At 40.0% G+C, this 273,567-nt stretch overlaps 1 protein-coding gene and 1 long non-coding RNA gene across 31 annotated transcripts; both read left to right on the plus strand.

Annotated features, from left to right (window-relative positions):
- Nucleotides 1–7,462: 7,462 nt before the first annotated feature.
- LOC120573639 (adhesion G protein-coupled receptor L3-like) lies at nt 7,463–232,328 on the plus strand. 30 transcript variants are annotated; one of them, XM_039823491.1, is made up of 28 exons: nt 12,919–13,527; nt 42,290–42,375; nt 57,769–57,886; nt 75,401–75,622; nt 98,717–98,930; nt 131,102–131,211; nt 145,692–145,706; nt 148,363–149,172; nt 164,528–164,881; nt 169,232–169,335; nt 173,705–173,890; nt 175,969–176,007; nt 183,192–183,375; nt 188,166–188,288; nt 189,754–189,959; nt 192,545–192,721; nt 201,771–201,980; nt 204,665–204,885; nt 210,456–210,522; nt 212,401–212,492; nt 216,542–216,583; nt 218,358–218,384; nt 220,194–220,362; nt 220,524–220,649; nt 222,664–222,760; nt 226,659–226,784; nt 228,238–228,255; nt 229,601–232,328. In XM_039823491.1, exons 4-28 carry the CDS (start codon nt 75,568–75,570, stop codon nt 230,548–230,550), a joined length of 4,722 nt encoding a protein of 1,573 aa, XP_039679425.1. In that variant the 5' UTR covers nt 12,919–13,527; nt 42,290–42,375; nt 57,769–57,886; nt 75,401–75,567; the 3' UTR covers nt 230,551–232,328. The 30 variants fall into 30 exon arrangements, with proteins under 30 accessions (XP_039679424.1, XP_039679442.1, XP_039679444.1 ...); XM_039823490.1 differs by lacking the exons at nt 12,919–13,527; nt 57,769–57,886 and adding an exon at nt 7,463–7,519; XM_039823508.1 differs by lacking the exon at nt 57,769–57,886 and having other exon boundaries at nt 12,918–13,527; nt 228,238–228,289; nt 229,601–229,793.
- Nucleotides 232,329–239,128: 6,800 nt separating this feature from the next.
- On the plus strand, nt 239,129–257,336 carry LOC120573271. The gene is made up of 5 exons (XR_005641672.1): nt 239,129–239,552; nt 245,261–245,339; nt 255,868–255,951; nt 256,826–256,920; nt 257,045–257,336. It is a non-coding gene; the product is annotated as an uncharacterized LOC120573271 (long non-coding RNA).
- Nucleotides 257,337–273,567: the final 16,231 nt, after the last annotated feature.

Consider the following 273,567-nt stretch of genomic DNA (forward strand, 5'->3'; position numbering starts at 1 on the left):
CTGCGTTTACAGGATTATGCACTCCATTTCAGGTGGCAATGTGCCATGCTTATCAAATTTCATATTAAGCAGTTACTCAAAATGAAATGCATCAAATACCCACTGGGTTAGAAGCTGTTGCCTATTAACTCATGACTCCGATCTAAAAGCACCAAAATAGCAATGCTCTGATTATAATTGCATCGTTTTCCCCTTCATTGCACAGGAAAGAGAAGGACTGTGTCTTAGGTACTGGCTGGTCAGGTAGATGCCACCAAGCTGTTGATTTGCCCTATGACCCTAACTTCAGAACTTTTAGATTTCATGAATCACGACCCCAGAGGAGAGCAGGAAGGAGCAAGATCACTGTGTAAGAAGAAGTCATTTCAACAGGGGTGAAAGGGAGCTGCTTTCAGAGAGCTGATACTGACTAAATCCCTTCACCATTTATATTTTCACTTCTACCTCCCTCTTATCCACCCTATAACTCCCCTCTTACTTTGACAATAAGCCACTTTTATGTGGGAGGTCTGACTCAGCCAAACGCTGAAAAAGACAAGAGATTGAAACAAGAAAGAGTGGAAGAAAAAAAATCTCAGCTCGGTGCTAGGCAGCTTCAGCAGTTTGTATTTTTTATACCTGCCTATTATGGGCCCTCAGCAGTAGACATTGTTTGAGACTCCAGATCTGTGGTAACTGGATTCATATCTCCAGTGTTTTTATCTCAACTTTGCTCCTACTTCAGGGCCAGACGTTCATTTCATTTGTTCATATCGATATCCTTTTTAAATGGTAAAGTTTAGTGTAGTTAAAGCTGTAGCTGAAAAGGTTAGTTGGTGTATTTTGTGCCAAAAACACACACACCAAATAACCTTTTTACGTGGGGGCCACTGTGCGCTGTTGTCCATGACTAGAGGTGTAACTAATAACATTATCGAAGGCACTGCCCCAGTTAGACAAGTATAGGACACGTAAATGGCATGCTGCCATGACTAATGCTATTAGAAACACCTGTGTTTGACAGGTCAAAATGAATGGTCTGTAGATAGCTGAGATACAGTACTTTGTGCCAGTCACAGTCTCAAGGCTTTCTCTGACGCTGCTTGATTGCAATTTAGTGTGGAGATTAATAGTGGAAGTGATTATTCAAGGTTACAATGATTTAGCAACCTCTGCTATAAAAAAAAAAAATAATAATTAGATCACTGCTTAAAAACCACACTTTTTCTTTAAAGGTACTCACTTTTCAGATAGACTTTATTGGATACTGGCGAGGTATATGAAGTCATATTGTGTAATAAAGAAAATGCCCTGAAGGATTCAGAAATTCAGTGATTGGAAAGCTGACATTGTCTCCCTGTCTTGATTTATTGCCAATAAATCTATCAACATTCAAATAGCCTTTGAAACTATACCATCCCAATAGATATAAAAGGGATCACATAAAGAATCAGACAGCATTATTACTAGTTTTCATACAATAGGGCTAGCCAGAGAATAATGGAATAATATTTCAATTTGGCTGCAGCTGGGGGACTGCATGTTGGGTCACTGGTACTGAATGGCATACAAAAAGAAAGAACAATTTAAGATTTAGGGGATTTAAACATTTGAAAACTAAAGATGTTACTGATACTGGCCCTATAAGGAATTCTAACTTCGTGTCAGCTGGTCTTCGAGATCACAGGATTGAAAATTAAGAGTTTGGCCTGATAGCGTTGTAGAGCAAAGGTGTTTGGAGTTTGAATATGCAGACGAAATTAAATGCCAGTCTAGCGTCTACTTTCAGATATTCTGGAGACTGTGTTGGCCACAAAAAGTTTGATGTGGAGCGTTGAGTCAGAAGTCATGAGGTCATCAAAATCAATCAGCTTCTGCCTCTTGGGAGCAGGGATGTGTACACCAAATGTCATGCCAATCCAGACATGGAAATAAAATCAATTGTGCACATTCTGTGATAACTACTGAACTGTAACGTTCCATTTTTCTGGTATTTAGCCCTGATGCAGGACTGAATTGTCTTAATACATAAGTATGAAAGCTGGGTTTGCTAGACATAGGTCCTGTATAGCAAAGGTACAGTACAGCCTTCTAGATTATTTTACCTTTTTCCTTATTTTTTAATATAATTAATACATTTAATAATTAAAGAGCCCTATAAGATTCATCCTCTCCTCAAGACCACTGTGTGATTAAAAAAAAAAAAGGTGTGGCGTAGAAAGTGCAATTGAGGACAATTTCCGTCAGCTGTGCGATTGCTTGTTATAGGTCGTTGATTGCTAACCTGGCATGGTAGCTTAATACAAACAATTTATTGCCTCCATCTTCTTTTCAAGTTTCTGTAAAATCACAGTCAGAGGAAATTACAACATGCATCACACGAAAGAGCTTTTAGAGCACTTATCTGACCACAGTATATCTGACAGCTGAAATTAGGGCCCTAAAGCTTGAAGCTTATTCAACACCGTGGCGCTCTATATGACCCACGAAGTCAAGAGCTTTTGAATGCACCCCGAATCACAACAGGTGAGGTGAGCAGCAATGAGGATAATAACAGTGTTTGTAAATGTTGGGGGGGGGGGAAAGAAATCTGACAAATAAATGAAAAGGAAGGAAGAAAGTTCAGATTTGGTTAATTTACATAATACCGCAGGTTGTGCCTCTCATCTAATCATTGGCTATACATTTGAGACGGCGTTGATGAATATATTCAAGTCACAGAGCTATAGCATCTGTTTTTGTCAAAGATAAAATACAAGCCAGACTTTGAAAAACACCGCAGGTCACTTAGACTAACTGCTGTTTTGAAGACTAATCCTGGCTCCTCAAAGACTTTTCCATCCGGCTGCAAAAATAAATATTCAGTGAGCTGCAAATTAAAACAAAAATGATGTGTAACCTGCTTCCCAAATTTCTCTTTCTCAGCCGAACAAAGATGGTATCTGGAAGTGGCATCATATTTCCATTTCTCTGTATTATATAATCTTGAATCTGCCCCGGAGTCATCCTCTCTCTAACCTTGCAAATATCTGGTTGGGATCTAGTGACTGCATAGGCCATATGATTCCATCTTTATTTTTACGTGATAATGAGCTAATAACACTAATTGTCCAGCAACTCTTAGCAACCAAATTGAAGTGCAAGACAGAAAGTAGTATTTGGGTGGATTAAACCTTTAAAACTATAAATATTTGGACAGAAAATAGTATTTGTAATACTGCCTTGGTTGCACTTTTGCTGTCATCCAGTTTTCTTGGTAGCACTGTCATGAAAAACTGGGATCCTAGAAATGCGGGACAGCCCTGAAACTGCAGCTTCTTCTTCTGCAGGAACATAATATTGCAAAACTCACTAATCGTGATTGTTCCACAGATCTCCAAGCTTGGTTATTCATCAACAGTTCAATCAGCTGAGACTTCATTGTAAGAGTGATCAAATGAATGTATTAACGTGGCGCACAATAATGTTGAAGAAAGAAAGTCTTTGACCCCCATCGTGGCGTCATTATTTTAGTGATTTACCGGAATATTCCCCTTGATGGAATATTATATGGAATATATCTGCTGATTTTTTTGCAGGTTTGCCTTCTTGGTTATGCATGTTAGCATGCTGACAGCAATCAATTTAAAATACAGCTGAAGCTTATGAGAAAATATGTGGTTTCGCGAGTATTTGCAATACTTTCATGGCAATTCATTCAATATGTGTAGAGACACCTGTAGCTATTGTGAACAGTGCTACACCAGCACAGTCCATGTTAAGTTGCTAAAGTTTTCATGTAACTAGCTTTGTGTTTCACATGGCTGATATGCTGCATGTAAGTACATATGTGCAGTGACATATTTCCCTTCAGAAAATATAATACATACAGTGGGTATGGAAAGTATTCAGACCCCTTTACATTTTTCACTCTGTTTCATTGCAGCCATTTCCTAAAATCAAAAAAAGTTCATTTTATTTCTCAATGTACACTCAGCACCCCATCTTGACAAAAAACAACAACCAGGAATGTAGAAATTTTTGCAAATGTATTAAAAAAGAAAAACTGAAATATCACATGGTCGTAAGTATTCAGACCCTTTGCTCAGTATTGAGTAGAAGCACCCTTTTGAGCTAGTACAGCCATGAGTCTTCTTGGGAATGATGCAACAAGTTTTTCACACCTGGATTTGGGGATCCTCTGCCATTCTTCCTTGCAGATCCTCTCCAGTTCCGTCAGGTTGGATGGTGACCATTGGTGACAGCCATTTTCAGGTCTTTCCAAAGATGCTCAATTGGGTTTAGGTCAGGGCTGTGGCTGGGCCAGTCAAGAATGGTCACAGAGTTGTTCCGAAGCCACTCCTTTGTTATTTTAGCTGTATGCTTAGGCTCATTGTCTTGTTGGAAGGTGAACCTTCGGCCCAGTCTGAGGTCCTGAGCACTCTGGATGAGGTTTTCTTCCGGGATATCTCTGTACTTGGCCGCATTCATCTTTCCTTCAATTGCAACCAGTCGTCCTGTCCCTGCAGCTGAAAAACACCCCCATAGCATGATGCTGCCACCACCACGTTTCACTGTCGGGATTGTATTGGGCAGGTGATGAGCAGTGAATGGTTTTCTCCACACATACCGCTTAGAATTAACGCCAAAAAGTTCAATCTTGGTCTCATCAGACCAGAGAATCTTATTTCTCATAGTCTGGTGTCCTTCATGTGTTTTTTGGCAAACTCTATGCAGGCTTTCATATGTCTTGCACTGAGGAGAGGCTTCCGTCGGGCCGCTCTGCCATAAAGCCCCGACTGGTGGAGGGCTGCAGTGACAGTTGACTTTGTGGAACTTTCTCCCATCTCCCTATTGCATCTCTGGAGCTCAGCCACAGGGATCTTTGGGTTCTTCTTTACCTCTCTCACCAAGGCTCTTCTCCCCCTATTGCTCAGTTTGGCTGGACGGCCAGGTCTAGGAAGAGTTCTGGTCGTCCCAAACTTCTTCCATTTAAGGATTATGGAGGCCACTGTGCTCTTAGGAACCTTGAGTGCTGCAGAAATTCTTTTGTAACCTTGGCCAGATCTGTGCCTTGCCACAATTCTGTCTCTGAGCTCCTTGGGCAGTTCCTTCGACCTCATGATTCTCATTTGCTCTGACGTGCACTGTGAGCTGTAAGGTCTTATATAGACAGGTGTGTGCCTTTCCTAATCAAGTCCAATCAGTTTAATTAAACACGGGACTCCAATGAAGGAGTAGAACCATCTCAAGGAGGATCAGAATAAATGGACAGCATGTGAGTGAAATATGAGTGTCACTGCAAAGGGTCTGAATACTTATGACCATGTGATATTTCAGTTTTTCTTTTTTAATAAATTTGCAAAAATTTCTACATTTCTGTTTTTTTCTTTCAAGATGGGGTGCTGCGTGTACATTAATAAGAAATAAAATTAACTTTTTTGATTTTAGCAAATGGCTGCAATGAAACAAAGAGTGAAAAATTTAAAGGGGTCTGAATACTTTCCTTACCCACTGTATTTGAATCCAGCTAGTAATTAATTTTTTTTTTAAGATGTCTTTTTTTTTTTATTACAGTATGACAGTGGTAGAAATAATTGTGCAGTGCTGATGTTCCGTAACTCAATAACAACACCATTGTATCCAATAAATAGCAAGTTATTTTACTTAAGAAAGCTTGTGGTAACAGGCATTTGAAAACTTTCCAGACTTTTTTAGCCAAAGTTACAGTGATGTAATGGTCTGCATCTGTTTCATTTAAACTTTTTTTAAGGACATTTTCACACTGAACTTTAAAGAGAAAGTGTCACAGTGAGTTGTGGATGCCTGTCATGGTGATAAATAATGTAGTGTTGTTTGTGGAAATGCTTTTAATTGCTGAGCAAGTGGCTGCCATGCTGTACGTGTGACAGGGTGGGGAAAAAGTGTATCTTGGCAAGAATCTGTGCAAAGAATCTGCTTGTCTGATCTTCCATGTAGAGATACACATGACCACCTTCATACTGTTGGGCAACCAGCGATTCTAGACAGCCAGTTGAATTTAGGATTGATAAGGACACAATAAATTATTGTGATGATGTACTACAGCACATAGTGTGTCAGAGAGTTTTATAGTAAATACTATTGGATTAGCTAACCATCCCTGTTTTTTATTTTGTGTCTTTTGTTGTTTATTCACATCATCATATATTACTGTAATTACTTATAAAATCTGAAACATATGGTATTAAGACACGTCATATCAGAGTCCTCGACTTAATTCAGTTTAATTTCAAGGGTTAAAAACATGTCAGCACCATGAGACAGAATGTCCATTCTGAATTTACAACACATGCACTGTTAATTCAGTCCTTTTTCATAGAAGACATTTTTGACATGTCACAGTAGAAAAAGCCCAGGTGTTTAATTAATTCAGTGATGGCTGAATTCCATTTTAGCTGCTTTGATTTTCTGCTCCTGGTATTGTGCATGCTTGCTTACTGCCACTCTCGCTGGAACACTTAAATGGAACAAAGCCATTGTTAGTGTTATTAGTATCACCTGTGCTTTTCCTACTATGACAAGCCAAAATGTAGAAAAAACATGTAAAGTTGTTGGCAAATGTGTTAGCAACAGTTGCCTAATTACACATCCAGCAGAAGAGGAGCAACATTACAATTTGTTTGGAGTAATTTTTCTGGTTACCTAAATGTAGGCCGTAAATCCAATATTCACTGTCCTATTACGTCTGTTGTGCTGGGGAAATAACTGGCTGTTTCTCTGCTAAATGCTCCAGTAACGCTAGTTGTTATCTTGTTTGTTGTTTAGTTCTGGGCAGGTAGCTTACAGTCAATCGTTAGACTTTTATACAGCTTGCTTCTGTGGCTGGAACTTAATAGTTATTCCTGCATAGGCACAGACAGTTGTCCATGAATTTATAAATTCAAAATGCTAATACAGAATACTTGATTGTATAAGAGATGATGTACCTGTGTAAAGTACCAGCTAGCTAGCTAACAGAACTAAAGCTAGTGTTATGTCATAGTTAAAGTACTTCAGTATTTTTGGAAATGCGCTTAGCTAGTTGCTTTCTTTACAAGTGTTAGACGATTACTACCACCATCATGTTTATGGGTGTGGAGTATGTAGTGTTAGCTTAAGTTTGCTAGATATGTGATAATATTAGTCCAGCTTAGCTAACGTTAGCATAGACTGGAAGCATGGGGAAACTACGGGTAACAGCAAGCTCGCTCTCCCCAAAGTTAAAGGGACTATATACGACATTCAGAACAGTATTATAGCAACAAACACACTATTTGCTATGTAAACATGTAGTGGACTAAAGTAACTTTAAAGCACAGACTGGAGAGTAATATTGGTATTTTCGTGAGGCAAGTAAGCAAATAAGAGTATTTCCCAAAATGTTGATTACTTTTCATAATCAGTCAAAGCAATTTGCCAAAACATAAGTCTCGTACAATTCATGAAGGGAATTATTGATTTTCTGTTCTTTTCTCTTTAGACTGTTCCTGATTGCATCCCCATATTTGATGCCAGTTACTACACCTCAGGCTCTCTAAAGGTAAGGAATGTGTCCTATCTCCATATAGTTTACTGATAATTGAACATGTATATTGGGTACTAATCTTTGTATTGGCCAAAAACAATGTGGATAACATGTCAGAATCGCGGAGACAGTAGTCGCACCACCACATCTTTTGCTTTCCAGGGAATTTCAATTCGAAATGTGTTGAAATCCATCCAACCAATGAGAACTCTGAGTGCAACTAGCAGAAACTTTTAACAATAATGTGGGTTGATGAAGTGTCTTTTTAGCTCAAAGCTCCAGTCTTTGCCTTTGTGGTGTCTCTCTCTCTGTATATGCGCTGCTGTGTTTTTTGTGGGGGTTTAAACACAAGAAATGTCAAACCCAAATCTCAAAGAACACACAGATACACTGTAGGTGTACAGTATATGTAATTAATAATTTTATAATATTGATATAACTTTCTTATTTAAAGTGATTTAGATATATTTAACACATTTACACACGCATGCTAACACAGACTAACTTTTTTTTACCATGACAGACACACTGACTAGCTCCCACTCTTCTAATAGAGGAGAGAGATTAATTGATCCGGCTTTTAATTTCAGTACATTGAATTATGCACTCATATTTTTGAGTTTGTGTCGAAATCATTATACCGCTATTCATTAGGACACAAATTAATCTAAAGTGGATGGCAGCCAATATTCTGAATTGTTCTTGTCGATTTAATTATTCATAAAATTCTATTAGGGCTGCCTTCAATATGTCTTAGTCACTAGAAACTTTTACCTTGATCCAAAAAGAGGCTAATACATACATGGACACCCACACACACCAAGACAGTCGATCACGACCAGCTTGTTGGACTGTACTACAGTATGTAAACTGACTTGTGACAGTGTGGGGTTCTCGGCCAGCTTTAATAATTCTTGTTTTGGGCCATTTTAGTCAGTTATAAGTCAACTGATTCTACACAACAGCATTAGTTAAGTATCTAATTTAGCTGTATTTCTTTCTTAAATGTGGAGGATTGATTTAGCCTCGTTGCTAAAGGTTATTGCTAAAAATATTCCCTGGTTGAAGAATTAAAGCAGCAGTGGGTAAAAGAAATGTAGGTGTTGCTTGGTGAAGTTTATTGCAGCTGATGTAATGGTGGATGTAGGAAGGCATGTCGTGCCCACTGACTGTGGGTGTGCGTGCAGGGACTGAAGTTAAATACAACCAACTTTTCAACACGTTAACATCTACAAAATGGGTATATTAATGCAAGATATGTTGTATAGATAGATGCCTAATTGTGCCAACTTTTGACTTGTAGAACTCAAATCATATAATGTTTTGCTTTTGTTTGAAATGATTTGTTTTAATCATAACAAAGTCAAATTTAAAGGACAGGTTCAGATTTTCAAGTGTAATATAGTTCTCACATGCTATATGTATGCTAAGAGTTATGCGTTGCAGTAATCATACTTACTCATCTTTCTGGCCATGAAGCAATTGCTTTGCTTGATCAACTACACTGAAAGAAATGGAGACAAAAGGTAGTGTAACAATGCATTATGTAATAACAACGCATTATGTAATAAAACGTCAAAATGTAATAAATGTATACTTTACTATACAAATTTATTACATATTGGGTTCAGGTCTTTATTACAAAATGCGGCAGATTATTACATAATGCGGGTGTTGTTACATAATGCAGTGAATATGTATTACATTTTGACATTTTATTACATAATACATTGTTATTACATAATGCGTTGTCACAGTCCCCGTTATGTGCAAAAATGGGTTCTTAGGTTTAGCCAAAGCTAATATGAGGCTTCAGTTTGGCAGTCTGAATTTGCCAAAGTTGTGTATAAATGTATTGCTAGTGATTTGTCTTGGCAATGCAGCTAACTAGCTTTATCCCTTTTTTTGTTGATCCGTGGCTCAGCAAGGAAACGACATCCCAGGAAACACAAAGAGGGATGGAGGGAGAGAGGGAATTCCTCACTATAAATGCTGCAACTTTTAAAGACCACCACTCAGTTTTGGTAGTTAAGACTGCTGAAGCCTTATATTAGCTTTGGTTGATCTTTGAAATGAATTTTTTTATTTCTTTCTTTTATGAAAAAATGGCTGTGGATTTTGTCCCCCATTTCTTACTGTGTAGTCGCGGCAATTGGGGAGCCCAACACCAGCTAGGTGTGAATTATGACTCTCGTCTGTCAGGAACAGAGGCAGAAGTAGTGTGACATTGTTGTTAGTTGCAAACCCTTTCCTGACAGGGACTCAAAGTGGATGGATGGGTCCAGAACAGCTGTAGCTTGAGTAGGAAGATCGTTGCTTGTGGCAGGTGACGCTGATTTCATTTTACCATGACCTGGATATGTCTTTTCCTAACCTTAACAAAGTAGTTCTACTTTTAAACATAACCAGGATTGTTTTATACAATAAACTTGCATCTAGCGTTATGCTAATTCTCATTTTGTACTGTAGCCCTCTTTTCTAAGCCAAGTGCACATCCACACCGTTCCCCACAAACAGTTGAAGAAGAGTGTCTAGTTGTCTAAGCGCTTTAAGCACTGCTGCATATGTAAGTGTCAGCACTGTGAAGATGATAATTCCTAGGCTTGCTAGCATGGATAAACAGGGAAAATGGCTTCTACATTATTGGATTCACTTTGCACAACAACTGTCCCCATAAGCCTTAATTTTCCTGAACAGCTTTATTTTTGGCAGGAGTTTCTTACAACAGCATGGTGAGTAGCTGTACAGAGGTTTTATGGTGCCGTGCATCACTTTATGGTGTTCAATTATGACTGTGTCTCAGATGCTTAACTCTCTGTATTTAGTAAATCCATTGTTGGCAGCTGGAGATTTAGCATTAGCATGTTACACACACTATTATACCTATTGCCATGAACTGAAATGTTGGTGTTTACAAGGAAATGGACATTGCAACGAGTTTTCCGTTATACAAATGACTTGGCTTAGAAACTATGTTTTACATTTTTCCCCCTTTCCTTCTGCACATTTTTATTCACTAACATTTTATAGTGTTTTGCTTGTGGCACACAATTACAAAAGCAAACAAATAAACAGACAGAAAAACAGAATTTCACTTCTTTTTTCTTAGTTTGTTAGAAGGAAACACTAAGTTTGTGAAACCCAATACATTCTACTTTAACTTTGTGAATACCACATGTAGTATATTTAATGTATTATGCATGTTTTAGAGTTGATTGATGCATATTGTGTCTTCCACAGCACCCAGACACAAGCACTCACAAGCTGAGGGTAACAGCAGAGTAGGGTGAAAATGATCTGTGGTCGGTCCATCTGTATGAGCAACCTCTTTCACATACAGGTAGTCATTAAGTCAACTCTTAATAAAAAAGCATTGATTATAGCAGCTTTAAAATTGTAAATCCACCCATGGTCCAACTTATGGAAACATTTTGTTATGCTCTGTCCCTGAATAAGGTTTACTGTAATGAAATAGGTTTCAGCCTGTTTTTCTGTTCATAAACTGTACTTTAATAATTATGTTTGTATAATGACGAGTGTGTTGTGTGGGTGTTGACTTTGATTTAGTCAAAATACTTCACCTCCAAAATTTAACTCATAATTAATTTTGCAGTGTAGAAGAGGCATATGAAAATGAATGTCATTAAAAAGAATTCCTGCAAGGGTACTTTATTTGAATTGACAGTTGTTTTATCTATTAGAATTAGCATGAAGAAATCTGATCCAGCATGAAGTGGGGAACAAATCCTTGTGAGGAACTACTTATTGTAAATACTAGACTGGTAATAATAGAATAAAAGGTATTAATGTTGCTAATGGGGGTATTTTATACGCATACAATCTGACATGTTTGATTTCTCACAGTAAGCTATTCATTGTTGTCGGATCAGAGCTTTTTCTTTGTGTTACAACTTTAAATGAGAGTACCTAATACTGACTGAAGGTACTGAATAGAAAAACCATTTATTGTTGATGATCTTTGTTATTTTTGATTTGGAGCTTCAGCTCACATTCCTTTCCCATCACTTTCATAATTTACTGTCTTTGTCTGCAATGACACTATAGTAGGGTCTAACTTGCCCCCATTTCAATGTTTTTGAAATGCTTTTCTATATTAATGGACGACATGCAAAGCTTTTTATGTAACCATGAGGCATGTGTTATTCAGAAGATAAAAAGGAACGGATCCTATTAGTCTGTAGGCATCTGCATCTCCAGTATCGGTGTAGTATTCATGTTACTGCTAATGTGGATACTCTTATTTTGTAGTTCTTGTATATTTTATGTAGGCTAGTCGAGACGGCAGCAGTATATTAAGGTGTCGCTTTGAAGCTACTTGGTTTATGCGAGTGTAATGGCAGGCAATGCTCTACCTGGAGAAATCCATTTGCATCGGGGGTGTATGGAAAGCAGTGCCAGGGAGAGATAACGCTGCATCTTTTCAAACGCAGGCAGCCAGTTATTTTTCATTGGGGCGTTCAGGAGTTCAAGGTGTTTCTCAGACAGGAAACAAGCTCAAAAATGTGCTTTACCAAGTCTGTGTTTGCGTGGGCTCATTAGTGGAGCACTGGGTGAGTGATTGGATAATTGCTTATTATTGGGTGATTGTAATTGGGATTATTAAAGTGATTAATTGGCTATGGCGTGATTGAGAGATTGAATGCTGGCTGGCTCCAGCTGGAGATGTGCAGCTGGTGCAGCGTTCAAAGGTCATCAGAAAAAATTCTGTGCGTGTGTTTTTTTGTTTTTTTTTTAGCCCATTTTTAAATTATGTTTTACAGTCAAAGGAACAGCTGGGATGATAGTATATGTTGTGGAATAAGAAGATGGAGCTTCAACAGCCTCCAGCAAATTGATCAGTATGAATAACAGGCTTCCAGCAAGAAAAGGGACTGTGAACTCTTCTTTGAGTACATGTATTGTAAAAAGAATACTTGAGTGTATCCTTCCCTGGAGAATGCAGTTTATTAAATCGATTCACTTTTTACACCTGCAGACATCTTGGATTAAGCACGTGTGGCATTGTATCAGCCACACCTAAAAAAAACAGTGTTTGGCATGTTTAGTCATCAACTCAAATCTCAGTTCTTCATTCATACTACATCCTTTATTTGGCAGTTCTTATACTAGTTGCATTTTCAAGAAGCATCGAATCTTTTGAGAGAGAGAGAGAGAGAGAGAGAGAGGCACAGTGGATTTCGCATAAATGTTGCAGCCACGGGCGCACAGACAGACTGTAATAAAACATAGGTCTCCTTGCCAGCCTCGGGTGAGAAATAGCCTAGTGTAGGTAGAGAGGCTTTGGTTTGTAGCATGTTATCTAGTGTTTGCTGCTAGGTGGAGCCCGAGTATACGGCGAGAGCGGCAATCCACATCCGATTTTTCCCTCCTCACCTTTCACTGGCTCTCCAAACCCTCGGTCTCCATACAGAGTTACTCCCAGCCAGTGCGCACAATTGGTTTGTCATAGTCGCAGAGAGCTCAGTGTTTTGGACCCAAACAACTTAGATTTTTTTTTCCTCTTCTTTTCCCTTTCTCTCAAGATCCCCCCACCCCCTACCCCTCCTTAAATTCTTCTGGATACTCTTGTTGTGTGTGTTTGTGTGCGTGAGTGAGTGAGTGGTGAGGGCTGCTGGCGTTTTCGCCTTTCAGCTTCATGGGACGTGATGTAGCCCCCGCATAGAAGGACGTCTCGTGCTATAAAGGGATGTAAAGGACAGTACCGTGGATACAACACGAGGAAGCTGCTGTTTCTCCTGCGACATCACCAGCACTCTGGATTCTGGGCGCACAGCACATTCGACCGAGGATATTGAACGGAGCGACCGGGAGGCAAACTATTTTGGATTCGTTGTTCTCTCTCTCTCTCCCCCCGACCCCTTTATCAAGTCCGTTCCTCACACACAGTGCGTAAGGACGCTACCCAACGCCTGAAAGACAGTTGGGAGAGAAATGAGAGCGAATACTTTGAATGGAAGGACATGAGCTATCCCTCCTTTTTACCAGTCATTTCTAAATCCGCGGTAAGTGTGACTTTCCGCCACACAGTGCATGTCTGTATGTGCGCACATCCACAATAATCTGCAGATTCAGCTCAGGGCGATAATAATGCCCATGAATGAATCCCTGCAGCAGTGTTGATGTGCTCTGTAATGCAAGTCTTGGGATGCTCGTTCAGGTGTAATCAGCGCCGATTACGGCGCAACACATTGATATAGCCAATATGAACATTTCAATTTCCTGTTGGACTAATTAATCCGTTCTGTTAGAGGGTTGGATTATGAGCTAATGTATCCTGTTGAGTAGTGAAATGTCTTTTTAAGCATTCACATGGTGCTTGAAACAATGTGCTCATGTCTAAAAATGGCTTTGCAAAGAAGTTGCATATTGGATGCACACAGATGGAAGTTTTTGCATTATGAAGTCATGCAGTTTAATTGTGGACAGTATGCTTTTTTTGCACTTTAAATTGAATATGTAGCCCTTATGTATTTGAACTGAAGCTAAGACAGTAGCTGACTGTAAAGCATAAAGTGTGTGTCTTTCAAAGGTGCTAGAATCAAGAGATGTACCAATGCAGGCCTGTGTTTTCTGTTGCAGTTTGTTAAAATAAAAAAGTACTGGAGTGTGAGAATAGATGCAGCGGTGTGAGCATCTGCATTTTTCATGATAGTTTGACTATATGTTAAGAATAAAATATGCAAGGGCTATGTAAAATTTACACACCACATATGATTTAATGCACACGTATGAAAAGAGGGAATAGTGAATAGATGCCTGTGCTGTGTCTGAGAGAAGTGCAGGGTTGAGGGGCCACAGTATCTCATGCTTTGATGTGAGGACAGCACACTGTCTTTCAACATCAAAATCAAAGTGGAAAAGGTAACTAAGCCTATCACTTTGAATCGGATCTGCAGTTTGGAATATGCTTCAGTCTTTGTTGGATTTTATCCTAAATAATATAGCAGCTGTGAACTTGGAATGGGATCTGCCATGACTAGGCTTTGGCTTCTTGTGATTCAGATGTGTACTGTGTACTGTGTGCTGGTTGTGTCCTTGTATGACAATTACATTCATTATGTCCCGGACTGCAACCCTGTCTGTCATATCATCTGCTTTTGTGGAAGTGCCCTCAAGCAGATGACTCACACACATGCACACACACACACACACACACACACACACACACACACACACACACACACACACACACACACACACACACACACACCACCAACAGGAAAATCCTTGACTTTCTCCACCAGGGGAAACTCAAGGGGACATTTGATGTTTTCTGACTAAACTGCACTTTGTCTTCAGTGTGTCTCATCCATTTTGATTTAGCTAAATGCTGCTCCTTGTGGAATATAATCTAGGTTATATTTAATATAACAGCAGTTGAACTTAGCATCCGGTGTGATACCTGATGGGGCTGTACTGTATAAAAATAGAGTAATTGTTCCCTTGCCTTACTTAAAGCTGCTGTTATGTTGCAGTCATGAGACACTGTGCTACGTATTGATTGAATCGGTTATCTCGGGTAAAGAAACACATTGAGATAGTGATATGTGTTAATAAAAATGGAAACTGTCAGGGTACACATTGATCCACTGTATTTTAGTGTTTTCACCATAGCTTCTTATACCAGTCAATGCTATTACTGGCATTGACTGGCATGTTTCTCTCAGCACTTGAAACTGAAATTCACAAAAATGGTTAGATCCCTTACCCTTAGAAAACGCTTTACTGGGTTCAGTAGAGGCCTCATACGGGTTATTCAGTACTTGTTTTATCTGTATAGTGACTTATATTATCATATTCTGAAATTCTGTTAAATTTTTTACAGTCTAAATCCAACACTGCGCTGGCACATATTTAATCCGGTTGTAATGTATTACACGTACATTGTTTAATTTGTTGCCCTCATTGGGATGCTAGCTTTTTCTTAATTTGGTCATTTGTATTGTTCCTCTGAAGTGATCCCACTCTCTGTGAGTGTAGTTTTTCAGCTAGTGAATTTCTTTCCATCGCCAGTTGTCATTGCGGTATGAATGAAGACATGTGCTCTTCAATTTCTTCATTAGCTTAGTTTGATGTGGGCTACAGTTTCATGCCTCATAGTATGTACAGTGAGGGCTTTTACTGGTGTATCAGTTTGGATAACCATTCTTCAGAGTAGCATTTGAAAAAAAGTATTCTTTCAGGTTAACATCTTTTATCTATTTATAAGTTGCAGGAACGTCTGTCTGTCTGTGTGGGTGTTATGCGCATATTTCTCGAACCGTAAGTCGGATGGATTTCAAACTTGACAGGTGTCTTGCTACGGGCACGACTAAGTGCAGTGCTAAGTTTGACGTTTGGATTAGAAATGCAAAAGATATCGTCTGTAAAAGAAGCACACATTGGCTTTTGCCGCTCTAGCTGCTGGCCACTCCCCCTCTCACATTGCACAGTGCACACTGACTGAGCACTAAACCTGTTTGAGTCGTGACTCACTCGGATCTTTCACTCTTTAAATTAACTCATGAGTCGCTCATACGACACGAGACCTCTCTCTCTCTCTCTCTCTCTCTCTCTCTCTCACACTCACACTCACACACACACACACACACACACACACACACACACACACACACACACACACACACACACACACACAAACAAACAGTCCGGTTCTGGTGGTTGATTAACGCAGATATGTGCTGTTTAGCTCTCATAACGGGCCAGGTGAGTAGCGCACTGCCATGAGTCCATGACGCTAATGTCTGATTACTCCACATTTGCATTGTGATATTTTGTGATTACATTCTGAATCTGCAACGTTCTCTGTCAGGTAAATCAGTAAGTCTGTAGTAGGATATACAGGGGAGCTGCATTTGAAGTGGTTTGGGGTCCTTCTGTAAGTAATTTTGGGGTACAATTTGGTTTTGATGAATTCTACAAGCAGCAATAGGCTATCGCAGGCCAAGCAATCGTCCCGTTCCAAACGGGCACATTTTCAACGGGCACTGCACTAGTACTACAAATTTATTTTTTTAGATGAACGTAACCTATTGTTGCTTTAAACTCATAACCTAAACTGTAAAGACACTGAATTCCCTTTTAGTGAGACCTTCAATGTCCGACTATACCGACTAATATCACTCAACCCTGGTCTGAAAAGCAGTATAGCAGAATCGCTGAGTGATTGAATGCCTTTTCATGTCTTTATCTAAGTGCTTTATCTCTTGGGTTCTGGCATGTCACTGATTGTACATTGAATGTAATGCTCTATGTAATACTGCACAAACATTTTCAGATGTAAGATTAATGTTTTCTCGCACTGAATGTACAGACGTCTCTGTCGGGATCGAAGGCTGTGGATCGGTTTTGATTTACTTTTCATATTCCCATGGACATTAGCACTAATGTGGGAAATTATTTATGGGTGTTTTTTTTAGTTATCAGAGTCAGTAGAGGTACAGACTGAAAAGCTTTAAACTCAAACCCTTTTTTGGCAGTGAGGAATTACTGTTAAGTTGGTGCAGTTGATTACAATTCCAGCAAAGTTGATGGTCTTCATGCCTGCCAATCACTTATAGTAATGTAAGGTCACTCCTTCTCCCATTCACTTCAATAGAAGCCAGTACAATGGCATGTATTAACTGTAGAGCTGGAATGGTGACTTTGATTAAGTGAATTGATTAGGCCTTTGACAGAAAATTACTTTATAGCTATTTTGGGTATTGGACTGTTGAACAGACAAAACAAGACATTTGAAGATGTCACCTTGGGGGTTTTCATTATTTTCTGACATTTAAAGACCAAATGAATTAATTGCCAAGAAAATAATCAGTAGTTACAGCCCTAGTTTCCTGTGTTGGGTGTGAGGTCATGGCTGCATTTGGCAGACTTGCAGATCAGATTTCTCCCTTGTTGAACTTTAACTGGCAAATTCACGCTGTGGGCCAATAGAAACACTGATGCACTGTGTGTGGCACTAATCTAACAATGTGCCATTACCTTATTTTGTAAAATATTACACCACCAGAGTACAAACTGCAGTATCATTCTCATACACTGTTCACAGTCTACTTGATAGTTATTAATTACCCACATTGGAACTTTTTGGGCTTTGTGGGGCATTTTTCTTAACTTAAATTAAGGCCATGGTTTCCAGCATTCATAGATCATTTACATGGAAATCTTACTGTTGAATGGATAGTTTAGATTTTTTGAATTGGGGTTGTACTTATCCATAGTTAGTGTATTACCTACAGTAGATGGGGGTCGGCTAGCCCCCAGTTTTGAGTACGGACACGAAAGCTAAGCAAGGTACTGCTGTGGAATGGGGCAGCAGCAAAATGTATTTTATCCACCTAACACAATCAATATTAATTTAAGTGTCATTTCACCTTGCAAAACATGGGAGTTGCTCGTCTAATGCTGCTTCGATCGGTTCATTTCTTTGTGTTATTGTGTGACTTTTAAATCCAAACCAACCCTTTAAACACCAAAGTCACACAATAACGCAAAAAAAATAACAGATCGAGGCGGCAGTAAACCAGCAACTCGTATGTTCTTTGAGGTAAAATTACTGTTTTTGTCAAAGGCTTCTGGTGGCTTTGAAGAGTGCAGAGATAATGGCTTCAGTTCCTCGTTGGAAACGGCTGTTTGACGCCAAGGTGAAGTGGTGAAAATATTCTAAATGTAGTGTACACTTAAATTCACTGATATAAATTTTTTTAGGTGGGTAAAATACTTTTTGCTTCCACTGTAGTACATTGCTTAGCTTTCGTGCCGGTGCTCCTGTCTGCTTCTCCAAACTGGAGGCATGCTGACCACCATCTATTATACCCTGACTATGGATAAGTCCCTCATACAACCCCACTTAAAAAAATCTGAACTATCCCTTTAGACCTGCCTGCATGTGACATGACCATTTTCAAAGATTAGAATATTTTTTTTTTTTTTTTTACTTATTATTGGCGGGCAGCACTGCATGAGATCCTGACGAGTTAGAAAATAAGGGCAACAGAAGAAGAAAATTCTGAAATCTCACACAGGCGGTCTAAATGATGGTTTTTAAAACATATTTTGCAGTCAAATGATTGTTTATCCCTGTGGCTGGATGCTATCATGTTAAGCATCACAGAAAAATCTTCAGAGAAGGGAGATGGTACTTTGGCAGATTTTTTTCTCTGTGATTTTTAAATATGGGTGGCTCCAGTACCTCCAGTGTAACCCCATAGACAGGGTAGCCCTGGTGATTAAAAACATACAGTACTAGCTTATATGCTCTTATAGAATTTATATATTTTTTTTAATTATAATACTGATTTGTGTGCTACAGTAAGGCCCTTGGTTTTTGTTGAGGTACCAAAGATTAGATTTATCATGCTGTTGGGAGGGAGACAGGTTGGTCTGATGGGGTCCTTTCTCTGGCAGGAATGTCACAAAAGAAGAAAAGCTGAAAATAAAAAACAAAGCACATGCCCAAGGAAAGGTCCTCAAGGTCTACGCCTCTCAACACTTTAGCTGTCCTGTCTCATGAAGAGCTTGGACACAAAGGTTTTGACACAAGCTGTCACAACCCGCTGCAGGAAATGGTTACAGTTAACATAGAGGCTTAAGATGGTGCTTGATGGCAGGAACAACAGACAATTAGTTGCTTGATTCTGTATAGCCCTGTGATTAGTGACCCTCATGTTTGGGAGCATTTTAAGCGAAAAAAGGTCAAAGAAAACAGTATAAACACACACAAGTGCTTTTAAAACAGCATATTTTACTATAGGTACAGCACATGTTTTATTATACTGTTGAATGTAGGTTACACGGCCAACAGGTTAGTGTTTATCACACCCCTGCAACTAACCCTGGAAGATAAGAGGGTCTTTAAAGATCTATGAAATAGAAAGTACAAATGTACCCTGATATTTGGAAGAAATAATACAATTTAAAAACAATCATGGTGTGAGGCAGCTATATCTACCTGTCGAGAAAAAGAAAAATCAAAACTATAATTTACCAACACGATGATGGGGATTATCAAATTAATTCAGGCCTTTTCTCTGTGGCTGGTTTACCACAAAAGTGGTTAGGATGAGCGAGAGAAAGGGTGTGTGGTGTATTGATACGCCTCTTTTAAATAACTAACGGATTTGTGTATTTATACCACACCTGTGAATCTGGTGTGTTGAGAAGAGTGAGGTCATTGAACCATTTCCCCGGCTCTACCTCTTTGACTTGGGCAAGGATGTTACATTGTGTTTAAGGCTGCAACTAACTACTATTTTGATAATCAATTAATCTGTTGATAATAACTTTGATTATTAATTTGATAAAAAGTAAAAGAAAAAGCTCAATTTAAATATTTCCAGCATTTGATTAAAAAAACAAAAGTATTCCTTGTCTTGTACAATGCTCTTAACATTTACAGTTACATGTAACTCAATAAATACCATGTTGTTTTAGTTAATTGCAAATAAAATTTTAAGTTTTTTCAAGTACAGACAAGGCCACTAAATAAATGTTGCAGCCATGAACTGAAAATATGTAATGTAAAATGTAAAATTAACTAATATAGACTATTTCACAGTTTTAAACCTTAACATTCTAAATGTGTCCCAGTTTATTTATCTATAGATACACACACTGCAATGGAGGACATTTTTATCATTTTTTTTGTCCATTAAAACCTATGATCAAAACGGACATCAGCTGACAGGAAGTAAACATGGACCGAAACCGTTGCCCAACAATGCCAGTAAAATGGTCTATATATTTGATGATCAGATATTGCTAAAGTTTATTTTGTGAAGAAATTAAGCATTCACTTTAGACTGTCTCTGACTAATGACATGAAATATTTCAAAAACTCCACCGTTACGTTATACTCCAGTGTCTCTCTGACCTCATTTCAGCTAATTAGCGTTAGCTTTTTCTGCTGTCTCCGGCAGATTTGTGTCTCTTTTTTTGTGTCAGATTTGTGTGTGTGTGTGTGTGTGTGTGTGTGACTAAAGCACCATTACAGGTTATTAAAAGCAAACATAATGGACAAAAATACCTTGCGTCTGTTTTCTCTTCGTATTGTGATGAATCAAAGTAGCCGGGCGTTAGCTTTGTCAAGCGTTAGCTATCAGGGGCGTTAGCTTTATCAAGGTCAGCTTTAAAATGGCATCATCAGGAGCGTGGCAACATAAAATTATTACAAAATGGAGAGAAAACAAATGGAAGGTATTTCTGTCGATTATGTTCATTTTTAATAAACTGTAATCATGCGTCAAATCTGCTAGAGACAGAAATGTAACCATACAAAATGCCATTTTGTACTGGTACATTCACAGAAGACACTCAGCCTTGATTGTGTTTAGAATTAAACTCAAACATCATTTTAATCTTTGCATTCAATTTTAATAAAGGCCTTCAGGGCTGGTGCATTGTCAAGCTCAAGTGTATGCGTTACATGACCAGTGACAGTGTGTTTGAAAAATTCTTGTGCTTTAGTTTTTATTATCTGCAAGCCACCCCTCCACCCTTAATTTGACACGTAGTTAAGTTATCCCCAGGGGGTCAAAACACTTAGCAGGCGCATTTTAACACTCGACAACTCTTCTACAGGCAGAGATACACAGAGTGCATTCCAAGGGGACGTGAGCGCAAAGCATTAACTTAGCTTGTGCAGATGCAGATATGCATTAATTTTATGAATGGAGATGGAGATGCCATCTTTGTATTGCAGCAATGATTCTACACTACAGTATGTCTGACCAGTGAACAGTACTGTGATCAAATCAATTTCCCCTTACTTGATGAAATCAGCAATGGCGTTCTTAGCAAGTATATCTGTGTTCCAAAAAAAGCAGTTTGTTGTATAACATTGTCAACCCTACCCCCACTAAGGCTGAACTGGCCCAAGGAAAACAAATGCCTATGAGTGAAAAGGATACATTCTCGGCTGGAGTGCAGACATGGACCCAAAAATGTCAACTTAGCATTTAAAGCAATCCAAGCCATTCTTACGACCCTGTTGGTCGTGGTAAAATGTACCCAAAAGCTATCAAACTGACAAAGCCTGACGGAGCCACAGTACATCAACCTCTTTACTACTCTGTAAAATTTGATACATTTGTCTATGTGCATTTTACAGAATGAAGAAAAGTTTTTTTGCAACAATATTGGTTGCTTTCCTTTGTTCTGAGTGTTTTTTTTCCTCGTGAACTTTGGACCAGTGAAGAGGATTCTAACAAAGATGCAATGCTTCTCTGAGACTGAAGCTCTAAAAGAAGTTAATTTATGGCCTGTTTGGGAGGCAGGTTTGGGCTTGAATACATAATAAGGTAGTGCACCTGCAGCCGCATACAAATGAATGGAAATGACGGTTAGTATTTACACCTCCCTAAACCATTGGGACCTCCTGATCTGACCACTAATTGGCCAGCGAAGAGAAATGAAGCTTCCTTGTTCTCAGGATGCTGTTTCTGCAAAAATCTGGTGCAGATAGCAGCTTTGCACCCACAATCTTAAACCAGTTATCAAAACGCGCACCTTCAACTCATAATAAAGCAGTACAAAATAGAAATATGGCAAAGGGGTAATGCACAATGATCACTTAAATTCATATTTGTGCTGTTTCAAATTAGGTAGATTAGACCAATTCTATTGATACAGAATATATCTTTCTGGATCCCTTTAAAGCAGTTCTGTCAAAACTATTTTGAAACTGTATAAAGTACTGTAGCTCCTCAGCATTGTCGGATTATAAGACAATGGGCCCCTGACTGACACGTAAAAGGCCCCCCCACACCTCCCTCATGGGACTAAGACCCCCAGACTGAAAGAGACATAAAACGACTACAGACAACGAATGGTGTAGTATCCTTGGGGTCAAATTGTCTCTTTGTAGTTGTTTTGCATCTCTTTCTTGTCATTTTGCATCTTTGTATTCATTTTGTGTGTCTTTGTAATCAATTTGTGTCTATTTGTAGTCATTTTCTGTCTTTTTGTAGTCATTGTATTTCTCTTTGTTGTCATTTTGCGTCAATTTGTAGTCGTTTTGCATCTCTCTGTAGTCATTTTGCATTCCCATTTCACCCGTTCAGTAATCCAGCCATGCTCTTCAGTAGTTTTACATCTTTGAAACATGCCGGCACACTGAAGAACATCAAGTTTAATAGTGTTACTATTATGTTTGGATAAAAATTCCATTACAACATTTTTTTATTCTGCCATACTTTCAGCCTTCCACTTCAAAAGAGCTTGTAATGGAACACAAAGCATGAATGCCTTGCAGAAATGTTGATTACAATATCCTGCTGAACCTTTTGGATTAAAATACCATTTCTCCATTTATTTTATACTTGATAAAATGTACAGAGGGTAGAATCATCTTTGCAGGTGGATAATTAAATAATTTTCATACAGGTGGGTGGCTCCACAATAAAGGATTTATGCTTCTATTGTCGAGGTCATTTACTCTTTTTCTGAAGAAGGCATATTTGTCATGCACTATACCGGGGTGTATTGGTTCAGTTGATCAGTCTGATTCCACTTATGAATGTATTGCGGCATTTCAGCATCTCCCTCTGTGCTTGTGACTTAGACCAAATTGATTTTCCTAATCGATAGCCTAGGATTGGATTTAGGAGTGTGGGAGTGGGGGTTGGGATCTGGCGGGGCTGACTGCCTCAGCCAGCAGGCTCCTCAAGAGTAGTCGCTTGTTTGTTCCCTTCTTCATGAGCTTCTGCTCACGGGAAACAGTGCCTTTTAAATCTGGGCGCTTTGCTACACTTGCTATCCTGCTTCATCTCAGGTTGGTATAATGACAGCAGAAATGTGTATCCACTGGCAAATGTAAACTTCCCTGCCAACCCTTTGTCACCTCTGGAATGGAGATGACTGAATTGATGCACCGCCCCAGTGGAGCAAAACCGTTTAAATGACAACACATTTTTGTCTCACCTTGAACTTAATTGACTGCTTGAAAGCTGGCGTTTGAAAAGTGCTGACAGAATGACTTCTCTTCTCTTGTGAAACGGTAGCTATTGACGGAGCCTGTTCTGTGTTGTTTTCATACTGCCGTCACACCTGCATGCATCTGTATACCACATTCATAAGTAAGTATGGATGGTGTCTTCATAAGGCTGTGCATTATGGATGGTTCATGTGACACATATTACTCCTCCTAATGGGCTTACTGTCTGTATGCATTAGTATGTATCGCATTTCTGCAGGGAGGAGAGAAGTGGCAAATGCGCTCCTTACTATTCAATGGTGAAGTAAAATACATGGATCGTTTATTTAGTCACATTTCTTGCAGTTTGGCTTTGGAGATGGAAATATCTGATGTTCCCATTTCAGCCTTTTAGTTAGAAAAAGCAGTCGTTAACAAGGCACCTGATGACAAGTAGCTTGATGACCCAGGTGTCCACCAGTGTCCCTGTCAGTCATGACAGCTGGAGGACTGGGTAGCAGTTACGCTGTCACTGGAAAAGACCAGCTACCCCCACTCCTCGCCATCCGCTAGTACATTGGTCTTACCTGTGATGCTGAGCCGCCACGGCACAGTGGTGGCAACTGTGGGATTTCTTAGAGGGGAGCCACAAGACTGTAATCAGTCATTATGTCAGAAGCGAGCCCCATGAGCCCCGCTCCAGCTCATTCAGCCAAATAATAAGCAGCAGATAACGGTGCTGGCGTGCAGGCAGGAACAAAGCCCCCCCCGGGCGAGGAGCTAGAAAACGGGGGGGCTTTTCCTCTCGTCTGCCTACGCATGGACGTCACCTTGGTTCAAGGGCTGGATCGAGCTTTTCATATGGCGGACTGTATATTTTGGCTGTTGTTCGGAGACCTCCCTCCGGTTAATGGCAAACACACGTTGAGGTTCTGAAAGGGAGTGTGTATTTTTTGTCTAATGATTGCAAGCAGAAATATGCTTTAGAGCTAAAGGCTAAATGGCTGCTAGATGGTGTTCTTTAATAGAATGGAGATATCTTAATGTGTTTAAAATGTAATTCTTTTTTGGATGCCTATAATACTTAAACAACTTACTACATTGTTAGTTTTTTAGTTCCTATTTTCTAATGTTTCTTAATGTCAAACATTGAAAGCTTGTCTCAGTCGTAATAAAGGTTAGTGGACTACGTAAATACCAGGGATGGATACAAGTTCAGTATTTTATTGTTCCATTTCTGCTATGTTGTATTTTATGAATATATTGGAATGTTGTAAACACTAACACTTTTAGTCACAGATGGATCTAAATTAGCTTTTTTTTTTTCAGCATTTGTCAAGATATTCTTCTTCTAGTATTTACTCATTTAAATGCCACCACAGGACTGCTGACTATGTGATATTGAATAAAAGAAACACCCCCTCCCCTCCACCCTCCAAGTTCTGTCATTCCATAACAAGGGTCACAGTCCCCCATTGTCCCGCTATAGCATTCCTCAGCATGGTAGTATTGACTGGTTCGGCTGGGTGAGCGGTGCCATATAACATCCATACATCATTGTAGAGACAGAATGGCAGACAGTGGGAGTTGAGATGTCAGATCATTCTATCCAGACAACTGACAGCCACTCCCTTCCTGTTCTCCACAGTGATTCTGCATTGATAGTCCTGTGCTGCCGGACTAACTCTGCTTCCAATCAGAACATACGTTCAAAGAGATATGAATGTTATTTGTTCATCAACTACCACATTATAATTCGTTCACTACTGTATGCATGCAAATATTGATAGTTGATTCATCTCATCAAAATGTTAAGCTTTTTATAATCTTCCCATGGACCCCTTTTACTCTCTCATACATAATAAATGTAGCTAAAAGTCAGGCTGACATAGAGCAATAGCTTAACACAGTAGCATGCTACTTCCACATGGAAAGTAAGAACCTGCTGCATGCCACCAAACAGTGAGCTCACTCAGGTCAGTCTAGGTCCACCCTTTATAGAATTTGTGCCCATAATGATTAATAACGTAGGTGTAGTTATTGCCTTAGAAGTCATCAGTGGAATGCTGCAGTTAAGCAGTCATCTGTAATCCAGTTCCATTACACCTGCCTGCGGTTTCTCTTAATGCATTGTCTTTTTTTCCCTTCATTCTGTGTGCTATACAGTCTCTACTAATGAACAGCTCATTATTGATTGGTATAGACAACAAAGATTGCTTTGTTGCACTATTTCCTATCACTTCAGTCTCTCCCAAAGAGGTGTCGAAAGCAGTAGAATGTCCCTTCTTTTGGCGGCCCCAGACCAAAAGTCCATTAAGCAGTGTTTCTGTTGTCACTGGTAAAAGGTTAGGCTCCTGTAATCTTGTTTATGTTTTTGGTCAGTAGTAAGCCTCCCTCAGCCAGCTTTGTGTCAAACGCAGCTGGAGAGGCCTCTACAATTGCAGCAGAGCAGAAATAATTGGTCCAGTGGCTTGGATGCAGCCATGACACGCAGGTAATTTGCTAATTTCTGTCTCTCAGCTGGTGTTATCATTGCAGGACGCTGCGGTTTTTGGAAAGAGTGTGTAAAAACAGGGCTGCCAACTCTCACCCATTGGTCGTGAGACACACACATTTGATTGGTTTCACGCGCTCACACGCCACACCCCCGATTTCTCATGCTGAAGTGTCAATCCGGTCGGTCAAATGCCTGAAAGATGAGTTTATCTATAGATCTACTTGTTGAGCCACTCGTGATCGACTAGTTATGCTTTCAGAGACGGTGAAGGGGTTCAAGAGCGCCCCATGTCTGTGGAAGTTTTGAAATTTTCTCACAATTGCGAAGCTGCTTCACAAGCCATCCCAGGCGCATTTTCCCCCGCATTTCCCCGGCTTCAGGTATGTATGCTTTGAGTATTTCATAAATACAGACCCGTCCGTTGCTTTGTTTCCACGCAGTGACGGGTTGCATCCGTGCTCCACCTCCGATGTAGAGCAGCGTACAGCTACTTCTCTGAACTTTGTCAGAGACCAGAGACCCAAATGGGCTTTTGTGTCTATGAGGAGGGAAGAGTAAATTAGGCCTACATGTGTGTTGACTCAGCAGAGATAACATTACATTAGAAAAAGTTGATCTACAAGAGAATAGTTGAAAGTAATACAGAATGCCTAATTTTCAATTATTTCTACCATAAATTGATGTAGAAATTGGTGCATAAAAATTCTGTGTTTAATGCTCAAAATTATGTCTCCTCACAAAATCTTCAAACAAAACCTATGTCATTGCCAGGCCAGCTGTGACTGGTCCAGATGTTTGTGCCAGCTCACCAGGGGGGCAGATACTGGGAAACTTTGGGCCACTATTGTGCTTCTCTAACCTCTGTGCATCTCTAAATGTAACCGTAAATAATTCATTAAATGTTTCATAGTATTAACAAATAGTCTTTAATTTCCCCAAAAAATTGCGTAAGTTGGGAACAGAGGATGAGGGCCAGACATTACTGGGCCTTGGTACCAAAAAAGTTTGAGAAAGGCTGTGCTATAACACATGCACAAAAGGAGCCATGCTGTGTCTTTTGTCTTGCTGTTGGTATTTTTCAGTCTATTTTCTGCTGGACCTTGTGGTGGGGAAAGGCCTTGATTGAAGAATGAATTTCCCTCATTGCCTAATCTAATGAGGTTTGGTCTTTGGCCATCAGTCCCCCTGGTGTCCAAAAATGGTTATTTATATTTATTTAGTTTTGAAGGATTAGAATTTATGTAAATCAGTGGTTCTCATTCTTTAGAATTCCAGTGCTCCTAGTAGATCCCTTTGGTAGACCAATGTTAATTTAACTTTGGGACCCTGAGAACCACTGATGTGTGTGTGTGTGTGTGTGTGTGTGTGTGTGTGTGTGTGTGTGTGTGTGTGTGTGTGTGTGTGTATGTGTATATATATATATATATTGCTAAGCAGTAAAATGTAGTTTGGACCCACCAAATCTCACTCCAAGTTTTTTGAAAAGTTGGCAGCCCTGGTAAAAATATATACTCTTTATGTTGCTTTGGTAGAAATGGAAATTAAATGGGATGGACAACTTCTATTAAGAGAGTTTGAGTTTTTGTGCCAATTGCTGCAGTCCCAATTTCCCAGTATGTGATTGTATCTTTTTTTTTTGGGGGGGGGCGGCATTATTGTTCAATAATAATAATTGTTCAATAATAATAATAATAATAATAATAATTAAACATGACCACCTGAAATCTCTAATTAAGTGTCTTCATCACATTCCCCTTTGGGTTGGTTATTTCCTGCTGTACACTATCACTGCAAACAAGGTCCACATGCTCATCCAGTGAATTGCCACAGAGTAGTTGTCAATAACCCGACCTTCCATACAATCAAAATCAGTCCTGCTTACGTGATGTCATAACAGTGCCAAGAGAAACCTTTTCCCCTTAGTTTAGCCGTCATGACTTTGAGCAGGCCACCTCCAGCTGACGGGGAAATTTGGATGAAAACGTCTGTCGAAGCCAGTGTTTCCGCCTTTAATTTTTCACAGGACAGCTAGGTGAGAAAGGGGGAAGACATGCAGGAAATTTGTCACAGGTCGGATTCGAACCCTGGACCTCTGTGTCGAGGCCTAAACCTCTCAGTATATGTGCGCCTGCTCTACCACTGATCCAACCCGGCCACAAAGCCACTTTTAATTATACTGGCAGTACAGGATGAAACTGAGCAGGAATGAAGTGCTTTCCGTGCATCGATTTTTCTCTGCATCTGTAGACGCACTGGAGAGAGGGAGAGACAATTGTAACCTCTATTGCTGCACTGCAGGCAAACAAAGGGGGGCTCCATGCATGGCCCTTTTTCTGCTTTCTTTTTAATACAATGAGAGCATGTACATCAAACAATCCTCATCTAATTAGGAAATTCCATTGAATTGGAAAGGAACTCAGGCAGGTCTGGAAAGAGGCCACACAAGCACTTTACCTTGATAGAAGTTTAATGGTTTCTCCGATCTATTTTGACATCTGACAAACTTTGGTCACCCCACCTTGGTATCGGGAGAGTGACTGTCACCTTGATTGGCCTCAGGTCCCCGCAGGATTCCTGCCCAACTCGGCTACTGCAGATGACTCTGCACTACAAAAAGATCTTATTTTGGAAAAAAGATTCCAACCTGGCTTGGGTTTGCTTGTTTTCAGATGACTCTTCCTCCTGTTTTCTTGAGAACTTCCCCTGTAACACCAGCAGATGCGACAATTCGTCATGCATAAGAAACCCCACTCCGGCAGCCATCTGTCACCTTGAGTCTGTTACCATGCACCGGCAGTTTGTTTTGATACCCATTACCCATATACAATTTTAATGGCATGCAAAATATGCTGAACCAATCTCACGACCTCCGAACCTCATTCTTAAATCTGATTCCTGACCTATACATGACCCACGTAACAGAAACCAGAAAATATACTGACTGTCACCATATATAGTTCCTGAGACTTGTGGAAAGGTTTGCCATTTGGTGCCTCGATATACTGTTACCGCCACTGGATGGCTGAAATGAATTATTATGCCCAGTTAAAATGAAATATGACTCCCCCGACCTGATTCCTTAATGACCTAACGAAAACAACATGCCGAACCATAATAGGTAAAAAGCAACGAGGTCAGAGGGGAGCTGATACTACATTCTGACGCCATTTTACTAAGTCAACTGAACAATTTGAAAATGAGTGCATACTGATAAGGGACAACTTTTTCTAAAAAATAAGTTTTAATTTTTGCTTTCTACATCTACAATATGGATAAGATTATGGTAAGATTGTGGTTACGGCAATCAAATTGTTGGTAAGATATAGTTAGGGTTAGGCAGCTAAAACACGTTAATTGATAAAAAGTCGACTGTCAATTGCATTTCTGTGACTGATGTTGAACTCCACCTTGCTACATAAAGGGTACACTACTTCCTGTAGTTCACTGAATGTTGGCATTGGTGTTAATTGTGAGGTGCGTAATCGGCTAATATGGACATCATTCCTGGGATACTGGAATGAATTAGACAGTTGTGGCGATGACTCGATGCCCTTGTTGTACAAGCTGCTAGCTGCTTCAGAGATTTGGGTTTCCATTAGTATGCAGCTCCACTTTCAGTTAAGCTTTGAGCACTGGTAACCAGCACACTGCTGCTCACCATTATGATTGTTTCTGGTTTCTTCTTCCACCCCCACCCCACCCTTTTTCCCCTGTTGCACAGCAATCCCCATGCTTCCCTTGCATAGCAGTTCCCTGTTCAGATGACTACATTTGTCATTTCTGGTTAAAGTCTGATGTTGGAGGTGGGATTCGAGGGGCTTTAGAGGGGCTTTCAGAGTGAAGCATAAAGGTTATCCATACCTTGTTCTTTACTGCCAGCAAATGCACATACTGAAGAACATCAAAGCTTTTCATTTCCCTCTTTCTATGCAGCCCGTTCTTGTAATTCTAAGCATAAACACCTTTTTTCCTCGCATTGTGTGGCCACACATTAGCAAGGCTAGCTACTGTTTCTTTTCCCATCCATTCAGTTCAGTCACATTTGCTCATTGCAGGTGACCTGATGAGAACATGGCCCTTATCTCTCGCTGTGCCCAAGAAGATTTGAACACGTTTTTCCTCAGCCCATATTGTAACATTAAAGCTCAATGGTGTTTTAAGCCCCCAACGTCTCCTCCCAGGCAGCGCTGCGACCGTTGTCTTCAAGGCACCTAACCCTAACTTTAACCATAACCACTGCCTAATCCTAGTGCCTTCCAGGCAGCGCTGCCTGGAAGGAGACGTTGGGGGCTTAAAACGCTGATAAACAACATTAAAGCAGTCGATTGCCACATGCTATCACATCAGCCACTAGCATGGAATAATGCAGTGCAGGCTTGCTCAGTGATAGAAAGATGCCTATCATTCTTTGCTGAGCTTTTACTCTCCTCAGGGCTACGTGTTTAATATGACTCTACAAATTTGATTTAGTGGGCAGATAGCCTTGGGACTCAGAGGTCGCTGCAGCAGAGAGACCTCTGGTATGTAGTATATGGCAAAAACTAATGTAGGTTAAGGTTATCTTACAGATGTTGTGGAACTGGATATAGCGGGGGGGGATTTTTACAGAAAAGGTGTGTATGGGGTTGGGGTCAGTGAATAACCACCAAGGCTTCTTGCTTTACTATCAAGGGCAATAACACAGGCCACAAAACATTTAGAATTTTTCAGATTATTTTCAGCGGTTTCTTTTTTCTGTGCTAATTTGTTGCTTTTTCCTTTGAGGAGACATGTCCTTCCTTACTGCATATTTCCTGAAAGCATTCTCTCACAGAGCATCAAATTCATGTGACATGTTTTCCTTCAACTCTCATCCCACCCCTTTCTATATTCATCCTCGATTCAATTACTTTTTGGTTTCAGCAGAGACTCGTTCTATCCTATATTGCTCTCCGATGCGTGTTGCTACCCATCAGATTTATGTCGGAGCTGAAGGATGGCTGTCCAATTTTCTGCATGGATAGCAGTGCCGGTGGCATTGTGTGTATTTTAAAAGCTCTTGTCAGATGTGCATTAAGGACGTATAGACTACACAGCCATGTAATTCTTTCAGACAGTGGCCATTTCTGTCACATCCAGCCATTAGCTTGTGTATCGCAGTGATTTGCCATGTGAGTCGTTATGGTCTAGCTGAAAGTGTGTGTGTGTGTGTGTGTGTGTGTGTGTGTGTGTGTGTGTGTGTGTGTGTGTGTGTGTGTGTGTGTGTGTGTGTGTGTGTGTGTGTGTGTGTGTGTGTGTATATATATATACAGTACAGGCCAAAAGTTTGGACACACTTTCTCATTTAATGTGTTTCCTTTTTATTTCCATGACTATTTACATTGTAGATTCTCACTGAAGACATCAAAACTATGAATGAACACATATGGAATCATGTACTTAACAAAAAAGTGTGAAATAACTGAAAACATGTCTTATATTTTAGATTCTTCAAAGTAGCCACCCTTTGCTTTTTTATTAATAAGGGAAAAAAATTCCACTAATTAACCCTGACAAAGCACACCTGTGAAGTGAAAACCATTTCAGGTGACTAGCTCATGAAGCTCATTGAGAGAACACCAAGGGTTTGCAGAGTTATCAAAAAAAAGCAAAGGGTGGCTACTTTGAAGAATCTAAAATATAAGACGTTTTCAGTTATTTCACACTTTTTTGTTAAGTACATAATTCCATATGTGTTCATTCATAGTTTTAATGCCTTCATTAAGAATCTACAATGTAAAAAGTCATGAAAATAAAGAAACACATTGAATGAGAAGGTGTGTCCAAACTTTTGGCCTGTACTGTATGTATATGTATATGTGTGTGTGTGTGTGTGTGTGTGTGTGTGTATATATATGTATATATATGTGTGTATATATATATATATGTATATATATATATACATACACATATATATATGTATGTATATATGTGTATATATATATATATGTGTGTGTGTGTGTGTGTGTGTATATATATATATATATGTATATATATATGTATATATATTTTTTTTTTCTCCTGGTATTTAATTTTTTACATATTTGGCACATTCATAAAAAACAGACTACTGCTATATTGTAGGGTGTAGAATATAACTTCGTAATCATTTATTCTGGTGAAGTCTTCCAAGTGTTTTCACTCCTGGCCTATACTGTATAATGTCAGTGCTTTTCTCAGTTATTCACCTATAAAGACCTGTAGTTCCACATTAAACCCATTTTTTTTAGCCTCAATAGTAAAAGTTATCTCAGCAGAATCGGTCTAGAGTAAAAATTTGGAGACAACCTAAATCTGTCACATGCCAGTAGACAGCTACCCAGCATGGGGTCACCCAGCCCATTACTGTGTCGATGCAGTTATAGTTATGTCTTTCTTTGTAGTCACAGTGAAAGGTTGATGTGCCCCCAGCTGACCGCCCCCCTCCTCACAGGGGTCCTGCGATATCTCGGTTGTCTCCTTCCAGGCCTGAATGGGCACATTGTGCTGCAGCCTGCTGCTGCTCTGCACACCACTAGGTCCTCCACACACACCTGTCAAGCCATGTCCGTGGCGCCTTGGGTGCTGAGACACTCCAGAGCCCCCCTGCTGCACACATGGTTCTTGAACTCTTGCGCACACACACACACACACACACACACACACACACACCTACCTAAAGGCAGTCATAAATGAACAAATAAACATATGTGGTTACGCAGACCTATGTTAAGACACAGACACGTATACACAGACATACACAATTGAATTTCACATAAACACAGAGCATGGATACATGCTCTTTCACACACTTTAACACACACACACACACACTCTCTCTCAAAGACTTGACTTTATTGGAAACACACCTCTCTCCCCTCGCCAATGCCAAGGTTATATTCAGTGTGTGCAGGTCGGCTTTAGAATTCAGAAAGGGTCAAGTTCCATATTTGTCAGGGTGGGGAGGGCAAGGCCACAGAAGGTTGGTTGGGGTGCACATGCTTGCACATGGAGACAGGATTCAGGAGTAAACTGTCTGTAACGCGATCCACTGCTTCAATCAGTTGCAGGTTTTCTGCTTTTGAGTTAAGAGTAACCGCTGTGGGACATAGTGTCCTTTGATTCTATATAGCAAATAAGTGGAGGTTACATTAGTGCTGAAATGTTCAGCAACACATTTTTATAAATGATTAATCATTTTAGAGCTGAAACAATTAGTGAATTAATCAATTAGTGGAAAATGAATGGCAACAGTTTTGATCATTTGAATAATTGTTGAAGACATCAAAAAAAAAAAATCTGGCTAGAGCTTTTTCAATGTGAATATTTGCTGGTTTTCTTAGTCTTTCTATGATTGTAAAATTAATATATCTCTGGGTTTTTTAACCATTGGTTGGGGAAAAAAAGAAAATATTATGGGCGAAAAAATAATTGGCACATGAAAATAATGTATTATTAATATATTAGCTGCAGCCCTAAATAATTTTTTATAACTAATCAGTCAAAGAAAAAATATAAAAAAAGGAAATGTATGTTGCAGCTTCTCCAATGTGAGAATTGATAGCTTTCCTCTGCCTCTGTCATTATAATAAGATTTTAACTGTTTTTCAGCCCAAATAAGCTGATGGAAGATGACACTTTGGGGTCTGAGAACTTGCAACCGGCATTAGATCCTATTTTTCTGACATTTTATAGAAAAAACTGCTCTATTTATCAGAAAAAAAAAACATTGAATAGATTAATGAAGAATGAAAATAAATTAGCTGCAGCCCTGGTTTTAATTAAATCACTTTCGAAAAGACACTTTTTTTTTAGTGGCATGACACATTGCGGAAAAACTCATGACCCATTGGTGGTAATCCTCTTTTTTTGATGACTTGCAGCACTCATCTCAAGCCCATCCTCTCCATCTCTCTGAGCATGTCTCCATGGCCTTGGCCAGTAACCCGCCACAGAACAAATGTGCCTCTCTGTGTGGCGTTACCATCACAGAAAAATGCTAAATGGCTCATTGCAAATGCACACAACGTGCACCCTCGTGAAGGACCTATGGTGTCAAGTCCCACTAGTGTCACCCATACAATTTTCCCCTCTACTGACTTTTATGTTTTGCTGCAAGGTTGGTCATCGTGGTTGGAATATGCATGTTTCCAAATAAAGACGTGATGAAGCGTGATTATCATAATGATATCGACCTGCTAGGCAAAGCGCTCCCTGGCCCCAGCACAGGCAAACGTTTCCATGGAAATGTATTGCATGGCATTGTGACAGCTTGTTTTTGATGATGCATTTGAATGCATTTAGTATTGTGCGCCGTAAACATACAGGGAAGCCTTTTAAGATTCGGCTCTGAGCTGGGATTTCTAGGTTAGATCATGTGATAACAGAAATCTCGTTTTGGCTTAAGAAGCTATCTTGGGCCTGGGGACTACAAAAAGATGATATTTACATACATATTCAAACACATTTGCTTGCATGCACCAACAAATACAAATTTAAATGGTGCTGTGTACCACTTTAGCTGAAGGCATTATTCTGGAGGCTGTGTGTGTTCATCACCTCTATTTTATGTGTGTTTCCACAGACACAAACAAATGGAAACAAACAAGAATACACATGCGTACAGTATATAGTAACCTACATCCCTTTCCAATTAAGGCCAATTAAGGCATGTGTATAAGGAAGTCTTCGGGGTAAGGGCCGTAGTGTGCGGTGTTCTATGTCCCTCATCACCTCTTCTCATTGGTATGCCAACACAGAGTGTGAGAGATGAATGGGAACTAGGGGATAATGATAGAGGAGATGCTGCTGGGAGACAACATGATAAAAAGAAGCGAGAGAAAGAATCCACAACCGGAGACAAGTGGGTACTGAGAAAATGAAAAGGCAGAGAATTAGAGTGAGACTAAAGAATGAAGAAGCAGACATGCAAGTGTACATTATCGTCCTGCAGTTGCCAGCAACCTCAGTCAATTGTTATCTGCTTCCCTGAATTTAATGTGACCCTTGGGGGTAGGGATGCTGCCCATGCATTATAAATGCTGCCCATTGACTTCGGTTGGTAAGCCTTCACTCCCTTATGAATGAGCAGGCCAACACTGGGTATGATTACTTAACTGATAATAGCTGTGCAATGTACTTTGTGTTAAACTTACATTTAATGAACAGAGGGCTTGTTTGTATTTCACACTTTGATGCAGTGATGAATTGTTCTCCCTTACCCTTTCATAGTGGGTTTAAACACTTGAAAATAAATGCAGACTCCTTCTTAAGGCCCGGACACACCGAGCCGATAATCGGCCGTTGGACAGTCTGGCGAGGACAGTGACTCATGTCTGTTCAGTGTGTTCCGTGCCGTTGTCCGTCCGAGGGACCGTCGGCCTCCATTTTGGCCTATTGACATGTCTAATCGGCGGGGCGGGCACTGCCGGCAGTCAGACTCAAATGACCCATCTGATTGGTAGAGTGCTCACCCGGAAACGGGGAGCGGAATGAGCGTGATTACAATCTCTCAAAATCTGACGAAAATCTTTTAAACTGAAATTGTCGATCTGAAATGAAGACAGATTCAGCAACTGCATGGCCTATTTCTCCCTTAAAATGTTTTCAGAAACATGTTTCAGTGAACTATTTTAGTACAATATGAGATCGTATTCTGAACAAGCCACCTTGACAGTCTGTCTTTGAATTTCCGGAGAAACCAGACCCACGTGACACATTCGTCCAATCAGCTGCCGGTTTTCATTTTTGGGCGACAATACAGATTAGCGCCGCCTGCTGTTATGGAGACGTATTACGTCTCGTCGCTGTGGTGTGTTCCGAGGCACTTTTTTGACCAACTCGGGGGGACTGATCGGCCCAACTGCCTTTTCTCCTTTTCTGCTGACGTTTGGCCGTTGGCTCTATGTGTCCGGGCCTTTACAGTGTGCGAGGTGTACTAGTTACATTTGGTGAAAGTCATGGTTGCAGTATAGTTTACCCGAGGGTGCAAACCAAATCTTTTTATGAAGCCTGGTTATTTCTGTCTCTGAGAGCAGCTCTTTTGAAAGTCTGTATAATCTACGAAATAGCTGAAAGTAGTCGAATAAGCACTAACATTGCGTATTGCGTACTTCACTCAGGAGCATGGAGGTTACTCATGGCTGACTCTACTTGTAAAAGATGCCACTGTTTCAGTACATTTCCTGTTCATTAGCCGTATCTCCTTTGCCTTTGGCCCCAGTATTCACAGGCCGGCTTGTCAGTTACAGTGTCACAACCACAGGGTCATTTAATTTAGAGCCTTGCTCTGCCGATTAGAGCTTTTGTTGTGAGCAGCCGTGACTACTGTAACGCGGGTGTTTGGGTCAGCGATGGGCACAATAGCTTAGTTACTCTCGCTGACTTCCTCACTATTGCCTCTCCCTCTCTTTCTCAGCACATTTTCCACTTGGCTGATAAAATAAGCCACTCTTTGATGAGCTTTCAGCAGGCCACGGTGCTGTGCCTCCGTAAATGCTTTTATAGAGACACACACCACAGGCTGTCAACTTGGATCAGTCATACAGCGGCTGCATGCATCCACCGCTTTCTCATATGTTCTTTTGTCTCCTGATAGCAGGTTTTTTGGACACACACTGATAAGCTGGTGCGAGAGCCACTAATATATTTCAAGACTGCCCTACAACTGCAATGTGCAACTTTTTGCCTCGAGGCAGGACGAGTCTTGTTAGTCCTGCCCTGTTTCTTTTCACTGTTTATTTCATCATGATTACTTTGAAACAGCATTAAGCCAGAGTGTGAGGTAACACAGCTGCAATGCCATCAGAGAAGCAGACGGCGTGTACAGCCAATCCAAAAAAAAATATTGTTTGCATCAAATTTAGCCATGCCATTCTGTTTTGGTACCATTTTCCTCCACTGTTGTCACTGATTACCTTCCTTTTTTCATGTGAAAAGCAGCTACATTAACTGTTTAATTTGAATGAATAAGAAAAGGCCTACTCTCTTTGTCATTGTCACTCTTGTTCTTCAGTAGTGCTTGCACTCCTTTTTTGTTTGCTTTTTACCTCTCCTTTTTACCTGTAAGTAGTTGGAAAAAAACAACCTGACATGTGTAATTGCTTGTTAAGATTAAACGCATTGTACTTGTGTTTTCTATGAATTTAAATGAAACTAAGTCAACAATGACCAGCTCCAAAATCTTTGATGAATTCAAATCCCCTGTTAATGTCATCATCAACAGAGACTTTGTAAGACTGAGGGTCAACTTATTTATTTGTATGCGCTGAAGGAAATTCTAGTCAACTACTACATTGTTGAAAATGTATACACACAAATACACGATTCAGATTGTTATAATCCCATGATAGCTTCCCTTTTTCACCGTCATCTTTTCTTTAGTGTTATTGGAATGAACATTATTAAGGACGATAAAACTCTACATCTTTCAGAAAGCAGAAAAGCATTGTTGCACCCAACATAACTGTCAGGCATGGTCAGAAATATGGTCCGTTGTGTTATATGTGACCACACTCAACAGTGATATCTAGCACACTCTGCTTCATTGAATCACGTTTAGGGTGTTAAATCAAAATTGGGTGCAAGTTCATGGCAGTGGAAGCAGGATAATAAGCCTGTGTTTCATCACTTTGTAATTTAGAAAAAACTCCTTTCACCATGGGAACTGAAAAACGGAACAGTAGATAACGTGATGAAGAAGAGGGCCAAAGGCACCCTTCCTAGGACAATTGTTTTTCTGTGTGTTAATGCCATAAAGTTGCTACATACAGTACCTTCTCTTGGGTTTGTGCATTTCTGCAATGGGGAATAATTCCCTTGCAGATATCGAGTGATCCTGGCTGGCTTACTTGGCAGTCCAACAAAACTCTTTCACATCCCTTGATGCTCTATGCAATACTGACTGGTTCCTTTGCAGTCACTGAAAAGTAAATAACATGGTGTGAAACCCAAATCCTACTGTCAGTTTCGTCTCAGAGTATCCCAGCAGACTTGAACATGACATGAAAACGTTTTTTTTTTTTTTTTTGCAATATTCTGAACAAGGATTCTTGAATACAAATGATATGTTGTTTTTGTTGATTAATGGCAATTTTTGTACATAAACAAAGCAGGTGATCACCTCCACCGAATTTCAGAAAGGAAGCTAGCGCATATCTTGGTAGTTTTCAAGTGTAACTGACAGACCGCTGGTGTTGTTTTACTTAACCCCTTAAGAATCATTCTTTTAAGCTTTCACATAAAACCGCTACATTGGAAAACTAAGCTAACGTTGCAGAGCTGTCAACAGTTACATTAGGTGCTGTTTGTCCAATATCGGAAACATGGTCAGGCGTGACTATAATGTATAACTAGTAGCCAACTATACAGCTGCAGCTGTAAATATAATGCCACTTTTGAAAAGCATGATTACATTTGAATATACAGTTATGCTTTAATTAATAACCTACCTGGCAATACTAAGCAGCTATCTCACCTTATCACATTGGGTCATCCATGCCTAGTACTTCAATAGAAATGATATATCTTTGGAATGAGCATCCTAGTTGTAATGGTGCAAGATTTCCTTGAGTGCCTGGAACTGCCTGGTGTACATTTCTCTGGTCTAAAACCCTTTGAAGATATTTTGGAAGCTTCAGTTCTCATCTACTCCCAGAACTTAAACACAGATGATTACAAGAGAGCAGGTTTGAGTTGGGTTTGCACAGTGTCTCTACTCATTGAGGAAGATCAGGGAGAGGATATGTTAAAAAGAAAGATTTTTTAAACATATTTTATGTGTGATGATGTTAGTCCCCTTACAAGTAGTTGCCTTTTCATTGCAGTGAATCATGTTTTTAAGACCTCACTGTAGGATACTCACAGCCTCATGAAACGTTACAAACACAAACTGGAGACCTAGGGCATTCAGAGGATGTATGGTGTCCTAGGTATATTTACAATAAGGGAGTTTCTGAGCAATTTTCAGAACAATAGTGCACGCCAAAAAATGCAATTCTTGCAGAAATCTCCAAATATCAGGTGTTCCTTAAGTACTTGGTGTCTTAATGTGGTATTTTGGAGGGATTTCTGACTCATTTTTATTTGTGAATGGTTATTATATTTTGCACCAAATCTCTGCAACAAATGGTATCAGCCCAAAAAATGCTGCAACAATTTATGTGACATAATTGAGCATAAGAATGGCCATCATAAGAATAAACAGAAAAAAGTTACAGTATGCGTGGGCCGTGTGTGGATGTGTGGGTATTGGCCTGGGCTCCTGTTACATTAACGGCCCGAATTATTATCCCAGTCTGGCCCTGCTGTGGCCTCTGCCTCTCCTTTTGTGCAACAGTTTGTGGTTAGGATTGTTGCAACATGGTGTGATTGTGTTCTTTTCCAAACACTTCCAGGCCTGCTAAATGACTGGCAGATGCTCTGTTGATCAAACTAGCTTCAGCGGTTCATCTGAATCAACCTACAGCATCTGCTTTTTCCACCAAAGTCTCAAATTTGATCAAACATAATGAACAGCAGATTTGACGTAGCAGGGCCCCAGCACTTGTTAGGAAGCCAAGATTGGTCGGCCATTGTGCCCAGATGATATTTGGAAGTTTGGCAATATAATTGAGACATTGATTTTAGTCTTTTGTGTTAAGGAAAAACTCCGGAGCAGCACAACTCATTTCACATACGTGAAGAAGGTTCGGAAGACTTTGATGACTTACACAGGAGCATTTAATGAACTCTTAATTGAGGAGACTATTAAGCAGGCAGTACAGTTTAACCACAATGTATGATTGTGCAGTACTTAGGGCCCTATGAAATCCGTTTTATTTTTTTTCAAATTCCGTGAAAAATTCGGATTATTTCGGATTTGCTTGTTTTCTTTTCTCTTCTAAGCAGTATTGACCTTTAAAAACTCAGTAACACAAACTTACAATTCAGCTTTTCTATTTAAATTGTTAATATATTCAGCAAAGCACATTCAAAATGACCTAAATAAAAGCTAATTGGATGCTCATCTATAACAATGTTGAGGACACTGCGATCTCGGTTGTCAGAGGCTTCGTCGACAACAATGAAGATTTTCTTTCCATGGATCTCTTGCAGCACTTTTTGCATGTGCTGGTCAAAGACTAGCGGTATGTCAGCTTCAGCACACATTGCAACAAAATCTTCCACAAACTCACGCCTTGCATCTATTGATTTTGTCGTTGCCTCAATGGTAACCTGGAGGAATTTTCCCGCTGTAGATTTAGCTTTGTTCTTGAAATGAGCTTTTGATTTCAAATGGACGTTACAAGTGTCTTTGCGGGTCCAGTCAACAGTATGTTGACAAAACTTACAAAACAGTCGTCGTTCAGATTCATAGTAGTCGTTGGGGTATTGTTCAGCCCGGTATTCAGCAGTTAATTCAGTTTCTTAATTTTTTTTGCCACCGTCGTCTTATCGGGAGGCACCACTGGCTTCGACATTTTTTCCCCTCGCAACAAACTCAACGTGATGACGTATGGTTACTAGGCAACAGGCTGTGCCTTTTGGCCACGGTTTAGGTAGAGACCTTTCTCTGCTTGTTGTTGAGACCTTTCTACGCTCAAAAAAAATTAGAAGGAAGTAAAAAAAAAAACTTTTATTTAATATGTCAACAAAATATATGCAAATTCCGTGCGATTCCACTTGTATAACAGAATTCCATTTTCATGTGTAGATTCCGTCCGTGTTTTCCGCATCGCGGAAATCATAGGGCCCTAAGTACTGTCCCAACTCTCAAGTTCCTGTCCTCCTGAAGGTGTAGGCTATTTAAGGTCATGCTGGAGGCGTTACAATCAGCGGGAGCTTTAAGGTAAATGAAGATGTTGCAGGTGCCTAAACACAGCTAAAGCCTAGTTCAGCCTCTCTCTCTCTCTCTCTCTCTCTCTCTCTCTCTCTCTCTCTCTCTCTCTCTCTCTCTCTCTCTCTCTCTGTCCGTCCCTCTCTCCCTCTCTCTCTCTCTGGGAAATTTGGCTGGCCTGCCGGCCTCCAAAAGGAGACAGTCCTGAGACAAAACATTACCTTATCATGCAGCTGCCTAGACTCCTTGAATCTGAAGAGAGACAAACATATTTATACATGAAGGTTATTAGAGAGAATATTCTCGTCACCTGACCTGGGACCTATGAATGACCTGATGTTGTCTAAGCTTTCCCTTTGTCATCATACAACATGGTGTTTCTGGAAATGTTATCACATTTTGTGTGTGTGTGTGTGTGTGTGTGTGTATATATATATATATATATATATATACTCAAAATTTTGGAGTAAGATAGTTTTAAAGAAGTTCTGTCCTATCCAATACCTACTTAATTTGCATAGTGCACACAGTACTACTGATTAATTCTTTTTAATTTTTGCTTATTATTCATGACCCTAATGCCTCAATTACAAAAGCTTTGGAGCTCATCAATTGTATGATTGTAGGTGAGATTTAATTAGAAAACATGTAAAGATAGTGTGCATCAGTAATGAAGGAGAGAAAGGTGACATGGTTTTTTTTTTTATCTCTGAAGGTGAAGACGAAACGTGCTTTTCAATTTCACTGAATACAATTTGGATTTACCTCTGTGAAACCGTTCATGTAGCTCATTAATTCAGCCGTAATTAAACTTCACCACTTCACCTGTGCACACTGGTATCAGAGCAGCAAAGGTTTATATTGAATATGATGAGTGAGAAATGTAATGAGTAGAATGACGCGAAGGCCGAAAGAGAGAAAGTGGCACATGCAAAAGATGGATTGAGACAAAGGCTAAGAGGCAGAGCAGGAGAGCAAAATGTGTGCTAGGGACAACGAGGCGGTGCAAAAGGTGACTGGGGGAGGCAGTCATCAAAATGCTAATGTTGTATGGGATATTTACTGCAGAGTGTTAATGCAGTTTAAAACAGGCTCTTTGTCCTGCAGCCCATCACCAAGCCCATGTTGGGCCCTAATAAATCAGCCATTAAAAGCTGATGTGACCTGAATAGCACTTCAAACAGCGGCAATTCAGCTCTATCACCACTGTGGGATACAGACAACAGCTGAAAAATTTATGAAGATGCCACTTAATAATGGCCGACCCAGAAGAGACCACAATACAGAGTTTGTGCGTGATGCGACTGTGACAAACACCTTTTTTTCTTTTAGTTTGTCAAAGTTAATTTACATCATGGATGTGCACAGGCCTATTAAAGTTGACTTAAAGTCAAGTTGGCAGACATTAAAAGTTCCTTCTGCTGCACTGTTTAATTAATTCCCCTGTCACCTATTTTGAAAGAGTAAGTGTTGCCGTGTTTTACTGACGCAAGACTATCGTGCTCTGTCTCCTAACCCGCTTCCTCTCTCTCGGTTTCCTTCCAGGACAGAACATGGTTTTACTATCTGGAATGTGATACACAGCATTTGTGAGGAGAACACTCAAGAATCACAATCAGTCTCACACCAAGGTATTGTACAATTTTATCACCATTTCTGACAGCATCAATACCAACCTAAAAATGTCTCATTGCATGTCATGAATACGCAACAGATCCTCCCCCACCCCCCACCCCCACCCCCCCAACACAGCACAGCACAGTAATAAAGAGCATTCATGTGGGCCAATTGGGCTTTCTCTCGGTGTGCAATAGGATGTTATGAAAATGATTCATGATAGGTGCTCATCTTCATATGCAAATCTGTGGGACAGCACTGGTAAGCCTTTAATTTCTGCCGGCAGCGACAAGGAGAGCTTTTTTTGGTCGGTAACCATACTGAGAATGTTTGGATTTCATTCCCTGATGCAAATGATGTTTTCAGTGTTTTAATCTATTCAAATCTGGCTTTCATATTCACACCTTTCTCTTCCTCTTCCCCCCATTCCCCCCATCCCCCCCACATCCATCCCATAACCACCAAAACCTTCATGCACAGAGCTTTTCCTCCTCTCTATCTGTTGCTCATTGTTTTCTGTTGTCTTCTACAAACCTGTTTGCTCTCTGTTTCTGTACTTATCTTCTTTCCTATTCCTCGCTCACTTGTCATGCCAGCTGAAGCCCTCCTCCTCTTCTTATCCCGTCGATACACACGCACGCACACACAAAACACACACACACACACACACACACACACACACACACACACACACACACACACACACACACACACACACACACACACACAATTTCCTCCACCACCACCAACTCTCGCCATACTGAATGGAGCCACTAGCCTCGGTGCCTCCTGTAGTGAGTCTGGATTGAATTCAATTAGGGAGATTGTTCGCCCTCCAGAGTTTACTAGGGGGCTCTGGGGATGATAGGTTTGCCTGCCGCCGCCCCCCTTCACACACACACACACACACACACACACACAAACATACCCTGCTACATCCATCTAACCAGTTTCCCCTTCATCTAACTCAATAAAGCCACTCCTCCTTTCATAACAACTAACTTGCGGCAGTGCAGACATTTTTGTACATAGAATGTTTACATTGCTTTTCGAGCCCCTGTGGATGTTATTTTACGACATTGTATTCAACAAGCTCAAGGCATAAAAATGTGCACTGTGGTGTAATGTGTCATATCACCTTTTTGATAAGGCCTCAGAGGCTCATATTCTCCATATGATGGGATGGGAGATTTCAGTGGAGAATAATTGGGAACTACATTGGAGCTCAACTCAACTACCCACATATCCCAGGATAATCCAATTTTTTAAATTAATTTCCCAGTTCGCTAACATATCTGACACAAAAGAAAGGACAGTAAATGTTGCTGACATAGGAGTAATGGTCACATTAATTGCAAGGTGAAAATAGATTTGTGCTGTCATTTGAATAACATTGAGAGCAGCAGGCGATAGCTTTACACGTGGTGCTGCCTTGTGCTTTTTAGATATGAAGTGTAAATCTGGTACAGGGATAATAGCCTTGGTCTCTATTCTGTGTAGAAACACTTCTCAGCGACTTGTCCTGCAACCCGCTGCTTTCCTCCAGATGTCACGCTGTGTGGCTGTGTACTGGTGCTTCTCAGAAATCAGATACTGTATTAGTGCTGAAAGATGTCAAATGTATTAAAAGCTGGGGATCGCTTTGATGATAAATATCCTAATATATCCTGACGTGGAATTACAACCTTCATTTGATGCACCTTCTTTTGCCTAATTTGTGGTCACTTTGGATTAAGTCTAATCTACTTCAGGGGGGGATCGGTTTTGGGCTAAGGAAGGCAAAAATCCTGGATTTACAAGCACACTGTGATGTAATGATTCTGCAGATTACAACGTTTGGCAGGAAGAGAAATCTGGAATTAAGATTTGAAGGATATTATTATGGTCTGTTCAACCACCAAACTTTGCATACCCAACATGGTTGCCCATAGTATCAGCCATTCTAGTTAGTTTGACCATAATGGCCTGTGATGACATCATCCCCCGCCAAGTTTTGGTTCTGTTATCTTAAAGCCCTGCCGTTTGTTTTCGTTGTGTGATCCTGCCCGGACTTCTCCAACTGATGCAAAACAGGTCATTTGAATGGAAAAGGAGTGAAATCCTTTTGGCCGATGTCAGCAGTGTTCTTGAATTTGAATCTCAGCCAGAGGTGGTTGACTTTTCACGTCTTTGTTGTTGTGTCCCGTTACCCGGGCAACTACTGTCAGCAGCGAAGCAGCCGGGCTCAAAGGTACTGGACAGAGCATCAAAACCCTCTAAATGACCCAACTTCTTTGAAATGCACACATTGATTTAGTGCATAGCTGATAATGGCAAATTAGTTGACCCTCCGTGCAATTTTTTGTTGTCTTGACAACTGCTGCAAATATATCTGCTCACACACGTTCATGGTCATTTCGTCCCAACAGGCGGAGAGTTCATGTGAGAACACTCCTGCTGCTGCTGCATTAAAGTTTCTCTTAGTCATCTCATCTTCACTAGTGTTTTTCCATTCACCTATTTTTACGGCCGTTTTGAAGTATTGCATTAGAAAAGCTGAATGGAAACGGCAAACAGAGGACTTTGTGCGTGCGTGCGTGCGTGCGTGCGTGCGTGCGTGCGTGCGTGCGTGCGTGCGTGCGTCAAGGATAGACTGGGGGAGAGAAATTTTAGATAAGAAGATCTACCACTTTCATACCTCGCCTTTTAAGTTCGAGACAAAGTTCAGTTAGTTTAGCTTAGCAGGGCTCTGTCCAAAGCTAACAAAATCCACCAGCACCCTTAAAAACTCACAAATAAATGTGATAGTTTGTTTAAGTGTAAAATGGGGGGTTCTGTCAATCTATCCTTGACACACACACACACGCACACGCACAAACCCAGATTGTTATTGCCTGTCACAACCCTCCTCCTCAGTCCCAGAGGGCTATGCAGGTGAACGCTTCACGTGTCTTGGTTGGTAGAGGTGAGTCTCTTGCACAATGGTTTGCCCCTCTAAATGTGACAGAGAGAAAGGTATATTTGGGTGGGGCTATTTCGGTATGAGAGGGCTTACTGGGATGTTATCACAAGTGTCTTGTCATGTGACCTGCTCCTCTCCTGATACCTGCCCGGACAGTTTGGGTATCTCAATAAAACAACACCCTTGACAGAGAACTCACACAGCAGTTCAGCAGTCTCTCTCCATCATCTTCTGCCAGCCTTTCCTCTCCTTCTCTTCCCACTTTGTCGTTCTATCGCCCTCCCCTCTTCACCGTGGCCATTTATGCTAATGTAAACGAACAGAACGATCTGTTGATGACGATTAGATTCAAGCGCTGCTTGCACCTCTGGGGCTACGCTGATATCATCTGACATGACAGAAGAATCCAAAGCAGCAATGGTCCTAATTTGAAAGACACCAATTTTATTTGAGCTCCAAGGCATTGGGTTTCAGATATGGTAAGTGGATACTATCAGTATGTCAGTATTCACAGTCACATGCTGATTTAGTGGAAGCTGTCCAAATGTATCCAGTCCAAAGAAATGGCCACCACCTTGAGTTTTTCCTCTTTGGTTTTTGTAACACGGAGTCTCTCTTGAACTTGGGCTGCACCCTGTCCAAAGCTTCAGCTCCAGCAAGGTGTGCGGCTCTAATCAGCTCTGTTTGATGTGCGGAGGCAGCAGGCTTTACGGAGGAGCCAAGATCTCTTAGGACATTAAGGGTAGAGGAGCGGGAGGAGAGGAAGAGATTACTGCTGGTCTTTTTATAGAGGATCACTCCATCTTGTCCTTTTTAGCTCCGTCATTACTTCTCGCTTCCCCCCCCCCCGGACAGTGATTCTCTCTTTCTGTCTCTCACCAAGACCAAAGTCACTTTGGCGAGGAGCCTGTCTGGCTATCAGTTAACCAAATATGACTCCACAGCCATCAGAAGGCGCTTGTGTGGTCAGAGCGACTCCAGTTCTGGCAGGTATGGAAAGAAATCGGCCCAGGAGAGGAAACGGAGACAGATGAAAAGTAATTGCACATGCTTTCCTTTGTTGGCAGTGGAGGCTGTGAAAGCCCATGGCGTGTCTTTTCTTCATTTTATTCCACAAATTCCCTCCATTTCCTCCCTTTGGCTAGTACCTGGGAAATCAGACATCCCTCTGTCAAAAAATAACCAACACTCTGCCACTCTGCAACTGGCTGTCAGGGGAGTTCACCACCTGACAACGAGCGTACCACTGAGGTAATCAGAAGTTGTCAAACGTTAAGGGTCCTCTGCTATGACTACGAGCGTGCTTTGTGTTTGCCTCTCCAACGTCACAGCTTGGGCAATAGTGTAGGTGTACTAATGGCCTCTTTATCAACACGGATCATCAAATAATGCCCTGCGGCTGCAAATTTGGCAGCGAAATTGATGTTTAGCAGAGGAAAATGGAGACACAGATAGATAATAGGTTCTTGTTGTCACTGCCAGCCTACTAGCCAACCCAGTCGTGTGACGGAGCGCTTCCATACGCTTTCATGACCTCTTATGATTATACATCATTTCCAAGTACATTGGCCGATGTTCATTTTACATATTCCCAAGTGGTTTATGAAAATTTTATTTGCATATTTGCTCTCCATATGCATGGCCTGCTCCTCCTTAGCCCCTCTGAGGGGAAGCGCCTGTCTTGTAAAAACACAACCAGAGAAATTATTGATTTGCATCTGTTTATCTGGGATGAAGCAGAGCACCTCCCTGCTGTCAGCCCCGCGGTCTGCGTGTCAGGATCCCAAAGGTGCCATCGCACCCGTCTGTCCTTTTTACGGTGGCTCTAAACCATGGACAGGGGCTGCAATCTGTTTCCGCCCTCCCTTGAATTTTATTTACAGCCCCAGCTTGGCAAGAAAGCCCAAAATTTATGGCTTAGTTTTTAATTAGAAATAATGTCTTGTAGAGTTTAAGTGATGGATGGTTTAATCAATATATAGACTGCGGCTGGCCCTATGATAAACGTTGCTATTGACAGCGTGCAGAGTAGCCTAACTTAACACTTCACGTCTTTCAAAGAAATATGTAGTGTTTTGTTTGGTGATGGAAGCTGTGCACTGCCCCTTTCTGTGCCTCTCTTCATTCTTCCTCCTTCCATTTTACTGTCATTTGCTACTCTGTCTACACTTTTTCCAAACGGGCAATGTTTCCTCCAGGATGAATGAACCTCCCCTGTCATGCTGTATTTAGGCAATTATTTTACATCAGTGAAACCCTATTGTGTTGTGTGCCACATTTGCTCAGGTTTAAATAGAATAATAGCTGAAGGTGGGTTCTGGTGAATGGAATCTGACAAGCTGGGAGGAATGCTATCCTCAAATAGGTAGGAGATTTTGTTTTAATGGGTTTAATTTTTTCTTTCTCAGGTTTAGAGAAAAGTGAGCAGAACGGATTTTCAAGTAGAATAATTAAATAGGAATCAAGTCAATGGGATTTGTTTCCTGGCGCTGTGGATGATTGCGTAATATACACTGGGGATGACATTATGGCACTTGACAACGTGACAACTAACTTGCGACTTATTGTGAAGTGCTCAAACAGGACTATGCTTGACTCAGTGTAGCTTTTCATTTACCAGACAATGCCAAACACCCAGCAGACATGGGAACAGTTTTTACATTCTCTGTCGAAACATGAACATTTTTATTTTGTCGCAGACTCATTTCAACACACATTGGTTGTAGGAAAGTAGGACTGTTGCTGGGCAGATTTTGTCATGTGTTAAATGAGCTATAAGATTACAAATCACATTAAAATTTCTTTGATTTGTTGATTGATCAGTTAGTCTTTAAAATGTCAGAAATACAATTTTAAAAATTTCCTTGTAAGTACTTCAGAAGACTAAACAGAAAATATGGCATTTTTGCTAGATACCTGACTTAAACGACAGAACGTAGTCGTCTAATGTTTCACCTCTGATTTTACATTTTAAAGTCCCAATGGGGAGTTTTCTTTTTACTTTGGTGAGTCCTAGTGATAGTGTCAAGAGAATGCACTAAGAATGAACTAACAATATGTGGTTTCCAAGGCATACTACATAGCAAGGGTACTATTTTTTTACAGGTTCAATCCAAATTAGAAACTCCAGAAACAAAGACAGAAGGTGAATCACGTTTAGGTCATTGAATATTTCTGTCCGTCCTTCACTGTCATAAATGAATAGTTGAAACATGATGCTGCTGCTCCCATTAATACCACCTACCTTAAAGAGATCACTAATAGACGGGATAATCTTATCCATATGCGCACACACAAACACGCAGACTAACACACACCAACATAATATCACCTGTCCTCTAAGACCAACCATAATACATTTCTTTCTCATTGATTAGTGTTGCATTCACTGCCCAGGGCAGGTAAAGGCCTTAATAATGACTTTGTGCTTTGTTTTCATGGTCTCTGGAATAACCATGAATGACATGGATCCCATGCTATGTAGCTTGTCTAATCCCTCTGGTCAATGGTTAATTGTTCTGCGGTGATACAAAGCATCCGGGTTCGGTCGCAACTGACCGCACTCCTGTAGATCTTGACCTGGGTATGTTCACCCCCACCCGCCTCATTTCCACTTTTTTTCCCCCCTGCATTCCCTCATTCTGATGGTATGTCTTAGCTTATCTGCCTCCTTTGTGCAACATAAGCTTGTAGATAAGCACTATATTGGGCCGGGTTACTCATGTCTGTCTTGTTCATTCATCAGAATCCTCTAATTCCCCCCCGAAACCTATTTGCCAGACTGCAGGTGGCCCGTGTTGTAGCACAGAGGGCATACCTGATCTCTACTAAGCAAACACAGACATTTAGTCACCGCTGCTCCTTTTGTATTCCCTACGAATGCCGGTAATGCCCCAATATGTACGTGCACTGCAAGTGTACACATGACTAATCTCAGAGACGGGGTAAAAACGCCACTGATTGGTACGCAGCTTTAGCCGAGATTAGCCATGAAGTCGGGAATTATTCATTTGTTGTATTTGCCCCTTCTTTATTCCTGGTTGACAGATAGGTGGCACACACAAAAAAAAACAGAAGCCTACCAGGATCTTTAACAGTGGTTACCCATAAGCCCCAAAGTCCACAGGTGTTTCCAGTTGCCTCTTAAATGCCTCAAGCAGGCTTTAGGTCGTTTTTTTTTTTTTTTTAAAGCATGACCCAGTTCTTGCAATTCCATGACACACTGTACAGTAACTATGTTAGAGGAGGGTTTGTTGGGAATGAGCGGTTACAAACCTGAGTAAGAGTAATACCCTGGGACTTCATCTGGTCCTGTTCGCCAGTCAGGGTCACTGCCGACCATGATCTCTGTACTGGGAAGTTAATTAGGAATTAGAACATGGCATGACCCTCAGGATGTTCTCCAAAGTTAGAATAATGAACACCTGGAAATGGCGAGGAGCAAGAGTGGTGGTGGTGGGGAGGGGGGGGGAGTAATTTGGCTTGTGCACAAGTCATTCCATTAAGACTTTTGAACTCCTATGGCCTTTATAATTACACACCAGATTTTTTTTTTCTCCATTTCTTTGTCTCATTTTTTTCATTCATTTTGAACGATTTAAGTGCATGAGGTAGTGTTCTCTAGCTGGATAAATTGGATTTCTATTCAACATGTGATCTGTGGTATAATACAGTGAATCAGAGATACACTGAAATGTATTAAACTCCGATTAGAATGAATACAATCCTACCCAGTGCCAATGAAATCAGTTGCAAACCAATATAACTCTATTAACATTCATTTGATTGCTGTAATATAAGAATGTGTTTGCCTGATTTATTAGCACCATTCCTTAATTTTATTAAATAGATAATCGAGTAGCCTATTGAAAGAAATGCACAGCTATATATATATGGTTTACTGTAGACCATGAAATAGCATATGATTCAAGAACAGTATGACTGCAAATAAAGGAACAGAAACTATATTTTGCAAAAATACACCCTGTTGTCTATGTTGTTTGGGTAGTTTTGAGCAGAGCCTAACTGTGAATTCCTATTGAAATCTGTGTTGCCTGGTTATATCTAGTATTCCATTTGTATTGTCGAAACAAAAAGTGTGCTGTTTGTGTATTCAGAGAGGAATGCAGCACAGGTGGAGCGTGGGTTTCTGCGGCTAAAAATACAGACCCTAAAAATGACATATACATGCTCTCTTTAAAAACAAAATCCAATTGAACCTATAATTCTCATATTGCTTTTGTGGTGCAGCTGGTGCGTTCCTGTGGGCCGACACCGATTTTAACATTCTCCCTGTGTATAAGGCTTAGTTTTGCTCCCGTCTGCCATATCATAATCATTTGGCCCGATGCCTTGATTTGAATTGGTGAATTGTTACACCCTGAGTAGGTAGAGTGTGATACATCTGCTCACAGGCCACATTATTTTATCAACTGCATTTGCAGGTCACAATGCAGTGCAGAAGGTGGTGTTTTTCCCCCTCCGTCTGTGCTGGCAGTGAGTACGCCACAGTGCACACATTCCCTAGATGCAGTCTGGCGGACCTAGTGAATCATCTTCCCGTCACAGGTGGGGGAAATACAACAGCGGGATTGGCAGTCCAAAGGTGGCGTCTGGCCCACTGTTGAGTGAGGTGTTTGGCTTGTTTCCGCTGGAAATGAGAATGTCATATTTTGCAGGAGAGGGAAAGTAACAGTTTTTTTTATTTTTGCTCTACCCAGAAAGAGTGGTCAGTGATACTGTAGATTTTAAAGAAAAGGTTTAAGATTATATTCCAATTTACAAATACATGCATCATCAGTCTGCATATATGTTGGTGCGAATCTCAGCCCTGTTTGTTTTTCGTGTTTGGACTTGCATTCCTCCCATTGTGACCATGCTTTCTAGCACTCTACGTGTGTGTGTTTGAGAGGCCGTTTCATCTGAGCTCTTGTAGGAAGGTGGTTGTGGTGGCCATTGATCAAAGGCAGAATCCTCAGGGCCAACAAGGGCCCAGCGCGAGCAGCAGATGTTTCCCGTCTCTGTTAGCGCCTCAGTTAGAACTATCCTTATTTAACCAGCTCCGGCTAATGCCCCCAGCCGGTGTCAAATACACCGGATCGTTTTTCTCTCTCTTTTGTGTGCGGAACATGGGACAGAAGGCGAAACGCCAGGGATATCTTTTTCCTCTGTGACACTCTCATTGTGCTCCACGGTGAATTTCTGGCCAGAAAAATCCCTTTCACAGTAATTGGGTGTGAATGAAACACTTGCGCTTGCCTATTGTCTAATGTATTGTCGCATTCAGGCCAGTGGTTAAAAAGCCAAGAGAGAAGACAGAAAAGGTAGAGAATAACTGGGTGGGAGGGGGGGGTCGTATGAAGTGTTGTGCAAAGTGAAAGGCATCAAGGGAAGACAGTAGCAAAAGAACAGTGTGTGCGAAAGAATAATTTCAGTGTTGTACCTTGCAGAAAATGAGGCAAGCAAAGAAAAATACGAACTGCAAAAGCAAAGAAGAAGCACTTTTCAGGAAGAGCAAGGCAACAGAAATGGTTTGCCGTGTGTGAGAATAAAGACAATTTGCAAACTAGGGACTGGAATACAAAGTGGACAAGTACTTTGGTTTAGGAGAAACAGGCAGCTAAGAAGTTCTTCATATGGCATCCATGAGATTGATTGAGAGATTCGGTGGGCCTAATTGTGCTGTACCATCTGCCCAAGTTACAGAACCTGCCAGGCATGTGACAGTTTCCAACAGGCTCACTGACGAGCAGATGTGTGCATGAGTGCATTCGCTCTTCAGTGTGTGTGGTATGTGTATATTTAAGCATGTCGGTCTCTCTTTACTTTGTGATCACATCTTCTTTTTTTTGGGAGAATTAAGATAAGAAATCCTGTCTTGAATTACAGAGAAATGCCTGTTTTTTAACATAATTAAATCCCCCTGTGTGTGGCACTTTCTTGTGTACTTTATTATTTGTAGGATCCATCAGTGATGTTTAAGTGTTCATTGTTGCTGACAGTATTGCTATTGATATAACATTCTGACAAATGTCATAGGCACGGAATAAATTTCCATAAATCAATCAACAATTTCTCCCCCTCACTTCAACAATGAAACAGATTGCCAGCAAAATTAAACAAGGAAACTAAAGAAATGCTCTCCACAAAACATGCATACTAGTTCATCCAGAAAATTTCATTGGTATTCAACAAGGGAATGTTTTCTGACCAAAAGTGCAGTTATTACAGGTATTAACTGAAAACCCACAGGGATTTCTTTTTTTGTTCAATCAATTAGTCCACTGAGATTTGTCATTTTAAAGCAATAGGTTGACATTTTGGGAATTATGCTTATTGGCTTTCTTGCTGGGAGTTAGATGAGAAGACTGATACCACTCTCAAAAATGACAGTGCTATCAATCTTCTCTGCAACAAAGCAAATAATACATTTCCCAAATGTTGAACTATTCCTTTAAGAATGTTTGTTTTTTTCTTTTTCTTTGTGGAGGATATTTCAACCCCCAAAAAAAAGCCATACACCCAATACCTGCCCATTCCTAAATATAACAATATGGCTGGTGGTACTGAAATATCAAAGCGCAAGAAAGTGTTTTTATTCATGTACAATACGACTTTCTGAGATATTTAGTTTTAGTGACTTAATGAAACAAAATGCAGGGTTAAATCTCTGCAATGTTGCTAAAACATAATGTGGACAAAGACTAGGCTTTCAAGGCCAAAATCTCTGTACAATAAGACACTAGAGTGAATACAAAAAACAAAGGAAAGCTACAGTACACTGCTCTCTACTTAAAGATAGGATATTGATAGGTTTCACCTGAAATTGGACACCTTTATGTTGCCAAAGAGGGGACATCGGATTAGCAAATAAGGTAATTGCATTTGCATATCAAATCACCAACAACTATCCTTCTGCTGCTTTGTCCATGCCAGGGGTTTGATTCGGCTTTAACATCTCCTCATACTGTCTGATTGAAGAACATTTTAGCCATCAAAGCGTCTCATATTATCAGTATTATTACTTTAATGAATTCATTATAAAGGCCTTAATATAGAAATTGTTCTTTGCTTTTATGTACGTAAAAAATGACATATTTCAGCGTTCAGTTTATTTCATTAAAGCCAAATGTTCAGCAGTCAGTTCATGGCTTTTGAAAAATACAATTTCCAAGATTACCATTCATTGCGACTTATAAAATCCATCTGAACTCTGTTGTCCCCAGTGTGAACATTTAACAGCGTTATTCATTGAGTTATCAAGCCGCAGTATCTCCAGCAAAAATAAAATGACATGGAATCCTTGTAAATGTCCGACAGCGATCCAAGCCACTAAACATGACAATAAAGTAATGGATTGTTAATTTACATGCTGGGCTAGGGATTTCACTGGTGCAAATCCTGCAGATGATGTTAACAATATGACAGCTAGAGCAGTTGTGGTTTAAGATGTTGAAAAGAGGCTGTTCAACTGCAGAACAGTTTACATTTGTGACACATACAGAAAGAAAAAGAAAGGAAAAGGAATCAAAAGTTATGTCCAACGTTGACATATTTTTGTCTTTCATTATGTTCTGCAGCCCTGTGTCCTTTCCTTGATTTGGCCACAGATGACAGGGGACGTTGGCATGTGTTTCATATTCTGCATACTCATATCCCCAAGTCCCTCTAGTAATTATTATTCAGTAGATGCACTGTTTGGCACAAGGACAAAAGTTTGCATAATTTATGCAAGGCCATCATCAATTTTTGAAAAACGGCCCCGGCCTTTTCTTGTGCTTTTATCTAAATAGATGTTCTTCAGCCTGGACATAAAATGGCCGCAAGGAACAGAGAAAACTTTATTTATATCTTTACCTAAACTTTGAACCAATGCAGACGTCAGAGAGTATATTAGGGTTATGTCCAGCTCATTTATTTTACTTGTTTTACTTGTTCTCCTGAGCCTGCTCTGCTCTCCCATTAATAGTATATGAAACATTTAATAAGTGATACTTTATAAGACATCTTCTCTGCCGCCTAAAGAAGTCAGCTTCTCAGATAAAGTATTTGGAGATGGGCTGTGAGAACATGCAGCTCACTTCCTCTGGATGTGTCCCTGAGGGCTCTCACCTGAGGAGTTATTTCCAGCATAGTGCTCACAGGAGGAGGTCCTCTGAGAAAAAGAAAAGGGACTTTGTTATTCCACATCCCAAGAGGAAGTGCTCTATATTTACTTTAATAAAGAAGATGACGATGTAAATAAACTCCCTTTATTGTGAGCCTCTTCTCCTCTTGTCCATAAATCCCACTTTTCATCCCTTTTGTCCCTAATCCTGGTTGTAAATGTTTTCCAACTACATTGTCCACTGGTTTGGATTTCAGTAGTCAATGGCTTGGACATTGTAATCCATCTGTCTTGCCAGACCATTGAAGGGATGTATTTTTTCTGGCTCTTTTGTTTAATGTCCTATAAAGACGGAAAATTGGCATTTGTCCTTAAATTTCTAAATACTGTAGGCTATGTTTAGTGGACTGGAGACCATTGTCCAGAATTCTGGAGGTAAATAACAAGATTAAATAATAAGCTTTTTGGCTCCTCTGCTCGTTCTTTCAGTCTCTGGTGATGATTATAAAAAGGGAACATAAAATAGTATGTTTCTCTGTTCTGTTCCTTAATCTGCTACATGGAACTCCAATCTCCAAAAATGTGATTGTTATATTTTCCCTATATGGACATTTTTGATCTAGCTTTAAAAAAAAAACAATAGTTCCATTAGCTGTATTTGGATAAACCACATCTTGACAGGATCATTATTTCTCATCATATTTGACATTTAATCAATCTTGCTGGCGGAACCCTTATTGCAACTTTCTGCCCATCATTTTTATTTGTGAAACAAAAAAAATCATGATATACTGTATTGTTGCTGCACATTTCAGTAATAATTTAAAGACACATTAAACGGGTTGTGTTTCCATGCGGACCGAGCTCATCAGTTCACATTACTTTTCTCTCCATTCAGACGTAGCATTTCTATTTAAACCTGCTGTTTGCATCTGTGGAACCAATCAATAACCCAGCAGAGTGTGTTATTTGCATGGTAACTGATGTGGAGATGACCAAAAAAAAAAAAAAAAAGCTTTGGAAGAACAGCAATTTTGACCTTTGGCCTGTTTGGGGAGAATAAATAAAAGAAGAATTCAGTGACTGTGCTTATAACCGCTTAACTCTGCACACAGGAGTTGAGGGCAACGATGCAGAAATATTTAGAAAATGGCTCACTAGTAGTGTTTTTTCCCCATCGCTTTTTCTTTCTTTTCTGAAGGAAAACAGATCGATATGCTTCACTTGGTTAGGGGACTCTCGGGATATATTACTTGTCCGTGACAAGAAGCTCCAAAGCCAGGACTATTGCCAAGATTTCAAGGATTCAAGACAAATTTGTGTCTCACTTCATAACATGCCCTCCAGAGCTGTGTGAATTTGAATCCATACATACTGACAAAGAATAATATTTGTCCACGGACAGACTTTTCTGATATCCCCACTCACTCTATGCCATCTATTGTGATGTCAGATTTCAGTTTGACCATTTATCACAGCATAAAGGAGACAGTGATGGAGGACGCTTAATACTGAATTGTATTTCTTAGTGAGTTTCACTTCAGGATAAACAATAATATCAGCACTATATCCTTACAAAGTGTAAAAGCAGGGATGAGCCAATGTTTTAACTTTTTCTGCAATATTTAGGAGGAAGACACTTTAAGATACTGAAAGCAATAGCTTGGGGATAGGTTTCTGATGAGTATTTCCTTTGTCAGCTACCAGAGACAGCTTGAGTTTATCCTTTTGTCCATCACTTTACAGACAACACTGCTGAAAGTGGATACGAAGCCATATGGCACTCTGAACCCTCAAACTACTGTCGTCTAACTGCTAAGTGCTTAATTTTTCACACTTGCACTTGTATTTATAATTTATTTAGGAGAAGGTTAAGCATCACACGGTAAACAGGACATTATATGCATATTTAGGCAATTTAACACCCACAAACTACGACGCCTTGTCTCTCCTAATACTAAATTTAATTTTTTTCCCCCGCTGTTTGAAGATGTGACCCAGGATTTGTTGCCCTATTAGAAAGCAATAACGGATAAATTGCTTTGCTGAAGTATAATAAAGGAGCGCTGTGAAAGACTGCAGGCGCTAAATAATTTCATTTTCAATTGTTCAAATATGACACATTATTAAAATTTAAATCCAGTGTTTTTTTGTTTGTTTGTTTTCTTTTCCCTGACCTGCAGGGTATTTCTGTGTTTATTTATCAGGAAATATCTGCCAGTCTGACTCAATGCTCAGACTTTTCTCAGTCAATACGTTTGCACCGAGTCGAGGTATGTGCTTAACACTTGTTTCCTGTCATGCACAAGCTCCGTATGAACACAGATGTGCATTCATGCTTCTCACACTCAATTTAGCATGAAACATGAGCCAACTTTCAGACCTCGGACTAATGACTGTTGCTCTGCTGTTTAATGTGCAAGTCCTGCTGTTGATTTGATGTGGTGTGATGTCCATGTGCTCCATGTGAACGAAGACATACTATGACTTTGGCATGTATGCCTGGTGTGATTTGATTACAGCTGCACAGTGCTGACATACTTCTGGAGTAGTCAGTTGATGATCCACATAGAAGTGGATAATAAAGAAACAGAATGATCCTTGTGTTATGGTTTATAGCTAGTTGATCCTAGTATTATTAGTATGATAAGGAAAATGTAACATTTGACTGTTCCTCGCCTGTAACCCCGCACGCTAATGTAGCTAATTAATAACGTGCTCCTTGGCGGTAATACCCTATGTAGAATGCTAGTTAGCCGAGCATGTTAATGATTGCTGCTGACATTAGATAAACACGCCATTTAATCTGTTCCTTATGCTTTTGTGGTTTTGGTTTTGGAAGCGCTAGAATAAACAAATCCACACTCTTTAAATTCCAAATATTACTTACTACAGCCCCATGTACACAGCTAAAAATCGGTCACGGTTGCTAAAGTTATGATTGGACAATTGCTGTTAGAATGAGATGGGTTGTTAAGGAGAACTTACAGCATGTTGACTGTGTGCATTGATTCAGGTCTATGCATATCTATCTATCTATCTATCCATCCATCCATCCATCCATCCATCCATCCGTCCATCCAAATATGGTGTATATCACTGACATAATAAGTACTATTTACATAATACTAAAAACAAGACACATCACATACAGCATCTGTGTCAAAATACCTGAACCAGCAGCATAACATTTAAGCAAATTTGAATAAAAACGGTCGTAAAATCGTAATCACTTTAGTCCACTAAATCTAATGGATGCTCACAGTGCACATTTGTGCATTAACAGTCTTTAGGTCGTCTTATTCCCGAGCTCACACACACTGCTTCGTCTCCATCAAGTCATTTTAATTTTTTTTTTAGGGATCGTCAAAGAAACTGTCAGCATCAGCTTGTACGGAGGAAATCGCTCAAATGTACTGAGTTATTGGGGCCATTTGCGGTGAGCGTCAGTGCATGGATACAGGCTTGGATCGCTGAGGTATGCTTCAATCTGAAAAATGATTTGCAGAGTCAGACTGAACAGAGGACATTTCTCCATGTCACTTCACTTAACATGTGGCCTTTCCATCGTGTTGACAGGTCCCTGCGTTTGACAGAATGTCTCCTGGGAAAGTTGTGGTAATATCTTGTGTGCTGTTGTCCTCACCAAAACTAAATTAAAGCTATGTGGTATTTAAAGGCAGCGCTGAAAAATACTGTATCAAAGTAAGAAAAGACATGTCAGTGGGAAAGGGCAATGAAATGTTCTGGCTTTCACAGTCACATAGTGCTTGACATTGTCCTTTGCTATCACATCTGCTTTATTGTGCTGTTTTTAGTTAAAGTAAAGTAGTTAAATTATCTTCACTCTGTCATAGAATTGCAATCCTTGTAATGTTCGCATTACGGCTAAAGCACAGTGCTTGTTTACTGTGGGAATAGACGTATACAGGGAATGGTTTTTGGCTGATGTCTGATTTAGCTCTGGGCATTATGTGAGGTCAAAGCAGATGCCGCTTATATGCAGATAAGGCTGCAGCAACTGAAGCAGAAACGATTGCAATTCACGCCCGTGGGCTTTTTCTTTACACATTTTAGACAACAGAAAACGGGAGCACAGCAGTACATGTTGCCATCATCAATCACCTCAGAGACTCAGTCACTGTGATGTGTCAAAAAGGATGAAAGGCATGATTCTCAATGATAGGGCTGTTAAAAATGCAGGCTCCCGAGTAGATGGCATTAGGGTATGTTGTGGTTGGAGGTGCCAGAGCTGAACCAGCGGGGAAACTCATCTCACATGTTTACATACACGTAGGAATCCAGGTTATTAAGGGAAACCAGGCATGGAGACAGGAAATCAGAGAACATTTTTACTTTAATGATTACATGCACATGGTCAGCAATTCGATTTCTCTCAGACCCAGTACCATATATTTTCTATTTTCAGCTGCAGATTAATACACATCTGGTGCTGTAGTGAGAATTGACGGCAGCAGAATGGTGAATGTGGGTCAGACTCAAAAAAACTATGATGCCCATGTTCATCATAATGAAGGAACATTTCACCTAGTGCAATGTTGTTAATAGTTTTTTGATCAACAATGGAGCTCTATGGCACAGATTAATAAGATATCAGGCTTTTGCTACATAGACAATACTTGTTAGTAGGATCACATTATTATTATTTTACTGACCGTAACAAAGCACAGATGTATTTTTAAAATATGGGACTACATTTTTGCATGTAAAGTTTTTGCCTTAATGACCCTTAATGGGAATCTTTGTGGTGAATTATACAAACCTGCACAGAATCTATGAAGTAAAATAGGCCCACTGATATCTATCTATCTATCTATCTATCTATCTATCTATCTATCTATCTATGGGCCTATTTTACTTCATAGATTCTGTGCAGGTTTGTATAATTATATATATAAAAGGCAATACCATTTTAATTTTTAAACTGATGTGAGTCAGGTCTATGATTCACACTATCTATCTATCTATGGGCCTATTTTACTTCATAGATTCTGTGCAGGTTTGTATAATTATATATATATATATATATATATATATATATATATATATATATATATATATATCTCCCCAGACAAGGCAATACCATTTTAATTTTTAAACTGATGTGAGTCAGGTCTATGATTCACACAAATTTAACTCTCCCCATTGGCTGCATCACATTACTCATTTTTCAATCTCAGTTTGGAAGTATCCATCAAATTTGATGAAGCCTCTCAAACTCAAGATGGTAACAGGTTTTTAGAGGGAAGGCAGCCCCTGTACTGGGAGTGCTAAGTCATCTGTTAATCAGAGACGACCATAATTATGCTAGTTGTGAGGCATTTTCCCCATTTCTCAATTTGTATGCCAAGAGTTGCCTAACTATATCCATTCTGAAATGACGTGAGCATTGTGGTGTTGGCCGCTGTTGCAATATTTTCACCCCTCCCGATGGACATATTGGGTAATAAATATGAGATCCACCAGTACTGTCTCGCACAGATGATGTTATTAGACTTGCCAGCCTGAGGCATCAGCTGTGTGTATTGGACGTCTGTCAAAGAACAGACCTCCCTTCCCCCCACTCCAGACTCCCCCCTGTGCTGAAACCAACTGGTCCAGGAATTGCATGCCAGACTCGTGTAGAGTCCCAGAGACCCCGCTTTGCTCCGTGTCCAAGTCAAAAGAAAGAGTCTGGCATTGAGATAGACTCCCCTGCACTCATGATATAGAAGTAAAAACAACAAAATCCTTTGCCTTTGCCAGCTTCTTTGGGGAACCAGGGTGGGGTGGATTACAAAGTGGTAGTATGAGTAGGATAGTTTCAGAGTTTGCTTTAAAGGTGGTCCCCCACACACTCCTGGTGGCCTGTTGTGCAGGTTGAATAACATTCCAGCGTTGGATTGATACAAAAATGAAATGAGGAGAATGAAAAGAGAAAGGATGGAGGGGTGGAAAGTCACCTTCAGTGGAGCTTTGGGCACCCCACTGTAAGTATGGGATCAAGGTGGCTGACAGGACTCCCCAGAAATGGAGTCTGTAGTTCTGTCTGAGAGGGTGTAAGGTTTTGGATCTAAGAGGATCATCAGTGCTGTAAAAAGAGCCACTGTGAGATTGGCATCAGTGTCAAAATGATTTGACACGCCACAACTCAGTACTTAACCCTAAGATTTTCTAAATGTACAAGAAATGGGAATGCAGATGGGCATTATGGCATCAAATCTTTTTGTCCCAGATTATTTTTTTAAATGCAGGGTAGGTTAAACAAGACATCCACAGTAGCAGCTGTGAGTCATAACGGTGCTTGAAGCTTAATGCTAACATTAACGGGCTAACATGCCCATATCATAATAGGGATGCTAGCATGCTGATGTTTAGTGAGTGTTATATTAACCACATTCACCATCTGACTTTAGTTCAGTTTGCTAACATGCTAACGTTTGCTAGTTAGCACCAAACACAAAGTATAGCTGAGGCTGATAGGAATGCCATTCATTTTGCAGGTATTTGGTCACAAACCAAAGTGTTGTCAAGCTTAAGATTTTGACCTGATGAGATTCACCCTCATGAATTGTCTGTGGCAAATGTCATTGTAACCCATCATACTATTGTTGAGATATTTCAGTCTGGACCAAACACTGCCATCCCCAGAGCCAAACCACTAGATCACAATAGAGAAGTGTATCCATTAATCTAATCTGTTTGCAGAGACACTATAAAGATTGTTAATTGGGTTTAAAAAAAATCCATGACTTTGGCATGAAGAAACTAGCTGGATGACTTCTCTTTAAAACCTTATAGGCCAATCTTTTGGCCATATTAAATACAGGTTGTTCCCAGAGACCTCCCAGCATTGATACACTCAATATTGATTGGGAAAAGGCCAATACCATCAACTGAGCGTCTTTAGTTATCCCGTCGGCATAAACAGGAGGCAATTTCATTAAAGTGATGGTTCGGAGTAATTTACCCTAGGGTCCTTTGCACCATGACCTCGAGCCAAACACCCCCCCAGAAGCTTTTTTCACCTGGGTCTAACATTGGGCGAGTTAGCGTAGAGTAGCGTTAGCCACTGAATAGCTTAGCGCGGGGCTAATGGACCCACGTTTGTATCTCTTAAATGACCCCACTAATAATGCCCGAAATGATACCAAGGTCTACACTAGTTATATAGGTTATGCACTCATAAACGATGGATTGGAAAGTTTGTAAGTACACCAGAAGTTTATGTAAATAACACTTGCCTGCTGGCTTCTGCTCTTGCTGTTGTTGTTGCTGCTGTGAGACGAGTGCTTAGGGACGTCTACAAATTACAACACCGAAAAGAGATGCAACAAAAATATTTTTTAATTTAACTTATTTTTTAAAGTAAGTGCTGTAATATAACTAGCAGGAGACAAGTAATAATTGAGGTAAGTTTGGAGACATTACCTTATTTAATCATTAAATTAATACATATTTTTGTTGTATCTCTTTTCGGTGTAGTAATTTGTAGAAGGCCCTAAGCACTCGTCTAACTGCAGATAGCAGCAGCGGCAACAGAGAGCAGAAGAGAGCAGGCAAGTGTTCATAAACTTCTGGTGTACTTAGAAACTTTCCAATCCATCGTTTTATGAGTGCATAACCTATTTGTACTAGTGTAGACCTTTGATATCATTTCGGGCATTATTAGTGGGGTCCATTAGCCCCTGCGCTAAGCTATTCAGCAGCTAGCGCTACGCTACGCTAACTCGCCCAATGTTAGACCTAGGTGAAAAAAGCTTCTGGGGGGGTGTTTGGCTCGAGGTCATGGTGCAAAGGACCCTAGGGTAAATTACTCCGAACCATCACTTTAAAAAGACTGTGGTCCAAGTGGGTCTGCGATATTTCCACATATTTAGGTTGCTGTACTCTGAAGAGTCAAAAGCATTACTGACTTCCTCGCTTTTATCCACTCTGTGGAGAGGGCAGAATGGTGTGTGTGGTCGTAGCATAAGTGGACAAATAACATTTCACCAGAGTGCATTTAGGACTTGAACCTGGGTCACAGTTGCAATGATTCTATGCTTTGTCAATTAAAGTGTGTTTTAGAGCAATGGAGAAAGAAGAAGAAAGTGCAAGAGGTTGAGGATGTAAGATATTTTGATAGAGCAACTGTGTATTTGTCATAGAGTAAGTGTATGCCCTTGTTCTGTCTTCCACAGTGTATCCCAGCTGCCAACAAACACACAGTATTACATTCTCTACAGAGGATCTGGGTGCAAACCCCATTATTATGCTTTCCAGTCCAATCAATTGTTGGGCCGTTCAGGTCCAAATATCCAAACCTTTTATTTGAATTCGTATTGTCCATTTTTAATTCTTAGACTAAAGGCTCTTCCTCTAACAGACTGCCCAATGCACCAGTCTGTATCAGTCCAATGTATGTGTACATGTGTGTAAGCCCCAATCGCAACACTGTAAAATCCATGGTTTACAGTCTGTTCTTGTACTTTGACATTCACTAACTATCCCCGGCCATTATGGGGCTGCATCACGCTGGAAGACCTCCGCTTTCAGATTTAGAAAGGTTGCCTGCTGAGTCCAACCCAGACACATTCAACTGCTCAGCCAAGAGACACAGGGCAAGGTCAGTGGATTGTGCGTGTGTGTGTGTGTGTGTGTGTGTGTTTTCACGCCACTAGCCAAAGTGTGTCCACGTGCATCAAAACACAAAGGCACACACAGGCCAGAGAGTGTCCTCTCCTCCCACAGTGTACTGCAGGTACTCGCCATCCATGCTCTGATTTGACATGTTACACATCTAACTAATTTGCCTCCCCCTCACGCTCACACACACAAAGCGGATAGAACAACCATCGATGGCATCAACATGGCGTCAATGTGATTCTCTCTTTGTGGTCCCCAATTCACTTAATTAAATCCCTTGTGTTTGCAAATTTGTACTTCAAAGTAAGTCGTTAATGACTTAATTAGAATTAGTCAGCATCTAGTGAAATTAAACCAGTACATCCTAAATGGCTTTTTTTGTAAATAGCTCAGCATGAGCGTCCATGCTGCTGAGTCTATTACACAAGGACAACATTGGTTGGAGTTTATGCAATGCTGCTGCAAATCTTATGTCTCACTTTTTCTTTTGTGTTCACTTACAGTGAATATAATGTACGTAGTGGGCTGTACGAAAAAAGTATATCAAGAAAAAGAATAAAAAGCTTGCTTAAAATTTAGATTAAAGTCGATATACCGTAACCCCGGGGGCCCCGGCTATCTCATCAGGTTTTAGAACTCGTGGTAAGACCAGGCACCTCAACACCAGCCGTGATTTGTCAGACCTAAGAGTATTTGCTTCCACAAGAGAGGAAAGAACTGCTCTCTTCGTCCGAAAACATTCCCCATGAGGATGTTTGCCCAGACCAATCAGACTTTCATCAAACTCCATTCTATACTCGTCTGAGTGAGGGCTGAGGGACTCCACAGGCCGCAAGCTCTCCACACTTCTTCCATACGTTACTCGGCAGGCACTTCTTCCCTGTGGCTTGGAAAAACAAAATGCCCAATTATAGATGATTATCTTTGAGCATTCTGTGATAAGTTGGACTCGGAAGACAGGAGGATGAAGTGTTGGCAACTAGGGTGCCTTCTCGGGGCGACCTGAACCTGACTCTGAAATGGTTCATAGGATCTTGGCTGGGCTGGCAGCTGTTACCAGTGTACTCTAAGTTGTTTCTTTTCTCAGTGGTCTGCATGGGTTGACTGTGAGGTGTGTAAATATCAACAACAATAGACAATTTGACCTGTATTTCTCTGAATACCTTGTAGTAGTATCCATATTCTCCCTCTGCTTGTGAACTTTTGAACATTGTGTGTTTAAAAGTCAGCCCTTGAGCGAGCCAACAGGCATCCCCAGGTTTATTCTTGCTCGCTAATCGATCACTCCAAAGCCAGGTCACTGAGGTCTTAACAAGACAAGCTCTCTCACATTTCAGCAAGCATTTTCTAAAAATCTGCTAGACAACACAAATGGGAGCCTACAAAGCAATTCACCGTGATGACCCTTGACCCTTGTGTCAACTATGTTTGGACGATTACTTACCTTTTAAACACAAGGTGAATAAGAATGTCTGTCTGTCTGAACAAGGAAATGGATGATATTTGACCATAAAGAACAAGTGGTTGGGAGTGTTTGTGCTGTTTTTCTCCTACATTTTCCATCCTTTTAATGTTATTTTTTAGTCTTTTACATCGATGTGCTACATTTCAAGGCTTTTGTAAGACAGTTTAGTCTAGTCAGGCTGATTATACTCTCATTCAGGTCAAATCTGCATAGACAATAAGTTGGTGAATGTAGTAATGTACTGGTATATTATTAACTTGAGATGGTTAGGAGCAAAGGTTAACTCACAGAATAATATATATATATATATATATATATATATATATATATATATATATATATATATATATATATATAGTATGTATTCACTTTATGTTGAAGTGCTTTCGGTGTAGGTAAAAAGCTGGACAAAGAAATCTTTAAAAGAATGTATTTCAGTATTAGTGCCGGTGAATCAATAATGTCTTGCAACAAAACACCACAATATATTGCTTCATCGATTATTTTTTCCCCACTCTCATATTGATATTTGCACATTCAGGAACACTGCTACGACCAGAGCGTTTCACACAATAAAAGGCAGAGCATGTTCAAACAATAGATGTTTTGACTGAAATGTCAACAATAAAAAAGGTCCTTTGAGTGTTCGCTGTGTAGCAGTGAATCTTTTTCCCCAGTGTGTTCACAAATTATACTGTTACCATCTTCCTTACAGGGAGTAACTCATTATATTAAGATAGTTTTTGGAAATATATTTCATTACATGTTATGTCATGTAAGGGTAGAATTAGCTCAGTGAGACTAATCTAGAATGATACATCAATGAGGGAATTTAGGGAATGAGGGAATCAATTTGTTTCTGCAACTTAAAGCCAGATTATTATGTTACTTTGTAAAGAATAAATATTACATTTAATGTGTTACTTATAAAAGGTTGAACTCATAAGCAATGAAAACTCCCTTTTCACAACATAATGAGAGGTCTTCCTGCTATAGCCTTACTGAGTCTGGTATGTCAGGTAATTTATAATGGCCAATGTTAGAAAACATTTGTTTGCACAACAATTTATCTGCAATAAATGAGTATAAATGAGTAAACTCCCTGGTGAGCAAAGAATGATGCATGATCTAAATTGACACATTAGTTTTCTGTGTTTCTGATTTCCCTCCCTGCTTTTTCAGTAAATTTCTGTTAATGTACACCACATAATTCCAGTTTTTCATTTATATGTGTGAATTGAACTTTTAGTGGACATTGATGGATACATAAGTATACACGCACACACCTGCCTTCTGTTCAAACCACTGTATCCTTCAGTTCTCCCTCCCCCTCTCTCCTGTTTGCCTCTAATTGAGCTGTAAGTCCAGTCCAGGTGGAACCTATTTGAATTCCCTGTGGTCTTGACCACTGTGGTTGCCTGTGACACAGTCGTTCCTCTCATTTCCAGGCCATTTCCAACATATTCTTGCCATCGGTAACACTCATGCTGCAATCATTATGCCACCTAGACACACCATAGTGATTTGTGGTCAAAAACACTAACACAGACATGCAGGACCAGATGGAAGGGAGAATTAACATTGTAATCAAGTCTGTATTGAGTGCATGCAGCATGATACATAATGTTGAAAATGTGCATCACATTTGCCTAGCCAGGGATGCTCTGCAATTCATGTTTTAAGATTTCATTATATTCTGTGCACTTGGCTCAGCATTAGATAATGATATTGAAATGCATGTGCCATTGGGATCAGTGTTATTGACATTGGAATTTGCTGGACCCCTGATTCAGAGGCTGTGCTGAAATTGCTGTTTGTTTGCGTGTGTGTGAGTGAGTGATTTTTTTCCTCCCTTCTCAAATCTGGCAGGGAATGAAGTGTCTATTGGAAAATTATGCAAATGCAGTTTGAGGGAAAACAAAATGCAATGAAATTGAGACCTAAAAAAGTAAAATACAAAAAAAAGAAAATAAATGGAGGCATTTTCAGAGCAGATGCCATTCAAACAGGGCTTAGCCGAGTTCAGGCTGTGCTGAAAAATGATAGCAATAATTAGAAATATGGCCTGGTTCGGCTTTGTTTCACATGTAAAAGGGTGTATCCTCTATTGTGTTTCTTAGCATGTTTTGGAACTCATGGTTACACTCTTTCATGCGGTTTGCACCTGTCCTCTGACCATACTGTATGTTGTCCATTTTGAAAACCGTAAAGTCGTTTGTATCAGATTGACGGTCATACCATTTAGTTAATCATTGGGAATTAACCAATTATCAGCTCATTCAGATATATTCTCAGCTTCACAAAAATGTATACACAGTCTAGAGCCTCTGTAAGGCAAGGCAGCTTTATTTATATAGCACATTTCAGCAACGGGGCAATTCAAAGTGCTTTACATAAAACATGAAAGAGCAGTTATAAAACAATTAAAAACAATTTAAAAGACAAGAATACATTTTACAGTGCAGTATAAGAATTTAAAGAACTGAGAGATAAAATACGCGAATAAAGAACAGTTAAAACAGTTAAACATATAAAAGCAGATAAAATAGGTTAATTAAAGAAAGGACCAATATGTCAGACATCTCAAGCAGTTCGGTCCATATCTCTGGTTCATCTCACCAACAATGGGTCCAGATGCTTCACATGGAGGATACATTCCCCATAGTTACAGAAGCTTTAGTCAATTTCAATGCAGTCGTCACCACAAGATTTAGTTCTTTTCTTCGGCAAACCTTGCAAAACCCGGAACTGTCTTCAGACCGTCTCTAATAGTCAGGAAACGTGGGTGTGTTTTATTTTATTCTTAATTTAATAGTTTCTCAGACTATTTCTGTTCAATTGTAATTGTTTTGGTCTTCAGACCCTTTTGTTAGTTATCAAACTAACTTTGTTGACAGTCCACAGCCTGTCTCTTCTGTAATCTATTGTCACACCCGTATCAAAGAAATAATCAGAAATATGTCCGTTACTGCTCGCAGTTCGGTCCATATCTCTGGTTCATCTCACCAACAATGAGTCCAGATGCTTCACATGGAGGATACATTCCCCATAGTTACAAAAGCTTCTGTAGCAGCTTTTGCATGTTACCAATGTGTATATCAAATGTCATTGCAATCATCTAATAGTTGTTGAGACATTTTACTCAAAACCACGAATGTGAACCCTAAGTCGAACTTGCCAAAGTCATTAGGATACATTGTCTGGAAACCATAAAGGTCTGCACACAATTGTGTGCCCATTTACTCAGTAGATGTTGACATATTTCACTGGAACACTTTTCTGGTGGAGCTAGATAAAAAGTAATGAGATCACATTATCACAAGTTATTAGGAATCATCCTGTGAACGCCATGGATATCTGGACCAGATTGCAAGGCAAATCATCCAATAGTTAAAACACTTCAGTCTGGACAAAAGTGGTGGATCGACAGGCAAGCAGACAGACAGACATTGCCATCCCTAGAGCTATGCCACTAACATGGCTAAAAATGTTAAGACTGTGGTAGTGAGGTCATGTTTTTTTCACCACATATCTATCATACCCATGACCCTGCCAATACTGTCAACTTGTATCTTGGAAAATTGCTCTTGTCAGCATAATACATTGCCAATATATTGTTGCCGCTGTCTAAAAAGAAATCCATACGGGGCATGGGATTTATCTTTGAGGTCACTTTGTTTTAAATCTATGTATATATCATATCTTTGTTGGTAATTTGGACATGAAAATATGGAGTATTTTTGCCCTGGGCAATGACGCCTTAGTGCTCACACCCAAAATCAAGCCTGGCCACAAAAAGACTTGCTGTGTTTGTGAGCACAGCATGCCAATTGCTCCTGGTAGGTGCTTAATGGCCAACATGTAAGGTTGTCATGGTAACCTGTCCACATGAGACACTATAGCAAGCATCACCAACTACCTACCGGGTTGTCCGGACCCAGTAGTAAAGATAGCTAGTTGTTTTCCATACAAATGCAGCACTTTAATTTTGCAGCTGGTAAAGAAGGGTGGTAGGAGGTAGTTTGAATTACTTTATGTACTGCAGGGTAGCTTAATCCATAATAATACATCGTCATTTATTAGTTGATTTATATTATATCTGCAAAGGAACTAATATTGTCATATAAATGTAGTGGAGTAAATGGAAATACTCAAGTAAAGTACAAGTACCACAAAAATGTACTTTAGTACAGTACTTGAGTAGATGTACTTAGTTACATTCCACCAGTGTTGAAATTATATAGAAATGTATATTGGTGATTTTATTTGAAAGACACAATTTAGCCATTAGTGGAGTTGCTGGGAGGACATTTTAGTAACTGGACCTCTTTGAATCCCTGCACTATAGCAACAGCAGCTGAAGTGAACGCTGTACGTTGGTTTCGCTCACTGCAATTCATGACCTTCACATATCGGCTAGTACATTTTCCTTTACATCTTTGTCTGTGTCTATTTTCTTTTTTGTTTTTGTTTTTTTAAATCATCTATGAATCTATTTCATCCATCCGTCCCATTTATCTCACTGATTTCCCTGTCTTTCTCTCTCTGTCTTACAACCCTCCTATCCACCATCCCTCAATCTTTTACATTCCTCTCTTTCCCAATTTGTGATGATCCATCCTTCTCTCTTTCCTGTCCTATTACCCAGCCTCTTCCTCTGTTTCTTCCTTTGTCTGGGATCCATTTGTGCTGCATTAGGCAAGATATGCTGAGAGAGAAAGACTGGGAGGATAGAAAGAAGAAGGACTTGGAAAATGGATAGTGTCTGAGCTTTGCATTATAATGGAGAACTGTCTAAAGGCAGATTTGCTCTGCCTTTAAGTGATGCATCTGTCTGCATTTATTCACCCAACTCTACATACGCTCAGGCCTACGTGCTTTTATTTCCCTCCCTTGTGGGAATGTAAACCATCCCTATTGTATGCTTGTGTACTGTTAAATATTCGTAATGGTAATTTCTTTTATTTTTTTGCACCTAGCTTTTTTTTACTGTGTGTGCAAGTAATTACCTCTAATGGGTTGTGTTTCTATTGTCTTGTAGTTGGGAAGTGTTTTGTGTGTCAGGATGGGTTGCAATGCCTTTGTGCGCAAGGAAGGAAGGGAGGAGGGAAGGTCCCATTATTTAACCCAAGCCATCAGTCACACTCAACAAGCCTATCATATAGGACCATTCAGAGACTGTGCAGGCTAAAGTTAGCGCTATTATCTGCCTGTCACTGGCTAGCTGTGTTCGGGTCCCTTGTGAAAAAACCAATTGTATGAGTGAATGCCTTGCTGCTCACGTTGTCAAGCTCCAGGGATGCGCACAGTGCCTTAAAAGAGCCCTCTCCATTTACCTTCAGTTTGTTTTACACCTTTCAACTCGCAGTAGAAAGCATGATTTTGACATTTAGTATTATAACATTGACCGCTCAATTTTAAACCATCAGCAAGGTTTGCAAGCCCAACCAAGTGGAAAAAATAATCTTTAACTCTAAAGGAAAGGAAAGGATCATCTCGATTTTAATCATCTCAGCTCATCTCCTAAGATTTCCGAGTGAGTGCTCATCAATCAAAACTGTATGCAGACAGTGTGCTTGATTAATATTCATTTTATATGAGACACTTCATTTGCATGAACACACTGTCTGTCTCATAAAAATCACCAAGCCCTCCCCACTGGTGTGATAAGCATCTGGACATGAAACAGTTGAAATTCGGAGACATGGTACTTAACCCGGCAACACAATCCCACTTCATTACATAGTGTGATACAAAAGTGGGAGGGATTTAAGCAGGCGGGACTAGTAACATCATACTTAGTATGTACCCATCAGATAACACTGAGGATCAAGTTTCACTTTGTTGCAAAAGCATTGTATGGAATGCGTCTGGATTAATAAAAATCATGTTTGGTTTCCTCAGGTCAGAAAGTGCCAGATGGAGAAATGCCCTGAGGTGGTGAAGTGCATCAGTGTGATGGCTATCTCACCACTTGTGAGATATGTTGGGGTTACAGAGATGAGAGTGCTGCATGGGAAGAAATCCATATCTCTCATTTAAAAGGTTTAAAATGAACATGCATAGTCACAGCTGACCTGAGAGTCAAGTTAGGAATCATCTGAAGAGATTTCTCCGACCCGTCCAGTTATATTTCAGGTAATGCTTAAAAATGTATATTGGCTTGAAACCATCTGTATAACAATCATATCAATGAAGCTGGAACAATTAGTTGATTAATCGATTAGTCAGTTGACAGAAAAATAATTTTTATGCCATGTTTTTGATAATCAATTGTTTTAAGTAAACTTTCAAACAAAAGTGCCAACCCTTCACATGTTCCAGCTTCTCAGTTGTCAGTATTTGCTGCTGTTCTTTATCTTGTGTGATTGTACATTCAAGATTTGTGGGGTTTGGATTGTTAGTTAGAAAGAAATAAGCAATTTGATGACAACTTGGGCTTTAGGAAAGTGTAATGGGAATATAGGCCAAATGATCTTGTTAAATAGCTACACGTATGGCCAGGTAATATGATTATATACAATGTAAGGAGATAGCAACTATTTTTACCCTTTATCCACCTCTTTAATATATGTGGTTGTATTGTTGGCAATGATAAAAAATCAATAAGCAGGACTGTTTAATGACAATATTGGATTCACAGGATTTTCTCATTAGTGTGTTGTAATATAATATTACAGGTATTTTATTCCCTGGTGTAAGAGAAAACATACATTTAGTTATTATTGCATTATATTGTGATATATATTTATAGTCAATTTTAAGATACATATAGCATGTTAAAATAGTAACCCATTTCGCCCACACCTAGCAACAAATAAACAGGATGTTTTTTTTGTAAATTGCAATACACTGTCACATGATGCTGTGCCAGTTCATTACATGAGGAAATTGAAAAAACATTCAGATTCATGCATTATAGTTGGCATTTCAGTGAAAAGTACAAAAAATAATACTCCCAATAATCACCGGATCTTTATGACCCCTCTTTCTTTTAAAAGATCTTGCTGTCTTTTCAGAATGGATTTTTTTTTTCTTCTAGAGCCAGAGCAATGCCTTCAACAATCGCAGTAGAGACACTGACTCGTATGTAAACTGGTAGTTGTGTATTTAAATATGAAAAGTATATGTAAAAAGCATGAAAAACAAGTGGCATACTGTACATTACTTCTGGTAAACTCTCTTGGATTCAGGAGTTGGAGGGAAAAAAAAAAGGCAACCAGAGATAATTTACAGCAAGAAGGCTCATATAAAATATATGAACTGGCCCTCAACAATTTCCCATGAGATAAATTACACTATAGTGGTGACAGGTAATGCACCAAATGCCAAGGCATGCAAATGACTTTCTTCATTCCTATCCATATAGAATTTAATTTAGTTTTCCAGCTTTCCCTCCTGAGAAATGTTTATTTCAGGTGGTGTCATTGATTAAAGACAGTCACACATCATGCCTAATTTCAACATAACACATTTGAATCTCACCCAATTCGAGGAGCACAGGAGTGTTATCAGTATCAAGATAGCGGGATGTTTTTAGTAGTAAACAAGCGGAGCCAAACATCTTCCCTTGTAGCTTTTAATGCTGAAATTATGAACAAACACCTTTACAAATAGGTGATTTTGTCATTTGCAATATCACCACACCGGAATAATGACTGCATATTTTGAATTTACATGTGAGATGTATTGTCTTTTGTCATTTTTAGTCTCCGTTTCTCCCAAGCCCCTTAAATGCAGCCTTCATTTAGGATCCATCTTGAATCAAGCTAATTCCATTGCCCTCCATTTGTCTTTTTCTCCAAGTCCAAGCGAGACAACATATTTCCTCCCCCCCCCCCTTTCAACTATTGCTGTTACTATATCAAGCCACTCCATTTTGCTTTAACTGCATAGCAAAGTCAATTATTTCTGTATGTCAGGTTTCATCTGCGCCCCTTTGGCACACACACAATTACTAAAATAACAAAAACAACTACGTCACTGATTAGACAAAAGTTGTTCTGCAGGAAACCGCTAGTCATGAAGTCATGAAAAAGTCTCCTTGATGTGACTGAGAATGGAGCTGCAGTCGCTGCTCGTCCCGCTAAATGTTGGCCAACTTATCTAAAGGAGTTATCCTAAATCCCCCTCAGAGTAAGTACCCTTGAAACGTCAGCACCATAATGTATCATAAGGCTCCTTTTGGAATACAAGACGAGTTGGCAATGGCGGACTACTGCTCTGTCTTTCTTTCTTTTTTTTACTCTTCTTCTTCTTCTCTCTCTCTTTTTTGCATTGAACTGGGTCCAAGCTCCTCTCATAAATATTTATTTTTTAATGTGTTTTTTTGGTGATTGATAGCAGTTCCTGTACCTAAGCCCACACGTTTTTTTTAGAGTAAATTAACGACTGTGATAGTGAAGTGTTTTTCATTTTATGTGATAATTTCTAAGTAACACCTTGTGCTGTTAGATATGGCGCATAGAGTCTCACTCACACACACACACACACACACACACACACACACACACACACACACATACAGATGCCTGCAGACGGTGATAACACATGGAGCTACAAATTCTCATTGTCTTCTGCTATAGAAACAGCCACTACACTATCCTGCTACTTGCTACATGCATTTATTTTGACACTTTGGGTACTAACCTGCCAAAAAAAGCCATATGCCAACAATCATTTGGAAAACAAGGATATATTGTCTTGTTTTGAAATATATTTTCAACATGTTATGCTTGATTTTGAGTCTGTATTTATTTAGAAATTGTCCTACACCATAAACTTCAGGTCCAATTTACCTCTTGGACAATTTGCCTCTTTGGTGTATTTGAATGTGTTTATTCCTGCAATAATGTATTTATTTATTTTTTGTCAAGGGAGTCGCAGCATCTAATTTGATGTCATATTTAATTTATCTCTCCTGCAGCTGTCAGAGCATTTTGATAAAAGGCTATTACTTTGATCAAATACACTCTTTCACATAGCTATTTAAATGTCTTTAATACCTGCCTATATATATATATATATATATATATATGTGTGTGTGTGTGTGTGTGTGTGTGTGTGTGTGTATATATATATATATATATATATATATATATATATATATATTATATAAAAATATATTTGTGTGTGTGTGTGTGTGTGTGTGTATATATATATATATATATATATATGTGTGTGTGTGTATATATATATATATATGTGTGTGTGTGTATATATATATATATGTGTGTGTGTATATATATATATATATATATATATATATATATATATATATATACACACACACACACACACACACACACAGGAATGAAGTCAATGATACAGTAGGTGTGGTTTAGGCGAGTTATGTAAGCTCTAGTTTTATTCACTCATTTCTGCCAATACTTTGCTGATGAGCACACCAACCTTTACCCTCCTAATATTGCCCAAATGGTCTGTTTAGGCAGAGATCCATAATAGGCTTGCTGCCCTTCTCTTAAACCTATTAATATCTGCTCAAGGAAATCTGATTACTCTAATCTAGGATTTTTTAAATGGGTATTAAGAGTTGGATGGGGAAATGTCACTGTGACATAGGAAGCATACCTCCATGCAGGGATGGACGTGGACAATCTAATATAAAGGATAGAGGTGTATTTAAAATTCACTGTTGGTATAATTTGAGATTTTGATGTCAGTCAGCTTCCCCAGTGCCTTGTCCTTTGATGCAGTGCTCACGTTTTGACCTTTTGTAACCAGATTTGCTGCCGTCCCACAATGGAATTAACTCCCCGCAATATTAAAATGCAGTATGGAATGCCTAATGTGCCAAGGATAATGCTTGTGTAGAGGATGGAGGCATTGTCTGCACTCTTTGGCTTGCATCATTTTGCAGAGATTATATTTCATCAGGAGATCATGGTTGATAGTGGATAATAGAGGGGTTTGGATTACCTAATCATTAAAGCTGACTTAACCTTAATAGTTTGATAAGGATAATCCTGAGAATCTCATCAGAATATAGATGGAACATTTTTTATCCCGATCTAACAATGTTTTCTATATTCATACTTCACTTATTCACTTACGGGATGTGGAGTTGCAAATTTTCACGCATCATTTTGTGAACATTGACACATCCTGAGTGTCAATCTCACAGCAGTCACAAGCCAACACTATATAAATCACATTCGATGTTCATTCAATTCATTTTTTTTGTTAACTTTGCGATTACTTCACTCAGTTTTAGCAGTTTGCCGATGACGGCACTCCCAGTGAAGGGTAGCTTTCAGTGGGTCTGGTAAGTCATTTTTGTTGACTAGAATTTTGGAGCGAAGCCTGCGAGCACAGTAGTTGTTTCTTAGGCCGTGCAAATACATTCACAGGTGCAACACCTCAAGCTGTGAAGTTATGGCTCATGCCCACAGGAAAGAGAAAACACCGCCGCTTTCTTATGTCAGTTACCATCAGGCCTTGCAAGAATACACATAAGGTCTGGAGCACATATGCGTGTGCAAAGACGTATACTCCATACACACACATAGCTGTACGCCAAAGCCTAAAGCAGCGTGTGCTTCATCTCTTACTTCTTGTTTCTCTGTGGGAGTGATTTACTGGTAAGGTGGGGGAGTTAACACGTTCATGAGCAAACAACAACAGAATATCCCAAAATACATTTTGTGGTTCGCAACGCCTAAGTGTTTAGTTGATCACACCAGATATGAGTTCAGCTGACTGGAGATTGAGCAACTTGCACCGTGTCACTTGATGACAACTTGAAACTCACAATGCCATAAGGACGGCGCGCAAGGAGGGTAAAGCCATGGTGCATCCATCTGTTGTGTTTGTTACTCATTAATTTGAGTTCTTCTTTTCAGCTAACATGTATGTTTATTTTTTCATTTTTTATAACAGATTTTGGACGGCATCTGGCACCAGAGCAACACGACTTGTGGGGTTGTGGGAATTGTGGCGCAGTGGAGGGAGCTGTGCCATAAAGAAAGCACCCGATTCGGGCATTTGCCAGCAAAAGACTGAACTCAACTGGGACCTTCAGCAGCGGGCGGTAAGAGGAGGAGGCCATGTGGACCGCACGCCTGCTAGTCCTTGCCAGCCTCTTCGCACCAGCCGCTCTGGGTGAGTTTCTCATTCATTAGAGCTTTTGTGTGTGTGTGTGTGTGTGTGTGTGTGTGTCTGTGTGTGTGTGTGTGTGTGTGTGTCTGTGGACGTGTCTATGTGGATCAGATGTGGGCACAAAACATACCTCTTGCATTTTGTTACTGGCATGATTTGAAGCCGTATCAGAATTTCATCCTTTTGCTATTTATGCGCCACATTCTGTCAGCCAACTGCGATAAAAGCCTCTGACTTTATGTCTGTCTCTTTTTCGCCGTCTATCGAGCGGCTCTCGCTAATTAGCAGTTTTTTTACTCCTTAAACTCCCAGCAACTTTTTTTCTACACTGTTCGTATTTGCACTCTCTTGTCTGTTCCTTTCTCTGATTTTCTATCTATTTTTAGATCTGTCCCTCTTTCTCCCATCTCAGTCTCCTGCTCTCCTGGCAATAGGAAATGAAGTGAAATTAACTTTCAAAGAATCATTAACACTGCTTTGGCTTTGTGGCGCATGTTTAGTATAGCGAGAGTTGCAGGAGGAGAAAAAGAAAACTGTCTTTTATCATTTCACGCATTAAGATCTTAAGATGAAGTTGCAAGGACCCTCTTTTCCCACCTCTCGGTAAACGGAAACCGCCGTAGTTTTAGAGAGAGTTTCCCTTTGGCCTTCTGTGAATTGTTTCAGAGGCAAACTAAATGAAGTAATTTAAATTCAGATTAAAAGAAATAAGTGGTGGTGGTCGGGCGCTTTGTGTGTGTGTGTGTGTGTGTGTGTGTGTGATGGGATGGTTGGTCACAATCAACTAGATGTAGGGAGTGTTGGGAGTGTGGCAATAGCCCATAACAATGTTAATTTGATATGGCTCAAACCATTAATGGGAGATTTGAAGCTAAGTGAATTGTTTTTGTCCTGTGATATCTACGCAGGGCGGAGGCAACTGGGTTCAACATCCAGTGCTAATGAAAGCACGCTTTCCAGCATTGTTAGTTTTGTCTTAATGCTCAAAAGAAAGAGTTCAGGGGACAGCAATATGTCATGCATTAGCTCTATTGACCAGAGGTGGAAACATTATAAGGCAGCGAGTCAGCCAAAATCCCACTAAGAAAGATCATGAGGACTACACTGTAGGTTGCAGTTTTTAAAGTTGAACTGAAATTCATTTTGATAAGATGATTGATTTGATCACTTTATAATCAACCAGAGAAAAATACTTACTTACTTTTGCAGTGATAGCACCCACAAAATTTGTGTTATCAATAGGTTTTTTTTTTTTGCTTCCAACTGACGATATAGGTACACAGACAGTTAACGTTTTTATCTGTCGCTTAGTCCCACCTTTGATTTGAGCAATCCCAACATTACACCGTGCCTCTGTACGTTAACGGCATGCTGTGATTGAAATCATGGAGTAACATACAGATTGCTGAGGTCACAAGCCTGCCCGTTGTGAGTTTTAACAATCTGGTCAACACTAACCCCCCCCCTTCCATAATGTTGGATGGACACAGTGCTGTTTGTGTGTGAGAGCTACCGATGACTCAATAGCTATTGAAATGGCATGAATGAAATGTAATGTCCAGTGGGAATCATCTCTAGCTGCCACTCTCCTTGTGGAATTAGTTAGCCAAGCTCAGGTCCTCATAAATGTTTAATGGTGGTAAAAACACCTGTTGGTGAGTTCATTTCTACCATTTTTAGTCTTTTTATTCAAAATAATGTCACTTTCCCCCATTTTTTTCTCCAGTTGTGCTTCTTCTTGTCAACATTGTGTTTTTGGCAGTTTTTTAATACTATTTTAACTATCACGTCTTAGTACAATTTATTCTGAGAAATTACAGATATATACTATCTTAACATACAACTGCATATCATAGTTTTTTCTGGAACCCTCAACATTAACTTCAATGCACCAACTGTACAGTATACAGTACGCTGTTCGAAGTGACACAGGCAAGCATATCCATGCACAAAGAACCATATAGTAGAAGGCCTGTGTGCGTTCAGTGCTATTACTCCTTATTGTTTTTACCTCTTGACCTTGTATTTGATTAGCATTGACTCTTAAGGGCTCATCTACAACAGATGTGTCAATCACACAGAGCGTAAACATCTCTCGTCCTATCCATGTGAATCTTTTGTCTGTCTGCTGCGTTTTAGCTGCACTTTCAGACATTTTTTTAAGAAGTGTACACTGTCTTCTAACTAGAAATCTTGTGTCCACAACACCATTGGAACGAAAAGCATTTAAGCTTGTCTTGGGATTAAAGAGATTCATATCGATGGTCCATTGGCTGGATAAACACTAACTGTAGGACAGTCAGCCTCAGCCAATTAGAAAGTGTCATGGGGGATGGATGTGAGATGATATAAAAAAGACGGCCGTCTGACAAATGCGTCTGAAACGTGTCCGCCGTAGACGTTCTGTGACAGCCAATTTATTTAAAGGAAGTACGTTGTGTTTTTGCACGTTTTAGTCCATTTACCACACATTTAATATAGTACACATTAGTGCAGGATTACTTTTTCCAAGCATAGTTTTCTGGATTGGTCACAGTATTTTCCTACCTTCCAGGCTGCCATTGCTTTTAGTCTATGTCAGTACGGTGTGAAAGGGGATGAAAAAGCTGTCTAACCCATTTGGAAAAATGATCAGCAGCAATGCATGCATGATTGTCATAAATGGGCTGAAACGTTCAAAAACACCTGCACAGTTCTTTATATCAATCATTCTGCTTTGTTACTCATACCACAACAATCAATCAATCATTGATCCCATAGGAATAGACCACATCCAACTGACACCGTCTAGTAGCTATGGTTTTTTGGTGCTGCAAGTAATGCCCTAAAGGAACCACATTTGAGCATTTCAGGCTTGTTTGAACAACAGATTAAGTGGTTGACATCCCAAGTAAATAATTTGGCAGTTTTACTAAGAAAAAGTAATCATTTAAAACCCAACCCTGATGCTATAAGCAGACACGGCCAGATGTTGCCAGTAAATTGTTCTGCAGCTGGGGAAGCGTTAGTGGGAATATTCACCACAATGTCATTGTGCATGTTGCTCCCTGAGAGTGTTGGAAATGTGTACTCCAGGGGATGCTGGCCTACTTTGGGATCTCCAGTCCCTTTTGTCTATATACAGTCAGGCACAGGCATGCACACACATGTGCACGGATGAATGGAATCGAACACAGGAAATAGCACTTTATCTGCTCATACCGTGTTAGCTAAGAGTCTGCTATTGAAGCTGCGCAGTGTCCTGCCCTTTCTAGTCCTTATTTGTATGTCAACACGTACCCAACTGTCTGACACTTTACACTTGTCTGAGGAAAATGAGGAATATTTCAGGACAAGCGTGATAAGCCTGTTTGGGTGGAGTTATTTGTCGTGTGTGTGTGTGTGTGTGTGTGTGTGTGTGTGTGTGTGTGTGTGGGGGCGGGTAAGCAAGTACTGTATAGCTAGAAAGTCTAGCAAGATTAATAAAAAGTTCTATCACGGATGCTGTCACTGGGTTGAAAAATAAGTAAAAGGCACCCTTGTCATTGTTTCGGTAACAGTGAATAACAATGAAAAAGCAATGTCCCAAACACTCTGGCCATGCCTGAGCAGCACATTAATCATGCGTTTCTGTGCATGTAAAATGCTCCAGGAACGATTTTATATTCATTCCACTTAATACCACCCCATGGAATCGGAGATATAACGCTATAATGGATGACGGCTGGTGGACCAATCCAAGAGATGAAAGCGTGAAGTCTGACACGTATTTTTCATGGTCAGATCCTAGTGCATACATCAAGCCTGGAAGCAGATATCGCCTTTCCGGGGGGGGACAGGTATGTAATGAGGGATGGATGAGACAGCGAGGCAGATGTGTTCTAGGGCAGAGGCAGATCTATTTAGCATATTTGTGTGTTTGTAGGTTTTTGTAGCTCTCAGAACAGTGTCAGGTAATTGGCAATTCTGCAAAAGGGGCTAAGAAAGAGTCGTAAAAATTAAGTTAATGTCCATCTTGCTTTTGTCTTTCCCTTTCTTTCATTCATATAGCCCCATACTTTCGTGCCGAGCTTACACAAAGTTGAGTCCAAGCCTACATACACCTTACAAACACATCCTTCCCGAGGCTATTTTGCAGCGGCTCCGTGTGGAGCTTAGTGCCACCCATGACAATTGTGATTGGTTTAAATAAATGCCAATAATCCAGAGCATGTTTTTCTCCCATCCCAGAATGCTGTGTGGACTAGCCAGACCTTCCTTCGCAGTGTGTGAAGGTTGGTCTGGCAAAGCGAGACTAAGCATTATCTAACCAAACAAGGGCATTAAACTCCAACGTCAGTCTCACTGTTCCCGTACAGATCCACTTAATTAATCTCCTTGTGCCAGGGCACTGACTCCATCCGCCTAGGCATCCCTGGATTTGCCTAATTTGCTTAATTAATTAAACAAATGATTTATTTGAGCTCATATTTCAAAGCGGGAGAAAGTTCTTTGTAGAGCCCACTGAGGCCTGTACTGTTTTGTTGTGACTGTGAGATGCCTCTTGAAGCATTGAAAATAAGTGGGCTTTGGAGTGGTTGGATGTCAATCATTCATTGGCAGCGGCATAATGTACAGGCAGATAGAGTGCAGGGGTAAATTATGTATGCATTTAAATGTGATATTAGATTAAAAACATAACTTCAGCATGTCGATGTGCTCTTATGTGCAGGTAGTGTTGAGCACGATCAGGCTAGCGTGTTAACATGCTTACATTTGTGAAATCGCATGAAACAGCTGAGGCTGTACTTGGAACCGAAAATTTGAAAAACTCTTACTTCCAGCCTCATTTGTGTGTTTATCTTATTAGAGCCCAGTGCTAGTTGTGTAAAATAGAATGCCTTATCCACACTGGATAAGGCATTTGAAAATGCTTACAACATGCCTGAAACTGGAGCTTGGAATGTAGAATGTACTGCACATACTGGGACAATAAATGTCAAGGCAAGGCCACAAAAGTACTAAACGGGCGCAGGCAGGAAAACATCAGCTTGTGCCCGTTGACATTAGAACGTCCTCGGACACTGCACTTGATCTGTGCTGGCATGAAAATATAGCACCATACAGCATGTGATGATAAACATAATTCAGTTTAGACAACAGAGATACTTCATTTGCTTTTGAGCACTGCAGGAGAGTCCTGACTTTGAGATAGTTTGAATAATTTTGTTTCTTGAGTTTCACGTAGAAGTTTTATTGCTTTGAAAACGTTTTAGATGATTTTAAAAATGCCTTGGGTTTAATGCCGATTTTCTTTTATTTGCAACTCTTTTTCCTGGAAATGGATTATGCTTGTCCTATAAGCTACACAAGTCTTACTGAAAATAGATAATAGTTAAATTACTTAGTTTTTTATGCCTCCCCTAAGGGTGGCCTTTACAGCTGTCATTTGGATGCCAGCTTTTTTTTTGTATTGCTGTTTTAGTGGGTCTTGCTTTGTCAGGACGTGGTCTTATTTAAATTAAATTGTAAGATTTGAATTTAAAGTAAATATACTGGGTGTAAAATCCACTTTTCTTTGTATTTAGTTCCAGTTCTCCCTTTAATGTTATCCCTAGTAACACTTTGTGTGGCATTTGGCATTGCTTTCAGAAATCCCCTTTTCTTTTTATGCTCTTCTGTAATGAGTGAAAAATCAATACCTGCTTGATAGGGGGAATAAAAGAATGGCCTTTGCTGCCCATGGCACCAGTAGTGACTGCTTGACATTGCCAAATTGCTGTCAGAACTTGCAACCTAAGAGGAAAGAATGACAGCAACATTAAGAATGGCAGGGTGGGGTTAAATACCTCTGCATGTTTTATAGGTGTCCGTACTGGGACCTCTGTATATCTTCCCAATAAATGAATTAGACTCCCCATTCATTCAGCGCGGTTGCACAGGCATAATTTGGTAAGCGTTGAATGATGCCATTTAAAGTGGACTTGCAGCTGGTCGAATGGTGTTTAATGAGGACAGATATTGACAGCAAGGTCAAGTGGCAGTGGATGTTAGTTTACATTAGGCTGCATAATGTGCGCGTGTGCGTAGTGCATGTGTTCGTGGTGTCCGTCGGAGTGGAGAGAGCATTGCTGAGTAACCTCGCAGACCAGCTCACAGGGCACAAATGGTGGCCGTGAAATACCACAGGGTTTCCCACACTGCTTAACAGCAGGGGTCAGGCAGTAATTTGGGGTGTGGGCGGAATGTGAGGAGCAGGAAGGGCAAACAGACACCACGCAGAGACACAATGCAGCGACCTATGCTTCCCTCAGTTTATGAAATTAATTACTTTTTCCTTCCCTACTGTGAAATCAATACAAGCAGCATATGCTTTTTATCCCTGGCCTGTAAAATAAATCCAACGCGTCCACTTACAGGACGTGTTTGCCTATTTGACATATTTGCATTGTGATGACACATAGTCGGTGCAATTGAAAACTGGGCAGATGATTACGTGCTGCAATTTAAGACAGTGCAGTGCTGTACATATGCAAATGTATCAGCTTTGTAAAGCTTTCACAATCATGAGTGAGGGTGTGTGAGTGAAGCACAGTGAGGCTCCCCCCCCCCCCACCCCACCCCACCCATATGATGAATTGTTGCAGCAGCACATGATTACAATACATGCCTTGAGACCATACTATATGCATATTTGCTAATTATTTAGATTAGCATCTCCCCTTTATAAACCACATGTTGCTAATGACATGCATTGATATCTAGATGTTTTATGTTTCTGTGTTGCGTGGGGGGGATCTTCTTATTAGGGCTATGTATCTCTACATGTCAGAAGATTCGATATATATCTATGTTAACAGTCCAGGATCGCAGACGCATTTGTAATAATGTGATATACCGCAATCCGAAGCCTATTTGATACAGTTTGATTTAGCTGCCATTAGGATTGAATGTTTTTACTCTTTTGATAATAAAACATAAAAACGTCAAGCTATTCCTTTAAGATGCAATTGCGTTATGACTGCTAATGCAATGTAAATTCTTCAGAGAGCACTGTACATGGTGGTCTGATATTTCTTTTAGAGTTGATAAGTATGACACATGCTACAGGCAAAGGAGTGCAGAGAGAGAAGAGAGTTACTTGGAAAGATTAGCCTTAACAATATTTCTTCTGAATGTCACACAGACTTTGGGTCAGAGCTGTGGTTGTGTAGTGATGTAGCCAAATATTGACTCTTGTATTATTTTATTTATAATTATTAATAATAATAATAATAATAATAATAATAATAATAATGAATACTTACACCCCTACTATCTATTCCTCTAGTCATCTAGCTATGTTGCTCTATCTGTGTCTGTCCGTCTTTCACATTAGCGAGGCTATTGATCAAGTTGTAGTGTTTTTGGCATTGTTTGGTGACATTGAGACATGCAGATCTTATTTCAAGGGAAGCTGCCTACTTCAGCTTATGTAACATGTTGCCTTATGGCCACACGGCAGCAAACAGTGAATTGCTTTTCCAGTAGCCCCAGATGAAATACACTGGCACTTTCTGTTGATGAAAAAGTCCACATAATGGCACCCTGTCACCAGAACAAGAAAGCAGGCTCAAATGGAGACCACATTGTTTAAATAATTATATTTAACAGTACAATGACAGCACCTAAACAAATGGTTCTCTGGTTTCATTTGCACATTGTCAGTCAATTTTGATTATAGTCTGTTTGATGCATGAGGCATTTTCGCTGTTATTGAATAATTCAGAGATCAATTGGGGTCATTAGAGAATGGCAGAGAAAAATACAGGTGCTTTCCTTAGTACAACTCAGAGGACGGGGTGAAGCGATACCACCTTTATTTCCTCAACAAAGGCAATCATTGAAAAGGAAAAGGATTAATTAGTTATTGTTCCTTTTGATCTCTCTTTCTTTTTCTCATGCAACTCTTGAGCTATCAGGGTGGATTTTAATGTATGCATAGACAAACAAAGAATACTGAAGATCTAATACCTTTTGCCTGAAACTAAAGTTCACCACAGACGCAGCATAAACCAATTATGGGCAAGATGGTGTGTGACCGTGCACTTTCTTCCCTCAGCTTTGACATTGAATAAACCAAGCATGCACAGTAACTGGTGATTTTGTCTCAGCGAATCAATATGAAGTATTGTAAAGTCTGCATTTGGAGCAAAGGAGTGGTTAGGGATCAAATGATACTGTGGCACAGATTAGCCCATGAGACTTAGAGGATAAGTGAGAGAGGGAGTAAGCAATAGAGAGCCGGTGGTGGTGGTGGTGGTGGGGGAGGGGGAGGTGGGGCGATACTGGAGATGGCCTTCAATATGGCCCAGTGGCCTTGTAGGGGAATTCAATACAGCCATTGACAAAAGAAGGCTTCCATTGTGGAGGAGCCAGCCTCCTTTGGGAAGCTGTTCCATTTCCTTATTAATTGTGCTCTCATTAAAATAAAAGGAAGGAGAGAGGGGAATGGATAGCGCGGGAGTAATGGTAGCTCCTCAGCGTGGCCTCCTTGTTTGGAAGGATGCCAGGGTCAAGTAGTTTACAGTTCTAGTGCTTTACACGGGATGGAAAATGCACCGTAGTTTATGTATTTTATGTACTGCATGCACAGCACACACAGACAGGCACACACTCCCTCCCTTTATCTTCCTTCTCTCAGGCCTTCCCACATTGGAACACAAATCTTCCTCTGCAGATGTACTGTATCAAAACTGTTGGGGTCACTGATTGGCCTCTGTCTCACTCTGCAGCTGTCAGACGTGGGAGGAGTCAACAGTTTAGGCCATGGATCACTGATATCCTAACCAAACATACTCCCTAAACCATACTCCCTTGACCCTCTGCTTAAAGGATAATTCTGTTTTATTACCACTTGGGTCATATTTTGGTAGTTTCAGTCATCGGTTATGATGACATTGTATTCACCAGAGTAATTGCTGAGATTACGCCAACAAGTCACACCATGCAAGAAAACATATGCGGTGGAAAAACTGTGCACGGAAGGTCAAAGTTGACCCAAGAAGTCTGTACACAGTGATGGATGTTTACAACCGACAGTTTGGGTCATAACAGTTTTTTCTCTTCCAAATAAGATTGGCTCACCTGGCAGTTTGTTTAAAATCTTTATGATCCTCTGACCTCTCGGTGTTGTTAAACCATTGGACTTCTGTTTCGCAATGTTGCCGTGTTTCTTGATTTCACCACTGCATTCAGTGAATTTAGAAAAGTATTATTACCAATAGAAAATAAAAACAACACAAATAAGATCTAAGTTATAATAAACTGGAATTTTCCTTTAAGGTCCTGATCTGCTTAATGGAGTGCAGACACTGACCTGATAGATGTTTGATTGATTGATTGATTGATTAATTAATTGATTGATTGACATTGTCCTGCATCACTAGATCACAACAACCAAGATTATCAAGTGGCAAATCTTAATGTACAGATGCATAAATTCCAAATATTTCAAAAGATTCTACAGTATTTTCATAACAGAAATGTCCTGTCCATGGTATGAGAGATATAGGTTATTCTGTCTTAGTCACCACACATTATCTATAAATCTTGGCAAAACATTTAAACACTAAATTAATTTTTTTTAGATTTGGTTCTGTTTTGTAAATGTTCTTTAATTTGAATGTGACGCTCATGTCTTATTCCAGATATTGGCTTTCTGTTGTTCCTTATGAACCTATCTACAATGCTCCATCAACATATAGTGTACAGAATAATACAGAAGCTAATTAAATATAAACATGAATAAATGTAAATGTTCAATATGACTCTGTATGCTCTGTGATCTATGATCTGCAGCTTGTTACAATCTTAGTTCATACATACCCATACATCTGACAGCCTAAAGTAAGATGGAGAGTACCATAGTGAAGATGTCTTTTTTTGGGGGGGAGTGGGGGTTAAGGCCAGGAGCCATAACTTTTACAGACATCCCCCTGTGCATAAGACCCTACAAAAGACCAATTGTGTCAAATGGGAAAAATTGCAGGTGCACATTCCCCAGTGGTGCACTCCCTCTTGCCTCCCACTCTCCACACACATTTAAAGGCATGCAAGCACGCACACACATGCTGCCTCCGTGATCTCTGCCTCTCATTTGGTGGCGGGAGGAGGAGGACGGGGTTAGAAGGAGATCCTTTTTCACTGTGATAATGCTCTTCTTTCTCTGCCACAAGATGAACTGAGAAAGGGTTGAAACTGGAGAGGCAGAGTGAGCGATGCCATTCCACAGCAAGCAACGGCATCAAACAAAATGGCATGTCATTTTCATAGGCCCACTGCAGATGTTTCTCCTCTGCATGTTCACCCTGTGCATAATACAATGGTGGGTATTTTGTATTGGGGTCATGGTGAGGATCACAGGGGCCACCCTTTAACTAGGAGGTGTGGATTTAACCCATAGGGTCTGTTTGACACACATTTTCATTTTATAAATTAATACAATGGAGTGCATTATACATAACTTTAAAAAACATGTAAAAGTTAAGAGGTGCTCCTTATAGCTTCAGATATTGCCTCATAATTATCAACGGTTTGTATTTTCATTGTTGCAGTGCAAAGAACTGCTAATGCAAAATGACTTTTTCATGACTGATTAGCCAACATGTCTGCAGCTAACTTGCTGACCTCCATGTCACCATTGCACTTCCTGTTTGCATAACCTAAAGTAGTGGTTCCCAACCTTTTTACAACATGACCCTTCAAAATGAAGCAGTGTGACCCCTTGTGACACTTATTTGAACAAAAGGGAAGAGCTGCGGAGAATGACCCTCTAAGCTAAGCTAAACGCTAAAAGTCGCTGATTTTCAAGTCATCCAGTTTTACTTGCGGTTAAACGCGGATCTCGGGGTACTGGTGCCGTTCTTCAGCAGCTGGTTGAAAATCTGCAGACTTTCTTTAAGTTACCAGCTAATGCTAGGGCTAGCTCGCTAGCTTGGTTGGTAGAGTGCTGAAAAAGACATTTCTAGTCAACTAAAGTGTTCCAATTAAGATGAAGATGAAAACATGGACAACACGCAAAAACTAGTTCGTGGCTATTTTAATATTTTAATGTACACAGTGCCATGGATATGTCTATTTTAAAATAAATGGGACCATCATTTACAAAATGAACATCATGCTGTATTGAAGAAGACTTGAAACTAGCGAATGAGGCCATAAACTTGTTAGGAAAATGTTTATTGATGTTATAAATCAAAGCAGAAGTAGGGTCATTTTCCCATAGACTTCTATAGAATCTAACTTTTTTTTGGAGTGGAGTCGCCCCCTGCTGTATATTAGATAAAAGGTAGGATTAAGACACTTGAGGCTCCGTTGCCGCTTGATTCAAACAAGTGAACCCAGACTAAGTCAAATAATTATGGCTTTATGTCCATGGAACTCTAAGTAGGCTACAATGGTCTGACTAGCAGATAAGAATACAAGCAATTTAACTTTTTCTGTTGCTGTATCTTTGAGCAAACTTTTGAACAACCTAGTAGATGAAGATGATTTGACTGACGTTTTTAAGAAGAACTTGCAACCATGTGCAGCAGTCTTAAACTAAGATATGCAGCCACTGAAGCTTCTCAGTAACATGTTTGCCAAATAAAGCAGTTGTTTTTTAAGGCGTAAGGCTGTCTCAATGGTATCATGCATTACAGCTCTACACCTGCTTGTGTGAAACCATGTGTGGCATGTTTTGCCTCATCTGGCATTCCCTCCTATTTCCTGCTTTTTATGCCCGTTGTCGGATTCCAATATGCCACATGTTTAGAGTTGCGGCCAGATGATTTGATGTGTGAACACTACGTACATGTTGCTTCATACATATTCAGCGCTCATTATCTTCGCACACTAACCCATTGTCTGATACCTGTCATGTTGAATGCGGAAGAAAAGACGATCAAAGGAGATCATCTTAACTGTGTGTCTCAGATGTAGCGTAGCCACCCAGGCTAATTTCAGCAGCACTGCCTTGATTGCATACATGTGGAATGAGATTACTTTTCACTCTGTGGGTGGTTGAGAAATCTCTTTTTCCACAATTACCTCCATATCCAGCACTAGGTTTTTGCCTTAACACCTTTTATGCCTCTGCGCTGGCGACAGCTATGGCAAGAGGCATTATGGTTTTCGGGTTGTCCGTCCCATTTTTGTGTACATATCTCAGGACCCCCAGGAGGGAATTTCTTCAAATTTGCACAAACATCCACTTAGGCTCAAGGATGAACTGATTAGATTTTGGAAGTCAAAGTCTTTGTGACCTCACAACATGCATTTTGGGAATAACTTAAAAATTCATATGCTAATTATTACATTTCACACAAATGTCCACCACAATAAAATGATGAAGTGATGACTTGTCATATCCAAAATGTCAAAGGTCAACTTCCTTGTGACATCATAATGTTCTGCAAAAAAAGCTTTTCTGGCAATACTCAGAAACAGAAGGGGAGACATTTGGTCAGAATTGGCGACACTAATCTCGAAATTGGTGATTGTGTAGATCTTCAGTGCTGCCGGGTTGAAGTTTGTAAAGCATCCACATTTTGCCAACAAAATACACTAATATGTTTAAATAAATTGGTTTTTAAGGTGCTGTAGGTAGGATTGCGAAGATCCAGGACTTAGCCAAACAATTTGAACATTGACAACTTCTCAGTCTCTCCCCCCTTTCCGCTAAAGCCCAAAATGGTCTCTTAAGCCCCTCCCCCCACATGGGAGAATGGATGCGTGTGCATGAGCAGTGATTGACACGCAGTTAGATACCCCCGCGGCCATGATTGGAGCATCTGAACAGGGAGCTGTGGATTTTTGCAAATCACAGTCTGTAGGTGGTGCCAGAGGAGCCGGATTTCTTTTTAAATGACCTGCTTCATGTAGTTCTACTCGAACATAGGGTCAGTTTCAGCAAATATGACAGAAAGTTTTATAAGTCTTACCTACTGCACCTTTAAGTCTTCACTACAAATATTAAAGGAGTCTTGACAGACATTGATGTAAACTGGTTGGCGGAGGCAGACAACCGTAAGGCGGTAATTCTAGTTTTCACCTGTTTCCTTCTCCTGACAACCTTGTATCTCACTTGGTGACTTTTCCTTTATTCACAAATCCACCTTTGCAACAGTGTCACACACACACACACACACACACACCTCTTTTTTTTTTTTCTTTAACTTCTTGAGTGGGGGTATACCAATGCTAAGCATTTAGCTTTGCTACAAGCTCGCACAATTAGCTGAAAGAGACCTCCTAGAAATGTACAATAGGGAACCACTGAAATGGCCTAGGAGGTGGCTTGTACTATAGGGCAGGCTGGGACACTGGGAGAAGATTAACATAAGATTGAATCAGTGGTACACCTTGCCAGTTACGTTGTAGCTCAGGGAGGAAGGAGTTGCAGAGCAAGCAGGGGGCCTGATTTAAAAATTGTCATCCTTGAACGATGTTACGCAGAGGTGCATACGCCAGATAGCAATATACCCTAGGGAAACACCCCCCCGACCCAATGCATAATGTATTAAAATAGGCAAATGCACATACAAACACACATGTAAGAATGAACAAACCACAGGGGAGGTAACAAAAGAACCTGCTTGCAGTTAAGTACAGATACAGACAGCCTTTAATCTGCTGATGCCACCCAGCACATCAGATTGCACCACCCTTTGGGTTCTTACAGTATATAGGACAAACCCCCGCACCCAACCCCCAACTGTTTCCCCACTTCATCTCAGCGTTATCTACACTCATTCAAATACCTTTTGAATTATACCTTTCAGGGATTATGTGTTTGTGTACAGCTTAAACTATTACCATCCACTGTGTGTGAAAATATCTGCATGCACTCAAGAGTCTAGTGCTACATGTGTAGTCATTGTATGTGGGAAAATTGTTTTAAGCCAGTGCTTGGTATTATGAATGGCTCCACTGGCACAAATAATCAGAGAAATATGAAGTAATGTCTTTGTTAACCTAAAAACATAACAGATACATATGCATGAAATCACATTTTAATTTTGTCATTTAAATAATTTCTTGTTTCTCATTATGTGAGTAAACATTACAGCACTGAGCTTTAATTGGTATTAATTCATGCTTTTGCCCCTCGGATATTACACTGCAGTAAAAATTCCACTTGCAGGAGTATGGGGAAGAGAATTGACTTAGGTTCATTTCCAAGCGTGCTCTGCCGCAGAAAACAAATCACAGCAATGTAATTCACAGAGTTCGGTCCTTGTGCAAGGATACTTTTGATAAAATAGAATCATGCGAACGAAAGTTGATACAAGGACGCTGCGACGTAGAGCTTCAATTTGACTGTTTTTCTCTTCAAATAACGAGAAATTGAAAAATGCTCTTCTTTACTTCCCACAACCTTGAATTCCAAACGATGCCAATTTTTTTCATACAGCCTTCACGACAAACAGTAAGGGAAATTCCATCTCATCATTTCATCAACAACCAATATGCTGTTTTATGTAAATGATGTTACTATCTCCCCCTCCCACTGTGTGCTTGTTTCAAGTTGAAAAATATATATATATATATATTTTTTTTTTAATCAGTTCCAGCTAATTACTGGCTATTGCATGTAAAATTGATGTGGAGTGTTGTGTTCATTTTGCTGTTGTCGGCTGATTGGGGTCATCTCAGATTAAGTTTTATTATTTAATTTTTTTTTACTATCGCCATGATCAACAGACACACACACATATATATTGTGCCAAAGCAGACAGTTATTATCAGTTTGGTTGCGAAGGTGTTAAACTGGTGGCCAGTATGTTAGCTTAGCGCCGGAGTTCAGCTCTATTTGCGCTCACTATTGCACTAGTAGTACACCTATAATGAGTGGAGCCCCTGGTACCCATATTTAGATAGCGATATTGCCTGGTTTCCTATTCATCACAAGAAGAAAGCATCTTCTAGGTGTTCTCTCATCGGTTTGTCTGTATCTTGTGTGAAAGGAGCTCATAGAACTTGTACAATATTGAGGGTTGCTATGGCAATAAATGAAGTGCAGTCAAGTGACATAATGGTTCACATAAATGGTGCTTCAAGTGAAGAAAGAGATATAGAGGTTAGGTAGACTTTATCAGACATGTGCTGTGAAGTAGATAGTATTTTTTTAAAAGTAGTCCCAAAAAAAACAAGAAAACAAATTCTTATTTTAAAAAAATAAGCAAAAGCAGAACTCACTTTGAATTCCCAGCGGTTTTACACACTGCCTGCAACTTGACAAACAAGTCTTTTAATAGAGTTTTTGTTGATCATGGTTACAAACAAAATAGTCAAATATTACTTTTAGCAGTTTTACAAAAACGTCACATTATGCTGATCAGAGTAAGTATTGAAGTTACTGCAGATTACTAAACACAAGTACATTTATTCCCGTACGGTTCTTAGGCACAAGTTTGAGGTACTTGAGGCAACTTTCTACTTCTACTCAACTACATTTTGGATGCAAAATATACACTCTATTTAACAACTGTAGTTAGTAGTGAGATTGAAGGTCAATATTTGGATAAAAAAAAGCATATCATCAACTTAAATGTTAAAAAGAAAATGTGATGTCCTGTTATAGATTAAAATAGATGGTTATGAGTTAAATTTGCTTCACTTCAACAAGCTACAACATTAAAATGCTGCTTACATGTTGATGCATCATTAATAATATAGCATAACATTTACATTTTGCTGGTAATACTTTGGTATTTATACCTAGGTAAAATTTAAAATGAAGCATATTTGTACTTTTAATTTTCCTAAGTAAAGTATCTAAATACGTCCTCCACTACATTGCTAGGCATGCATATACTGTATGTTTTGGAAATTCTAAGGATTTAGAACATTAGCAAATAAACCAAAAAATGGGCACCTTGGTCAAATATGATTTTGAGCTACCACCCCTTTCAGTGTATATTAGTTTCTGAAGTGGACAGTGCGAAAAACAACAATAATGCAACGCTAACTGGAATATTGTATTGAAGAAAGAATATCAACCATCTTACATTTTTGAATCTCTAACAGTGATCCTTCAGTTGAAGACTGGTATAAGGAGGTGTATAAGAATAGTACCTTTGGAAAAATTCTCCTGCTTGGAAATATCGAGCTGTCAAATCTGAAAGAAGTACCACCAATTTGCCGAAACAAAAATAGCTCCCTCAGGATGTTTTAGAAAGTGTGCATGTGTGCATGTTGGCCCCTGTTCTTTTACTTGTCTGAGTGCTGAACAACGTTTCCTGAGAGGTTTAGATTAGCGAGGTTGTACTGCAGTTCTCAGTTCACAATGCTAAACTTAGCCAAGCTCATGCCTCCAGTGTGCTGTTGGGCAATTCCATCTCATGATGTGTGGTAAAGGAAAAGTGAGGAAAAGACCTCTTTACCCTCACGCAAGAGGAAAATCAGCCTGTTGTTTCTTTTGTTTGACCTCAATTACTATCAGGGCATGTGTTACTATAGGGGCATGTTGAGTCATGCCTGCTCTGGGAGTTGTGTGTGTGTGTGTGTATGTGTGACAGTGATTGTGTTCATTTGAGCCTAGGAGGCTCCATACAGTAGGTGGGGGCCAAGGTGCATTAGTCTTGGCTGAGATGTTCCCTAGAGTGATCCAGGCCCATGTGGGTGGGTTACAGGAAGGAGGGAGAAGGCAGTGAAAAGAGAGGAAATAGCAAAACGATGTCAGACATGACGGGAGCTGAACAAAGCCCAGCTCGCTGTCAGGAGCTGCTGCCAGCTCCACAGTCTCACCTCCGGCTTGGACCATCTGACAAAACGTCACTTTGCTGATAGAAAGCAGGACACACATCTCATCTCTTTTTACATTTAGGGAAGGAAAATTGGGAAACAACCAAAATTTGCTCAGAATTAGCACTTAAAAGCAACTAATATTCTGCTAATTCAGCTAATCTAAAAAAAAAAAAAAGAAGAAGAAAAAAAAATACAAATTTACTTGAACAACACTGAAGGGAATTACTGATTTCTTCTAAGCTGAAGTGGATTTGACCTAAGCAACTAATGTTGTAATTTGCACACCAAAGTGGTTTTGAACATAAGACCTTGATGGGAGACTTGCCTCCCATTTCCTCTTTTTTTTTTTTTTTTTTTTTCTTGCCACAGCTATGCACTTAATGAATTGAAGTAGTGATTAATTAAATGAAAGTGCTTGCTGGATGGAAAGACACTTCACCCCTGTGTTCTGAGTATGTGAATCAAGACTTTATGGAGTGATGGCAAGGTACTTGTACTGTATTTGTTACTTGTGTGTACGCAAACATGAGGTTACTGTCTAGTGGAAGTATATCAATGGGGGGAGGAAGTTGCTGTGCTCTGCGGATTTCCTAGCAACCAATTTATTAACTTCCACGGCGTCAATACATTGTTACAGTAGGAAAGAAAAAAGCAATACACTGCTACTCTGTTACGACTTCTGTCTTTTCAGTTTCTTCAGGTAGATGGTTGCATGTAACTTCTCATAAAAAAATAAAATAAATGTGAGGAGATTGATCCAGTGTGGTGCAGTATCATATTATGACTGCTCTGTATCTGATCCTCCATCTGAACTAATTTGTTAACACTGAGGATCTAATTTCCCTTCAGGCATCATGGGCAGTTTGACTGACGGTTTGAAACTCGCATTTACCCATTGCCACCCTGCAAAAACACACCATCAGTCTTTCCCCTCTGCTGGAATTTGCGAGTGTGTGTGGTGTGTTGCCAATTAATGTGTTAAAATGGGTGTCAGTGAACGCAAGTGGAAGCAAAACAAATGGCTCGTTCATTGGGCGTGTTGAATGGATATCTGGGTCCTGTCATAATGAGTAATGCTAATTGTGCTTAGCAGCATCATTGGTCAATGTGTCGAAAGGCATCAAGTCGATTTGAGAAGTTTGTCACGATCGTTCCCGCCGTCGGCTCATAAATTCATCATTACAGAGGTACTGTCTGTCGTTCAGCTGCAACTTTTCAAAACGTGGAATTTTTAAAGCCGTTAAACTTTTTCCAGAAGTTGTTTGACCACCTTGTCCATAAGTGATTGCACCGATTCTGAGCCTCACATTTTTCTTATGAAGCACAAATCTTTTATTGATATTGTTCTCTTTAGTGCTCCATCGGCAGAGTTCTTTGACAGTTGAGTTCCTAGATAATTCTGCATTCTGCGAAAAAAAAGCCTTTGAGATTTCGCTTGCCTTAGGCCATATGTAAACGTAATTTACTTGGGAGAACAATTTGCCTGAACTGTTTTTCACTTCAAGATAAATCATCCCTCATGCATTATTGAAAATGCTATACTTTTTTTTACTGAGTTGCAATTCAAAGTAGTCTTGCAAATTACTTTTTTCTCCCACCCCCAGAAAATGTCATTTGTTGCAAACTAGGAAGTGGGTGTGACAGGCTGCCATTGGTCTAATCAAATAACGGTATCCAGATTCATATGCTAATTAATCACTAGCTCTGGGGGCCGGACCCATCCAGCGTTTCTCGGTAGAAAAAGAGACATTTGATCGGTTGAATCAGCTCCCTTGCCGTCTCCGTCTCTCTCTTCCATCTATCTTACATTAATTCAATGAAGTCAGAGTTCATTTGAATGCAACCCCCCTCCGCACACACATACAGTTTCAGTTTGTATTGCCTGCTGCAGACACTGAGCCTCTTTTAAAAGTATCAAATATTACACCCTCACATATTAATAGCCAATGGGCCATATGGGAACATATTCGGCACTTTGCCAGACTTTCCGGCTGCCTAATCGTAGGGAGCATTATTATTTATTGGGAAATGACCCACTGTGTCGGAGATTACGCACTTCAGCTTAAGCCTGAAAGTGATCTGAAACCATGTTACTGTTGTTGAGAGCTGTCACGTGTCCCCCTCATCTGTTTGTCTGAGTGGTTGAGACTCATTTAGATGGGCTCACTGTAATAATGTGTGGTGACTGACCTTAACTCCTTTTCCATGACATGATTTCTTGGGAGATTAAATGAAAATACCCTCTAAGGCCCCTGTTTTGGTACTAATGATGACTTTTAAAAGTCATTGTTACTCTGCTACGTCTGCACTTCAATGCAGGGCAAGGTAATGTGTCAGTGACCCAAAATAAGCTCTGCTTTTAAAGAGAAACATTTCTCCCTTCGTACTTACTCTCACTATTAACAAACCCACTACCAAAACTCCAGAGCGTTTCCCCCTCGGAGAGATTTTAAATTTTCTGCGGGGGAGCGACATTATCCAAATGACCATTTTTCTCTCTGACCTTTCTGTTGCCCTTTTTGGTGAGTAATTGATATTTTGAAATATTCATTTGTGAGTTATGTCATTTGCGAGCATCGTGAATAAATACACTGCTCTGTGGTGTGAAAGTAATGGAAGTATCCAGCATGACCCTTACAGTTTGCTTTCTCCAAACTACTACTTTTTTTTTCCTTTCATATTCCGCAGTGCACTTGTCAGTGGAATTATCCAGGGAGAATCTGCAGTGGAGAAAAAAAGAGATACACTCTGCATATGAATGCTCTTCTAAAGTAAAAGCTGGAAAGGAGGGGAAGAAAGATAAAATGAAAAGAACATAGACCTAAGATAAGAGGATGGACTTTCTATAAGACCTTTTCGATTTTGGATAGCTCTGTCAATGATGTGTACAGGTAGAGAGCGATACGTGCGAGTGGGGCAGGATGCTGGCTCTGGCACCCGAGGAATATGAGCCCTATCAATCACCGCCTCCGGGCACAAATGTAATTACACTACAGTTGTTGACTAGGCGGGTAATCCGAGACACCACTGGCATGCATTTACTTGCCTGCATTAGGGGATTGCCGGTGCCCATGTTAACAGTGTCATGCTCGCTACTCTCGCTTTTTTAAAGCTTCTTTTTTGGGACGTTGGAATTAATTGCCTTACCGGGTTACAAGGCTTAGAAGAATTATTGATAGAGCAAAATTGTAGAGATCAAATTAGTCAAGATTCATAGTAAAAGGTTGCATAGTAGAAATAATAATAAAATAATAAATTAATGTTTTTTTCTACACTTTGGATGGCAGCTCTCAAAAGAAAGAAACCACACACAATAGAATGAAGATAAACAAAGCACAATTGGTCTTTTTGTCATTCAGAGTCAATTACTCTTTTGTCATTCATCTAAATGCACCTGCCTAAGTCAACCTATGTTATCCTTTTTCTCTGCGTTTGACAGTTTCAAAGAAGTTTGGTGTGATCCTGCCAATACTTCTCAGGGGGCGGAATAAATCTTCCCATTAAGAGGAAGATAATTGATGGCTTTCATCACCAGAATGAATACAATTATTCCAATTTGTGGTGTTTTTCATTGCAAGTGCGCTTTTTTGCTGTGTTGGGGTCGGAATGATTTCTGAGACAAAATGAAGTGACACGATAATGAGGGCCTTCTTTTGTTGTTTGACCTCACCGTGTGTCTTTGTGTCTTTTCTCTCATGATTTGGGTTTATTTTTAGGGAAAGATTAGAAGTGGTACCTGGATGACATTTGAAGAAGTGGAAAAGGCAGAGATTGTTTATTGTATAGAAATATTCTCGATGTGGTTTTATTCCATATAGTAAGTCATGTCGATAATGTTGCACCTACGATTCGTAATTAACCGTGACTGCCAAATCTAACTCGGATAATATTTAAATGCCATATGAGCCAAAACGATGCTGAAAAAACTTTAATGTAACCTCTGTCGGAAAATAGCCGTTATTACAGCTTCCAGAGGAAACGAGCGATTTTTACCATCACCTGAATGACAACACACAGACAGGGCATGTCATACCCTAAAACCATCGGATGGAACGAAATGATTGACGCCAGAAATTTGCTTTTAAAATCTTTTTGTAATATGTGTGACTAAATCATTTCAACTCAAGGTCCACTTACTTCAATCAGGAGAGACGTTGTTGCAGATATGCAAACATTTATTTGTAAGAAACAATTGCAAAAGTAAGACAATACATATCATTTTTGGAGACTAGACTCCATCTTAGAAGAGGTATATATATATATATATATTATTGAACAGACAACCAAACATATCCACCAATGGAGTCTAGACACTGGTGGTGGCGACTAAAATCCGTAGACCCGGAAGAACCAAAAGGGAGCCGTCAGCCAAATAAGACCGAGACACCGTGGTCGAAGAAGCCTGGAGGCAGAAGGGGAGGAGGTGGGTCACACTCTTGTCTGAAACGACAACTGACAGAAGCAGGAGAGAGAGAACAGCTTTAAAACAAGGTAGTCACGCTGTGATTGGCTTGAACATACGTGCCCGATTCTGATTGGTTTACACGAACGTAACACCCACCCACCAGCCGATCAGTTTAAGAGAAGCGAGTAAACGTAAATGACGTCTCCCTGACAGAATTTACGCTGAGCTACATTAGTTGTTGTGTTTTGGATAACAAATGGTCATTCCATTGAGGTGTGGGTGAAAGCTTAGAAAAAGTGGAGCTAAAGTTGATATTATTCTGTCACACTGAATTGAGAGAAAGAGAGGGAGAGAGACTTAGAGAATCACGACATAAAGACATTGTGTCATTTATTGTTACCAATGTAAATGTGACAAGTCGTCATGATATTGCTGTGATATTGACTATTTTCACATGTGGAAACACTCTGTGCCTTTTGTCCGCTTGTCCTCCCTGATGAATAGGGCTGGGTATCCTTCAAAAATATTCAATGATGACACCAGTACCGTGACTTGGATACCGGCTCCTAAACGATACTTTTTTTCGATACCAATTTTATGAAAACAAAAAGAAATTACAACATTACACATTAAGGCACAAATCTTTTTATTTATTTTTCAGCTCCTACTACGTGGGACCTGTCTCTGTGCGTACAGTTTTTTCCTGCATGCCTCTGCGACATGTTAGACAGCCAATCCCAAACATTTAAGATCTTGGTAGAAGCATGCTGCATGCTTATTGGCTCACTGATGCTAATGAGACTTAGGTATGGAAATTTGCTATTGAATGACGAGGCATTTTTCGATACTCGATACTTTAGAGGCAATTCGGTCGATGCCTAAAAAGTATTGAATTCGGTACCCAGCCCTACTGATGAATGTCTGTGCTGCACGTCATCTAACACCGGCTCTTGCAGCTCAGGCGCTTGTCTGAAAGGATGTTTATAAAAAAAATCTATAACTGTCACAGTGCTCCTACAGTCACTCAGGCCAATGTTTACGTTTCTCGCTCATTTTTTATTCTTGCTGTAAACACAGAACTCCTCCAGTCTGTTGTGCACATGCTTGCTTGTGCGCGAGTGTGAGCCTCCACAGACATGTGTGTGTGTGTGTGTGTGTGTGTGTGTGTGTGTGTGTGTGTGTGTGTGTGTGTGTGTGTGTGTGTGTGTGTGTGTGTGTGTGTGTGTGTGTGTGTGTGTGTGTGTGTGTGTGTGTGTGTGTGTCAAGGAGTTTGGCTCTGCAGTAAACTGCAGATTTTTGCCAAATCAGCTTTGGCTTGAGGCAACGAGCGCCTTTTGACCCTCTGCCTCCTGCCACTGTGTGCTTAAATGGAGTGCACTGTATCACTTTAAAAGACAAAGAATTAAGCAGCACTTACGATTTATCTGGAGGGAAATTTACATGGAGGGAAATTTACATGAGACCCGCTCTGCTCTGGTTTCTTTGTCTCTGTGTTTCTGTCTGTCTCTAATTTCTCAGTTGAATGCCCATGTAATGAATGTTTATTTTCTCACAGCCAAATGCAAACACCGTGTCTATATCCTTATGTTTGGTCTGTGTCAATCTCACATTCTCTCATTCCACAACTCCTGGCCTCTCAAGGGCCTCTGTGGTATTGCTCATCCTCCCACTCCAAACAACCAGTGTCCTGTCCACCCACACTCTCTAGACCGGGGTGGACAACCTCGTCTCAAATGTCTCAGTGTCAGACCTTTTGATTGCTGATCCTCCCCTCTGTTATTGTATTTTCCTGTAGGAATATACAGATATTTGTTTTTATCTCTGGTCTCAGCCAATCCTAACTCCAGGATGAGTTGTTTTCACTCTTAGGTGCAAAAATCATATAACAAAAGTGGAAAATTAAGGAATCTGAATAACTCATACTTACAATCCGTTTTTTTTTTTTTTTTACCCCTCTGCAGCCTTCAGTCGAGCACCCATCCCCATGGCGGTGGTGAGGAGGGAGCTGTCGTGCGAGAGCTATCCCATCGAGCTGCGCTGCCCGGGCACAGACGTCATCATGATTGAGAGCGCCAACTACGGCCGCACCGATGACAAGATCTGTGATGCAGACCCAGCACAGATGGAGAACACGCGGTGTTACCTGCCAGATGCATACAAGATCATGTCACAAAGGTAAGACACAATTGCATTAATTATTTTTGACAGATTTGTATGAATTTTGGTAAATGGTCTTAACCTGGCCAACGTAGAATTCAGGGACAGAGGGCTTAGGTTGTACGTAACCAACACTGTGTGCTTGTTGAATAAAAATGTTGATCGTCCATTGGCTAGAGCTATGGCATGCCCACTATGTAAGTAGCCCACCACGGAAGTTGATGGCACATGTTCTTGTTTCCATAAATACATCAGAAAATTGTTTAATCAAGGTATCCGCGGCTCCTTAGTCTTAAAAGGTTTTACATTTGTTTTTCCTTTTAAATTTAAGGCCATAAAAATAACTATTATTAATTATGAAAAGTTTTTCAATTTTGAGACGATTCCTCATGGATTTAATGTTTCGTTTACAGTTGTTCTTCTGTCTAGACCCCAGCCCCGTTTCTTTTTCCTTCGTTTTAGTATAAAGTAAAGTATTTATAGTATTTAAGTATGAGAGTATGTTTGGCCCGGTTCTCCAGACTACTGGTTTTTGCGATTTTTGCTGAAGACAGGATTTAGGAAGTAAACAAATCATTTATCAATCTTGTTAAACTAAAGACAACTCCAAAGTTCTTTAGGGAAGAAGAAAAGTCGTTTTATCTCTGTTTGGTATTTGCTGGAATCTGGACAGTACATCATAGTTATTTATTTCCTAGCACAAGTGATAAGGAGAATACGAATTTCAGTTTGACTTTGATATATATCTAGGTTTTGAAATGGCATGATTTACAATATATTTTCTTTTACACTGTCAACGTTTTACATTTACAAAGGGTCACAAAACTCTTCAATATTAAGTCATTTTAAAGCTCTGTAGATTATGACAACAATAATAAAAAGAAGCTGTTCATAGTCCCCATTCAGAATGATGGAACATACATATTTGCATGTATGAATATGTACACACACAAAGCCACACTTACAGTCTTGTAATATCTTTAAAACATAATTGGCTTAATCTTCAGTTAATGAGAGATTCTGTAATTCACTCCTGAGGTTGGCTAAAATGGATTTGAATGCGGCTCTCCTCGAGACATGTTTCCTTCATGAAACAACTTGTGCAATAAATATGAGGACTAACCCTTGAGATTACCAAAAACCTGAAAATGAATAGAAAAACCCTCCTCTGGGAAGGTGTGTGGTTTAGCAACATATCCCTGTTATGGCTTAATTGGCTCAAGAATCCCAGTAAACCTTACCTACCTGGCGGCTAATCTATATCAGTCATACATTTTGCTTTGACACGAATCAATGTTAATTTGAAATGATGTGAATACATGTTATTTGGCAAAAAAATAAAAAGATGCACTCGATGAGCTTTGCTGCCACACACAGATTTATGACTCGGTTGTGCACAAACCAGGACCTGGAGACCTATTTGTCAGGTCAGACACAGTGTAGTATAACCCTGCTTTGGTTTTTGCAGTATAATGGACTGCTAACATTAAGGTAATATATACACAAGTTTCAGGGTTTTAACCAAGTGCTCTGGATCCAAGAGAAACTATAAAGCTCGAGACAGGTTTGGAGTGAACATATGTATGGTCCATCTTAGCTATTTGTTGACTTATTGCAGCACTTAGAAGGGATGGACTTTATCTGAATTGCTACTGTGTGTTAACGTTTGTCTACCTCTTTTTATTTCCAAAGCTTTAGTTTCACATTGGACGGACCCTTTTATATACAAATGGACCTTTGGGCTTTTTCTAACAATTGCTCTTGGCTTTTTAGTTTGGTACCATAGAGTTCAGATAAGTCGCTGTGTGAAAAGCAGCTGATAGTAAAAAGTGGTAGTTTGAAACATGTTGTCAGATAATTGATGCACCCTGTGGCTCCCTTGTTCTCCAGCCGCCCACTCAGACTAAAAATCCCTGCAGGGATGAATCAACGGGTCCTGCTACTGTCAACAATAAAAATAACAATAAAGTACCTGTACGAAAAGCAATTTTTTTTATACTTTTAGCTTGTTAAAGCATACCCAATTTGCAGATTTGTCTTGAAAGTGGATAAAGGTAAGTGTGAAAGGTGCTATAAATTGAAGTGTAGTGTAAGTGCCAAAGCAGGGATGGGGTGAGAGGATTCAATGATATTTGTGGCTGTAGCGGCACAGCTACACATTAGCATGCGGAGGTTAGCACAACAAGCGAACGCCACCCCCGACTATTTCATTGTAGAGCTGTCAGAGCCGTTGCTAGGCACCCGCCGCTGAGCTCATTAGGGTTAAAAAGAAAACGAGAGCGAAACAGAAACAAGCAATTTGAACAGAGAAAGTCTTCAAAGACTTGTGATCAGGCTGAGGTTGAAGCCAGGGCCCAAAGATTTGACTTTAGATGCACACTGTATGATTTCAGCAAGGACCATGTGATGTCTTTGTTTATTCACAGCGTTGCTTTCTCTTTTTAAATTACAATGAATGTGCTTTGATCCGATTTGTAGCGTGTAAGCACAAGGTTTTGTAAATCTTAAATGTATTACCACAGATACTTATTTCTTCAGTAGCTTGTCTACTTTATAATCTCCAATGAGTAGACGTCAGCAAAGATGCAAGCGCACTCTTTCATTAATATTTTAGCTTGACTTTCCTCCCCCGTCTCGTTCTTTCCTGTCTCCTTTCTCCCCCTCTAATGCTCATGCAGTATGTGTACATGCACACTATAACCCAATCAATGGAAACAACCCAAACAATGTGGTTGTGCGATTAAAGCATTTACATGGTTCGCAGTAACCTGATTTCCACAATAATTGTGGTTTCCATGAGTTGTTTGATTACTGGGCTGATGTCTTAAAGGATGTGTTGTAGACTACAGAATACAGAAGGAAGACAGAAAATGGATGGATTCATTAACGTTTTTTTGTGGTGGTGAATTTGCATAAATACTGTTAACTGTTTGTATATGGACACTATAGCCTGAATCAATACAGTATTTTTAAGGCAGATTCAAACATTGTTCTTTCAAAGCAGAAGGAAAAAAATATTCACAAATGTCGCCTGATATCTATTATTGTCATATAATCACATACCATAAACATACAGTTTTGATACGGATCATTTAAATAATTTTTTGTAGCAAATATATACCCTGAAAAAGACGCTTTAAAGTAAAAAAAGAAAGAGAAACTTGTCAATGCTCTCTGGCTTACAAATTATGTAATGCCAACAATGTGTCTAAATTACATATCCTTGGTATCTCTGCACTGTAATTTCTTCTTATTTATAGGCAGGCATTTATACATACACATATTATATATCAAATATAATTTAGCATAAGCTTATGTTGACCAATATTCTCATCTCAGTGGATTTATCAGTCAGGCCCTAACCAACACAGTGATTGGCATCTGGTTAACTGTGACGTCTCTGGTGAGTGTTGAAAATCCAAACGCCCTCTGTAATAGTTATATAAAGACGGACACTGTGGAAAGTTCAGGTAGCCAGAGTGATGCAATCTGCAAGGCACGTTGCAACTATAAAACACGCTTAATATGAATGGGACTCAAGTTGTGCTGCTCAGGGGGTTGACCTTCTCACAGCAAGGTGGTGACAATGTGATATTTTAATAATTTGTCTTAAATGTAGTCTCCCACTCTAAGAAAATTGCAGGCTGTTTCCTATTTTAATACTACACACTAATTCAAAGCAGGTTTTGAGTATGCAGTGTGTTTACACTGGAAAAGTGACAAAATTAAGTACACTCAAAAAAAGTCAGTAGGCATACTAAACATCACTTGGTTTATATTGTCCCTCATTACAATTCACTAAGGAAATGGAGGTGCTACTCACAGCTGCAAACAAATAAATACATTGCTAATAGTGGTGAAACCAGCTCCTGGGGTGATCTTAGAAAACAAGTGTTAAAGTGCTCATATTATGCTTTTTGGCTTTTTCCCTTTATTGTGTTATATATCTTTTTTGTGCACGTTATAGGTTTACAAAGTGAGAAAGCCCATATTCCACCCCAAAGGGACTTACCATCTCCAACAGAAAACACTGTTCGAGCACCCAGATAGCTCAGTTGGTAGAGCAGGCGCCCATATATACAGGTTTACTCCTCAACGCAGCGGGCCAGGGTTCCACTGCGGCCCTTTACTGGACTACAGTAAAGGCTGTATTCCAGCCTTTACTTCCGTGACAAAGGTGTGTCACTTTGTAACACACGTTGTAATGCTTGGCTAGCTGCTAGCGTGTCATACTCTGCTTCTGACTGGCTAGCAGTCCTTACCTAGCTACTGCACATGTGCGACTCCAAACAAAGATGGCACAGAAGTGAGATGTCTCACTCGGTAGCTAAACCAGAGAGCTCAACACACAGGGTGAAAAGAGGAGCTGCAGCAATGTGCAGTACAGCAAATATATGGTGTTTTCTGAAAATTAAACCACATAAACCTATTTGGTAGAATCTATCTGGTACAACCTCTAAATACAATTATGAACCTGAAAATGAGCATAATACTAGCACTTTAAATATTTAGAAAACACTTTTGCTCCTTCTTTGTGAAGTTTAATTGGCATTGAAATTCTAAAGTTGCAGTTTAATTTATAATTTATGAATTTCCTGTTGGTATAAAATGGTAAAGCATTGCTAAATTGCTTTAGCACCTGCTAAAACTGTATACCAAATACTGTATACATTTACTATGTATTATCATAGAATTGGGACATAGCAGAGTCCGTAAAGGATTTGCGACTAATCTAATCATGTTTAATTCAACAAAGATAAACAGGTTAAAGTGTAATAATCTGAGCATTACCTTAAAATCAAATTAGCATGCTTCTGAATGCACTGATAGTATTTTCCTCTTGTGGGACTCTGCCCCCTTTTTTCCCCTCGCCTGTGTACCACCTGCCTCTCCTGCTGGCACCAGTTAAGTCATGGTGACTGGCAAGCATGCTAGTTAGCATTCACATCCCATCTGAAGATGAGCCACGCTGCTGCCGGCTTAGTCTGTGTGCCAGACTCGCATCCATCACCGGTAAATGCCCAGCCATGTCAACGGCTCTCGCGAGCTGTCAATATACATTTAGGCAGCTCAATCCCTCTGCTCCCCCAGCCTGTAAGAGTGCTCCATTGATATTCAGCTTTCAAATCCGAGCGCTCCCTTTCCCAGTTTAGCCCACTCATTAAGGTGTATACTGGGCCACTTCGGCAAGGCGTTTGCTTCCATTACAGTCTTTTAAGCGAAAGCTAATAGCAGCCTGTATCTGAGTGATAGCACACCACTGAGCTTGTGAGAGCTGTAATGCATCCCAAAATGAAGGTTGTCTCGCACCATGCTGTGACAGGACAAAATGAATGGCTCTCTTTCATTAGCCATTCCTCCCTTTGTGCTGTGAGCATCATGGCTGTGCAGAATCCACAGCCTCTGGATAAACATGTCACCTATAGGTGGTGCCGTGTTGCAAGCTAGATGGAGGCTAATGATGCTGTAATTGAAACATGCTACCAAGGATTAATTCAGCACAATTTGAGTCCATTTGCATAGTGTGTACACACATACTGCAGCCTGTGGTTTTTGCAATCATTGCTATTCCCTTGTGGGCTATTTTTGGAGCGTATTGTTTTGGAGCTGAGGCGTCTGTTGATTCCGTCTCCCTCCAAAGCATGTGTAGATCTAGCGCCATTTCCCACTGTGTGAAATCACTGGAGAGGCCGGGCACTTGTGCTATCAAACAACAGTGACCCTTTTCTCATCAGATTCCCAGTGTCTCCTCTCCTCCCTCTTTTTGTGTTCCCCTTTTTCTTTCCCCAAGGCGGTGTGGCCTTCACGGCCAGTAATTACAGGCTATATCAAAGCTATATATCACCTTATATCTCAGTAGACCTCAGCAGGCACCTTAAGGGACAGCTGATAGCATTGTGGCAGGCCTGTGCATAACCTTTGAAGGAGAAAGGCAGGTCAGGAAGGTGCACACACACACACACACACACACACACACACACACACACACACACACACACACACACACACACACACACACACACACACACACACACACACACACACACACACTTTTGTCCAGACTCTACTTTTTGTCTTTTGTATCACTTTCATTTCTTTCCCCCTCAGTCTCTCTGGGATTCTTTTCAATGCTTTGTCATCATACTTGTCATTTTAAGGAACAAAGAAGAACAATACAATTTTTTTTTTCTACCAGCATTTTGTGTTTATGCACATGACACTAATGATGAAGGTTAATAGATACCACAGCTGGATGAGGCTCTTGAGGACGATAAAACTAAATGAGCGCAACCTGTGATTTGAACCTGCTGGCCTTGTGACAGTTGACATTTGACAACCTTCCTGTTAATGATGTTTATGTGGAAAATATATGCTTCCAGGCCATTATTTACTTCAGCACACTTGGGCTGAAAGGCACAAGACAAATGACTCCTCTCCTGTCGGATGAAAACATGTGCTGACAGAAGGACAAGAATGATTGAGTGATAAGAAGGGGAAAGCAGATGGGAGGATCCTTTCTCCTTTGGCGGTGATCTTTCCTATATGTACCAGTTCTCATTATCCTTGGCTTCTGACCTTATTTCAGAGTTGAAGGATTTGATGAGATATTTGTTTGAGCAGGAGAGTAGGATTAACTGAAGAATCCCCTTCGGCTTTTTTTTTTTTTTTTTTTTTTTTTTGCCCATCTTCATTTAAATCCTCTCATCTCAAGCAGCATGTTATGGGTGTAGGTTTTCTGGGAAGAAAATCAACATTCTGAGGTCCATGCGTTGCCCAGTGGCCAAAAAAACTAAGGCAAGAAAATCAAGGGTAAGTTAAGATGTACACTGACAGTTTTATTTTAATATGTAAGTTACAATTGCTATTAACTAAAAATGTATATTGTTTATGACCAGAAATTGAAAAAAAATACGTTCCTGAAGCAACAAAAGAAAAAATACTCAAAATGATTTAATCCAGCTAAGATGTATACAAAACACAGACATGACAGTTGTAATTCCGAACAGCTTAAAACAAAAGCTCATGCCTACCTGTCCTCACTTGCCCTCAGCTCTGAGGGTGGTTAGGCACATATGAGAGTGTGACCATCTGCTTCATATTCTCCCACATATCCCTTGTCCTGGTTTGGTTTTCAGCATTTGATCATAGTATACAGACAGGATATAGCAGTGTTGTATCAAAAATTGAATAATTACTTTGTAGTATGTCACCATAAAAAGTATTCTGGCCGTGTGCATGTTCTCAGATAAAACAATGGTTGCTATGAATCTCAGTTATTTATCATTAAAGGCAACAAAAATAGCGTCATTTAATTAATGGAGGTGCACTTGTCACAAGGAGTACAGCTCAGCCTGTGCAGACAGTTTTATTGCTTGGTGAGCTGTCCAAAGTTTGAACCCTAATGATGTCATCAGGGTTATTTTTTTTTTCATCTCCGCTTTTTTAACAGAAAGTCTGCATTACAAATTGGAGATGTGGGATTCGAAAGAAGTGGGCATATAGGAGGCAGTGGGGATCTAATGAAAGGTGCTATGAAGTTGCATTATGGGTAGGATACGATGTCTGTGGAGCTTGACCCATATAAAAGTCTGGATATCTAAGCCTTTGGTGGTTCAAGTGAGCCCAGCAGGTTTATGGAAGTACAGTGCTAAATTGCTGAAATTCCCCTAGTCTTCATTTTTTTTGCAGCGTTAATGTCTTGTCTTTGTCTTTGTCTAATGTGTTGTCTTTTGTTTCTTTTATGCATTAAAGAAAGCGGAAACACATTCATATTCAAAGAGTAGCCTTACACTTAATATAGTCTTAATATAAGCAAATAGACAGCTGCCATTGACATTAAGATAAAGATTATCATGCTGAGCAGATGTGAGCATAATACCGTCATTGCTCATGCATGACCCCCAAAGCTCTAACAGAAGTGGCCTCCCTTGTTTAAAAGTCAAGGTTTGCATAAACATTTAACTCTCCAAACAATGGGATGTCAAATGAATTAATGCATGACTTTAGTGTAAATATCACGCATGTGCTGCTTTAAATTAAAGGTTCTATTAGGCAGACTGTAATAAAAGGGGCTCTGTAGTACTAAATCATAAGGAATGATCCACTACCACTTCTACTTTGATTCCTACTGGGCATCCCAAAACTAGAAATACAATACAAAATATATATTATTATGCACACTTTTTTCCCGTGCATACAGCATATTAGATTATTTTGAGTGCATATTTTGCGTCAATCACTCTGTAGAGTTTCTACGAGGTCCTGATTACAAGCTTTTTCTTCCATCCTTTGTCTATTTATGCAGGAATCATTGGTTTGTCTTGCTTACTCTTCGTTAGAGGCTGTTTTTCCATGATGCAATTATTTGTTGAGCACCTGACAATTACAGAACAAAAAGATGACCAATGAGCGCAACGGGGGATAATCGCCTGTTGTTATAGGATGAACAAATAGAGAATGGTGCAAAAGGGTATTAATAAAAGCTCTGACAGAGAGAGATGATAAAAACTCCCTTTCCCTATGAAGCAAACATGATAAGAAATAAACACATTTGGAAGTTGTTGATTACTGTAGGAATTTAAACCGCCTTTTCATTTTTGCGTGTTTGCCTTGTGCCCTTGCATATGCCTCTCTTTGTAAAGGCTTTTTAAATCAAAGCATTTTATTTCTTCCTCATTCTTTTCTTTTCCTGCCTTGGATGACATCACCTGACATTCATTATCCTGTTTCATTTTTCAGCCCCTTCCTGCCTCCAACGCTACTTCAATCCTCTTTGATAAGAGTCTGCCGCATTCAATTTTGGTCCAATTAGTTGCTGTAAATTTCAGGCCTGCAGCCCATCCAGTCATTCCGGGTCTCCAGACGTGGACATACAAGACTATGTGGTGATTAGACGGAAAAGGAAGCCCGGCTTGGCAAATGGGATTTTGTATCTCTCAGGAGATAGAGATAAAAGAGGAGCGGATTGACTCTAACCAAGCCAGTGGTTTGAATCGACCATAACGGTGTCCATTTTTGGATTCTGAACGGAATGCCCCATAGACTTTGTTATGTCTCTACAAGTTAAGCGCTTTGCCGAAGAATCTAGAAGTTTGGAAGTTTTCAAAACGTCTGTATTCTGGGCACCATTTATATAACCCTCAGGAAGCCTCAGCCTAGTCATAAGGCCTGCTGGTGTCAGATTAATAGCCGTCACGGTGGTGGCTCACTAAACATGGCGTTTTATATTGTGTTAAAAAAATGGAAGTAGGAGGCCTCAGTCCATTTGGTGGCTAGGGGAGTGAGTTTCACTTGGGTGAGTGCAAACAGTAAAGAAAGGGCTAATTCAGACAGGAGCAGGTGGTTAGTCAGAGTGCAGGGAGTCGACTTGGCTTTTTCCTTCCCTCTATCTGATATTTGCCCTTCTCTGCGCTCCATAGTCTCTCATCCTTGTTCTTCTAGTTTTCTGCTTCTTCTTTTTTTTTATTGGCAGGTGGGAGTAGGCAACATACACATTTGATGTCTCTTGCTTCTGCCCTGAAGCGGGGGATCCATTTTTTCCTCCAGCAACATAGCGAGGGCATGCAACTTTAACAGACCTTTAATAACTTTCCTGGCTATTCATCATTTCCCCCCTAAAGATAAAAACAACATTCTTTCATGCTGATTCATGGATCATTTTCTCCCTCCGATCCCCTCAGTCTACCACTTTGCCATAAAAAAACCTTTTTCCTTCAGGTAATAATCTAAAATTGTAAACTAACCTGAGTAAATTGTTATGTTGATTTATGCCCGGTGTACACTATTTATCGAAAGAACTTTCCTTTCAGCACCACTTTCTAGTCCATCCATTGGTATTTTTGTGCCCTGGGCATTTAGCATGGCAGAAAAGTGATAGAAATAGTGCAGTGCAAAAATAGTGAGTTGTTAGTATTTAGATGGAACATTTTGTTTTGTGATCAATTTATTTAAATTTTAGGTGAGATTACACATTGGTGGATCACGAATAAAGTATGTTCACAAATGTACATGCATAAAAACTAGGGATCAACTACATGAGAAAACAATGAAACAAAACACATAACAGAATACATTTAAAACAATAAAATAGACACATTTTTAAAATTTTAAATTGAGTCTCAGTACTTCTTAAGGGACGCATTATTGGACATAGTTCAAAGTAAAAATAACAAAAAATAAAAAAAGTTCCATCACTAAACGATGTCAGGACAGTTTCTTCCCACTTGTCTTCACCCTATAGCCTCATCCCAAAACTCTGGTTTGCCATGGGCAACAGCTGCATGAGTCATTATCTTCCCTTTAACTTTGCTGGCAGAAAGAGCATTGTATTTATAATTGCTGAAATAGATTTTGAATGACAGAATAATGTTTTACAGCAGAATTATGATTGTAATAGTTTTGATTCAATTTGATAGGGGTGAGCAGACAATTTATCTTCCTAAAAAAAAGGTCCACATCTCTCTTTGGATAGTCATGTAAACAGGATTATTGTGGAGAATTGTCTGTTTATGCAATCAAATAAACAGCTTAAACAAACTGCTTCAGTCTGTTGTTGGCAGCAGCAGCGCTATCGTTGCATATAAAAGTATGCATATCTAATTGAACCAACCTTATTAGTCAATTGAGTGAAACAAAGGCAAATTATTCATTTTAAGAGCATGATTAAGCGCCACTACCCACCCACCAATAGCTCACTGTACTTACAGCGTAATAATGAAAATAACATCTACCTTGGATACACTCTCGCTGCACATGATTAAGTGATGGTCGCCATGATTGCTTTCGCGATTATGCGTTTCTCTTCTAGCTGTCCATGTGGCAAGAAAGGTCCGAACTCTCAGACCAATTTATAACGTTGCATTATTGGCTGAACTGGTTGGGTCAATGTGTGCAATGGCTTTGGCTTTGAGACCCTCCTCCCAACCAGTGGATCCAAAGCTAGACACTACTGGACTTTGGTGAACAGATATTTCTCGTGTGGATGGAAATTTTACTTTAATGTCATTGACTTATCTCTTACCAATATGGGTTCAGAGACCCATTTAATATGTGCATCTCCAGTATGATAATTCAATTAGATTATGTTATGTTTTTTATGTAGTGAACTCATGGCATCTAAAATAACTTTGATGTTTTCCCACCCATGTTTTCCTTTGATTGGGTTAGTTTTTTTGTTTTTACTACCAATCTTGGGACATTGAGTCATTTCTAAATGCCGTGTAGCTTTTTGTAATGCTTTCAAGAGTCAAACTCTTTGGTCCCACAATAAAAGGACAGCGTTCTAGTTTCTAGTTTTCCGTTGCTGTAGTACAACTCTGGATTCCCAACATGTGTCATGCATATTTAAAATGGGTCTGTTTTTGTATCACTGTAAAGGGTGATGTTTGTCATCTGGCTTGGTTGACGTTGCACATTGCTTGAAAATGACTCATCTTTGAGAGTTTATGCTGCTGATGAGGTACTCCAGTCCCACTGAAACGATAGATGGCTCAAAGCGCTTGGCCGGGAAAGCCTTCAGTGGTTGCTCAGCCCAGCATTACAAGGCACTTTCTACCTCTCTTAATCCTGCTATCTTCCCCTCTCTCTGTCTTTCTCCCTGTCGTCTCAATTACTGTTTGACTATGAATCCCTTTTGCTTTCCTTGGTACCCTTCTTCCAATTGCTCCGTTTCTTTTATTTGACTTTAGTGTTTCTCTTTTTCTTTGTGGCTTTGTCACAGCACCCTTTTTTTAATGAGCTTATGATGAGCTTATGAATGAGTAGCCGCAATCCATGGTCTCCGGGTGCTTTACCTGCGAGGGCAGTGAAAGTGGGATCTACATTCACACCACATGCCCTCTAACCTTGGCAAGACAATATCACAAGAGCGAGAAAAGGCGCTGTTTCACCTTGTTTCCTTCGTGACTCTTTGATGGCTGCACGGGGTTAGCACCTCACAAAGGACCTGTTTTATTAGCCTGGTCTCATTCACCAACAGTCACTACTCTCATCTGCTTCCTCCATTCCAATTTGGCAAGAGGATGGATCTAGAATTGTGTTCAGAAATGTATTTTCTGAAACTATTTCCTCTTTATCTAATTGGATCTCAAAGTAGATGGTGTCTGAGTCTTGGTAGATATGTTTTTTTGTTGGAACATGACAAACTTGAAATCCTAATCAATTAAAATGGTGCAATTATCCCTCTGTTTGATCTCCGGCTGCTGGACCCACCTGCATGGTTAATACGAAATGAAAAGCTAAAACATAATGGGCCCTATCTTGCACTCAGCGCAATTGCCTTTGTACACCGACGCATGTATCATTCCTATTTTGCACCCGACGCACAGCGGACTTTTCCCTCCACAGACGCACGTCGGTAAATTAGGGAATGTATTTGCGCTCCCGGGGCGGTTCAGCGAAAAGAGGAGGCGTGTTCAGGCGCAAACGTTACGTAGTCCTATTTTGCAGTTTCAGAAAACAATTCCGCCACTGACCAGGAAAAACCTGGTCTAAAGTCAGTAGCGCGTTATTCAGATGCTATTTTAGGGGCGCATGCTTGGCCATAATGTAGTGTGTGCACAACGCGCATACACTTCTCTCATCTACAGCAGTTCCCATTTTTGAAAACCATACATAATTACAAAGAAAAATATTACTGAAAATGCGCTTCAGGTGTTTGGATAGGTCAGGAGGCACTTTACAGTACAGTCCTCAAAAAGTCGCAGCATTCTTTGTGGCTTGTTGTGTTTTACACAACATTTCCATGAATCATGGATGTGTTGATGACATAAATGAGGAAATATTAGAGGACTTAAGGAGACGTGATGTTGAACTACGGTGGGATTGGACACTCCGGCGGAATCTGGTGAATCTGGAGTAATGCGCGATGCGCTCCTGGTGGAGCGGGTGGACGGAGATGGAGTGGGGGGAGGAGGAAGGGGCACAACAGGAGCGGGTGGTGCGTTTGGAGGCCCACGCTCCATGGCTGCAGCAATCCTCTCCAGACTTGAGATGAGCCCGAGGGGCCGCAGCAACATCGCCACCCGGCCAAGACGGGCATTTATTACTTTGCCGCATCCCGGACAGCTCCCGCTGGCGTGCGCCAGGCAAATCCGCCGTCATAATAGCAATCCGCCACGGAACAAGCGCGCCTGCTCTTAAAGGGAATGTGAGATGACGCTCTGATTGGTTATTTTCACGTTACGCCCAAACCACACCTAGCTACTTCAGACCAACCCATTTAAGATTTGCGTTGGGCGCAAGAGTCATTTATCCCGCCGGTATAGCAACAGCGCCAGAGATCCGCCCACAAAGCTACTTGCGATTGGCGTTTCACACTTGCGTTTCAGATCGTTAAAATAGGGCCCAATGTGTCAATCTTTAAGATGAAAAACTGATGACCCCCTCATAATCAATGTTTCATAGCACAGTTGCATAATTCCCTTTGATCTAGCCCAAGCAGCTGAATATGCATAGTTTGTACCACGTCAACTCTATGTATCCAGTAATCCATATGGAAATACTCAGCAGTAAGCTTGTATCTTGAGAGAGTCTGTTAGTTGGCATGACTTCCAGGGCATTTAGAATTCATGACAATAGAATTAATTTGGTGTCCCTTAAGTGAGTAACATGGTTTAAATTGTTCTGATAATCACCATCAGGTTAATTGGCCATTTATCACCAATGACGTCCTCATTTCACGGCATTTAGAGATATTTTTGACCTGCCACTTTATGAATTTAACTTTTGTCACTGTTAAGTAGAAGCACTGAGCTTCTCATATGTCTGTACTCACCGTATTGAATAGACCTACTACCCGAGTTGTTTTAAAATCTACAGAAAGTAGAAAGCTAAAAACAAATGCACAGACATATGCATGCACAGAACAGCCAATAGGAACGCTCCCTCTCTCTGAACGGACCTACGATTGGCCAAAATCTCATTTCACAGGCTAGATTTTCTAAAGCCTGAAAACCGAGCCAAGAGGAGGCAGAGAAGTCTAGTTTACTCTCAGACCACTTGAATTACAATATGCTGAAAGAATATTATAAATGACACAGCTTTTGGGTCAAGTCAGGTCTCAAGGTCTTGGCATTTTGCTTTCAGTGTGGTAATAGTGTTTTCTTACATGGCTGAGACCCATCTGTGGACTATGTGAGGGTTATTTCTGTGCAAGCCCCGTCTGTCACTGCCTCATTTAGTTTTTATTGTTTATTGAATTGGCACAGTTCAAACTTGAGTCTTGTTAATTTTTGCTTTGCAATCTCAAGTCAAGTCTTCAGGGAGCTAACTCTCAAATAATTCCGACACACTGAAGTCTCGCTCAAGTCCAAGTGTCAAGTCTGCAGCTCTGCCCACTACGCTAAAATAAAAAGGCTGATTAATTGTTTTTTATTCATTTTATTTTTGAAAATGTAGAAATTTGAGAAATATTTTGCAGCAATCTTGTATACCCAGTCTCAAAACCATTTTTTTTTCTCTAAGCCAGCCATTTCTCAAACTTGTCTTTCCTGTGAGGACAAAACAATCTCACCTCAAGGTCAATTTAGTACAGTAGGTTTCTGGAGCATTTGATTTGATTTGAAAATTCTCCCACAAACTCATCTGTAAATCAGGTGACCCCATGTTGGCTTCTAGTGCCCTGGTAGATGAACTCTGCTGTAAACTGTTCTGATTGGGAAACTGGGATTGTGTGCACCTCCCCACTCCCACATCGCCCTCCTCACATTCACTGGCGCACACGCTTCTGTTGAGGGTTTCGTCTGTGTTTAGAATGGTGTCTCCTGCTGGACCCATACTTGCTTGTGAAAGCTAATTACGCCGGCCTATCTTCTGACCGGGGAGCATGTCAATATTACACAGTGGGAGAGCTCTCACTCAGCCCGCGCTGCATTCTTATTCATGAGCCTTAATTCCATTAATGCCCTCCTCAGCCACTGGACCGAGGTTGTTCCTGACTATGGTGTGGTTTTAAGGAAAGTGCTTGTAGCTGCCACAGAGTAATGCTGCACTATAAAGGAGAGGAGCTTGTAGCCCTGCCCACTCACCATTTGCTTAGAACATGTTCAAAAGTGCTGCGTTTAAAGCAGTAGAGGGACTTTTGTGGGTGCTGACATGGACCTAAATGTACATGCTCATTGAGGTGGGGGCTGCAGAGGGTGGGAGCTGAATGGCTGTAGTGGAGGTTGTGAGGCTCTTGTATGAGATGTGATGCAAAGCTCTGGATGTTAAAAGAAGAGGAAATACAGATTCTGTGGCTAAAAACATTTGCAGGCCCTTCACCACCTCCAGCATAGCAAGTGTTAGAGCCCCCAAAATGAATCCTGGGGATTCATAGAAAATGGCTTGAATTTGTCCGTATTATGTTATAGATAGAGTGAACCTTTTTGCTGCACCATTCAGTAGTAGACTACAGTATGCTCTAATCTGTCTTTTTGACTCAAATCACTTCACAATAAAGGGTCAAATTTGTCAAAAGAATTTAAAAGAGTGACTGTATCTGCATTTGTGTCATAGGAGCAAAGAGGTGGAGGGAGACTCCGAGGAAGTTGAGAAGGGAGAGAGCGAGACAGAGACTGTTTTCATAGTTAGAGGATGATGGAGAGGGATTCAGCAGAGATAAAAGATGGTTCATCTGAGACACCACTGCATCCTTGTTCCTTTTTGCCTGCTGCTACTGTCGCCACATAATCAGGTTTCTCAGGTCACCTTGAAAAGTTGATGGAATTAACGCCCACTGTTCCCTGATACTGTTGTTTACTATGCTGTTTACTTGCCACTTGGTTGCAAGATCAGAATTAGAATGTGCTTTTCCAAGGATCGATTTGACACCACATTTTACAAAGCCATTCCATGGGTCACTGTCGTTGGTCATGGTGTGTGTATTTAAATACATTTTGTTATCCTGAAACTTCAACAAGGTACCTCAAATGTCTCCTTCACTGTTCCATCTGAGGCCTTTCTCATGATGCAAGTTCACATGAAAGAGGTGAGGATTGTGCAAAAAGCATGACAGCAGTATATTTAATAAAAGATAAGATGGAAGTGTTGATTCCAGTTGGGAAATGAGGTTGCTGCAGCAGCATAAAATAATAAAATTCAGCGAAGAAAAAGGCTTAGAATACCAGGTAAAAAAAAAGGTAGAAAACAATACAATATTTAAATAATAATGGTATATTTTCATTAATAATTTAGGTACGAGTAGCGCTGCACTCTTCTTATGAAGCAAGTTTAGCATTTGTATAATTGATGTAATAAATCCATCATCTGTTTTCTAACTACATAGACGTCACTCGGAGCTCCTTTGTACTTCAATGTTAATGCAGTATTTTCTTTCGCTCTGTTGGAATGTCGGAGAAATGGTTGTGCGTATTTAACCACAAGCCTGGACAAAAACATTGCTTGGAGGTTTGGTGCGCAGCATTGAAAACCATGGCAACATAGCTCGGTTTGAACTTAAGAAGTCTTTGTGAGAAACAGTGAGGGTTAAGCCCAAAGTTAGCTTGCCTATCCACTAATCCTGCTTTGTGAGAAAGGCCTCAGGTCATAATAGATAGCAGAAATGATGGAATTAGGGGAGGATAAAAAATTATTCTGTTCTGTACAGCACAACAAGGTGCGCTCCAAAAACTTGTCATTTTTTAAAGTGATTTGCAATAAATCTTCTGCTACAAACAGACGTTGACACCAAATACATACCGGAGTTGGGAAACAAGCCGAGCAGAAACACACAGACAGGATGACACACTCTTGACTTTGTGTTGCACCAGAATGTGACTCCCCCCCTCCTCCTCAGGCTGTATCTCAGGAGACTTGTTGCTATGGAAGAGAAGTTAAAAGACAGCTAAATGTCTTGACTTCCCTTGACAAATTCGATGGGACAGTGATGCTGCGTGGGGTGAAATACAAGAAACGCCTTGTCACCTTGTACAGGAAAGGGCCAGAGCTCTATTAGTCTTTGTACTTCTTGTTCCCTCCGTGCTCACCCTGCTTGCACTTCTGGTCTGCCAAACGAAAGCTCTGCTTAAATCTGAAGCAGTGACACCACGTGTTCATGAAGTAGGGCTTACATCTTCCTACACAGAAAGATGTCAAAGTAAAAGCCTGTAACGTTTAAAGACATAATTAAACTATAGTGCTTAAACAATGACTCGATTAAGTGGTTAGTCGATCGACAGAAGAATAATTCATTCTTTTTCAAGCAAAATCTGTGTCGAAATCATAGTATAAAGACTCCAGAACTTGATAATTATCACATTTGTAAGTTATCTTTAATATTAGTAATCTAGTGATAGTTGTCTTTACATCCATGAGTACAATGCAAAAATAACTGCTAATGGCTAATTCAGCATACTTTTAAAGGTGCTAAGTTGCCAAAATGTAAACGAATACAATTAGCAGTTTTTCATAGTTTTGTCTAAGGGGGACCCACAGTGTCAAACTTGGAGAAGCCCTGTTATAGACTAAATAATTAGTCGATTAATCGAAAAACAAAATTGACAGAATAATCAATAATGAAAGCCATAATAAACTGTGACATTCACAGATAATGTTGTAATCATCCTCTACAGGTTTATGATGAATGTTTGCCTACAAAAGTCTTCTATCTTAATGAAGATCTTGCCCATTTTTAACATACTCAAGGTGTATTTAGCCACAGCTGCCATCCTATCATCAACATAATTGATACATCTTGTACTGAATTAGGGTCTTTGTGCCTTTATGGGCCAGTAAATTACTTTCCTCTCAAGACTAAAGTTGTGACTGACAGTACCTTGGGCATATTGACATAGGAGACAGGAGAGATCAGTCAAGCCCAAGCTTTTAATCCCAACCATGCTGCCTTCAGGACAATTCCTTAAGACCTGCGGTGACTTCCTGCATGCGAATACAAGCCTGGACCCTTGCCGAGCTATTGACGGCTGACCCCTCCTGTATCGAACGCTAAGGTTACTCATAACCCCTGCTTGTCTTTCATTATTGAGATGTGAATGAGGAAGGTCGGGGGGGGGGGGATCATCGATCGGCCAACACAGGAGTATTTGATTGTCGCTTGGGTGGCGTTGCCAAGACACTCTTTTTCATGGCAACAAAGGTGGCCATTTTGAATATATAAAAAGGTTGAAGTGAGCATGTAAACAAACAGTTCTGCAATGGCTTGTTAAAAACCTGCAAGGTTAGTTGAAAGGTAGTTGTACTAACACTGTCTGGTGTCCCACATCCAAGGCTCACTCACTTCTTTTCAGATTTTTTTTTTGTTTACCTGAAGGTAAATTATGAAACAGCAGCTGTAAAGAGAGGTTTATTTATTGCTAAACCTTGTGGCTTGTATAGATAGAGTGGTTTGTTATTAGAGGCACCTATTCGTGCCTTTGTTATATGAAGTAATTAGCAGCTAAACACCCTCCTAGAAGCTAAGCACTATGGGTAACCGTGAGTGAAGCAATGCGGTTTTAGGCTTTGAAAAAAGGGCTTTGAAGAAGGAAAGTGCTGGAAGCACATACTGGCCCAAGTCGGACATAGGAAGTTACCATGGTGACAGCGACTGGAAATGAAAAATCTGTGCTTAAAGGCAAGCCTGTGTGTGTGTGTGTGTGTGTTTGTGTGTGTGTGTGTGTGTGTGTGTGTGTGCGTGTGTGCGTGTGTGCGTGCGGAGAGGGAGAGAGATGGCGGGGGGGATCAGCGATACAGTATGCTTATTGATTTGTGTGTTGATTATAAATACAGAGAATGGAGTGCTATTCTTTGTTCAGACAAACCTAAGAATTTCCTCCAATTTTCCAAAATAGGGATTGAATATTGGTCCAAGGAAAGGATTAAAATCTTTTTGTTGTCGCTGCGCGGTGCATGCAGCCACATAAGCTCCCCAAAGAACTCCTTTGACTCAAACCAGCAGCAGCCGTTGCTCTTTGTGCTTAACAAACAGGACTTGATGCCTTGAAAAGTCAAAGCAGTGGCATTTCTGCCTCTCTGTTTTTATTCCCCATCCGTCAGTCTGAAGGCCAGCACAGCAGTGGCACCACTGGGTATCTGGCTGAAGAATCTGACGCTCGCAGAGATGCTCTTGAGATGGGCTCAGAATCTCAGCAGGAATGGTTCAAAAGGCTAACCCTGGTCAGCAATTCAATGGGGCCTGTCACTGGAATATATCAGGATGGATTCCTTTATGTTGTAGAAAAAGTGTATTGAGTGTGTGAATGCATGTGCATGTTTGTGTGCTCATTACCTGCCTGTAGAGATGCTAGTGCTCATACATGCTTGACCTCAATTTAGCCCCGTATGCACACAGCCATCAGAAATCTTAATTTACCTCTTGCACATCAAATTATTGTTTTGTTCAATATGTGACACATTAATAGTCATATGACTGCGGTTATAAAGAAAAATATAACCTAATCCTCACTTTTACACATTCCGCCTGGAATGAGGCTTAGCTTAAAATGGGCATACAGGCTGAAAATCCCAAGGGCCTTCACTGGAAGATAAATCAAGCGTCACTAGGAAGATAGGGAGCAGCATCATTTGTTGGCGAGAATAGAAAAATTCATCCTGGAAATCGTAAATCATTAGACGGGCAGGCCCCAGTGAATAAGCCTCACCCACCAAACAAATCGATTCGTGAAGTTATTGCACATTTCAATCCTCCCTTCTGCCTCCTTACAGGCACCTGGAGAGACCCCGTGGGCGTTATGATTTACATACAGATACCCGGAGATTAGACGCTTCCTGTGTTTGACAGAGTGACAGATATTTAAATCACTGCACTGAGCTGTATTTATTTGTTTACCTTTTAATGGAAGAGATTTATTAAAAACATGTTTTTTAGACGAACATCAATGTCAGCAGGTTAGTTTCATGGTGTGGTTGCCTGTACTGTAAGTGGAGTAGGAGTGAAAGCGCTTCTCCAAACAATACCTATTCTTCTCATAGCAAACGATTTCAAAACATGTCTTAATTAACTATTGTGCTGAAGCAAGTTTTCCATTTCATCTACTTTGATTTAAATAATCTGTCTCAAAATAATATGCCCACTGCTTCTAATGACTTTATGCATACAAGTTACATTTCTTTCTACATGAGTTTCCAGGTTGAGACTTTCGTTGGGGTTGTGTTGCCCTAAGAAAAGACGTCCATACAATGCAAATGCCTCTGAGATAATTGACATGTTACTTACTGATCAGAAATGAGGGAAACAGCTACCCCATGGGCAATGATATTGTATCACAAATTGTATGTTGAGTTTTCGGTCCTCCTCGGCAGAAATCCCTATTGCCTTGTTTTAAATGAGAGCAATCAGTGAGGGGATATATAGACAGGAAGACTTGTGCTGGCATTTTAATTAACCACCGTCATAGCTACTGCATCATATAAATCATACATCTCTGCATGTATGATGAAATAATTTACATACAGCTCTGCTTCCCAGCCATTTCTTCTATTAAGGCCACAGTATAAAAGGAGCGATGCAAATAATGATGATCATCATGTATGGAAAATGTATAATTTCAATAAGCATTAGTGGTGGATTCAATTGATTCACAGAATAAAAAAAAAAAGAAGAAAATAGAGCGCAGCTAACAATGCATTATTTATTTAAATTTCCACTCTGCCTACAAGACTGTGGTTCAGTATGAGTGTGTGTTTCTGTGTCAGAGAGAAAGATTTAAACTAATATTTGCAGAACTTGGAATCACTATCAGGTTTAAATAAAACATTGTTCTTTGCTCTCTTTTGAGCTGCGCAATTGTCAAGATGTGTATCTCCTGACATCTAAGGAAATGGCTGAGGATTATTCTGCAGAATTCTGCTTTGCCCTTTTGAGATAGAACTCAGACACTTATGTATTTTCTCAATAAGCCCACTTGCTGTGTTGCTGCCTTGAAAGCAGAGATATGCTGTCCATGTGAATGCATTTATGAAAAGGGTCCAGCATTGATGTCAGAGAGAATTCATCACACATGCTCTATTGTCTTCAAAAGAATGGTTGTACTGTATATTACCAGTGTTTGACTGAATACAATTGAACTGCAGCAATATGAACTCTTAACTCATCTAAATTAATTATCATACAGGGCCAACCTTTAATTGTTTAATTTAAACGATACACTTGCAGTATAAACTCTAACTGCACTCCCCCTATAAAAGTCCTTGTCTTTTTTTTTTTTTTTTAACTAATGTTGAATTTGGAAGCGTCTTACTGCCCCAGCACTCTCCAGCATCTGCCAAATTCATACTTTAATGGAATTTCGGTGTGCACAGCCAGATAGATGTCTACAGCATGTATAGAATCACGAATTGACCTTTCAGGTGGAGAGAGAAATTGCATCACCTAATACCTGTTGTGGCACCAAAATAGATGGATAAATTTCAAAGAGGCTATCTGAGCTGTATGTCTGCAGCAAGATTACTTACCCTTCAAAATAACAAAAGGAGTCAAGATTCTTGCAAAAAAAATTGCATTGTTGTTCTCAAGTTTGATGTGCCCCAGGGCTTATATAAAACTGTATTTTTAACAATTATTACCTTAAAGGAAAAAAAATAAATACAAAGCTATCTTTATCCTGCTGGCAAATATTTTTTTCTCTCCATAGTCCATTATGGCCAAAATCAATGCTGAATCAATATACTTTACAAAAGAGCTTGCTGACTTTCAAAATACTTTCTTTCCCTTTGTTTTATTGCACAAGCAGAGTGGTTGGAGCATAGCCTGGGAAAACCTTGACGAACTTCCAGAAAATTTGAGATTTGCTCTCTCAGTTACAACTGAGAAGGGTCTGGTGTCAACCAGGCTAGTTGGAGCAAGCTGTTAGGGCTAAAGGTGAAGTAAACATCTACTGAGAAGCTCAGAGGTTTGTCCTACTTTCAACCATTCAAACTTACTCAGAGTAGTTTTCAAATTTCTCAGACGTATTGAAAGAAGTATTTTTCCACTGGAAAGAGGTTATTTACATAAAACTGGGCTGTCTATGCAGTAGAATGGCACACACATTGTTTTAAATGGGTGCTACATGGCCAGAGAAAACACAGAAAGAGGCTGTTGTATTTTCTTTTGCTCAAAAGGTAAAAAAAAAACATTTTACCAGAATGCACTGTGCCACACTGGACCAATAAACGCTCCCACTGGTGGGTGAGATAGTAGGCTCGTTCGAGATGAGCCAGATCTGCACAGAATCGATCGGCGCCCAATGCATGCCGGTTAGATTTGTGTCCGACTAGATCCCGACTTGTTCTGACGTCATGCACACGTGGTCAACGATAACCTCACGAGATCAAGGCGGCCGCAGTGTTTAGAGCCAGGCGCCGCAGTTGCTCTCCACCGACTGCAAGACCCAGGCGTAACCAGGGCGTGCTGGGAAATGCCGGCCTCTCAGCAGATCCAACAGCTGATTGGTTCAGAATCGACTCAACATGATGACGTTTTATATCAACTTTTTTTTATTTTGATTTGGAGGGATTTTAACTGCTATTTTATTAATATTTAAATGCTTATTCTGTACAAACCACAAGTTGTGTGGCTGATAGTGACATTTAAATCTGTTCAGATTACAGATCATCTACAGTGTGTTAATTAAAATCAGCAACAGATCGCATGTAGAGAATTTTTGACAGCTACTCTGTCATAATAAAAACAACTGGAGACTGTGTACAAGCTGATATATGGGTCTGATTTGGGACATTTTATTAAATCGGAATCGGACCACAGTGTTTCTGTCACTTCCTGTTCAGCCTGAAGGCTGCTGGAAACGGCTGGAAAACTGTCCGACTTGAGAGCAGATTTTTGTCACCGCCCCCGGCTGCTGCCGCCTGCTCTCGTCCACTTTACAGGCGAGGCGCAGGTCATCTCGAACGAGCCTAATGCAAGCATGTCACAGAATCAATATGGCGGCCGGCTGGTAACAAACAATCTCATATTACATTCAAACACTGCACTAAAATATGTTTCTAAAAACATTTTAGGTAAGAAGTAAGCAAGACAATAACAGAATCTTGGTTTATATTTGGTCAGCGCTGTCTAGTTTTACAGTTTCTTTCTATCTCTTTTCTCGGTCCGCTTCTATAATCTTTGTATCCGTATGGGGTACAATCTGTAGTTTGAGCACAGCCCTCGAACCAGCAAAAAATCCAGCAGATGGTGCGACACCCGTCATCTGGCGGATTTGAGCTGGGAGATGAGCACGGAGATCTGGGCGCTGGCAAGATAGAGAAGGAATTTTACACATACCAACATTGTTATGGTACAAAGCTGGTTATACATCGGCAAAGTATCCCTTTAAGATTTCGTACCAGCCATTTGTGCGACAAAGTAGCGCAAATAGGAATATGAAATCTCTGCAGACCTTTCTTACTCCGTTACATCCTGTGTTAGATGATTGAACAGGTCAAAATGCTTTTGATTAATCAGTTAAACTCCAAAGCATAGCAAGTTGTGTTGAGTAACTAATTTGTGTCTTTTGTGCATGTCTTCTAAGAGCTAGGATAGTTTTTTGTCCTGATGTCTCTGCTCTCATGAAACATCCTGGTTTAGACCTCAGTGAGAACAGCAGTCAACCTGAGGTAAATAAGTTCCTCCTCAGAAGCAGCATGGGAGGAGTGCGTCCCCTGAGGTGATGACCTTTATCTGGCCTTACCTCAAATCCATGTGTTGCCTGTCAAAGTAAGTGCCCAGAAAAGTCTGTGCAACTGAGTCTTAGTTTTGTTTTCTCTTCCAAAATACAAAATGATCTTGCAGCGAAGAGGTGTGAAAATAAACTATTTAGACATATTATGTGAACAATTACTTCTTTTTTTTTATTGATAGTAAACAGGTAGAAATTCAATGATAATGCAGGTTTTAAGACATCATAACATTATGTGAACAATTACAATAAATATATTCTATATAATGTTTATACTTGATGTGATTTATTTGTGATTGTTTCTGGTCAGTTAATTCATGTTTCATGTTTATTTCAGATTTTCATATAACATCAGTAAATGGCCGAACATAAAACTAAAGTAAATGGGTATTTAAAACATTTTTAATAACACAAAATATACACACCAACATATGAAGAAACCCAAGTCTGGGTTTTGCTGCTGTGCTGCATGCAGGCCCTAGATTTAGCTGGAAGACTGACCCTCAGCAACTTGAACTTGTGGTGATCGCTGCATTGTGTTTCCTTATAGTTGACATTGGTGTTGAATACATATGAATGAATGCACAGGCACCATAAGCTCAGATGTGCTAAATAAACCCTGAATGCATTTCTTCTCCGAACAAAGTGGTAATAAAAAGTACTTGAACTGTAAAGAAAAACGAATCACGAGGCAGGATTACTTCCCGGTGTGGGCTTCAGTAAGTGGAGAAATGTACAAATCCGATATGTTTGTTTATATTGTCCCATCCATCATCGTAAGCCATAAACAGGCACAATCTCTCTTCTCACTTACAGAATATTGTTTTAGTCATCACTTCAGTGAAAGTGCTCACTCGTCCAAACGCACGGCGAAACAGGAAAAGCATGTGTTTATCAAGCTGAGCTTGTGCTTTACTTTAGGCTCTTGGACTATAGCCCAGCAAAGGACCTCATAGATGAATCCATATATCGCCCACATCTGATTTTAAAATACTCAAGAAGTCTGTATTCTTGTTTATCATCTCTCCACATCCAGTCGTAAGGCCTTAGTGCCACAGTAATTCTCAGTTTGTTGTTGCATTGGGATGAACTGGGGCTTATCTTCCAAATACAATATTATAGAGAGGGAAAACTGTGTGATGTAAAAATCTTATGAAAGCTACTAATCTGTGTGAATGGCTAAGAGGGATTAAGCTTGTCAGGAGAAGAAAAAAAAGAGCTCATCATGCTCTTTTTTTATTTTTAAAGCGACATTGAATTTATGTAAGCAGTGGACGTAGTTGGTGAGAGATGATCAGTCTTGACCTTTGTTTGACCATCTCTAATGAAACTCCTATTCCATACTTAATAGAGCCTGATAAAGGTCATTCATATAGCTCATGCACATAAACACTCCATCTTCTCTATACTGAACAGTCACTTGGCACTTTATCCATTTCTGCGTAGTTCCACATAGTTAATCCTATAAAAAAGGAATATGGCTGGTGTTTTGTCACCCATGGTGTTTGTACAAACAGTACGACAGAGCTTGATGTTTTTCTACGGTTTTGTAGCACGCCGCTAATGCCACCCAGTAGGCAACTGTGACTATTCACATCGTTCAATCATCTGTTGGACATGTAGACGCATGCATGTGTTTGCGAGCACATGTTCATCCGTGTTTGTGCGGTGCTGTATGAACTTAAAGGAATATTTCACCGCTGGAAAGCTGAATATATCTTTAAATTGGGTCACTTATGTAGATGAAATGTGAAAAAAAATTGAAATTGGTGCCTTCTAGGCCGAGAAAAGCCAGAAAATGTGTTTTGGTCTTATATGGATGAAAAACACCAAATCCCAGAATGCACCTGCTTCGTTGCTTTGAGTCCACTCCCAAGCCACGCCTACCGCTTGACAGACCGACAGAGGCATTCAACCATTGACATAGCATTCAACTCAACTCAAGCGTGTTTTAATGTCATTTCAACCATATACACGATACAACGTTTCATCGTGACTCAAGTGGTGTTACACATTTAACATATATAAAAACGACATTATATAAAAACGACATACAAAACAGGCTACATTTAGTACACACACTTTATAGGCTCCGTAAAGTTCAGCTAACGCATACTAGCATTAGCGCTTGGTGGGCTGTAAACACCGAGCATAAACACAGCCGTGAATTAGTGTGTAATGTAGAATGGTCGGCATTTAACAGTCACAAACTCCACCAGCAGTTAGCAGTTAAATGGATACAAATCACCACATTTCTGCGCCACTCGGTGTTAACACAGCCCACCTCTTTTACCCGGCGACAGAGCATCTCTAGCTCGGAGGGCTAGCAGGCCTGGTAGCTGGACAGTCCGGTACACTATTCAGGCATGTTTCCACAACAAAAACACAAAGTCTCTGAACTCACGTTGGGAGTGTCGTTGAAGTTGGATGTAGTCCAGTTTGTGGTCTAAATGAGCGGACACTTGCAAGCAGGATCCGTAAAGTTCAGCTAACGCATATTAGCATTGGTGTAGCTAAACACAGAGTATAAACACAGCCGTGAATTAGCGTGGAATGTCGAATGGTCGGCATTTAACAGTCACAAGCTCCATCAGCAGTTAGCAGTAGCTAGTTGGATTTTATTTCTACACCAGTCCACCTCCACGGGCCGGCGAGAGCAGCCTGGTAGCTGGATAGTCCCGGTTCCGGTACACTGTTGTTCAGGCATGTTTCCACAACAACAAAAACACAGCAGGAGTTTCGTTGAAGGAGGATGTAGTCCAGCTTGTTGTTTAATGAGCAGACACTTGCAAGCAGGATGGCTGGGACAGGTGGACAGCTAGTGTTAGCTTTCCACCTAGCCGATGAGGATGTCCCATAGCCGGCTAGCGGCATTGAGCGACACCGCTGGTCTCCGTGCAGGCGAAGCTCACGTAGTGTGCCGAGTATTCCGTCTGTAATAACGGTTCCTCCACATTCTCCGATCTGTACCGATGTATCGATGTATCGCAAAAATCGTCATTTTACGTCATCGGAAGATTTTTTCCAGGCCCCAAATGCAGAAATCTCTCGTCTCAGGGGGACATGAGGGAGGGAGGCACGGTCATTCAGAAATACTATCGGGTTTCTACTGATACAAAGCTGAATGCTAAATCGGTGAAGTATCCCTTTAAGAACTTGAGAACAGCCAGCCCCTTCAGTGACGCTCTTTAAGTACTCCACACTCGCCCATTGTATTTATGTTGTATACGTTCATCCCATCTTCCTCTTCTGCTCTCAAATCTGTATTGAGCTGCTTTCTTGGTCTTTTGGAAACAAACTATGCCACTTATCATAGAATTTGTTGGGTGGATACAGTAGTGCCAATGTGTACAAGTGCAGAAATGTAAGTTGTTTGAATATATATGGGACAATTCTCTGTTGTCCTGCGAACTCCCATCCAACCTGTGGGTTTAAAAGGTTACTGTATGTCTTACTAAAGGAGTGTCCGTTTGAATCCTCACACCAGAAAGGAAAATCTGAAGTGTAGGTGAATGAAAACTTCAACATATAGTGTACTTCCAAGTCGCCCTCAACCCTTTGACTCCTGTCTGCTATGATAGAGCTGGTCAGTAGCCAGCAACACAGTATGTATACTATGTGATGCATGGGGCTGCCAGTACAAACATGTGTTATATATTGACTGTCAAAAAAAGACTAGGGAGAAAAAAAACATACACCATACACAAACATATGTGCACGTATAAGATAGGATAAACTAGTACACCTTTTTTCACAGCTACTCGTATACTCTACTCTGTCCAACTTCTCAGGCAGATGCTATATGGAGATGTAGGATTATTTTAAGATGATTGATATATTCATTTGACTATTGTAGTGATAGTGTAAATAAATGCTACCAAGACAAATAAACTACTATTGTAGTTACAATCAGCAGTGTCAGTGGCTGGCTTTAGAGCATTTTGTTGTTTTTGGGAATGATCACATAGCCTTAAAAAATAAAGCTAAATCTTTCCCACTTACTGACATCTCCTGTATTGAAGGCTAGTTAGTAAACAATATACCTCAGGAAATTCTCATTGATCAGGGACAATGATTATAGATGTTCATATATATAATCCCATGCTGTTTCTCTGTTTGTCCTTTCCTTCATATTTCTGTGCAAAACACGAAACGCAAGTAGTCACTTCGACAACAACTTTCCAGTGCCATTCCATAAGGAAGCACAAATTAACTTTGCTGAGGTACTTTCTGGTGTCATTTGATAGACTATTGCAGTAGATGGCACACGGACATGGGTAGCCTTTGCCATTTTCCAGCTGTAGTGACAAACCGCAAAACATTTGTCAAGTACTGGTCCACAGCACTAAAGCAGATGAGTTAATAAAATGAGTGGTTTCACTGAATTCCATCACCTACACCAACCCTCCCTGCAAAGCATTAGCATGGTTGTTCCAGTTTGTTTGATAATTGTTTGATAAGTGACTCAAAATAATTGGAAAATGTAAAAGATAGATCATTCTATAGCAGCTCCACAACAGAAAGCTTGATTTGTTTGCTCCTCAGCAAGCTTCTCTGCAAAAGGCTTCCTCCTTCTTTCTGAAAATAGCTACATTAAACCACACTCTCCACCTACCTTTAAATACTACCTGGTTTTACTCTAGAGCTAAATGCACAATGCTCGAGGCCATTTCTCCCCTTCTCTTTGTAACATGTTCTTGGGATTTTCATGGGAGTTTTAAAGGTTGTTTTTTTGTGCTGTGCCAGGAGACAGGCTGAATGAGAGAGGATGGATGCTGCGGCGTGCAGCTGGGAAAGATAATGAATTAAGTTGACCATGGGTGGTGAAGACCATCACTAAAGCGTAATGGGTCCCAGCAGAGGGACAGGGATATTGACCCGTCCGTCACTTTCCTTCCCCGCGCTCCCCTCCCTCCCTTTCTTACAAATACAAACTCTCACAAGTGTGTACACAGCCTGACACAGACACACACTGCAGTGTACACATAGAGCAAACAATACCAACATACACTTTGTCTTGCACACACACACACACACACACTCCCGAAAAGCACCTTTTGCATCTTTTTCCTCTTCCTAACACGAGAACTAACACCAGTGTGTGCGTGCGTGCGTGCATGCGTGTGAAGTTCTTGGAGGTGGGGGACTTTGGCTGTGTTTGCTCTTTTTAACTGAAAGCAAATGGAGAGTTTGCACTTCCTGACAGGGACTGTTTCATCAAACATATACAAACTGTGGGAAGGACTCCACAGAGAGGCATCCCCACAATGCAGAATGCCAGCTGAACCGTCTCCGTTCTTATTTGACTTACTCCAGGCAAACTTCTTTGATATGAATTCTATGGAAGATCACTTGAAGCAATTTGGCATGTTGGAAGCAGATTCAGCATTGCTTTTTTTTTTTTTTTCATCCTGAACTTTTAAAAGCTGCCGAACCTTTCTCTACTTCCACTTGGTTGGTATTTTCCTCCTGATATGAATCACTTGAGTTCTGAAGGGGAACAGTGGTGCACACCAATTCTTATTTTTATTACTCACCAATTTGGACAAATCTGTCTAGCTCTGACAGCAGCTGCACCATCCCTGCCTTCGACTGCTGGCTGTTTCCTTTATTTTTCTTTCATTGATTCAATTATTCACCCATCGATTCATTCATCTATTAATTTTTTTGTCCTGTGTCAGTGGTCAATAGACAGAGGGGAGTCATCCCACTTACATCAGAGGCAGCAGCAGGATCAGCCAGCGATTATAGTCATTACAGTTTGTGCTTACATAGGGCTCTTGTGCTTTGTGCCACATCTCCCCTCGTCAGCTGGCAGTCTGAGCTCTAATCTGCCAGTTATAACAAACAGCAGACAAGGGAACAGGAGGAAAAACCTAGAAGGGGGGAAAAAGTGGGAATGCGGATAGAAAAAGGGGCGGTTGGTGGCCAAATTGAACACGTGCTTCCAGCAAGACAGCAAGTTGAGCATTTAGCCTGAAGTAGCTTCTAACCACCTGCTGTGTTCTTCCTATAGTGCATATGTATTCCCATACATATTTGAATACATCACTCAAAGTGGATTCATTTGCCTCTTTCCCCCGCTAGTTCAAAGGGCTCCATCAGAGCCAAGTGTCTGATGAAACCCTGATTATCCCTCTAATTGGTAATTGAGGAGTCGTTGTGGCGCGTGGCGTGGGCAGCTTCTCCTGCTATTGATCCCCCTCCTACTCTGCCATTGATTTGCACTTGATACATTTAATTGTAATTATTTCTCCACCTTATTTTATCCCCCTGCAAGATGCGGGTGCCTCCAGGACACTAACGGAAAACTGATCATGAGGTATTTGTGTGTGCGCAGAGGTAAAAATGCACAGCGGTGATAAAAGGGATTTTGAATATGGGTCAATATAGATGCTAAGGCTGGCATTAAGTTTGCAATCCATGTGCAATACACATAATGATGTTTAATCCCCCTAGAGGAAGTTATTACAAACTATGATTAAAATTCCAGATTTGGTCCTAGCTTAATTTCTAGGGCAGCATTATTGGATCCACAGAAAAAACATATATGCATGTTGTCCATCCTCACAACAAGCCAACAGCTATGTTCATTTGTGTGTGTTTGTGTCTATGCTCCAACATCTAGCTATATATCTCTTCTCTCCTTCTCACTTCTAATTCTTTGTGACACTTAATCTTAACTTGTGTTCTCGCCTGCTGATACCCACCCACACCCACACCCACCCACTAGTTCTAAATAGAATATACAATAAATGGTGGTCAGGAGGAGATGAGAAGGCTGACTATAATTGTTTTTCGGTTTCATAGGCTTAACTCCTTATTTATTTGACTGGCAGTTACTGCCTGGGAATTAACTCTTCATAGGCAGGGACAGGCCTCTGACAGCTGACTGAAGTGAGTGGCAGAGGGTGATGGGGGTTCATGAACCCATAAAGCTTGTTCGACAGACCATATCTCATTACTAGGTTGGCTTGAAATAAGATGGGCCCCTTTTTGCTTGTCCCTCACTGGTTCGATTGATTAGCCGGCAGCCAATCAATGTTAATTAAGGTGTAGAGAATCCTTTAATTGTGGCATATGAATCATTGTGTCAGACCCTGCCTTGACCTTCACAAGACTTACACTGTAAATGGCCTTGCTGGGGAATAAATACCTTTTATATATTGCAAGATAATGGTAGTCCATAAATGAGTATAGATACGATGGATGGCGATCCTGTACATACCGTAGCTGGCAGCAGCAGGCCTCATGAGGATCACATACACAATGGGTGCTCAAATGGAGACTGGACCCACCCGTATCTTATTTTTTGATTTTGCAAACACATGCAGAGCGGCGACAGATCAATACATGTCAGAACGTTTAAGAGTTAATGTTGTGAGATAACTGTTGCTATTATGTGTGGCGAGAGGCTCTCTGTGCATATGAAGTAGGGCTGTGATTGATGACTGTCAAAAGCAAAATGGCACATGAGAACACCACCGGCACCATAATTGTGTTTTTTAATGAAGACCTACATTTGATGTTGGAGCTGATTTCGTACTGATTGCATCTATCTCTCCCCTTCTCTCCACCGACACCACCACCATCCATCATACAGTAATAACAATGTAACCTGTACATGGTTTAAAGCCTGGTTTCAGGTCCATGACTTCCAATCTACCCCTTAACAGAAAGATGAATTTACCCATGAGAGTGTCTCCTGAACCTAAAATAAGTGTGACCTATCTCAACATTAAACATGTCACACAACTCTGCTCCAATATACCATGCTTTATTCCCTTAATGTTTTCAATTTTCTTGCCTCAATGAGGGTGGTATCTGCGATTTCTTTCTTCATACTGTATGTGACACACAGAAATACAATATAGCTAAAGCTGCATTGCAGTTTGCCTTTCAAAACAACTTATACAAAATAAATTAACTCCTTATATAAAGATTTCTTTAAAGGGTTTACAATAAAATACAGATGTTCAAAGATACAAGACATACCATAAAACACTGCAAGCAACTTAAATGCAATACTGTCATCAGCCCATGGGATTGATTTTCTTTTAGCCTTTTTTTATATTCCTGGCTAATGTATAAGTCACTCTCCAACTAACCTCAACACATCTATCCTTTAACTAAAATGTACTCATTTTAAAATAGCCTCAAATCTAGTCCTTGTTTAACCTTCTATGCTTTAAATGGTTACTCCAGCAATTTAATATTGTGCTTCTAGAAAGTGAGGGGACTACCAAGAGTCTCCACATCCCCAGTTTGTAATACAGGCTTCCTGATGAAAATGTGTAGACATGAAGCCCATTGACATCATGATGACACAGAGGACAGTATTTATCTAAGTGGAGTAGTGCCTCCCGTGAAAATGAAAGTGTTCAAATATAAAAATCCTACTCTTCTACTGGGTGAATCATTTTCATAAACAGTGGAGCTTCATAATCTTCATAATATTGGCTACATAATTAAATGCTTTCAACTTCATTAACCATACGCACTAAACATCTGACTAATGCGCCGCTGTATATTGTGGCCATTCAGAAGAACAAGATTGTCTGATGTTGCTATTGTTGCTCTTTTCTCTGTTTTCAGATGTAATAACCGGACCCAATGTGCTGTTGTGGCTGGACCAGATGTATTTCCTGACCCTTGCCCGGGAACCTACAAATATCTGGAAGTCCAATATGAATGTGTACCCTACAGTATGTATTCCTTCATTCTCTCACACTCTTAAGCACCCCCCCCCTAATGCTCTTACTCATTCTTATTTCCTCTTAACAGCAGTGACTCATCAACAACCCAATCAACAAGCATGCCAGTAATGTTCCAATTGTTCAAAAATATCTTGAATGTGTCGTGCATTTCAGTGGAACAGATTAAGATGCAGAAGCGGATGTAAAGACAAGTGATGATTCCTGTGATCCAAAAAGCATAACACCCTGTCTGAGTACAGGAAACATTATTGACAGTGTTGTTTACATGTGAAATATGATACAGTATTCATTTGGAGGAATGTTGATGCGATACTGTTGTTTATCAGACGTTAAAGTCTTTTTAACTGACAGAAGATTACGCTTTCTTCATTTTCTTCATCCCGCATGGCATCAATTATGTCAACAGTGTGCCAGTTTAAAGTCATTTTTTCGCATGTAACATCCATTGTGGGATATTGGTTGTGTCATTTATTGAGGATAAAATAAGCAGATCCTAGGTTTGTACTGTAGATACAGTAATAAAGTGATACAACAGGCAAATCATTTGAGACCGATGGGGATTGGTTACCCAGAATAGCTGTGTGGGAATTATGTTGTCAACAACATGCTGAAAAGAAGAAAAAACTGCACATCTGTTAATGTATTCAGTCAAAGGAAGCGTTCACTACATATCATTTTTAGATGGTGCTTGTCAGTGCCTTCCTATCAGCTCCACAAGTTCACAGCGCTTTAATATCTTTGAGGAATCATGTCTGATCATGTCATGTCTCCGTTAGCCAAGCAGCAAGAAAGGCCGTTTGATTTCTGTTCAGTTCAGCTCAGTGGACGCTAGTTAATGTTCAGACTAGTGAGGCATCTCTGAAGGGGGTAAATAAAAGGGATTTAATTGGTGCAGCAGTTGAAAAATACCGACAAGCTGTACATTACTTGAGTGGAAACATTTGGGCAGGGAAGGGAAAGATCAGCATGGGGTGACAGGATGAACACACAGAGAGGAAGTCCAGGTGAAGCCAGAGGAAGTGGCATGGACATTGCCATATGACCTTAGGTATTGTGTTATAATGGCCTTTAAAGTGGAACATCAAAGTCACAGCAAATATGTCTGCCAAAATTTCTGACTGGCGTTCTAAAGTAATGATTTCAAACTGGAAATATTTGGTCATTTATCTGTGTGGTTAGCTACTGGGTTCAAGCGGACTCTAATGATTCAAATTCAAATCAAAACCATCTTTTTTAACATTTGATGTCCTTACATGGCTTCCCCTCAGTAGTCTTCCTTTCAGGAGCTTTCATGTTGTGAAGTAAAAAACATTTCTACCTGTGATCCAGAGCTGGCAGATTGCTCTTTTATACCTGACATTTTATCTCAACCACCCAGTGTCAGCGTCCTTCCGAGGTGTCCATGTAGAACACTGACCCAACTACAGCTTCTGCAATAGACAGCAGCACAAATTGAATCAGGCCTCTAGTTTTCAGTGCCACTCTGAGTTCAGTGCGCTTTGCTTAGAGTGCTAAATATGGACTCAATTTGTCCAAACAATTCTTTTCTGCACAAAGAATATGGACTTGTCTTTCCTATTACTCAGATTTTCAAGCTAGCATGCCATTGTCTTAACATCTTGTCCCAAAAGGTTTTACCTATAGAAGCCAACATTGTATTTTTTTACCCAGCATAGTGAGGGAATATGTTCATGGTACCTGGTTGCATGGCTTCTGTCTTTGCCAATCCCACTGGAGTTTAGTCAAATCCATTTGACACAAAGCATTCCCAATTAGTTGATTTCTTTGACTACCCACCTTCCACCACTACAGGGTGACACAGGAGTGAAACATTTTTATTCTCCATTGCCCGATTCTAAATAATTTCTACCCGATCACAAACGGTTCCCAGACCCGACATCTTGATGTGGGCCTGGCTTGTCAGGCTAGCTTCTGGCAGCTTTGTTCCTGTAACATCGGGGCCGCCTAGGAGTGCACTAGGGAGGGAAATGGGAGCACTGTGGATTGTGCCCAGAACCATCGTAGGATACAACATTCTGCTGGCAACGCATAAACATTGCAGAAGTCATGTAGGCGTTTATTTGTATATTGAGTGGGGAAGCAAAGTAATCACAAACGGTCACTAGAGACGGATTTTGAGACACATTTTATTGCAGCTTGTGAATGTTATTCATCCGTGACAGCCCAGTGGATTCACTCTCTTCTTACCTCCCAAATATAGAAGCAGCCTGGAATGAGTCACATGTAGAGGCAGTTCTTTTTATTTTCATGTCTGGCTTAAATTTGTACTACCTTGCATAATCAGTCATGAACCTCGAGATCAATGGATATCTCACGTTGAAATCTCCAAAAAAAAGAAACTAAAGCTAAACCAATTTGCTTGTCAATTGGACAAATAATCAGGTATGTCAATTGGCAAAGGGGTATGGCAGCTCAATTGTGGATGGGCTTTTAACACAAGTCTCTTTCCCAAGTTCCTGAGACAGACTGACAGATTTGAGGGTCTAATATGAGAAGCAGCCACCCATGACGCCAACTCTCCTTCAGTGGTGGAGTCTTGACTCTGTATTCCACTGACAAGCTCTCAGTCCTAATATTCTCCCTCACTCCCACTAACATATTGTCCTTTAAGTGCTCTCACTGCTTTTCTTTCCCCCTATATCCCTTTATTTGCTCCCTCTGTTCCCTCAACAGCCCCTCCTCTCTTCTTTACCACCTTCCCTGACAGCTTTTATCTATATTCTGCTTGTGGAGCTTCTTTTCTTTTAGGATAAATTACCGCTCTCTTCTCCATATCTTTATAAGCCGGCGAGATTGTACAATGAGATCCACCGTTAATAATGGCAGAGGAGTGTGCTAAATCGATTGACGCATGCCGCAGATACAATATTGATTTTATTAATTTGCGATTTGATTCGCTCCATCAACTATAATGGGGTAATTTTTTTTTTTTTTTTTTACAATTATTACTAAGAGTGCCGAGGTCCGCCTGTGCTGTGTGACAGTGTCAGAGCACAAGGCAATCCATCATATTTTCATTTAAGCTGAATAATTATTTGATATGAGCTGTGTGTGTTGTGTGGGTAAATAACACTGAAAGAAATGTAGAAGATGGGAAAAAAACAATTGACACATGATAATATTGGATTAAAAACAAAGTACTTAATACATACAACTGAATCGAATTTGCTTGTATCAAGTCATAATAGAGCCATGTGAACATCCGGGTACACTCACTTTTCATCTGCCAGAGGTCTATGTCGTCTTTGTACTAGTGCAGTTTGTGCATGCTCCCCCATGCACTTTACAGATTAGTAAGGCTACCCTCAGGCAGAAGTGATGTGCTGTCCCTTTATGATGACTCATAAACATGACTCTGCTCCAATAGCTAACATCTGTCTCCGCCCCGCCCTCTCACCTTGACTTTCCATGGTTCAGCGGAGAGGTGCCCGTCTATTCTCTTAGTGCCTTATTAAAACCTTTCTCACCCTCTTTCTCCGTCTTCCTCTCCATGTAACTTTCACTTTAACAGCTCCTCCCAAAGGTTGAGCTCATAGGCGGTCAACACAACTGTGTCTCGCCACTGCCTACCCAGTGTTCTTCCTCAGCAGTAACGACCCCTGTGTGGCCCCCTCAAATTCTCAGAATTGTCATGCATTCAAACCTGCGTTGCCATGCGGTGTCGTTGAAAGAGTCTTTCTGTTGTTGACAGCTTGCTGTTACCTTTCTTGTCCTTCTCCCGAGCATCAGCCATCTCCCTCTAGTAATTAGATGTACCTTTCTGCGTAGTTTCCATGGCAAATTGACTGATTTGGTCCAGGCGAGTGGTCAAACCCCTCGTCCCAAAAAAATTAGGAGATAATTACCCGTCCTTTCAGAGAAACACTTTTGTTCAGTTCACTTTTCAAAATTGACACTTCGGTGTGTGTGTGTGTGTGTGTGGCAGATGAGGTGGAGGGAAAGTGAAAGACGAGAGTGGAAGAACAAAGGAAGAAAACCTGCTGGCGGTCTGTTGCTATACATAAGCCACTAGTTCCCCCCACTGTTTGCAGCTAATAAGGACAATGTAAAATCCTGTCTGGCACAGCATGATCCAGCTCAGCCCTGTCAGATATTGCTCACACTTTGGTAGCTAAGCCAGGACATATAATCATGAAATCAATTCTCCGATTTGAACCGGAGCGGTGTAATCTTGAGCTCATACCTCATAGAAACTTGCCATGTAATTTGTTGAGTTTTTTTTATTTCCAACTTACCTAATTGTTTTTTTAATTTGTTTTGCTAATAATAACACACCTAACAGGTTCAGGGGGCCCTCATTGAATAATGGAGGAGATTGTTTTGGCATGTTTTACTCAACACCTGCTCCCAATCTCTGTCCTTCTGTGTTGGCAGGTGAAACCATGAAATTGATGCTGTACACATGGCTATCACTTACAGTGCGGCTTGGGCAGATTGTGGTGTGATTACAGGGCCCATTATGCAGTGGTCACACCTAAGGTAAACACCACCTGTGTGACCAGGATGGGACTTCATGGCTGTAGCATGGACACTGCAATTGGGTAATGCGTATCGTCAGGGTTACTCATTGTTTTAGTGTCTCTACACCAGTAAGGATTTTGGACTATTAATAATAATCATGCCCAAGCTGATGTTCAAATGTAGCTCACACTCATGCCCCGTCCACACGTACCAAAACGATCTTTTTTTTACCCGTCTTCCCTGGATTCGTTTCAAGAAAAGTTGCGTCCAAACGAATCCACTTGTAAATGACTCAACACGCTACTTCATATGCCAGGCCTATAGGCGGCGCTGTTTCTGCTACAGAAATTCACCAAAAACGGAGAAGAAGAGCATAGTCACTTCCACTTCCCATCATAACATGACTAGATTATAACGTTCTCTTAATACATCCGTGGACTATAATACCTTTCACCACTGCTCATTTTATAAAGGCTGCCGCAAGAAAACGTGTCTTTGTTTACATTGTATAATGTGCTGTTGGATTGCTTTTTATTTTGCATGATTGCAGCGCGCTAGTAGCGTGCTAAGGTTAGCGCGCTAACGTTAGCTAGCTCTAACATCGGCAGTCAAACAAACATCAATGATCCATGAATGATGTCTTTTTAATAATCTATACGTTTTTCTTGCAGTAGCCTTTCTATGATAAGCTGTGGTAAAAGTTACTATAATCCGTTCAAGGAGTTTATAAGCAGACAGATTAGCTAGCTAGTTGATAAATTGTCTACTTCCACTTTATAAACAGATAGCCATAGCAGCTAACGTTAACGTTACTTCGCTGCTGGAGCGGTCAGCTACTTTAGCGATGTTTAACGTTAGCTACATAACGTTAGCAAAATATCTTGTGTAGAATCCAGAGGGAAGGGTCAGGGAGAAGAGACACAGTATTTACAGTGCCTTGCGAAAGTATTCGGCCCCCTTGAACGTTTCGACCTTTTGCCACATTTCAGGCCTCAAACATAAAGATATAAAACTGTAATTTTTTGTGAAGAATCAACAACAAGTGGGTCCCAATTATGAAGTGGAACGAAATTCATTGGCTATTTCAAACTTTTTTAACAAATAAAAAACTGAAAAAGTGGGCGTGCAAAATTATTCAGCCCCTTTTACTTTCAGTGCAGTAAACTCTCTCCAGAAGTTCAGTGAGGATCTCTGAATGATCCAATGTTGACCTAAATGACTAATGATGATAAATAGAATCCAGCTGTGTGTAATCAAGTCTCCGTATAAATGCACCTGCTCTGTGATAGTCTCAGAGGTCCGTGTAAAGCGCAGAGAGCATCATGAAGAACAAGGAACACACCAGGCAGGTCCGAGATACTGTTGTGGAGAAGTTTAAAGCCGGATTTGGATACAAAAAGATTTCCCAAGCTTTAAACATCCCAAGGAGCACTGTGCAAGCGATAATATTGAAATGGAAGGAGTATCAGACCACTACAAATCTACGAAGACCCGGGCCGCCTCTAAACTTTCAGCTCATACAATGAGAAGACTGATCAGAGATGCAGCCAAGAGGCCCATGATCACTCTGGATGAACTGCAGAGATCTACAGCTGAGGTGGGAGACTCTGTCCATAGGACAACAATCAGTCGTATACTGCACAAATCTGGCCTTTATGGAAGAGTGGCAAGAAGAAAGCCATTTCTTAAAAATATCCATAAAAAGTGTCGTTTAAAGTTTGCCAAAAGCCACCTGGGAGACACACCAAACATGTGGAAGAAGGTGCTGTGGTCAGATGAAACCAAAATCGAACTTTTTGGCAACAATGCAAAACGTTATGTTTGGCGTAAAAGCAACACAGCTCATCACCCTGAACACACCATCCCCACTGTCAAACATGGTGGTGGCAGCATCATGGTTTGGGCCTGCTTTTCTTCAGCAGGGACAGGGAAGATGGTTAAAATTGATGGGAAGATGGATGGAGCCAAATACAGGACCGTTCTGGAAGAAAACCTGATGGAGTCTGCAAAAGACCTGAGACTGGGACGGAGATTTGTCTTCCAACAAGACAATGATCCAAAACATAAAGCAAAATCTACAATGGAATGGTTCACAAATAAACATATCCAGGTGTTAGAATGGCCAAGTCAAAGTCCAGACCTGAATCCAATCGAGAATCTGTGGAAAGAACTGAAAACTGCTGTTCACAAACGCTCTCCATCCAACCTCACTGAGCTCGAGCTGTTTTGCAAGGAGGAATGGGCAAAAATGTCAGTCTCTCGATGTGCAAAACTGATAGAGACATACCCCAAGCGACTTACAGCTGTAATCGCAGCAAAAGGTGGCGCTACAAAGTATTAACTTAAGGGGGCTGAATAATTTTGCATGTCATTCAGTTTATTTTTATTTGTTTAAAAGGTTTGAAATATCCAATAAATTTCGTTCCACTTCATGATTGTGTCCCACTTGTTGTTGATTCTTCACAAAAAATTACAGTTTTATATCTTTATGTTTGAGGCCTGAAATGTGGCAAAAGGTCGAAAAGTTCAAGGGGGCCGAATACTTTCGCAAGGCACTGTAGATGAAGTGAGCTGGTTTGACCATGGAGATGGGACATGCTCGCTTAGCTTCAACACAGTTGTGTGCGTCAGCGGCCGTGGGAGAGGGTGTAAAAGAGGGGTGTGGCGATGACATCATCGATACGGATCCGTATTCACCATCCATACGAAGCCAAACGAGAGCCGTTTTCTGATTTTTTCACCCTGAGACCAGGTTTCAAAAAAGTGCGTTTTCAGGCAGTGCGTTTGCAGGATTCGTCTGGACGGTCGGCCCAAACGATGCAAAACATGTGCGTTTGCACAAAAAAACGTTTCCGTGTGGATGGCCCCTCAGTATTCAGACGTCATCAGCAGTCTACCTTCCAAGCACCCAGCCTCTCTTTGCCTTGGATAATCTTGCAGCAATTTTAAGCTTCTGCAGGAGAATGTTGATGCTATCAGTAAATCTACTAAGCAGATTGTATAGAAGTTCAGTGGCTTTTTGCCCTTGAGCTTTCCAATCCACGTTCATCAGGTACTAGCGTGGGAGTCAACAGCCTGCCAGCAGATACATCACACAACCACACCCTCCTCACGCCCCACTGAAATGCCAGTGAGCATTAGTTTTCTTGTTCAGACAGTTTTTTTTTCTTCTCCCCACCTGAGCGACCAGCTCCACTTCTTCCCATGTGTGAAGGGGGCCTGTAATGCCATCACATCACTCAGTGACAGCTGAACACTCCCCAACTCAGACAGCAAGCTCCGGTGACTGACTTTCTGTCACATATTTCACACACAGATTCACGTTGATGTCGTGGCTTGACGCAACACATTACTTTTGAACAGAAACGGAAACAGTATTTTTATAGGGATTTACCCTCTACAGTTTGTAGTCCAACTGAAATTACAGTTAATTGCCATTTTTTGCAGTCACAAATAATGTAAACATAATTTAAAAAATTTGTTTGTTTTTTTTATTATTGAAAGGAAGAAAAAAAAAGCTCCTGGGAGTTGGAGATATAGCCGAAATGTTCTTTTTCATCAGGCGCAGTCAGTGTCTGTGCTTGATTGACAGTTTAGCTAGTAGGCTCATTTGCTGCAGGGATACAGAGAGACAAAGTATACAACTGTAGCTTATAAGCCAATGACAGACAGTGTTTGTCAGCAGTGATATTGAAGAATAGACCTCACCAGAATCTAACTGTCTGATCTTCAGAGCTTTGCAAGTTTTAAAGAAGTTAAATATGCTAATGTTACACCTGTCTAGTTCATTGGCTATCTACGCTGAAAAGTGACTTCGGCAGTGCAGTTTCTGCAGTGGTGCAAGACAAGACATGTATGTTTCTAGATAAGAATGGGGCATTAGCTGGAGAGCTAATGTGGGTTGTTGCCGTCCAGAGTCTGAGGCCCTTGTCGTCTTGTGGAGCAGGTTGCTGGCCGGCCAACTGTGATTAAAGCATGATATTACTTCTCAATGCAAACAATTTTAAAATAAAATGATTTGATCGACTACAGCATTAGAAGAATACACGGACAGGGATGCAATTACGAAACCAAATCTATGAAATATAAATTTCTAATAACTGATTTTGTTTCTCAAATGGGAACCGACCCAGCACATGCAATTTACAGAGCAGACATGTATGCTGGAGCAGAAAAACATCAGTTAAAAATAAATAAATAAGATCATATTCTCATTATGCGTTACTATAAAAAGTAAATATTACTTAATACAATATTAGATTTTTTGCCAAGCCCAGCCCTGTTTACTATTATCACATGGAAATGTAAGCCTCCCTGAATTAATAATATATAGTAATAAATACCAAACTATCTACTACTACATGATTTTTACATTTTCATAAAAAAACAAATATGGCAGTTTCGGAGGCTGGATTAACAACCGTCCTCCAGGGAAAAAAATAACAAATCTTTTCCCAGTTGAAAGGCGAGATAATTGCACAGAGAGGCTGTGATTACCAATGTGGATAAATGGTGGTGTGAAAGGGGTGAATCTGGACATGTGGAAACTGTTTTTCCCCACTAATAGCTGAATAAGGTGGTGTAATCTATCAGGCTCTTGTTTTGTTCCAGATGCTTTGCTCAATATACCATTTTTCACGGATAGACAAAAATGTACACACTCAAACATATTGGAATAAATGCTCTTGCATGCTGAACAAGCTTCTGTAAATGTCCATGAACACTACCATTTATATAACACAAGCAGAGCTTTCATCTCAGTGTTTCCTCCAACAGCTACCCACACACACAAACACAGACATACTCAGGCACACATGTCTGAAAGAGTTGCTGGGGTGCCAAGTGTCGAGGATATAGCACTAATTAGAGATTGGTCTCTTCGGGGGGTCTCTCCTTTTAATGATCACCATACTAATCAAAGCCCTTTTTCCATTTCCTTGATTTTTTCTTTCTTTCTTTCTTTTGTCTTTGTTCACTTGTGGTCCACCATGTCCAGCCACACACCCGACTAAACACCCTCTTGCTTTTCTCCCCCACAATTCCCCCCATCCCTCTGTTCTCTTCCATTATTTCAAGGTCCTTGAAAATCAAGACATATTTCAGGAGCTGCAATTATGTTATTTCTGCTCAAGTCGTCGCTCTGTTCCACACAAATGTATTTAATTTTGTTTTGCCTAGGCTGCACTTGTCTTTTCTCCTTCTGTTGGTCGGTCCCATGTGGGTAGCAGGTTGGATGAGCGCCAAGTCCTTGCACCTGTCCCTCATAGAGAGACAAACACACATGTATGCACACAGACAGAGGAACAAGCGCGCGCACACACACACACACACAGCATTCTGCATTGTCAAGGTTATAAGATAGCATAGCAGCTTCCCAGTAGGAGGGAGAGAGAAAGTGATGGAGACAGAAAGGAGACACTAGGGAGGAGATTGAATAAGTACGAGAAAGGAGCACAAAGAGAGCAGACAAGTGGTTGAAAGAAAAAGAGGGCTGTTGAGAAATGGAACCTGTAATGATGGTGTGGGAGCACCGAGCGAGGGAAATGATAGGAAAAAAAATGAGGGAGATGAGAGAGAATACAGCGAAAGAGAGATGGTAGCCTGCGTGTCCTCCCCCATCCTTAGGCACATGCTATTCAAAGCCCCGTAATTTGTGACATTAATTAAAAAGCTGATGGGATGGAGTTAAGGGGTTTGCACGGGCTTTCTCCTTAGTTGAGAGAGAGAGAGAGAGAGAGAGGGAATAAAAAAAAGTGAAGGAAATATTGCAAAAAATATTGCAGCCATTCCACCATGAATCTCTATTAGCGGCTAATGATACCATTCTGATACCTCTCAACCATTAGTGTGAAATCGGGAAGCGTTAATTATTCAAATGAAAATCCATACAGCTGCCGCTCACATGACAGGGTCGGGGCTTTCAGTCGCTCAGGGTCCCCATTGTTAGCTGCTCAGCGTGTGTCTTAAGCAGAAAGTAGACTACAATAAGTATGCAGAGCGACTTCTCAGGTGAAAATTACATTTGAAATTATGCATTTTCTGAACAAATGCAGTATGGATTACATTATGCACTGGTAATATAATTGAATTCTATAGGGTATGGCTGATCAGCAGGGTGCTTCTGCATTGTCTGCCTATACTATCACTGCCAAAGCATTATTATAATGATAATTTAATAAGCTTGACAAAATATATAATTTTAAAGGGAAGCCATAATGTTGGTTGGTTGTTCAATTTATTAAATTTGGTTACAGCTTGACCAATTAGGTACGCTGCAGCAGCGGCAGCCATGTTGCCTTTTCCAGCTCAATGTGTTTGGCAGCCTAAACCATACAGCATCCAGACTGTTAGAAGCTTCATGCACACGGTGAGCTACTCTTTTGCCCAAACATGTTGCCAGAATTTGCCCCAACCTGGCCAAGCAATGCATTCACTTAAATGATGGCCTGGTAGAACATGTATCTGATTGACTGTTTCCATAATGGTCATAAACACAAACTGACCCCAAAAAATTAAAATAATATTGGTTATATAACACATCATTGAAAATGACCTACTCATTTGTAAGCATAGGCTGTTTCTAGATCTGTGTAGGCAGCGGTTTTCTATCCCTGGACTAATCTCAAGATATATCTCATATGAAAAAATAAAGTGAGGAAGTCAGTAGCACTGAGATATCTTAGAGCCTGGCACTTAACCCCAAACTGCTTCTCAGTGGCTGAAAGATAAGAGTGCTCGCACTGGGCTGCTTCCAGGTGTGCCTATGTGCAACTGTGTGAAGCAGGCTGTTGGTGAAAAGAGCATTGGTCCCTGGCAAATGTATCTATCTATTTGTCTGTCTGTCCGAAATGTTGTTTTCCATGGCCCAAGGGGCTTACACAAAAGTATACACTAATACAAAAAAAGCAACATAGACAAAAAATAAGCAAATAACCGTAAAACAGTGACAATAACTTAACTTTTTCAATTTGCAAGCCCAGGAGATCTGTACATTTATTCTTTTCTCATTTCCAATGATGACATTTCTTCCTTCTGGTTTGCTTTGGCATCCAAGGAATTACAACTGGTCATTTCTTTTCCTCTAGAAAAATGTGCCAGACCGTTGTGGTTCTCGATGAGACATCCAACTGTCCTGCCCATTGCAAAAGCAGGATGATGAGATATTTTCGTATGCCAATTCATCCATCAAATTGGTACAATTAAACCCTGACCCGGGTACAGTCCCCAGACTCATCATAATTATTTTTTTTCTAAATTGCGCAATTAAATATCTGTGTTTAAGTAATTTGATGGCCACTCAATACTCATCATCTCTTTTTCCAATAATTAGCTCATTACCCAATTCAGTATTTTAAAGTTGATTTCATTAGCGCACAGTGTGTTGGAGTGCGGCGTGATTACCATTAACATCATCATCACACAATTCAGTCGAGTTTCTCTTAATTGTATTACTGTATACCTTCAAATGATCTCTAAATGAGCCGACCATAGGTACAAATCTTTTGTTTTTGCCCTCAGCCATTATGAAAACAGATGTAGTATAGCAGAAGGAACCAGAGGGACATGCCAGACTGTGTATATAACCTATTATATGATGTGTCCTTAAATCTCAGGACTTTATCAAGTGTTTTGGAACAGAAGTGCAGATATAGGATCATTTATAATGTAGAGCCTGCCTATGAATGAGGTGCTCAATGGCCTGTTTTGTGTTATGGAAGAGGATGTAAACTTCTCATAGAGTTAAAGGTATCTCCTAAAGGACCCTTATTTTTTTTATTTGTATTTGTGTGCATATTTTAAATAGTTTGAGTCTTCTTAAACATCAGAGCAGACAAAGAGAAGGTAGAAACGAGGATGAGAGAGAGAGAGAGAGAGAGAGAGAGAGAGAGAGAGGAGAGAGAGAGAGAGAGAGCTAAGTGCTTTTTAGTGACTCAATGACAGCCGTGACCAAAATCGCATTAAGGTCACAATGGGGGTGGTGGGGTGGAGTAAAGAAGCTTCTCAAAATGAATCAATTCTTCGTTTCACTCAGCTTTTCCTGTTGCTCCACTTGTATCCGTGACGCGGTTAAGGTGGATGTCCAAGGCTCGTATCCCAGGTATATCTCAGCCTATACTGTATTTGCAGTGAAAAACGAGTGGACGTGACATGGAACAAATTGGTTCGAGTGAGCCGAGGGGTGACCTTGCTGCACCCAGCAGCCTTTTCTGGTCAAGCGACGGGGCCACATCCTGTACAGTAGCCTCGGGAGTGAAGTATTTCCTTGTCGGGGATTTCATCCAAATCCTTTACTCCCTTCTCACACCGTCTCCCCCTGGCCATTGCATCATATACCACCTCTCACATCCCCACCGTTAATGCCTTTTTCTATAGATCATTACCCTCCTCTTCCCTCGCCACTGTTAGCGATCGCTCAATCAGAAATGCCGGGCGCCCCGTGGCCCCTGTTATGTGCCCGGGGCCCATGGGAGGTGAGGAGGCTTCAATCGGGGACGTTTGACAATTTACTTTGACTTGATCGATGGGGTCCACGTATAGTTCCGAGTTATTGGCAAATTTGAGTTGCCAGTAATAGTGATTCAGATGTAGCCCGGAGCTATTGTTGCCTGGCCACTGTATGGACTTATCGTGTTTCAATGACAGCTGGAGTGTTTGCTGTTGATGAGGTGTCGTGCTGTGCCAGCGTACAATTTTATGATCTGACAAACACACACGACTTGTTGAAAGTCGCTCCCCTCCCCGTTATTTTCCTCTCTTTTTTGCTCTTTCCCTCACCCGACACAGGTCCACCCTACTCGCTGCTTTTCATTGCCTCACCGCCTTGCATTAATATTGTTCTCCTCTAATAACTTTCCCATCTTTCAAACTCAACCCCACCCGCCCCTACCCACTGACCTCCATACCTCACTCTGTTGCACTCTCCATTTGGAGGAGAGGACTCTTGTAAGCCCTGGTAACAGAGGTTAATCCTCTCTTATTAGAACCGGGATTACTGGAGGGGAAGGGACAGGACCAGCAAAATGCCATGACTGACATAAAAAAGCTGTTTTTTAACAGCCTTTCAGTATAGTTGTTGAGCCGTAGAATCAAAACAGATTTTGCTTTTCACTTTCACCTGCAACCATTCACATTTAATAAATAGGTCATACATAAAAAAAATATGTTCTTGCCTGTAATCACTGCATGTGCATACTGTATTTTACAGCTGGTGAACATAGTGCAGCGTTTATCAGCTAAAGAGACAGATATTTGCCCATAGGAATTGGTAGAAACCAAAACCGAGTGATAAGGAGATTTAACATTGTAACATTTGTCAGGTGGTCACAACTTCAAATTAATGCCAGTTTGCTGGATATGTAAACATGCAACAGTTTGCTAACATGTTAGCCATACCAGCTGGTTCCACTGAACCCGAATGGACAAACAAAAGCAATGAATGCAGGTCTCAGTCCAGACAAAGGACATTTAAAATCATTTTCATCACTGACAATATACTTATACTGATAACATACTTTAGATACCTTCATCAGTCTGTTTAGGTCATACATGACAGAATTATCAGTGGAAGACTACAACTGTGTTTAGTGTGAAATGTATGTGATGGACTATTTTCTCGCAGTTGGACCTAAACTTGTCAGCTTGTTAGTAAGTGGCCACATGGTTGAATTATTTTATCGTTGCAGAAAAAAGTCATGCACACAGCCATCACACACATCCATCACACCCATCAAAAGAAGAAACATCTTGTACAATTTAATTCCTGATTAATCTGTCTTTTTTCCTACAGGCTCATGGGTGATGCAGTATTTTTTTCTCCTTCCTAAAAGATATGGTTGAATGTTTTGTGTGTCTATTCTACTAACCCCATGCTCTTCTGTACTGTATCGTTGTGTGCATGTGACAAAATTAAGACCTTTCCCAGTTATCACATCATTAATATGTTCTTTCTTTTTTTCTTTCTCTCTTCCCTTCATGCCTAAAAATAGAAGTGGAACAAAAAGGTAACTAAATGCCAACAACTTTTCTTCTTCACCTGCATTTTCATTCGGGCATAAATAGGCTTGCATTTTTTCTAATTTTCTATTTGGTGACGGGGTGCTAAAGCAAATCTCTGACATTTGTAGGTTTGTGGTCATTGTATGGTTTATTGGTGAGGTTGAACATGTCATTCATGGGGGAAATACATATTATCAGGGAAACGGGTGTTAGAAAAAATGTATTATCCTGAATATTCACTGGACCTTCATTCCTTGTTCATCACATGCATCACAGATTGACGTTGCCACATATATCAGACCATTCTTTAGGGTAAGATCATTACAGGCCTGCTCTCCAGTAAAATCCCATAACCCTGGGATGTTTTTATTCCCTGTAATAACTGAAGATTATTCCAGCTCTGCTTTATCAGCTGCATAATATTAAAGGAGATGGCTATACAGGGTGATCAATAGTTTGTCCAATAAGCTGTCAGCATTTTTGATTATAGCTCTAACATGATGATGGCTATAACCTTCAGGGACTCACCAGTCAATACTGGAGACAGATCAAAGCTGTCATATTCTTTACTTTATCAGCAGTGCATGTTGCTGCAGAACATATGCTAAATCTTCAACGTGTGCCCCAGGAGCATTGTGTTTGTAGCGTTGTACCTTTCTACATGAGCTGGAAGCACGTCCTTTGTCAGGCGTTAACTACAAAGCTGGATTTAAGTCAAAGATGGTAATGGAATCATTAAACAAGACTCAAGAGTTGTGCTTTAATAGCTACGCAATAAATTTGAAGTTTCAAAGTAGTCATTAATTAATGACGTATCACTGAAATCTGTGGCAAAGAGAATGAGCAATGAAGCTAATGTCTGTGTCAGTTTTTGTGAAATTCCCCATGAAAGCCATGATTGCTTTTGTATCACTTCTCTAATCTTTCATTCACTCTTCCATGTTTGTGCTTACATCCTTAAAAAGCATATTTTACAGAGCCCAGCGTGCTGTCAGTATAAAGCTTACCTAGTCTGACCTTGTACCCCAGCACATCTCGTCTTTTTCAACCCTAGAAACAGCCCTCTTAGCATTTAGTGGAGCATCCGCTGAGATGTGTGCCAAGGCGCTATGTCAACGGGACGCAACTCGACACATTTTTCACCTGCAGGTAGACAACATGTTTAATCTTAAGAGATTACAAGGGAAAGAAGGCTCTGTTTTCGCTGTCTCTTTCTCCTCCTGCTCGGAGCGCGCAGCTTTTACCTCTCGACGGATCTGCAGCGAGAACCTGTCAGCGCTGTGTCAGGCTCCTGGCCCATAACAGTGAAAGGAACCTTCACCCACACATTGCTTTTATATGTGAAGTACTGTGGGCCCAACCCTGTGGAAAAAAGAAAAACTGTACTGTCTAAATTCTTTATTGTTTCTATCAGACGTACACTTTGGATAGTATTTCTTTTTGTTCTTTAAACAAAAGCTATTTTGTTAAATACTTCTCATCTATGTTTTGGTGAGTATAGTAATAATATACATATGTTTATTAATATACATATTTTATTTCATGTTGTTATTCTTTGTCCTTTTGTTGTAACTTCAAGATAAAAATTTTAATTTAAATGTTTAACCTACTCGGGATGTACAGTCACTATAATCCTGAATTCAGATGTCATCGTTTTAGAAAGACAGAAAACAATAATTGCCTCAGTCCAAGATAATCCATAACAGACTGAAATTAGCTTTCGCACTATTGACCTGCTCCAGCTGTATTGCCTTGACCAGGCTTTATCAGATTGGAGTACAAACCAGTTCACATATAATTAGTTTACTGTGTGTGTGGTGTTGTAAATCATGCCGCAGACTAAAAATGTAATGTGGGTAAAATAATAGACAGGCAATCATTATATAGATGATGTAATTACTGTATTTTTGTCTTTTGTTTTCTTGCGGCCTCAGACAATAATTACAGTGTGGCTATTTATCATAATCTTTTTAACTTTTTGTCTGTTTAATACTATTTATTAAGATTGCCACCAGGGTGTTTTAACCTTTTTTCCAAATGTAATTATATATAATTTAGTAGATAGGTCCCGAGAAGCCCCTTTGTAAAGGGAAAGAAACTAAAATGGTAACGTGTGTAAGTGTGGGTGAGTCAGTCTGTGGTAGGTTTTAACCGCACCTTCTGACTTTTCTGGTCTACATTAAGTCAGAAGAGATAACCCTCACTTAATCTATTCGCCCCTCCCTACAAGTATGTCTCTTCAGTGATACTGTAAACTAATTGCCTTCAGGCTCAGAGACTAACTGAATTAGAAGCATCATACAGTATACAAAAATTGTAAACTGCATTAAGTAATTGAAACCAGACCATGGTGGCCGAGTTTGTAAATTTCCCTGTTTAATTTTAATTTCCATGCATGGTACATTCCAAAAACTCGGAGTAATCCAACAAATTACATGACTAATTACATTCTTTGTCTTGACAGTCAGTAATCTTTTCTGCATTTAATCTCTGATCATCCCAACACTGATGAAGATGGTGTGACTCAATATCTTGGTCTTCACAGTGAAGAAGATTAAGCTGCAGATTTTGACTTCAGTGTAGTAACATCCAGTTGCTGTTTAATTCATTGTGGTATAATACCTGCCAATGTAACTCTGTACTTGTCTTTCCCCTATTTTGGCTCCTCAGTATTCCTGTGCCCAGGGCTTCTACGCAGGGTGTACCAGAGCGAGCACCTCTTTGAATCAGACCACCAGTCAGGAGCCTGGTGCAAAGACCCTCTCCAAGCCTCCGATAAGATTTACTACATGCCCTGGACACCCTACCGCACCGACACATTGACTGAATATTCCTCCAAAGAAGACTTCATCGCCGGAAGGCCAACAACAACTTACAAGCTCCCACATCGTGTTGACGGAACAGGCTTCGTGGTCTATGACGGGGCACTCTTCTTCAACAAGGAGCGCACACGCAACATTGTCAAGTTTGACCTGCGGACTCGTATCAAGAGCGGCGAGGCCATCATTGCCAACGCCAACTACCATGACACGTCTCCATACCGCTGGGGAGGGAAGTCAGACATTGACTTGGCTGTTGACGAAAATGGCCTTTGGGTGATTTATGCCACTGAGCAGAACAATGGGCGGATTGTCATCAGCCAGCTCAATCCCTACACGTTACGTGTTGAGGGGACCTGGGACACAGCTTATGACAAGCGCTCAGCATCCAACGCCTTCATGATCTGTGGAATCCTGTATGTGGTAAAGTCAGTGTATGAGGACGATGATAATGAGGCAACAGGAAACAAGATTGACTACATCTACAACACAGAGCTAAGTAAAGATGGCTTTCTGGACATCGCTTTCCCCAACTCCTATCAGTACATCGCTGCAGTGGATTACAATCCCAGGGACAACCTGCTGTACGTTTGGAACAATTACCATGTTGTGAAGTACTCTCTAGACTTTGGAGCGTTGGACAACAGACTCGGTAAGACCAACTTATTTTTTTGTTTCGTTCTCATAATATTCATACATGTTACTTGTTTTCGGTTTCAGTACTTGGGTCAATGCAATTCAGCATTTCAGTGCAAAGGGTTATGACTACAGAACGTTGTTTTTTTCACTATAAACTAGATAGATGACAACGGAAAATCACATTCAGATCGCTGTCTTTTCATAAATAGGATAAAGACATTGGTCCGTCTAGCCATCCTAATATTTAGTTCAGAGGAAGGTATTCTAAAAAGAAATACTGGCAACATCGTCATGAAAGTTGAAATGGATTTGAATGTCTGATTTCCTAGTAGGCCTACATCTGGTGATTTACTGACCTTTCCTCAACATCAACTATCTTTCCACTTGACCACAACAAATGCTATCAAAATGTAACTGGCAAATTACCAGTTTACTATGCAATCTCCACTTCCCAGGGGCTGAATCTGGACACTCCATAAGCTTTTCGCTGGCACCACTATCAGGCCAAAGTCCCTTAAAAATCCCAATAGACTCATAGGATTATGAAGATAATCTACAGGTAGATTGCTATAAAGTTTGCCTGACACAGACTCACAAAAGAATAAATACTTTAGCCTATAATAACTAATTTAATTTACTTACACACCAAGAACAAACTAAATTGATTATCAAAATTATTATCATCATGTTTGTTCCGCTCCACACTTTTGTATTGTGGGATGCAAAGGTTGCAAAAGTTGGCTTGGCAAGCTTTTACACTTTAAGTCATTTTTTAAGTATTTTGGTCAAGTAAAACAACATGATAGAATATATATATACATGTATATATCTGATATATAATGTATTTTATCAATTCTCATTTTATGATGGTGATGAGAAATAGTTCTCATTCACAAAAATAATGCTAACTAAATAATTGAAGTCTATGACACATTGGGTGTTTAACACTGTAAGTGTTTCACATTTTGTGTTTCAGCCTCAAGCTAAATTTTTGACTGACACTAGCTGTTACCTTTGCAAAGGAACAAGCGACTGTTCACATTACACTTCCAAAAACTCTTTTGAAAAGTCTAATTTCTCCCCTCCATTGTTCTTTTTATAAATTGATGAAAGCACGAAACAGTAAAAAAAGAACCTGTTTCGGCACACCATGGTAATTCTTTGCGCTATATCATCAACAGCTCTAGTCAAAAATGTCACAACTTATTTGACTGTGAACAACCTACCTCGGCTTTCTCCTCTGGAGCTTTCTCTACCTGCTGCTTGCCAGTTTCATTTATTTTACTTCGCTGGCTGCTACTCAACCCCTATTCTTTTTTTATATTCTGAGACCTGCATCAACACATGCAATAATATATTCATTCATTCTGTGACCATTCTTACAGTGTTTGGTTTTAATGATACATGGCTAGCTAAACCGTAATATCATTTGTTGTAGTTAAGGAGAGTGAAATGGGGTTGTTATGTGCTTTCTGTATTAAATGATTATCCATCACTAACAGTGATACACAAAGACCACATGCACTTGCATGTACTCACACACACACACACACACACACACACACACACACACACACACACACACACACACACACAAACACACACACACTCATATGCAAATGATAAATTCTCAGTACTAGACTTCCCAGGGAGATGTTGAGTTGTGTGTTTGGCTGCTTATGTGCAGAATAGGCTGCCCTCCAAAGAGGCTGCTGCATGAATACAGATAGTAAAAAGTTGCATTAAGTGGATGGATGGAGTCAAAGAACAAATATAAATGTCAGATAAACAAACTGATAAGAAATGAAAGAATGATTGTATGGACTGTAAACCATTTAATTTGATCAACTCTCAGACCAAATACAGAAAAAGAGGATGCAGACTTATTCTGGTCAAAGCAAGTGCTTTTAGCTGTGCACGTTTTCCACACAATTGTCTCATGAGGAGCCTAATTGTGAGATTGTAGGATAGATACCACAAAATTGGTAAAATCTGCATTACTGTGCACACCACTTCACCACACACAAATTAGTCTGTATTTGCTGCTGAATCATAATGTTTGAACTGCAGGGAGAATGCACATAGATCAAATAGCTAAATGTGATCGAGGAAAGGTGGAAATAGCGGTGACAGAAACTTGCAGCAACGATGGCTGCTGTGAAAGAACCACAGATTTGTGGAAGATGTCTTTACCAAGAATAAAAGCTGAAAAAACACAAGCAAAGTTATTCAATTCATAAAGGAAACATAAATGCTTGAGGCCAGCACACTATGTAGAGTCTAAAGCCGATGTACTTACCTTTTTCTGCAAACAAGAGAAATTAAATTTGATCATCATGCCTGTTGACACTCCCAGAAAGCTCAGTTCCACCTCCATGAGCATGCATGACCTAGAATACCAGTAGATTATGGTATATGGGCAAGAGAGAAATGGCCAGTCCACAGCTTGGGCTCGCTACCGTATGCCCAGCCACATGGGCCAGGGCCTAGCACCTGCTACAGGGCAGTAGGCAGGGAGGGACAGGGTAATGATATCTGGAATTGCATAAAAAAGCAGTATCTGGACTTCTAAATATCCTATTGTCTCTAATTAGTTATGATTTTGATGCATTTTTATCTCTTTCAGGAAAGGATATTTTAGTTTCCCCTCAGCCTTTTGGTGGAAAGTAGATGAAAGTTCTTTACCTCACCAAAAACAAACCCTATATGAATAAATTCAAATGTAATTCATGGCAAGAAACCTATTTTTCCTGCATTTAGAATACTCCCCACAATACTCCTGTGCTAATTTACTGTGCAGTTGCTGAAGTCTCTTCAACAGGCTGCAATATTTTTGCCCAAACAGGCTGTTTTCAAGGACAGATGATCTATGCCCAAGAGTGCTTCCATGACAACTCCATTGGTTATTAAATTCACTGAACTGGTGATAAAAAAATCTCCTGCACTGACTGCTCTTAGCAGGCAGATACAAAAGCTCTCTTTTAGCATTAATCCACTTTGCTATATTCAAGAACAACTGGGAAATTGCTCTACGATCTTCTTTTAAAAACATAAGACAAAGATACAGCACATACAATACCTGAATAGCCAGTAGACCAAAAAAGTCAATGTCCTATAAGTAAAAGGTAATTTTGCAAGCTCATTTGCGAAGGCCACAGTGGCCTCTCCAGAGGTTGCCGGTCTTCTGAATGTTGTGGCAAATCATTGTCTCCTGACTATTCATGACCAAGGTCTCCAGATTTAGAGTGTTCTCACCTCTCCCATCATTCTGTGGTTCCGCTCAATCATCCCCTCCACTGAGGACAAATTGTAGGTTTTTGTACACGGAGGCTTGCAAACACCTCTGAATGGAAAAGTTGCAAGAATCAGTGTCAAGATAGCAAGTAGTAAAATTGCCACTGACCAGGCAATCAACCTTGAAAAAATGCTTCCATCAAAACCACAACGTCACCAACTTTTTACTGAGAGCATGTCACTGCTCAATAAACCATCCATCCATTCTCTTAACCGCTTATTTCTGTTCAGTGTAACGGGTCAACACTCCTTCAGACTCAACCAAAGCATATGGACTATGTTATGCATTATAATGCTGCTGTACATGCTCTGTTTCGTAGCATTTGTGTTGCCCTCTCAGATTAAGATTGCATTTCTCAGTGCTGATTGCCAGTTTACTCAAAAATGATAGTATTAGTAACTAATCCAAATAAGAATCTTGTGCTTGGGGTGAATTGGACTAGCTACATGCAGTATTGTTTCCTTTAACTTGCCTGGAGACATTACTCCTGGCCTCACCTTTACCAGAATAACCTCTGAGCTGTCTGCCACAGTGAGCATGAGGCACTGGCTGCACTGACTCCACGGGACTGCAAAGACGAGGGCAGCCACATGAAAAAAATTACCCTCAGTCTCACTCAATTGCTGCTGCAGCACTAACAAAACCCATGCTGCTTATGCTACATCATATTTGCGTTAACTTAGATGCAGTTTTTTTAGGTTCAATCCCACATTATTGTTCGCTATAGACTTCTTACAGACTTTACAATACTGTCCAATGCTGTTTATGTACAATATTTCTGATTTCACTGATTCCTTTCATTCAAATGAACATATTCAGATTCTAGTGTGTTTTCTATTAGTCTGCTCATTATTTAGTATCTGTGAGATGTTTCCATCATCTCACATTTCAGTGAGACAACGTCTGAGTGATTCTTTTGTTGGCTCATGATTGGTGCATAGGATGCGGCACAGTTGGTGTCATTGATACATTCACCGTCTGGCAGTCCTGTAATTTTGCCACATGTTGCCATCTGGCCAGGGCATGGTGCCAGCCCTGCTAGCCTGCAGGGAGCCTGCAGACTTGGTCCCCCGATCTTCATGCCGAAACAGCTGATGTTTTGGACGCTCAGGCCAGTCTTTGCTCTATTTGGAAGTGCCTGACACATGCTAAATTGATTAAGACTGTCTAAGCGGTAAATGCAGGCTGGCAGTGTCTAGTGGAGATAATCTAAGTGTGACTCAGTGTGCTCTTAAAGGCACAAACTGTTGTCCTTTGGGTTCCATTGAGTATGCACAAGCCTTCCAGTACCTGTCATGCTGCTTCTTGATGGATACATTTTGACATGTTATGATATAGATACACCCTGCCGTTGTCATATGTCGTCACAGAACCTTCTTGTTCTTGATTACAAAGCTTTCAGAAATATCTTGCTTAGAAATTCCAATAAATCTTGATGCTGCTATTCCACCAAAAAAAAAAAAAGTTGTTTTGCATGCTGCATGAAGCCCTTTTTGATGTTGAGGCTAAGAAATGTAGGCTACATGCCTTTTTGCAGGCTGTGCATTTATCACATGCCTGCTGCACCTCTTGCAGAGGGCAGTTTTCTTCGAGGGAAAGTGCAAGGTTTGGGATTATAATTTAGGATGATTTTTTTTTTAACACACAAACACATGCACAAATGCACTATCTTCTTGCAAACCCTTTAATGTTAAAACACAATGGGGCTCTGTTAGTAATGCAGCGTTCGATTTCTAAGCATGGAAACAGGGAATGCTTCAGAGCCTCTTTGAATCTTTCAAAGCCATTTTCCCTCATGTAAGAATAAATTTAATATATTGTAAAATCTAATCATTGTTACCATATCAGCGAATGTGTGTTGTGCTGTTCATAGTATGCTTCTGTTTTATTTCCGATGTGAATTTTGAATGAAACCTTTGTCAATTTGAGTGGGGGAGCTCATGTTTCAAGTGGTTCAGTATGTGGCATCTCCGTTTGTTCCCCATTATATATCACATGATTTTGTCTGGTGTCTCTCCTGACTGGCCATCCATCATGGGCCTTGGCGGCCCTACCTGGATCCAGAAAGCATACACAGATCACCTGTGTAGTGAGAGGGGTGGCAGGCAATTCCTCAATTAAGGCCAACACCCTATCCATCTCTTCTGACACGAGATACAGAAATGGGAAAAAACATACTTTTAGTAAAAAATCAAAGAACTTTGTCATGTTTGTGTGTTAGGGGTGGGACAAAATATCGATACAGCAATATATCAATATCCTTCGGCGCCAAATATTGATATTTTAATTAATAAAATAAGACTGTTTAAGGAAAATAACAGATGCTCCAGCCCACTTTAACTCCAAAGTCTGGACCCATAGATGCTCTATAGTTTCTTCATCTTAATTAACAGACTGAAAAACTTGTGCTGCAGAATTGTGCTGTTTTCTAACAGTTTGGACTTGCAGTGTATAAAGAGAAAAAAACTGCACTTAACCTCATAGTTAGACCGATATTGTGATGTATAATTATAGGATTGTGTAGCAATATATAGATTATCGCAGAATTGCTGTATCGTGAGATTATTGGTATCGTAAGCCGTGTATCACATCGTGAGGTACTCTGTGATTCCCACCCCTAGTGTGTGTGTTAGGGATGTCCTCTACTTAAAGTGATGGTTCGGAGTAATTTCACCCTAGGGTCCTTTGCACCATGACCTCGAGCCAAACACCCCCCCAGAAGCTTTTTTCACCTGGGTCTAACATTGGGAGCGTTAGCGTAGAGTAGCGTTATCAGCTGAATAGCTTAGCGCAGGGGCTAATGGACCCACGTTTGTATCTCGTAAATGACCCCACTAATAATGCCCGAAATGATACCAAACTTCTACAGTAGTACAAATAGGTTATGTACTCATAAAACAATGGATTGGAAAGTTTGTAAGTACACCAGAAGTTTATGTAAATAACACTTGCCTGCTGGCTTCTGCTCTCTGCTGTTGTTGTTGCTGCTGTAAGACGAGTGTTTAGGGCCGTCTACAAATTACAACACCGAAAAGAGATGTAACAAAAATATTTTTTACTTGAACTTTTTTTTTAAAGTAAGTGCTGTAGTATAACTAGCAGGAGACAAGTAATAATTGAGGTAAGTTTGGAGACATTACCTTATTTAATCATTAAATTAATAAATATTTTTGTTGTATCTCTTTTCGGTGTAGTAATTTGTAGACGGACCTAAGCACTCGTCTAACTGCAGGTAGCGGCAGCAGCAACAGAGAGTTGAAGAGAGCAGGCAAGTGTTCATAAACTTCTGGTGTAGTTACAAACTTTCCAATCCATCGTTTTATAAGTACATAACCTATATGTACTAATGTAGACGTTTGGTATCATTTCGGGCATTATTAGTGGGGTCATTTACGAGATACAAACGTGGGTCCATTAGCCCCTGCGCTAAGCTATTCAGCTGATAACGCTACTCTACGCTAACTCTCCCAATGTTAGACCCAGGTGAAAAAAGCTTCTGGGGGGGGGGGTGTTTGGCTCGACGTCATGGTGCAAAGGACCCTAGGGTGAAATTACTCCGAACCATCACTTTAAGAAATTAGTCGACTAACACTCATAAGATATTGTTGACTAATTGATTAGTTGATTTAATCGACAGATCTGTAAAACAGAGTTTCTCCACGAACAATTTTGCACAAGCACCATTTTAAAATATTTTAAATGTTTACCAGCGATGTGCTCATCATTTTCTTGGATGTATATTTATTCAGCATTAAAAAGTATAAAAAAATGACTAATCGACTAAAGAAATCTTAGTCGACTAAGACCAAAACGACCAATTTGACTTAGTGTTTGTAGAGCTAAAAAAATTATACAATTCTTGCTTCCTCACAATTTGTTTTCACTTTTTGATTTAAACACACAAGGTGTTTCACCCCAGCTATCCTCCCGTAGCCGATCAGCTCTGTTCTCCTCCACCCTGTTCTTTCTCCACTCTACTCCTGATGTGTGTGTACCGGTTTTCTCTAGGGTGCCAAACATTAGCCACAATAAATTTAACAGGCTTGGTGACACACAAGCTCAAAGTGATTTTAGTTTGGCCAATCAGCCATGTAAATCTGATAGGAGGCCTCCGTAGCATCTTTAACTCTCTTTATCACCAGTGTCATAGTTCCTCTGCACAGCTTTGCCCTATCCATTTGGCTCATGCTACTTTTGGTTGACAGTCTTTTGAAAAGCCTTACTCAAGTTTTTTTTTTTTTCGGCAAATGGTGAGATCTTGGAGGAGAGTGCTTTTCCTCTAAGTGAGTCTGAAATCTCCTCTGCTTATGTGCTCACACTACTCTTTGCTCCTTTTGCTTTCCCTGGTACGTTTGACGATGTTTGGCTTTGTCAGTAACCTGAGAGAAGAAGTTTCAGCTCTAAGAAAAAATTTAATTAATCCAACATTCATCTGTTTACCTTAGAAAATATGTTCCTAAATATAAATTTCTGTGGACTGAGTTTTTAATACAAACCATTTCAGTACTATATGTACTATATTATTAGTGAATGTGTAGATGCACAATGTGCATCAAAAAACAGCAATTGAATGAATTTACTGCCTAATCTGTGTAGTGAACTCACCATACAGTAGCTCACTGTAGTGCATATGCAAGCATGCTTTGCTCACGTCTCCTCCGTCATTTAACTCAAACACTGAGAGTGTCTCTCTGGGCCTGTGTCCATGTGTGCATATATATCAGCCCAGGGCATACGCTTCTCCCAGCGCTCTGTGACCTCCATAGATGCCCTCTCAAGTCCCAAGAAGAGAGCTTCGGAATGAGAAATGAATTGCCAAACAATGCATAGCTCCCATCCATTACTGTTCTCATCATGTCAGATGATATCGAAGCATTACCGGATGTCTGGCTGTATAATTTACCGCACACCACCCCCACTGTCCTCCCCCCACCCACCTCCCCGACATCCCAGTTGAACTCTCTGATGGATTTGTAGGCCTGCCACAAAAGGCTCCATGAAATGACAGGACTTGTATCATTTTATTTGCCAACCATTTTCCTCAGCACACAAGGATACATGTAGCATTTTGGTAGGATCATATGACATTAACATTAGGGAATTGATAAGCTTGGAGCTTAGTGAATTATGCCATAATGAAGCAGGAACTGATTTTGTGAGATTGCTTCAAATAGATGATGTTACTTATTTTTGTGTATGGATGTTTCTCATCATAGACGAAATGTAACGTTATGACGTCAAATTAATGCTGGATAAGCTGATGGCTGAAAATGAAATGTTTTTCTCCAGTTCTCTCTGCTTTTGTCCTGTAAGGTTAGGGTCACATTGGGACACATATTTTAATGTTAGGCTTCAAATATGCTTCACTCTAAAAATACATGTCCCAGCACCCAGAAATCCCATTTTGCAGGCTTTAAACAGGCTAGTAGAAAGTTAATGGCTGACATCGCACTAAGACTGTCCAATATTTTCTACAGTCTGTGAAAGTGCCTACTGAAGATGTAACAATGCATAAAGGTTCAAATACTGAAATTAGGAGGTAATTGGGTTCAGCATGAGTTTGGAAGAGTCACTTTACCGTCTGATGCTAGTTTCATTTTTTACCCCCGAAAGCCCTTTGCACCTCTTTTGATCTTGAGTCTGCAGAATTTTCTCAGAGCTGACAAGTCCGCTCTCAGTGCAGAAATGGCAAGTCATATGAACCGGATTCATTTCATAGTAACATAACAGTTTTTTTGCCCGAAGAGAAGTAGAGCGGGCTTATCTAATTGTGAAAGCCATGAGCCCTGGGATACAAAAAGAGAGGCTAATTAGTTAGAAATGAATGCTTTGAAATTAAGCACAGAGCTCGGTGTGTGGTGGAAACAGACTTCATGCGTTTGGTGAAGGGGATTTTGTGCAATAAAAGCGGAGCGTAAATGATGAGTGGAATTGGTGCATCAATGAGAGGAAGCTGAAGTGCCCACAGACGGGCTCACTAAAGGTTGCCCGTTTAGGTGTAGGAACATTCTTAAGCCCTTAGCTTAACAATCATGAATGTCTAATAGCTGGCTGTTAGTATTAATACATTTTAATCAACTTTGGTATGCCTTCAAAAATGCATTGAGTCTTAAATATACAAAAGATAAATTACTTTGAGGTTTGAGGCTATTTTATTGAATTATATTCTTAAACGGTTACACTTTACTTGAAGGTATCTACGTAAGAGTGACACTGTCATGAACGTGTCATAAACATTATAAACAAGTCATAAACGTTTATGACATAACGCTTCTGTTACTAAGTGTCATTCGGTTTTTGTCATGACAAGTTAGGGTTAGGGATCATGTGTCATGACTTTGTTATGACAATGTTATGTCACTCCTATGTAGATACCTTCAAGTAAAGTGTTACCTCTTAAACTTGTAAATCATTGTGCAATACCTTAACACATCTGATGACTCAATTTTAATTAAAAATATTGCAAAGAGGTAGTACTTGTTATGTAGACATGGGAATAAGAAGTACATAAGAGTAAGAGAAGATTACTCCCATCTTAGTCACATTTCCATGTCTTTGTAGTCAACAGTTTTGTTTTGTAAAGCTCCAAAAATGCTTCAGGCGTTGAAATCTGCCTGTTCGGTTACTCACGAGTCAATCGGGGCATAGCAAAGTCTTGTTCACCGCGTTCACCTCGTTGGTGCTCTTGAGGTTTTTTTTCCTCTCTTCATCCCTTTGGAGAGAATGGGAAAGCTGGCAAAGCAAAACAAAATGCCCTTGTGTTGTCTCCAAGGCGATAATGCCTGCAGACTGTGGCTGCTGTCTGCTGCTGGGCCGGCTTTACTTTTATTTTTTTGTGCTCATCTCATGGAAAAGATATACAAGTTTGCTCAAGGACACTTTCTTCGTTTCCACTCATGCTCTCCATCTCGTGTGTGTGTGTGTGTGTGTCTTTGTGGGCGTATTTAACATGCTGCGTGTTGAAAAATAATTCAGCAGTGGGCTCAACGGGATCATGTGAAAGTATGGAATTACATTCTAGACATGGTTCCTGGTGACTTTGATTAACCTCATGCTGTGATGGCAATTTCCTCAAGCCATATTTCTCTGTACTGTCATATCACCCAGCATTAAAGAAGGTGCTGTGATAACTTGCATTAGTATTATTTACAAAGGATTGGTAAACTGAAATTATCTCATTATCTTTGAAATAGAGCTACGATAGCTGGATATTTGTCTTGGTATAATCATAATCATGAACATATTACTTATTAGAAACTTTAAAGCAAGAGTGTATAACATTTAAAAGAAGAAACGGCACATTCTTTTTCTTAGAAATGAAAAGTTCATAAGCAATGAAAAGCACCGTTGCTCATCGCTGTGCACTAAGGGGCTTAGCACTAAAGCTGTGCTTGGTCTGTAAATATTTAAATGTTTTTTTATCACAAATGTAAGACACAACTTACTACACCAGGAATATGTTTGTTAGGATTGGGTACCGAAATGCGGTGCCAATAGGGAACCGGTGCCGACGTAAACGGTAGTAACGAGACCGAATAAGAATGAAAGTTTCGGTGCCTCATTTCGGTGCTTGACTTTACACTACACCTGACAGCATGTAACGTTAGCCTACCTTTAGCTAGCAGCTGGATTAAACACCGGTAAAATGCTGACAGCTAACGTTAAACAGTGTAAAGTGTGACTGTATTTCACTGTGGAGGACTTCAACAGCGGGATGTAACAGTCTGCTCTGCAGCCGCAGCAGCTGCCGTTGTCGCAATTCATAGATATACAGTATGTTTATATGGTCGGAATTAAACCACACAGACGGCGCGTTCACTTGCAGCTGTCGTTGTCGGAATTAAACAACACAGACACAGCGTTCACTTAAAACAGGTAGCCTCGTGGTGCATTCACAGTAATTGTAAAATACCCTTTTCCCATCTGGGGTTCAACAGCTGAATTTACTGGTGAAATAAGTTATTGTTATAGTTATTACATTATTATTAAATCTTTAATTTTGACCATGGCCTTAGCAATAAACAAGTCACTGACTGTTGTTTACTACCCTTCTTTTTTTTCTTCATTTTTTTTTTTTTACTTTATTGAAAAGTACCGGTTCAGGCACCGGTTCAGGCACCGTTTAGGCACCGGCACCGTTTTAAAAGTATCGATTTAGCACCGGTATCAAAAAAAACAAAAAACGATACCGTTTGTAACTTGTGGTCCCATTCTGTTAGCAAGAGTCAGGTTGCATGAAAGCACCAAATTTATAATAATCTTAAGCATTTCAGTGAGCCAATGTTCTGTAGTCTGTCTAACGCTTGCGTTGTGGAATGGGTCCCGAAGCAGCAAATAGGCCTATGTCTCCTGGTAGGGTATGGTGTGTTTACTTCTTTGTGTTAAAACATGTTTAGATATAGGCTAGTGTACAAGAGGAGTCATAAAGTCAACAATCTAACTCAGAAATATCTGTTAAAATCTATGCAATGTGATTTGCCACCATAAGCTATTGGTCACCAGACCAAGAAAAGCTGTATAATAGCACCAAACCCCTGAGTTTACTGAACTGAGCAATAGTGCGCTTTATTATGCATGAATAGTGGTTTTCATTTGTATGAGGAAGAATGTGCCAATTTATCTTTCAAATGGTACTTAATCTCACTTTAAACCTATTCAGCTACTGGATTACACTGATATTTGTGTATAAAAAACTTAAAACCTGATGACGTAGGTAGTTAGGTAGGTAGGTAGGTAGGTAGATAGGTAGGTAGGTTATGATACATACATACATATATACATACATACATACAGCAGTACACAACGAAAATCACCATGAACAAAGAATACTGCAGGGAATCGATCAAAATCAAAAACACAGCCTAATATCAAAACACAAGTACAAATTGTTTATATAGTTTATTTTAAATTATATGTACAAAAGATGTATATAAGCTGGTGTCTTATTTATTAGCATGTCTTCCTATGAAACTATGGTTACTGCATCACATGTTCCTGTGCATTTTGGGAACCATAAGCAACAAAAACTCTCAGCAAAAGTCTTTCACAGTCAGAATTGCTCCTGTATCAGCCATCCTGACCAGTACAATTTCCCCCTTATCCTGATAGGCCTGTCTGCACACCTTTTTAGCCACTAGCTTATCTGAGCCTGTGCAAGGTGGCCTCTACTGACCTCAATATGAGCACTGAATTTCCAAGATCAGATTTCCATGAGGTACTCTAATAATGGTCTCCTTTACTATATGCACCACCAGCTGATTTCAATTATTCTAAAATTGATGCCTCTTCCCTTTACCAAGAGTTGGGGTAACATATTTGAGGTTATCATGGCTTCTCAAATACAGATGCATAAATAAGTTCTTTCATAAATAATCAAATAAATAGACTGGTGTCCTTGAAGATATTTTACCCTCCTATTTTCATGATCATTGCAGCCGAAGGGTTGCCGTGGCGCAGATTGATGATGATGTCTAGTAGTCGTTATAGAATGTAAATGGTGATGTCTCTGTGGCTGGTGGAAATGTTAAATACCTATTTGAGCATTCATGTGATTTGTTTAAAGCCCTGTTGATGGGTGGTAGTGTCAGTTTATGTTGGTTGATGTGTGGCTGCCGGTGTGTGAGCACGTGACTACGCTTTTGTGTTAGCTCATTGAAGCATTTGCATCCATATACACACATGTAATAGCATCTTCTCCAAGTTTTTTTTTTTTTTCATGCAACTGTGTACTTTGCTAATTTGTTTTTCTTTCTCTCTGTGAGAGATATTTTGAAGTTATACAACCTGCATTATCGGCAGTTGGGAGTGAAAAAGACACACTCCTTTTGTGCCTTTAGTGCCCATTGCAATTCAGCGAGATTCTTGTTATAGTTCCACTTTACTGATGGAGCACCTCCACAGTTGTGCCCAAGCTACCTGCGGATGTTAAAAACACAACAAACTCTTTTGTAAGCGAGAGAAAACAAATACTCAATCAGCCTGGAACTCTTGCTGCGGTGGCAACCTATTTAATCAACCTTGGCTGTCGTTGAATGCTGTTAAGTGTTGAATGCATTGACTGCTGATAGCGGCCTGGTTTGTGTCATTACAGCCTCCAGGCGCCTCCGCGATTCCCAAACAGTGGCACTAATTTATGCTTTCTTATTTCACCACTTTCAAATTCACCATGCAAAGAAATTGTCCGATTGCAAATTGAATCTCGCTGAACTGGATTTCAGCAGTGATGTCTGTTGTCTCAGCTCTCCGAATGTGTGATGTCCATTACACCTGCCAAACTAAAGTCGACCCTCATTAAATTTTGTTTTGCTCCCCTCTCATACAAAGATTGGGACCATTTGTCACTTCTGTCATTTTGATTGTATCTCTGCATTAGGCCAAGAAAAAAGAAAAAAAAAAAAACGCCTATCCCAAATTGCATTTTTGCAAAGGCCCAGATTGTGTGTCTGTGAGAAAGTGTTCTCCCATGGGAGCTCATTTAAAGGGTCTACAGCAAGCAGCCTTCCTGCAAAACCACACACAGTAATAAGATCATGACATATAGAAATGTCATCATACCCCTATTGAAAAATCTTTGTGTAAAAATAATGTGAATGTGTAACATAGAGTAATGCTCCTAAATATATTCCATAGGACACAGTTTCATAAAAAAAAAAATCCTGGTATGACCTCACAGTGTGTCCTCTGACCCTCTGTGGGGGGGAACAAAACACACACATTTTCTTAAAAAAAAGGGTGTTTTTTTTTTTTGGGGGGGTTTTTTTTCCACCCCACACCCAAGGAAGGGATATAAAGGGGACAGAATGGATGAGTAGATGGGATGATTGATGACAGGGAGTCGAGGAGGTGTATATGAATTTGAGTGGAAAGAGAAGGATTACTAAGCCAGTTCGTGGGTGCATCTCGGTATGTGTTGGTGTTATTATGATTGCCCTCTACGGCAACAGGGCAGGCAAACCGCGTCATTAGCAAGCACCCGCTGAAGTGTAACCACAGGGAGAACTCACATCCAGGAAATAGGTATATCATTTTGTCCCAGCTGACCCAGAAATAGCATGAAGCTATTGACTCGCAGAGATGTGCCCCTGTCAATAGCAACTTTTGGACTGCACAGCTGTGTGTGTGTGTGTGTGTGTGTGTGTGTGTGTGTGTGTTGTGTGTTTTTGTGTGTGTGTGTGCGTGTGTGTGTGATAGCGCGCTGATCGGGCCACATAAAGATATTTATGGCCGAGCACGACAAAAATCTCATTTTTTTCTCATACTAATGACACATGTACGTTTGTATGAGCCCGCTTTTTATTTTATTAAGCAACTGTAGGAAGGCAATTTGAAATGTCAACAGATGAGCGCATCAGCTCACACGGGACAACGAGCGCACGTTAATAAGCTGTTTAATTTAAAATGTTCAACGTGTTAACCTTTCCTGATTGCTTTGTTTCCGACCGTGATCAGAAAACCAGTACTGTGTGCAAGACTTAAACTTATTCCACCAACTCTTCTCTGGTCACATCTACACGTCTGCTTCCTCTTTCTATATCTCTCTGCCCACTTTCCACACACACACACACACACACACGCGCATTGAGCTCTCTTAAAGGAGCCGCAGCACCATTTTACAACAAATGCGTTACCACGCTGATGTGACCGAGCCCGACCCGAACATAATTTCTAAATATCTGTCCGAACCCAGCCCGTCAGGTCCTGTAGGCTCGGGTCAGGTATCCGCACTCTAGTGTGTCTGTGTGTGTGTGTGTGTGTCTGTGTGTGTGTTAGCATAACCAATGGGGGTCCAAAACTAGACACCATGCATGCCCATGCAAATCATACCTGCCAGTTCCAATTGATCCTGTTTTAACTATCTTTTCTTCAACACACAAATGGAAACGAGGGAAGAATAGAAGCCCTCCCCGCACACTGCAGTCTTTTTTTCAGCGGCACCAAAATAAATTTGCCTCTCAAGACATTAATGAAGTGTGACTGAAAAGAAAGACATTTACTCTCAGTCTCCTTTTTCCAACTGTATATTTTCCCAGAATCTGTCAGTTCACTTTGTTTCCTTTTTTTCCTCCTTTACCAGAAACGTCCTCCTCTGTAATGGTCTACATGGACACATCGACCATGACAACGAGGACCACCACTCGACCAACCACTGTTACTGTGACATCCACAACTGCCAGGACTACCACTACCAAGATGCCTGCCACAACAACTGCCATGGCTCAGTGGCCACAGACCGCATCCACAGTGGTGGCCCCTGTCCAGACGGTGGTGGAGGGTTTGGTCCCAGAAGACGAAGACAGGGTGCCGCCTTCCTCCAAGCTTCCCAACATCAGGGTGGAGTACTGCAATCCCCTGGTGATGATGGACATCTCCTGGCCCAAGACCAAGCAGGGTGTGGTGGCCAAGATGCCCTGTCCACCTGGAACCACAGGTAATGCAGATTTTGGTAATGTCAGATATTTTAAGGGAGTCTTATTTTTGTAGTTTGGGGCAGACTTTCTTTCAGTAATAACCCAAGTAGTTTTGGGAACACAGACATTGCTAAAATTAAGTTTGATAGTGCAAGGATGATGAGCAGGCAGAGCATCATCAAGTTTTAAACAAACCCAGAGGTTAGCTCCAGGTTATTTGGAAGATGGAATGAGAGCCATCCATTCTTCAATTTTTCGCAACTAATGTGGGTCTAAGTCATGATGGCAGCAGGTTAAATAAGCTCTGACATTCTTCTCCTAAGCCAGACCTTCCACCTGTACTTTGGGGGATCTCGAGGCATTTTCAAGCCAGTTGGAATATATAGCTCTCAAGTGTGCTTCAGGGTTGGGTACCGTTTGGATTTTTACGATTCCGATGCCGAACCGGTACTTTTAAAACAATTCCGATTCCTAACCGATTCTTGAAAAACTGAAAAATGACATCAAAGAAAGGCATTTCATGGGAGTTTTTTTTAAATTGAAAATGATTTAAACAATATATTAACATTTTAAAGTAATTAAATATATAATAAGTAAACCTAAGTCCCCTAACACATAACTACAATAATTTAACAAATAACAGTTACACTATTAACAAGTACCAACAAAATAAATGTTGAGTTGGTATGCCAACCAGCTTCAAACTTTAGCAGTTCTTTTGCAGAAAAATGACCATATTTGCCTTCTCTGGCAAGATAGGACACCTCTCCTGACTTATGGCATGTCCTGCATAGGAGAAAACTCTCTCAGACGGTGTCCAAGAGGTCTGTACACACCCAGGTAGGAGTTTGAAAGGGCAGACAATTTGGGGAGGCTGTCTCGCCTCCCCCACCACCAGGCTACAGGCTCTTGTCCTGAACGATAGACTAGCAGAGTAAGTGTAATGTTTACTAGCGATCACGTGCAGTCAGTTAATATGCTTTTCCGTCTGTTTTGGTGAGCCCAGCGGGAAAATATGCCATTTTAAAAGTAGCCTACATATACGGTAGGTAGCTAACGACTACAGAGAAAGTGGGATATTTTTACCTCCGTTTCGGAGCGTGTACAAAAAGCCGTCTATCAGCAGGGATTGTAGAGTGCGTGTCCGACAATAGCGCAGACACGCGCTTCACACCGCGAGCGGGCACGTGCACCACTCGGCAGAAAAAGTGTATGTTTGGATGTTTTTGGATGTATGTGTATGTCCTCTTTTGGATGTATGTGTATGTCATTCACTGTTTGGATGTATGTGTACGTGCTCATTTTTAAATGAGCTACCCAGGGATGTACAAAGAATTTCAGCCTTTGGCTGACAATAAAGTTGTATCGTATCGTATCGTAAAAGGGAGAAAGAAAAAAGAGTCTGCCGCTGTCCGGAGCGACAGAGGGAAAATATTTCAGTCGGAACTGAAATGAGGAACCGAAATTTGCGTTCTAATCCGGTCCGAATACTACCATAGTGGAACCGGGTTTCGGTACCCAACCCTAGCGTGCTTAGGATCTATCTCTAGTTAATAGGGTGAGTCTTGTTGCCCTACGAGGGAAACTCATTTTAGCCACTTATATCCAGGATGTCATTGTTTTAAGTCACTCTCCAGAGCTCATAACCTATAGTGAGGGTTGGAATGTAGATCCACAGTAAATTGAAAGTCTTCGCCAATCACTTCCTTATTCACCACAACAGTACAGCACTGCTGATGTTCCCCTCCCCACTGGACTCGTTCTTTGTCGTTGAAGTTGTCACTGTTGTAGTTGACGTTATAGCGTTGTCAGAGGTTTCCCAGCAATTATTTTGGCCAAAACTATGAAAATAAGTAAGGGGTGGCAATTTTTTTATAAAGCAGAATTTATACTTGACCCTGGACTTCTCACTACATACCTACAATCACATACTTTTTCATTTGTGCATTACTGTTTTCTGTTTATGTTTTATTTGTTGGTAGGTCAAAAACTCGTCTAAAACCTCAAACATTCAGTTTAAGAATGAAAAACTCTGTGAAATATACATGTTATTTTTTTATTCATCACTCTTTGATACTCTCAATACTCTCGTTAGTAGGAAGTTACTGTCAGGCTCCTACCTTGATGTTGGTCGCTGGTGTGTGTTCTGGTTTTTGTTTACTCTCCCCCTGCAACTCTCATCATCATGCTTCCTGTCCTCCCTCCTCACTCTTTACTCTTTATTCCTGACTCACTGATGCAAGGCTAAATATAGCTTAGCATTGCATCTGTATGGAAACTAGTACGATACGCCCATATTTATTTCCTGTCTCTCAGGATACTACTGGTGTAATTAATTAGTGGCTAAACACGTTTGTGTTCGGCACTTTGAAAGGGCTGTAGAGCTTTGTTTATCAGGCATCAGACCACTTGTTACTCTATATGTTGGTCCAGCTCTGTCTTTCTATCAATCCTAAGGGAATGAAGTCAAGTGTGTATTAAGATGAAGTCGATGTTGGCTGGCTCAGATATGAAAGCTATACCTCAGAAAGTAAGAATATCAGAGTTCTAATCAAGTAGTCAAAGGCTTTGATATTATAAGGTTGAAGATATCCCTAAATTCTTAAATTCTGAGATGAATCGTGAGAAAAAAATTAAAGTTTAAACTTAACTGAAAGGTAACATAGGAACCTTGATATTGTAGGTTTCTGCTGTCAGACCGTATTGTTGCATTAATAAAGCAACTCAGTGGTGGTAATACATTATTAAAACCAAAAGATGTAATGCAAGTCAGTGGTGTTAGAAATTGCAGAATGTGCCTTTTGTTTAGGAATTTTCTGAAACTTCCCTATCATCATTTTTAATAGAGAAAGTCACCCTAGACTTGTTAGTGACACTTCATCCTCAAATCTGGCTCAAAGCCTAAAAAAATCTGTTCATTTCATCAGTCAGCACACTGACACACACAAACACACACACACACACACTCATACATACAGGCTTCATTAATGGGCAACACAGGCACCCGCCGAGACCTCACTAACAGCCGTCATATGGCAAGATAAGAGGAACACATACCCCCACCTCCTCTCGGCACATTCTTCAAAGCCACTGCTCTTCAGACGACACTGCCAAGCAGAACACGACTGTTTGAGCTTCCTCTGCCACTCTTTGAAAGTTCCTCGAGCTCCCCTTCCATCTACCTCACTTCGCTTGCTGTCATTCTGTCTCCCCCTACACCCCTCCGACTCCCTCGCTTACTCCTTCCCTTTTCCATGCTCCTTCTCCTGCCTCACAATATAGGAGGAAATGCTGAGTCCCTTATCTTATAAACCCATCAAACATAAGGCTGTCCGAGGTGGACTGGGGAAGGAAATTATATGTCAATCAAAATTTATATCTCCTAATGCTGGTCGTCTCACCCTCCAACACACCCTCTCTCTAAGTACAACAAGGGCAATTTAATGTCAGCATGTAGCCTTGCTGATGTCTACTCTGAAAATATAGATGCAAGTTATTTGAAGTACATGGAAGAACAAGTCAAAGACACCCTTTGTTTTTGAATACCTTGCAATCATTGTATTGTTGGACAGATGTCCACAAAAAACTGTTGGTTTGTACTGTCCATTTCTTGATTAAGTGTATTTAATGTATTAATTGTGATTAATAAGGTTGACGCTAGGTATAGCATGGTCGGAGAGTCTTAACTGATGATGGTCACGCTGTCTAATTTGACTCAGTCTGGAGGTGTATTTATATTAAAGCCCAGATGGAATATTGTAAAACTGAATCACGTATCTGTCAGCAGAGACAGTTTCCTCAAACCAGCTTAATTGACCTTTCGTGACGAATTCAGCTATGGCAGACTTAATTGGCACCTATTTTGGTGTATTTTTCTCATGCAGGAGTTGAACTGTCACATGCAGACACTGTCTGACTTTTAATGATTATATACAGGCAGCGTCTGCCCTCAAGTGAAGCAACTTCATTTCAGTCCATATAAGATAAAACCATCCAATTACATTTTGCTACACCCATTAATTTAATTACTTAAGAATTGTGTTTCTTTTGGACGTCGCAGTTTATTTGGACAACTTTATAAAATAAGAAAAGTGCTTGAATTGAATTGGGCATTAGTTGGAAAGACTGAAAGCATTGTGTAATCCATCACTCTGTAATGGGGAAAAAAAAGAGTAAGAGAAAAGGAGAAAATGTGGGTAAGCTTGATTGTCTCCCAAGAGGTCTTTTAGAAACACACACACATAGACCGACATGTTACTAAACAGGTGCCACTGTAGCTATTCTTTCTGTACTGACATAGTTGTGTCTCTGGATGTAATACATTTGATGTCATTGTTCTTACTAAGCCGCTGTCTTTCTTCTCTCTCTAGGTGTGGCCTCATACCTGTGCGTGGGTCCAGAGGGATACTGGGACCCCCAGGGACCTGATTTTAGCAACTGTACCTCCCCTTGGGTCAACCTCATCAGCCAGAAGGTACCAAACTGCACAATTATAATAAGCAGAACTACTTAAAGTAACATCACAGTCGGTTTGAAAAGTGCTTTTTGTATTACTTTTCTGATCAGGAATCATCAAACATTTCTCCTTCAAATACAACCATAGAAAAACGCATACAGATGTAATGAATAATTTGGCACTGAGTTTAAATGTTATTTTGATGTGTAATTTGATTTTGTTTTTTACAGAACTGGGCACTTTTAGCCTGTTTAAAGTAACCACTGTTACCACAGCTCACAATGCAAATCAAGGGTGTATATATTGCTTTCACTCGGAGGGCTTTAGTTTTGTGTGTGTTTTCTCTTTTCGTCTTTGTCTCTTTTCTAACGAGTCAATTAATGCCGGGGATTAGCTGGAGGGTTCACTTAATTGAAGGGTTATGCTTGTGTGTGTATGTATGTGTGTGTTCGGCGTGGGTGGTTGGATGGGGGCAGAGTGATAACCAGTACCACAGCACCATAGTCTAATGGGCTGTTGTGGGTAACAACAGCTTATCCAGACCACTTTCTGTCCTACGGATACAGCAGTTTTTTTTTGCATTCCATACTTCTCAAGCACAAACAATTTGTTTCTCCTCCTCTAAATGTAAATGTTAATAGACTGCATTTATATAGCGCCTTTCTAGTCTTAACGACTACTCAAAGCGCTTTTACATAGTACAGGTACCATTCACACACACACACACGGACGAGGCTGCCATACAAGGTGCAACCTGCTCATCAGATAAACATTCACACACCGATTGCACAGCATCAGGAGCAAGGACACTTTGACATGGAACTGCAGGGCCAGGGATCGAACGACCGACCTTCCGATTGGCCGCTCTACCACCTGACCAGTAGCGAGAAAAACGAAAACAATCGGTGTTGCCTACACCGTGTTATCCTCCTGCTACAGTTTGCACCCAGGAGGCTGAAACAGGGCACGTTTTAAACATGCTTTTAGCCTTTTTAACATATTCGAAATGTCATTACAAGTGCCTACGCATGTGAAGTGATTCCTTCCGAGTGAACACATTGAATCTGACTGCAGTAGATGTGAAAGAAATGCATAAAAGTTGTGCTAATTCAGCTCTATTTAGTTCCAGTGTAGAGACAACAAGACGAGTGCTTCAGGACCGTCTACAAACTACAACACTGAAAAGAGATACAAAAATATTTTCTAAAATAGGCATATGCTTATTTTTTTAAACTAAGTGCTGTAGTACAACTAGCAGGAGACAAGTTAATAATAATTGAGGTAAGTTTGGAAACACTACCTTATTTAATCATTAAATTAATAAATATTTTTGTTGTATCTCTTTTCTGTGTTGTAGTTTGTAGACGCTCCCTAATTCTTGCTGTATCAACACCGGAACTAAATAGAGCTGAATTAGCACAACTTTCATGCATTTCTTTCACATCTACTGCAGTCAGATTCACTGTGTTCACTCGGAAGGAATCACTTCACATGGGTAGGCCCCTTGTAATGACATTTCTAACGTGCCCTGTTTCAGCCTCCTGGGTGCAAACTGTAGCAGGAGTATAACATGGTGTAGGCAACACCGATTGTTTTCGTTTTTTCTCGCTGCTCCAAATTTACAAAAAACAGAGCTACGTGTTGAAATCGACCGGAATTCTCCTTTAAGGGGAAGTTATTATGCAAAGCCCCATATAAAGCTTCCTATGTTTAAATCGGTAAGAGAATCAAATCAAAAGAGGAGAAGATTACTGCAAGTGAGGATCAGGGTTCCAGGTTATGAATTGCAGGCAATGTTGAAAATGTTCTCCCTTAAACTCATAGGGCCCTGAGGCGTGCGTGTTATAACACTTATGATCTACTCAACAGCACAAAGCTCAGCCCATTAAAGAAACGGCAGTTTGCAGATTTGGATGGAGAATGGCTGTTGGGGAATAAAATAGAAGAGAGAGAAATTATCAGGTGCATTTCTGTGCAGAACCGCACCATTTGAACGGTGCAATAAAGCTCCACTACAGGCTGCTGTTTGGAGAAATTAACTAGAGCACTGTCTTTTTGAACTTGCTACAGAGGCTGTTTTGCTGTGTTGTTTGCGTGGATTCAACAGTAATAGTGTGATTCTAATGTAGAATATTGCCTATTAAAATCTACAGAAGGAAGTGACAGTCAAGTAATGCATGTGTTATTTTAAAGCAAATCAGACTTCAGCAGTGTGTCTGTCGCTGTGGAGACGAGAAGACTTTAATGAAGATCAACGTGTCAGAGATCTGGAATACCCATCTGGCACTTTATTTTATATCTGGAGCCATTGTCCTGTATGTGGCACTGCTCATTACCAGATGGTTCGGTAGACAAAATGAGAAAGGAAGATATAGACAAAAAAGAGAAACAAATGACATTAGAGAGAGAGAGGGAGAGAGAGAGAGAGAGAGAGAGACAAGAGCTTATTAAGAGACAAGAGCAGGGAGGGAAAAGAGGAAAACATCTTCCTAAGACATGTTTCCCTTCATACACCTCTGTGAAGACCAATTTAAGCAGTGTAATTGGCTTGACTAATAAACTCACAGGCAATGATAGTAGGTGATGCAAGAGTAAGTCAGTACGGGCCTGTTTTCGTTGGTGTCACTGCGGTTTTGAGACTCATCTTACTGCACCTAGTCTATTAGTAAAACTGTGAACATAACTGACCTTTGAAAGATCAGACCAAAAGGGTGTTCTGCATTTAGTCAAGTGGATTGCACCTTTAAGTTATTTACTGTTTAAAATCAAGACCAACTATTACAAAACTTTTGTGTTATATGTCCCCATTCAATATCGATTTGATTAAATGTTGAATGGATTAGGGATATTTTAGTTAAGATACCAATTTTGCTCCGATATGAAAGAGATTCTCAGACAACTAATGCTGTAAATTGTACAAGGAACCCTCTCACCTGGTGCATTATTAAACATATACATGTGCACATTGAAAGTATTGGCCACAGAAGCTTTTTGTCCTTTTGCCACATTTCAGGCACTCAAACAGTAAAGATATAAAACTGTAATTTTTGCGAAGAATCTACAACAACGTTGGGACACAATTATAAAGTGAACGAAATTTATTGGATATTTGAAACCTTTTAAGCAAATAAAAACTGAAATATTGGAAGTGCAAAATTATTATTCAGCCCCTTAAGTTTTAGTTTTTCCTCACCAAAATTTAGGCAAACTTTGGAGCGTATTATAGCCCCCTTCCTGAAGGCCTATGACATGGTACCATTGATACCTTAGGTCATCTAGTTTCATATGGTACCAATAGCTTCACGCTAGCTTCAAAACCAAGCCCACCACAGCCTCTTAAAAACGGACATATTACACATAACATATTTTAATTTCATTTATTTTAATGCAGCCTGTAGCATCATGTGCTTCTTGGCCTTGGATGTTTTCATTAACTACTGTAGATACTGTACTAGCCCGATATGCTAACAGTTGCAGTTTACGTTAAAATACTCCTACAATCTCTTAGACTTTTTTTCTAAAATGCCAAATATTGTTCTTATTGGAGGCCCATGCACATCACTTCAGCATGTGGAGAAATTCATAGCCCAACAAACCTGTCAAGCCTTAGTTATGGTTGCAAAGCTGTGATTAAACTATGGCTGTTCGGTGGAGAGATTTTATTGACTGATTTTGTTTCGAGGAATGTCAGGTGAATTGTTTCTGGAGAGGAAATAGTAATGTGATAGAAAAAAGTGTGGTAATATTGGTAGAGTCTGTGTCAGAAATAAATGTTTGGGAAAGAAATGGAGGAGTAAAGTTAGGAAAAAAAACAGGAAAGGTCTGCAAAACAATATAATGTAAAGGTTTTTTTAAAGATTTACAACAACAAAAGAGAAATACTCAGAAATAATCGTTTCTTTTTTCAACATATCCCGAGACAAAAATCACACAAGCTTTCAACATAAGAAAAAATGAATTTCCAACAGGATCTCCCTCTGTGTGCAACACATACACTGCTTGCCCCAAGCTGCAGTGCTCCCCATTAGTTTCATAAAGGTGTAAGGCTATCTGGGGAAATTCCCTCAATAGTTGATTTCATAATTGCTTCCGGATACAATCTTGGCCCTAGTGTGCAATCAGAGTACCGTCTCGCCACAATAATTGCGTGCAATATTGCAGCAGTTGGGGAAAATGTACAGGCTAAATGGCATTCATTTTTAAGGGGCTGCACATTTGTGTATTGTAATTTGTCATGTTTTCCAGTGTGTAGGTTGGGTATAATAAGTGCATGCCGCAGTAGAAATAAATAAAGATATGAGGATTGTATGGATGTTTGTGTAGCTGCAGAGTTTTTGTAAATTAATTAGCTCCTACTTTCTGTTTTTGTCCTTTTTTTTTTTTTCAGCTAAAAGCTGGAGAGACGGCTGCTGTCATTGCCAGGGAGTTGGCGGAACAAACTAAGCGTAATCTTCAGGCAGGAGACATCACCTTCACAGTGAAGGCCATGGTTCAGCTGGTGGATCTCCTTGACGTGCAGCTGAGGAACCTCACGCCAGGTGGCAAAGATAGCGCAGCACGGAGCCTCAACAAGGTAGAGGAGGAAGAAATATCAGAACTTTGCTTTAAAAGAATATCCTGACTATCTAACAGGCTTGAAAACATGGCCTGCAGGAATAGTGATTTACTACCCTGCAATGATTTTACACAAAAGTGCCAGTTTGTAAGTCAGCGTTTTCTTTTTTTTTTTGTAACAAATTTGTATTGGTAAGTCAGCGTTTTCATTCTAATACCTAAACCTTTTTGAATTTCCAAAATGGAGGCCTACCTATCACATATCTTCAATCCAGTCAAATACCGTAGGTATTCTTTTAATGATCTGGAGCTGTCAGATTAAATGATATCCACCATTTTCAGAATTCAGTCCAGTGCATACTAAAATGCTCAGGCATATCTCTTACTCTAGTATAATGTATTATGCTTCCAATGTAACTTTGATGTAGTTTAAAAGATGTTATTCATATGTCATGCTCGTCAAAAGCACTACACGTGCACCATTTGATTTTTACTAATGGGACAGCGTACATTTTCATTGGGCTTGGATCTAAGCTGTGGGAGAGTTTTTCATTTTTGCTGAACCTGAAGCTAATGCATTTACTCCCCAATTCACAGCAGAGCACAGTAAGGGGCACTCAGGCAAAGCGAGCTAAAATAATACTTTCTGTCTGCTGAGCAGCCAACAGAAAAGCAAACATCAGTGAAATTTAAAATGTCACTCGTTAATTTGCTGGAGCGGCTTCACTTGTAGAAGAACATGAACACCTGTTCTCAGATAGTTTTTTCGGGACGTTTTTCTATTTCATTGCAGCAACAGACACAGATGCCTCCATTGAGATTTTAGTGCCAGTTTTCTCCAATGGAGAGGGGAGGCAGTAAAGATGGCCAGAAGGCCTCAGAAGGGAATGTGATAAGTACATTCACATTGAGGAGCAACTAGAGTTTATTGTACCTCTTGAAAAAGGGTCTCTCATAAAACGCAACATTCAAGATAGAGCCTACTGCTGTGATCGGGATTGCTGTTGAAGTCTTTAGTTTCTCTTGTAAAGATGAGGAAATGGCGCAAAGGAAAAAAAGCAGTTGGGTTAAGGGAAATGAAAAAAAGCTTGTTAAGCCATGATAATTTATTTAAGAGGTCATGGACTTCCTTTATAATTCTCTGTCCTCTGATAAACACTCCATTATGTATATTGTGCATCTATAGATAAAAATGGCCCTACATCTTTCCCTCGTGTTGGACTTCCTTTGCCAGTGAGAGCTCTCCACACAAAACACCGGAGCTCACGGAACCTCTCTCCTCTGGCAGTGGCTAGTGTTTACCTCCCGAGTTCAATCATTTTTACACAATCTGCAAAGAGCTTAGCGAATTAAAGATTTTCTTTTTGATAGCAAAGCACAATACTTTCTGCCAGCAGACAATGAAAGGATTGAGTTGGCAAATGGTGAGATCAGTGTCGTTTTCATGATCAAAGGGTAGCTGGCTAACCGTACGAATGGGAGCACTTCCAGAAGAGTGGGCTGTGATGTAGAGCAAGAGGCTCCTTTATGAGGAAATGGTACTCTTTGGAGCTAATCTGCATGGGATTTTGCATGGTACCAGAACCTAGCTGTTAAGCCACACAGTAGCTCTGTTGGCTACCTTGCTTGTATCAGAACTCAATTAAAATGATTCACTCTCCATGCAGTGCTAAGAGCGTTTCTTTGAGCCTGAGATTCCTGTCATATTTCAGTTATGCTAAATTGTTGTCAGCGCTATCTCTACTTCAATCACAGCAGAGGCTCAGAAGATAAATAGCTCTCAAAAAAATTTCTCAGGTGACAAAAATAAAATAATAATCTTGTAATCACCTTTAAGAGTGTCAAAAGGTGTATTCCCACATGTCTTATGTGTCTCATTTTATTGCAAATTAACATGAGTCTGCTGTTTTTCTAAAATACTCTATAATGAAATGTATACTAAATTTCACACAATTGATGAAAGCGATTGTTGCAGGAGTAAAAAAAAAGAATTCTCTCACTACTCTCAAATCTGTACTTTAAGCAGAGGAAATGTATTCAAGTGGAATAGTTTGAGCCGCTGACCTTTTGCTAACTTGCATTTTCTTTGGTTTGCAGCTGCAGAAAAGAGAACGCTCTTGCCGGTTTTATGTTCAGGTATTTGGACCAAATTTTCCCCTGTACCTACTCTTTATTCCCTCATTGTGGCAACTTTGCTTTCATTTTCACCATACAATTTTAAGTTTGACCTTTTGAAGTGGAAAACAGTTATATGTATATACATATATGTATATAAATATAAATATATGTGGTAATGCTAATGTTAAATCAAAGGGTCACATTTCGTTAGTATCATATCATTAACGCTGCATCCAAGTGAACATCAGTGCCTCAAACCTGCATTTATGAGTCATGTCATCATTGTCCCCTGCATGCATATGTATTGAAATTCTCCTTTCTCCTCTAATATGTTTGGTCTTAGCATGAGGCTGAGGATTTTCAAATGCTATCTATTGTGCATTTCTCATGTTTCTCAATCATTTTAAAAATGCCCTTAAACCACCACATCAGCACTGCTTTCCAATGAAATAGCCCACATAAGAGGATAGAATCAGTTAAAAATAAGGCTCTCAGGCATGTAACGCACTCCTACATTTCTCAGGAAAAAGAAGAAGAGCCAAAAGAAATGACCTCATTACACCAGCAAGTCAACTTCTAACTTCTAAGTCAGCCAAAGTCATGGCATGTTATGATTCTCCCTGATGCATAATACATGTGTGTCCTAATTTAGGAGGGGTCTCCATGGCTTCACTCAGCTATGTCCCTGGCTACGGAGTGATTTTGCTATCCCTGGGGTGACAATTTAACTGTCATCAAAATAAGTTCTACCTTGACAAGTGAACTATGTGATAAGTTGACAATCCTGTGTCCCATACAGATGGCTCCAATAAAGCTGCACATTAGAGACAGATGTTGTGTTATACAGAATGTGTGCTCTGTAGCGCTTATGTTAGGCAACATGTATTTGCCTCGATTCCACTGAGGCATGTCAGAAGGCACTTTGCTATGTATAGTCACACGTGTGCAAATTACATCCAACTGGAATATATGTTGGCATATGTTTGAGCGTGCTCACGTGCAGATGGGTTTGTAAGTGTGAGATTCTTACAGGATAATGCTGGTGGTACTGTGTATATATACACATATGAATAATCATGCACTTTTTTTTTAACAAATGCCATAGAAAGACCAACAATCAACCAAAACCAACATTGTCAATTGTCTGTATAGCCAAAGCCGGAAATGGGACATTCTTCTGTGCCATAGACCTCCATTGTCAACCAAAACAATGAAAAACATATTATTGAGCCACACTGTTACACTGACTGACACACAACTTAATTACAACGAACATGGGCAATGTAGTTTCTTTTGAGTCATGCACCATCCTGGTACCACAAATACTCACCAGTGCACCAAGTATGGATAAATCGGCGGCTCAAAATAGTCCCCAACAATAGACTCCTATTTGAGTAACTTTTCCTGAACACTACAATGTCTGCTGTTTTAGGAAATTTCTGGGCCCTTTTAAAAACTAAAACTATGCATTTGTGACCCCTTTCTTACACCTTCAGTAGGAACAAATGTGCCTGAGAAATTTGATAAGTATAAAGAGACATACTAACACATTGTTGGTTTCGGTCATTTCATGGGGTATGTTGACAGTAAAAACATAGAAAAACGCCTTGACTACTGACACGGTGCAAATCACAAGCTTAAGTTCATTCCAAAAAATGTATAAAAATCCATTTAAATAAGATTAAGAGTCGACAGACATGCCAGCATCTTTGTGAGGCAGTACACACAGCAGGGCTTTGAGCTAAATGTTTAAATGCTTATAATAGCAATATTAATATGCGGATGTTAAGCAGATATGGTGTTAACCATGTTCGCCATCTTATTTTTGCATGCTAACTCTTGCTAATTAACACTAAACAAAACAATTAGTTTGGCATAAATCAATCAACTGAACTGATAGCTGTTATTACAATTTATCCTGAGGGGAGACATTTCAGTAAAAAACTAAAACGTCAACCTGAGTAATTGGGCTTCATCCCACCATGAATGTCTGCTCAATTCACGGCAATCCAATAATTGTCGAGATGTTTCAGTCTGGAGTGGTAGACTGACAGATCAATATTGCCATTTCTAAAGCCACGCCACTGGCATGGCTAAAGAAAGCAAAAACAAAAAATGACACACAAATCCATACTCTCTTCCGATTTACACGCATCTGTATGCTTTCGCACCTGCATCTGGGTTCGTGTTTCCACAGTGTAGTACTGAGGGTGTATTGTACATGACCACACATGACTGTACACACTGCTCAGCTGTTTACCTCCTCCTCTGCTCCGTTCCCTCGCTGGGTTGACAAATTCAAACAGCACTGAAGAGCTTTCGCTTGACAAACCGCAATAATGGAGCAACATCTGTGGCCGTAGGTAAACACAGGCATTGACTGCACGCGCTGCCAGCCTTTGAGGGACTTTCATTGATTAGGGAAATTGGGCAATGTTTTCTCCAATGGGGCCCTGGTGGTTGACGTAAATGGGATTAGCAGAGGAATACAAAGCAAATGAGAGGTGCACCTGCCTCTGCTGTCCCTCTGCTCAGAGTCGGTGCTACAGACTTCAATAGCACTTTGGGAAAAGGCAGATTGTGTGAGTGCAGGTGTGGTTGTGGTAAAAGAGAACATAGTCCAAAATAAATCACCTGGCTTGAGGTTGATGTCTAAATGAGGTGAGTGATTCTCATCTTGATTGAGGGCTTCTGTCTTGTTTAAATGGTAAACAAGTAGATGACACTTGAATTCCACTGGTACTGAGGTCTTCATCTCGTTAGGATCGTCAGGGAATTTCAATACAAACCGATTCATTTCCTTTTTGAGTTACATATTCACAAGAATGCTGTATCTTTATTGATTGTTCATGAACAGCGATATCTGCCACACGTCATAGCCAATGGAATCCCACCCAACAGGATTTGGCCTTGATAAAGCTACAACCGTGTATGATGATCAACTCACTATGTTCTGCATTTCCCCTGCAGGGATGTTTCTCTGTTGTGCCCTTTGATTTGGAACAAACATGATGAAAATAGAGGCCTCCCTCCTGTGCCTTTTGGTCATAGTAATGGCAGCTTGTTTATAGGCAGTGACATTATGGTCCAATTACTGTGATTATGTCCGTCCATGTTGTACCAAGCCAAAGTCAAACACGCTAGCTTTGAATGGCTTTTTTCCCCTGGCATTTTTGTTTTAAAGCAGAAGATTTGGGATTTACAGTGAATACATTTTGCCATGCATAACCATATTTCAGCAACAAAAGAACAAAATAATATCATGGGCCTTAGTATGAGCCAAGTGAGGTGTAAAATACAGGGAGGATATTGAGGTCCGACCCCTCATTAAAATCACACCTTTGCATGCAAAGATAACTAGGGGGAGTGTCACAGCGCGGGCTGACCTTAGAGCAGGCGAAACGGAGGGAGGCTCCTCGTTCGGGAATGTAACGAGATGATAAAATTTCCCTTGTAGTCAATTTGTTGAAAGATGAAGATAACCACATCCACATAAAGAGAGGCCTCGTCCCATCTGGCCTGCAGGGCAGTTCTGCCTGAAAAATCTGTGTGAGCCGTTTCTGCTCAGTGGAGAGAGAGTGAAGGATTTCTCAAAAACACTCAGTAGTTTATTAATTTAGCATAATCTTCAGAAAATCTGTTTTAATTATATTTAAATTGTCTATTAATACACACACAGTAGACAGTAGTACACAGTAAATTCCTAATTCTCAACTAATAGCCCAGAAGCTCAAGTGGCTGGCACAAACCAATAAAGGCTGGGTAAAAGTTTTAATCCGGGTTGGAATTACCTGCACTCATTACCTCTCATGATAAATTCATCCTCATGCTGATTTTCTTAGCTCTAATTTCATCTTCGCAACAACAGAGACATGTCCTACTGACCAATCAGCTGCTACACGTTTCTCCTTTTAACAAAAGAAATTGTACCCCTTTACTAATTAATTCCAATTGCTTCTCCTATGCTGTTATTTTTTTTGAAAGCGATTTCAATTTTCGGCAATGAAACTCAACACCTCCTGTGACACATTTCATATTAAAAGCACACATAGCGAGGTGTAGAGCAGTGTGAGCTGAAACCTTATTTTCAAAGTATGTAATGTAATGTTTCAAATTTAAAAGCCTACCAGAAACTAGAGAAAGGATGCCCTTTGGCACTAGAATTCTTTTATTGTGAAACATCTGTGCAGTATTTGTTAAGTTAGCTTTACATTTCAGCCGAGTGTTGAGTAAAACAAGACTCTTTTATCGTACTGATGGAGTGCTAGTAAAAAAAAGAAAAAAAAAAAAAAAAAAAAAAAAAAAAAGGGGAAAAAGGGGGGGATATATTTTTGGTTTGAAAGAAAACAAAAAAACAAAACAGCAACAGACCAGAAAGCACGAAGGCTTCTTTCTAAAATGCAATAAAATTTACTTTTGAAACAGCTAAACTTGGAAACAAAGGTATGTGTCTAATGTAAGTCGAATTTCAAATGAAAGTCTGTCTCTCTCTGTCGCTGAAAAATAAATAAAGGGCTGCTATTTGGGAATAGTACAATAGTAAGTTTAAACCTAAGAAAAGACAAAAAGCACAAAGGTAATCAGTCTGTAACTCACATAAACTGTACAGACACAACCACCTGCTTACAACAGAGAGAAGGTTTCATCAAATATTTAACAAGAAGGTTGCAGAGATTTTCAAACAAGATAGAGGATTTGGCTAGCAGGTCAAATAAAACCGAGAAAAGAAATACAGAAATGATGCTTCACCTGTGCCAAGAGAAATCTAGTCCGAAAGAAGAGGACTGAGAGAACAAGACTGTTTGTGTTGTTTTTTCCCCACATTTTGGGATCAGCCGTCAACGTCAGTGAGAGAAAGCAAGTGAGAGGAACCAACCGGTGAACAGGAAGGGAGGAGGAAGGGGAGAAAGGAGTGCACACCGAAAGCCGACCAGCAGGCAAGCCAGAAAGGGACGAGAGGAAGATCAGCCTCAGCCAGAATCAATTTCCCAGACCCCGAGTTCATTTCATCAATCAGCACACAGATAGAAGCACACACACCACGGGTTGGCTTGGACTCCTGCCAAGCACACGCTAATGTCCACCTCTCCCTTCCTTCCTTCTGCATTGGTATAAATGGCCCGTGCTTTGCAGCTTTTCACGCCCAGTCATCATCCTTGTTCCAAATGGAACATTCCAGAAGTGAGTCCAGTTAATGATTAGCATTTCCTTATGTACCAGGAACTAGAATATAGTTTTTTTTTTACTGCTGGCCTACATGGTTTCAGCACAGGAAAGTAAAGTATCTAAAGATAAAAATGGTTTAAGCTGCTACATTTGACAGATGGAGGGGCAGTATGCTAATAGCGGTAAAATAGCAGCAAGCCAACATCACGTCGCAACGATGTAACTGCACAGACTATGGCCTTGTTCGGACTGCCAGCCCAAATCCGTTTATTTCACCATTATTTCAGGGTGTTTTAAGAAGTGCTGGAAAAAAAAAAAAATCTTGCAGTGTTGAACAAAGAGAAAAAAAATGCCAGTGCCTGAAGAAAAGGAGCCCCATATTTGAGAGCGAATCAACCTCTGCCTCTAGCTGAATGGCAAAAGGTGTGATTGGAGATTGGCTGCAGATAATGAACAATTACATCAAAGTTGGTAGACTGCCTGTGCATGCGTGTGTGCGTGTGGACGTGCACGTGCCAGCGAGTTTGTCTATATTTTTGTATGCTAGCAGGTGCAGAGGTGTGGGTTCACTCTTGCATCAGTCTGTGTGTGAGGTTGTGTCTGGGTGTGGGCGGCTTAATGTGTGCAGGGTATGTTTTGAATGAGGAAAAGCCAGCTGGTGCTGTTTGAAATTCTCATTCAGCTCCAGTGGGTTGAAAACAATCAGTCCTTCGTCTCCTATTGCTATCACAGTGATTTGAAACAAACATGCAAGTTAACATTAAAAGGTAATTTGGGGTTCCATTACACTTATGCTCTGTGACTGTAAAGCCAGTTTTTTTTCTCCCCGTCTTTTGATCAGGAGTTTATTTGATACATTCGAGCACATGATTTCTCTTATCGCCTTTAGCTTTATCCCCTGCTGTTTTTGAGTCATACTAAAACTCTTATTCCCTTTCATAATCCATTGATCAAAAAGGGGATCTTAGCGAAGTTCAGAGAGAAGTTCTGTGGCGTGACACGCCCTGTTTTTAACACACATCATAGCTTCTATCTTCAGGATGTCACAACTGTGTAAACTGGCTTTTGAAGAAGTGTGAATGGAGAATCAAAAGTCAAACCATTTTTATATATGATATAACATTTTCTCTCATTTGGAGCCTGGAATTGTTACTATTTTTAGCAGTGCGGGAAATTCTAATAATTCTGCGTTTGACCACCTACTGGCTTAGAAATCGCTTTTCTTCCAGGCTCAGTTTACTCTTCAGTGCAGTGGTAGTCAATTGCTTTGCTTGACCAATTAGTATCCCATTCACAAATCTTGCCATTGGCATTTTTAAATCTGTAATGGCTCTTATGTTTTCATCTTGTCTTGAGAATGTTATGTTTCTTCCCTGGTTACTTGCATTGGCGTTGTGAGGGGATTAAAGAAGGCATAATAGTTCTGTGCTATTAATATGCAGGAGGGATGTGAGCTTAGTAGTTGTAGATTGTTGCCACCAGCAAATATCTTGTACATCCATTGGAATGTCTCAATGTTGCTGTGTTTTGTTGTAGTGCTTCTGTGTATTGGGATTGCTTGCATGGAAGAACATTAATCACACCAATTAAAGACTCTAGCCTGAAGTCATGTAAGAATTGGCCTCTAGTCTTGTTGTCTGATATATTTACATGATTCATTATTATTGTAAAGAAAAGGAAACCATAACAAAAGCAATCTAATGACGTATCCAAAGTCATTATAAATCCAGGTGTTGCGGCTACTAGTTAGAATCCATGACTAAAAGCACAACTTGTAAATACATTGGATATAGGGTCATTAACTTGCTCAGTTGAAAGATGATTATGGCTTTTTTAGTTCAAATGAAAAACAGGGGAGGGGGGGGGGGATGCTTCATGCTTTCTTTCTTGCACAATCCCACAGGATTGTGTGATTTGTTTTTCAGTCCTGAACCATCCCTTCACTCATGCCGTTTACCAAATCACCATGTCAAACAAGCAGCAGTCCCAGGCGAGCTTAGTTCCTTTTCACTAAATCAATGAATTTGACTCCCCAGGCCATGGTGGAGACGGTCAACAATTTGCTGCAGCCGCAGGCCCAGGCAGCATGGAGGGAGCTGAGCACAGGCGAGCAACTGAGGGCCGCAACCATGCTGCTGGACACGGTGGAGCAAGGGGCCTTCGTCCTGGCTGATAACCTGCTGAAGACGGACATTGTGCAAGAGAACACTGACAACATTCGTGAGTATATTCTAAGACATTTTAATTCCGTAAGATTTGCTTGATCTGCACGAGGGAAGAATTTGAAAGATCCCCTCCAGACATGTTTTAAGATATATAAGAAACACTTTGCGTGGAATGCTTTTCTCTGTTCCCAAAATGGCACCCCATTCAGTCCTATGAAAGTTGCTCACTGGGCACAGATGTTTCAGGTTATTTTGTTTAGGGGCTAGAGTCCTAGTCCAGTCCAGCCATTTGATAGCATGTTAGAGCCTTCCTCTGGCTCCTGTTGGCTTCTTGCACACACACACACCCACACACACACAGACACACACACACACACACACACACACACACACACACACACACACACACACACACACACACACGGCATAAACTAATCTAGGGATCTTCTATACTTTTCATATTTTATTGGAGGAAATTAATCAGATTCTGAGAATTTCGTATATATATCTGGATTTCTTTCCAGATTACATTACATATCAGTTAGCTGACACTTTTATCAAAAGCGACTTCCAATTAAAGGACAATTTCGGTGCAAAATGAACCCAGGGGTTAACAACTGATGTGTACCCACTCGATCGTTCCCTGGGACATGTTTTCATGCCAATCGAATACGCTTGTAGCCTGAAAGAAGCCAGGTATATTTCTTCTTCTTCTTCTTTTTTAAGTAATGAAAGCAATGAGAAATGTAAGCCAGCAAGCAAATTACATTTATTGATTTGTCTGCATGAGTAAACCATCTTGGACAGAATTAAGTTAACTTCTCCTTAAACTGCTGAGAAACACATTATTGGCTTAGATGGAAGACGGCATGGTCAGTTGTGATATTTAGAAAAATGTAAGCTAAATTTAAAAAGCTGAATGTTTGGTGTGTATAATGTTTTCTAGTGGTGTTTCTCTCCATGTTCCATCCTTCACTGGTCTTGCTACCAGTACAAGGGTTACAAAGTTCACCATACTGCTTTTGATCCAGGGCGCTCTCATATTGACAGCAGTGCTCTTAAGGCTGTGGAACAAGTGTGCAGGTCACTGGATTAATTCTTTCTCCCTCGCAGGAGGTTTAATTTGGCAGGGCTGCGCATATCTGATGGCAGTCAGCTGTAAATTGACAATTATCTCATATGATTGTACTTATATTCATGTCAATTATTAGCCACAATTAACCACTAGTCATGCAGATCAGGGATTAGTGCTCATTATTCAGTGTATAAATACCAAGTGAGCGCAGATAATGGAGCTACTGTCATCAATATTTTCCCCAGTGGAGCTTTTTCAAAACTGAGTGCATCAGTTGTTGAAAAGTAGAATTTGTGCAGTTCACACTGAGAGCCATATACAAAGCACAAACTAAAATTGAATTAAATAACATGTTTTGCCGACGTCGGCTAGTGGGGCAAGGGGAATTAAGAAAAAATACCGTTATGATGTATCGCCCTCTTCTCAAGTGTTTTTTTTTTTCAAGTTCCTGCTGCCATGGCAACCTGAAAATATAGGTCTACTGACTTAAAAGGAAGCGAGTGTAAGGAGAATTAATAAAAATGATTTTATTGTATCTGGCACACAATTCATCTGGGTATTAAGGAGGTTCTGGGCTCGTTTGGAGAGGGGAATGAGACGATGCCTGCTCAAATGGAGTGAGATTTTATAGCGCATAGTGGTAGTCTGGTTAATTATGTGCTGGTGACATGTTTACTAGGCCTTATCTCTCTCTGTTTGCTCGGCTTATTTTTTTTTTCAGCCAGTTGGCTCCTGCAATTCCTCATGCCATACAGGGTAGTTAAATGAGGACAAGGTGCCCATTTAAACATCAGTAATCACTGCTGCAGCTAGTTATTGATCTCTCGCATTGAATTACATGTAAAATGTATGCATTGCACCTGGCGACACATTCTCGACGTCAGTGGGATGGGTTTTTACTTGCTTTAAAGTGAATCTTGAAAAGTAAGAAAGCCTTGTTCCAATTTTAGGCTCAAGCTGATAATGAGATCTATTTTCTTCGCTTTCAAAGAAGGATATTTCCTCACCCATTGTGTCTGTATTTGTGTTTACACGTTACAGTGCATGTGCTCGTCTAGGGCTTTGTCTGCGCAAGACTGTGCTTCACTCTCTGCATGATAATCTTATGAGGAGATTTTTGCCGATTAGCATGTTATTTAAACGGGCTTTGAAGGTATAGCCTTTGGGTCCAACCAATACTATGGCATCAAAGGAATTCCCTAAAGCCCACGGTAAGCTCTTTTACACAACCACACAGGGGAAAAAAAAGAGTTAGAAAGGGTGAAGAAAAATGCTTCCTTTATTCCAAAGGCAGGCTTGGAATCCAGGGAATGGCGAGCTATCTGGGGTATTGTCTTAGCTAAGTTGAATAGGAATGTATCACCCAAACCCCCTGGCCTTTGCAAAAGCACAAGAGAATGTTAATACAAAAGATTTTTTTAAGATAAAGTATGGGAAGCCTTGGTATGAGAAGAGATACAAAGGGAGGATTAAATTGTGTAGCTTTTCGTGGGCAATAACCTTTATCAAAGACAGAGGTGTCATAGTCCACTGACATGAGATCATCAGCTGAATGTCTTATCAGGCTTAATGAGGTTCCTTTTTTTTTTTACACTTTACACACACTCACACAGACTAATCTGCCAGCCAGTTCATGTGTTGCAACCACAGACCGTTGCAACAGAGATTACTGCCATTAGCGTCGTGGCATAGCAGAAGCGAACCATTGACCATGAAATGTTTGGACTGATCATGGCCGGAAATCACCCTCTCAGACAGATTAAGGTAGCCCATCTGAAAGTGAATGTTATTCTGTCTCAAAGCACTTGATGATGACATTACCTTTTGTGAGAGAGAAAGAAAAAAAAAAAAACATTACAATACATTTTAGTCAGAGACACTGTCATCAAGGAATAGGTTATCCAGTAAGTTTTGGTGAAAAAAAAAAAAGAGGGCGCTCTCAAAAAATCCAAGCACAAATGAGGAGAAATCTGGAAGAAATCCTTTGACCAGAGCAGCTACTTCCTGCCGTCTCCAGCTTGTTACCTGGCAACCTCAAGCTGATAACCAGACTTCAGGAAGTCACTGTGCTCGGCCAAGAAATAGTCGGTCCTTTTTACGCTTTGGTTTTTGTCAGATTAAACAGCAATTTCCTTGTTTCCAGTCTGTACGCTAAATTAGGCTGACCAGCTGCTGACTGTAGCAGCATATTGACTGTTTAGACATGAGAGTGGTATCGGTCTCCCCCATCAGCTTCTGTCAGGAATGCAAATAAGCACATTTTCCAAAATGTTGAACCCTTCCTTTAAAGTTTTTATTTTTAAATCTAGATTACATACAACCTACATACAACAGCAGTTTTACACAATGTCTTTGGCATGTGTATTCTAAAGATTATTGTTTGGGCATTTTTTTAGGCCTTTATTTTTGACAGGACAGCTGAAGACATGAAAGGGGCGAGAGAGGGGGAACGACATGCAGCAAAGGGCCGCAGGTCCGAGTCGAACCCACAGCCGCTGCGCCGAGGAGTAAACCTCTATATATGGGCGCCCAATTTGACATATGTATTAACTAAATCAGTACAATAAAGGTTAAAAAGTGCCGTCCTTTACATAAGCTATTTCATTTTTTTTGGGTCATGCCGCAGCAATAATTTTTGTATTTGCTCCTACCACCTGTATTAGTCCATACTGCTCACCTCTTCTTTTGGAATTTGACATTTGTGCGTTTCTTCTCTGTATTTCCGCAATCAATCAGTGGATTCATCTCAGTGCTTTGGGAGTCCATGTGACATTTAGGAATGCCTAGACTTCACACAAGTCACCGGTACTCGAGATTAGAGCACACTCGACCGCATTATTAAACTGAATTGTATCATACAATAATAACTTTGATGGAATGAGCTTTTTATTTCAGCTGGGCTCCTATCAGCAGCTCATTCCCCTCTGCTGTATGACGCCGGAGCCTTTAAACCATAAATTAGGAGCTTGCTTCAGACACAACAGCTGTTGAGCTGCCGCAAGCTCTCCTCCTTGTATCTCTCGCTCTCTCCGCTCCTATCGAAGAAAAAAGATTCCTTGAAATGAAAACGTCGGGTTTTTTTTTTCCAAAGACAACCTTTGTTTTTACAGTTTAAGAGGAAACAGTGTCACCTAAACACTTGATAGTCACTTGATTAAGAGGCCTATAGCGAGACACAAACCTCCGTGGCACACACACAGAGAGAGAGAGCGAGAGAGTTGAGAGGGAGGCAGCCCTTCAAAGCTGCATGAATCGTGTAAGGATGTGTTGCATTTAGCACTAGTTGGAGATGCTAGGTTTAATACAGTCGGCTACAACAGGGGAATGCCTTTTTGAGTCAGTGAAGTGATTAGAGATGGGTTTGAAGTTCACTCGTGACTGCTGTAGGTGTAGCTGTAGTAGCAGTGATGACAAATCACATGGAGGTCAGGTGCAAAGCATCTATGATCACTTGTATTTTTTGATTTAGTTTTACACTCCTGTTATGACTTATTGCATGTTGACACCGTGTTTTTGTGTCAGAGCTAGCATATTTTGACTGTACTGTACATTGTAAGGGTCTTATGTCTTCTTCAAGAACTTACATAACTGTATTGCCCATAATGTGTAATATTTCCTTTAAGGGCTCAGCTGTAATATTGTGCACTAAGGCCCTTTGCAAATTATAGCCTGCTGCACTTTTTATGTCTAGTATGTCTATTGTATATATCATAAAAATCAAACATATTGATTACTGCTGTCTTGCTTGGGTTTGTTCTGTATGTGTGCAGAGCTGGAGGTGGCAAGGATGAGCACAGATGGGAATTTGCCTGATCTGAAGTTCCCACAAACAGGAGGACAGGGCAACTCTATCCACCTCTCAGCGAACACGCTGAAGCAGCACGGAAGAAACGGTGAGTAGTCTAACCTTTCGAATCTGCTTTGTCCCCTGTTGTCGGTTTGAAGTGTAATCATTCCTTGTGCACAGCTTCAGTTGGTGTATTATGTATTATTCAGGTTTGTGATAGAACGGACAAACTCTGACAGGGCGATAGCAAAAATACTGTTGTATTACTTGAAAGACTCTGGCATCAAAGATCCACCGCTATTAATCAAGAAAGTATTGTGCATGGGGCTGCAGTGGTTCTGTAGGAATTTCATTACATATACATGTGAAAAACTTTCAATTTGCCTCCCAAATCTTTTGTTGTGCTGCACAGGGATCGTTCAAGACTTTAAATTGGACCCTGGCTGTAGAATTAGTTACATTCAAGCAATGCCTCTAAACTGTAAATGAGGCAGTTAGACACAATACCCAGCTATTTTCAGGAGCAATACAGACCCATTTTTAGACTTTATTATCAGCCCATGCAAAACAGCATTGACTCAAGCTGCGCCTGGTGCCTCTCAGCTGGATGACTAAGTCAATGTCCAGCCATGCCCAAGCGGATCATTAAAGCAGGGTGGCAGTTATTTCCCCATCATCCAGTGCTATAGCTCCCAAATTGTTCTTTTCATCTGAGTGAGTGATCTCAGTCACGACGGGAGGGAACTTCCTTTCATATGAGTCTTTAATAGTGAGGCGGCAGGAGAGGAAAGAGAAGTGTGTGAGAGAGAAAGAGAGAAGGACATTATTAACAAGAAAAATGCTTGCCTTTGTCAGTGCCAATAGAAGACTGGTAATCAATTTTTTTTGGATGCTGAATTAAAATAACTGTCTGTTGATGTAGAAAAGATTTTTGTTTTTCCTCTTGTGAAACTATTTTGGCAACTTTGACATTGGTCTCTTTTTTTTGACAGTTTCAGTATATACAGTTTTGGATTTTTGTGTTACCAACACAGCTGAACTGTGCTTCAACTGAGTGATTATTTCCAGTATTCTTTTTGTTATTAGTTCCAGTATTTCTCTGCCAAAAAAGAGACCAATGTTTTGCCAAAGTTGCTCAAGCTCAATAGCATTTAATGGTATTTATAAGCCATATAACTATCTTATTAGCACATTGTTGTCGCATTATATTTGCACCATCCTGTATGGCCAAAAGTGTGTGGACACCATGCTGATAGTTTCATGTACTTGAGGTTTGTTGCTGTTTTTCCTAGTTTAGGCTAGATTCCTAGTAAAGTAAAGATAATCCTAATCAAACAGCATACAAAGATATTTTGAAAAAATATAGTAAAGTGTGAGAATAGTGTGCTTCCAGCTTTGTGGCCACATGGAGGTTCTGTATTTTGAATGGACGCAGCAGGGTGCACGTCCCCAACCGCAGCTACCATCTAACTACCTTAGCCATACTGTACACCACAAGCTGGTGCTATCTACCTAATACTTTGCTGTCACTTGTGGAAGACTGACCACTTTTCCTTATCTTTCCCCTGCAGGTGAGATTCGGATAGCTTTTGTCCTGTACAAACATATCGGGGGCTACCTTGCAACGGAGAACGCCAGCATGAAGCTGGGCAGCGAAGCCATGGCTACCAATTACTCCGTCATTGTCAACTCCCCGGTTATCACGGCTGCCATCAACAAGGATTTGAACAAAGTCTACCTCTCTGACCCTGTGATTTTCACCATCAGACATCTACAGGTAATTTTGTGTTTAATGTGCGTCTCAGTTGAGATGTGTTTTGTTTCTCCTTTGTTGTCACTCTGCGTTTAAAGTGCTTTTTTGTCTCTTTCTCTTTTACTATCACATAAAAACACACTTGCGTATGCACCTCCCTAATAGAACCCTTTCATCACAATTTTCTCTATCCTTGAAATGCAGCACAAATGTGGAAATCCCATCTCAAACCAAGAAAATTAAGTCAATATGAAATTTTATTCGAAGGAAGATATGAGAAATTGCTCACAAGGTGATGCATGTTGTTGTTTATTAGTTTGAACAGATACCAGCCTGATCTCTTAAACAAATATCACTCATATTGAGCCTCACTGGAGGCTGCTTAGTCATTGTGAGGAGTCGCGACTTCTCCCTCTTGACTCCATTATCTTCTCCACACTCTGCTACCCTCGGCATATCCCTGTTTTGTCTACGAACAGCGCCCTCAGCGATTATCAGGGATGTTGAACAACCATAAGAGAGTTGCAGCGGGTCTCATGTGTAGGAAGGACCTGGAAGGAGGCAGCAGCGGCAGAGAAAAACACAGAGCGCAGAGGGATAGAGAGAGTAAAAGCACGATAGCTTATGGATGTCAAAATTAAATGGTGGGAAAATGTCAGGGGACAATGTCAGCGCAGTTATTGCTGTGACTCACCTGCCTTAAGTGTAATTTGTAATTTGGACTGTATATTCAGTCATTTTACTGTTGGTCTAATGTTGGGGCACTGGCGCTTTCATACCCTTTTCTTGCTCAGATCAAATCGTTCCAATAAAACTGTGCCCTTTTGAAAAAGTGTGTTTTCTGCACTGTAGCTTCTTCCGCCCATAACACTGGCGCGCACCAGCAGAGCTGCTGCTGATTTGTCACTTTGACAGGTTTAAAGTGACTTAAACATACGGACATTTACATATAGAGTATGTTTTGTTTACACCGAGGGCTGTACAATTAAACCTTTGCGCAATTAATTAAACTTGATTGGATGCAATGTTGACGGTTTGCATATAGAGCCGTTGCTCTGGTGCATCAAATCAAGAGCTCCCTATTCTCTGGCAAAACAGAAAAATGCTTCGCACATCTATAGCATGAGACCGGTGCATCGGAAAGGGGACGAGTGGATCAAACGTTGCAAAGAAACTCCTGCACACTGTCTAACTTGCAAAGACACATATAATAGCTGGCAACGTCTCAGGTACTAGCCCTAGAGGTTTGACACTGTGCGGGAGGTAAACCATTTAGAGGTGTTGTTCAGAGAACGCTCTGATTAACTGCTCTCAGCTTCTCAATGGTTGTTGCTGCACGCGAGAACATTTCCCTAATCCTTTCTGCAAGGATAAATAATGCATTTTTATTTGATGTACACTACGCTACTGTGGTACTATTTCTGTTTTTCTTTATCTCAGCTTGATTTATATTTGGCTCTAAGAATCAAAGACAATAATACATAATTGCGATAATCGTACATTTTAGCCCTAGGTAAACTGAATGTAGCCCCTGCATAAATGCCATTGTATGCATAAAGTATTCTACTTGTTTATATTATGCTTCAAGACAGCATAAAATGTACTAATTATTTATTTCAGCTATGTTGAGTCGACTTCAACTTTGCCCTTGAAAATAAGCCTTCGTCAACTCTGCTCCCCAGCAGGGGTTTCTATTTCTTTGGCTTCCCACACTTAAGTCCCCCTCTCAACCATGAGGTTTTGGATCACTGGTCTTCTGGGATGATGATGTGTCCTCTAGTTATTGTTTTGCTTCCTTGCCTCACCACTTAATGGGACCAATTAAATCCATTAATAGGACAGAGGGTCATCCTATCTCCTTGCTGTGGAATATTTCACATAGGGTTTGGATGTGTGAAGGGTAAACTCAGTCAGCGGCAAATTTACATTCACAGAGGATAAACCTTTTTAGACTAATTACCCCACAGCAAGTGTGAAACTATGAAAAACTACAGCTCCTCACAGTGTTAATAGTAAGGCAGCCCTCCTGTTTAACCTTGGAAGCTGTGAGTCACAAAGGAAAGGATTGTGTGTGTGTGTACTCGCCTTTGTTTCCCAAGCTACGAAGGAAATTGGGCTCAAGAGGGAAAGGCAGTTGATACATCTATTTATCAGCAGTTATGTTTTGTTTTGTGTGCTTGTGTTACCAAACCTCAATGGTTGCGGGTGACTTTTATAAAATGGCAAACGAGATAGCAGGGAGGCGTCCATGTCGTTAGGGCCATAGCCCGGCACAGGCAGCGGTGGTACCTATTAAACAGTGGGGCAGTGCATTTTCACGCAGTGAAAGTTAAAGAGAAAGGTCAGAAAACACAATGAAAAACAGGCGTGGGGCTGTTTGATGCTGTCTGACAGTAAAACCACCTGCTATTCACTTTAGAATAGATACAGATTGCTGGGGGGGATGATTATTCTGTCAACAAAGAAAAGTAGAAATGGACATAGCTAATGTGTGATTAACTCCAGACCCCTGTGTTTCACTTCACGAGGGCATATTCTATAGGTCTTCCTTTTATGTATTCCACTGTGCCTGATTCCGCTCATATATTTATGTTTTTGCCCTCTAACAGCAATCTGAAGAGAACTTCAACCCCAACTGTTCGTTCTGGAGTTACTCCAAGAGAACTATGACTGGTTTCTGGTCGACGCAGGACTGCCGCTTGCTCGGCACCAACAGGACGCACACCACATGCTCGTGCACCCATTTAACCAATTTTGCTGTCCTCATGGCCCATGTGGATGTCAAGGTAGGCCAGCTCTTTTGCTTTTCTTGTTACCTATTTATCCTCAAAAATCTGCAATTTACCAAATGCAGTTGAGAGAAATGAATTGATCCATCCTGGTTTACACAGCCAGTCCATTCCGAGATGATTGCTTTGACAAGAAAAGTAAGGTTCAGGCAGTATGAAGTTGTGTAAGCAAAGAAGAAGCCATCTCTTTCAATGCTGTTGGTCAATGTATGTTTTATATTTCCCTTGCTTTTTAGAGGGTAAAATAGACTAATACGTGTTTTCTGACCATCACAGCACTCTGTAGACTAACATTTAAAGTGCCAATATACACAGCCTATTCATATAGTTTTAAACATTGACCCTGGGTAAAGTGTGTATTGATTGCAGCCATCTTAAAACACCAATGTGTAAAGCAGCCCAACTACATGATTGGCTCCAGTGTGTGGTGTGTTTTGTACACTGTATGCTTATTTGAAACACATTTCGTTTTATAAAGGTTTTATAAATAATTTCGGCCTTTTTTTAAGGTCCATAAATGACATCAGAACAGGCATTAGTTGATACAGTAGGTACTATAGAAATATGTCTTTAGCTGTTTTTTTACTACCTCTCTTTTTTTGTGTGGTCACATGTGGAAGGGATAGTTTGGTGTACTATCAATAATCAAGTTAATTAATAATAATAATTAGTAATTAGCTTTAAGCTTTCATTAATATGATTTATTTTTTAGACCGAGTCATTTACATGTGTTCCTTTTATTTATGTATGAATATGTTTATTTATTAATTTATGTAAAGACAGAAAGGTATCCCTATGTACTGTATATATGTTGCAGGATTCTCTCAGGCTAGCCGCAGAAACAAAGTGTAAAGAGTACAGTAAGGGAGATGTGGAGTGCTGGAGAGCAATTAACAGCGAGGCTAATGAAAGAAAAACCTGTGTGGAGTGGTTCTTGTGGGCCCCATCTACGAGGGGGGGGGGGTAAAGAGAAGGTTGAAAATGAAAAAGATGGAGCTATTTGGACACAGAAAGGGAAGGAGAATCGCCGGTCAGGATAGAAGTTGTGCCGTAATTCTGATGCTGACAGACGGCTCAATTATTTCTGTCACAGGGTGTTTGAGGAGCTTGCTGCTGACAGAGCAGAGTAGTTCTTGGTATCTGGTCTGGCATCTGTCTCTCCAGCCCTCTCTTCTGTATCTGTAGTGGGGGGGTTGGCCCTTGTCCATGAAACCACTAGACCTTCCTTTACCTTTCTCTAATCCCCCAGTTTGACTGCATCCCTCGTTTCTTCACACACACAAAAATGCGTGCCCAAAATCATACATACAATCTAAAATTCAGTATGTTGTTTTTTTTTGCCCTACACACACGCCTCCAGGGAGGTCTGGGCTGGTGTACTTCGAGCTAGAGAGAGCAACTGTTTGTCACTCAGCCGCGTGACTTTTGGACCCACTAAGCTATCTGCAGGGCTGAAGCCCAGTCTAGAATAGAGAGGGGGGCCGTGAAGAATGGGATCCTTCACACAGTGAAAGCAAAGCAGCAAAAGAAAAAAGAAAAGGAAGCAGTAAAAGGAGCGCTTTCAGCCAAGCCAACCGCTAACATTTTGGAACGCCTGGCTTGCTTGTGGCACTGCATTCACCAGAGGAAAGTGGACAGTTGTAACACCCCAGTTCTGAGTGATAGCGTTTTTCCGCCTTCCTTTTTATTTATCTTTTTCACTTGGATGTTATAAAAGGCCGCTTGTTGGAAGGTGCCACTGAATGGGAGATACAGAGGCTTTTTATTTGCCAAACTGTCACAGTGTTGTATCTGAGAACAGTGAATGTAGGAAAAATTGGGAGTATGTGTGCGCAAGAGAGAGGCAGATAAAGATATTTCATAAATTGAAGAGAGTCTGTTTTTGTATCCATGGCAACAGTACATACCACTGCTGATCTCTGCATTGTTATTACTCATTACCCTCAGAGCAACAGATTATATTTTAACCTTGTTTATTTCTCAGTGGCATCTCGGAAAGAAAAAAAAGATAGACAAGCTGTAGTTACAATTTTTCTTTAGTGGACAGATGCTCACTACAGTATCACCATAATCTTTCATCTTGTTATATTTAGGGATCTTTATGTTTGGCTTAAATAGCTGCCGTCTGTATCCTTCTTGTACTGGTACATTTTTAGCACCAAGTTATGATTGCATTCAAAGCGCCACATACTTCATACAAATTGCTAAGAGGCTAAATGTCCCTGCTTGTGCATGTGACATTATGACGGTGTTTTAAGCCCCCAACGTCGTCTTCCAGGAAGCGCTGCCTGGAAGGTACTAGGATTAGGCAATGGTTAGGGTTAGGTGCCTTGAAGTTGACGGTCGGGCGCTGCCTTGAAGTCGACGTTGGGGGTTTAAAACACCATAGAGCCATTATGACCGTCATTTTGTCCTTGACAGTGATTTGAGTTTTGACGAACAGACTTCAAATGCAGTTTTGTATTTCAGCTCACATCTGGTAGGAAAAAAAGCCAATCCTGTCTGGATAAAGTTGATTCGTAGACGTTGATTTTCTCCAAGTGAGATGTGATGCGTTGCTGCCTGAAGATAACAATCACTATACATTCATTATATATAATCATACCTGACATGTTCTACAGTCTTTAGCTCAGTTACCTGCCATAAACTTTAGGATTTACAAGTCTTACTGACTAAACTGTCACTCCTTTTAGACCAATCATTTGTTATAAAACTAATATATGTGCAGTAATAATAGTAATAATAAGCAGCCTACCTTGCTCAGCCAGAAATTGAGTGTGAGTTTGAGCAAGGTGAAACCCACATATTCATATTTATAAGAAACCCTTGAACTAGAATGTACTGTATATGAGATTATTAGCAGTGGAGAAACTCCAGACTGTGTCTCATCGGGATTAATTTAGTTTGAAGCCAATTAGTTCCTCAGAATACTTTCTAATTCATATATTGTAGATGTTTGAAAAAGTGCGTACCCAAAGATGTTTAGAGCCTTGGTGGTTTCTAATGCAATGTCCTTAACCAAATTACCAAATGTGAAATCTTTTTCAAGTTGCAGGCTCACAAGAACTGATTAAAGTCAAATATCCGAACCAAGCCTGCTACCTTTCAGAAGTACACCCACTCAAATAACGTTTTCATATGAGTCTGATACAGGGGATCAGGTAACCGCCACTTAGATGATCACTAGAGCGTTGAGTCCCGTCTCCGCTGCCTGTGTCGCCACTTGCGCCCTTTGTTGCTAATTTTGAGCTATCTAGCCAGAGAGCTGATTCCTTTGACTGATCCTGCAATCCGAGCCGAGAAGCGCCGTTGGCCGCATTAACAAATTAAAACTGTACTAAATAGACGGCAGCTGCGTTTGAGAGATTATATGTCTCTTTTGTATCTTTTCAGAATGATTGCAAACAGGGTTTTGGGGCAAGTGATGAGAGTGAGAATGAGAGTGGCTGTACTTGAATGTGACTTTGCTAAGAACACTGATGATTCTAACCTCCAGATGTCCTGTTACTGAGCCATGACACATTTACTGCGATTGAAGACGCTTAAGATGTATGTGAAATAAATTCATCCCACTTGACACAAATTTGAAAAGCAGGATTTAACAGTGGTGTTGAACTTGGACACCATATTCACATTTCAAATTGAATCATTTGCCCATCATATCGTATAGAAGTGGTGATGTCAGCTTGGTTTGGTGCACATTGGCCTCTTTGTTGCTTAAACCCATCTGGGTTGCTGGTTCTTGTTTCTGCAGGAGCTCAATTAATGTCACAAAATCAAACCATGGATGGACACCATTTCTTCAGGGTCTGCTTCAAACATATTTTTCAAGATTTCCAAATGGCTCATGTCCATTCAGGCTCCTGAGGCTCTTTATTGAACCAGTTCCTTTGAATTTAAGTCTGTCATTTCTGAAGATGGCTAGCGGGGCATTGAGATTTCTTTTCTTTTCTTTTTAATATGGGCTAAAGCACAAGTCCCAGCTTAAGAAATATAGACCTGCTGTGGTTCCACCTACAGGCCATTATTTACGTAGTAAATGTATGTGCTAAGATTGGCCCCAGGGAGGCATTGAGCTACTGGTAAGTGGCACTATTCCCGACAGACCAGTAAGTATAAATCAATGGCACATCCCACTGGATGATGGAGAGGGTGATATTTGGGCAACATTCATCACTGTCTATATACAACATCTCCACGCTGTCACTATCAGACAGCAACTATGATGAGAAAGGACAGAAAAGGTCAATTGTGTATTTCATGATGTTACATACAGTATAAGCATGGTACTGTACACACAGCTAGAAAGATGGTTCAGAATAAATCTATTTATACGTTTAAGGCACAGACAGAGAAGATGGAGACCACGTTAACTGCCATAGCATCTGAAAGGCGTGCTTGGGCGTTTTATCATAGTTATTGTAGCTTAGAACACAGTGTGACATTAGGTGCATGTGCTGAATGTCAACTCCCGCCATGCAAGCTGGAATCTCTCCCCCAGCCCTTTTAAATGTGACAAATTTGCCAAGACCCCTGATTCATATGCCCTCTCTGCAACTGTTCCTCATCCCTGTGCACATCGTAAATCCATGGTCATATCGTAGGTGAACTTGTCACATGACTCCCTGCAGTGGGCCACTACCCGTTAGCGCAACTGTCTGCCCTGCCTGGCCGTATTTCATGAGTCAAAGCCCGGCTCTGGAGGCATATAGGGAGATTTATGCATTTTAATTGGATTGGCTTCATGGCCCCATGCTGAGAGCGGTTCTTTAGGGTATAAAGGATTGACGCTCTGTTCTCTTCACCACTTCACCCTCTTACGTATTTTAAGAGAACGAGTTCCCGGAGATATTGGCTTTAAACACAGAACTTTATGATATTCATGTGCGTATGATGTGAGGTGTCAGGTGGCATTGCCGGATCGACCAGTGTGCGATGCAAAAGGCTAGTTGCCACGTCTGCTCCTCCTTGTCACACTGCCCAAGTGCATTTTGTGCTGAATGCGAGCAGATCAGGGACAAAGCCAATATCCTCAGGCATCCGTCTGAAATGAAAAATACGTGTGTTTAAGAAAAAGGAGAAAAATCTAGGAGAGAAAGATTGGAAGACAAATTGAATGTGCACAAATGTACCTTGCCTCACTAAGTAACATGGACGCTGTATGACTCGGCCGCCCTTGCGACACGGCGAGTGAATTTCAGAGCAAATTACGTCTGCCCACTTTAGAGACCCCTAGACTGATTCCCATCATCTTTTCGGTGTGAGGTTAGGTGCAGAGGCATTGCAGATCACATCATTTGCCATCCTGCCTGGGCAGAGCCCCCAGTAAGAGGAGACTTTTCAGCAGAGACATTGTCTCCGGCGACATTTCAGCCATCATACACCTCCAAGAACAAAGAAATCATTCCTCAGTAAATCCATCACCCAGGTGTAGATACACTCTGCACCCTTCTCTCTCTGTTTCTATATCTCTGTCTTTTTCTCTCTTTCTCTGTTGCCTTCTCTTTCTCTCTGACCTGGCCCCTCTCCAACTGAAGGTGAGATTGTGATGGATAGAGCCTGCAGACCTTAGGGTCCCCTCACAATGCGCCACAGCTAGTACCACCCACCACATCGGTGCCTTTGTAATGCAGCAGACTGAAAACTGACTTATGTGTCACATGCACCACACACCTACAGAGCATGCAAGCACAAACATCGACATCTGTTACCACCCACTGCTTATGCACCCCTCCAAAGTAAGGATCCTTAATTTCATACAGACTGACACAGATACACACACACACACACACACACACACGTCTACTCTATATAACATCTTGCTAGCCCCCCCACCCCTCCAACATATACACAACGGCTCATCAGGCAGGAAAATCAAAAGAGCGCTCCCCCCAGACTCAAGGAGCACTGCGGCTGTTATTGTACCAGAGCCCCTTAATGATCAGCATCTGTTCCCCTCTCTGCTAGCGTTAGCTGAGCTGCCACTAAACAAGGCTTATGTGCTATACTTTATACCCCAAGTTTCCTCTCTCTAACTTGACTTGACTTGGGGGGGGGCAAGCACGCGTGGATGTTGAATGTCTCTCCTCTCCCTGCCTCCCTGAAAATACTGCTGACTGTGGTTAAAATATGATTTAAAGAGGTGCTTGTTTGAGAGACATATTACACATATGCTATGCTTTTCCGGCATTATTTCTCCACATAAGCAAATATTTTCTTGGGTTTGTATACGCTATCCTATCCTACCCTTTACGTTGTAGTTTAAAATGTCAAGAATTATTTGCTGGAGGCCAAGACTGCATACACACCTTTGATATCAAACAGCCAAATTTCTAGATTTGAACACGACGATTTTGTGAATTTAGACGATTACTATCAGACCCCCAGTAGATAAGTCGATACCGCCCCTTTTCATTCAGTACGGCGTATGCACCGTTTGACGGCTCCAGTGAGCTTAGCCCAGCACAGATCCTGCAGGTAACTGGTTCCAACTAGCCTACTGCTCGAATTGTGACAAAGTGACAAAAGAGCGCTAACATGTTCCTATTTACATGTTGTGATTTAGAGTCACGAGCGGTGTACAAAAAACGTAACATTAGAAAAGCGCCATCTTCTATCTGTAAACAAACTGGGAACTATATTCTCAGAAAGGCTTGCTGCGAGCATATCACTCCGCCCAAGTACTATATTCTTCCGCCTGAGAATATAGTTCCCGGTTTGTTTACGGTTAGAAGATGGCTGTGTCTCATGTTACGTTGTTTTTTGTACACGCTGTGACTCTACAAATCACAACATGTAAATAGAAACATGTTGGCGTTATTTTGTCACTTATTCAGAGCAGTAGGATTACTGGAACCATTCACCTGCCTGTTCTGTGATGGGCTGATGCCGCTGGAGCCGTCAGACAGCTCTACAGCACGCACGGAGATGAGAAGGGTATGTATCGACTTGTCTTACTCTGGGGGTTACGGTGAATAAGCTAAATTCCCAATAAGTCGGCGTGTTCCTTTAAGTGTGGTAGTTAATATACAGTGTCAGTCCTTGACGTATAGACAGTCAAAAGGAGTTTAGCTTAGCGTTCACCTGTGCTGTATTTTAACTGCCTGTCAATGCTAATCAACTGTCTACATTTAAGAACACGTAATGTAGTCATCTGTGCTAAAATAATGCCTGTTTGATCTTAATTAGCATTCAGACGTTGCCGTCATGTCAAAACTGAAAAGTTCCACCCAGGTAGTACTTGGGTCCCAGCAGGGATGACAGTCAGTTGTGTGGAGGTTGGCAGATTTCTTTAAAATTACACCCCCCCACCCCCCTCCACTATTTTCCTCCCTTTTTTAAATCAATGCCCAACAGGCTGAAAGAGAGAAGGATCCCTTTGGGAAATTAAGAAGCTTTAAAAGCTGACCAGAGTGCCTGCATACAGTAATTATCTCTCTGATGCCCATCTCTATGTTTCACATATAGAAGACACGTATTTAATGCCTGTGTTATATTTTGGAATCCTGTCTTGGCAAGTCTTTTCTTCCCCACTGGTAGCATGATAAGAAATAGTCAGATGACAGTGCAGTCGCTAATGACAGATGTGAATTGTACAGGGAATCTGTGCATCTGCTTCGCTGACATGTGCTTGTGCAATGTTAAATCTTTTAGAGTCAGATGTACTCCCCACAGCCGTGTCAGATGAATCAAGTACCCCTTCATCCACATCACCTGCCATGTTCCACGTGTTCTTTTGAATTGATTTTTAACTAGATATTTAATTGTAATGAGTTTATATGGGTATTACAATATTTTTATACAATTGAACTGTCAATCTTTGCATGTGCACTAGGCTACTACTTGGAGCAGCAGTAGCTGTAGTAGTTGTAGTTTCTTAATTCTTCTTAATTTAATTTCAACCATTTATCCATTTATTTTAGCTATCTATTTATCTGTTACCTTTAGCTAACTATTTAAACTGTTTAGCAATTACTTTTAGCTGTGTTCAACTGTTAATCTATTACTTTTAGCTATTTTAACAAATTATTGATTTCATTGCAGTATTATTACAGCAAACTGTTACAACTGCTCTGCCCGCATGCATGTGGAATTTAAAAGTGTAATCTGTATTTCATCACTATCCGTTGAGCTACTCCTCAATATTTCCATGTACCCTGTGGGGCACAAGAGCTCCTGTTTGGGAACCACTGTTTTAGAGGATTTCCATGAAGTTTGCTGATCAAGCAAGAAAGGCACCTATTTCACATTCCTAATCAAGCTCCAATTCTACAGTTTTACCTTGTCAGGTTCTTGGCAGAATGTTGCTTCTCATGTCTTTGTTTTCACGTGTTTAAGGCCACAGAAGTCAGTCATTCTGCAGATGCTGCTGTTTAAAGGGTGTTTTCCCCACATCTGTCCAAGTATCCCTATGTGCACTTGGCTTTTATGGACTGATGTAAATTCTCTTTAATGTCTGCGCTGGAATCACTGTTGATCCTTATCTCTCCTGCAAAGCCACACATTTATTGTCAGCAAAAGGCTTTTTAGTGCCCAAAACTGGCTATGGTGGCAAATTACTATTTTAAAAGAGAAAATTATTGAAAAGCAACAGTGGACGTTATTGTCCATGTTGCGGTTTGATTGTATTCCTGTTGTGTTGGTCTTAGACACCTGCCGCCCTCTGGACTGCTCACTTTGTTCCACTTTGTTGCCTGACCAAAATGAAACAATAGGGGGGCATTTTAGATTGATTCACACTAACAAATTTATGATTCATATCTGCCACCTGTGGCTTGCTCTGTAGTGGTTTATTGGACAGTTGAATAAAAGCATTTTCCTCAAAAAAATATTAATAATGAAAATAAAAGCTGACAGAATGGTCACTTTTTCATTTTTTTGTTTTGTTTTTACAAATGAATCCCAACATGACACACAACTTGTCAAATACTAAAATGTGGTACAGGGTACAATAACAAGAAAATAATTTTTCAGAGTTCTTTTCTGACATGATGTCAAGCAACAATGGGTTGGATGTTGTTGACCACTTTCTCTCGTCATCTTACAGAACACAGACCCTGTTCATGACATGCTTCTTGATGTCATTACTTGGGTTGGCATCCTCCTGTCGCTGGTCTGCCTGCTCATCAGCCTCTTCACCTTCTGCTTCTTCCGCGGCCTCCAGAGTGATCGGAACACCATCCATAAGAACCTCTGCATCAGCCTGTTCATCGCCGAGTCCCTGTTCCTTGTGGGGATCAATCGGGGTGACCAGCCGGTAAGACTGCCACTGATAGACGAGTATTGATTTATTTAGTACCATTGCATTGAGCATGTTGCACAAAGTACTGCAAAAAAAAAACAAACCCATTAAAAAAAAAAAAAAAAAAAAAAAAAAAAAAAAATTAAAAAAAAAATATTTTTTATTAAAAAAAAAAAAAAAAAGAGGGTAATAGAATAGTACAGTGTTTTTGGAAAATTATTATTATTATATCATGTTTATTATCTTTCTTGCTAAGATTTGGATAAATAAATACATATATATATATATATATATATATATATATATATATATATATATATATATATATATATATATCATTCACAACTCTGAACTCTGAGAAATAATATTGCCATAACCCGGTTGAACATTAAATTGTTGTTTTTACACTCTTTATGCTTAACTAAGTTAACTTGCTGCTGGCTCCAGCTACACGCAGTATTTACTGTTCAGACCTGAGAATGCGATCAAGCTTCACATCTAACTCTTGGCAAGAAAAACGAAGACGAGTGCGAGTTTTTCCCAAACTGTTTGTTTAAGTGCAGAATATAAACAATGAGGGTTAAACCAAGTTAATCTGAAGTCTGAAATGTTGACTTGAAACTAATTTCATTAGGTAATCTAATGTGTTTGAAGGTGCCAACAATGTAGTTACGTTAAAGTACAAAAACATGACATATTTGGCCAATATGGAAATAATATTGTATTGCTTTTAAACCATGTAGACACAGATCATTAAGGGGTGCATTATAGGTGTCAATAAATGAAGACATGTTCCTCTCTTTGCACCTATCACAAAAAAAGTCTTGAATCACAAATATTGTTGGAAATCTTTTTGCAAATATATAGTCCCTTGGGGTTGCTAGAAGGGCTCCCTGGAAGTTTTATATTAACCTCCCCTGAGGAGTGTTCGCCATATTCTCTTCTCTAGATTTAAGAGCCTAGAATCTGTTTGAGAAAATGTAATCTTAGGTGTCCTGCTGTGCCGGGAGTGCTACTTGCAGGAGAGTGCCTGTGACCTTGAACTTTTTTGATTCTGCCTGGCTCACTGAGACCAGATACTCAAAGAAAATAATTGGATGCTCTTTATTCAACAAACCTCTTGGTCCCCTGGTTGCACAGAAGCAAACCCATACTTGAAATTACTCTCACATACGCTGTCCTAAACACACACCTGCCAACTCACTGTCACATCCTAATGTCTAGATCACTCTTATACCGCACATACTAACATAAATGTATCCGTTCACTCCCCAACCACCTCCTGCAGTTTTCCAATTTGTCAACACTTCAAATTAATCTGGGTTAAGCTGTTCAATACACTTACGTGTCTTCTACTATAACTGTAGTTTGGATGGCATTACTTTTCCTGTAAGAGCTCAGCTGTGGTAGCAGGTGGAGGCATGCTGTCACTGCACAGTCCTCTTCAAGTGTGTGTGCTCAACTTTCACTGTAGACAAATGCGGAGTCATTACATGTATACAGGATGGCGGAGGACTTTATTCCACCCACAGCTTCTTGCAATCATGCCATTTTGGCTTGCTAATGAGGCAGAGTACACAGTAAGTTTTGCTCTCTGAGGGAGAAAAAAAAAGCTGGAGTGATCGTCTGAGCACAGTATGAAATGATCTCTGTGTCTGTGAATTTATAATGGTGCCAGAGAGTGGAATATATCGTATTACTAATCGTCTTGTTAATAATTTTTGTTATTTAGAAATTTTAAATCATTGTTCATAGCATATTATCCCAAGCATACCAACAATTCACAACTGTGTCATAAGTGCAAGTAAATTATGATTAATAGAAATAAAAAAATTGATATGCTATCAAATCACACTCACTTCAAATATCACCATAACTATCAGAACCTATACTCACGGGCGACAGTTTAGCCGCAAAGCTACTTCCCTGTGAAGTTGAAGATAATGCTTCGGCCCTACACCTTTCCCTTCCATAACATTTTATGGGTGTGATTCACAGCGCGGCTCTAAGATCCCTCTCCTGGACTGCAATTAATGTCCACTCAACCTTTTAGTTATTTAACTGAATCCATTTCAGTGACAAACTATGCTAGTTATGTTCAAATGTGCCAATAATTAGATCAATCCATGTCAGTACTTTATCTCATTATTGTAAGAAAGTGTGTGGGCACGTGCATACATGCGGATTGACAGTCTGCTGTGTTCAGGTCTCGCCTGTACGTATCTCTGTCAGCTCAGGAAGTGTGTAACTACATTATGTGCTCGCACCTGGCCACCGTATCAAATGCAATGAGCTCCAAATGGCTCTTGGACTGTTGACTTTGCTTCTTCATATCGCTCTCTTTTAGCCATGCCAGCTACAGCAAACAAGACCACATGGGTTATGTAGCTGCGGCGTTCTTCTGCCAGTCACTACAGGCAAACATCCAATCACTTCAGCCAAACAAAGCTTAGCAATGCTAATTGTTGGTAAGACACAAACATGCAGAGGTCAGAAAATGCTGCTCGGTTACAGTCACTTGGATGACATACTTTGCAAGTCATATTATGCCCTCTAGCAAGGTATTTCATCTTTCAGGAAATCACCGAAATGCCCTAAACTGATTTGATTTGAATGTGTTTTCAACTGAATACTCACATCTCCCTTCTTTTTTATCTCCCTCATTTATGTTCGTGTCTGCCATTATAAACCCTTCCCAGATTGCTTGTGCTGTCTTCGCTGCCCTGCTCCACTTCTTCTTCCTGGCAGCGTTCACATGGATGTTCCTGGAGGGCGTGCAGCTCTACATCATGCTGGTGGAGGTGTTTGAGAGCGAGCACTCACGTCGACGCTACTTCTACATGGTGGGCTACGGCGTTCCCGCGCTAATTGTGGCGGTTTCTGCTGCAGTGGACTACCGCAGTTACGGCACCGATCGAGTGTGAGTACATGTGGAGCAAGCTTGTGAGCACCTTAGGGTTTAACAATCTTTCTGAATGCTGCAGAAGAATTGGCTTTCCTTTCTGCATGTAATACACGAAAGATCATACGAGACAATCAGTTATACAAAATAATTGTTTTGACTTTATTTTTGCAAGAGTAGAAAAGCCTGCTTTATAAACTGGAGGTTGAAAGATGTGGGTGTTTTCCAGCCGTCGAAAGACGCTATCAAATTGCATTATGGGAAGTGTAGGATCCTGGGCTTCGGGGATCAAACCACTAACCCTACCCTAACCAATCCGCTGTACCGACCGAGATACAGTCGCCGCTACCATTTCTGCCTGTTAGCGTTACTGGAATTAACAGTTAAATTTGCCAAATATGTTGACATCGATACCAAAGAAAGCAATCAAATGTTGATATTTCATCTATTGAAATGATAATAATACTTTCACAGTTTTGTAAAATGATGTAGAATCTGGCGATTGAGTCTACACCCTGATCTGGTGGGTTTTAGTGGGGAAACCAAAAAAACAATAGATTTTCTTTGCTTAAACATTAACCCCACCATTCTGTGTGTTTCTGCAGCCACACAAAACTGTGTTACACTGTTTGTGTTGCTTTTTTAAAAGGGGCTTCAACAATCTCGCAGATGACGCTCCAATAGCTATTGCTCATCATCAACTTTTCATGAAGCAGAACGGTTACTCATGCTGCATACATTTCCCTACTGCTGAATTGACATGGTTTTTGACAGTGAAAAATGCTAACTTCCAAAGATAGTATTGCTGAATGAAGGGTGGGATGTTGCGGTTAATGTCTTCAGCATTTTAGGATGCGCAAATCATAGCACGTGCTTGGAGAGATTTAGAGAAGCGAATGAGGGAGAATGAGTATGAACAGGGAGATGGAGAGTGAAAGAGAGAGAGAGAGAGAAAGAGACAGGAGATTAACAAAAAGATGGTCAGCTACAGAGACTACCTTTTTTGTATTTCCTATCGAGGCTACATACCGTAAACTGAAATTAAAAAGTGGTCTATAAAGCAGTGTAATGCCAAGCAGCGGATCGCCCTCCATTACTCTCTGTTAATCTCAAACCCATCTAAAAATAATGAAGACCAGCATCAGCAGTTTGCTTCCAAGATGTTTATCATATATGGCGCACACACACATTGCCACACACAACGCAACTGGTAGACAGTGCATTTGTAGATTGGCGGAGCCATAGTTCTTGGTGATGGATGAGGTGATAGCTGCCACTGCCTGAGCCTTGGCATCATGTGAATAATTAAAGCCTGCCACCGGTGGAACAATTATTCGCAGCCATTGAAGGATGAGGGAAGGGACAAGACGTGACACGTGGTGAATAGCAAAAGGTGGGGGAAGGCACATAGTCCTGCCGCAAATTGATTTGGGGACCATGGCAGCGTTATGGTCTCACGTTGAGCAGAAATATCGAACAAGTTGCTGTCAAGGGTGAGCCAGGTTTAGTTGATGGCTGATGTCCCAGTGGCTCATAATAACGGAGCACTTTAAAAAGGCTGCAGCAGCCTGTAGGTCAGCAAGCTTGTGAAGTCACCTGTCCAAGATCAAATAGGAATCTCTGAACCCAGGAAAGTAAAGTACGACTTCCATTCAGTACCTCTGAATGATTACTTTAAATGTGCCCTTGAGCAGGGCACTTTACTCTTCTTGAGTCCAGTGGTCAGCAAAACAAGGATGCGATCCTGTGTAATTTCTCCAGTTTAATGAAAGTAATACATCAAACCTCCTTTAAACTCGAGATAGAATTACTTTTTTTTGTTTCAGTTATCTAGTTGGTGTTACATTAGTCCGTTCCATTAAGCATGCAAACGTGGTGGGTATTGTCAAAGGCCCCCCTTGAAGTATTTTTGTAAATAATGCATTTGCTTATGTTTACATTTAGTGTCTCACCAAAACAAACATGTTGCATGCTTTTTTTGGAGGGGAATATATTGAAACCTTTTCGGTTTACTTGTAGCTATTCACTTTTATCTTAAGACGACAATAGTTGTGGGTGTGACTATGTAGCTTTTATTTATTTATTTTTGCTTGTCAACAGACCCATGCATTAGAGAATTAGAATTTTTTTGTAAAAAATAAAACTGTGATACATAAAATCAAGAAAATTCAACAAAAATGTCAGGAGGTTTCTATGCTAGTCTTTATTTAAGGGAGCTTGTTTCTCTCATAATCATATTTATTTTTTATTTTTGCATTGATAACTTGCAAAACCAAAACAAGCTATAGTATGGTTTTCCCAAGGGCAGTTGTGTGGGCTTCTCTACTTGTGGGTTTTATACTGTAAGGTACACAAGCTAGCAAGGCTACCAAAAGGTAGCCCTCTGCTGTCTCCGTATGTCATGTGACTCTGGCCTTGTACGTGTAGCTGCCCCTTTAGAGTCTTGACCTAAAATTTTTCTTTTTTCTCTTCTGCCTTTTGCTGGCCCATTGCTGCAGAATGTTTTTATGGTTTATTTGCTTAAAACCATTTACAGCAATTTGTATTACATACCTACAAACATAATTGGGACCTGCTTATCAGAACCATAGCACCAAGCTTCACAGAATACCTTAAACAAATGTTACCAAACACCATGCACAAGTCTTAAAAGTCATAGCTTTGGGCAAAATGTGCTCAAAAGTTTCTCTCCTCCAGTTATTTCACATTGCTTCACTCACTCTCTTGGTCATCAGCTCACTATCACGGCAATGATATGACAAGCTCTGTTGCAAAGACGTCTTTGCAGATTAAGCTGCCATGGCTCAAAGGACGGCCTGTCTCAGAGTTGCAGATTGGTGCCACGAATGCCAGGATACTGTTGGCATGAGCACAGCTTGTGTTTTGACTGGCACATGTGTATGGTTTTTATTTCTTGGTTACTAATGAAATTGTACACAAAGTAACATACCAGGAGGGGAGATGAAACTAGACGTGCTCCAAAAGCCAAGCACAACCATGACACCAGTGGAGAAGTGGAGCTAGAGGAGGTAGTAAAAAGAAAAGACAGCCCGCAGCTCCCAACGCCCACCACGTCTTTAAATCTTTCTATGATCTGAAGGAGAAGAAGAAAAAAAACAATAGAACATTCAGCATAATTTATAACCGTTCGGAGCATGTGCTTTGATGAGCTGCCAGAGTTCCGTGTACGTTGTGCATCTTTTGTTTGCGCTTTATGCATGCATATGTGTTTTTCTGTGTTGCCTCCTCTCATCCATTGATATCAGTGAGGGGGAGACATATCAAGTCCCAGGAACAACAAAGGAGCAGTCAATGTTTGTCCCATCACTTCTTATACAGTGTTCTCTCTTGTTTGACTGCAAGTTCTTTGGCGACAAAAAGTGAAACATGTACGATCTTGTCTACTAGTTGAGGTTTTTAGCAGAATTTTCAATTTTCTTGTTATATTGCTGTAATTATTGTTTTTCTTCCAAAAGAATGGGACCACAATAGCATTCATCATATCATGGATCCTTGTATATTGTTTTGTTTTGCTATGAAAATAGGTTTTGTGGAAGAAAAGACACCTAACCTTTCATCAGGAATCCTATTTTAAAGCAGTGTGCCATATTTAGAGAAATATATACTGGCTATTCTATTGTACATTTTTGTACAATAGAATCCCCAGTGGTGTGTACCTCTAAGTGTGTGCCCCATGCGCTTCCATTTGCCTTAAAATGCTATTGAATTAAAGCTAATACTTAAAGCCACTTCCATTTTCCCCCTGTCAGCCTGAATGACAACACGCCGTTTGAACTGTAATTTTCCAGTGGCCAAAAATGGAGGCTTCTATCTGCTGCAGCAGCGGAGATTAAAAGATTAATAATTCAACCACAGGTCATGAATCATGTTTTTTTTTTAACCATTTCAAAGGAGCACTGCCACCTTCCACTGGCCCTGTTGCTTCTGGTCTGTATTGAGTTTTACTCGGTGAAGAATAATTGACTATGCCTACTGTTTTGATATGAAGTGTGAGGTCAGGAGAGCGTTATTCAATTATTGACATAATTACAGCAGTCCTACAGAGTAATCGCAGTTAACATGAACATGTAGGACACTTTGTTGAGTGCTCGAGGACTGTGTGTGTCCATGTCTGTCAGGGTTAAGGTCAATCCAATTCCTTCGGAGTGATACAGCTAGGATTCAATTGAGACCTAATCAAATCATCCATAAATTATCATCTGTAATGGTAATTTCCTACCTTAACCCAATACATTGAAACAGAAGGGAAGTACAGTAAAGTCTGGTCACTCCAGCATACATCCTTTACAGTTTTAGATACACCTCACCCCTGTTATTTCTTTAACTTTGATAGTACACCTGAGGCCTGTACTACGAAGCAGGATTTGGCGTTAACGAGCTAACTTAAGGCTCAACCCAGGATTTTCTCTACTACGAATGTGGATCAGTTGTTACCGGGTTCAATCGCCGTGGTAACTCATGCTGAACACCTAACCTGGTCGGGAGCAGGGTAAGTTGGAGATCAGAGATCAACCGGTGTAAAAGCACCGCCTACTGACCAATCAATAGGCCTACTCGATTGATAACGGCGTCACCGTTCTTAGAAGATCAGGCGGAGCCCGGTGCGCAGAGAGAGAGAGAGAGAGAGAGAGAGATGCGCTCATAAAAGTTAAAACATTTAGAGACCGACAACCCCGTTAACATTCCCTGATGGGTATTTTTATGAAATATATATATTCTAATGGGAGGGAATTACATATTGGCTATTTGTCGGCTTCTTGAGCCATGTGTCGCCAATGCGCACATCGGTTTGAATTATGTTTTTATATGTTTTATTTGCTCTCACAGTCGCTTCCCACTGCCCGCTAGGGTCCGTAGGGAAGTGATATTGAAGAGTAATTTACGCATCTACAGCGTCGGCAATTTTTTTTTTTGCCAGCTTTCCTTCCTGTTTTAGGAAGCAGCGACTGTATTGCGTTTTCCCTGTAAAATATCTGTGTTTTTCATATTTATGTAGAATTATAGTTTGCTCTTCTTGTTTAAAATATGCGGCTCTGGTAGATGTTTGCGATTGGTCGTGGTGCGCAAACACCGCCTCTTTTATGTGAACGCGCGCGTCTCTAGATTGGACAAACCTGGGTTGATTGAACTTGTTGATAACCACCTTCGTGACACCGGTTATCTGGGACCACAGTTGTTAGGTTAGGTGAAGCCGGATAACTGAAAGAAATCCAGGCCATGTTGATCTTGCTTCGTAGTACAGGCCTCTGTTTGGCAATGAAAGCCCATCATTATTGCTGTCATTGACACTGAAAGCACCCTTTTTCTCAAAATTCCTACTGATGGCCATAATTCTTTAAAACCCTTGTGGCAATCTATGTTTTGAAGTGCCTATTCCTCTGTCACTCCAGCCTCCTACTTGATGTATACCCTCTAAGCAGGAGTATAAAGCTATAACCTCAAATATTTTCTCTCTCTCTCTCTCTCTCTCTCTCTCTCTCTCTCCCCCTCACTTCCTTTACTCATACTAAACCTTTCCCTCTCACTTCATATCCCTCTTTCCTCTCACTCAATCTCTTTCATTGCAGTTGCTGGCTTCGCCTGGACACCTACTTCATTTGGAGTTTCATAGGACCAGCAACCTTGATAATTATGGTAAGCTCCAAGCCCCCCACCCCCACCCGCCCCATGGTCATTAACCCTACTTAGCCTGCGGGTCGTCGCTTCAATCGTCCACCGAGATCCCTTTTTCTAGCTCCTATCCACCCTCTTTTCTCTGCCCTGTTGAGCATATATGCCACCGCCGGGCACAGAGCCGTCTAGAAAAACAAATGAGGGTTGTAAAGAATATATTGCACTTTGTCAACCCGCTACAGTCACCAGCTGAGACATATTTTGGGGGGTAGAGGAGGGGGAGGAAGTGAGACGGGGAGGAAGTGAGACGGAGAGAAAGAGAGTGAACTCTGCTCAGTATGCAGTGTTTGAGTAATCCGCACTGCGATTATGATTGATTTTGTTCCCGTTCCAACTCGTACTCCAGTACCTTTTTCCATCTCCTCCTCGCAGGCACACAGACAGCTCTGGGTTCAGAAATACAAGCATTATGCAAGGAGGACACACGCTTACTTTCTGTGTCTCTCCCAACTAGGACAGCCCCAATTTTCTAATAAAAATATCTAATTTTATTTTATTGATCCAACTGCTTTAAATCAGCATGTCAGAGTGATGTTCATCTAAGTATTTAAGCTAATGCCAAGCTGTAAATATTGCTGTGCCACAAGAGATGTGCTCCTAATTTTCCAAGACACCAGTCAGCCATCATTATAAACATTCGGAATCAGTAAATCAACTAATGATAATCCTCAACTTCTACAAATGGAACGATACTTTAGTCCCACGGGACCCAAAATCTGGAATTCCAACAACTCTTAACACAACTCTTACTGCCCAGCTCCATACTAAATCCAAACATGCATAATGCACTTTCACGCTCCAGTTTGGTGCAATCATTCCCAATGCATCTCTGACTCGCCCCTTTCTCTCTTAGATTTACAAATGAGAATATCTATGTTGGAAAGAAGGCTAGAGCTTAGATCCAATTGCACCCCTGGTTATTTGGTTAGGGTCTGGGCATAGATGCATTTGGAGCAGTTAAAAATGGCCTTTTATAATATGCAACTCGTATTAGCCTGATGTTAACTGTAAACATCTGTAAAATAAAAGAAAGCTTACTATTTGTTTCATTTTTGAGGAGTCATTCTGAAAATCCTCCCAAGCCGTGACCAAATTTGGTGTGTGTGTCATTATCTATATTTGTGATTACTGACTCACAGAGGAAAATAAAATAATGAGATACACCAGAGTGGGTGTGTTAAATGTTACTTTTTTTATATTCAGCAGTTTTTTCTGACCAATTACAGTGTGTTTGGCAAACTTAGGTAGTACACCACTTGCAGAGAGCAGGAAGGTATATTAAAAATGTGTCCTATTTTATGGAAAATCTATTAGGGCACATCATAGTTTTAATGAAACTATATCCCACACATTAAAGGCTGTCATTGCATGTGATATAATGTAGCAGGGAACATGATGGTATAAATGCTGAAAGTTCTTCAAGCATTTAAAAAAATTTCAATCAATGCCAAATGTTTTTTTTTTTTTTTTTTCTAGATGTAGAAACAAAAGCAGTGGCAGTTATTCCCTGTGTTGTCTCTAAGTGTGAATAAGTCAGATGGAAAGGCTCCCTCACACAAGTATGCAGCTGTCTTCTCTCACTGTTCCCTGTTTAGTCTGTATACCACCACACAGGTGTCACTGGATTTTGTGCTCTGTTTGGCAAAGTGGAAAACCAAGTCTGGCTGCAGCGTTCCAGCTCTGTGCTACAAAGTGCTCTGATTTAAAATGAATGGAAGTGAAACAGGACAGATACATCCTCTCTCTCTCTCTCTCTCTCTCTCTCTCTCTCTCTCTCTCTCTCTCTCTCTCTCTCTCTCTCTCTCTCTCTCTCTCTGGGAATCTCTGTCTTTCTCTCAGCTCAATGTGATCTTCCTGGGCATCGCTCTCTACAAGATGTTCCATCACACGGCCATCTTGAAACCAGACTCCGGTTGCCTGGACAACATCAAGTAAGAGCACTCAGATCACACAGACATCCATTCAAGTTTCAAAATCCAGAAATAGCACTCCCTGTGACGTTTTGTTACAAATGGAAAGACTGTTTCAATGCGAGTGTCCACCAAATGCTTTCTGACAGCTGAATGGTATCTAATGCAACTCAGTTTTGAACCGACATTTCCTTCAGTTTAATGAACTCCTGGTTAAAGAGGGACGTTTGGATGTTACTCTGTATTCAAGCAGGTGTTCCCGAGCAATTACGTTTTTCTCGCCTCCCCCTTTGATATTTTGAAACCTTATTAAAAGCACATAAGGTTGTGAACACCCAACCCAAGGGTCTGGGGGTCCGAGTCCGCAAGGTAAGCCCCTCCTATTATACTGAAAGGTTGTGTCAGGCAGGGTTCAAATCAAACAGGTATTCTGTTGCGTCTCTCCATCATTATCTAAAGAACATTGTTGTCTGCACGGGAAAAGGCCAGGAGACAATCTGACAAACCTGGCCTGGTGTTATCTTGGTGTCAACATGCTGCCAATGAATATTCATATTGTGTGTGTGTGTGTGTGTGTTTGAGTCTGCTTGTCTGCCTATGTCTGGCTGCTTTCAGATAAAATGAAAGCTTAGGGACAATAATGGTTATGAAAGTCAGATTTAAACTTTCTTTGTGTTTCCAGGTTTGCTAGTAAAAGTTTAAACTTACCGTATTTAATTCCGTTTTGCAAAAGTAAGTTTTCAGCTATTAAAATGTTTCTATTAAAGTTTCAGATAAAATAACTTTACTTTAGGCAAGCCATCTGGAAGTGCAATATGTCGTAAAAATGCATATACCCTTAGTATGGAATAATGAGAGAGGCAAAATCTGTCTGTTTAAAATTAAAGGACTGTATGAGTGGTTTTTGAAAGTTTTATCTTATTTATTACAAATTATTTATTGCTGCTAGTTTTTTCTGAATTTAGATGTATTTTGTGTACTGCTCAAGGAGTTACGTTTCATCCAGAAGTCTGGCTCGATGTAAAAAAAAAGAGTTTTAAAAGTTGAATTAAAGGTCCCTTTACCCTGTAGAATGACACAGCATTTTTGGTCATTGTCTTTGACGGAAGCTGGAGCTACCTGATGTCATGGCAGACTCATTCTACAGATGGTGTAAAGTTGTTTTGCCGCCTGTTTGCTATGATGGATAAGGGTCTCTGCTCTGTTTTTGCTGTCTGCCTCGCTTTTTTTAAGCCACTCTGGACACATTAGTCTACTTTATGGCCGGCGCTCTGGCTGTTGTTTTGTGGCATCACATCACTGGTTGTGTCTCAGCACAGTGGCCCTGTCTGCCCTGCTCCTCTCAGCAAAGTGATACACACATAAAAAAAAAAAAACAATCTTCCGCGAGCATGATATAGCATTCTTAAGCTGCACCGTGTCAGACTGTACTGTGTTTTTCCATCTCAACTTCACTGCAGGAAGTTCCTGAGTCAAGCCATGGTTTTAAAGTGCTGCTTTTGAACGGGGGCAAAGTGTGACCCTACTGACATTACTGTCACCTAAGATGACACGTAGCAGAAGGGCCGGCATTTAAAGAAGTTTGACGTTTGCTACGTTTGTCACTTCTGAGAAACACACAAGTTGCTATATTTTGAAGTTGACAATTGTATCAGCTCTTCGTACTTTTAGACATACTTAGTTATAACTAGAGATGTTCCGATACTGCCTAAAACGCTGGTATTGGGAAGTACTGGAGTTTATGCACCGATCCGATACCACGTAATAAAGCTCTAAAGAAAATCTACGTTAAAGTAGTTTATTCGTTTTCTTTTTCCGTTATAACTGTCTGTCAAACTGGATAATAAAAGAAAATTATATGGCATTCATTGTTTGTATTTGTTCATGTTTCACAAAGAGTTTAACCTGAGCCAGACAGACAACAAAGATAGAAATAATATCACATCCATACAGGGATAGTATACAGTTGTTAAAACATAATAAAATATATGACACACTGGTATCGGATCGGTACTCAGTACCATCTCTAGTTATAACCATAGACTGTATATAATGGACGTAGCATCAGTGACGTCACCCAAGGGTTTGTGGACTGCTATTTTGAAGCCAGGAGTTTGCATTTTGGTCGTCGCCATCTTGGTATTTTGTGTATGTGTTTTGGTCCTATTTGATTTTGGTGTGTAACAAAAGAAATGTAGATCAACCATATGCACTTAGCAGCAACGAAAGAGAAGCAATTGGGTTATAGCAAGAGAATTGTGAAACTGGGAGTGTTGACACAGCCATCAACTTTAGCCCTTTTGAGTGTGTTTTGGTGTTTGACTGTGCTTTTTTTTTTCTTTTCTTTTTGGTACACATGGCTTTTCCTATGCCATTACTATCCTATGAAAACACTGTTAGGACTCCTTTCACAGTGTGGATTCTGATCAGCAGCAGATCTGGTATTAGAAACCAACACAATTGAGTGTCAGATGCATGTGCACGTTGTTCAAACTAATACACAACCCCAATCTCAAACATTCACTCATGCATTACACACAAGACGTGGTTCAAACACTGGCGGAAATAAAAGGCAGACCACCTGCAGCCCCTTGACTAGCTCTCTTTCTTATATACTGTTTGGAAATATATTGCTTAGCAGAGCACTATGATACAGCTCCAGATCACAACTGGACCAGAACAGCAGGTACATTGAGCAACTGATCTAAATTACTGTATTTCTTTTCTAGATCACCTGTTTTCTGTATGTTACCCTTATTTGGTACTGCAAGATACATTGCACATTTACTTCTGCAGAAAAATATTGACTGCTAGTGTTCTCAGTGTCTTATGATTTATTACACTGGCCTCCCACACTATACCAAACAACTGACCTCCTCACCACAGTGTTTCAGATGACCATTGAAAAAATGGTATGAACCTCATTCATCTGACACAGTTTTTAAGTGAAGACCCTCAACACACGACTGCCCAGATTCAGAAGCCAAACATAGCCAGGGTAGTTCTGTTTCATCATAAGCAAGCAGTAATAGGTTTCGGTTTTTAACATGGAAAACATTTATTTGATCCTTGTTTCTCTTAAAGGAACACGGCGACTTATTGGGACTTTAGCTTATTCACCGTAACCCCCAGAGTTAGACAAGTCGATACATACCCTTCTTATCTTTGTTCATGTTGTAACTCAATAACAAGGTCACTATGCTTTTACTATCTAGTAATTGTTGACTCTATTACTCCAACTCTGAGCGAACTCCAGGTGAACTCTCTGCTCCTCACCACAGGGCTTCAGGTGCTGCTAGCAAATCACTCATATAATATAATATAGTTCCCAGTTTGTATACGGCTAGAAGATGGCTGTGTCTCATGTGACCTTGTTATTTGTACACCCTGTGACTATACAAATCACAACATGTAAACAGGAACATTTTGGCGTTATTTTGTCACTTATTCGGAGCAGTAGGCTAGTTGGAACCGGTTACCTCCAGGATCTGTGCTAGGCTTAGCTAGCGCTGGGGGCATCAGACAGAGTTACAACACACACGGAGATGAGAAGGGTATGTATCGACTTGTCTAACTCTGGGGGTTACTGTGAATAAGCTATAAGTCGGCATGTTCCTTTAACACGGTAAAATATCAAAGCCAGATGTTTGTCCAATTTGGTGTAGCATTCACTGTAGTTCTTACTATTATAACTGAGTCAGTCAGATCCATTATTGCCTTCCTTTCCTTTTCTTCGAGTTATCAAGGTGAACTGGTTTAATGATGATGATACCACGGGTTAATTAAGTCAATTTAGCTCAGTTTAATGAGGCGTGTCTTGTTTTTTTCTTATCTTTGTGCCATTTGATTCCTCTTTATGGTTTGATGTTATGTTTTATGTTCAGATTTCATCATGCTGCCTTGTTTTAATATGAATGTTTCATCTTTTTCACTGTGTATCTCTTTCTCCCTCCCTTCTTCTCTTCTTTTGATTAGCACTCACATCCTGCTCTTTTTTTATCTTAGGCTGTGTTTATCTTTAACATCTTTCTGTATTTCATCTTCCATTTTTCTTTTCCTCTTCATTTTAGCTACCGTTATTATGATGGATGTGTTATTGTAGAATGGCACTGGTAAGATGCAACATTTCTCAGTAGAGGATGTAGAATAGAATTGATGTTGTATTTGATGTGTTTTTTCCCCTCCTCACCCCGTAATGGAGACAGCCGCTGCCACTGCCCTGTGATTCATGGATTACAACATGACTTTTGCACCATTGTGACTTTAAATACCAAACTTGCTTCTGAATGAGTCATATTTGAACATGATGGACTGGACATATAAAAAATAAATAAAATTTGAATTTTGACTTGCGTAGCTGCCTCGCCATGCAGATAAGAAAATGAACTCAAAACTTAAATGAACTATTCTAACGATAATTTCAAAGATAAAAATGGTCTATGCCAACATCTAAGACTTTGAACTATTGATGTCTTAAACACTTTTGAAGCATAGCTTTGGTTGAATAATTAACATCCTGTCAGGTTGATCACAGAACTTCCTCTTTTCCTCCCAGAACAGGTTGAATTGACCTATTGCAATCTCATATATAAATGATATGGAACATTGCAATGAATGGCATCTCTGCAAATTAAGCCATTTTAATGGAAATTGGTGGTAATTTGATGCCACAGTCTGAAGTACTTCTCTGCTTAACATTGCTCATTTTTGACATTTCTTTTCAACAATTAGCACAATAACGCTTCTCTGTCTTTTTTGTGCTTCGAAAGCCTCAAAGTGCTCTGCTGCTGCCCTCTTAGAGATGGATAGTCTATCTATATATGCCACAACCATTCAAATGAAAATGGCTTTCTGACAAGCACATTAGAGCTGAAGTACTTACTGTATCCTGCTTAGATGGTATATTCAGTGCTTTCATTCATTCATCAATACAAATTGTGTTCCTAAATGACCTGATTTGCCTTGCCAAATCTACACTAAACGTAAACAATTTTGAGCTTAATGATGCCAGAAATATGAACTGGAAGTTTGGTATCTGTTATTGTATTTGTAGCATTCAGGCATGCAACACTCAGGACAGGATAAAACTCAAATGAAATGCACCCTTTTCATTTGTAAGTGAGCTGTTCTGCTTTTCAGTGACTATTATGCAGTCTCTGAAGTTTTGCCTCAAGGCTCCTACCATGCAGCTCTCAAATTCATCCCCTTTTTTTTATCTGATAACTCCAGAAGAAGATAAGCCGTGTGCAATATGAGTCGTAGCCTCTTCATATCCTGTCCTCTCAGATGCATTTTTTTATGACCTCTTGTGTCTCTATCATAAACCGCTCGTCGAACAAAACTGCCACTAGTTAGAGGACAATATTTAGTTCTCTTTGTGCCCACTGCTTGTGTTTCTGTGTCCATTCCGGGGGCAGTCGCCTTGATGAAGTACCTCTCCCGCCAGGTCATTAAGACAGCCCTGGGAAAATTATGTTTAATGGTTGCCCTGGTGAATTCATAAATCATTTATTTTGCCGCACACCTGGCCCATTTATAACAGCTTAAATGTGAAGGTCTGCCAGCGTTTATGAGGGTATAGCTAGATACTTCAGTGAACCAGATAATTATGGTTATCGCAGGTACATCACGAACAAATCCCTTCCCAAAATGTATCAATGTCTGGCCTTGATGTTTGGATGCGGATTCTGTGAATGGAGCTTTAATCTCCACAGCCAAAACAAGCCATCTTCCTTGTTGATGTATTGTTTCCTTCTTAATGTATAAATTTGTACACTGTATGTATGGCCACACATTTTGGATTACACCCCTCCATCTCTTTGTTATGTGACTTGATTTATTTCTGCCTGTTTTCTCTTGTTGTTTTGTTCTTGTCATTTCGCTCAGCTATCAGGATTATGAACCTAAGATCAAGTAAGACAAAATTAGAAGGGCCCTTTTTCCCATAATGCCATCTTTCATTTGCTCCTCCAAATGAACAAATCTGCACTCAAATCCATCTAGGTGCCTCTCTGAATCATTAACATGATTTATTGTGGAGTACTCAGTCATGTTGAAGGCGGCATTAGTGTGCACACAGCACTCCTGTCTTAGATATACATGGCCCACAGATGTGACAAGCAAGATTAGTTCTAAATGGCACCTGTGTCTTCAAAGTGCATTCTATAGAGATATTAGTACTGTAATGTAGATAGGACACTCAGATTTGTCAGTTGTCAGTCCTTTTTGCCCTATCTGCATCCAATTTGGAAATATGAATGACATAGTTAGCTATAAGCAATGGATACATTATTGAAATACCTGAAATGTATAGATAAATGGTTGAAGCAGTTAGCTAAACGTAATGAATAAACCATTATTAATCTGATTTATAGCAGAATAAGTTCATATTTCTGGACTTGTTGAGTGCCTGTCAGTCACTATTTTGATGCACAATTTCTAGTTAATAAGCCTTAGAATAACCACATTTGCAGTTATAAATAACATCCACAAATAACAAAAAAGGTGCACTCCTTAGAAAACACTTAACCAGGTTAAGACTGAAATGTTGCATGAAATAAATTAGTGGTAAGACAGCGTGCATGAGTTTTCTCCCTGCTGTGAAATGTAACCATAACAGTTAAATGACCAGCCATGATTCTGATCTACCACATCGTGTTGTTCATAGCAGCTGTAGGCTGACATCCTAAGAATGCCTCCACCCCTCAACATCTCTGCTAACTCGGATTGCATAAACCTAGTAGCTAGAATACCGAGATTTAACCAACCACTCAGGTACACAACGGCAGAGAAGTTTGAGGTATTGTTTAGGAAATACTGTGCTTTGACAATGTGTGCCACTCAAATTATAGGCTGCAGAGGGAAAACAAAATTGCCTCCTTCAAATGGCTGTGAAACGATTTAATCAACTCAGGGAAGAACTTCATACATGCAGACTGTTGTCGATGACAGATGCTGGCAAGAATCAGATATTAATCTTCACTCCGCCTCGTCTACTGCGCCGCACAGGGAGTCACCAAAATACCAAAAGGGTGCAGGGGAAGAAAATGTGCCACTTCTCTGCGTAGTGTGCCCGCATGACGGTAGAGCCCTTCATTCTTAATGGACTCTATGTTTTCAAGGGTATTTATCTCAGTCCAACCTTTCAGTTTGAGTAAGAGTTTACAAGACACTTATCCCACCCCTCGGGTAATAGAATTCAACATACAATGTACTCATGTAAATAGTCTTCTAATGCAAATGCCATATTTGTTACCCTACCATTTATACAGACCGCAAATTTTTGTATATATGAATCTGCAGTTTTATGGTAATCTATGGCTTTTCAAATAGTCAATGGCATCGCTGGAAAGAGTGCAAATAAAGAAAAGGAACAGGTAGCAAAGACAAGGACGGAAACAGAAAATGAAGATTAAATCCATTGTCATTTCTCATCAATTTCTTTCCCCTCTTCATTGTTGTGCCTTTTCTCCCTCTCATAGGAAAACCTTGATAACTGTGAATTAAATGATACCTTGAACTGCTCATTGTTTGAATGTTGTTATTTTAATTCAGTGGTAGCTCCTACTTCAGTTATGGCTTTTAACCTCCATTTATTCTCAAAAAACATTGTATTGGTACAATTTACCCTGCTTCTCATAAATTCAAAACTAGTTTGAAAGCACTTCGACCACACAAACTTTGTCAAATGGTTTGTAACATGGCTGTTTGTTTGTATTTCAGATCATGGGTGATTGGGGCCATTGCCTTGCTATGTCTGCTGGGCCTGACCTGGGCCTTTGGCCTGATGTATGTCAACGAGAGCACGGTGGTCATGGCCTACCTGTTCACCATCTTCAACTCCCTGCAGGGAATGTTCATTTTCATCTTTCACTGTGTGCTGCAGAAGAAGGTATGTGCTGTGGGAATGGGACATCAGTTGACTGCAAATATCATTAAATTTATGCTTTGGCAAATAGGCCAGAAAAGCATCATCAAATGTGCCAAGTATGAGATCGTTACCTTTGGAATTGGTCTAATTGTTAGCTGTACCTGTGCTTTTATTTCCTACAGGTGCGTAAGGAGTATGGAAAATGCCTGCGTACTCACTGCTGCAGTGGCAAAAGTGTGGACAGCTCCATCGGCTCAGGAAAAGGCACCGCCTCTCGTGCTCCGGGACGTTACTCAACAGGGTCACAGGTGGCACGACTTCTCAGTCTCCCCTTTCTTCTCTTTCTTTACATTCTTGATTTGCTGCACTTTTATCTTTAAGTAGTCGGTCTGCGTAGCTAGAAGCAAGGGTGACTTATTCCTAAATAATAATCTGTGACATTACACAGATGTGCACCTCCTTACAAAACTAATGAGAAAATATTTTAAAGGTGACTGTGTAGGTACGCATGATAGATTGCAACAAAGTAGAGCATATGTCCTTGTTTGAAAGTGATAGCAGGAAAATGTAGTGCTTGTTGAGCTAAACATTTTCTAAGTACATGAAGTCAGTCTGCAATTTATTTTCACTGGAGCAGGCTGCACATTTGTGTATTAGTATTGGCTTGAGTTGTGTTGCTCACGAATGCCGATTTGAATTTCTCTGCCAAAATATGTGACTTCTGTCTCCTTGTAAACAGAATAGTTAATGGATTCCTCCCACATTGACATAAAGTATAGGATGAATTGCCATGATACACTGTAATTGAACATCATATCCATATTGTAAAGATTGTGATTTCCTTCCAGTGTTCAGTTATAAATAGTCCTTAGAGTCAAGCATGCAGTGGCAACCCACGATACAAGCTGCATTCTGCACACAGATCAAAGTGTTTAATTATACACAGTGCTTTGACAAGATGGCTCGAACCTCATGCCAGACAGGAATGGAAACACTCAGAAAGACGTGCTAGGTTATTGCTTACTCTGAGGCTTCTAAATGAATGTGTAATCAGCAAAGTACGTTCGAACCCACTGGCTATGAATGGTTCAAGTTTTTATCTGTCCAAAAATTGTCATTTTAAACCCATCTGTGTATCCAGTGCTGCGGACAACATGCCAAACAATATGTTAATAAGATCGTCTCTATCAGCGTATGTTCCTGTTCGATGAGCGTCACCTGGGGTTGACACAGAAGTGCCTAAACCGGCATATCTGAGAGTGCAGTATTGGTCATAACACCCTCTACTTGGGCATTTTTTCCCCCACAGCATATATGATACCATGATTAAGCTTTTATGCATACAGCCATGTTCATGGTCTGAATGCCATTCTTACAGTAAATGGAGAATTTCAGAGAGAGATTAACTGAGGTGCTGTGACACTTTTTGTGACACGCTCCAAATTTAGTTAATGATGATGGCAATGACTAAATAAAGCTGAAACCTGTCTTAAGGTGCAATCACAGAAAAACATGCATGCTTCGTTGCATGACTTTATAATTAAACCTGTCCCCTAATTTTTTAGCCTGGACCGTGCTATTATGTAAGATTTTGCATGTGGTTCACACCACATTGCTCTGTTGGCAGGGTAAAGATGATAGTTCAGTGCAATGTTGTTATTAATGATAGGAATGTTGACCAAAACCACAAAAATAGGAACTTGGTTGTAATAAACTGGAATTAAGCATTTTATTACCAAAATATTTTACACATTATTTTCTTTTCTTTTCACCATCACCAAATGTGTTATGTATTCATCTGAAATCATTTGCCAAGCCCCTCTGGCACAGTAGTCAGCTCTGTGGTTGGATACCCAGACCCTTAGCTTGTGCAACAGCCCATGGGACTGTATCATAATTAACCAGCATGAACCCTCTTGGATTGAGCCTTTGAAATCCGAGACACTGATTTCGAAGAGCTTGACTGATGACTTTATCATTGACTTCACCTATCCCAGTACTAGTGTGCATCTTTATTGGAGGTTTCTTATCCCCACAGCTGACATGTTTCATGGTTTATATATATGTGTGTGTGTGTGTGTGTGTGTGTGTGTGTGTGTGTGTGTGTGTGTGTGTGTGTGTGTGTGTGTGTGTGTGTGTGTGTGTGTGTGTGTGTGTGTGTGTGTGTGTTAAAAAGGTGATTGTATGCTTGAGATAGAACTTCTATACAATGATGCTCTTTAAGTCATCCTCCATGTGCAGACTTTGACTTTTTAGCTGAATTACTGACAGTGTTCAGAGTGAATATTCGAATGGGTTTTGACATGCTGTTTTTCTTTGCAGAGCCGCATCCGTCGAATGTGGAATGACACAGTCAGAAAACAGTCAGAGTCCTCTTTTATGACCGGCGACATCAACAGCTCTGCATCACTCAACAGAGGTACTTGGTCCCGCAGCAAATATGAACTTAAATTACTTCTCAATACATTGGCCTTCGCCTTAGACTTTATGACTAATACAAGATAGTTTTTCACAGAAACTTCACTAATTTCTTGATTTTTAGTTAGGGGCTTTCCATTTAATGGGAAGCAAAGACTTTTGTATCAAAGTATCAAAACCCTTTTCTTTGACAAGCAAAGCTTTCAACCACAAACCTTGAGTCAAGGTAAATCAGTTGTTTCACAATTGTTTGACTCAGATACTCCAAATGATTAGAAATACAAGTAAAATACACATCTTCTACTCAACTGTTAATTATCACCAAATAATGAAGCACGTTCTTAAATATGAGAAATGAAATGCACCAGAACTGCTTTTGTCAACAGTTTAGCCTGGATAGAAGAGAACGTGATTGTGAATACAAGGCAGAGATTGAAAGGGTCAAATCCTTCTTGGGTGTCATTCTGCTGAAGAAAATTGTTTATAATGTATTTATTTTGAAGCATAAACAAATATTTTCTACATTCTAGTAATTAAAAAATATAGAGTCTTAAAGAGTCTACAAAAAAAATTTGATTTCATTTAATCTAAATAAAAAAAACAATACGCAATTAAGTAAATGTCATCATATCAACTTGTTTATGAAAATTCTAGTTTTGGGGGATTTGAAAGTGATAAAGTTACCTCTTCATTTTATTCCTCTCCCTCCCTTCAAGCAATGCAACTCTGACTGCAAAAGCCTTGAAAGTGAAACTGGGCACAATCTCAGGAAAAGTGCTGCAAAACAACCTAAAATCAATTCAGTGGTATATTCCCTTTCAGAAAAACATTAATAAAAAGTATTTTACCATAATGCATTTGACAGCGGCACAGTGAATAGAGTTAACTTTGGAGTCTCTCAGGTAAACAAAAATAAATAGATACCAGACTACATCTAACATATAGTGGCAAATACCGCCCTGGCTGGCATCCATCGCTAACACTCTGCCCACTCACCGCATCTCCTGATGGAGGGATCGGGTTCCACACTGCTTGCTCTCTAAATTCACTCTGGGTGCTTGCTTGCGTCGACACTAATGCATAGTTACAATGATGGATTAATGTTCGACACAGGGAGGAAGTGTCAAGATCTCAATAATTAGGCACTCAGCTTAGCACCATCAACAGACACAGCCTTTATCCATTGTGGAGAGTCTGAATTGGGGCGGGAGGTGGGCCTGTGGGTCGGGAGATGAAGAAAAGCGTACAAGGATCTTCCATTAGAGCAAAAGGCGGAACTAGAAATTATTAACGCAAATTTATACGCCTGGCTTCTTACCAGGCTGGATCTGATAGAGACAACACTCACGAGCTCAAGAGTGCAACTGGAATTGTGTTCCGCCATCACAAGTATGATAAGGAACAGATGCAAATAGAATTGCATTGATGTGTGGCTGTTCCCATGTAGTTATTAAGGAATTATGAGTTGAGGAGCGAATATTTCTTGCTGATTTGTATTTTGAATCTCCACACCCCGGCTTCTCTCTCCTTCGCACCTGAGAGCGAGCTTGCAGCTGACACCCCTCTCGAGAGCAGAGTCATGCAATCATCTTGATAGCGTTGCATGTTCAATTAATCCCAGCATTGGGGATTATTGCACCACACAATCAGTGCGGTTTTAGAAATTGTCCAATTTATCAAACACAGACACAATAAGGGATCTGTCATTGGGAGAATTCAAAAGGGGCTGGTGTTTATGGAATACACTGTAATTGGGGCAAGCAGCAACAGAAAAACCTAATTACTGTTTTTTTATCAAAACATTTTGATGATCATAATATGCCTAGTTAATACTAAACTTAAACTAAAATTAGATCAATGCTGAAAGATGAGCCTAAATAAGCAATTATTTTTCTTCCAAAATAGAAAATATTTCTGCAATAAGAAACCCCTTAAAAAAGACCAACTTTTTAAAAAAAGATAAGGGAGAGTCATAAGAATATAAAAAAAATAAATAAATCTTTCTCCATTGGTTTGACAGATTCAGAGCATTAGAAAAGAACAGTACACTCTGCCAGAGGATCTAATTGCTGTGTATTCGTACCTCAGTTAAAAGATGTTTACCCGCTCTGGCACATTGCCCTCATAAATCTTGAATTTGCTGCTTTAAAAACAATAGCACCATATCATGCAGTGGGTCGGGAAAAGAAATCTTGTAAACAGGAAATGAATGTGAATGTCTTCAGCGTAATTGATATTCCGCATAATGTATTCAAACACTTGAAGATAAATTATTTTGATCAACAAGAAAAAGGGGAAAAAAAACATCAGGGATTCTGCACCATTCATGTTTAAGATTGCAGCCCTCAAACCTGCTGCTAATCACCGGGCTCAGACTGACCGTTGCTTTGGTGTGGTACTATGTTGTTGGGAAACTGATGAGTCGTCTGGGCAAGATCCTGGCAGCAAGTACCTGAGGGCAAGCATTGCATAAAAAGAAAATGAGCCTCTGTTCTGTTTGTGCGAAGGAGACGAGGTTGGAGCAAACTAATGACCATCTTGACCTAAGGGAGCACTTATGCAGAGGCTATTTCAGCAGAAAATTAGAAAAAAAATTTGAATTTTGCTCTTTGAAGAAAATGATCCCTTTTAAGTTCATAAGATTGGCAATACCACAAACAATAACAATAATGTACTGTTACAGCATATATGCAGTTAAGATAATGGTGACAGATTTACCACTCTAGCTAGCTAGCTCAACTAAGCTTAGCTTCATGAGTTGGTTGAAAAGAATAGGAAAAATGTCATATCTGACATATTTTCCTTCATATTTTTCTTCTAACATGCTGTGCTTACGTACATTTTCATATTTTAAGCGGTATGTTTGCACTTGAACCTCAACTTCATGTAACGCTATCTGTGGAGTTAGCAATTGAATAAAGAACCATTAACATTAGCCTAAACTCTGATAGCATCCAGGACCTGCTTCCTGCAATCCACACAGGGAAAATACTACACAGTCTTGATGCTCGAGAATGAGCTTTTTTCTTTTTTTTTCTTTAAGTAAACTGTACTGTAACCCCGTATACTAATGTAGTTAGTCAATATTGTTCTCCTAAATAACACTGGGTTACTAATGTAGCTAGCTAAGATACAGTATGTTAACGATTGCATCACACGTCAGAGCAAAGCAAAAAAATAACTTTAATTCTTTCTCTGCAATGATTTTTGCTCCTGTGTTCTTGGTCTTTGAAAGGTTGAAAAAAGACACCAAAAAACAAATGTACTGTATCAGGATAAATGAAGAGTAGCCCCATGCACAGCGCATGTGGAGAAATCTGAAGCTCGACAGGCATGCCGTTCTTAGTTACCATTGCAATCTCTGTTAAGGGAAGGTGTTGAGCGAACAGTCAATTAAATGAATTTGGAGCACTTTCTTTTTTTATTTATTACTTCAGCCTCAAAGACCAAACAGTGTCCTGAGTGATTATTGTATTTTGTCCTGTTAGAGTCTAGAAATGTAACAGTACATGTGTTGTGTTGGCCATGTCGGTGCTTTTGTAATTTATGTTTGTTAACACGAGTATGCTGCCTGATTGTGGAGCACAAAAACAGGCTTAACACTAATGGCCGGCATTAACAATACAATTACCACACTTTCCATCGGCCCCATTAGCCATGTCGGTTCAGCTCTGCCACTTTCATGTAGCAAAACCCCTCACATTAATGATCATGTGATCATTTGGATGTTAATGGCTGTCATAGCTCAGCTGCATCTGCCCAACTGATATGTATGTTCTCTCTCTTTCTCTCTATCTATATCTCAATTTATCTACCCACCTACCTTTTTTCTGTCTCTCCGCTCTTATTCTCTTCTGTTTTTTTTTCTGCTTCACTCTGTCTCTTTCTGGCTGCTCCAGGGGCTATGGCTAACCATCTAATACCTAATGCACTCCTACGTCCTCATGGCACTAACAATCCTTATAATACATTGCTTGGGGAATCGGCAGTCTATAACAACCCTCTGGGCATGTACAACACACAAGGTGTGCTAGCTTCTTTTCATTCTTTAACATTGTGGCTAGGGCAGTGTTTTTTCACGTCTGGTCCCGGGGAAACTGTGAGGTGGCTTTGTACCTGCCAAGGAACAGAAAGCAACTTTATGATTGGAGAGTTAAAAGTAATGGACTTGCACTAAGCTAAAATGCCAGTGCTCACCCTTGAGGGTTTTTACAGGGCTTTGATTAAAAAAAAACACTGCTCTAAATGTTGTGTGTTAGCATTGAACAAACTAAAGAAAGAAATCCTACAGGTTTGTTCTGCTTTGGGGGTTTTCATTGGGGTGTGTCCTGGCTTCTGGTCAGGGCCTACAATTCGGTTACACAAGTTACACTCACGCATGGCTCTTTGGCCGACATAGCCATTGTAAAAATGATAAGAATGGGTGCCCGTAGGGAGCCGGATACATCCCCAGTCATTTATTTTAAATGTGCTCTGTTGTCAGTACAGCTTGTGTGCCATGTCCACTGTCTCTCTGTTTTTAGTCTTAGCATTTCTTTCTTTTTATCTTCTGTTGTATTGTCAAACATTGTTGTTCGCGATAAATGTAACTGAATCTAATATTTAAATTTAAAATGCAATTCATTTCTATTGCATAGAAAAGAATAGTCTTAAGAGCAAACATGAGGATTGCCATTCATTTTAGTATGTTAGTGTTTCCATGAATATCATCTCCTAATTTTAAGACATAAATAGTTCAGTTTTCCGCCTCCTTCAATGACTAAATTGCCCTTTAACTTGAAACCTTTAATTGTGAAGTAACTTAAACATATTGTTCTTTGACTATAACATCAATACAAATATTGGCTCTAAGTATTAGAAACCCTCGCGATCAGCCAACAAGAAATCCACTTTAGTCTGGGATTAGTCTGACTACTGAAATGCTTTTTTTTCCCAGGCAGAGCTCTTATTATTTTATTCAAACTCTGGGCAGTCAATATGAGATCGCTGTAACTTTGTGAGTCTGTAAAACTGAGAAACTCGTGTAAAAATGAGATAAAAACTCACAGAGAGCTTTGATCAGGGGATAATTTATGTATGCAATACAAGTACTGCATCGGAGCTCTGACAGAGGGCTATAATTCACTTACATTGCCATAGATGTAAAAGAAATATCTAGAAGGATGAAAATGCTAATGCAACAAAAGATTTACTGGTGCATTTGAGGCTCAAGTACCATTGCCATGTTTTACCCCAAGGATTCTGCAAACGGTTACAGCAAAACGTCTTTCCCTTTATATTTGTTAATACTTGATTTGATTGTGGTTCTTTCTATGGGTACGCAAAATCTGCATGGTGATATAAAACGATTGCATTCCAAAAACATTTTCTTGATGCTTCATCAGCATACTGTATGTGCACATTTCTCTTCTACCTGTCACTGTTATGCTTATTGTGTTTTCTTTTCTTCTTTCCTTCCCCTCATGCTGTCCCTAAAAGAGCCCTACAGAGAGACAAGTATGGGAGTCAAACTAAACATTGCTTATCAAATGTAATTGACTTTGGCTTTACTTTCTTTTCACTCGATTCTGACAAAGGGGTAATGAAAACAAAATGTCATTCCCTTTGGAAGTAATAGCATTCTTTTATGACAAAGGCCTTCCCCAGTTCAAATAGACCTGTAAAAAACAGTTTAGATCTCATCCTGAATTCCACTGCTTACTGTAGTTTGCACTAGTTGATGTAAAAAAGATGTGAGGCATTTGCTGCTTCTTAGAAGGCAAATATCCATTGGCCCATTTGGTATCACACTCTAAATAAGCTAATGGAATTACAGTCAACATTTAGACTCAACTCAACTTTTCACAAGACACATCAATACAAATTGATCTGTATTCTCCTGTGAATATTTAACATTTGTGCCTTTGTTTATACACTTTTTAATTTGAATTTGTACTGTACTTTGATCAAGCTAATTTACTTTGTGAAGGACTGGTGAATTTTGTCAAATTTTCAAGAGGTCAAATGTGTAGGCTTGACACTTTTAACAAGCTGGACAGCCTTGTCTGATGTAGATTGAATTATGGCCAAACATGTTGCTTTCATGCTGCATAGACTTGGTCAAACTGATAAAATGTGTTAGATGTTCACGCTACAGAGAGAACAGAAAGTATCCTTTCCTCCAGTGTGGGTTGATTCTGAAATGTTTTAACTACTTCATGTCTAGAGAGAGGGCTAGTTCTGTGCACATGGACAAAGCAGACAAGACTAAATCATTTCTTCCAGTATTACAACATTGCAATGCTCATATGGGACAATATGGCTGGGCTCCAAATTTACAGCTGGTTTGTGTTGACTTTAAGTGTTAAATGCATGGCTATAATTTTTTGTCTTTTTCTTTGCTTGAATTTAGTGCATAACCTTTTTGTTTTTGTGCTGTGCTTGAGCTTTGTGTTGTTGCATGTCACATATATCAGTGTTTTCATCACTGCCATAGAATAATCTATACAATTTAATGAGAAGTGAAATTTGGTCTTATTTTTGTAACAAGGTAAGTGTGTATAATGTTCATATTTGCAGTATACAGGCTTTTAATGTTTAATGCTATATGTTTTACCTAATCCAAATGCTCTAGAGTCTTGATGTCCACAAAGGTCACTATAGAATTGTCGGTGACATTAGGTGCTGAGAGTGCTTGAGGGCCAGGGCATATTTCAGAATGAAAGGGCCACAGTTTTTGATTGGTGTTATTTGTGTTTGTAAAAATGGCTGACATTTAGCTGTGGCAATTACATCCCATCAGATTTCACCCTTCTCATTCGCCCACTCTACCCCCCAACCCAACCCATGTTTGTCATTCCAGAGGGAATCCTGAACAATGCCCGGGATACAAGTGTCATGGATACTCTACCACTGAATGGTAACCATGGCAACAGCTACAGCATCGCCAGCGCTGAGTACATGAGTGACTGCGTCCAGATCATTGATCGGGGTTATAACCACAAGGAGACCACCCTGGAAAAGAAGATCCTGAAAGAGCTTACCTCCAATTATATCCCCTCCTACCTCAACAATTCCCATGAGCGCTCAACCGAGCAGAACCGGAACCTTATGAATAAGCTGGTCAATAATGTTAGCAACGGTGGCAAGGACGGTGGCTACGGGATGGGCCTGGGAGTGGGGATAGGCATGAATGTGGCGCTGAGCCTGGATGAGCACTCCACCTTTGGTCCGCACCACGACGAAGGCCTGGGCCTGGAGTTAATCCGCGAGGAGTCTAATGCCCCGCTGTTGCCTCAAAGACCACCCCCGTCACTGCAGGCGTTGGACAACCTTAACAATCACCTCCACCAGTCAGCACCGCCGCCCCTTCCACTGCCCCACCACCCCTTCTCGTCCGCCACCACGTCCTCCTCGTCTCGAAGGAGGATCCCCCAGGAGAACAGCGAAAGTTTCTTTCCCTTACTTACCAACGAGCACACCGATGACGAGGGCTCGTCCCCCAGGCACAACCACCAGAGAGACTCCCTCTATACCAGTATGCCCATGCTGCCGGGCCTGCCCGACGTCTCTGCAGAATCTGCCGACGGCTCCAAGGACGGGGGGGACGCCAAGAGCCCAGAGGACATCTCGGACGACGTTTACTACAAGAGCATGCCCAACTTGGGTTCACGTAACCACCTCCATCAGCTGCACTCCTACTACCAGCTAGGGCGGGGCAGCAGCGACGGATTCATCGTGCCCCCAAACAAAGAGGATCTATCTCCAGAAGAGGCCCCGCCGGAGCCCTCGCACCTAGTCACTAGCCTATAGGCCCAACATCCTCCCGCTCCTCCAGTGTCCCTCCTATTACCGTAGTCCTCTTCCCCGTGTCCCCTTGTTCCATCAGTCGTTGGCAGTGGTAGCCCTTCTTTTTATTCTGTGTCCCGAAGACTGAGGCAGAGCAAATGGCTGCACTCTCGCTGTTGCTGACCACAAACAGGATAATGATTGCTAGGTATGGGGGCTCATGTGTGACTATATTTGGTTAAACATTGCGGGAATCTGTTGATGTTGTGTTCCCCCCACCCTCCAACCCTGTGTGGTTTGGCGTGTTTTGTCTCAGTGTGAAAAGAGACAATCACTCACACGGATTTTTAGGTCTCAGAGATGTAGTCTGAAAATGAACTGCATAGTCCCAAACTATACAAGTCTAAACTACAGACTTTACCAGAATAAATGGGAAATTTAAAAAAAAAAAAAAAGGACTATTTTATTATACTTCTGTATCTATATTGACTTTTTGAAAGATTTTCTTCCTCTTTGGTGCGTTGCAGCACATTTTGTTTGCTGAAGTGACCCTTCAATGAAAAAAAAGACAAAAAAAAAAAACCAACACAAACACATTTTGAACAATTTCCATGAAGGAATTATGTATCGTATGCTTTCAAGCATAGCTGTTCTTTTTTTCTTTCATTTTACTGTAATAACAGTTGTTAAAAGAGGGAGAAAAAAAAACTAATAAAGAGAATTATGAGATATTTCTATGTAATTGTACAGATAACTAGCATTGCACACAATAGTATGCTTTTTCTGTTCCGAACAAACCCTTTGTCTCTGTAAATGTAGTGGTTAGGAGCAATTTTGTTCAGTTGTGCTGGCCTTTCTCCGTTTCTGGTACCGGTCTGTTTTTCGGTTTTCCTCTTTTATCACTTTCCAAGAAATGATGATCTAAATAGAAGCAAATAACACAAAAGATATCAACAAAAACACGCATTTTTGTGCTGCATATTCATCTTTGCTTTCAGGTCTATTTTCTGTTACAGTTTGATTTCTATTCCTTTTTTTTTTTTTACTGTGTGGATAGCAGAGCTCTGCTTCACAGATCGTCAAGGAGTCAGAATAAGTCCAAGTTAATCATGAGGTGTCCCTCAGAAAGGTGCATAGTGCGTTCTGCATCACTATTGGCTTTCGAAAGTGCTTTTGCTTCTCAGAAAGAGGACAAATTGAACATTGATGAGCACTAGGCACTTGTACAAAAAAGAAAGATGGTTGTTTTACTTATTAAAGAAAAAGCTTTTGGAGTGAGAAAAACCTGGAAGTGTTTTTGTTTGTTTTTTTTCCTCAAGGAGAAAAAATATTTATTTATTTGTTTAAATAAACAGTAATACATTGGAGAATGGAAGTACGTTTAGTGGCACAGATAAGTTTTTATTATTGGCTATGATTATGGCTTCTTATTTATTCATTTTTGTAAAGGTTTCCAAGTTGAATGACCTCATAACTAATATTTGTTGTAACAGTGAAACTTGTTTGCCAACAAATAAATTACTGATTAAGATTTATCACTTAGCTATGACAAAAGTTCTGGTGTTTTGTCTGGGCCTTGGAACTCTTTTATATGGATAACAGCGAAGGACCTGCAAATGATGGAACGATCAAGCCTTTTTTTCTTTTTTTTTATATATCAGTTAATATCTCTCATTAGCCCTCTGTCCATTTTAGTGCCAAATACATTTTGGCCCAGCAACAGTGGATGTGCTGTGTATGCTCTGGTCTGCTTTACAATAGAAGCAGTGATTTCATAAGCTGTAATAAATATTTCAATATCATTGCTGGTGTAACCAATGATTTCTTGATAAGTTAAGCAAAAGGCATTAAAGTCACCCGGACCATTCATCCTGGCAGAGGATATGAAGAGAGGTAAGTATGTCCTGTCCTATATAAAGCAACTATTAAGTCACATTATTGTTTCATGCTGTAGTAACTGAAACACAAAGTGGCCATATTTAAATATAATCTGTATAAATATAAAATTGTGAATATTGTTTTATTAATAGTTTGACTTGAAAGCTGCAGTAATATGTTTATATTCATATTGCATCAAATGTCTATATATAATTTAAAAAGTGGAGCTTGTGTTGACAAACTCAAAGAAAATGTTAACATCAGCTTTACATAGTGTTTCATGTTTTGGTTCAGTCCCACCTGCCCAGCACCAAACGACACATAGACAAAGTTAAAGCTTTAGTGCGTAATGTATTGATATTAATGAACGTCCGTTACATTCAAGCCATTGCCAAATGAGTTGTTACAAAGCTAATCAAGCATATCAGCTCCACACAACTCTCTCTGTATTTCTCAGTATGGCTACGTTCTGAGGATTTGGTCCTCCGGTGACTTTCCCACGCAGAAACGGGTGCGTGCGAGGTCACAGAAGGCTTGTATCGTGTGGACGTGCCAACAGTGTTGTTGTCATTACTTAGAATTCCTCATGGGGGCACAGAAACTACGCACTATAGCTTTAATGGCGAGCTAGTGAACGTAATGGAGCATTCGGCAGCAAAAGAGCCAGATATTTCCCTCAGCAGTTGGTGGAGATCTAAACCAAACTAAAAGGAGAATGTATATTGGACTTACATAAACTGACCAAAAACATGACTCTTTCTCTCATGACTTTTCTAAGGGATTCGCCTAGCGGTTTTCACGGAATTTGCCAAAAGAAATTACGCAAAATTTCCCATAGACTTTAATGGGAAATCGTCGACTTAACAGAGCTCAAAACCACCCTTTGGGGCCATGCCGATCCGCCACACTTTAACGTAGAAAATTGATAAAAGATGATGTTTTAGGTGGCCTAATTAAGCAGGCAGTACAGTTTAACCATAATGTATGATTGGGCAGTACCGTCCCAGCTCTCTCAAGTTCCTGTCCTCCTTGAAGGTGTAGGCTATTTAAACTCATGCCGGAGGCGTTCCTTTTCGCTGAACCTTTAAGGTAAACAAAGATAATGCAGGCGCCTAAACACATCAGCTAAAGCCTAGTTCAGCCTCTCTCTCTCTTTCTCTCTCTCTCTCTCTCTCTCCCTCCCCCTCTCTGGGAAGTTTGGCTGGTCCTGAGACAAAACATTACCTTATCATGCAGCTGCCTAGACTCCTTGAATCCGAAGAGAGACAAACATATTTATACATGAAGGTTATTAGAGACTGGCCGAATATTCTCGTCACCTGACCTGGGACCTATGAATGACCTGATGTTGTTTAAGCTTTCCCTTTGTCTCATCATACAACATGGTGTTTCTGGAAATTCCACCACAGCTGGAACTGCGCTACACCTGCACTCTGGATTTCTGGTTCTGGGTCAGTGACGGGGTGGTCTGCTATAAGAAGGATGACTGTGACATGTCTGGAGCCATGGACAGAGGAGGAATGCATAAGGGGTTCTAAAAGATTGACAATGAGGCGTTTAATATCATCTGTTGTAACCCTCACTGGTAGCAGACGTATTTATTTACTCACTTTGTTTGCAGTGGTGTGACCTTGACACGTTGTTTATCCTCTGGGTTTAGTGAATGGCGTTCTGGGAAATGTAGGAATCACAACCTAAGAGGGAGAGATATGAAATTCAGTCAGCAGATTTAGATGAGGGCCGATTACTGAGGATGTGACCCTATAACAGGTTGTTCTGTCTCCTCATTCTGATACAGCTGAATGCTCACTATTTGTTATTTTGTAAAGTTATATTTTCTTTCTCTTGAAGTGTGGATATTTTATTCATCTTGTATTGGAAAAACAATGTGTATAGTCAACAGTTCTGAAAAAAAAAACAGCTGTTGCCTCTTCTCCGGACATTTAAAAATATGTATTATTCGTGATAATTGTTGCATTTAAAAAAAGAAATCAAAAAACAGGATTAACATTTTTATAAATTTTAAATAGAAGAAATAAATTCTCTTGGAATTTTTTTTTTAATAATACTAGTTTTACGATAATTTTTTCGAGTGTGGAAATAACATATTTTGAACAGAAATCCCAGAGTAAATGATGAATAAAGACCCTAAAACATTATAAAAATGTCCATCTTCATGTTATCGCAGAGTTAAATAGGAAAATATTGTAGTGTTACTCTTTTGTCTTGCTGTTTTTGAAAGATGTTTTTGCAAAACCATAATTAATGTGACATTTTTGCTTTGCGCTTCCAAGAAAATCAAAGACAAATCAAAGATAGGGTTTTACTTTTAGTTTACAGTACATAATACATACCTTGTAAAATCTGTTCTGCTATGATGGAACTACCCACCCACTTTTCTGTTTACTGCAAACGTTGCTGTGGAAAGCGGAAATATGCTTCCTGTCATTCATTTTCACAGAGAACACCAGAAACTAGATATGGCAAACATAAAATATAAGTGGTTACCTTGGCATAAATTGGAAAAAATATTGTCAATGGGCGCTGTGTTAAAATGTTAAGCATTTTCACTCAAATGTAATCTTTATTCTCCTACGTGAAAATGATAATAATGAAAGATGAGTGTGTATGAGCCAATTAGTTTTAAGACCAAAAAAACAATTTTTTCATCATCAGTTGAGTCATTAGCTTTATTGCAAATATCAGATTTTTTGGCATAAACTTAAATCACATCAGAAAGAAGCAAAATGATCTTTTATGAAATTATCTTACATTCCTTTCGATGCACAATACTAAGGTGTGTGTCTGTGAGGGGGAGTAAGGAAGCTGAGAAAGATGGGCGTGTATGTCCACTACCTTGGTGAAGGTATAAATACAAAGGGACAGTGGTAAAGGAAAGAAGGAACATATGTTATCCATTGACAAAAGCTTACTCATTTGGAATAAAAAATATAACCTGTGTGAGTATACTTTAAGTAAATCAATTTATTTATATTGCACATTTTGTTAACAATTTATTTGTCATGTATTATGATACATAGGAAAGCTTTTTTGCACACCTCTTTTGTCGGGCAGGTGCGTAGGATATGATCAAAAGTAGCAGATCAAAAAGTTTAGAGAATTTACCTGATGAAGGTCTGAGACCGAAACGTATTTTTCTAACTAAATTATTGCTTGGTCATGTATTATGCTAAAATATATATTATAATCATCCATCAATCATTTCTTTGTATCTCGTTTTAAACTGTTTCATGTTTGGACATAGATTGACGTTGATGAATATGACTTGGACATTCATGCAGGTGTTTCATAGACAAGCTGAGCATCTAGTAGAAAAGAAGACTCCCACACACTACCCTTGCATTCAAGACTTATTTATTATTTATTTAGTTATTAAATCAGTAATTAGTTAAATGAGTGCCTTTTAACCATATGAATCAGTATCAGTGAAATTAAACATGTATCAGCTGTAATGGACCCACAAACTCAATTCTTACTAGCCTAGTCATCCAACTCCTGAGGGAAACATCAGGTTCCATGTGTGTTTTTTTTACAAATAGGGTCTTGGCATTACTTTGTGAAAATTAAATGAGCAAATTAAATATACAGGTTACTTTTCTTTAGCACAAAATTTCAACCAAACATATTGTTTAAACCTAATTTACTAAATTCTTCATATACTAGTACTCTTGGTAGTAGACTTCCCCAGTTGACTAATACATTAATTGAGATACTGTGTAATGAGCAGTCACAGGCTTTCTGTACTGTTCTTTCACCCGTTGTTTTTAGACTATATCCTGCTGTAACGTATTGCAGGAAGAAAGGAAGACTTCAGTCCATTTTCACAGAGCAGGTACTGTGATTGATGGCTGAGTCATTGTGAAAAATTGCCTGAGATGTTTGGCCCATCTTATTATTCTGGATCTTGGAGGCTGGGCGGGGGGGGGGGTGACTTGGGTGGACAGAAAGAGCTCTGGCCGTCACCGCTGCATCATTTTGAATGGCATTTGCAAACCGTGGCGAGTTCATGAAATGAGCTGAAGGTGTGACTGGCCCTTATCCACTTTATTAATGAGTTGTTACCCGAGCTCATAAGCCACCCCGGCCCACGATGCTGCCCAGGAAAATGCTTGCGTGGCACAAAATGCTACAGTGAATAAGCAGTACTGCAGCTTACTTCCCATTGGCTTTGGAGACTTTATAAAGATGTTTACTGGCACATAAAAAGACACAGATTGCAGTCAGTGTATGATATTTCGAAGTGAAGCAGTATCCTTAAAACATGCTGTTTACTCAAGTGAGAATATTTTCTGACTAGCAGAAGCGTTTATTGATTTTTACTGGCTGGGCCATCAGACTATAGAATGAAAACCTTAATTGCTAAAGGTTTTCTGCTTACCTCCCAAAGTAAGTGTTGACATGCTCAATGCTCTTAAAGTAGAGCATTTTGGAGATCCCAAAGAACCAATCAATATACGGTATTTGTGCTATTTTTTGGAACCTGTCACACTCTGCCACAGATGTTCTGGTGGAGATTCAATAATATTGTAGGAACTCACAATAACTTTAATGTTGTCTGTGTATTTATTTTACAGTTTATTATAAAAGATCCAAAAACATTTGACAAATAGGCTATACTTTATTTACACATTTAAAACCTTACAATAGACCATATGCTTATGATAGAGAGAACTACATGTTTCAAGCCCCTGAGAAAGCTCTCTGGTAAACTGTTTTATTCCACAATCCATGTGACTGGAGATATCCATGTTGCTGACAGTGATTTCCATGCACCCCTCCTCCAGCACTTAACCAATCTCAATCCTACCATCTCCTAATCCATGACTGATTGATTTGATTTTATGTTTAATGTAACTAAATAATAAAGTCATTCTATGTACTTTTCTTTGTAACGTCAATGTGATCTGATATGCTTACAATGGCACGTAGCATTCAAAATCACACAATTCTATGTCTGTTTTTTTTTTGATCAACATTTTGGGACCTTCTTTTGCCACATTGATGTGACTCCCTTAATCAAGAGTTTGTGTCTTTCGTAAGTTCAACACTAGTTTACACTACTTTCCTGTCTTGTATGATGACTGTACATTGTAACCGTAATCCAATTACACAGGAAAGATCCGTTGAACAGTTTGGCACAGGGGAAAAAAAGGAGTAGAAACACTGTGGATGTGCTGACAAGGACGAGTGTCCATTTGTGATCTGTCTGGTCGAGGAGATGGTATTGGAAAACTGCTGTCTGCCATTTGTGTCCGTGTACACGCGTGGTTGTGAGCAGCCGTGAATATGTGTGTTCACGTATGGTGTGTGGGAGGACGTGAGTCTGCATGTAGCCTACGTACATGTGAGTGAATGAGAGCAAGTGGCCAGAGAAACACCTGCATGCCATGTGAACAACTGTGTATGAGTAGCTCAGATGTGATACAAAAATGGCACATTTTTCATATCTCTCCCCGCAGTGAAAAATCAATCGCTGAATGCCTGGCCGAATTCCAAATGAAAGGTGAATCAATGTCATCTCCAGCTTTGTGTATTGGGACAACTTGACAGCCTTAGGACATAAAAGAAAATACCTCTCTGGCTTTTTTAGTCAAGATAACATTGATTTAGGATAGCGGGGGGATTTTGTCAATGTTTGCTACTTTGGGGCCCAAAGACTTTGGGCTGTTGTACTTCAGACATTAAAGCTTGGTCAGTAGGCTACTGCAATGTAGGCTTCCTGATAAAAAAGTAAGGTCGTAGAACTTGGTGACATTTATATTATTATCAAGCATATCAATGAATGACGGGGTTATTATCTTTAAAAGACCTGCGCACCTATGGTAAACCGACACAGGTGAGTTTAAAGGACCAGCAAACTTATTATCCTAATCAGCCTTCTACTATGAGCAATGAGATCCTATGAACACAACCTTTTAAAAGTTTGAACAGTTATTATTTCATGTAAGAGATGTTTGTATTTTTTGTATTTTAGTGTTTGATGTGGACAGGCCTCAGCTGGGTTAAGGTGATGTCACCTATGTCTGTACACCAATAAAGATTTAGGTTTTTCTCCAAACTTAAATTTTGATTGGTTTTCATTCAATAATGAATATTTAATGTTACAGTACAGAGAAATAGCTAGATTAGAAAACAACACATTTTCAGGGGCTTTAATTATGTTTGGCTGATCAGACATCCTCTCAGGACTGTGTTGGGTAGGGTTGATAATTCCATCCCTTGTTAGCGTTGGACAAATTGCATATTTGGACTTTGCTGGCCTTACATAATTCCCAGCATAGCTCCACCCAGTTCAACCTGAACAAAAGCCCAACCTGTGTGGGTATGTGTGTCTTTATACAAACATAAATATTTACTCCTCACATTTTCTTAAAAACTAAGCATTAGTTGACTAGTATAATAATGCTGGAAAGATTTTGTGTGTGTGGTGGGGGCGGGGGAGATGCAATTTCAGTCAAACATATGTAAATGTAGGCTATTACTTTTTTGCAATTAAGCTATATTTAAAGATAATTATTTAAAAAAAAAATTGAGTAGGCTAAGGTAGGATTTTTTACCCCGCACGGCACATTACATTTTGTTAATACAAAATTTGCCAAAAGATGTAGGCCGAAACCCCTTTGCCCCAGCTTTGCCCCATTGCTTTGCCCTAGTTTTTAAGAAAGTGTTGCATTATGGGTTGTTGAATGAGTTTTGACATTTTCAACCTGTCCAACTTTCTCTGCTCTAGTTAGTCAGCTCCTAGCGCTGTGTAGGAAGGTTTGGCAATGCGAAACTAGTCAGCTCGAAAAGTGGCAAGTAGACAAAGTTTAACCATCAGAAGTTATGTTAGTTAAGCTGTTTTGCTGCGGTGAAATAACTGAAGTAAAAAACGTCACGACTTCCTATAACGTTGGGATGGAAGGACAGCATCGTCTGTCCAGAGACAAAAACTATGTATACGTTAGCCTATGTGATTAAAGATGGATAGCTGAGAAAGGTATAGCTAGCAGTTATAGAGAAAATGTTTCACTGTTCCCGAAAGTGGAAAAGTTCAGTATCTGTTTAAATGGCGGCGACTTAAAACACAATGAAGAACTACAAATCGCTCTCGGAGAACATACGTTACCTGGACAAGAAACACAAAGGTGAGCTCTATGATTCATATAAGAAGCAACTTTAACGGTGACGTTAGCCATTAAAAAAATATAAATAAATTTAAAAAAAAACGTTTATCAGAGGAGAGGCTTCAAGGTTGAAAACAACTGCTGAGTTTGGTAAATGAGTAAACATTCCCCAAATGCAATGAAGAGCAGGATTAAACCGCTAACTCTGCCATAACCCAAGTCAGTACGTTAGCTAATATTGTCTTGTTAGCTAGTAGGCTAGCAGAAGGGGCAAGCCTAGCTAACTGACTGGTTATTAAACGGATATCTCAGGCTATAGTTTGTCATCATGACTGAGGTTTACAGTGTTTTTATTTGCTTGTATCTGACTAAATTTATAAATAAGGTCGTTTTATTTTTGTTTGTGATATTGTTTTATTAAATTAATGTCATTAATAGTACATAGTATCTGAAGTAACCTGTATTGCAGTTATGAATATGATGCTGGGTTAGGTTGAAATACATTTTAGCAGTTGGTTATCAGTACTTTTACACGTGAGTTTTTAAACCAACATGAGACAGCTAACAGACATCTTAAAAAAAGGGCAAAATTATGTGTGGCCAAATTGCAGGTGCATCTATCAAAACTGTAAAAAGATGAATACATTTGCCACTGCAGGAAATACTCTAAAATGTAAGGGAGGAAAAAGAAACAAAGGTTAAACAAATCTAACCTGCACTACACTCATTTGAAATGATTGGGGCTGCATTATTTTTTTATAATTATTATTTTTAATTGATCATTTTGGTCTGTAATATATGTCAGAAAATAGTGAAAATTGTCCATCACAATTTCCCAAAAATCCAAGCTGACATCTTTTAAATATATTATTTTGTCTGACCACTTGTTTTTTTTTTTTAACAATTTCTTTATTGACATTTTCATAAAAGAAGTGATAACACAATGGTGTAAAAGAAGACCATGTCATTTTAACTTTTTTAACCCCCCAAACCCACCCCCGCATTGCTCAGGAAAGGAAATAAAGACAGAGTAGCAATTGCAGTTATAGCTCAACACCCAAACGAATAGTAATAATTATAAGTAATAACCGTATATTACTAGTAACAATGATAATGCTGATACAAGGCAAGAAAACAAGCAAAAAACAAACAAAAATGGAATTCCAGTCGAGCACGGCAAAGTCAGGGAGCTAAGGCACCAGTAGTAGCAGGGTGAAGTGAGTAACTTTCTTGTCTATTGCCATATGCACATTTAAGAAGCTGAAATGAATTAATTTTTTTTTTTTGGCATTTTTGCTTTAAACGATTACTCAAATGAAAGTAAATGTTTTTGCTGCATAGCTTTCTGAAGATCAACTAGGCCTAATCACTCTCAAAATATGAACAGGGGTTGGCAAATACTGTTGTTACTGTCAACATCTGTTTGTTTCATGAAGTGGTTGTTATTTTTGTCTATCTCGTGTAGTTGTGTGTTTGCATTAATCACATCCGTAATCCTTACAAATTCTTTGCATGCCCCTCATGCATTGCTTTGTATCTTAAACTCTCCCTCTGTTTCCCTTGTCACGTTTGCTCCAACATAAATACACCTCACCGTGTCCCATCCTAGCCTTGTTTTATGACAGAAGGGATAAGCAGCAAAACCCCTCGTACCCCTTTAATGCATGACAGTGTCACAACACTTACTCACGTGGGAGAAGCAAACAGCCCCCTCATGCCACAGGCAAACAGGTTACGTGACATTCACAATGATCCTCTGTGAGTTAATTTGGAGGATAATTTTCAGGGCCTAGGCCACAGGAGAAGGAGCATGCTACACAGGAAAGCAGTAATGGCTGTCCAGGGAATTTTTGTCTGTTACTGTAGGTCACAGGATGGAGTGTGCTACTGTATACATAACCGAAAAGACTACTGCAGCATGATGTTGCAGAAACTGTTATCTAATTCATGGAATGGTCTCAGCGGTCTGAAAGCTCTTATGTCAATTCAGCTCTAGTCTTGTTTACAGTCAGACATGAGTTGAGATGTTGCAACATGTAACATGCAACCTTAACCCTTGTGTGGTCTTCCCACTGACCGTGTCCTCTCGGGTCAAAAAAACTTTTTTTTAACCTTATTTTGACGTTATTTTTTTGCAATATTTTTGACCTGTTTTTTTTTTTCTCATTGTTTGACACATTTTTTCACTCCCACTACCACCCACTTCTAACCACTATTAGAGTTGGGCATCGTTTGGATATTAACAATTCTGATTCCAATTCCGATTCTTCCTTTCGATTCCGGTTCTTATCGATTCTCGATTCCAATTCTTTGAGTGGTGGAGTTGAAACGGGTCACATGCTTATTTCACAAATAAGAGGAAAGTTTTATTTTGATTTAATGCGGACGGGGCTTTTTCAGTGTAAAATCAAGCCACACTAGAGCACCGCTTACTGTGCTTCATGGCTGCAACACAACAAACGCCTGGCCGCTACGGAAACCCAAACTTGCGCATGTTAAATTTGGAACCCATGATCAGATTTTAAACCAAATCCTCCAAACGATTAGCCTGACATGGTCATACTCAGATTCTAGTCAGAATGTGAGTCTGAAACTGCTCCATTGGGCTGTGATTATGGGGCGTGTTCCAACCGAACCAGGAAAAAAAATGCCGCTGCATTCATTGGATAGACCTACATCCAATCAGAGCAACGGAACTCAACTCAACTGTCAACAGAACTCAACACTGTGTATCGTCTCCATAGCAACCACTCTTTGCACAATGCATTCGTTCTAACTTCCGACTTTTAGACTTTTTTGAAGCTGTATATATCATTTGTTGCGTGTAAATATGAATGTGGATAACGTTAGTGATAGTGACATGCTCGCTACAGTTGCATTTCTAGAGATGAATCGGCGAAAACACGTTTTATTTCTCTGATTCACGGCTTTGTTCTAGCACCGCTGGGCGCTCCCTCTCTTCAGTCTCTCTCTATCTCTCCACCATATAACGCTACCGTGCTTTCTTCTAATGCTGCTGGGCGCTCCCTCTCTTCAGTCTCTCTCTATCTCGCTCCACCATATAACGCTACCGTGTTTTCGGGCAGTTGTTGAGGCTCCTCCGCTGAGGATTTTAAAATGAATGCGCTGTCGTATCGTCTGTAACAGACGCAATGGTGGAATCTACACATCTCAATTCTCCAGCGGCAGCCACCTGTTGTAAACAAATTCAACCCAAGCATTCTTTGGTGACGTAGTTGATTCTGTTACTGTTGATCATCTGTCCGACAATCTGATTGGTCCGAACAGATCCTGTTCTGCCAATAATTGCTCCTCAACGGAGCAAGTCCAGACTGAACTTCCCGACCTCGAATGTTGTGTGCGGGGCTAAGTTCGGCTGGCATCCAGGCTACCAAACGATTCCAAACAATTCCAATAAAGAAACGATTCTGATGGAATCGTAATTTTTGAAACGATTCCAAGTAGGAATCGGTTCGTTCATGCGTCAATAAATTTTTTTACAGTTAAAAAAAACTGAAATTAGGAATAATTTTGACTAATATTAGAGGAACGTATGTTGATGGATAATCAGAGACTGGTGTACAGTATGTCAAAGTTTAGTCATAATACCGAAAACCATTTACATTTTTTCAAATACTATAAAATAAATAAAACACTCAAAATTCAAAGAAAGTAATGATCATTTATTGTACTTGCGGAGAGCGTTGCATGGAACCATCCATGTTGTTTTGGGGTAATATGGTTAAAAAGAAACCCATATTTCTGATATAGAGATTTTGAAAACTTGTCAAATTTGACCCGAGGACAACACAAGGTTAAAAAGTGGCTTGGATCATAGATGGTGAGTTTCCATAATATATTGTACTCAAAGTAATTTGGATTACACATCTTTTGTGATCAAAAACTTTACTGTATTGTGTACCCAGACCGTATATAATATTCTGCAATAGCAAAAATATGGTAAATGAACTGCATTTATATAACGCCTTTCTACCTTATGGGAGAAAGCGCTTCACAATTTGCTGCCAATGCAGGAGCTGGCTTGAGAGCAACTTGGGGTTCAGTGTCTTATTACCAGTGTCTTAAATACCAACTGTTTGTATTAAAAGAATTAAATAATACCTTTACTTACTTTTTATTTACACATTGCTAAAGTTGGAAAAGTGAATATTGAATGAATTGTATTACATGGAAGTGTACCATTTTGTAGTTTAAAGTCCGTCTTTCTTTAATTCAAACCCGGGCCCGCTGCGTCAAGAAGTAAACCTCTATATATAGGCGCCCGCTCTACCAACTGAGCTATCCCGGCGCCCAAGTGCAACTATTTTAATAATCCATTAATCGTTTCAGTCATTTGTCAAAGAAAATACTGTATCCCCTGCATCTAGTTTCTCAAATGTGAGGATTTTATGCTTTTCTTTGAGTTCGGACTGCCGGTCAAATAAAGCAAGCCATTCGAATACATTATTTTGGGCTTTGGGAAATATAACAAACAGGCGTTATCTCAATATCTGACTTTTTATAGATCAGTTGATCAATTGATTAATGAGATAATAATAATAATAGAGAGAATAACAACCCGATAATACAATAATCAATAGTTTCCGCCGACTTAGAAATGCATTGACAGTACTATGTTTTTGGCCCTTGTGTCCTACAGTTTGTATTGTACTCTAAAGGCGTACAGTCATATGAATGATAAACATGCGGCGATAAAGGTGAAATAGTTGTGTGTCTCTGAGCCAGATGGCATGCAGTGATGATGTCTGGCTTGCAGTCAAGGTGGACAGCAGACGAGCCAGTATTCTGACAAGCAAATAGATTCCATACCATTGCCCCCATCCATCCCACCTCACTTGCCAATCAACAAAGATAATCTTTTGAATTAAGAGAAAAAATCCAGGGTGAGCACTTTGATGAGATAAGTACCCTTTGTCAGTGCAGGCAATGGTATTTTAATTAAATATATGAACACATGGTCCTGCCCCAGATGCTCAAGTCTAAACAAAGATAGCATCATCTAATCAAAGCCAGGCCCAGAGTGTTTCAAGGGCAGAATTATTTTCTATTAGGTCCCCTCTCTCCGGGGATTGAGCCAATTTTCTTTATTATGATAGAATCAGCATATTGTAGATTGACTCTAGCGATAGTGTCACAGCAGGGTAGGTGCGCTGGTCCCAGATGCACCACCAGCATCTTAAAACCTATCTCTTTTTTTTTACTGTTTTTATTTTTTTTTTTCACATGTCCAAACTGCAGATAGTTTCCTTTTTGATTACTATTTGGGATAAGTAAAAGAAGAAAGTGTACAGTTTCTTGATGTCAGTTGACAAGGTCCCTGTGTGTGGTTCTAATGAGCTCACTGATCCATTAATCTCTTGACCTTGCTTGATTGTAATCAGTGTTCCTTCGAAATAAGCTATTGAGACCCAAGATAAGGCTTTCTATCGTGATAGGCATGCGTTTCAACAGTCATGGAAACATTTAGAGCGTAAAACAAAACACAAATATATATAATATATATATATATATATATATATATATATATATATATATATATGCAAATAAACATAAGTGCTCTATATGCAGACCCCGCTGAGATAATAAAACTATATTCCTCTGGATTCTCTGTGGATACTGTTGATTGGACACTGCTGTGATCCAGCAATTTAATGAGATCTCCTAAAGGGATGCTCTCACTAATGTGTTCACATCTGCTTTCATCACAGGGGCCGGATATGGCTGGATGCTAATACCAACACCGGGTTATATCATGGATGCTAGCACGTAGCAGGAACACAGTTAGATGTAAGTGATGAAGTTGTAAAGTGCCATGTTTTCTAATAGGGTCGCTGAGCAGCTGGGTTGAGTCTGGATTTGTTGGAGAAGCAGAGAGGCTCTCTGCAAACTAGATGCTCACATTGCATTCAATCTCCTAAAACAGTGAATAACCTGCTGTCAAACCAGTTGACATTTGAATCCATGTAAGAATATTATTTTTAATATGACCATTCTCATTTTCAAGGCATAATGGAATTGAACTCAAATTACATTTTATTACACAGTGCAAACAGGCTTGGTTTTCACTGCTACCATAGGAGTAGGCATTTTGGTTTAAATCTGCAATTGCATGCTACACATTACCGGACTGTTTGTGAGAGTCTTGGGGATTTGTTGAATGCTTAAGTAGTTTGATTTCAGGCTTTGAACAAAGCATTTAAAGCACTAATTGCCTAGCTCTCCTTGTACATTCTTAATTGGCTTAATTTCTGTCAAAGGCTCTTTGAAACAACATCATAAGACACATGTTGTAAATTCCAGGCAGGTTTGTTGTGAATTTTAGTGTGAGTGTACAAATATGACATTGCATTATGTAAAGTCAGAAAAAAACAAGCAAGAAAAGTAGATTTTCTTATTTAAATTTGCAAGTATTCATATGGGTGCCATGTTTTACTCTGTTTGGGAAAAGGTAGCATTTATTTAGGTTGGTAATGGAATCATGCTCTATATTAACATCTAGTTAACATTCAGATGTTACACTTTCCTTATTTGTTTTGAAGGGCCCATGTGCACATAGACTTAGAAAAGTCCCCCCTTTACAGTATGCTGTTTATTTTAGATACACTGATAATGTCTGGGTCAGTAATAAATATTCATATCTGTATTCGAATGAGATGCTGACAAGCCATGCAGCTTTTTTAATGTAAGCCAACAGAGAGACGACAGATTTAGGTAAAAATATTCCAGTGCGGAGAGAAGTTCTTTAGTAATCTAACACATTTTAACATTATAACCTGCTTTCCGTGTATTTTCTGTTGTATGCTTTTAGCCTAGACACTAACACGATACTTTTTAGCCTGAAAGATTCAGACCTACTTGGCTACTGTAGCAGCTGAATCCAATGTTAAAGTTACAGAGAAACTAGCATTAGCTGAGTTGTGAGTTTCCTGAGAGTGATAACAGAGATCTGTGTGCATACTGTAGGTTCTAGTTATGTTCAGCATTACCAGTGTGCCCAATATATTGTATGTTGGCTAACTAACATTGGTTTGCATGTTGAATCAGCAGTTGCTGAAGGCCAAAAACTACAGTTAAAGTTCCACAGAATATTAAGAGAAATAAGGGACGCAAAGGGGAATCTCATGAGAATGAATTATACTGTGCACTGTGAGCCTAGTAACAGATTATCTTCTTTCCGTGAAGTATAATTACATGCCTAATCATAATTACATACCTAATTATTATAAATTACACTTGGCATCTTGTTCAGAAAAGTTTAACTTTTTCAACTTCAAAAAGAAGCTCTGAGCTAAGGGGTAGTGAAACTGAAATAGAACAGATATTACAGAAACATATAATGACCAATAAAGTATCTTAAATAAAAAACAAGTTTTAAGAAAATGAACTAAAAAAAAAAACACTTGCCGGAACCAGAATATTGGGGTGTGCCTTCAAGATACTCAAGTAACTTACACAACGGTAAAATAAATAAATAAATCAAGCCCACAACTTAATGTATTTCAAACAAATGATTGATGCCAATATTTAATGTGTAATAGGGCAGTCAACAACAGAAAATATCCTCATCTTGTATTATCTTTCATTAAATATTCTCTCAGTCAGTAGTTGAGACAAGGCCCTATATTCTGATACTAAGGGGCACACTTCTTCAGCCTTATTTGTATTCACGTCACAGTGTCCTGAGCTGATGCGGAGAGGATAGGGATGCCACGGTGAGGAAATGTTCCCAGCGTAATAAACTTGTGACAACATTGGTATTACCAAATACACCGTAAACGGGCCTTGGCTGTAAAAGGTCTTACAGTGGTTATATGGTGGGAGAGTGCTGTGGTCCATATATGGCACCATTGAAGAATTTATTCAGCTATTGGATAAATGGGAACAAAACTTTGATTGAGATTATGTGGCCTATGCAATGCTGAATGTTTAATTTATGTAGACAATGTGCAGATGTATTATGTTATCCTTACCCTTGGCTCTGTTATCATTTTAACAACCTGCACCACCCAGTCCCCATGATTGTCATGTCCTGGTATTTATAAACCAATTTAACTACAAATAACCTATCCTTTATATTATTGCTGAGCATTTCTCCTGCCATATCATAGTGGTTTAAATTAGTGAATGTGTTTCTCTTACCTTCAGGGCAACCATTGATTTTCTTTCCTTTTTGTAACCCATGAAAATCAACTTGCTTGACTTGAAGCTTGAGTTTGGTAATCCATCACAGTGGTGAAAACCATGCCTGTTTATATTGTTCTTAAACTTGTATTATGGTTTATCAGTAATGCAGTGGTGCTTTTTTTTTCTTTTCTTCAAATGAATATGCACTGAACTGCAATACTCTGTAATAGTGATGTAACTTTGACGAAAACAAGAGCGGATGTTCACTGCGATCGAACAAACTCAAGCAGGTGTACAGTTTCCAAATTGATTTTCATTTAATGAATGGAAACGCTTGTTTCCAGTAAAGCAGTTGATACTCTATTATTTCTTTGGGATGTGTAAATCTGAATTAAGTTTAGTTTCAAGTAGTCAAAAACAAATTATTTTTCACTAATAGGCTATTACTTATACAACACAAAACAAAAACAAATACCTGTACACCTGCTATTCACAACAGGTCTAAAGGATATATATCAAGCTGTAAGTCATATCCATCTATTCTCTCTGAAAATAAATGGATTTATAGACGCTCAGTAGCAAAACCAAATATGAGTAAGTCCGATAAGGGCATTTTTTACAAGACAAAGGGCAGCAAACCGAATCAGTTTATCTAAGATCTGTGGGACCTTTCTTTTGTATCAAAATGTCATGAGACTGGGAGTCAATAACTCACATTTAATGACCGAGGAAGAAGTTGTGGTTTCCTTTAATGAAGCAAGAAAACAGTTTATCTGGCTAGATTGACCTTAGGCAATTACTTTAAGCGCATTCCTTAATCAATAAAACACTAGTTCTGTGTGTGTGTGTGTGTGTGTGTGTTTGATGCACAGCGATGTGTTTTCCAGCTTCTTTAGTTGATGTAACTCTACAGAGTTTGTGTTTGATGTGTTGCTTTTGAGCAATATTTGACCTATATGTTTTTACATCTCAATACTGGTAGGCTTGGGCGGTATACATTTTTTTCATACCTTCCTGACATTTCACGGGGGTCTATGGCGGTATTTGTGTTAAAAAAAACAAATGTAAAAGCTGAGCTGCTGGTGATAGAAGTCATTGTAGCATGTATGGAATTGTCTAGCCTACAATGCTGTGGGTTCAGATGTGTGGGTTAAAAGTGACACTCGAGTGAATAAGGACGTCCCATTCCCAACTGAGGTTTCCTCTGTCCTCGCATCTCATCCTCGCATCTCTCCCTCGCGTCTTACGAGGGCAGAGCTAAATGCCCTGACACACCAAGCCAACGGCCAGGAGCTATTGGCAACGAAGGCCGACTGTGGCGTTGCCTCACGTCGTCTTTGTCTTGGGCAAAAATTAGCACTGGAACACACCGCAGAGACAACAGCCAAGGGCCAAGTGGCACGTACGTTCTGCACCTGCGTGAGAGGAATAACTCTTCACTCTTCTTCGTTTGCCATCTTATGGACATAATGTGGAAAAATAGTTATTCCAATCATTCGAACCGCTGTGTTTTTTTTAGAAGGAACATTCCATAGTCATTTTTGACCAGTTTTGACAGCTCTTATGTGTATTGGATTGATCAGATGAGATGAAAAATCAAAAGGAGCCGTGTGTGTGCCACTCACAGTTGTTTTCCTCACTCTCATTTTCAAGCTGAACACCCAATCAGATGAATTGGCTGTTCGGCCGATGCATGGCGACGGTGCGGGACACACTGCACAAACTAGGGCAACTGTCACTCACCGTCGGCCCAACTAGGACTGAGGACAGGCGGTCGCCTTGGGGTGTCGGGCCTTAAAGTGATGGTTGGGAGTAATTTCACCCTAAGGTCCTTTGCACCATGACCTCGAGCCAAACAACCTCCCAGAAGCTTTTTTCACCTAGGTCGAACATTGGGAGAGTTAGCGTAGAGTAGTGTTATCAGCTGAATAGCTTAGCGCAGGGGCTAATGGATCCAGGTTTGTATCTCGTAAGTTACCCCACTAATAATGCCCGAAATCATACCAAACTTCTACACTAGTACAAATAGGTTATGTACTCATAAAACAATGGATTGGAAAGTTTGTAAGTATACCAGAAGTTTATGTAAATAACACTTGCCTGTTGGCTTCTGTTCTGCTCTCTGCTGCTGTACCAGTTAGAGTGCTAGGGCGTTACAAATTACAACAAAGAGATACAACAAATATTTTATTTAATATTAATGTAATTCTCCACCTCAATTATAACTTTTGAAGTTACTACACACTTACTAAAAATTTAATAAATATTTGTTGTATCTCTTTTCGTATTGTTGTAGCTGTAAACGACTCTTACTGCCCGGTAGTAGCAGCAGCAGCAGAAACGGAAACCAACAGGCAAGTAATATTCACATACACTTCTGGTGTACTTACAAACTTTCCAATCCTTGTTTTATGAGTACATAACCTACTTGTACTAGTGTAGAAGTTTGGTATCTTCCGGCATTATTAGTGGGGTTAACTTAAGAGATACAAACCTGAATCATTACCCCTTCGCTAAGCTATTCAGCGATAACACTACCTACTAACTCCCCAACACCAGGTGAAAAAGTTCTTGGAGATGGTGTTTGGCTCGGAGGTCATGGTACAAAGATATAGGGGTGAAATTACTCCGAACCATCACTTTAAGACGCAAGAATAACACAGTGAAATACAGACAGACAAACTTTACACCGTTTAGCTGTCAGCATTTTAACCGTGTTTACTCTAGCTGCTAGTTAACGGTAGGCTAACGTTACCTGCTGCCAAGTGTAGTGTTAACTAGCTTGACATGCGGCGATGTTTCAGGTCCCTCTAATGTCCGTTTTCGGAGCATCAGAGAGAAGCGCAGGCATTTCAGTGGCACCGAAATCTGCGTTGCAATTCGGTCCGGTAGATAACGGTAGTTAAGGCACCGGTGCCGTATTAGCACCGGGTCTCTCGTTTTCTGTCAACGATGTGGCGAGGAGGTAACGTTAAGGCGGAGTTAGCAAGCTAACATTAGCTAGCTAACTAACACGGGCAGGTTCGCCGTGCTTTCATGCTGCACTGCTTACAGAGAATGAGCTGAACAGCGGGCTGGTAATAACGTTAGCGGCCCGTTGACCGGCTACCGCTGGGTCCGCTGCCCGGGATTGCGGGGGGAAAAATGTATTGTTTCAAATCGGTAACATAGACGTAATGAGTGGCACATAACGTGAAGTAACATTTTAACTTGTCCAGTGGGGCAAGTCAATTTCTCTTCCACTTGCCCTACAAAAAAATCCACTTGTCCCGGACAATCGGACAAGCCTTAATGTCGAGCCCTGCAGGGGCAGAGGCAAGTCCTGTAATGTTATCCCCACTACTCTCAGTCGCCATCTTTTTCAGCTTAGCAGCTGTCAAAACTAAATGCCCACTGGCTGTTTTAAAGGTCCCATGGCATGAAAATTTCACTTTATGAGGTTTTTTTAATTTAATATGAGTTCCCCCAGCCTGCCTATGGTCCCCAATTGGCTTGAAATGGTGATAGGTGTAAACCTAGCCCTGGGTATCCTGCTCTGCCTTTGAGAAAATGAAAGCTCAGATGAGCTGTTCTGGAATCCTGCTTGTTATGAGGTCATAACAAGCGAGGTTACCTCCCCTTTCTCTGCTTTGCCCGCCCAGAGAATTTGGCCAACCCATGAGAGAGAGACATCATGTCTTTCAAACGAGAAAAGTGGCAGTTGGTCAAGGCCACACCCCCACCCTCCACCTTGCCCAGCCCTCTCTCCTCCTCAGTAGCTACAGACACAGAAATGGCACATACTAAGGAAAGCTCATTGTGGGACTGGCTCTAGTGGCTGTAATTCTGCACCAAGGCTGAATTTCGGGAAAGAGACTTCAGATACAGTATTAGGGGACCACTAAGGTCTATATAAAAGCATCCAAAGAGCACCATGTCATGGGACCTTTAAGAGAATACAGATAAAAGTGAACCCCTGCAAATAAGCTTTGTTCTGCTCTGGGCTTGCACTGGCACATGGGTAGAATAAGAAATCACATTGCAGATGAATATCTGCACAATGGCCCTTTCTTCTGTATGCCTGGATGACCTTGTAAGATCTAAATTCCAGATACAGTATAGAGAGGATGCTCCAAATTAAAGCTTCGCACAGGAAATTGAACTGTCACACAGATGGAGAGGGAAAGAAAGCCAGTTTGTAATATAGTTGATTTTTATGCTGAGGGTATGCTTATGTTGAAATGTCAGACTTAATGGCTGTTATTCTTAATGAAATACTGTATTCCGAAAGGAGGCTATACAACTAGCAAGCCGTTTGCAAGGTGATTCATTGTTGGGAGTTGCAGTTGTTTATACATAAGTTAAATATACATGACAAATATAAGTCATAATACTTAGACTTGAATGCTAATTTAAATAAAACATGATTAAAAATATGTGGCACTGCAGAGACAATGGAAATGCATTTTCTGTTCATTAAGAATTAGCATGATTTATGCAACTATGGTTGATGTTTATATAACACAGGATACTGAAATGGACATTTGTGGTCCAATCCATAAGTTTCTGTGGTCTACAAATTTAGAAAAAGGTAGTAAAAGATATTTGTATTTGTGTACAGCAGTACGGTGTCTTCTGAGCAGTGATTTGGCTGTTTTAGTTTCCTTAACAATATTGTATTACATTTGGTATATTATTCATCTTAAGCTACCAACTTGTAAATCAAGCCTTCAGTTAGTCAGGTATCAATCCATTATGAATACATTAAGATTCTAGGTCAAAACAATGATGCAACTTTTGCTTAAAGATGGGGATTATCTAAGATGGGGATCATTTAATCATTGATCAGTTATCAGTCCCTCCAGGATTTCGCGGCCTTTTTTTGAGATTGTTGTGGCCCAAAATTCCTGATTTCGCGGAAGCTTTTGTAAAAAATTGCGCTAAAAGTCGCGATGTCTTTTGTATATTTGTTGCAATGAAGTTATGGGAGACAGTGAAAGTTTTTTTTTTATATAGTTCTTTAAAAATATAAAGGAAACTTGTTTTGGGGAGAATAAAATTACTCTGGGCTGGCAACGTTTTGTTGGTAAATGTGAGATGTTTGAGTCAGTCACACACGTCTCATCTTCATCAGAAACAAGGAAATGATCAACCCGTGGCCGTTCTCACTCCCGCTTGGTCATTGGCTCTCAGAGTCACATACTGACGGCACGTGGGACTGCTGGGATTGGTTGAAGTTGCGGGAAAATTCAGGTTATTGGTCAAATTTGCGGAAAGGTTGCGGTGATGGGTCAAAATTGCGACTTGCACCAAATTCATGGTGATTGGTTGAATTTGCGTGAATTGGCGCAATCGCGACATCGCAAAATCCTGGAGGGACTGAGTTATTAAACAAGACGTTTTTTCACATTAGAAAACCGTTTCAAACACTGACATAACTATGTTCAATGCAAAATCAGAGGAGGCTACATTAGGAGTTAAAAGAACACATCAAGGGCTAATTTTGCTACTCACAAACAACATTTTACCCTTAGCCTATCCGTATTCATTCAGGCCATTGTATTGAAAAAGCATAGCATTTTTTGCCAGCTTCCTGATTCACACTCACAGCATTCCTGTTTTCCTGTCCGGTCAGAATGATCCCGTTTGACAGTGCCAATAAAATATGAACACTAGCACTTTTCACATCAAGTTTGTATTTTCACGCATTGAAATCAAAAGCTCAAGCCACTTGTCAAGTTTCAGAATGGCTGATTCAATTAAAGAGCAGGTTTCCACTCAAGTCCCCCCATCTTTGCTATAATACACTGATAATAGTGCTAGCTGGCTGCTAACCAGACAGTTTGGATATGATTTCTTTCTCATAAAGTATCTTGGGGCTTCCTTTTCCCTTAATCTCTCCTTTTGATGCATCCTCATTATTTTGATATTGGCAAGTGAACTTTTGGGATCCTTGACTGTGCTGTTGGGACAGATGTTTTTGTTTGTCTCCTTGTCTTAGAGTATATGTCATACTGTAGTCCCTAGATGCATTGTCAAATCACAAAAGAATAGCAAAGATACAACATGTGACAGACTCCCAAGTTTTGCCCAGTCTATTGTTTGTTTTATTTTTCACTGCTGGACATGCTGTTTGTTTGAAATGTTGTCCAATTGGAAGCTTTACTTTTTTTATTGTCAGGCAACCTGCCGGTCCACTCTGTCATCAAAACATACAGTAAGTTGTGTTTTAAATCAGTCAATGTTACAAATGGTGCTCCTTCAACACGTGATCCATGGTCCTACAACACACTGCCCTTCCCATGTTACTGCCATGACCTTACATTGTCTCTTGAGATATGAGTTTGAGTCAAAATTCCCTTTCTACCATCTAACTTAAAGTAATGACCCCGAAGCTTACCAAGAGCAATTTCAATTCAGAACTGCAGCTATTCATTTATATCTGATATTATGGACAGTTGTGGTATTCTCCTCCCCTGTAGAGAGGCTAACCAAGACAAGTCTCCCGAACCTTTGACAATATACCATTTCAAGTAGATCATACATGAGTGAAGCAAATGGCCTTGTCTTGGGAGCAATTTAAGGCAACAAATGACCGACTGGCTGGAAAGTCGACTCCAGCCTTTCCAGGTATTATCATATCTTAGAGGAAAATACAGCTGTATCTCTGGCACCTCTTTTTCAAAGTATCATATATGTGGATTTGCTCCAAAATAAAATATCCACATTTGTAGGGCAAAAAATATACTTTATAAAAATTGTAGTTGCCATTAACTGATTTTTAGACTTTTTTTAAAAATATACTGAGAAGTTAAACTAAACACTCATTGTATGTTAAACTGTGAGGGTGCACATTCATTTACAAGTGGCTGTAGGAAAAGCAAGCTTATATATACAATAACAAAATAAAAACAAGTTAGTTTTTACGTTCCTGTCGGGCAGGTCATGCCCTCCATCCTTTTGGGACCACATTTAATATACAACTCAGAACCTTCGTAAATTGCCTAAACAATTTATGCAGTAGCAATTCTGGTGTCCTTTATGTGAGTTATGACTGAAATGAGTATCTAACTAAATCTGCAATAAGCTCCTGTATTATGATGAAGCTCCCATAGGACAAATGATGTGCCTGCATTAAATTAAGTGAGCCTTCTGATGCCATCATATCACCCAGAGCATCTGTGTCTGTGTTTCCATAATTATGCACGAAGAGAGCTTTAAAGGCAATCTATGCCACTGCTTATTTAGTATTCCTGCATGAATAGTGTCAATTAAGTGTGATTCCCAACAGGACACCTAGACAAAGTAGATTGATTAAATTGTACAATAGAATGCATTTTCTGATAGTTTGTTTGATACACTTTGCACTGTTTTTTTTAAATATTACACCACCTACTGTCTTTATTTAGGGTCAGCACCTCGATATTTAAAAATGGATTGAATATCGAGGTTGCTTTCCATACAGCTATAAACCCTGATGCCAAATCCCTTTACAGTATAATGTGATGCACCATTTGCATGATTTTTCCAACAACCAGATAGTTGTGTTCATGCTCAAGTTTGGAAGCTGATAAAAATGTTTTTTTAGTTGCTATCTTCGGAATTTTTTTATGTTTTTACAGATGGCAGTTTTCCTCCACAGATTATTGAGTAGTTAGACAGGTCTACAGCTATAACTAGGCATTGTTAAAACAATAGACACATGATTTCCGTGTTCATATCTGTATATTTTATAAATTTGTATTATTAATATCAGAATGGGTGTTTTTGTTTTTACTTAACCAAACAAAACACAAGAATTGAGGCTTAAAATCAATTGACATTTTCAAAGTTTTACCTCTTGTGGAAGTTTCAACTTAAGATGTCTAGTATCACATAATAAATAATTCATTGGTGTGCTGTTCTGAGTAGTTTGTCTGTGAGTTCAGGGTGGCACAGCACAGAAATTAAAAGGCAAGCATCCAGCTATATTAAGTACAACATCATTGGATTCTAATTTGTCATTCCTCCACCAAATACGACTTATTAGAGGAATGGATAGCTATTTAATTGTCTTGCTGTGGCTATACTTCAGTGCTTTCAATGACAGTAGTGTCTAAAGCCTTGGTAAATTACCTCCTCTGCTTTATTTTTATTTGACATCCACGTTAAATTCTTTACCTCTTTTTTCTTGGGTCATATCTTTCCCTCTCTTTCTGTTTTTCTCTTGCAGGATTATACAAAGGTATGAATCACGTGTAAGGATTAATGCTCTCCTTTGAGGACCCTTCTTTTTGGCCAGCTCAAAGGACTTAAGGTGGGCTTGGCCTTGTGCATATACTGAAGCAGAAGTGTATTGATAGTCAGTGGGCTGATCATCAAAGAGAATAGAGACAGTTCGCCTTATTTTATAGGCAGCACTCCACATAGTTTATAGCTGTTTCCTTGGGTGTCAGGTGATCTTTAAACATTTAGTTTTATATTTATTTAGTCATACAGCTAATGCATCATTTATATGCAATATCATGTCTCTTATGGTGTCTGCTAAGAACAATGGACACAATCACAAGCCAGCATGATCTTAATTATTAAAACTCCATATTCTTTATAAGCTTAATAATTCTGGTTCAGACCCTGGCACTCTCCAACACATGAACCCGATGAACAGTTCATTAAACGGACCAATCCGGAAAAAGAAACAGCGTTTAACAGCGTGATTAATGGGGTCAATATGCTGCCAAAGGGGGATACTAAAACATGTAATTTTAATCATGGCAATGCTTGTGGGAGAGTTGGGAGCAAATGATTTCATTACCATTTTCGAGCATCTTGCTGCACTGCGTTTAAAAAAAAAAAAAAAAAAAAAAAAAGCCCTTCAGTTCTTCTCTGTAAGGATGCCGGGGACGGAAGACAGTGGAGCTGTGACCTCAAAAGGACGAATGTCTATCATTTAGCATGGGCGTTCCCTCAGAGACTAGAGGCATAATGGCAGCGAGTGTACAGTGTTTTATTCTGGAAACAGCATTCCATCAGTGTCTGAGCTTGTGAACTTTGCATTTTTTATGTTTTGTCAGTGAGTCTAGGGATGTAGCTTTGGTTATGTGTCTTTTGTGTTGAGTTTCTGCATAGGGCACTGATTAGGCAAGTCCATGGCTAATATAACTGCATTGGGAAAATGTTTTTGTTCACAGGCCGCCTGGCAGAAATGGCAGTCCAAGCACCGATGTATTTGTCACAAGTAATTAATTTTTCTCCCATAAAAACGCCCACTGGGATGATGGAAAAGGTGGGTTCATTAACCTTCCTCACCCAAGCTTCCTGTGGCACTTTACAATGTATTGGTTGCTGGTTCGTCCAATCGCCCGTAGCAGAATATGTGCAGTTAATTTAACACTTTTTTTTTTCCCAAGATGGCTGTTTTGCTCAGGGAATAAAGAGGATCTGCTTGGTGACTCAGTCCAGAATTTTGAACACTCTCTACTTCTTCCCTTGCACAAGACACATCAGAAGACATCTTGGAACCCCCTTCCCAACACCTGTCCACCGCTCTGCCTTCCCTCCCTAGTGCTTGGGTTGGATTTTGAATCGCTTTTTTCACAGTTTATTTCAAATTGTCATTTCATGGAGTTAAATCTCCAGGGGGGGGGGGGCAATGGGTAAATTCCATCACACAGAGTGATATGAAAAGCCACAGACCTTGTGAATGGGAAGTGAGAGACAGAATAAAATAAATAAATGAGTATCAGAGTGACCCAGAATGCTGATGACAGAAACCACAGTGGTGGGCAACTTTGCATTTCAACTTGAACACGTTCTCTTTCTGTGACTCTCTCGTCTCTCCCTTCGCCATTTTTTTTTATTGTCAGTCAAGGCACTTGCAGCCTGCTTACTCGAATGTGTTAAAATATTCACAGATATATCCACAGACTGGGGGAAGCTTGTTAAAAGGAAAGGGAGGAGCATCTGCATGTGTGTGCCCTCCCATAGTGCTGGCATGTAGATCATTGTTTGAGAAGCATCTTGACAGCTCTACGTGCTTTGTAGAGAAGGAAATTGACTTGTTCATACACTAGGAGCAAATGGATTGATGCGCTGCAACCAGTCTACCTGCCTGTGGGCAGTGCAAGAGGCTCCGATTGTATCCTTGTAATTGTCTCATTCAGCAGCAAGCCTGAGGTGAAGAAGAATTAAATGTGTATTTATTCATGTCAGTATATTCCCTAAATGTTTTAGTACTTCCTTTAATAATGAGAGGACATACTGTAGCTTGATAATCAGCTGTGACTCCGTCAAAGAGCATTAGGGAAACAGTAAATTGTGGATGCTTGCGGACGGTGAATTGTGAATGCATTTAGATCACTGATAAGTTAAGCCATGTTTGACTTTTCTCTGCCTTGTTGTGTATGGATTTGTAAGGTCTCTTTTTGCATAAGCAATTTGCTCCCCAAAGAAAAATGCATATTTCACTTGTTATGTAAGCCCAAGGCAGCATCAGAGATTATTGGTTGTAATATAGCCTATTCTTTCCCCTCAATTCAATTCAATTTTATTCGAGGGACAGAGTAACCACCTAACCAACCAACCAACCAGACAGACAGCTCTTGTCTGTGTCCTTTTAACAAGCTTCCCCCAGTCTGTGGATATATCTGTGAATATTTCAACACATTCGAGTAAGCAGGCTGCAAGTGCCTTGACTGACAATAAAAAAAAATGGCGAAGGGAGAGACGAGAGAGTCACAGAAAGAGAACGTGTTCAAGTTGAAATGCAAAGTTGCCCCCCACTGTGGTTTCTGTCATCAGCATTCTGGGTCACTCTGATACTCATTTATTTATTTTATAACTAATGAACTGCAATCGTTTTTTGACTCCCTCCATTTTATTAATGTTCTTATGGTATTAGTATTACATTTATCTGTGATGAATGCTTGATAAATAATTACTACTTGTATATGAGATCAGGGAAATTTAAAAATCAGTGGTAGAAGAAGTATTTAGATTTTGAAGATTCTGAGTAAAAGTAGCAATACTATAGTGTTAAATAAATGTAAAAGTCCTGCATTCAGAATCATATTTAAGTAAAAGTACATCAGTATTATCAACAAAATGTACATCAAAAGTAAATGTACTTGTTACTAGGGTTGGGAACCAAAACCCAGTTCCAAATTACAACCGATTCCTAAAGGCCGAGAACCGGGTACCTGTTCTGCTTATCGGTTCCAACTGCACAACAACTACACATGGACTGGACGACGCTGTGCAAAGCGATACATTACATTACAAGAGTTAGGAGCAAGCCAGTCAGCCGTGCGCCATGGACCGCAAGTTTTCTACTCCGCTCCGATCGCCAACAGCTGTGAGCGCTCTGTCTCTGTCCCACTCGCACACACTCGCTACACACGCACAGAACGCACACACCATTGTTAACCCAGTTGTATGTTTTTTTTCCAAGACTCAATGAATATTCTTTTGCGTTTTAATTCGTATGTTGTTTATGTTGGCCGCCATTTCATGTACGAAGTTAACAAGCCTGACCGTGTCTGCAGCATGCTGAGCGACTCAGGCAGAGTGGAGCAAAGTCTCAGAGAGAAGGGCAGACGTAGTAATGTCGCTCCTGAAGCAATGTCTGGAAAATTATTTAAATGAAATGTTTTTCGGGCAACTGGCTGATTGTAAATGACCCAACGTATGTTGGATCCTGTGTTATTTCGGCGGGTTACAATACAGTGAATAAAAATACAGATTATTGAAACACATTATTTAATTACAGCAACCAAATTATAGACTGTATTAAAATCATTTACAGGTTCCATAAACTGTATGAAGTGAATATGAATTGTGTAAAAGTTTTAAAAAATAATTTAAGCATTTGATCTGTTGTCACCCCGCCCTTCAAAGAATCAGAATTGAGAATTGTTAAGAACCAGAATCGATAAGCAGATTCGATATCAGAATCGTTAAAATCCAAACGATGCCCAACCCTACATGTTATGCAGAAAAAAAACCTTGTGAGGGAAATTATGTATCATATGATTTTTTTTATCATGGTTGCATTAATGCCTGAGCTGGATTTAATGTTGTAACAAATTGACGTGGAGCAAACTTTTACTATTTTATGTATTGTTGTTATGTAAAAATACCTCATATTTTATAAACTGTTCATTCTGTGCAATCTCGCTGATTAACTAAAGTATTTCAGCCACACCCATTGCTAACAGGTGCATAAAATCCAGCACATGAAAGAAAGAAAGACATGAAATCTCCACAAGCATTTACAATGTGTGTTAATGAGCTGAGTGCCTTAAACTCAACACTGTCGGTTCCTGAAATGTCTCCCCTACTAGATCTGGCCCGGGCAACTGTAGGTGATATTATTGTGAAGTGGAAGCAACTAGGAGCAACAACAGCTCAGCCACAAAGTAGTAGACCACGCAAATTCACAGAGTGGGGCCAACGAGTGCTGAAACGCATAGCGCATAAAAATCGGCTATCATCTGTTGCATCACTCACTACAGAGTTCAGCACACAAACTGTGTCGGGATCCACACAAATGTGTTTCCATGGCCAAGCAACTACATGCAAGCCTCAGATTTATTTAACCAGACAAGTTATTAAGAACTAATTCACATATTGTCCCCAATAGATTTAAAGGTAAGAGTGAAAGTATCACAACTATTAGACTATGAGCCTGTACTGTAAATGAGTAAAAAACGACTAGCTCACATACCATTATTAAATATTAGAGTTCAAGGTGCAGGGGTTTTTGACACATTAAAATATTCCCTAATTAAAATAATGAATGTACAGACAAAGCCAACTATTTAAAGAGTTAAAATATATGTTCACATTTTTAAGCTCAGTCTTAGTCAACTCAAATACAGAATTCCGCCTCAGTTGATGAATCCATTATCAAACATATCCATGTTCCTCTTTATTGCCGACAGCGCTACCTGTGGTTATAATTGACATTTTACCTAATGAGTTGCACCATGCCAATGAATTATTGTCTGCTGTTTGACCTTTTATTTGTCAAACAGCAACTGAATCCTTTTTGTGTGTGATTGAGTCTTGTATAGTAGTGGATGTTTAAATGACACATGAAGGGGGGTTAACACTTCAGGACTTCAGGGATTGCATCCTCATACATTTGGGTATAAGAGTATTATTAGGCATCCCATTTAATTGTTGACAGAACGCATTTGGGAGCTGGATTTCATTCATGTATTAAAGTCAGTGTGGGGCATAGCTGTTGTAAGCTATTGCTTGGCCACCTCTAAAGCTGCAGTTCTTGCCGTAATGTAACTGGTGACTTTGAAGCTTCATGCTTAATTTGTTCTTGATTAGTTTCATCTATGGGAATGACAGAGAAGCTCTGTATGAAAGCTTAATGGTGAGAGATGCAACATCACAATTCTGGTGCTATAGTCCTATAGATGACCTAGGCCTAATTTAAATCCACTTTCTCAGTTTATTTAATTTCATTAGAATAAATTGGTTTAAGTTTAATGGTTGTTCCAAACAGTGGTCTATGATTTTTTGATGACCGTGTTGCCAGGCTGCATCTCATTATATATCTTTATTTAACTAGGTATTAACATGAGGAAATTACAGTCAATTTGCACATCCCTCTGTAGAGGCCTTTATAACTGTGCTGCACCTGATGGCACAAACACTGAAGCAGATGGGTTGATCTGCGCTCTTGGACTTGGAAGACATATTTGGAGATGGTGTATTAACTCTCAGTGTGCTCCCTGAGGCTCAGGCTTGGCTCCGCTATCAGTCATTCATCTTTACAGTCATCACTCACATCATCATTCACAGACATCCCGCCACCCCCAAACCCCAAGGGTGTTGAGGGAGACTCGCAGAAAGATTGTGGAGGCTCCATGAGTGGCACCATTATCAGAGCCCAGTAATGGATTACCTCAATGGTCAATCTGTCACAGTCAATGTTTGCCCTGACATTTCATGTAAAGTTCCCTTCCCCTGGTGAAATATCATATTGTGGCAGCCAGGTAGTGGTTGTTTTGCCAAATTGGTTGTCACTGTGTTGGCGGTATAATCCCCTCCTTCTTCTGCCTGTCAGTCCTTGTATCTTGCCAGCTTGGCTTTTTGCACTAGTAATGCTGAAATTATAACATAATAAGTGTAGGCAAACTGAAAATGGGTAATTGGGAAGCAATTTTGGCTAAACACTTAGACTGACTGATTTTAGTGCATATTTAATTGATTTTTGACAAGTCTTGCATACCGACACAGTGGTATTTAGTTATTCTTGCTGATTAGACTTCTGCAAAGGTTGAATTTTGAAGCTGTGCTGGGAATTACGTGAGGTGACCAAACTCAATATACCAATAACAACGTTAAAGATATAAGTCGTCCCAATTTGACAGTCTAAACAGAAAGTGAGGGAGATGTCAGTCGAGCCTGGTCTGTGCCCACCCACAGTCCTGTGAAGAGGTCTAATCAGAAAAAGTAAGTGAAAACACCTGTGTGGGTCTTCCATGTTTGTGTAGGTTATTTACTTGGCTTAAACAATACAGTTCATCAAGTGTCTGGTTGTATGTAAAGCAATTAATATTGTGATTATAGTCAGTTAACATACCACTTTACTACTTTATGGTTTTAGTTTCAGAGAATGTACCATTTGAGCCAACCATGGCTTTACCTTTTTTTTTTTTTTATTCTTCTCATAGACAGCATCATCTCCTTGAAAGCTATTGCGCTTTTCATGGTACAGAAAATCACCTCAGGCAAAATGAGTTTGACATTGGTCCATGGTACAGGCAATGGAGGGTGATATATCCAATATTGAAAGAGTGGCAGGGCTAAATATTTTTTGTCAGGCCAGCGGCTTTACTGTGAAGAGATGTGGATGAAGGGTTCATTTGGGTCTGTATTTCAACACAGCAGTCTGAAAACTCAGACTCCAGGGAAATGCTTCTCTTTGGTCTACCTTTGTTGTAGGCAATCGCAGGGCACATGTCGAGGCTCTTTAGTTTCCAAAATACACTAAACAGATACAGAGGCAAGAGCAATGTCAATTGTCTTATTGATTAATTATAACATTGAGTGGGCATATCAAATGTATATGTACTATAATACATATACATTTTTATATGCCCACTCAATAATATGGAGATTTTTAATTGATAGTATCAATTAAAAATCCATCATGGCTTCCAAAAAAATTATGTCAATTAAATTAAATGGGTTTTTTTTGTTGTTTTTTTGCTCCATAACAATACTGGTGATCAAAAACTCCACAGGGTACCTTTAACTGTTGTGTGTAGCTGTCTGTGATTTTTACCACTCAAATACTTTATATGTATTTTGTAGCATGCACAGTGTTGCGTAATGACTCATGCCAAGTTGTAACCATCTTTGTAAGCCAGCCAATAAACAAGATGTCCATATTGCTAAGCTGTTTTCTTTCCAAAAAAAAAAGCCGATGGTAGACAAGACAGATTCCAGGCTTCATAAATAAAGTGTTGTCCATATCCTGTGGGAGATGGGACGGCATCGTTACTCATTGTTGGAATCCCTTGTGTATACCAAGGCCATACTGCCAGAGCAGATATATTATCAGTCAGGGATTCCTGAAGATACACAGGTTGGACATCATTGTTGTCTAATGATTTTCAGCACACTGCATTTATTGACATTATGCGACTTCGGAATGCTGGCTTTTTATGATTATTTTTATTTTTTATTTTTATTTTTTCTACTTTTGAAAATGTCTTGGTCAGCGTCTGTTCACTATTGCTGTTTTAGTTGCCAACCATGGCTTGTAACGTGGTGGTTTTGCCTGCTCTTACACTGAGCTGCAGGTCAACTTCCTGCTGGGATAACAGCCCGGGGAGAGTGTCACAGTGGAGGAAATAACCTGGGCAAATCAATATACTGTTTTTTGAAATGCCTATCAGACTTTGAACAGAGAGCAATTTGGATCAGCCAGAGCCATCTGCACTCAAAGGTGTGGATCCAAGGTCAAAGCTTTTAAAATCCATTGTCACCCAGAGCCTTACAGTTAGAAAGACTAGATAAAAAGATGTCAAAATAAGAAACCTTGTAAGAGTCTAACGGAAGATAACAACAGATTATGTTGACCTTTGCTTTATACTATATCATAGTTTGCCAACCTGTCAGATTATTTTATAGCTTAGCAGGCATGCAATCACTTGCAGGAATAGAGTGATGCTGTTCTGTAACTGTTGTGAAACGCTTGCATGCATGCTAAAGTTTTTTTCTTCCAAAAGTAAATTAGTGAAAAGCCCCCCTTCTAGGTGGTGTAACTCTTCTTTTGCTGGTGCAGTATAGAGCTGTGGTGCATTGCAGATATACCATATATTTACATGACACCTTTTAAAGTCACTAGTACACTGCTAGGAAATTACTGTACTGTAAGTGTGGGGAAAAAGCCATGCATGCAGATTCTGCTCCAAACAGTGTGTTCCAGTGTTGGTATTTATTAAGAGACAGATGCAGCTTGTTCAAATGTCCTACAGCCAGTTTATCCACCTTTTATCGACTCTATTCCCTCATGCAGTGAGGTGAATCAGAGCAACCTCTTGTTCTCAAATACAGTATGAAAAGATACAAGTCAATTTCCTGTATTCCCAGCTAGAGCTCAAGGCTGTAACATCACACGGAGATCAATTTAGAACGTGTGTGTGTTACCCTAGCCATATTGTGTAAAGAATAGGTAGAGGAACATTGTGGATGTGTTGCATTTTGTGATGAGTAACAGCTTATTTGAATTCCAGCTCTTTCACTACATCATGAATTTTTTATTTTTTATTTTTTTTAAGACAGCAGTTTTCTTTTAAGTTGCCATACAGGTTGTCTAAAAGAAATTGTTAAATTGTAGTTGTATGACTGGTTATCCACATGGTTTGAATGCAGATCATATGTACAGCTGGTGGGAAGCATGTACCTACTTCAGCACGCCAATGAGCCTTCAAAACTTCATCAAATTCTTCATGGCCATAATGTGATTTCAGATAGCATTCTTCTGCCTAGTTAAAAGTCTAGGGGTGCCCAATACAAATGGCCAAGACATCAAAATATGAATTATGAACATTTCATTCCTATTCTGCTCACATGCTAGAGCTGTTTTGTGTATTTTAGGCTGCAAGCATTTGGCTTGGTTTAAAGTTGAAATTTCAGGGTGACTTGGCTGACAATGAAATGCTTGAGATTTGTTTGTTTGTAGCGAGCATGTAGGGTGAGATTTTCCAAGGGAAATGGTGGGGATTATTATCTCACAGAGATTTATGAGGGAATGAATCTCTCGTAAACCTCACAAAAATAAGCATGATATCGCTGTAACAATTTAACTGCCAAAAAGGCTTGAAAATGAAATGATTTTTTAAATTGCTTGGCTCTGAACAGAGATAGAATTTAGAACACCTTTTTATGTGTTAAGTTGTCTGCCACATAGCGATGCTGAGGCAGGGAATGAAATTAATGTTTGGAGAAAAAACAAAAATCACTGAATTCCTCCTTTTGATAGTCTTTATCATATGACCTTCATCAACGCTAAACTTAATAGCTTAAGTAGCCTCCAGAAAAGTCCAACCAACAACAACTTGAGCTGCTCTACCCTGTGTGGAACGAAAACGCAGAATCTTATCTTCTGATATGCCCGCTTCTTTGCTACAATTAAAATGGGTTTAATCACAATATTTATGTTTCTTAAGTTGTCTGTGGAACCAACATGAAAAATTGCTACAGTTGAGAAAAATGTAATATTATATATATTCTTGCCATAATACCTCAAAAATATTTCTTTGGTCAATTGTAAACTGTTAAATAACTGGTTAATTTCCTTGTACTTGTTTTATATGTGGCTTATTGAAAGTGTGGGTCTTTAAAATTACTGAAGCTATATTAAAGGCTTCCACACATAATTTCTTAAACTTTTTCTCTGAGTGTAAGCTCAGCAGCTTAGCATATAATAAAATGCAAGAAAGTATAATAAACCTGGCATCTTAGCAGGCCTCATTGTAATAGCTGTAGATTTCAACTGTATTTTTCCTTTTGCCACCACCACATCTTTTCAACCCATTTTCTTTTCTTTGACGGCATTACAATAAAACTTGACCACTGAAAGGTTAAATGATTTCCTTCTGCACATAACTTCTGAAAACTGTTAAGAAGCAGGTTACCAGCTAATGTGTCGATTGTACTAATTGACATTAGTACATGTCCATTTGTGTCTGAGATGGTGGAGTGCTTACTCTGGGAACATGGCCTACCATTAGCACTCTGCCATTTTCTTTGACATGGAACAATAAACAGTGAGTATAGCGCACTACTCACCAAATTAAAACACTAATTCACTTTGAAGGCTTTACAGGATGTTAAATAATGTCAATTTCAAAGTTGTGTGCACTGTACAAAATAGGCCCCTTAATAGATTTTGCCCCTAAAATGCATTCAGGTTCAATATCAATAGAATAGGGTATGTTGTCCACTTGTGTGTAGTTTTCTATAATCAGACCATCCCCTTTTCTTCCCTCAACACGATGTCCCATCTTCCACACCCAGTACTCCTATTTTTATCAGTTTTGTTAAAATAATTGAGCAAAGGGATTCACACAATAGATGAAAATAAACTGAAAGAAAAAGAAAGAAAGATAGAAACTACAAACAGGTCAATTTGGGATGTGTCCCTTACCAATAGAAGACTGAAATTCCATTTCTTGCTTCTATTCCTCAGTGTGCATCCCTTGATATTTGCAATATTTGACAGCTTTGAGTAAGCCTTCCTTCGTTCACATACAGTGACAGCTGACAATATGTCAAAGACCGCTTTTTGTTATCCAGGTGAGGTGTATTGGAACAAAACACTGGTTGGTCTCATTGAGACCCCAGCTATAAGCATCACTCAGGCCATTCTTTGTTGAGCCTTCGGTATGTGGCCATTCAGTGCAAATAATTACTTCTCCAGACCAAGACTGCCTTTGTGTGCTGATGTGATGTGGAAAACTTTTGACAGTTTCCTCTGTTCGGGCATGCTTCAATGCATGCCGGACAACATTCATACTTTTAATAAGGGTCTGGACTACAAACCGTCCAGTGACCTAATCCTCCATTCAAAATTAATATGGTCCTTTGAAAACACTTGAAAAAGGTTCTGTTATCTCCACAAGTCACAATGAGTTCCAAGCACATTGCAGAGACATCAGGGTCCAGATGCCTTTCTCTAATTGTTAGTTGGCAGTAATCAATACGCAATCAGTTGTTATTTTTTATTTTGCCCTGTAAAGAAATGATTTGCAAGCTCTTTCACATTGTTGGTAATGTCACTGGGGGTAGACAGACAGGGGGTGGAACATTCAGCACAAAATAATGCAACCCAATGAACAGCCATGCAATAAATGCTACCCCTGTGAAGCCTATAATGTATAGACCACTGTGTAAGGGAGGTGTTTAATCACCACTGTGGGTGTCTCTTGAAGCCTCATGTTGTGTATAGGAAGTTGATGATGAATGTAGACCCCTTCTACCTTGATCTGATTGGAAACCGTGTACAACAGCTCAACATTGCATAGATTTAAATGAACACCTTTTGTAGACAATATTGGAATATCATGAACACGTAAAAAGGTGTTTATGTTGTGTCCCTCTGCATTTAGGTGGTACTGTATGTTCTAAGATTCTATATTATATGCTTTGGAACATATAGCCTACAATATAATTACTTAACTGATATTTGACTGTAAATGTACTATTTAGCAATAATAATAATACTAATAATGACTACAATGAAGGCACAGCTTCCCACCAATATACAGCATACAGATTCTATTTAGTGGTTTGAGTAAATCCAAGATATATTTTCCGTTCACCGGTCTGTGGAGCAGAAGGAATGATATTAGAGGCGAATGAATCAAATATCAACAGGCTAGACAATCTGCAGCAGAGCCACAGTTGTCTGGGCCTCAACTCAAACTGGCCACACACTAGAGTAATGCATTTAACAGATTGCAGAAATAGTTGGTGGTTTGATCTGTTAAAGATATACGTTCCTGGCAAAAATATATTCACCTTTGCCAACTAAAGATCCTCAATGTTAACCTAGCATTGATGATACCTAGCTTTTTCCCTTATAAAATCCAGCAAGGCTTTTGCAGTTGCAAATCACGAGTGTATTTACTAGTAAAAGATGGATATTTTTAAATCTTTAAACTTTCTACACTGTTTTTTTCTTTTTCTTTGCTCCACTAATTGCATTCTCTATCAATCAAATTATCAACATTCTGCAGGAAATGTCAAATTAGCTGCCAGGAACTTCCATATAATCTATTATTCAGGTTGGATTTTTTTTTTAATCTTGTTTTCAAGACTGAATCATCAAGCGTTATCTCCAATTAAGTTTTTTTTGACAGGGAATGAGCAACTTTTCCTTATATTAAATCTCGGATTGAGTGTTGTAGATCTTTGTATTCTGATCTGTTAATCCCCTGCAGCTAGTTCAGAATGCAGCAACCAGGCTTTTGAAAATGTGATTTTATTTTTTTATATACTTTTATATATTACCTTTTTAAAGCAAACATCCATCCTAGTTTCTACATTGGATTCCGTATATCCATATGAGCTACGATCAGCAGACAAACCCCATTTGTCTTGTCAAAGTCAAAGTCAAAGGGATGCTGAGCACTCCCAGTGTTGAAATATGAATGTCACTCTATCTTTAAAATTGGAACAAAAAAACTTTCTTTATTACTTAAAGTATTTATTGCAAAAGTGTTACAAATTGATCCATTTCGTTTCCCACTTTTTCTGAACCAAAAGTAAATGTACTACATGGGTGCAGGCAAGAAAAAATCTGTCCAGAGTCACTATATGCTCTATCGTGCTAGGGCAAACTTAGGGCTCAAGTTTCCCCCAGTCGGCAGATGTGTTAACATCTACGGTACTATATTCACTTATTTATTTGTTTATTTTTTTTGCCATGCATGTTTTGAAGAAAAAAAAATGCCACTCTGCAGCTTGCTCTCCAACATATTGAGTCTTCAACCTATTTTCACAGTAAAAGATATCCAGGGCCATCTATCGGTCTACATGATGCTATCGGTGTGACTCTCCCAGATAATGACTTGTGGAATGGTCAAGCTGGGCCTATAAATGGAAAGAGAATTTTTGTCCGGGGCCACTCTCACAGGCTTGAGATCTCACCTGCTGGGAACATACACGGCTTATTAAGGGAAGATCTACTGTATATGATTATCATTTTGAAAACAGAGCTTGGGACAGAGAAACACCGATGTAGACACAGGTGCATCTAATGGATACACCTCAATGAAACACTGTATGGACAATTCTGATAAGCGTCAAGGTTAGGTTTAAGGTTCAGGGATAAGTGTATTAAAGTAAATTGGCTTTTAAACAGTTTGCAGTGTTAGTATTATTGCACAGAGTCATCATATTATCTTTGTTTTATTTTTGGTTATTGTGTGAAATGTGTGATATCAGGACATGTAGCATCAATATACAGTATGCGTGTTTATCTTAATAGTATTCTGAGACTGACAGTCGGGCGAATGGGTATAGAGATTAACATCCACATGCAGTTTTCATATCCGTGAAAATAAGAGCTTGATGCTCCCTGTCAAATGTTCTCTATGAAACCTGATGGTCGAGACTCACTTGTTTGTTTAAACTTAGCTTTTGAGACTGAAAATTAGGTATTTACAGATAACACAGGCATGCAATTCCACAGTGAAGAATAGTTCATATTTCCATGAGGGATACAGATAAAAAAAAAAAAGCAGAACTTCTCATTAGTGCTGCTTTTATCTCTGTTGCAAATGTCTTTTTCTCTGCTTTGAAAATGAAGACTTTAACAGCATGATGATGTGTTACATTTGGGAAATGTTTCTTCAAGTTAAAGTTTGGAACAATGTAGAGAATGATAGCACAAATACTCCTTATTTGAAATTGATTGAATTAAGACCTTGACGAATAAACAACAGAAAAATGGGAAATAATTGCATGCGAATATTTGGCATCAAAACATACCAACAGCGATGCAATTTTGCGACAGTTTTTGAAATAGGTTTGAATATTCACGCAAGCTCATCTACCACGTCGGTGGGAGGTCCTTCTAGGGAAGCTGCTGAAGCGAGAGAGAGAGTGTCGGGAGATGCGGTGTGAGCGGGCGAGAGAGAGTGATCGGAACAGAGGAGAGTTACCTTTAACGGTAAAGCTATCAAGTGAATATACAGTAGCTAGAGTCTTCAGTTTGAGCACAAATAAATGCTGCAGCTCCTCAAGACCAAAAGAGGTGTCCTGTCTTGTTACTGTAAGCTTTTTAAATTGAGTTTCCTTTTATCGAAATACTCGAGTGAATTTAATTTCCTCTGGTAAGCAGTTTCGCAGTGTAGCGTCTAGGGCTTTTATTGCAAAAGGTAAGAACGGAAAGAGTGTCTGTGGTAAACGCTGCCTTTGTCAAGGTTGTAAGTAGTAATAATGTTTGCCGTCTATACAGCCTCCGGTTGTTGTATTACTGTATGATGAATGATGAACACAGTGTGGTTGATGTCTTCATTCACAGCAACGGCTCAGAAAAATCGACCTCGTCCCTGAAAAAAATGTTGGCGCTTTATCTTGCATAATATTCGTGTTCTGTGTATGACAAAAACAACAGTTCGAAAAATATATATTGACGTGTGAATTAATCGCACAAACAAAACGTCTCCAGTGTGTAAAGGCCTTTACCCTATGGCTAGAAGTGCGTCCTTGGGGATTTTTTTAGATCTGTTATCCTTGAAAAACATAAACCACATTGATATTGCACCAAAGGCATAAAATTCTAGGGTTACTGACGACTTTAGTTTAATATTCGGGTAATAAAAATTGACTGGAATGTACTTAATCAATTTAAAATGTATGCTAAAACATACAGCACTGCATCTTGCTCAAGTCAATGTAGGCGTCAAGGCCATCTGTGTAATACATGTCAACGTCATCCAACACCGCTACTGATGACACACTCAGATTTAGTCAGAATTGCACCCAGGATCCCAAAAGACTTGTTAACAACCTTTCAATCAGATGAAAATCTTCACCAACAAGTGAGTGGCCCAGCTATCCAACCTGATGGAGCAGCACCAACTGCTCCAGATGATACCATTGCTGACTTTGGCCCCATCAATATGCTGGCAGTTGCTGTGTTGGCACTGTTGTTTCTGTAGTTCTGTATGCCAGTGGGGCAGCAGGTGTCACACCTGGCTGGGGCCTGCTGGATTATTAGCCCATTTTCCATTTTTTGTTTTTTTACCTTTTTTTATTTAGTAGGGCCACTGTTGGTCCAGGGAGGGTGTATGCAACCATGTGCTTCCTCCGAAACACATGGATTCACCAGCTGATTATTTTCCGATGTCAGCAAGCAGGTGTAGCCTAGACGGCGTATTATTTGCTCAAGTTAACGCTAGCCACAGGTCCTGTCCCCATTTGTGTAGATGATCAGACCAACCGGCAGGAGCAACTAGTGCAGTGACCGCAACTGTATTACATCGGTACTACAGAGGACCAATTCATGTTAATGTCAAACGGCGCCAAATTTCAGTACCTGAGAGCGCTAAATGGAGCAGTTTTAATGTGTTCAATGTTCTAAATAAATAACAAAATCTGGTATCTGGTACCGGTATCTCCATCTTGATCAACCTTGAATGTGGAATATTATGCATTCATTTTTGCTCATATTGTATCCAAAAGAAATTGACCAAATTTATCTTTGGAATCTTATAGAATTGGCGAAGAAGTAATGGAACCGTTCTTCTGCTTGAAACGAATGGCCTTGTGAGTCCAAATTTCAAGGTGTTGTTTTTCTCACACCATGTTCTCACTGCAGTCCATACGGTGGCAATGTCAAAATAGACTACATAAATTGAAAAAGAAAAAAGTGCTCTGCCTCTGCACAGTCTGTGTGGGCTATGCTGGCTCAAATCAAAACAAACCCAATTGTTGCCATGGCCAGCAGTCAGGAAAAGGCATCAACATCCGTCGAGGAAGGCTGTTATTTGTTTTCCTCAACTTTTCAGATTTTCCTTTCCCTAGGACAACTCTTCACCTGCTCAGAGGAAGACATAACAAAATCGAAAGCCAAAGTGCCTGTGACCCCTATAGTGCTGTTGAATGTTTATCCCTGCCCAGTGTCCATCAGCTGTCCAGTCTGTCTGGATGAACATGGTTAACAAGCACCTGTGTGATACTTCTCACCTCATCAACAGGGAGAGAGAAATTGTAGAAAGTAAGGGCAGAAAGAAAGCGGCTAGCTAGCTAGCTGGCTAGCTAGCTAGCTAGCCAGCACAGACTCTCTGGGAGATCTCAGTTGTACACGGCTTGCTCTCAGTAAGCAGCCTGGGATATTGACTATCCTTGCTTGGGTATTCATCGGTGATCATTAATTCTTTATTATTATTTTTTTTTTTATTGATTGGAATGCAAGCAAACAAGGGTCTATCCCAGTAATAGTGCCAGCTTGAACTTTGATGCACATACATAAGTCAGTCAGTGAACTTTTCAGTTCTTGTCTTCCCCAGCTAGGTTTGCAAATAAGCTTGTTACTGCTTCGGCTAGCGTGCGTGGTTAGGAAAATTTGTTTTGCTCTATAACGATTTGAGTGGCGAGATGGTGTTTAAGGTGTGATTAAAGTACAATGGAGAACAAGCTGGTTTGAGACAACTTTTCTCCCTGCCTTATTTTACTAATCTCACTTTTTTGAGTCGATCCAAATGCCGCCGGATCATTTTACTATGCATCTAGTCTGCAGGAATGCTTGATCCAGTATCATGTATATCATGTTTCCTCTTCAGAATAATACAATTATGTGCCCATTTATTCTACGCAGACGACCCAAAGACAGTAAATTATGTACTGATGTTGAGCTAGTCAGAGATGGAAACCATTCAATTCATTAGTCTCTACACTGAGTGCTTGCTTTCATCATAGTTTTTTCACTAATTTGCTTTACTTTACTGTATGCTCATCCAGCTCCTCAGTCTGTGTTCATGCCTTCTTGCCAGGTTCAGGTTGTGTTCCCATTATCATTTATTCCTTAAGGTATGCAAGAAACAAATTACAAGGTAGTGCTGTTGCAAATGTGCACCTTGTTTTTCATTAGTATGGCTAGACTAATACAGGGTTTACTGACCTGGGAACAGCAGGTGTACTCCACCTCGCTAGCACCGTCGAGCGGCAGCACTTCATTAGTCGAAGCAATTACTTTTGGGGAGTTGAGGTTTCACCTAGGTTCGATGAGTGTGAGGGTGTGTAACTAATTGAGAGTATGGACCTACACCTTCATGAACAAGTCACAGTAACCCTTTAGTGATTGTGAGGGGAAAAAAGTTTTCTCTTGAAGTTTGTAAGAGCATGGAGAGAGTTTGATCACAATCAAAGTTATTGATTGGCACACTGTACTGTTATTTCAAGATCTGGCGGGTATTTTCAAATCTTGCTAAGTAATTGTCAAAATTTGAATTGGTATTTCAAAACGCATCTTCACATGGAATGCTAATACAATGTGTTTTTTAATGGGAATATTGAATTGCAGAACTTTATGTTATAGCCCTTTTTTAGCTTTGGTCTGAAAGAGAAAAAATAAGACTTACTAATGAACTCAGAAATCTCCAGTGTGAGGCATGCCTGTTTTTTCCCTGTCTAAACACCCATCTCATCTGCATAATTATGTCCTCACTGTGCAGCTTTGGTATTATTCTTTATCACCTAGCATAATAAACTCTTATCCCCTTTGTTACCAAATGATATAGTTGCTATAAAACCCAACAGTCACTGCACTTAGCTGCTCCCCCACATGTGACACATTCAGTTGATCAACAACACCATCAACATTTTCAGCTTGGCTCTGTCTCACAGTAAATAAATACACTTCCCATGATCCCATCAGGTCTTTGAACCTCTT

Source organism: Perca fluviatilis, chromosome 14 (genome assembly GCF_010015445.1).
Source record: "Perca fluviatilis chromosome 14, GENO_Pfluv_1.0, whole genome shotgun sequence".
NCBI lineage: Eukaryota > Metazoa > Chordata > Actinopteri > Perciformes > Percidae > Perca > Perca fluviatilis.

What these genes read in the sequence shown, in the direction of transcription:
- LOC120573639 (XM_039823490.1), top strand. Translation starts at nt 75,568, where the DNA reads ATGTGGACCGCACGCCTGCTAGTCCTTGCCAGCCTCTTCGCACCAGCC. An exon ending in CTTCGCACCAGCCGCTCTGG is followed by an intron (nt 75,623 to 98,716) that starts GTGAGTTTCTCA and finishes ACCCCTCTGCAG; the next exon opens with CCTTCAGTCGAGCACCCATC. An exon ending in TCAACCTCATCAGCCAGAAG is followed by an intron (nt 169,336 to 173,704) that starts GTACCAAACTGC and finishes TTTTTTTTTCAG; the next exon opens with CTAAAAGCTGGAGAGACGGC.